General features: G+C 39.8%; 1 protein-coding gene and 1 non-coding gene across 5 annotated transcripts; one reads left to right on the top strand and one right to left on the bottom strand.

The window, feature by feature from the left end:
* The first annotated feature begins 11,619 nt into the window (after positions 1 to 11,619).
* TRNAC-GCA (transfer RNA cysteine (anticodon GCA)) lies at positions 11,620 to 11,691 on the top strand. Its single transcript has one exon. It is a non-coding gene; the product is annotated as a tRNA-Cys (tRNA).
* Positions 11,692 to 111,977: 100,286 nt separating this feature from the next.
* On the bottom strand, positions 111,978 to 275,348 carry OXCT1 (3-oxoacid CoA-transferase 1). 4 transcript variants are annotated; one of them, XM_004017014.6, is made up of 17 exons: positions 275,124 to 275,348; positions 263,824 to 263,932; positions 262,038 to 262,128; positions 253,007 to 253,142; positions 249,831 to 249,980; positions 243,424 to 243,530; positions 240,781 to 240,841; positions 202,340 to 202,447; positions 200,971 to 201,085; positions 197,849 to 197,943; positions 196,051 to 196,099; positions 189,881 to 189,953; positions 189,194 to 189,269; positions 147,250 to 147,339; positions 127,588 to 127,668; positions 120,987 to 121,088; positions 111,978 to 113,843 (listed from the first exon to the last, which is right to left on the bottom strand). In XM_004017014.6, the coding sequence occupies exons 1-17, from the start codon at positions 275,199 to 275,201 to the stop codon at positions 113,802 to 113,804; spliced, it is 1,563 nt and encodes a 520-aa protein (XP_004017063.1). In that variant the 5' UTR covers positions 275,202 to 275,348; the 3' UTR covers positions 111,978 to 113,801. The 4 variants fall into 4 exon arrangements, with proteins under 4 accessions (XP_004017063.1, XP_042089756.1, XP_060256442.1 ...); XM_042233822.2 differs by having other exon boundaries at positions 266,640 to 275,142; XM_060400459.1 differs by lacking the exon at positions 111,978 to 113,843 and having other exon boundaries at positions 118,112 to 121,088.
* Positions 275,349 to 288,358: the final 13,010 nt, after the last annotated feature.

Genomic DNA, 288,358 nt, shown 5'->3' with positions numbered 1-288,358 from the left:
ATCCCCTTCTCCTCCTGCCCCCAATCCCTCCCAGCATCAGAGTCTTTTCCAATGAGTCAGCTCTTCGCATGAGGTGGCCAAAGTACTGGAGTTTCAGCTTTAGCATCATTCCTTCCAAAGAACACCCAGGGCTAACCTCCTTTAGAATGGACTGGTTGGATCTCCTTGCAGTCCAAGGGACTCTCAAGAGTCTTCTCCAACACCACAGTTCAAAAGCATCAATTCTTCGGTGCTCAGCTTTCTTCACAGTCCAACTCTCACATCCATACATGACTACTGGAAAAACCATAGCCTTGACTAGATGGACCTTTGTTGGCAAAGCAATGTCTCTGCTTTTTTTTTTTTTTAATTTAAATTTAATTGTATTCTGTGCAAGCTAGTTCATTGTTGTCTGGAAGACAAAAGGTGTTTAAACATTTAGATAAATAGTAATTACAACATTTATTTACATCTAAAAGGCTCCAGGTTTTGTTTTTTTTTACTGTATTTCCTTTTTTTTTAATTTAAATTTTTATTTTTACTTTATTTTGCTTTACAATACTGTATTAGTTTTGCCAGACATTGACATGAATCCGCCACGGGTGTACATGAGTTCCCAATCCTGAACCCCCCTCCCACCTCCCACCCCATATCATCTCTCTGGATCATCCCCATGTCTCTGCTTTAGAATATGCTCTCTAGATTGGTCATAATTTTCCTTCCAAGGAGTAAGCGTCTTTTAATTTCATGGCTGCAATCACCATCTGCAGTGATTTTGGAGCCCCCAAAAATAAAGTCTGACACTGTTTTCCACTGTTTCCCCATCTATTTCCCATGAAGTGATGGGACCAGATGCCATGATCTTCGTTTTCTGAATGTTGAGCTTTAAGCCAACTTTTTCACTCTCCTCTTTCACTTCCATCAAGAGGCTTTAAAGCCCTCTTCCAAGGGATATCCCAAACCCAGGGATCAAACCTGCATCTCCGGCATTGCAGGCAGATTCTTAACTGCTGAACCATGAGGGGAGCCCCAAAGACGATGTGGTACATATGTACAATGAAGTATTAGCCATAAAAAAAGAATGAATTTGAGTCAGATCTAGTGAGGTGGATGAATGCAGAGTCTGTTATACAGAGTGAAATAAATCAGAAAGAGAAAAACCAATATCATATGTTAATGTATATATACAGAATCTAGGAAAATAGTACTGATGAACCTATTCGGAGGGAAGGACTGGAGATACAGATGTAGAAAACAGACTTGTAGACACAGTGGGGGGAAGAGAAAGTGGGACAAATGGAGAAAAAGCATCAACGTATGCACACTATTATGCGTAAAATAGATAGCTGGTGAGAAATTGCTATATATTAATAACACAAGGAGCCGAACCTAGCACTCCGTGACCTAGAGGGAATGGGATTGGGCCAAGGGACGGAACCCCCAGAGGGAGGGAATATATGTTTAATTATGGCTAATTTGTATTGTTGTGTGGCCAAAACCAATACAACATTGTAAAGCAATTTTCCTCCAATTAAAAAATAATTTTTTACAAAAAGTAAAATTTTTCCTTAAGATTTAAATCTTAGAATAAAATTAGCCAGGCAACAAATCTGTACAACTTGAAATTTACATAACCTAACACTCAATGGGAGGGCAGGAGGACTCCAAATATGCTCCCTTTCCAGAAGACATACACAGGAGCTTCCTCTACCCCAAGAACAGAGTTCAAGGATCTCACCAAGTCCTGTCCTTCAAAATGCTGGTACTACATAGTTGGAAACAATTGTCAGTTAAGTGAACCTGATTTGAACTGAAGCATGGTCTACATGGTGGCTCAGACAGTAAGGAATCTGCCTGCAATGCAGGAGATTCAGGTTCAATCCCTGGATTGAGACGATCTCCTGGAGAAGGGAATGGCTACTCACTTCAGTATTCTTGCTCAGAAAACACCATGGGCAGAGGAGCATGGTGAGCTACAGTCCATGGAGTTACAAAGAGTTGGACACCACTGAGTAAGAGGACGATGGTCTACATAATATGCATAATTTTGTAAATAATGTGCATGCTTGCTCAGTCATGTCTGACTCTTTTTCAACCCCATGGATTGCAGCCCACCAGGTTTCTCTGTCCATGGGATTTTCCAGGCAAGAATATTAGAGCAAGTTTCCATTTCCTACACCAAGGTATCTTCCCAACCCAGGGATCAAACCCACATCTTTTTCAGCTGCTGCACTGGCAGATGGATTCTTTACCACCTAGGAAGTCCTTTGTAAGGAGAAGGCAATGGCACCCCACTCCAGTACTCTTACCTGGAAAATCCCATGGATGGAGGAGCCTGGTGGGCTGCAGTCCATGAGGTCACGAAGAGTCAGACATGACTGAGCGACTTCCCTTTCACTTTTCACTTTCACGCATTGGAGAAGGAAATGGCAACCCACTCCAGTGTTCTTGCCTGGAGAATCCCAGGGATGGGGGAGTCTGGTGGGCTGCCGTCCATGGGGTCGCACAGAGTCGGACATGACTGATGTGACTTGGCAGCAGCAGCAGCAGCAGCAAGCCCTTTGTAACATAATGGAATGTCCTATATAGTTTCACTAAACATGTCACGTTCCAGTAAATAGACCATGTTTGTGTGCCCAGTCATGTCTGACTCTTTTTGCAATCCCATGGACTATAGCCCACGAGCCTCTCTGTCCATGGGCTTTTCCAGGCAAGAATACTGGAGTGGATTTCATCCAAGGAGCCAATCTAGATCTCCTTCACAGCTTGAGTGAATTTTGGTTTATCAACTTATAAAGTGAAAGGAGTTTGCTTCAAATTGAAGCTAACAAGAGCCACAGAAAATATCTCTGATATATCTCTTTTGTGGTAGGTCATTGAAAAGAAAGTGGAAGTGAGAAATAAATTTAAGGGACTAGATCTGATAGAGTGCCTGATGAACTATGGACAGATATTCGTGACATTGTACAGGAGACAGGGATCAAGACCATCCCCATGGAAAAGAAATGCAAAAAAGCAAAATGGCTGCCTGAGGAGGCCTTACAAATAGCTGGGAAAAGAAGAGAAGTGAAAAACAAAGGACAAAAAGAAAGATATAAGCATCTGAATCCAGAGTTCCAAAGAATAGCAAGGAAAGATAAGAAAGTCTTCCTCAGCGATCAATGCAAAGAAATAGAGGCAAACAATAGAATGGGAAAGACTAGAGATCTCGTCAAGAAAATTAGAGATACCAAGGGAATATTTCATGCAAAGATGGGCTCAAAAAAGGACAGAAATGGTCTGGACCTAACAGAAGCAGAAGATATTAAGAAGAGGAGGCAAGAATACACAGAAGAACTGTACAAAAAAGATCTTCATGACCCAGATAATCACAATGGTGTGATCACTCACCTAGAGCCAGACATCCTAGAATATGAAGTCAAGTAGGCCTTAGAAAACATCACTACGAACAAAGCTAGTGGAGGTGCTGGAATTCCAGTTGAGCTACTTCAAATCCTGGAAGATGATTCTGTGAAAGTGCTACACTCAATATGCCAGCAAATTTGGAAAACTCTACAGTGGCCACAGGACTGGAAAAGGTCAGTGTTCATTCCAATCCCAAAGAAAGGCAAAGCCAAAGAATGCTCAAACTACCACACAATTGCACTCATCTCACATACTAGTAAAGTAATGCTCAAAATTCTCCAAGCCAGGCTTCAGCAATTCATGAACCGTGAACTTCCAGATGTTCAAGCTGGTTTTAGAAAAGGCAGAAGAACCAGAGATCAAATTGCCAACATCTGCTGGATCATGGAAAAAGCAAGAAAGTTCCAGAAAAACATCTATTTCTGCTTTATTGACTATACCAAAGCCTTTGACTGTGTGGATCACAATAAACTGAAAAATTCTGAAAGAGATGGGAATACAGGCCACCTGACCTGCCTCTTGAGAAACCTATATGCAGGTCAGGAAGCAACAGTTAGAACAGGACATGGAACAACAGACTGGTTCCAAATAGGAAAAGGAGTACGTCAAGGCTGTATATTGTCACCCTGCTTATTTAACTTCTATGCAGAGTACATCATGAGAAACGCTGGACTGGGAGAAGCATAAACTGGAATCAAGATTGCCAGGAGAAATATCAATAACCTCAGATATGCAGATGACACCACCTTTATTGCAGAAAGTGAAGAGGAACTAAAGAGCCTCTTGATGAAAGTGAAAGAGGAGAGTGAAAAAGTTGGCTTAAAGCTCAACATTCAGAAAACAAAGATCATGGCATCTGGTCCCATCACTTCATGGGAAATAGATGGGGAAACAGTGGGAACAGTATCAGACTTTATTTTGGGGGGCTCCAAAATCACTGCAGATGGTGATTGCAGCCATGAAATTAAAAGACACTTACTCCTTGGAAGGAAAGTTATGACCGATCTAGAGAGCATATTGTAAAGCAGAGATATTACTTTGCCAGCAAAGGTCAATCTAGTCAAGGCTATGGTTTTTCCAGTAGTCATGTATGGATGTGAGAGTTGGACTGTGAAGAAAGCTGAGTGCCGAAGAATTGATGCTTTTGAACTGTGGTACTGAAGAAGACTCTTCAGAGTCCCTTGGACTGCAAGGAGATCCAACCAGTCCATCCTAAACGAGACCTGTCCTGGATGTTCATTAGAAGGACTGATAATGAGGCTGAAACTCCAATACTTTGGCCACCTCATGCGAAGAGTTGACTCGTTGGAAAGACCCTGATGCTGGGAGGGATGCACATGAGTTTGGGTGAACCCAGGGAGTTGGTGATGGACAGGGAGGCCTGGCGTGCTGCAATTCATGGGGTCGCAAAGAGTTGGACACAACTGAGCGACTGATCTGAACTGAACTGAATTGAAAATAAAAACATGATACAGTTCAGAGAAGCTCCTTCTTAATTCATAGATTCCTGTGACTCCAGCACTATAGTAAGATTATTTCTCCTTAACTCATAATCCTTAAGTTTCAGGGCAAAACATTCAATTTTAAGCTCTTTAATTTTCCACTTGAACCTCAGTAGTATTTTAGATCTTTCAACAGATAATGCCAATCAGATAATGAACTAGAATAATTTAATCTATACTTCTGTTTTGCTGTTGATGCTAGAGGCAGAATGGCATAGTGGGGAAGTGTGGGCTTTAAGACAGACAAGAGGGGATGTGAAACATCATGGTTTCATTTAGGTTCTATGTGACTTTGGGCAGTTCTCTTTGCCTCTCTAAGTTCCAGTATCTCTATCTGTAAATGGGGGTTAATAATATCTCTTTCAAAGATTATTGTGAAGAAAACATAATGTATTTTAAGTTGCTGATATCAATTAAAGCAGTAGTTCTCAAACTAAATTTTGCATGACAATCATTTTAGGATCTTGAGAAAATTAACAGTACTTTCAGTGTCTCTGATTCAACAGGTCTGGTGAGGAGTCTGAGAACCCACATCTATTAACAAACACCTCAACTGATTGCTTCAAATTTCCAAAGAGCATTCCTTGAAAAGCACTATATTAAACTGTTTTGTTTTTTTTTAATTAAAGTTCCTTGTAGCCCAGATGGTAAAGAATCTGCTACAACACAGGAGACCCTGGTTCAATCTCTGGGTCAGGAAGATCCCCTGGAGAAGGGAATGGCAACCCACTCCAGTATTCTTGCCTGAAGAATCCCATGGACAGAGGACCCTGGCAGGCTATAGTCTGTGGGTCACAAAGAGTATGACATGACTAGCGACTAACACTACTACTACACAGTTGATTTATAATGTTGAGTTAGATTCAGGTATACAGAATGTAGTTGCAAAAATTCTTAACAAAAATATTAGCAGACTTAACTAAACACAAAAAGACAATATACTATGATCAGGCTAGACTCATCCCATGGTAACAGGGATGGTCCGATGTGATATACCACATCAACAAAAGAAAAGACAAAAATCACATGATCGTCTCAATAGATGCAGAGAAAGCAGCTGATAAAATTCAAAATCTATTCATGGTAACAACTCTCATCAAAGTGTGTACAGAGAGAACATATCTCAACATACTAAAAATTATTTATGACAAACCCACAGCCAACATAATCCCCAATGGTGAAAAGCTATTAATAAAAGACTTCCCACTAAAATCTGGAACAAGACAAGGATGCCCCCTCTACCACTTCTATTCAGAACAGTATTGGAAGTGCTAGCCACAGAAACCAGATAAGACAAAGAATCAAAAGATATCCAAATAGGAAAGGAAGGGGTAAGATCGTTATTATATGCAAATGACATTAAGCTCTTTTAATAGATGCTAGTTCCTTTCCTTCCCTCCTAATAAACCATTCCTAGCAATATATAAGATTTGGATTTTGGAATCAGACATTGTCCCCAACCAGCAGTTATTTCAGAAATTTGCTAATGGTCTCAAAGCCCCAACTCTACTCTGCTGTCATTAAAAAGCTCTCACTGCTAATAGTCTGAGAAAACAGAAACCATCAGATGGCAACTGTATCCAGCCTACAAACTGATCCCTTTTTCATTCATCCAGTCAATGAATATTTATTGAAAGCCTGATATACACCAGGCACAATTCTAAGGCAGCTGTCAGCAAACTGTGGCTAGTGAGCCAAATCTCATCTGCTGCCTATATTTGTAAATAAAGTTTTATTGGAACAGGGTCATGTTCATTTGTTTACACATTAGCTAGAGCTGCTTTTGTGCTTTAATAGCAAAGTTGAGTGGAAACAGTGACAGACTTTATTTGGGGGTGCTCCAAAATCACTGCAGATGGTGACTGAAGCCATGAAATTAAAAGACCCTTACTCCTTGGAAGAAAAGTTATGACCAACCTAGACAGCGTATTAAAAAGCAGAGACATTACTTTGCTGACAAAGGCCCATATACTCAAAGCTATGGTTTTTCCAGTAGTCATGTATGGATGTGAGAGTCAGACTGTAAAGAAAGCTAAGCACTGAAGAATTGATGCTTCTGAACCATGGTGTTGGAGAAAACTCTTGAGAGTCCCTTGAACTTCAAGGAGATCTGATCAGTCCATCTTAAAGGAAATCAGTCCTGGATATTCATTGGAAGGACTGATGCTGAAGCTGAAACTCCAATACTTTGGCCACCTGATGCGAAGAACTGACTCACTGGAAAAGACTCTGATGCTGGGAAAGATTGAAGGTAGGAGGAGAAGAGGATGACAAAGGATGAGATGGTCGGATGGCATCAAAGATGAGATGGACATGAGTTTGAGCAAGCTCTGGGAGTTGGTGATGGACAGGGAGGCCTGGCTGCTGCAGTCCACGGGGTCGCAGAGTCAAACACGACTGAGCGACAAAACTGAAATGAGCAGAGTTGAGAGTTTTAACAAAGACTTTATTACTCTCAAGGCTTAAATTATCTACTCTCTGGCCTTTTTAGAAAAAGTTTGCTGACTGTTCTAGAGATGGGTTTTTAGATATGACTTTCCTTATTAGTCCATTATTTCTTACTTGATGTTTCTAAACATCTGGCATTTCCTCTTTATGTCAAGAAGTCTCATTAGTGCAACCTCTTAAATTTCCTATTCTACTTCACAGTCAGTAAGAAAGTTCATTAAAAAACAGTGTTTTGGGGGAAAATTTCAGAGTTCACTATTTATTTCAGCAGATCATGACTTAAGTAAATATAGAATTGTATCAGCTTGAATTCCTTACATCATAGACTAACTTTGGCTCATGTAAACAGAACATGGAATCTGTTAGAGGTATACTTAGTAGCTAAAATTCTGAATAAGCCAGAATTCCAGAGATTTAAGTCAGGAACAGGGCAAACTCTTCCTTAAGTTATAGGAATTTCTTAACTATGAGGTCCAGATATCAAGGTAATGAATGGCTGGATTGGTATATCCTTCCATGTATCATTCCCCTCAAAATGTAATTCCTAGAGGAAAGTGTCAGATCAACTTATATTGGATTCATTTCCATCTCCTAGAGGTAGCAACTCACCTTTAATTCCTGCCAATCAGGAGTGCCTGTGATGGCAAGGAGGAAGTTTTCCTGAAGAGAATGCCGAGTTCTATTAAGAAAAGGTTATAATTTAATTAGACAAGTAAATATCAAATGCCCAACATGTGTTCTTTGAGAAAGGAAAAGTGGGAGCTCAAATTCTGCTTTCAAAATCTACTTTAGGCTTAGATTGAAAAGGTGATAAGAGATCTGACATGAGGCAATTTTCAAGAAATTTACTTTTTACATCAAAATCATGCCAGATTTCATGTAAATATTGGCTGTTTCATTTTTACCTTTCCAGAATTTCTTCTCACCCTACTTCTCGTAATCTCCCATTGACAGAGTGACTCAGATCAAGTGGCAGTAAAGAACCCACTTTCAATCCAGGAGACAAAAGAGATGCAGGTTGGATCCCTGGATCAGGAAGATCCCCTGGCAGAGAAAATGGCAACCCGCCCCAGTATCCTTGCCCAGAAAATTCCATGGACAGTGGAGCCTGGCAGGCCTATATCCATGGGGTCGCAAAAAGTTGGACATGCCTGAAGCCACTGAGCATACACACGCACTGTACCATGAGCCTGCCTCTGTGTTCATAACATTATCCCATCTGTTCATCCCAGTTGAATCCGAGAAGGCATGGGTAGTTGCTGAGTATTGATAATGTGTATTCACTGCCTACATTTTCCTCTAATTCTTCTTTTGCCCAAGAGAAAAGATCACAAGCTTGGGATGTTAATGGAGCCAAGAGCCAAGTTTGTTTTTAATTTATTAAGCAAACACTTAATTCCTTAATATGTGCCAGATACTGTCTTAAGACCTTTGCAAATATTAATTTGTTAACAACATTGAGAAGTAAGTACTATAATTAACACATTTTGTAGGTGATGAAACTGAATATAAAAAAATGTTAAGTAACTTAACATCTTCCCTAAGGTTAAACAACAGAATCAGTTGCTGGATAAGCAACAGAACCAGGGTTTCAATCCAGGTAGTATGGCTCCAAAATATTTCTCCCGAAAACATGCTGCCATCCAAACTTTGCAAAACTAACTAATCCACAAAGATATTGGAGATGATACATTGAATTCATCAGCAACTAAAGATCACGAACAGTTTAATTCTCTCAGGTCCAGCTTTGTGGTGTTTCCAATAACAAAGTTGCAGCAAACAAACAATAACCCTCATCTAATGACCAGTGTCTACCTAATGCCTTATTCAGTTAAATGGTTCTAACACCTATTGTTCTGAGTCTCAATTGTTACATTTATTTGTTTATTTCTACAACAAGCATGTACAGAGAGTTTTGTATCCAGGCAGCTCTCAAGGTGTTGGGGATAAAGAGAGATATATGTCTGTAATATGGAAGAAGGGGTGCCTACTCTGTATCTGAAGATACTCTGTATCTGAAGATACTCTGTATCTGAAGGCGTCAAAAGGAAGCTATTGTAGGAGAGACCTACAGGCTCCATGGAAACTGACCATGTAGGAAGGAGGTGTGCCCAGTGGAGAGCAGGCTCCTAGAGTGGGAAGACTGTGCCTAGACCGCGAGGCAAGAAACCACACATTGAGTACAGTCTTCATAAAGGAAGTGTCTCAGACTGGAATCCACACTGAACTGACCAATTTGCCACAGGTGGCTCTTTAAATTAAATTTATTTCAATTCTTCACAATTAAAATTTAGTTAGTTGCACCAGCCATATCTCAAGCATTCAACAGTTACCATATTGGACCAAGCAGATAGAGAAAAACAGGAAGTTCTACTAGTTGGCCAAAAAGATTGTATAGATTTTTCCTTAAAATGTTACAGAAAAGTGCAAAGGAACTTTTCAGCCAGTCCAATATTTGGACAACAACTGGTCCTGACTGATAGCATGGGGTACTGTTTGGAAGTGTAGGTTTTGAAGTCAAACCCTAAAATTAATAAAATGAAATCCCTGGGGATGGGGCCTGAGAATCTCAATCTCTACTGTATCCCCAGGTAATTTTGCATTAAGAACCAGAGGTGTAAACTGTGAGAAAAGGTCCAGCAACTGATGCAACTAGTTGCAGAGGGAAGGGTTGTTTACAAAAAGCTTTTGAATACTAGCATAAGGAATCAGTGTTTAAATCTGAACACTGGGAGATCCTTTGAAAGGAGAGAAGGAAGAAATTTAATGAGTAATTATCCTCCCAACTTTTCTCCGTTCAGCTGCCAGAATGGCCTTTACAAAACTCAGATCTCCTCTGGTCAACAACCTTCTCCTGGCTAACCTTTCAAATGCTTTCAGCTAAAAACCAAACTCTGACATAACAGACATCACTTCCTCTAGGATCTTTCTTTCAGAGCCCTGCCCCTTCTCTCCTTCCAACCACACCATCATCCTTCCCATACCTGGCCTTTTTAATCATTGTTGTCACTGTTCATTAAGGACTTCAACGCAATGGACATGAACTTGGGCAAACTTCGGGAGATGGTAAGGGACAGGGAGGCCTGGCTTGCTGCAGTTCATGGGATCGCAGAGTCAGACACGATTAGGCCACTGAACAATGAAAAACAGTCAAGGGCTTCAAGCTCACTGAAATCAGCGGCCATACATGCTTAGCTGATCAATATCTGACCACCACCCAGTAGAATGCCTCATGCATACTTGGTGTTTCACAAATACCTGTGGAGTGAACGGATGAATATTTTAGAAAGATCATTGACAGAAAAGTAGAAAATAAACTGGGGTAGGTTTGAGGGTGGCATGAAACATAGAGCCAAGGTGGGAGGGTGTTGTAATAGCCCAGGTGAGTGATGGCTGTGATTTGAAGAGGGGTGGTGGCGAAGAGTAAGGAGAAATGGAGAAAGATCTAAGAAATAGTAAAAAGAATCAACAACAGGCTTCCCTGGTGACTCAATGGTAAAGAACGACCTGCCAATACAGAAGACAGGGGTTCTATCCCCGATCTGGGAGAATCCCACAGGCCTCGGAGCAACTAAGCCCTTGCACCACAACGATTGAGCCCATGCTCTAAAGCTCAGGTATAACTGCTCAAGCCCAAGTACCCTAGAGCCTGTGCTCAGCAAAAAGAGCAGTAAGAAGCTCACGCACCACAACTAGAATGTAGCCCCTGCTCTCCAAAACTAGAGAAAAGCCCTCACAGCGCCCCAGAGCCAGCACAGCCAAAAATAAATTTAAAACAATTTTTTTTTAATCAGCAAGAACTACAGAACCTGCACCACCTGTAATCATCTATCTCTTGAATCCTGTACTCCCCTCACTCCATCTTTTCCAGATGCCTATAGTCCCTTTCTCTGTGATCACCTATCCTTTGATTATTCCTATTCCTAACAGTCTGTTTTTGGACTCTGCTTTTTTTTTTTTTTTTAAATGGATGCATTTCCTCAAATGTTCAAGGCCATTAACCATACTAATGCTCAATGAAATTTCCTTACTGGTGCTCTCTTAATTTATAAGCTGCAATATGATTTTTCTGCCAAGAAGAAGAAGAAGGAGACTCAATAGCCAGCTCATTTGTCCAAAAGCAGAGCACCTGACAAACCCTGGCCTTGCTTTTACTGGAAATGTCAGATCTCCGAAGATAAAGAATTCCCTCAAATGTTGTTCCAAATAGCTATCTCCTTCTTACCTACTCCTAATTCCACTATACTGCAGCAGCCTAAAATGAGGTAATATCATTTATAACTATTCCCTGGTGGCTCAGATGGTAAAGCGTCTGCCCGCAATGCAGAAGACCCAGGTTCGATCCCTGGGTTGGGAAGATCCCCTGGAGAAGGAAATGGCAGACCACTCCAGTACTCTTGCCTAGAAAATTCCATGGATGGAGGAGCCTGGTGGGCTACAGTCCGTGGGGTCAGACATAACTGAGTGACTTCATGACTTGATAAATAACTTTAAATTCCAGATCCTATATTTTCTCTTTATTTTGCCCTACTTTATCACTCAAGATCTGCATGATCAACAAACCATATCCATCCCTCCTCTCTACAATTCTATGGTCACCATACCTACAATCTCACATTTTGTTAAACTACCCTCTATAGTCCTTGGACTACTTCTTATGTGTCTCCATCTAAACTTCCCATCTAATCGGTTGCTAGAGGTACCTACCTCTGCTATCTCCCTGCCCTCACTCCAATTGTTTAAGAAAGCAAGCCAGTTCAGTAAGTCAGTCCTAGAGATTAACAAGTTGAATTGCTTTGTTTTCTTCAGAAAATGTGTTAGTCACTCAGTCGTGTCTGACTCTTTGTGACCCCATGGACTGTAGCCATACAGGCTCCTCTGACAATAGAGTTCTCCAGGTAAGAATACTAGAGTGGGTTGCCATTTCCTTCTCCAGGGGATCTTCCCAACCCAGGAATCAAACTTGGATCTCCCACATTACAAGCAGACTCTTTACCCACTGAGCCAACAGAACACTTATCTTCTGAACACTTCCCAATTACCTAACTTCCCTGCAATAGATAGGATAGCCATTCTCTGAAATAGCTACCCAAGAGCCCACTTGGATTTACTCTTTAACTTGAATATCCAGCCTCTTCACCATCTGCAAAAACCTACACATTTTGATCATTATGATGCCTACAATCATACTTCATTCACTCCTGCTTATTCACCTGGTTTGTACTCTTTCTGTTGTAAATATTTTTTAAGGTAGACCATTTTAAAGTCTTTGGCGAATTTGCTACAATATTGCTTCTGTTTGTAGTCTGATGTTTTGGCCATGAGCTTGGGATCTCAGCTCCTCGACCAGGGATGGAAGCAACAGCCCCCTGCACTGGAAGGTGAAGGCTTAACCACTGTGCTTCCAGGGAAGGCCCTGTGCTCTTTCCTTAAGATGGAGCTTCTTGAGGTCCCCATTCAAGACGGAAATACACTAGGATTCTGGGTTTCCCTCTTCCCATGGGCACACAGAATCTGCTGCTAAATATGCAACAACTTCCACTGGAAAAAATTGTAGAAAAACTGTCTGAGTCTACATACCATTCAAATGACACAAGGTCCATATGGAGGTGAGTAGGAGAAGCTGGTTTACAGTTTACCAGAAGCTGGATACAGAGATACAGTATCACCATAAACCCCAACCCTGGACTGCAACCTACAATCAGAAGGGAACTCAAAGCCCAGAGCTTATCCCTGAGGAGCAAAGGGTTTGAACTCCACATCACACATTTCAGCTTTTAATATCTGTGCCTGAGAGGTAAGCTATCAAACATCTAGGTCTGAGAACCAGTAATGCTCATATTCATGAGGCAACGTTCTCTCAAAGGTGGTACTGGTTCTTAGAGGGTATTTGTTGTTTTTGCTCAGTCACTAGGTCATGTCTAACTCTTTGTGGCCCCATGGACTGCAGCACAACAGCCTTCTCTGTCCTTCAGTATCTCCAGTTTGTGTAAACTTATATCCATGAGTCAGTGATACCATGCAACCATCTCATCCTCTGTTGCCCCCTTCTCCTCTTGCCCTCAATCTTTCCCAGCATCAGTCTTTTCCAATGAGTCAGCTCTTCACATCAAGTGGCCAAAGTATTGGAGCATCAGCTTTGGCATCAGTCCTTCCAACAGATATTCAAGGATGATTTCATTTAGGACTGACTGGTTTGATCTTGCTGTCCAAGGGACTCTCAAGATTCTTCTCCAACACCACAGTTTGAAAGCATCAATTCTTTGAAGCTCATCCTTCTTTATGGAGGCTATGGAGGTCATGGGGAGGGAAAATCTTAGTCATTACAATGCTGTATGTCTCTCAAAAGGGCCACAGTATATAAACAAATGTACAGTGTCAACTAGTCTTTCAAATATGAAAACTGGCCCTGCAAACTTGCATTTGCTGGTTATTAAGCTAAGACTTCTCCCAAATCCAAATCCACCTTTCTGCCATCCACTTTAAGATGCCGCCTCTGGGCTCTGAACCTCATCTCACCTTTGTTAGATGGCTCCCAGATTGGTTCTGGCAAAAGGGGCTCCACTACCAAAAGGACTACTGATAACAGGCAGAGGGAGGAAGGCAGAGGGAGGCAGGCCCCTTGCTGAGTACTGGCCCTCCTGCCACTCTCCACTCAGCAACAGCCCATCACCTAGGCAGCGGTAAGTGAGATTCCAGTTTCCTGCATTTTTTCACACTCACAAAACTGGCCTCATTGTGCCCATCAGAGATGCCAGAAGACTGCCCAGCACCATCTCCACAGCAGTGTGGGTCCCAGCTCTGTGACACTTCTTTGCCAAAGACAGGTTCCCACCACTTCCTTGTGTCCCTCCTGTGTTGTTGCATTCAGTTGCTGTCACGTCTGACTCTTTGTGACCCTATGAACTGAAGCACAGCAGGCTCCTCTGTCCTCCACTATCTCCCAGAGTTTGCTCAAACTCATGTCCATTGAATCTGAGATGCCATCCAACCATTTCATCCTCCATTGCCCCCTTCTCCTCTTGCCCTCAATCTTTCCCAGCATGAGGGTCTTTTCCGATGAGTCAGTTCTTTGCATCAGGTGGCCAGAGTATTGGAGATTCAGCATCACTCCTTCCAATGAATATTCAGGAACAATTTCCTTTAGGATTGACTGGTTTGATCCTGCAGTCCAAGGAACTCTCAAGAGTCTTCTCCAGCACCACAGTTTGAAAGCATCAATTCTTTGGCTCTCTGCCTTCTTTATGGTCCAATGCTCACATCCATATATGACTACTGGAAAAACTTTCCTTGACTAGACCTATGTCACCTCAGTGCTTTTTTCTTGCCTTTTCAGTTCTCCAATTCTTTATATTAAATCCTCTCTATTAAAATAGTTGGAGTGATTTCTGTTTTCCCAACTAGACTCTGTTTTCCAAATCTTAACATGTTGCCTTTGGCCTATCACTTCTCTGATTATTTATTTTTTCTTTATTAAAACTGGAGAAGGGACTTCCATGCTGGTCCAGTGATTAAGAATCTGCCTTGCAATGCAGGGGACATGGGTTCGATCCCTGGTCAAGGAGCTAACATCTCTCATGCCATAGCACAACTAAGCCCAGGCACCACAAGTGCTGAGCCCGAGACCTCTGGAGCCTCCTCACACTGAAACAAAAAGCCTATGCAGTCAAAAATAAAAATAAAATAAACAATAAATTTAAAATAAAAATACACTTTTGAAAAATTGGGAAAGCATGAGAAACCTGCCTTCAGAGTACTTCAGAGAGAAAGCTTCTGAGAGGGAAAACATACAGCAAAGGAATAGGATCATATTTTGAGATCAAGACCACAGAATTATGTGCAAGATCCCCCCTCCCCACCTCCATCAGTACCTGTGAATGTGACATCACTTGGAAATAGAGTCTTCGCAGATTGAATCAGTTAATATTGATGGCATGCTCCCTAGTACACTGATGTATCATTATGACAAGAGGCAGACACATGTAGAAATGGCCACGTGACAACCAAAGCAGAAACTGGACTGATGGGTCTACAAGCCAAGGGATGCCAGGAAGTGCCCGTACTTGCCGAAAAATAAGAAACAGGTGACAGAGAAGTCTCCCTTCAAGCCTTCAGAGAGCACACTGCCTGGCAGACGTCGGGCTTTCAGAACTGTGAAAGTGTGCATTTCTGCTATTTGCAAGCTGTCAGGTTTGTCCTCATTTGTTACATCAGCTCTAGAAAACTAATACAATTTTTTAAAGCACTAAATCATTTATTTCATATTTATGTGTGTGGTTTCAACATATCTATTGTAATAAGCCCTCTCTTTAAGAAACAATTTTCACTTAAACAGAAATGACAGTGAAACTAATATTAACTTCTGCCTCTCTCCTGGTCCTAAATGAATGGTTCCTAATCATTATTAAACTTAAATATAGCCCTTTTAGCCTAAAGCTTTTTAGGCCAAAACTGGTGTCCTGGCATCAGACTTTTAGATAATTCCTTAACTGTAAATACGAAAACTGCACTCAACTAGTATTTCTCTATTTACAGGTCAAAAGGACAATACAATGTTTTACATACACAAGCAGTCACAAAATAAGCCACTTTTAGACTTTGCCAATTACTTATATTTCTTTTTTAATGGCTTCTTAGAAAATCATAATCAATATGTCAATGACCTCCTGTTAAATTATTACTCTTCTAAAGTAATTCATGAAAAGAAAAATAAATATCATATCTAAACGCATATGTATGTCATTTATAAAAATAATACAGGTGAACCTGTTTTCAAGGCAGGAATAGAGTTGCAGACATACAGAAGGAACATGTGGGCACAGTGAGGGAAGGGGCGGGTGGGACGAATTGGGAGATTAGGATGGACATATATAAACTACCATGTATAGACAGCTAGTGGAAACCGGTTGTATAGCACAGAGAGCTCAGCTCAGTGCCCTGTGATGACCTAGAGGAGAGACATGGGGTTGGGGTAGGAGGGAGGTTCTGGAGGGAGGTTCTAGAGCGAGGGCATAGATACACAATAGCTGATTTCACTTCATTACATAGCAGAAACTAACACAACATTGTAAAGCAATTATACTTCAATAAAAAATAAAAATTAATAATTTGTTACTCTTCCTTACATAATGGACCCTTTTGGCAATAGTAAGACAAGAAGAATTTGACCTTAAATGTCAGAGACAAACATGCTCCCCAAATAATTTGCCATTGCTAATTAATGGCAAAACTTTGAGAACTGGAATTTTCTTCCATTTCAGTTGATCTTCAAATAACTAAAAGTCAATGACTGCAATCAGATCCTCAGTTACACCAGGACAAAAATGTATTCCACTCAAGATTCTGAGTCCATTCGGAAGTCACCACCCCGCCCCCACAGGCCAGTTTTTCCCCAGCTGCAGTTCCATGGACTCTGGTTTCGAGCCCTTGTTATGAGCTGAACCACTGAGGCATCACTGTGTTGGCTCCTGCCTTAGATCCACAGACAAAGCTGCCAGAACGGCAGACTAGCCGCACTGCACAGGAAGACCATGACAAATCCCCTTTGTGCTGGAAACATCCTGGGAACAATTTTCTTTTAAATAGCTGTATTTCTTCCTCTACTCTCTTTATCATTTTCATTAAGGCAATGGCTAAAATTTGCCAAAACATTTAAGGAAAAGTTAAAGGTGTTTCAATACTTGGTCATCTCAGCCCTCACCTGTCCTCACCCTAGGTGTTCTCCAAGCTGCCCACAGAGGAAGGCAGCTCATCTTTCTTTACGTTTCTTTACATCTTTTTATTCTTTCCATTTTTATGATGGAGAAGTACCACAGTATAGTAACTAAGCACAAAGCCTTTGAAGTAAAAATGAAAAGACTTGGATTAAAATTCTGGCTTTGCAGTTTTTCTAAATGTCTTATGGACATCTAATAACAATGTATGACATTTCAAATGTATTTGTCTGGGTTTTAAGATTAATATAAATTAGTATAAATAAAAATCCACTATATTTAAACTATTAATGACATCATTCAAGATGCTCCTATTCTTATTTTTTCTGTACTTGATAAAATATTCTCAGGTAAATTTTAATATGTCTCGTTATTAGTATATATTTTGTTCCTTTCCCTTTTATTTCTTCTGATTTTTGCTTTATGTATCTTTGTTTCTTTGTTGTTAGGTGTCTAATGGTTTATGATGTCTATCTTCTTTGTAAATTGTACCTTTCATCATTAAAAATATTCATCTTTTTCATTTAAAAATAAATAAATAAATTTAATTTTGAAATTAAGGCTTTGTCACTTATTCTCATCCTCAAGAAAATTATTTAAACTTTCATGAAACCTATGTCCTCATCTATAAAATAGGGACAGCAGTACTTACTTAAGATTATTTTTGAGATTTGGTGAAATAATATATTTAAAGAGCTTGGCTCTCTTAATATACTAAGTAACCACACACATTGGCACTTTCCTTCTTTTGCTTGATGTTCAGTCATAATCACATGTAGATTCAGTCAGTTCAGTCGCTCAGTCATGTCCAACCCTTTGCCACCCCATGAATTGCAGCACACCAGGCCTCCCTGTCCATCACCAACTTCTGGAGTTCACTCAAACTCACGTCCATCGAGTTGGTGATGCCATCCAGCCATCTCATCCTCTGTCGTCCCCTTCTTCTCCTGCCCCCAATCCCTCCCAGCATCAGAGTCTTTTCTAATGAGTCAACTCTTCTCATGAGGTGGCCAAAGTACTAGAGTTTCAGCTTTAGCATCATTCCTTCCAAAGACCAGTCTCCTTTAAAATGGACTGGTTGGATCTCCTTGCAGTCCAAGGGACTCTCAAGAGTCTTCTCCAACACCACAGTTCAAAAGCATCAGTTCTTCGGTGCTCAGCCTTCTTCACAGTCCAACTCTCACATCCATACATGACTGCTGGAAAAACCATAGCCTTGACTAGACAGACCTTTGTTGGCCAAGTGGTGTCTCTGCTTTTGAATATGCTGTCTAGGTTGGTCATAACTTTCCTTCCAAAGAGTAAGCGTCTTTTACATGTAGATTAGACCCAATTACACTCTGATGCATCCTACAATCCAGTTGGGCCTAGCTAACTAAATCTCAGGGCAAATGAATACTCCAATTTTGTTCTACTGAGTACAGTATATCTTTGCAAAGGCACAGTCAGTACATGGCAAGTGAATTATCATCAAATGTATTGAATGATGAATGATTATAGTGGGTTGAATACCATCTTTTAAAACAAACATTATCTGTACAGAAAAAATAAATGAGAGGGAAATTTTAGATAAATATATTCTGTGAGATCCATAGCCATTTTCTGTTCATCTGAGTTGTCAGTGGGTTTTGCTTTTAGCTTTCTTTTTCCTGTAGAATAGGAAGGCTGTTGAAATTTGCTCTGAAAATTGAACCAAAAGAGGCAGAATTTGTTCTTTTTCCTCTGAGAAATATTGTGGGTTATTGTGTTCCATGAATAGTATAATTACTTCCACAATAACAGAAGACTGAACAGTCACAGGTGTTGGGTTTTGCATTGCACCCTGTGGGTGAGACCATCATTAAAAGCTTTGTTCTCAGTGTCACCAAAAACAGGCATCACTGTGCCTCTCAGAGTTTCCAACACTTGCGTGTGTTCAGAGTCAGACTCTCCCAGACATTGTGAAACTACCTCTCCTGGATGAGGCTACCCATTTTAGATTATAACTTTCATTATGCCTTTCTCTCCCTCTTCCACAGACCTGATTAGAGAAGCAGGTGTCCAAAACTACAGGACTCTTCTGGAAAGGCACGCCGAGTGCTGAATCTTCACCGTCAAGCACCTCCTCCCAGCATGCCTCTGAAGGCTCCTTTGGGTGTGCTGAGTTGAAACTGGCTTCTGCTTGATCTGTGTGTGCCCTCCATCTTCTTCCTATACGTCTGCCAGGCACTATGTCCCCTTGCAATGATCAGACAGAAGCATGACTCCAATAGTTGGGATTTAGGCAAATGAAGGAGGCAATTGTCACTAATTTAGATGGGGAAGGAAGTGAGATTAGTCACGGTAGAAGTCAGCTTTGACCCTGTTATGTTTGAAATGTCAGTTGTTCATCTATATAGAAATGTCAGATAGATAGCTCAATATGAGATGAGAGGTCCCAGAAGTGGTCAAGACTAAAGATATACACGTGGTTAGTTGTCAGCATGTAGATGGCATTTGAAACCATAAGACCAGATGCAATGACTGGAGGAATTGAGATAGATGAAAAAGAGAGAAGGAAAAAGATCTTGTGCGGCAATTCAGCAAGAATAAGATGCAGGGGACATGAGAAGAGATAAGTAATTACTATGTTTTTATTGTCTATTTGCTTCTCCAGGTGAAATCGTCTCGTTATCTAAATCGCTTTTGTGGGACATGCTTGCCCAACCCTCGTACCATGTTTCACTTTCCTGGTGAGAATTAAAGGAACTTAGTACCCCAAATGGAACAGAGGACATCATGGCATAAACTGTACAGAGGAAAGAGGGACTAGTACATCTTATCCTTTGAATCCCAGAATTTTATTATTGCAGATCATGTTTCATATTTTCTTTAGAAAGCAAGTCTCTTAAAACCTTGAACTCTTCATACCTAAATCACCATAGGTTTACTTCTCCTAAAAGTTATACCTACCAAGCTGAATCCTTGAATACAAAAATTCATGCAGTAATTTACACTTTTTGCCTATATTTCATACTGCACTTTGCTCCTCATTAATCAAACCAGATATTTTTGAACCTAGGGCAAAATATTCACTATATCACATTTTCTTCACTTTGGTTACTACATACTTGAAAACCACACCTTCTGTATCTATCTACCTATTTCCCTTTCTCCAGGCAACATTAAATTTAGAAATTTTAGGATCTCAAAAAATTCTACGATATGAATTAATACTATTACTATCAACCAAAATTTTCCTTTTTAAAGGCATTACCCTTTGTTCTGATCTCAGCAGAAAAATGAGAACTATTGAGATTGAATAGACTTGCTTGCCAATGAAATGTTTGTAACATCAGAAATGCTAGATGAACAACTTTGATCAAAATATCAGAAACTTTAATTTCTCAACAGTGTTCATCTTTATTAATTTTCTCTTCTTAAAGTTAAACGTGAACAATGTAATTTTAAATCTAATTGGAACTTTTTGTGTCTTTATTGATGTATAGTTGACAAATAAAATTGGATGTATGCTTACGGTGTAAAACATGGTGATTTCATGTACAATTTACATTGTGAAATGATTACCACACTGAAACCAACTAATATGTCCAGCTTTTTTTGTGTTGTGTGTAGTGAAAATAGATCTACTCTCTTAGCCATTGACAAGTATATGATATAGTATTGTTAATTATAGTTACCATGCTGTACATTAGATCTTTCAAACTTGTTCATCTGCATAACTGAACTTTGTACTCTTTGACCGATTATCTCCCCATTTGGGGAGTATAAACAAAGTATAAACTGGTTTTATGAGTTCAGTTTTTTAGATTCCATGTATAATCGTGTGTTTTTCTTCCATAGAAAACACAATCTCTTAGGAGAAAAATGTGATGCTGATGCTTAATATCTACCCTCACAAATACGAGAGTGTATTTTAACCATGGTCACTATGCTGCACATTAGCCGCTCAGTGCTTATTCTTCTTATATATGAAAGTCTAAGTGTAGTCCTTTGACCTGCATCGCCCCCTCTCCTGTTCTCCCCAGTCTCAGACAACCATCTTTCTAATTTCTTTTCTATAAAATTGGAATTGTTTGTTTCACATACCATATAGAGTATTTGTCTTTCTCTTGGCTGGCTTAGTCAACTTAGCATAATGTGCTAGGTTCATCCATCCCATTGAAAATGGAATGTATATATCCAAAAGAATTGAGTCATGGTGAAGATATATCTGCACTTACATGTTACTAAAGCATTTTCTCATTCTTTCAAGCTACTTGAAATCTTCTCTTTTATTTTCATGAAATGAACAGTACCAAACAAGTTTACAAAAATATTTTTTTTTAAGGGAGATATCAGGCTAATAAATTCTTCTTTGAGCTAAATTCTTAACATAAGCTATAGAGCAATACTGTCTTGGGTTCATGGTCTCTTGATAACTCACTGAGATCATTATAAAATAGCTTTTAAAAAACTCAAAGTCACCCTCACTCTAATACTGGGATCCAAACCCTTGGAAGTGGGTGTTGTTGGGTAGGAAAGCAATTTTCATGAGATGCCCTGTGTTGTACTCATATCACCTCTGCCTTCCAATCCAGATAGCTGGTTCTTTTTATAATCCTTTAAGTCTCTAGAAGGTGTATGCTTTCCCAAGAGACCTCAGCAACATTCAAGAAGTGGATCCCTAACAAGCCCTTTCCTATAGAAGTCCAGATGAGGTCAGGCATGCCTGAGATCTAAAGAGAACACTGCTGAAGCTCAAGGTGGGGTCCCTGGAAATTGTCTCCTAATTTATTTTGTATAAAGAATCTGAGGTATTTACTAACAAAAAAAGCTATACATGAAGGTGTGTGTGTATCTGTGTCTGTGTGAATGACAGAGAGAGAGATTAGTTATTTGAGTACTTAAAAAGATTTGAAGGGCTGGTTTTTAAGATCTTACTTACTTGATTGAATTTTGTATTTCAAATGTTGCATTACAGCTTTGTTCTTGCCCTGAACTGGATTATTAAATATAAGAAATAACTTTGAGCTTTCAACTGAGAGTGTCTCATTGACCACAGACAAAGGATAAATCAGGACAGCTTTAATCATGCTGAGATGTATTCTTAGAATTCTCTGCAATTCTGTGTGGCTCTGTTGACAGTGACAAATGAAAGTGGTCTTCACACACCAGTGGAGTGTGTACCATCCTAACTGAGACACATTTAGTTCTAAGTCAGTAAGGAACTACCATGTCCTCACGATTCTATTCTAGCAAGTTTTTTATTTGGGGGTTGGGTTGTCTTTTACTCTTAAGCCACAAAAGAAAAGGAAGCATATAACTCAGCACAAGTTCCTTGAATTTGAGTGCCAGTTGTTCTCGGCTATTTCTTTTCTCCTAAAATTGAGCTTCATGCTAATATTAAAGAAAGTTAGACCTCATGGCTCAGAGGGAGTTTCAGGTTATTAGGGAAAATTCTTTCATGGAAGAAAACTGATACCAAAATGGTATTTATGCAGTATTCTGAAATGATGGTGACATTTGAGAAAAGCAGTTAAACATGACCTTCACCAAGAGTCATGAGATTATAGCATTTTCAAGAGAAGTGAAAGGACATTCATTATATCAAGCTTTCTTTTGGAATGGATTCTCAAATTTTATCTACTGACTAGCATTTCAATTTATGAGACAGTTGGACTTTGTATCCTGAAATGCTGGTCAGTGCTCAGTCCAGGTGCTGAAATTGCTACAGTGATTTCTCCTAGAGACACTAAAATGACGGCAGTGGACATTTTAAGGAAATAAAAAGTTATTCATTTGATGAATAACAGGACAATAGGTGAAGTAAGATGTAACATTCCACTTTTCTCCTAAGTGACTCTTGGGATCTATGGTATGAGAATAACTTGAAACTGAATGGGTTGTCTAACCAGGTCCTTCTGCTGTTTCCGGAGCTAAACATTTACGGCAGAACTAGGGTCAGGCCACCCAATGAGAAAGATAATATTATATTTTCAATATTCCTCACAACAAAAACCTGATTTCTTCAAAATTAGTAAAAAAAAAAATTGATTCCTCATCTTGTGACAACATGGAGTCTAGTACTTTATTTCAGAAACCATTAATAACATAAACTTATGAAACTAGGCATCTGGTAGGAAAAGGCATGAAGGGGAGAGATCTAAGAAACTTGCCAACACAGAAAAATGTTTAGATGAATATGTCTAGTTTATGTCATATTTTAAAGCTGAGCTCAGAACATAATGTTCTAGTCCATTACTTCCAGGAGTCTCAATCCCAAATAGCTCTTTTCGACTGAGGCCATTTGCTGCTTCATAACCATTTGGGTGAGTTAAGTTGATCTAAAAAGAAGCTGAGCTGTCTAAGCATGTCTAGGGTTCACCAGAGGCCATAATCTCATAGAGAATCGATTTTCTTCCTATTTTGATCTCATTTTATTTTCCTGTCTCCTTGCCACACACAGGAGCTAGATTCTGAGAATGTGAATTTCCTGAGCCAGATTGGCAAAAAAGGCTACCTGGAAGGGTGAAATCACGTGACCAAAGTAAAGAGAGTATCTAGAAAGTAGGAGAATCCAATTTAGACAAGACTCCAACCTCTGGGTGTCAACTTAGAGGGGCTTCCCAGGTGGCGCAGTGGTAAAGAATCCACCTGCCAATGCAGGTGACCCTGGAGACCTGGGTTCGATTTCCGATCCAGGGGATCCTTTGAAGATCTTCCAAGGATCCCCTGGAGTAGGAAATGGCAAGCCACTCCAGTATTCTTGCTTGGAGAATTCCACAGACAGAAGAGTCTCATGGGCTAGAACTCATGTGGTTACAAAGAATCAGACACGATGAGCACACACACATCAATACAAATCAGAACAGCTCAATCCAATACACATTGGACAGGTATCTGTCTGTATGTTGCCTCCACTTTCCTCTGTGTTACTCCCTTTTGGAGGGGCTTTCTTCATGTTTCAAGACACCTGTCAGCAGCTCCATGCTCACAACCTCCCAGTTCTAGACCCATGGTCAAGAGAATCAATCAAAGAGTGACACAGAAAACCTGGAATTTGCTTTGATTGGGAAAAAATCACCATGGCTTCGGTCCTGTGCAGTTCCTAAACCAAATCTCTATAGAAAAAGGAAAGTGATAGGACTTCCCTGGTGGTTTAGCAGTTAAGACTTCAGGTTTCCATTGCAGGGGGAACATGTTTGACCTCTAGTAGGGGAACTATGGAAAAGGCAATGGCATCCCACTCCAGTACTCTTGCCTGGAAACTCCCACGGACGGAGGAGCCTGCAGTCCATGGGGTCGCTAAGAGTTGGACACAACTGAGCGACTTCACTTTCACTTTTCACTTTTCATTTCCATGCATTGGAGAAGGAAATGGCAACCCACTCCAGTGTTCTTGCCTGGAGAATCCCAGGGATGGTGGAGCCCGATGGGCTGCCATCTATGGGCTCGCACAGAGTCAGACACGACTGAAGCGACTTAGCAGCAGCAGCAGCAGCAGGGGAACTAAGATCCCACAAGATGACGGGTGCAGCCGAAAAAAAAAAAGAAACATGATTCCCAAATCACCCAGTCTTGGATAATCTGCTGTCTCTGGAGCCTCGATTCTCCCCATGGCACATAGACCAAGAGTGAGTTAGTGATGGTGTCCCAGAGAAAAGTCACATCACCTTGAGCAGGAAAAGAATCCATGGAATAGACAGGCAATAGCAGTAACTAGTCACTAAGCCCTATTCCAGTGGTTTTACCCTGGCTGGATGTAATCCAGTGAGCTTTATATAAATTTGTAAATACACATTTGTTGTTGCTATTCAGTGGCTCAGTCATGTCCGACTCTTTGCAACCCCATGAACTGCAGCACACCAGCCTTCCCTGTCCTTCACTATTTCCCGGAGTTTGCTCAAACGCATGTTCATTAAGTCAGTGATGTCATTCAAGCATCTCGTCCTCTGTCGCCTCCTTCTCCTCCTGCCCTCAATCTTTCCAGGGTCTTTTCCAATGAGTCGGCTCTTTGTATGAGGTGGCCAAAGTATTGGAGCTTCAGCTTTAGCATCAGTCCTTCCAGCGAATTTTCAGGGTTGATTTCCTTTAGGACTAACTGGTTTGATTTCCTTGCAGTCCAAGAGACTCTCAAGAGTCTTCGCTAATATCACAGTTCCAAAGCATCAATTCTTCGGTGCTCAGCCTTCTTTATGGTCCAGCTCTCACATCCATACATGACTACTGGAAAAACCATAGCTTTGACTATACACACTTTTGTTGGTAAGGTGATGTCTCTGTTTTTTTAATATGCTGTCTAGGTTTATCATTGGAAAAGACTCTGATTCTGGGACGGATTGGGGGCAGGAGGAGAAGGGGATGACAGAGGATGAGATGGCTGGATGGCATCACTGGCCTGATGGACATGAGTCTGAGTGAACTCCAGGAGATGGTGATGGACAGGGAGGCCTGGCGTGCTGCAATTCATGGGGTCGCAAAGAGTCGGACACAACTGAGCGACTGAACTGAACTGAACTGAGGTTTATCATATCTTTACTTCCAAGGAGCAAACGTCTTTTAATTTAATGGCTGCAGTCACCATCCACTATGATTTTGGAGCCCAAGAAAACAGTCTGTCACTGTTTCCATTTTTTCTAGGCTTCCTTAGTTCCGGGATGGGAACTAGATGCTTGTATTTCAAAAAAGCTTTGTAAATGATTCAGTAATCAGCCAGGTACATCACTACTAGGGTGGTCTCAGTTAATTCATTTTTTAAATGAATGTGGTAAAGTAATGTAGCAATTCTCAAACTTTCCGGCTCTGACCCACTTAAAAGCACTAGAGCCCACCTACCTGCTCGCCTGCTCAGACTTCACTGGCACCAAACACACCTCCCTCATCAAGGTTGTTTCAACAGGATACCACTCAAGAAAATCTTCTTTTTAAGCATTCTAAACAGGACTCTGAGCTCTGCCCTACTTATCTGTAATGTGCTTGTCAAGGTTTCCAGTGTTCCTTAGAGAATTTTTTAAGTAGATGGCTAATGGAAAAATTCAGCTTAAGCTAAATATTAAAATATAATAATATATCAAATTCAACAAACTCTTAGGCTCTCCCTCCCCCTTGACCTTCTCACTTAGCCACTCTCTCTCATGGTTACACCAAGGATCTTGGTGTTGCATGAAGCTATATCACCCTTAAAAGTATAAAATCACCCACCTCTCTCTGACCAGTCTCCTTTCTTTCTCACTAATTTGTTTGACCATACTTTAACCTCATGGAGCCTTAAGTTCAATGTTAATTCTGTCCTCTCCCTATCCATTGGCTTCTATCTGTCTATATGTCCTTTCTTACTCAGCTTAGATTCTAGTGTTAACAACTTCAGTAACTCTAAGCTCAATTACCTCTTTGTGTTCTTCTTTGCATCAATACTTGCCAATGCAAGCACAGAACTCCTAAATTTGCACTCAAGCAGTTGAGTTTTTCCAGGAAAAAAAAAATCCCAGTATGCAAGATCTGCTATATCACTCCTCTACTCAGGACACTCTGCTGACTTCTCAGCTCACTCTGATTAAAATCCAATTTCCATCACTTGTATGCAAAATCTAAAAAAAAAAAAAAAATACACATGAATTTATATAAAAACGGAAACAGACTCACAGACATAGAAAATAAATGTTTTGTCACTAAAAGAGAAACTAGGGAAGGGATAAATTAGGAGTACAGTGTTAACAGATACAAACTACTACAGTATAGATAATAAATAAGCAACCAGGATTTATTGCATAATACATGGAACTATGTTCAATATTTTTAATAACCTTGAATGGAAAATAACCTAAAATATACTTACACATAACTGAACCACTTTGCTGTACACTGAAACTAGCACAATATTGTAAATAACTATATTTCAATGAAAAAAATATCCAAATTCCTTTCCGTGCTCTAGAACACTGTGACTTGGCCCCCGTTCTTCATTCTGTCCAGTCTCCTCTTCACATTACTCCAGCCACTCTGACTTCATTGCTGACCCTTCTTCCTGCTTCAGAGCTTTTGCACTTATCTTTACCAGGTATTTCTTGAGCTGAAATTCTCTTCTTCCAGATCAATAAGTATCACTCTCTCATTTCATTCATATCTCTGCTTAAATGTCTCCTTTCCTGACTACTCTGTATAACAGATATCCTCCCATAACTGTGCTCTTTCTGCACAGTCTCTGAAACCACCTAACATTATCTCTATGACTCACTTATTTAGTTAAGCTTTGACTGTGTTCCTCTCTGGGAATTAGGTTCTATAATGAAACTGATTTTGTTTTGTTTGTTACTTTATCCTCTGTACCTGGAACTCTGTGTGTGTGTGTGTGTGTGTGTGTGTGTGTGTGTGTGTGTGTGCGCGCGCGCGCGCGCACCTGCGCTCAGTCACTCAGTTGTGTCTGACTCTTTGCGACCCCGTTGTTCCCCAGGCTCCTCTGTCCATGGGACTTTCCCAGCAAGAATACTAGAGTGAATTGCCATTTCCCCTCCAGGAGAGCTCAACCCAGGGATCAAACCCACTAACATTCAATAAAAATTGTTGAATGAATAAGTAAATAAAGCAAGCATATTTGTCCTATTATAAGTTCATGGTCACTTCAACCAGACTTCAATAGTACCTGGTAATTCCACTATTTCATCTAGTCAGCACATTTCAACACACCTATACATACACACAGAAGGAGAGACACACACACACACACACATGCTTATATATGTGTGTGTGTGTGTGTATATATATACATATATATATATACATATATATATATATATATATACATATATATATATATATATATATATATATATATATACCCTACAGTCCACAACCACTCTTCACAGCAGACAACTTTACCTGCAACTTTAATGAGAAATATGTGCTCACAGACAGGAAGCTCCTATATGTCCTGTTATAAAACCTATACAAATACACACACTTTTCTAATCCCTTTTGTTATAAAGAAGCAGTGCACTTCCTCTTTCCTAAGTCAGTCCCCCTTTGTGTTAGACCCTATTTCCTCATACCTTCTCAGGAACTCTCCCTATCTGAGTGAGTCTTCCAATAGCCTCAACTCTATCCCATCTCAAAACACAAAATTACAGTACTCCCTTCAGCCACACACCCTCTATAATCACTCTCTTTCCTCCCCTTCACTCTCAGACGTTTCAAAGTCATTTCCTATCGTTGTTTCGTTGGCGTTCTTCTCATTTCCCAGGCACTCTTCAGGCCACTTGAATCTGATGACACACCCACCCCTCACCAAAATAACTTTTACTAAGGTTGCCGCTGACCTATTTCCACATTGCTAAAAGACACGGGCATTTTCCAGCCCTCTTCCTTAGGTGACTCACCGGCAGAATTCTGCATTATCAACAACTCCTTCTTTTAAAAGTCCATGCTGTCTTCTTGAAACTTCCTGGACATTATACCTTCATAACTTTCCTCTTACCTGTCAGCCAGTCCCCCTCAGTTTGCTTTGGAAATTCAGCCTCCTCTGTCTGGCTTTAAGCATTAGCATTTTTCAAGACTCAATCCTGGCCTCTTTTCTTCTCACTCTGCTCTTTCTTCTCTGGAAATCTCACCATCACCCAAGGCTTTAAACACCACTCACAAACCAGTAAGATTCAGAGTCAGACCTCTAGCTCTAACCTCTTTTCTGAGCTCTCAGCTTGACTCTCCAAATTTTTAATGTATTTTCTTCATTTGGTCATCTTAAGGACACCTCAAAATCAACCTGTTCAAAGCTCAATTCATCTTCTTTCTTTCCAGTCTAGTCCTTCATCCTGTTTCCAGTCTTAGAAAACAGAGTGTCCTACGCACAATAATGAAAGCTAAAAAATGAGGAGTTGGCAAGGATACCGCTCTCTTTAATTCTGTCATATAATCCTTCACCAAATTCTGCCTCTTAAATATCTAATCTGCTCTCTTCTCCTGTGCCCTTTCCCTCTAATTCCCTTGCTGCCAACTCAGTCTAATCTACTGTTATCCATCAACTTTTATTCTACTTGGTCTCCCCTTTTTCTCATGCTCACTCTGATCTGTTCTCTATAAGGCAAACAGAGAGAGATTCTCAAAACTCAACTCTGATTGTTCTATGTCTCTACCGAAAATCCTTTAGTGGTTTCCCAATGCACTTAAGATAAGACCAAAATCTTCAACATGCATTGCAATGTCTGAAGGAGTGGGTCACCGTATTCTTCTTTTACCTACCCCATTCCCTACCCTTCAGACACCCAGGTCCTTAGTGATAGATGGTGAGCTATGCCTCTCACTACCCTGTAGCCTTTTGCCATGCTGTTACCTTTGTATCCGAGAACTTTTCTCACCTAGTTTTGCCTAATTCCTTCCTATTCTTTCCTTATTCTGCTATCTCAGTTCTCAACTCAAATTTTGTAGGGAAAATCATTCTGAGCACCAGCCTGAAAAAAGTTCTCCTACTATACATCCTAATAACTACCTATATTTTCCTTCTGAAACATTCATTTCAGAGAATGAATATACTTATACTTCACTTAATCATTACTTTGTTAACTGATATCTTAGAGGTCCACAGTTTTATACTATAATTTCCTAGACGTTATAAGATGAAGATACACTACTTTAATATTACTTTTACATTGGAGGAGAGAAAAATTATTTTTAAAATAAGTGTGCACTAAACAGTTAAGTGATAGTATTTGTTTTCCAGAAATAAAATTGTAGACACTGTCATTATTTGACATCACGATTCTAAAATACCAGCTAATGTGTAGGTCCCATCTCTAGACTTTTCTGATGTAATTGGTCTGAAATGAAATTTAGGCATTGAGGTTTTTTAAATCTCTCCCCAGCGCAGGTGATTTTCATGTGCAGTCAGTCAGGTTTGAAAATCACCACAGAAAAAAACACTTATAACATACTTATCAATACCCTTTTCATAAACTGAGTATACCCCAACAACAAATGTACCAATGCGTATGAATACAGCAAAGATCACGTCAGTTAATGGCCTTGTGCAGCACTGGGCAGAGTACCACGTAATCATAGGCATGTAGTAATTAAGTCTAACTGGGGAATCATTCGAGTGAAATGATTCAGGGAGTACTCCTTGTCCCCACTGATTTGGAATGTGACTCACATCTGAAAGAGATGTTGCCCAAATGTTCATCCCAAGAAACAGTGCTGAGTCCCTCCCGTTAGGAAGGCAGCAGCTCAATAGCTGGTAAGTCAGGATAGCAGACACTTTTCATGCTACAACAATGCCAAGAACCTGGCTCTGGGCTCCGAATGGTTGGGTTTCACACTTGGCTCTGCTACTTGCTAGGCTATGGTCTTGCACAAGCCCTTCAAAGTTTCTAATCCTCAGTCTCTATTTTTAATACTGGGGAAAGGATAAATGTAAAACAAATATATATAATAGTAATAATCTCAAAGTCTTGGTTTGAAGGTTAAGTAAAATAATGCATGAAAAGCATTGAGGAGAGTGGCCCATAGTTAGCACTAAATACACGTTAGTTAATAGTACTTTCTCAAATTAAAGTTGGAAATTCCTACCCAAGGATGGAAACCTGACCATTTTGTTATTCTAAGGCCAATCTGTAGATCAAAGAAAATCAAAACTGAAATTTCAGCATACTGAGACAGTACTGTAAACAGAACTAAAAATAGCACTACATTCTTAAATCCTTATTCCCATGAAGAAAAACGACTCCAAATGGTGAAATAAATATGAACAACAAAGTAAACTTAAGGAAAGCAAAAAAGGAAGGGTTAATAGACCTCATGTGAAGAGTTGACTCATTGGAAAAGACTCTGTGCTGGGAGGGATTGGGGGCAGGAGGAGAAGGGGACGACAAAGGATGAGATGGCTGGGTAGCATCACTGACTCAATGGACGTGAGTCTGAGTGAACTGCGGGAATTGGTGATGGACAGGGAGGCCGGGCGTGCTGTGATTCATGGGGTCGCAAAGAGCTGGGCATGACTGAGTGACTGAACTGAACTGAATAGAGCTAGTAGCAAACGTTACCAAATAAGATAACAGAAAATTATAGAATGTATAAAAGAACATACTGTACCCCACAGGAACTCAGTCCATTGCAGTGACCTGAATGTGAAGTCCAAAAGGGAGGGCATCTATGAGTGGCTGATTCACTTTGCTATACCGTGGAAACTAACACAACATTGTAAAACAACTATACTCCAGTAAAAGTTAATTTTAAAAATTTGTAACTTTTATACTTTATGAGAACCAATTGAACTGACTTATGTTTCAAAATTTGCATGATTAGTATTTTTTGGCACTTTTGACAACCCTATTTAAAAGCTTTTTTCTCTGGGATGGTAGAGCATGCATCCCTCCTCACTTCTCCCCTCCTTCACCCAATCTCTCATGAACACACACACATTACATCTGAGGCTAAGATAGTGAGCAAGTAAATAATCTCTCCAGGGGAGTTGGGGAGGGAGGTAGAAAGCCCTGATTTGTAGTGTCTGACAATTTCTGTTGTATGAATATTCTCACCATAGCTGGTTTCAAGCCATCAAGCAGTTTTGCAACAACTGGCTTTCAAAATTTCTGAATATTTAAGACCAGCTCTCATAAGCCTGTTCCATCCTACCCTCAAGTTGCTGCTGGGACTGCATCTTCTTCGTATTGTGCTCTCTATCTTTTTTTAAAAAAGTTTCAATTTTGTATTGGAGTATAGCTGACTAACAATGTTGTGATAGCTTCAGATGGACAGCAAAAGAATTGAGCATACATATCAGTTCAGTTCAGTAGCTCAGTTGTGTCCGACTCTTTGCAACCCCATGAATTGCAGCATGCCAGGCCTCCGTGTCCATCACCACCTCCCAGAGTTTACCCAAACTCATGTCCATTGAGTCAGTGATGCCATCTAACCATCTCATCCTTTGTCATCCCCTTCTCCTCCTGACTTCAATCTTTCCCAATATCAGGGTCTTCTCAAATGAGTCAGCTCTTCACATCAGGTGGCCAAATTGTTGGGGTTTCGTCTTCAATATCAGTCCTTCCAATGAACACCCAGGACTGATTTCCTTTAGGATGGACTGGTTGGATCTCCTTGCAGTCCAAGGGACTCTCAAGAGTCTTCTCCAACACCGCAGTTCAAAAGCATATACATGTATCCATTCTCCTTCAAACTCCCCTCCCATCCAGGCTGCCACATAACATTGAGTAGAGTTCCCTATGCTACACAGTAGGTCTTTGTTGGGTGTGTGTGCGTGTGCTTGTGCGTGTGTGTGTGTGTGTGTGTGTGTTAGTTACTCAATCATATCTGACTCTTTGCAACCCCATGGATTGTAGCTCTCCAAGGTCCTCTGTCCATGGGATTCTCTAGGAAAGAATACTGGGATCTTCTCTACTCAGGGATTTAACCCAGGTCTCCCACACAGCAGGCAGATTCTTTACTATCTGAGCCATCAGGGAAACCCCTTGTTGGTTATCCATTTTAAATATAGCAGTGTGCACATGTTGGTCCCAAACTCCTTATCGCTTCCCCCATCCTTCCCCTCTGTATGTTCCTTATCCTTGAGCACTTAATCTTCAGGCAGTTTGTGAGTTGGAAAAAAAGTTGTACACAATTAAGGTTCAGAACATAAAAAGATACAGATAGCATCACCTTGGGCTTCCCAGGTGGCACTGGTGGTAAAGAACCCACTTGCCAATGTGGGAGACATAAGAGACACAGGTTTGATCCCTGGGTTGGGAAGATCCCCTGGAGAAGGGCATGGCAACCTACTCCAGCGTTCTTGCCTGGAGAATCCTGTGGACAGAGAGCCTGGCAGGCTATAGTCCATGGGGTCACAAAGAGTCAGATATGACGGAAGCAACTTAGAATGCATGCATTACCTTGCAGGTCAAGCAGATTTGTTCCACCAGGATACTTTTGTTTGGTGTGGAATTGGAGGAGGATTCAAATGAAAGATCTTCTCATACCCACAGGAATTCATGGCTACCTGTGCCAACAAGACAAACAAGGAGACATTAGTAGAGAATCATCAGCTACACTTCATTGACAAGACAGCTTTAATCAGTAAAAACCTGGATGATACAAGACTACTTAAAGTCTCTGAAGGTATACAAGAACCATCGAGATCTAAAGAAAGAGTATCAGAAGAAGCGTACATAAACACTCTTTAGAATTTTTATGTAATGTGAGAAAAGGAAGCACATGGGAAAGAGAAACAGCCCAGAGCAGCTTTGGGGAAAATGGGTATTGTGAGCAGTTCAGACTCTACTGCTGTCTGAGGACAGTTGGCAGTAAAGACCAATCCATGGATGGTAAGTGCTAAAGACACAACAGCTTCTGAAATAAAGTGTCATGAATGCAGATGAGCCCTCTCTAGTTAAGGCACAAGGGATGGTGCAGTAAAGTTGTTTATGTCTGAAGTCTATATTTATCCTGAGTCATCAAGTGGATCTGAGGCTTGCTGGCCACACGTGGGGGCAAAAGGGCAGAGAGCAGGTCCTCTCTCTCTCCAAAGGGATCCTGGGCCATGTGCAACATCTCCTTAGAACCATCTGGTTTTGCTTATTTTAGCTATGTCTACTGACAACTCCTCAGGCCACAAAATACAGGGAGTGATAATTATTCCCCAGCTTTCACAGCTGCTAAGATGGTTCTACCTGACACCTCTATACCGGTAGCTATAACCCAGAGACCTCTGGGGTTTTTTTTGTTTGTTTGTTCGTTTGTTTTTTGCATGTGAGCAGATGGTGTGAGCTAAGGGCTGAAGGGTCTTAAGGCATTTTGGGCAGTTCTCTACTTCATTGTTTGCTTCTTTGAGTTCCTGTCAGGGTTTTGTTCCTCTTCTGTTCCTATCATTGTTTACACCATAGATTTAAAGGACTTGGTTAGAATATTTCCAGAGCCACTAAAAGCTGGTAGGAAGTCTTCTTTTTACCTACTTCCCTGTCCCTGCACAAGACATGAAAAATAAGGCACCGATACATGCTGTGTGAATTAACATATAGCAATAATCATGATCCTACCTATGCAAAAGTTATGCGAAGTCGGGTGGGAAAAATAACCAGCCCATATTAGTAGAAATGGGAGAATGATAAATCCTAAATTGAAACAATGGAAATTAAATAGCATAGAAATGCTGAAGCAGAAGTGGAATTCAATGGAAACGGTCTTGATAACTTTTCCCCAACTTGAAGGAAGCCCACTTGGCTTCCATCTCTGCTCCTCATTTTCAGTTTGCTCCAGCTCACTTTCCATCCTTTCCATCTCCTGCACTTTCTGGACACCCTCCCTCCTTTTTAATTTCCTCTCTCATTCTCTCCCAAATGCAGTCTTCTGGCTTCAGCTCAGAATTTCCTTTGGAGCAAGTCACTTCAAAGCCACTCGGATGTAAGGTAACCATGGTTACCACTCTTCAGGGTTGTCCATAAACAAGGGGTAACGTGAAGACTAGATGCCCATCACCTACTCAGGATGTACACACTGAAGAAGCACCATCCAAGGAGCACTCTCAGGTATCAAAGGAAAAATAACCTCAGTGAAAATGTCTCCTAAGGAAGAAATCACAGCCAAAGAAATCATTTAAATAGTTGGCATGCGACATGACACTAAAGATCTGCTGTCCTTAAAATGCAAAATCAGCAAACATTTTTCTAATCCCAAGACTGACACTGGGTAAAATTTTAAAACAAACACTGCTTATATTTTTATTAATTTCTATTTTTACCCAAGCGGCATATGTAGAATTTACAAATCAAATAGGAGGAGTAGTATCATTCTGTGGGTAAGAGTGCATGCGTGCGTACATGCTAAGTTGCATCAGTTCTGTCTGACTCTTTGCGAACCCATGGACTGTAGCACGCCAGGCTGCCCTATCCTTCACTCCCGGAGTTTGCTCAAATTCATGTCCATCAAGGGGGTCATGCTAATGACCATCTCATCCTCTGCTGCCCTTTCTTTTACCTTCAGTCTTTCCCAACATCAGGGTCTTTTCCAAAGAGTCAGGTCTTCACATCAGGTGACCAAAGTATTGGAGTTTTAGCTTGAGCATCAGTCTTTCCAGTGAATATTCAGAGTTTATTTCCTTTAGGATTGACTGATTTGATCTTCTTGCTCTCCAAGGGACTCTCAAGAATATTCTCCAGGACCAGAATTCAAAAACATCAATTCTTTGGTGCCCAGCCTTCTTTATGGTCCAACTCTCACATCCATACATGACTACTGCCATATGAAAACCATAGCTATGATTAGACAGACCTTTTTCGGCAAAGTGATGTCTCTGCTTTTTAATATGCTGTATAGCTTTGTCATAGCTTTCCTTCCAAAGAGGAAGCGTCTTTTAATTTCATGGCTGCATGAAATACATGTGAATGCATATATTAAGAACCATTTTGTTTTGAGGAACTTCTAATGGTTGGATGGATGGCTAATCCAATTGATGCATACATTATGAATGACTTACTGCTTCAAAATCTGTAAAATCTTGTTTTGAGTAAAAGGAAAGTTTAAGTGCCAGGCAGCAAGAAACAGTGGATTTGGATTTCATTTTATTTTACTTTTGGGGGGATTTGGATTTTAGTAATACAAATCCATTATTCCTGTTCTTGATCTCAAATAATTTTTTTGAGCTAAAAAGCATATTGATTCTTAGTAAACAACTGAGATCCGCTCTTGAGTCACCCAGTTCGACTTGGAACAGTCTGGAAGCATCACACTGACATCCAGTTCTTTCATGTGAACAGACAGATATCACCACCTGCCCCACACCTGACTCACAAGGATACTGAGTATATTAACTAATAATGACTGTGAATTGCTTTTGAGGTTCAGGGAGATAGCCACTATGTAGGCATAGAAAATATTAATTAAAAAGATCAAACATTTGGCAGTGTTTCAATAAACCTTGCCAACTTTACCAAGGTCAGACAGGAACAGAGGAGCTAGCTTTTCTTTAAACAGAAATCAAAAATGCTCTACATTCTGTGTCTGCTTCTTTCCTAGAAATTTCATGTATGTGATGCATATAACTCTTTCCTTTAAATATATGAATGGAAATGTCACATCAAAAACCTGGGAGGAATAGGTGAAGAGAAATAAAAATATACTACTAAATTATCAGGATGGAACCTTTTTAGTATGACATAGTAGGAGAGAAAAAAAAATTCAAGAATTCTGCTAAGTACTTACAACCATTTTCAAAGACAATAACATAAAATTGAACTATGCTCCAATACTTTGGCCACCTGATGCGAAGAACTGACTCATTGGAAAAGACCCTGATGCTGGGAAAGATCGAAGGCATGAGGAGAAAGGGACAACAGAGGATGAGATGATTGAATGGCATCACCAACTCGATGGACATGAGTTTGAGCAAGCTCCGGGAGTTGGTGATGGGCAGGGAAGCCTGGAGTGCTGCAGTCCCTCGGGTTGCAAAGAGTCAGACGTGACTAAGCGACTGAACTGAAGGGCTTTCCAGGTGGCACAGTGGTAAAGAATCTGCCTGCCAATGCAGGAGACCCAGGAAATGAGGGTTTGAACCCTGGGTCAAGAAGGTCCCCAGGAGGAATAAATGGCAACCTACTCCAGTATTCTTGCCTGGAAAATTCCATGGACAGAGGAGGCTGGTGGGCTGCAACTCAGGGAGAAGCATAAGAGTCAGACACGACTGAGCATGCACACTTTTACCTATATTTCAGCTTCCCTACTTTTGAATCTGGCAAAATGAGAGTCACCTCCCAGGGATGCTGGGAAGATAACATGGCACGAAATAGAGAAGGTTGCTGGGGAAGAGGTTGTTTATCAAACAATACTTTTGGTTTTCATGAATCAGTCGTTGGCATTTTGTTATGATGGAAATGATACTTCAGCATGATACTAATGACCTCCTGAATGTACAGTTTATTGCAGTTTATAGAGATCTCTTACAAACATATTCTTGATTAATCTACCCAATAATGCTCTAACGTGGATATTAGCATTTCCACTTTATACATAAATGAATATAAGAAAAGCTTAGTGAACAGCTGAAGATCATGATTAATAAGTGGCAGAGCTGAAACTTCCACCCAGAACTTTCGACTGATCTTCAAAGTCAAATGCTCTTTCTACCACAATGTGGTATAATGTATAATGAGAGGAAAAGAGAGAGAGAGAGAAAGAGACAGACAGAGGGACAAAGAGAGAGAGAAAAATAAAGACAAAGAATTTCCTAAAATTTCATAAACCAACATTTGCCTAGAACAATAATGCTAGGTTCCAAATTGAGTGATTCTAAATCCAGCTTATCTAGGAGATCATTTCAATTCTCATATTCTCAACTTTGATACTAATCAGAAAAATTCTAACAACAATATTTTCTTGGTAACCAGACAATTCTACATAAAATCATAAAATTTCTCATGAAATCCTGATGTCTTAACTCTAGAAGTTATTTTCATAATAACTCCTTCATTTTACAAATCTGGAAAATGAGGTTAAATGATATCAAATTATTTGCCCAAAGAGGTAGTTAGTTAAGGAATAAACAGATCTAGAACCAAATCTCTGATTTTCAAATCTATCTTCAATCTATTTTCCTATAGTAGCTCTCTTAGCTTGTATTCTGGTGAATCATGAGAGAGGAGAGGAATAGAAGATTCTGATACAATTGTATTTTACAAATTATGAAAGCATCAACACTAAAAATATCAAGGTTGGGCTTCATTCCTCACTACTGGGGAGGAATTATCCCTAATCTCTTCTGTATTTTGCTTGAGAGGCTTGGAGCAGGACCAGGAGAGAGATACAATCAGAAGTCATCCTGTCTCTTCTGCCCACTCCCACCCCCTGCTGGTTTCTCATTTGAATTTTTTACCTCTAATAGGGCTACCTTTTCCAACTGTTCCAGATGTTATCAAGGCAAGAATGCTGAAGCGGTTTGCCATTCCCTTCTCCAGTGGACCTCCTTTGTCAGACTCTCCACCATGACCTATCTGTCTTTGGTGATCCTACACAGCCTGGCTCATAGTTTCACTGAGTTTATTTTCTTGGGCTCCAAAATCGCCTTGGATGGTAATTGCAGCCATGAAACTAAAAGACCCTTGCTCCTTGGAAGAAATGCAATGGCATTTCTAGACAGCCTATTAAAAAGCAGAGACATCACTGCCTACAAAGATCCATATAGTCAAAGCTGTGGTTTTTCCAGTAGTCATGTACGGATGTGAGAGCTGGACAAAAAAAAAAAAAAAAGGCCGACCACCAAAGAACTGATGCCTTTGATCTGTGGTGTTGGAGAAGACTCTTGATAGTCCCTTGGACTGCAAGGAGATCCAACCAGTCCATCCTAAAGGAAATCAACCCTGAATAGTCACTAGAAAGACTGATGCTTGAAGCTGAAACTCCAATACTTTGGCCACCTGATGTGAAGAGCCGACTCATTGGAAAAAGACCCTGATGCTGGGAAAGATTGAAGGCAGGAAGAGAAGGGAACAACAGAGGATGAGATGGTTGGATGGCATCACCGACTTAATGGACATGAGTTTTAGCAAGCTCTGGGAGTTAGTAATGGACAGGGAAGCCTGGCGTGCTGCAATTCATGGGGTCGAAAAGAGTCGAACACGGCTGAGCGGCGAAACAACAACAAAGAAGGCTGCTCTCCTCTAGTACTGAGGGACTCAAGAGCCACATCAAATTTAAAGAATGCGGTGCCTTTGGGCAAAATAAGAAAAAGTATCCCTTCCTCAGGACTCTTTTCTTACGTCTTCTGAAAAGTCGTCAAAATTAATACAAAATCTATGTGCATGATGGGAGCCTTAGAGCTGTACAATGCGCTAGCCTTGTGTGCAGGGAAGTGCTTCTTCCTTATTCTTATCCAGAAGATCCTAGCCCTACTAGAGACTCTATCTTAGTCTTAATTTTGCCTAAGAGGTAGATGCCTTTTTCTTTCTGAGAGGTGATCTGTTGCCTTTCTTCTGGTTCAATCTTATCCAGGTAGTCATTGCATTAAAATTTCATCAAAAACACATGTAATACATTTTTAAAAGTCATTGTTATCAGGCAATTCTAGACAGCAAAGAATCCAAGTAGTTGCATAAGGGATATCTGAGGTCCAAGCAAGCCAAATATTGGGTTGATGAGTAGGCTTAGTCTTGAAGTCTTTCTCCTTTTTATACATACCCACAGCCTAGGGGATCCTGGACGGTTTTACATACCATCCATAATAGGCAGCTTCCATATCTTTATGAACCTGACCAAACTCCTCCCTAAGCTGCATTCTCCCATGTAGAATTTCCTGCCCCAAGTTTCTCTTCGTTTTGTGTGTGTGTGTGTGTGTGTGTGTTGCAGTAAATGATTCTGGAGAAGATGGCAGGTCAGTAGAGGGTGGTGGGATTCTGATGATTAAGATAGCAGACATAAAATCTTAGCTCAAGATTGACAGTCAACATGTAATTTCTCTTCTTTCCTCTCCAACCATTCCAGGAAGATCCATCTAAATTCTATCCTCCAGATTCATGACCACAGTAGTTGATACAGGGGACATGCCCTTGACTTTAATAGAATACAGTATACAGATAACCACATTCACACATAGGCTGAGTTAGGGGATGGCTATTTGTGTTACCAAACCGGTGCTCACTTAACCAATAAATTGGTTACAAGTTTCCTCAAGATATCCAAAATCTTCAGTGTACTTAAAACGTCACTTAATTTGCAAACTTTCATTTACAAGTGAACTATTTAAGTCTAATGAATATATAGGTTTCCAGGAATTTCTCAGCCACAATAATATTTCCCAAAGTCAAAATTTATTCTCTGATATATTAGGGAAACTGATAATTGGAAGGCTAAAATGTCCCTGAAAATAACCTCTGCCATGAGGCTCATTTACACCTTGACTGTGGAAAATCTGATCCAGTGGGAACGAATAACTTCCTCTCTCACTAAAATAAAATGGGAGAGAAAGAGACAGAGAAACAGAGGCACAGAGACAAACCTCATAGGTTGGAGAAAAAAGACTTAGGTCATAAGGATTCCATTTACATGTTAACTATTATCAAATATATTTTATTTTGTAGAATTTTAGCATCACATGGGTGAACATGATAAAACATCTTTTTCTCCAAAATTTTCCTTAAATCCAGTCTTCATCAGAATGAAGGTTCTGGTTTAAAGTTGGCTTTGTGAAGTAATATTTGGATACATATTTTTATGTATTAAGAATTCACTCAGATACAGTGATGAGATGGTGGCAAGATTTTCTGGCATTGCACACTTAGTTTGTTCTTGTTTTGCTTTCCATAATCCTGAAATGAAAAAAATAAAATATGGGAAAACAATGAAGCTGAAAATGGATGCATGTATTATACAAGCACTGATAACTCATCAAATATGAGCAGCTGAAGCTAAAATACGGCTCTCAAAATATGGGCTGAGGACTCCTGAATCACAATTGTCTAGATTCCAATTAAAAATGACTTCTGGACCTACTCCAGGTCTTCTGTGAATAAGCCCAGAGACAAGTCCTAAGGTTTTTACCCAACACGCCCATGTAATTTTTCAAGCTGGATATTTTGAGACTTTCTGGACTTAATACTGGAATGGAGGCCAGGAAGCAGGTAGGAATGAGGAAGGAAAGAACTAAGAGAAAATGTGCTATAACTAGGCAAAAGAAAAATCAGATGAAGGCAGTTGAAAGAGCCTTTTCCACAACCCAGAGAAATGCTATATTGAGCCCCTGGCTATCAAGCTGGTTTTTAAAAATGCCCCAAAACCTGATGAAGGTTTCCCAGGTGGCTCAGTGGTAAAGAATCTGCCTTCCAATGCAGAAGACATGGGTTCAATCCCTGATCTGGGAAGATCCCCTAGAGAAGGAAATGGCAACCCACTCCAGTATTCTTGCCTGGAGAATCCCATGGACAGAGGAGCCAGGTGGGCTATAGGCCATGGGGTGGCAAAGAATCAGATACTACTGAGCATGCTCTAGAAGCGTTATGAAAAACACAGTTCTCAAACACTATTCTGTTGGATTACTGTCTCTGCTCTGTGGGTGTATGATGTTTAGTGACCGTCTATAGAAGCAGGGTGTTTGAAAAACCAGTCCCCATTCTGGAGAGGATAAACAGCTTCACAGGGTGACCCCAGGGTACTTTTGTGTCCGGAGCACCCTGAGTGGGATGAATAGTGTTGGCAGCTGTAATAGTGCCACTGGAAAATAACAGGAGGTCCTGCAAGGCTTAGATGAAGAGAGAATTGCTGGGGAAGACCTTCACTTACAGGATAGACACATTTCTGTGCCCTAGACAACCCCTTTTCAGGGGGCTCTGGATCACTTCTCATTCATTCTCTGTAGACACTTTGTTCATATGTACAACTGCCACTGTAACTGACCGTGCACTGGAAAAGGACAGAGAGACATATAAGGTCTTCCCCACAGGAGACCCCATTATTTATTGCCAACTAATACATGCTTGCTCAAATCTCCAGAATTTAAGTGATCTTCTCTTCTCATTGTGCCCCCCACCCCCGCCCCGACCACCCTGCCTCAGGCCACTGCAAGCAGATACCTCTCCCGGATGCCAACTTCCTGCCCCCACAGACAGTGGTTTTCAGAGACTAATAAACACAAATTCCCTTGTAACTCATTTCTCTTCTTCCTGCTTGAGAGAGTGAAGATATAAAGCAGGCACATTTAAAAAGAAAAAAAAAAAAAAAAAGCCTGTTTTCATGCTTTGTGCTTGCACTGTGCAGGCAGGGCTGATAACTTGATCTGGGAGTGCTGCCCTTGCGACGGTGGGGGTGGAAGAGGCAACCCAAATGCACCTGATTGTGTTAGGCGATGATGATATGTGGTAAGAATGGTGGATGACCTCCATAAATTACAGACTCCTTTCCTGGGAACTAGGACACATGTTGAAAGTGGAAAGGTCAGACTCCAAAGAGACCTTCCCTCTCTCTCTCACAGAGGTCCTTTGCCTCCCCTGATTTAATGTCTCCATGCTACCGAGGGCCCGAAGGCACAATCATCGCAGAATTTGAACATTCCTTGCTACCTCCAGGCTGCACTATGCCTTCCCAAGACTAAGAGTGAATGAGAAATCCTTTTTTTAATACAACATTCAATTTTCTTTTTTACTGCAACATTTAATTTTCTTTGTCTAATCGATTTATTATAATTTTTGGCTGTGCTTGGCTTTGTTGCAGTGCATGGACTTTCCATCGCAGTGGCTTCTCTTGTTGTGGAGCACAGGCTGTAAGGTGTACAGGCTTCCGTAGTTGCAGCTCACTGGCTTTAGAGAGCTGGCCCAGGCTTAGTTGCGTGGAGGCAAGTGGGATCTTCTGGAACCAAGGATAGAACCTATGTCCCCTGCATTGGCAGGCAGATTCTTAACCACTGGACCACCAGAGAAGTCCTAAAAGAGAATTTCTTCGTGAGAAAGTATATTTGTCTAGTTTACATAGTAGAGGCATAACAATTTGGAGGGAACCTAGGGGAGAAAGCCTTTTAATCCTTCTGGAGGCCTTCAGTCCCATTTGTAGTCCTACTTCTAAACAAATACAAGCTGTCCAAGGAACCCATCTCCTCCACTTCCTTCCTTCTTATTTCTCCTCTTCCTTATTCTCCTTTTTTTCCTATTCCTTCTGCAGAGCCTGAGTGCCAGAGCATTATTTCCTGGCTTTAGCGCAATGGACAGAACACCCCCAGGTCCTTTTCACACACTTCACGCTCAGTCTGCTAACTGTAGGTGGTGCCTGCCATGAGCTTCAGAATATCTGAAGGAAGAAACTCTATCAGGACTGAGACCTTATACAACAGCTATTAAGAATTGTCCTTCTTGTATCAGAATATGCTTGCATCTAGGACTCAAGAGAAAAACAGGTAAGCATGAATGAAAGATGTTAAGAGTTCACTGGAAATCTACAGGTTGGTTCCTATATTAGTTAGGGTTCTCAAGAGACATAACCAATAGTATTGGGAGAAGAAAGAGAGATAGGACAAGGAATCAATTCACGCTGTTATGGAAGCTGACAAATCTCGAGATTTGCAGGGTGGGTTGGCAAGCTGCAGACCCAGGAGGGTCGACGGCAGACTGGGGACCCAGGAAGAGCTGATGTTTCAGTTCAAGTTCAAATGCAGGGAAGAGTCAATATTCCAGTTCAAAAGCGGTCTAGCAGGAAGAAGTCTCCTTACTTGGCAGCAGGTCAGTCTTTTTATTCTGTCCAGGCTTTCAACTGATTGGGTGAAGTCCACCCATATTAGGGAAAGAAACTTGCTTTACTTGGTCTACTGCTTTAAGTGTTAATCTTATCCAGAAACTCCCTCAGAGACATATCCAAAATAATAGTTGGCCTAATATCTGGGCAATTTGTAGCCCAGTTAAGTTTACATATAAAATTAGCCATCACCAACAGCTGAGTGTTCATAAATCGGGACTCTTCTGAAATATAATAGTAAGTATACCATTATGTGTGTGTATACTCAGTCCTGTCCAACTCTTTGCGACCCCAGGGACTATAGCCCACCAGGCTCCTCTGTCCATGGGATTTTCCAGGCAAGAATACTGGAGTGGGTTGCCATTTCTTTCTCCAGAGGACCTTCCCTCCCCAGGAAATCGAATCTGGCTCTCTTGAACTGGCAGGCAGATTCTTTACAACTAGCACCACCTGGGAAGGAAGTATCCCATTAGGAAAGATTATAACAAACATATTCTTTATCATTATGGAATCCTATCTCAGGAGCTGAGTTTTAAGAACAATAGCTGTGTGACACACCACTGATTAGAGGTCATATCCATAGTAATATCCCTTTGGAGAGAAGAAATATTGGTTAAATGGTAAAAAGATTCCCAACTATAACACAAATGTAAGTGATGGGCTTAGTTCCTTACTGGAGGTATTTGGAATTGAGGAGTTTTGCTATTAGAATAGCCTTCTAACCTCCAGAGAGCCCAGAAGCCTGCAAAGGCAAGGAATAGTGATAGGATATCTATCCATTTAATTCTTATATTCCATGCCTCCTTATTGGTTATATGAAGCTCAAACTGTGCCTCAGCTCTGAGCTATGATTAGTTTCACAGATTGTTCTGTAGTAAAAGTCCTCAGGACTTTCCTATTAATGGTCCCTTTTGGGGGATACTGATCTTCATGGGAATATTGCTTACATCCTGACACATACCAAACTTATGGCTTTTATTCTGATCCCAAACCAATAAACCTTTACTATGCAGACAAGACAAATACACTTTGTGTTTGGTCTTTTTGACCATTACCTTTTCCGGGTCAATCTTGGAGAAAAATCTAGCCTCTCTGCAAACTTTCCAAAAAGTGGGATCTACTTTCAAAGACTAAAAAGAGTACATGAATCTCAACCTCCAACAAAGGTGAGTAGAAGGAGCCACTTGAGTGTTTACCTGGTCTCCCCCTGAGCCTGAGAATGTCTGGACCACCTGGACAGTTTGCCTGAGTGTATATCAAGGATGCCAGTACATGAAGGAAAAATAAGAATGCCAGACAGCAGTAGCAAAAGAGGCATCCTCACACAAGCATGCAGCTCCCAGGGCAACCCTATCTATCAAAGACCGTGCCATTTATCCCAATTAACCAAGAAGAGAAGGAAGGCAGTGAAATTGCTTAAAGCCAACTCAGAGCTAAGCTTAAGCTCAAGGGACATGTAAAGACCTGGGCCTTAGTATAATTGCATAATAAAGTGGCACAATTGATTTATTTAAACATTACCTCGTTGGCGGTAACAAATATTCTGATATTAAAAACATTAACCTGAAGAGCAGCAATAAATTCCCTTCAGAGGGACAGGCTGTGGTCTCTTTGTATCATCAGTAAAACCATGCCATCCGCTGTCTAATGTAATAACACACACCCAGACTCTCCCTCACATACACTTAAACTACTTTTGGAGGATATGAGGAGCATGTCTTCCAAACAATCAATCGATAAGATTCCGTTCTGAGAAGCATCAACATCCAGAAATGGCAGCTCATCCCTTTTGATTCAAGTCCCATGTATTTATAGAACAAAACAAAGTTCATTGCTTAGGTAGAGAGCTGTTTCCAGCTACTTTTTTCTCTTTTCTCTTTTAACTTATATAAATGAAAAGCAGCCATCCTTTTGACTATGTATATAATTATTTTTTAATTTAACTGTAAGGATTGAAAATCAAAATCCTTTTCAAGGATCTGAAGAAAAGGGAACTATTTGCATTTCCACCAACAATGAAAGAGGCTTCCCTTTTCTTCACGTCCTCTCCAGCATATATTGTTTGTAGTTTTCTTCATGATGACCATTCTGACCAGTGTGAGATGATACTGCATTGTGGTTTTGATTTGCATTTCTTTAGTAATAAGTGATGTTGAGCATCTTTTCACGTATTTGTTAGCCATCTGTCAGTCTTCTTTGGAGAAATGTCTCTTTCGGTCTTTTGCTCACTTTTTGATTGGGTTCTTTGTTTTTCTGGTATTGAGCTGCATGAGCTGTTTCTGTATTTTGGAGATTAATTATTTGTCAGTTGTTTAATTTGCTATTATTTTCTCCCATTCTGAGTGTGGTCTTTTCACCTTACTTATAGCTTCCTTCATTGTGCAAAAGGTTTTAAGTTTAATTAGGTCCCATTTGTTTATTTTTGTATTTATTTCCATTACTCTGGGAGGTGGGTTATAGAAGATCTTGCTGTGATTTATATTGGAGAGTGTTCTTTCCTCTAAGAGTTTTATAGTTTCCGGTCTTACATTTAGGTCTTCATCCATTTTGAGTTTATTTGTGTATGGAGTTAGGAACTGTTCTAATTTCACTCTTTTACACATAGTTGACCAGTTTTCCCAGCACCACTTGTTGAAGAGACTGTCTCCATCATATTTCTTTTTTTGCCTCCTTGGTCAAAGATAAGGGGGCCATAGGTGAGTGGATTTAACTCTGTGGTTCCTATTTTGTTCCATCGATCTGTATTTCTGTTTTTATGCAAAAAAGAAAAAGAAACCATTGAAGTCTGTTGGTGGGAATATAAATTGGTACAACTAATATGGAAACAGTATGGAGGTTCCTCAAAAAATTGAAAAACAGAACTTCTGTATGATCCAGCAATTCCACTTCAGGGTGTATATCTGAAGGAAATGAAACCAGAAGGATATCTCAAAAAGGATTGTTCACAATAGCTAGGATGTGGAAACAATCTACAAGTCGAATAAATGGCTCTTTTCAAAAGGATAAAAAATATGTAGAATCAGTTCAATTCAGTAGCTCAGTTGTGTCCGACTCTTTGTGACCCCATGGACTGTAGCACACCAGGCTTCCCTGTCCATCATCAACTCCCGGAGCTTGCTCAAACTTATGTCCATCAAGTCAGTGATGCCGTCCAACCATCTCATCCTCTGTCATTTCCTTCTTCTCCTGCCTTCAATCTTTCCCAGCATCAGGGTCTCTTCTGATGACTCAGTTCCCGTATCAGGTGGTCAAAGTATTGGAGCTTCAGCTTCAGCAACTATCCTTTCAATGAATAGTCAGGACTGATTTCTTTAGGATTGACTAATTTGATCTCCTTGCAGTCCAAGGGACTCTCAAGACTCTTCTCCAACACCACAGTTCAAAAGCATCAATTCTTTGGTTCTCAGCTTTCCTTACAGTCCAACTCTCACATCCATACATGACTACTGGAAAAACCATAGCTTTGACTAGATGGGCCTTTGTCGGCAAAGTAATGTCTTTGTTTTTTTAATATGCTGTCTAGATTGGTCATAGCCTCTCTTCCAAAGAGTAATTGTCTTTTAATTTCATGGCTGCAGTCACCATCTGCAGTGATTTTGGAGCCCCCAAAAATAAAACCTCTCACTGTTTCCATTGTTTCCCCATCTGTTTGCCATGAAATGATGGGACTGGATGCCATGATCTTAGTCTTTTGAATGTTGTGTTCTAAGCCAACTGTTTCACTCTCTTCTTTCACTTTCATCAAGAAGCTTTTTAGTTCTTCTTCACTTTCTCCCATAAGGGTGGTGTCATCTGCATTTCTGAGGTTATTGATATTTTTCTCAGCTCGTGCTTCATCCAGTTTGGCATTTCGCATGATGTACTGTGCGTATAAGTTACATAAGCAGGGTGACAATATATAGCCTTGACGGACTCCTTGATATAAATGATTGACCACTAAAAAGAAGGAGATAAAGTCTCAACTGTTACACTGAGGACCGTTCATGTAATGGCACAGATGTATCCATCACACTATTAGAAAGAGTGAAGTCGCTCAGGTGTGCCCAACTCTTTGCGACCCCATGGACTGTAACCTATCAGGCTCCTCTGTCCATGGGATTTTCCAGGCAAGAGTACTGGAGTGGGTTGCCATTTCCTTCTCCAGCGGATCTTCCCGACCCAGGGATCGAACCCAGGTCTCCTGCATTGTAGACAGACGCTTTACCGTCTGAGCCACCAAGGAAAGAGTACCAGACCTAAAACCAAAGATTAGTCTTTGAATTCTTGCTCTATCATATACACTAACTATGGAACATGAAGCAAATGATTTAATTTCAGTAGGCTTCTGAGTCTTCAGCTGTGAAACAAAAATAACTACTATAAGCATGCTGGAGGGATGAACTGAGATGCCATATTTTAGAGCATATAGAATACGTTTTCTGATGCCTCCTAGAGACTACATTAATTGTTTTAAGAGCAGAGCATTGAGCAGTCCAGTGTGACTAATAATACTATATGTCTAACCAGTAGTTATTTTCCTCTTTTTAAATAATCAGATTTTGCTCAGGGTAACAATGGGCCAGATTAAAATAATTCTTACCAGCCATGAGCAACCTACCTCTGGACAAGAGACAATAGACCCGTATCTAATCAAGTCATTAGAGCTGGGGCTCTATTAGCTGCAGCCAGATGCAAACCTGACTGACAGAAGGAGAGACAAGAAGCAGAGGGAGGCATCTGAAACCCAGGTTGCTGGTTGGACTATAAGGAGTACTCAAGGCAGGATGCTAAAGCAGGTAAGGTAGATGTAAAAGGGGAAAGGTAGAGGTTTATTACAAAAAAGAAACTGGAAGACCTGCTGGCTATCAGCCACAGTAGGGACTGAACACGTGCTGAGCAGTTCTCAGCAGTCTGCCTTCCTGTAGACTAGATTTCCTATTCCTGCAGAAAAGTGTTCCTGGGTACCACGTTTCTATTTTATTTGGTGCAAACTCATTTAACAACTCAAATTATTTTTTAACCATTTGTCATGTTTATGTTTCAAAAAGGCTTTTTTGTTGCCAGACACACAGAGGATGATAAAAATGGCTGGATTTATTTCAGTCCAAGAGCAATGGTTTCTTACTTTTTTCAGAGCTAAATTGAAGCATGGCTGGACTTGGTTAAAGAAATTCAACTGATTTTAACTAAACTTTGTGTATAAAGGTGTCCTTAAGAAGAGGTCCACTAGAATCAAACCCACAGAAATATCTTACCATCTCACCTAGGTGCTGGGACAAAACATGTCTGTCCTTCATCATCTCAGGATACCATTCCTTAAATTCTGTGGGCACCCACTGGAGAAACATCAGTTTAGCCTGTTCCTGTTTAAATTATATCTTAATATGAAGCAAGGATCAAAACATGGAACTAAGCTGATGCAAGTAAGGCATGCACCTCAAGCACCAAACTTAAGGGTATTCAATTAAACTCAGTAATCAAGGTAAATAATATTTTATGAAATATTTTAAGAAAAGTAATCCCCCCAAATTCATACTGAACAAAATAGAAAGTTTTAAATAAAGACAAAATCTGACCTTGCGTTTGCAGGAGTCACCTCGTCTTAATCCCAGTCCTTTTGTCATATTCAACTGGAGAATCTTCTCTGGCTCAGATCTGATGCTGCTCTGATTTTTGGATGGAAGAGTTGCAAAATAAAAGCACACAGAGAGAAAACAAGAGCCACTGGGATAAAACCATGGGAAGTCATTGACTGCTCATGGAGGCTCTGAGAGCCCCCATTGATAGTGTTAATGGGCTTCCCCAGAAAACCAGTGTTCCCTTCCATGGTCCCATCTCCAGGATCAGGGTGAGGTCCAGTTGGCCTCAGAGGGATCAAGCATAGTGTGGGATGTTTCCACACTACTGTCTGTGCACTCCTTGGATGGGACATCCTTGCCCCAGCTCCACTGAAATTGGTATATCCCCATGGAATCCAGGCCTGAGTGACACTCAGAGGTCCTCTCTGAACCCAGGCTTTGATCATGTCCCATCATGCCTTATGCCCACATCTTCCTGATTCTAACAAAGTTTGTTTGTTTTTTAAATCAAGTCAGTAAGCAACAGTAAGTTGATACTTTTTGTTTTTTAAATGTATATGAAAAAGTTAACACTCTGTATTTCTCTTCTATTTTCATACAAGTAACTTAATAAGGTGACTTCCTCTTAAGAGATGTTTTATTTCTCCCTCAAGTGTGGCTAGAACTCTCCAGGCTGAATTGGTCTTCATTGTGAAGCCCTCATTAGTGCAAATAGCACAATAGTTATAAATGGAGCTCCATACCCCAGCCTTGTTTTAAATATCGTAGCCATGTGTGCTCATGAGTCATCAGTTGTGTTTTTAGGCAATCCTGCTAGCAACAATACTTGATTCAGGAAGGTGTCTGACCTGAGGCATTAACTAGAGAAAATAATTTCTTCCTTCAATTCTGTCCCAGCAGAGCACCACATTTTGAAAATGAAAACAACTGATGTGGATCATGCAGAGCAGCATGAATTCTCCAGAAGTAAATGTTTCCCCCAAATCTTGCAGATCCCATTGGAGATGGTCTTCATCATCTCCTGGTAGTCGTTCTGAATGATACAATTTGACTGTCACTCATGCCATTTGATACAGGCAAAACTCTAATCCTTCCAGCCTAGGATAGCCAAAAATATTCCTGAAGTTCCCCCTTTTGGGAAGTGAAATGCTGTGATTTTCCATAACTTCGAGTTGAAATGGACCTTAATTTGCTGTTTTCCTCCCACGTCTTTTCATACGAGGCATCCTAGTGTCAATCATGGAACCATACATCACATTTATAGCCTTTGTTTCATAGCAGAAATTATTCCAATGTTATGTTTCCCTTAATTTTTATGATAAATACAGTATCTATCTACTTCTTTCATATTGTAATCTATTTGCCTTTGAGAAATCGGACCAAATGGAAACAGACAGTTTCATCTAATTTAGCCCATTCTTTCTTACTTTCCTTATTCTGGGCCTTTATTGTTTCCTACTAGAGCACCTCAGCTTCCAGGTGGCACTGGTGTTAAGGAATCTGCCTGCCAATACAGGAGACGCAGGAGACGTGGGTTCAATCCCTGGGTTGGGAAGATCCCCTGAAGGAGGAAATGTCAACACAGTCCAGTATTCTCATCTGGAGAATCCCATGGACAGGGGAGTCTAGCAGGCTACACAGCCCATAGGGTCACAAAGAGTAGGACACGACTGAGCAAGCACACACAGAGATCCAAGCGAGAGAACACCTCAAAGAGATGTTGGCTATGTATATACTGGGGACATTGGATGAAGGCCAGCTCTGAACGCACAGCACTACCTCAGAGGGAGACCACCTGTGTATACAGTATGGTCCCTTAGAGTAAGAGCGGCTCTGGATGTCCCGTAGTGGTTGTACAGAGCACACGAGAGGAGGCCTTGAGGCCCACTGGGGGGATGGGCTTTTCTACTGAGTGCTCTGGGAAGCTTACTGTCCTCAGTAATAGTGTTGCAAGTCCAGAGGTAATGAGAGCAATATTTTTTCTATCAAAGTATAGTTGGTTTATAATGTGCTAATTTCTGCTATAAAGCAAAGTGATTCTGTTACACATGTATATACATTCTTTTTTACATTCTTTTTCATTATTTCCCTGTGCTATGCAGCAGGACCTTGTTGTTCATCTGTTTTCTGTATAATAAATAGTTTACATCTGCTAGCCCCAAATCCCATGAACGGAGGAGCCTGGTAGGCTATAGTCCACGGGGTCTCAAAGAGTTGGACACGATTGAGCGACTTCAGTTGCACTTTTTTTTTTCATGCATTGGAGAAGGAAATGGCAACCCACTCCAGTGTTCTTCCCTGGAGAATCTCAGGAACAGGGGAGCCTGGTGGGCTGCTGTCTATGGGGTAACACAGAGTCAGACACAACTGAAGTGACTTAGCATCAGCAGCCCCAAACTCCCACTCCATCCCTCCCAACCTCAGGGGATTAATCTTGAGTGTGTGCTTGTGAGTGAGGGTAAAGCCTGAACTGAAGGAAATGTGATTGCCTGGGGTCAAGGGTACAAAGGAAAGAAAAGAGTCTTTTGTCTTGCATGGAGCCTTGTTTTAATATTTGTTTTTGGCCCAGGTATTCAAGCCACTCAGAAACCAACCTCATTTTCCATCCCTCCTTCTGCCCCACCCCCCTGCCCTGTTTTACTCTTCATTTCTTCATCTCTCTCCATCTTCCTTTCTTCTCTGTCTTCTCTCCACTAAAATAGACAGCAGGAAAAAAGGCCAGTCCTCTCAGGATCTGAGTGAGATGTCCTGCTATGGATGCAAATGGGTGGTGTGGAAGCAATCCTATGGTTTTAGTTGCTGAATCAGATTCTGGGGTCTGTTCTATGAGACCCCTGTTCTCTGTAACAATTTCAGCAGGAAGTCTGAATACAGAACCTCAGCAAGCGTCTCGCTTCAGAAAGCAGACCTGGCCTCTGATTGTCTGGAACTACAGGCTCACAGAGTGTGCTCATTGCTGATACACAGACAGTCATTCAGGGTTTCAGTTCAGTTCAGTTCAGTCGCTCGGTCGTGTCCGACTCTTTGTGACCCCATGATGCAGCACGCCAGGCCTCCCTGTCCATCACCAACTCCCGGAGTTCACTCAGACTCACCTCCGAGTCAGTGATGCCATCCAGCCATCTCATCCTGGGTCGTCCCCTTCTCCTCCTGCCCCCAATCCCTCCCAGCATCAGAGTCTTTTCCAATGAGTCAACTCTTTGCATGAGGTGGCCAAAGTACTGGAGCTTCAGCTTTAGCATCATTCCCTCCAAAGAAATCCCAGGGCTGATCTCCTTCAGAATGGACTGGTTGGATCTCCTTGCAGCCCAAGGGACCCTCAAGAGTCTTCTCCAACACCACAGTTCAAAAGCATCAATTCTTCGGCATTCAACTTTCTTCACAGTCCAACTCTCACATCCATACATGACTACCGGAAAAACCATAGCCTTGACTAGACGGACCTTGTTGGCAAAGTAATGTCTCTGCTTTTCAATATGCTATTTAGGTTGGTCATAACTTTTCTTCCAAGGAGTAAGCATCTTTTAATTTCAGGCAGCAATCACCATCTGCAGTGATTTTGGAGCCCCCCAAAATGAAGTCTAACACTGTTTCCCCTGTTTCCCATTCATTTTCCCATGAAGTGATGGGACCAGATGCCATGATCTTCGTTTTCTGAATGTTGAACTTGAAGCCAACTTTTTCACTGTCCACTTTCACTTTCATCAAGAGGCTTTTTAGTTTCTCTTCACTTTCTGCCATAAGGGTGGTGTAATCTGCATATCTGAGGTTATTGATATTTCTCCCGGCAATCTAGATTCCAGCTTGTGCTTCTTCCAGTCCATCATTTCTGATGATGTCCTCTGCATAGAAGTTAAATAAGCAGGGTGACAATATACAGCCTTGACGTACTCCTTTTCCTATTTGGAACCAGTCTGTTGTTCCATGTCCAGTTCTAACTGTTGCTTCCTGGCCTGCATACAGGTGTCTCAAGAGGCAGGTCAGATGGTATGGTATTTCAATCTCTTTCAGAATTTTCCACAGTTGATTATGATCCACACAGTCAAGGCTTTGACATAGTCAATAAAGCAGAAGTAGATGTTTTTCTGGAACTCTCTTGCTTTTTCAGTGATCCAGCAGATGTTGGCAATTTGATCTGGTTCCTCTGCCTTTTCTAAAACCAGCTTGAACATCTGGAAGTTCATGGTTCACGTATTGCTGAAGCCTGGCTTGGAGAATTTTGAGCATTACTTTACCAGCATGTGAAATGAGTACAATTGTGTGGTCATTTAAGCATTCTTTGGCATTGCCTTTCTTTGGGATTGGAATGAACACTGACCTTTTCCAGTCCTGTGGCCACTGCTGAGTTTTCCAAATTTGCTGGCATATTGAGTGCAGCACTTTCACAGCATCATCGTTCAGGATTTGAAATAGCTCAACTGGAATGCCATCACCTCCTCTAGCTTTGTTGGTAGTGATGCTTTCTAAGGCCCACTAAGATGCTTTCTTAGGCCCACTTCACATTCCAGGATGCCTGGCTCTAGGTGAGTGATCACACCATCGTGATTATCTGGGTCATGAAGATCTTTTTTGTACAGTTCTTCTGTGTATTCTTGCCACCTCTTCCTAATATCTTCTGCTTCTGTTAGGTCCATACCATTTCTGTCCTTTGTTGAGCCCATCTTATCAAGCCCACAGCCTTGTCTAACTCAATGAAACTAAGCCATGCCCATGGGGCCACCCAAGACGGGCCGGTCATGGTGGAGAGGTCTGACAGAATGTGGTCCACTGGAGAAGGGAATGGCAAACCACTTCAGTATTCTTGCCTTGAGAACCCCATGAACAGTATGAAAAGGCAAAATGATAGGATATTGAAAGAGGAACTCCCCAGGTCAGTAGGTGCCCAATATGCTACTGGAGATCAGTGGAGAAATAACTCCAGAAAGAATGAAGGGATGGAGCCAAAGCAAAAGCAATACCCAGCTGTGGATGTGACTGGTGATAGAAGCAAGGTCTGATGCTATAAAGAGCAACATTGCATAGGAACCTAAAATGTCAGCTCCATGAATCAAGGCAAATTGGAAGTGGTCAAACAAGAGATGGCAAGAGTGAACGTCGACTTTCTAGGAATCAGCCAACTAAAATGGACTGGAATGGGTGAATTTAACTCAGGTGACCATTATATCTACTACTGCAGGCAGGAATCCCTCAGAAGAAATGCAGTAGCCATCATGGTCAACAAAAGAGTCCGAAATGCAGTGCTTGGATGCAATCTCAAAATGACAGAATGAACTCTGTTCATTTCCAAGGCAAACCATTCAATATCACAGTAATCCAAGTCTATGCCCCAACCAGTAACGCTGAAGAAGCTGAAGTTGAACAGTTCTATGAAGACCTACAAGACCTTTTACAACTAACACCCAAAAAAGATATCCTTTTCATTACAGGAGACTGGAATGCAGAAGTAGGAAGTCAAGAAACACCTGGAGTAACAGGTACATTTGGCCTTGGAATACAGGATGAAGCAAGGCAAAGACTAATAGAGTTTTGCCAAGAAAATACACTGGTCATAGCAAACACCCTCTTCCAACAACACAAGAGAAGACTCTACAATGGACATCACCAGATGGTCAACACCAAAATCAGATTGATTATATTCTTTGCAGCCAAAGATGGAGAAGCTCTATACAGTCAACAAAAACAAGACCAGGAGCTGACTGTGGCTCAGATCATGAACTCCTTATTACCAAATTCAGACTGAAATTGAAGAAAATGGGGAAAACCACTAGACCATTCAGGTATGACCTAAATCAAATCCCTTATGATTATATGCTGGAAGTGAGAAATAGATATAAGGGCCTAGATCTGATAGATAGAGTGCCTGATGAACTATGGATGGAGGTTTGTGACATTGTGCAGGAGACAGGGATCAAGACCATCCTCATGGAAAAGAAATGCAAAAAAGCAAAATGGCTGTCTGGGGAGGCCTTACAAATAGCTGTGAAAAGAAGAGAAGCGAAAAGCAAAGGAGAAAAGGAAAGATATAAGCATCTGAATGCAGAGTTCCAAAGAATAGCAAGGAGAAATATGAAAGCCTTCCTCAGTGATGAATGCAAAGAAATAGAGGAAAACAACAGAATGGGAAAGACTAGAGATCTCTTCAAGAAATTAGAGATACCAAGGGAACATTCAGGGTTTAGCTAAGGTAAATGCCTGTGGTTCGACAGGCATGACTCGCCTTTGCAGTCAGCCTGGAGGAGACTGATCACCTCAGTTGACAGGAAACTGTCCTCACAGGCAGCGCCTGCACTTGCCTTGACCCAACTCAGATCAAATATTTCTCTGGAGCCAGCCTCTCATTCTCTTCTCTCATTCAGCCCTAGGATCCCCACTGATATCAAAGGATATTCCCACAGGGCATGATGAAAAAGGCCAGGCTGGCCTCTCTAATTGAGCTAGCAGGACCACAGAAGTGTGGAAGTTAAGATTCCTTTGAAATGTGCTTGTAACATGCAGGCTAGCAGGGGAGTCAGGAGCCCTGGCAACACACAGTCATCCTTGCCTCGCCTCGCCTTTGCCAGTTTCATTCTAGAATTTCTGCTCCAAAGAAAAAATGTGTAAATAAACTCATTCATTCCACGATATTTAAAAATAAGAGCACAGAACATATTTTTAATCTGGTATGTCACAATTTGTAGACATTTTCTGGTTTCCTTTATTGCTTAATGAAAGCAAGTTTATCAATCTATTCATTACAAAAGTGTGCTCTTGATAAGACAGAGCAATAGAGCCTGATACTAATCAGGTCAAAGACGTCACTGCCAGAAGGACCAGTTAGTTTTACTTCATGTCAAGCCTTCATTATTCATGTATCCCAAACAGCTGGGATATATTTGCCAGTGTCACATGAGAGACAAGAAGATGAATGGTTTTGTACCACCTTTCGTGGGATCTGCACCATCACATCCAAGAGATAACTTTGATTTGTTGTTCTTGTCGTATCATAGCATCGCATGGTGTTCTATAATGGCTGAGAGGCTTCAGCCAGAAGTAGAAAGCAAAAGACCCAGATTGTTCTTTCTGCCAGTTCCTAGGTGTGTGACTTTGGGTAAGTCACTATCCTTCTGTTTCTTCATCCCTAAAATAATAACTAATTCCAGTATTACTTTCTGCACAAGACTGCTTTGAAGGGCTTCCCTGGTGGTCCAGCGGTTTCAAATTTGCCGGGTAGTGCAGGGGACGTGGGTTGAATCCCTGCCTAGGGAACCAAGGTCCTACATGCCATGCAGCAACTAAGTCCACACCCTGCAGCCCACCAGCCACAACAAGGGAACCATGAGCCACAGCAAAAGATCCCACATGACACAAGGAAGGTCCTATAAGCCACAGCTAAGACCCGTTGGAGTCAAATAAACAAATAAACATTTGTAAAAAGACTGTTTTGAAGTTCACAATAGATCAAAACATCCAAAAGCAGTTAAATATTATAACATCTTTAACAATTACTCAGTAGTTATTTTCATTCACCGTTTTGAGCTATAACCCCCCATAAGTTGTGGGTAGAAGCTAGCTAGGTGCAACCTGAGATGGTACACAACTCAAGTTTACTACTAGGACAATGCGTTCATTGACTTGGAGTGGGGAGAAGGTCCTCTCTCATATTATATACTGGGACTGGATTCTAAGAGCCCACTCCCTCCCAAATCAGGTGAACCAGATATGGAAAAGGGGGCTTTCATCCATGAAGTCAGAGTTTGGAAAGAATTGATGTAAAGGAAAGCCATTATTAGCAGCAGAGACACCCACTGAATTTGTGGAAAGAAATGTAAAGGAAATACCAACTTGGGACAGATAGTATGGAGATGAGACATTTCTGAGCAGAAAGATCCTTTCTTCAACACATCTTTGTCACAAAACTCCCAAGATTCTTTGAATTCTGAGAGGACCCAAGTTGTCATCACTAATTCATTTCTTATATCACTATAGATCCTTATCACTGTGGATAGACAGACACAAGACGCACAAGTGTTTGTCGCTCAGTCATATCTGACTCTTTGGGACCCCATGGACTGTAGCCCACAGGGATCCTCCATCCATAGGATTTTCAAGGCAAGAATATTGGAGAGGGTTGCCATTCCCTTTTCCAGGGGATCTTCCCAATTCAGGGATTGAACCCAGGTCTCCTGTGTTGCAGGCAGACTCTTTACCTTCTCAGCCACCAGGGAAGCTGGGTAGACAGAGGTTTCATAAAAAAGATGTGTGATGCCTGGGACCCTGGAGCTTTGAATAGCCAGTGCTAAGTTTCCCAAATTGATAATAGATGAGACACTGCCTGAACCCTGGCAGCATCTCATAGCCTCCAGGCTGTGAGATAGAGAGCAAGCTCAAAACATCGTGTGTTCGACAGTCAGCCCGGCTGATGCTCACGATGGAAATTTGGAAAGCAGAAGTAAATGAACAACCCTGAGAACTTCCGACTTTAGCTTAGGACAGTTTTATTTTGTGAGTCTTTGGTCTATTGTGCTAATTCAGTGTGTCTGGAGGATTCAATTTGCAGTACTTTGTTACCTATCTCCTTACAACTTAACAAAGAATAACTTTCAGATCTTTTATTAAGATGTTTGAAAAACAAAACCATTAATCTGCTTCTCTCTGGGTAATTTCAAAGCACTTATCTCCAGAGTATCCAGGAAGGAAGAAGATAAATCTAATAACAAGGGAAGAGAAAGCATCCCTGGTGTTTCCCACAGAGAAACCAGGTGAATCTGAACGAACCCATGTGTTGAGTACCCTTCTTTCTGCCAAATACAACACTGAGATATGGTCAGCCAAGCTTTTCAGGATGCTCAGGTTTTCCTCCCTTGGTTTTTGGTTGTTTGGATGCAATTCCTCTGCTCTACTGAAAACATTTGCTAAACTGAATTATTTCAATCTGTTGTTGATCAGATTGGGCTTCCTTGGTGGCTCAGCTGGTAAAGAATCTGCCTCCAATGCCAGAGACCTGGGTTTGATCCCTGGGTTGGGAAGATCCCCTGGAAAAGGGATAGGCTACCCACTCCAGTATTCTGGACTGTATAGTCCATGGGGTCACAGAGAGTCGGGCACAACTGAGCAACATTCACTTCACAATTCATTGATCAGACTGTCTAAATTTTACATACGCTGGAGAATTTGTCTTCCCCACAGCTTGCCAGGTAACTAACTAGTCAGGTGCAAACATTGTGTGTACAGGATAGAGGTGTATTTTTCTCATCTCCCTCTCTCTAATCCCAAGTCTAGTCATGTTAGAAACGGAAACAATATTAAATTTTATTGGAAGAATTATTATCTCATGAATATTGCAGTGTGCCTGTGAAGTCAAGACTGTATCGTCTGTACTCTTCAACTCTCCCCACACAACTCACATAAGTTATTTGACACTGTCACAAAATATGGTGTTTCACATAAATGAATCTTCCAGGTAACTATAACTTACCTGTTAGAGCCAGTGAACATGTTTTATTTGAACTATTTTATTTGAAGATATTTCAAAAATTCATTGAATGTTTCTCTGCCTCTTGAACAGAGGTTACCTGTCATGATTTTATCTCTTTATTTTGCCTGACAATTCAGGGTCAGCGCCATGAACATCCGATTACCCTGCAGGGTTGTAATACAAAAACACTTTCCAATCCGATTGAAGAGAGCCATACGAAATGGCCTTAGGCTACTGAAGTGTTTGTTTATTTGTAGTTCTTGAATCTGCCTCTTCTCATTTTTCTGCCTGCCCCGTCTGGATATGATTATTTTTGCGACCCTTGCTCATTCAAATAGGTTTGCTCTTTCTGATATATTGTTTCTAATATATTATGAACTAATAAACCATATTCCTAGGCTTGTTAAAGTTGTGTATACTGAAAGAATATACTAGCATAAAGTGAAGATCAAAAGGACTACACAAAAAGTACATGAACTTAATACATGGATATTGAGAAATCCATTTGGCTGTTTATAGGCTTTTTAAAATATTACTTTCTGGCCATTACATTTCAGGTAGAACTAGTGACCATTGAAAAACAGGGAAGCATTGCAGCATTTAGACATGTGAGATGGCTCTGAGTACTATTTGTTCAGAGCATATTTCTTGTAAAAACATAGTTCAACAGCCAGCTTATAATTTTGAGTGAGAGGCAGATGTTGAAGGAGGTTTCTGTGTTAGAAAAAATCTCAAACATTATTAACAAGTCAGTATTCAGAGTCTCTGATCGTTTGATCATTGGCAATATTAATTTGCCCATTTTATTTATTAGCAGTCACTTTAGCCTTGATTAGCAAAGTTTGTTAACGTCATGCCTTGCCATTTCCAGAATGGTTTTAAATTACTTTATTTATTTGGCTGAATCAGGTCTCAGTTGCGGCCTGGGGGCTCTTCATTGCACCTTGCAGGATTTCTGTTGCAGCACACAGACTCTCTAGTTGTGGCACACAGGCTTTGGATTACGTAGGCTCAGTAGTTGTGGTGCGCGAGCTTAGTAGCTCCATGACATATAAGATCTTAGTTCCCTGACCAGGGATCAAACCTGCATCCCCTGGATTGCAAGGCGGATTCTTAACCACTGGGCCACCAGGGAAGTCCCCATAAAATGCTGAAAGGAGAAAGTGGCTCTGGTCATGCCAAGCCTCGTCATCTCCATGAGCTGGGTGGGATGGCCACAGATGGCCTTATGCTCTGTAGAGGCAGCAAGGGAGAGAAATGAGAGTCCTGAGGGTCTGAGTAGGATTGTCACCACCGGGGTCATCCAGAAAGATGGAAACTGGCCCTGAGATAAGTCAGAAGCTGCTAATTGCAGAGCTATTAGCGTGGGGGTTTCTGACTCTCCGTTAAACAGATGTCTCTAAAAACAGATCTTGCCTTTTCTCCCAAACATCTGATACCACAGGAAGCTAGAAATTGGGGCAGCCAAGTATAGTCAAAGGACTCTCACAGAGAACCTGACAGAAAAGGAAGAAACGTCCTTGATGTAGATCCCCATGTCTCTTCCTAAATAGTCAAGAAGCTCAGGTCCCCAAAAGGAAATAAGTTAAATCCCTTTTACCTCTAGTACCTAGAGAGGCTACCAGTGAAAATATTTACAGTTTGGTCTATTCTCTTTGTATTTTTAAGTAGAATCTAACGATTTTTGTTAAATAATTTTAAAAAGCCTCTTCTCAGCCTATTAAAAATTGACAAATGGCAAAAGTTTAAATATTTGAAACACACTTGGCTCTCTTTTAGCTACTTTATGGCCATCGATTTCAGCCAGTTTATCTTGTCATCTGACCCTGAGCTTCTATCTTTTCAAAGGATCAGAAAGATCCTTCTATAAGTCAGAAACAATTTAGAGCTCTAGAAAGGGCTGTGACAGATCAGACTCAATCAGCTTATTTTAAAAACTTGGCCTCTGACATAATATTTCTTTTGACTATATATGTGGTCCTTGAGTGTGTGCATGCTTAGTCATGTCCAACTCTTTGTGACCAGGCTCCTGTCCATGGGATCTCCCAGGCAAGAATCCTGGACTGGATTGCCATTTCCTTCTCCAGGGGATCTTCTCAACCCAGGGATCAAACCCACATCTCCTGTCTCCTGCGTTTGCAGGCAGATTCCTTACCACTACACCACTCATAAAGTCATGCGGTCCTTAGCCCAGACCTAAACAAAGACACAGTCTTTAAAATACGTCAGTGCTACAACAAGGAAGAGCTCTTTTGAGAGATGTAATAGCCAGGCATCTATCTAGGCAATCAACAAATATGTATTGAACTGCTAATACCTACTCAGACTGTGCCCCAATTTGAGACCATAATGAAGAGCAAAACAGCCCAAACTGGGTGCTGATGGAGCTGGAAGTCCAGTGGGGCAAACAAGCATCAAAAAAAAACAAAACAAAAAAAAAACAAAACAAAACCCTCACGCAATTAATAATTTAAGTATCATTGTGGAGAGTGCCCAGAAAGAAATCAGGGAATTCTGTAACTGGAGTCACAACTAAGCCTGGGAGTCAGCAAAGATTTCCTAAGAATGAGACATGGAAGTCCTGAGTCCTGAGACTGAGCAGGCATTACAGTAACCTGGTGAAGATGGGGAGGAGACCACGCCCAGGAGAGAGAAGGGCAAGCACCGACCCTGGGAGAGGCTCTGTTCACACAGACCCCTCACGTGAATCCTGAGGCGGTACACTCCAAATGTGCATGGTCTTTTTTTTTTTTTTCGGCTGCACTGGGTCTTTGCTGTGATGTGCAAGCTCCTCACTATGGTGGCTTATCTTATTGTAGGGCACAGGCTCTATCTAGGGCATGTGGGCTTAGGAGTTGTGGCCCATGGGCTCAATTGCCCCATGGCATGTGGGATCTCCCCAGACCAGGAATTGAACCCATGTCCCCTGCATTGCAAGACAGACTCTTAACCACTGTACCACCAAGAGAGTCCCTGTGTGGTCATTTTATATTTTTGCTTATGTCGGCCACTTCCTCTTCCCCACCTCTCTAAGTCCTGGGAGCCTTATCTGACCACCACAGATGTTCAGATTCCTCCCTCCTCTCAAATATTTTATTATAGCCATCACTTACTGCTAAGCATTTACTACCTTGAGCTACTTCTTAAAATTATCTTCCTTGTATCATCCAACTCGAGCTACAAAAACAAAACACCATGAGCCAGGTGGCTTAAATAATAGAAATTTATTTCTCATAGTTCTGGAGACTGGGAAGTCCAAGATCAAGGTTCTGGTAAGGTAAGTTTCATTCTGAGATTTCCTCTTGGCTTGTAGGTTGTGCCATCTCTCTGTGTGCTCATTGGCCTCTTCTTTGAGGGCACAAGGGAGAAAGAGAAGGAGTAAGGAGCTCCCTGGTGTCTCTTGTTAAAACGGCACTAATCCCACCATGAGGACCCCACCTGCATAAACTCATCCAACCCTAACTACCTCCCAAAGGCCCCATCACAAAAATGCCATCACACTGGGGGTTAAGAACTTCAACATGTGAATTTGGGGGAGATATATAGACTTTTAGTCCATAACAGTCCTCTATGATTATACATCTCGCCTCTACAACAAGACTGTCAGCAAGAAGAGTTTTTACATATTCATAAATCCCCAAAGCCTCTTATACATATCAAATGCCCATAGCATTTAACAGATCACCATGAATTATTTCTGCCACTATGCAACTAATCAAACACACAGAGCCAATTATATACACCAAGTCATTCAAGGGTAAAGCTCTATGTCAAATGATTCAATATTTTACTAGAAATATGTATCGTTTCCATTACTTTTTATATCTGCGTTTATGTGTGTATGTGTGTGTGTGTGCTGGGGAGTACATTTCTTCTACCTGATTATTTTAGCTGCTTGTTACTGGCATGTTCTATTTCTTGGTGAAATATTTATTTCCATATCCAATTAGGATGAGTATAATCAAGAAAAAGAACTCCTATATGAATGCATGCTGAAGACATATAGTTAGATACAAAATTAAAGAACAGGAATACATAACATGATTCCAATTTTGCTGTCTAGGGGTAATGAGATATATGCATATAGGAGATATGTATATATGTAGAGCAGAATGGTTAAGAATGGGACTCAAATCAGACTGTGTAAATTTGCATGTGAGTTCCACCATTCCTCAGTTATGGAATTCCAGACAAATTACTCAACCTGTCTCATTTATATTATGGGAATAATAATAGTACCTGCTTCTTAATATTACTATGAAAATTACTAAGCTAATATTTATAAAGCATATAGAATGGTGCATGGCACAATGGAATCTGCACATGTTTTCATACATAAAGTGAAATGAAATAAATTGAAATGCAATAATATAAAGTAAAAATGCGTCACATAAAAGGCCATAAATAGATATGAAAATATACTGATTGAGGTGATCTCTGATGACTAAGTTATTTGATAACAGAATGTTTATATATATATATATTGGGCTTCTCAGGTAGCACAGTGGTAAAGAATCCACCTGCCAATGCCGGAGATGCAAGAGACACAGTCTCTATCCCTGGGTCAGGAAGATCCCCTGGAATAGAAAACAGCAATCCACTCCAGTATCCTTCCCTGGAAAATTCCATGGACAGAGGAGCCTGGTGGGCTACAGTTCATGCGGTTTCAAAGAGTTGGACACAACTGAGGAATTGAACATAGATAGATAGATAGATATATACACACACACACATATATATATAATTACAAGTTAGTTTCCTTTTCTGAAACACTGGGACAGTAATTATCTTGGAAGGATATTGTAAGGATTAAATAGGTAATCCATGCAAAGGGCTCTATTTACCCTTTTACATATAAACCCAACCATGTATACCCGTGGCAGATTCATGTTGATGTACGACAAAACCAATACAGTATTGTAAAGTAAAATAAAGTAAAAAAAAAAAAAAAAAACACCCCATCTCTACCTTGACCTGTATGGACTATACCTACGGGCTCTATTGACCTCTGGCTTCAGATTGAATTTGGCCACTGAAGAGCCCTGGCACTGGGTCATAGGGGAGGAGAATGAGGGTGTGGCATGTATTTCCTGAGCCCCTCCCTTTGAGGTCATTGGGCAGGCTGGCCATATTTCCTCCAGCTAAGGTCAGGCTCCATCAAGCCAGCCTCTCCTCAGAACTGACTCCAAGTTTGAATAACAGCTTCTCTTTCACCTTCACTAGGGTGGTGATGGTCCCACTCCTACCAGCCTAGGGGTCTGGCCCTCTTCCTCCTGGGTTTCCTGTACCTTGCCCACACCTTTGTGCATGTTTTTTTTGTTAGACGCTCTGTGATTCTGTAATTTACCTTAATTGAGCCTGCAGTCTGCTTCCTGTTGTGACTGCATGAATATCGAACAGACATCATCTGACCCAGGGTGACTGCTCAGTATTTGCAAGGTGGGTATTACCGTATGGGTGAGAACAAGTGCCAAGGCTGAATCTCTGGCGCTGGACCCTAATGACCTACCAGTGGTGCAAGTTCTTTGTCCTTTCCAGAACCTGATGCCTTGTTTCAGAGGAAAGAGCACATATAAGTATATATCCTATACGAGATTAATTAACCAGGTAACTAAGTAGTGTCTGAAGTGTCTAGGTCCAAAATGTATCCTCTTTATAGGCATTCCAAGGCTCCCTGGGCAAAGGTCACCCAAAGCCAGCAGGGGCTTACATCTTTGAGGAGACTTCTCAATTTCCAATGATGCTAGAGGAAACTGAACCCCAGCAATGGCAACTAGCAAGGGCAACCCTGATCTGGAAAGAGAGGGCTATGAGAAGAGCATTTTGATGACACTGAAGTCCCTGGTTGTCAGGAGCCAGTTTTCTTCCCATCATGCAGGGTGATAGAGTCAACCACTTGTTGGTACAGAAGGGTGACCGTTCAGTTTGTCTTTCTTCGGGTCTGGTTGGTGTCACCTTTGGAGGCTACATAGTGGGTTATAGACCTCTTCTATGGCAGGGCTGGAACTCTCTATCTGATCTAACCCCATCTTTTGTCAATCTGCTTATATAATCATGATATTGCAAATAAACAAACCACTTTTGCTAGAAGTATGATTTATTAACAGCATGCAGAGCAGGCTTTCTCCCTCAGCATCTCCCTTTGTGCATGCGTCCCTTTCTACATGCACTTATAATTTCAGGAACTCAGTAGTTTTGAAATAAAGAGTTTGGTGCTATAGTCATTGAAGACACAGCATGTCTAGTGATTAGGACTGTGAATTTTAAATCCAGATTACCTGAGTTCATCTCCAATGCTCTCACTTTTCTACTGCCTCTCACTTTTCTCGTCTGCAGCGTGAGGATAACTATGGTATCTCCTTCACGGAGTGGTTGTAAGGAGGAAAAGAGTGCATGAATACAAAGTGCCTAAAACATTGTTTTGTGTGTGACACATATATGTGCTACAGGAATAGTAACAATAACTATATTTGACCAGGGACTAGAGCAAGTGTTTCTGAAATCTTGACAGGGCAGGGAGAGAGATGTTAGGAATTATGAGCATGGGGGTGGCGGTGGTGTTAAAGTAACTTACTTTCTTGCAAGTTTTAAAATCACTGCACTCTAAAAGGAATAAAATACCATGGCTTCTCAGATGATTCATTCATTAAATACTTTTGAGCACCAAATATGGGCCAGGCAGTCTTTACTAAGCATTAGAGATACAGCAGTGAGGAAAACAAGCAACAAAAGACAAAGAGGAAGGTAAGCAAAAGCTAATATTATATAATATTTGAGTTTAGTCACTAAGTTGTATCTGACACTTGCTACCTCATGGACTGTAGCCAGCCAGGTTCCTCTCTACATGGAATTCTCCTGGCAAGAATACTGGAATGGGTAGCCATTTCCTTCTCCAGGGGATCTTCTCAATGCAGGGATTGAACCTGGGTCTCCTGCACTGCAGGCAGATTCTTTACCAACTGAGCTATCCAGGAAGCCCATAATCTTTAATAGTTATTAAATATCACATTGATTGTGTTCAGTTGAGTTACTGTGCCAGTCACCAGGATCAAGACCTAAGGCCCCATCTCATAAGACATTTCATTCTCTTTGGCAATGCTGGGCAGTTATGTGGAAAGGTCTTTTTTTTAACCAAAGGCCAATGAGTGTTACTGATAAGTGTTAAAGATAGATAGAGGTGAAAAAGTCTGAGAAGGAGGGCTTCTAGATGCCAGATATTTACTAAGCAGGATGTAGTGGAGTCACCCTGATCTAGGTTTTGGGCCTCTTTGCAGATTCAGAAGCTCAGTTTAGTTATGGTGGCAGTGCTGTTGAGAATGTGGGGAAATGACTCCCAGTAACCATGTTCACAAAAGACTGATGCATAAATCAATACATCAAAGTATTTGCAAAGGTGTTTCTATTCCTGTGACAAAACTACAAGTTCAATGCACGAAACAGGGCGCTCAAAGCAGGTGCACTGGGACAACCCTGAGGGATGGGATGGGGAGGGGGTGGGAGGGGGGTTCAGGATGGGGGACACGTGTACACCCATGGCTGAGTCATGTCAACGTATTGCAGAAACCACTACCATATTGTAAAGTAATTACAATAAATAAATTAATTTTTTTAAAAACCCAATTGAACCTGATGGGACAGCCTCCTGGTAGAACTCAAGATACCTGAGGAGGTGGGGAAAGGGCAGAGGAGCCTGATTTTATTAATGAGGTAAAATCAAAGAAAAATGAATTAGTCACAGCACTTACCTAAATAGGACCCAAACAGATTGTTCAGGAAATGTGAGTTTTGTTCATTCAGCAAGCTGTCAGGTGAGGAGGCAGCTTCCAAATGATATTATCATGAATAATGAGGACCAGGCCTCCAGGAAACTGTAGCAAGCCCCCTGGGGCAGTCATTTGAAGCTCTGTCTTTCCACATGTGTCTGGGGCAGAGTAAATCCAGTGAATCTGTGAAACCCTGGCAGGATGAAGGGGCTGAGCTATCAATCAGCTCAGTTTAGACAGTGCTGAGCTGTGGGGTGTGGGGGTGCTGCAGGCTCCAGATCACTCCCACTCTTATAAACTTCACTCTCCTTCCCCTATAACCCATTATCGTCCCCATTTCTCCCGGGGATTCTCAGAGCCACGGTACTGCTGCAGTGCTGGGGTAGTAATTCTGTAAACCACACTGTAAACCAATCCTCACTGCATTGCTAACCCCTCAAAAGAATCCCAGGATGCTGAAGGAAGACGTGACCCATCTTCTGTTAAAGGGGAAATCTGTTTGCATCCCTGCACAAGTTTCTCTATCTGAAGACTCAAACCTAAATGTACAAAAGCCCCCACTTAGTGGGAGCTGAGTTTTATTCATGGAAATATCTTTTCCACTGAGTTTCGAGCATATCTGAAAGCTCTCTCAGAAGTTAGAACTCTTAACTCAGCTGTTTCTTTCCCATCATGCCCCAATGAGGCTCTATGATACGAAGAAACACATTCCCATTCTGTGGACTTTGGAAGCCAGTTAGGGGACTTGATTTTCTACATTATGTACTTCCATTTGGACTGGTTGAATGTCATTCCTTTCCTAAAATATGCCTAATTTTGAACAGGTGGGCTTCTTGATTCAGTTCATTATAACACTAGTCCCAAACTGGCTAATAGAATCCTTGATGTCCTTCTTAGATGTAACTGGCGCAAATGTCTTCCTTAATAAAGCTGAACATCTAGAGGTAGGGTTTTTTCCCCCCTGAAAAACGCCATGTCTAGGCTGAGTGCAACACATTTGCTCCAAATTCCCTACTTCAGTCAGGAGAGATTTGTCTCCATGTGACATGATTTACATTTCTTTATAACACATCAAGAGTCTCTGAAAGATATATTACTTCAATTAGGTGTGTCAAACCATCTGCCACAGAGAATTCAAAATGTCCTCTCTGCCACCTGATGGAACATAGTTAATTTATTCAGGAGGTGGCTGGAAAGTTGGCAAAGGCTTAGCGCTTCATGGAGGGAAGCTTTGCTGTTATGAAACTCAGAAACAAAAGCCTCACTCGTGATAAAAGAGGCATGCCTGCTGAAGGCAACATGAAAGGGATCGCAACAGATGCCCTTATTAAACTAGTTTAGTTTACAAGAGATTGCAGATCCCAGGTGGGCTTCATGTGAACGAATCTTGGCATAATCTGTGGACCTCGGAAACATGATCAGTTATTCTGCAGCTGCCTGGCCATACCACTTGCATATTTTGCCTGCTGATGACATGCAGCTTCTAAAAACCTCCTCATGAAAGGTTAACATGCAAATTGTCACGTATGAACAATTTACAGTCCCTCACATATTTGGGTGGAGGTGATTAGAAGTAGGATGGGAGTAGGGCAGGTCATAAATTTACTCTGGATTTCTTTCCTCCCTGAAGGCTTATTGGGAAGTGGGGGAGTATACACTGGGTGCTTTACCATCAGCAGTGAGGTGTGAGCATTATTAATGAAGTTCCTAAAGGAGAATGGGGGTCTTATGTCTTTCTCATAACAGAAATGTTCTGAATTAGATTTTATCACTACCAAATTGACCCTTTTCATAGCCAATGTGGAGTGGATCCGACCCAGGCTTATGGTTCATTTTCCCAGTCCCCCATCAGCTCTCTCTGAAACCTATTACCTCAAAAACAGGGTTTCTCAATCTCAGTATTATTGACATCTTATATCTGATAATTCTTGTTGTGGAGGGTTGTCCAGTGCATTGTAGGATGTTTAGCAGCATCCCCAGAGTCTACTGGGCTTCCCTGGTGTCTCAGCTGGTAAAGAATGCCCCTGCAATGCAGGAAGCCTGGCTTCAATCCCTGGGCTGGAAAGATCTCCTGGAGAAGGGAACAGCTACCCACTCCAATATTCTGGCATGGAGAATTCCATGTACTGTATAGTCCATGGGGTTGCAAAGAGTTGGACACAACTGAGCGACTTTCACTCACTCACTGGGGTCTACCAGGTTTCCCTTGTGGCTCAGATGGTAAAGAATCTGCCTGCAATGCAGGAGAGACGGGTTCAATCCCTGGATCAGTAAAATCCCCTAGAGAAAGGAATTGCTGCTCCAATATTGTTGCCTGGAGAATTCCACGTACAGAGAAGTCTACCTACTCGATGCCTGCAATTTCTCCCCAGTCACAACAATAAAAATTGTCTCCAGACATTTCTAAGTGTCCCTTGAAGTGGAAGGGGTAAATTGTCCCCAGTTAAGAACCACTCCATTAATGGGCTTTTGGAGGGGAGGGCAGTGAGAGAAACCAGTGTTAACTATGGCAAGTCACATGACAATTTTCAACGAACTGCAGCCTGTTGGCATGTCAGGGTGGTAGCTGTCTCTATTACTAAGGAGTACCCATTGTTTTTTTATGCTGGTAATGGAACTAGCATGAGACCAAATTCTTGGACTTCAGTGATTTTTGGCTACAGGATTATTACAAGCCTATTGTTGGAGAAGACTCTTGAGGGTCCCTTGAACTGCAAGGAGATCCAACCAGTCCATCCTAACGGAGATCAGTCATGGGTGTTCATTGGAAGACTGATGTTGAAGCTGAAACTCCAATACTTTGGCCACCTGATGTGAAGAGTTGACTCATTTGAAAAGACCCTGATGTTGGGAAAGATTGAGGGCAGGAGGAGAAGGGGATGATGGAGGATGAGATGGTTGGATGGCATCACTGACACAATGGACATGGGTTTGGGTGGACTCTGGGAGTTGGTGATGGACACGGAGGCCTGGCATGCTGTGGTTCATGGGGTCACAAAGAGTCGGACACGACTGAGTGACTGAACTGAACTGATTCCCTTTTATGAGCTGAATTAAACTGTTCAAAGTCATAAGGTGTCTAGGGGTCTTCCCAGTGAAATCAAGGCAGGGCAGATCAAGAACTTATAACCTTCATTTCTCACGTTGTTAGTCAACTACCACAAAAACAAAGCACTATTCAGTCGGATGACAAGTGATAACACATCAGACTTCAGCTCCACCTCCTGGATGAGTGTGTCAGAAAGCAGTGATTTGGGCTTCCCTCCAGCTGCCGAATGATGAGGCAGTGAGCACTGCGACACTCAGGAGAGTGCAACGATCACACACCCAAATGGTACTGAAAACTGACACGTTTTGGGGAAATGCTTTATGCTTTAAATCAAAAAATAAATGTTAGTTAAAGAAATGTCAGTTAGCATTGACAGTCTCTCTCTCTCTCCCTCCCCCTCTTTCTCTCACTGACCCATACACAAATAGAGTTTCTCACGGCATATTTTAACCTAGGATTTGGAGTCTATTCTACTCAATAAAGAATCTGGCCTTGGGTCCTAAATCACTGATATTCATGATCTAGAAGTTATCCTTATATCATTACTCATCAAACTGATTAAAAACACTTTAATGACTCAAAAAAAAAAAAAACCCTTTTCTAAAATTCTACTTCACTCCTTATGAAATGCAAAACATATTTTTCCAAAGGGGAGAGGTCCCCTTCTTATACCTCTATTGGATGCTTCTTAGATCTTAATTCTTACAGCACCAGAGTGTAATATTCCTGGCTAATAACAGCAAGATGTTATACATTTTTATAATGCTGCCCTCTATAGCACTTAGCACTTTCCCACATATTATCTCAATTAATTTTTACAAATGCAATCATCTTCATTTGAAAACTGAAACTTTAGGTTTTTCTCAAGATCATCTTGGGAGGGAAGGAATGGAGAAGATTAAACACTGCTCCTCTGATTTACAACAAACAAAAAAGACAGCTTTAGCCTTTGCATTTTTTGCACTTGTTGGAATATAAAAGAAACAAACTGCTTGCTGAAACTGTGCAGTGTTGTAAGTTGAGATGTTTGCATCTGAATGGTGGGATACGAAATGTTTAAAAGAGAAATGGTAAACTGTACTGTGACATGTTAGACCGGTTCTTCAAGAAGGAGATATTGCTTGGTGGATTATATTCTTTGAATAGTGCAGTTTCAGGCATCAAGTACAATTGCAAGGCAATTGCAATCTCCGGACATATCACACGTGTGTTCCTCTTACTCCTTCATTCACAAATTTACTCGGGTCAAATCAGAGAAACATGAACACCAAGCTTTGCTCTGCAATGAAAGGAAAATCATAAAAAGGCAAGAGAAGACATGTTACATGGCTAGGGGAGGGATCCATTTTCATTATTGTATTTTGGTGATGATAGGAGGGCTTGTGGGCAATTTATACATGTCATCTTTAGGTACTTTTTTTTTTTTTTTTTAGCACCAGAGCCTTTTTTCTCTCAAGCCAGCTGCCTTTTCAAGTCATTGTCTTCTTAGCAGCAAGCCCAGGTCAGTCTCCCACTTACCACCCCAGCCCCTCACCCCCAACTGCCTGCTGTATGGCCAGTGTTCTTATTTTAGGGTGGTATTGACAGTGGGAGTAAAAAATGAAGAATTGCTTCCTTTTTCAGCGTATAGGGAAGAATGAGCCACCAAAGTGTCATGGTCTCACACTTCTCTTAGGAACTAATTCACCCTGAAATACGTTTTCATGTTCAGTGGCTTATGGGAAAATTGAGGCTCCTAATATGAGCCAGCCTCCCTAAGGTGATGTGAATAACTCATAACAAAACAATTTTGACTCAGCCAATGTTCAGCAGACAGTTATAAAAAATAGGGCCCAGGTGATGGGCACTGTATAAACCTGAAGCCGAATAGATTAAAGAATTAAAGACTTCAGAGCTTGTCAGCTGCTCCCCCATAACAATGTGCGGTCCTGCCAAACAGCGTTGTCTACGCTTGCCATCCTCTTGCAGTCACTGTGCACCGATTACCTCCACACATTTATCCTCATTATCTCTGATTATAATAATGAGGATCTACATTTTCGTGGAGCCTTAGGTTACTTCCTGATACCGAGAGGACAAACATTAACTCTTTCAAGTATTTACGGCATCATTAAGGATACATACAGAATGCTAAATGACATCTACTTGGGGAAAATAATCTACTCCTTTTAGTGCTTGGCACAAAACCATGAGTTCCGTTCAGATGACAACATGATAACCATGTCGCATAAAATAGGGATATGAATAGTAATCCTAATCTGTGTATAAAGTTGCAGTGAAAAACTAGTCCTGATATTTATGGACCTCTCTTGGGTGCAGCTAAGATTTTAATTTCTCCTGAAGAGTTTTTGCAGCACAGTCAAAGCCAAGATAAAACTTTGATTCTTTTTTGTACTTAGTTCCATGGCTCTTACTAAACAGTAAGGTCTTGGGCTTCATAAGTCCGAGTCTCTTGAATCTGATAGCACCAGCAAACACATTTTGAAGATCTCCAAGACTTTCATGAAGCCTGCCAAGAGAAGTAAAGTCTCTAGAATTTACAGACTATTTGGAGACCATAGAACGATGTCATATTACTGATCTAGGAACCAGCTGCTCCTCAGTGAAAATTATTCAACAAAGAGTTGAAACAACAGAGCTGTCCTTCCAGCAGCATCACTTGCCTTCCCTAAACAGTCCAGCTTCTTTCTCAGTATTCATGGGAGTTCCAACACCTATAGAAACCCAGCTTATATCATGGAACATTTGTGTTCAAAATGTTTTTCATCATGCCCAATCCTGTAAACATAGCAGATGTCGTTCCAATTTGTCTAGGAAACTCCTTGAGAGACTATGTTTTTGCTCATTATAATGATTTTATTTTAGACCCTGACATTTTGGCATATACACCATCACTATAGTGTTTGACTATCACTGAACCAGTATCACTCTTGTCCTGAAATAGGACATGTGTTCAATTGCTCTCAGATTTGATGTTTGTATACCAACTGATGAAATATAAATAACAGGATGAGAATTTTTAGCTTTTCAATTCAGTTTCTGGCCATGATGTTAATATAAAGGCTTATATTCCCATTGTATAAATAAAAAGAAAGAAGGAAGTTTCTTCAAAACAAATAATGTTCTTTCATAGATTCGTAGGCTTTTTTACATTATCATTGCAGTATATTTCTTCTGAGACCATTTCACATTTTGAATTGAGACACTTACCTATCTTATGTATAGTAATAATGTCCAAAGCAACCCTCCTTCTCTTTAATATTTTAATATTGTCATTTTAAATGTAGATTATCTGGTTGTGTGGTTGCATCAATCACAGGTCCAAGAAAATGGAATTCATTAAAAATGTGCATAACATTGTGGTCTAATGTCTTTAGAAATGAAAGAATTTTCAATAAAAGCCCAGTTTTTCATTATCATGTAGCTTTTACCTATTCTTTCTCACAGTTTTAACCTCTGTACCCTTGCCAAAAAGAAAAAAAAATAAGCCAGAAGAAATAAATACTTTAAAAGTTGAGCCTATCATCGAAGTAGGGGCATTCGTGGTGATTCAGATGATAAAGAATCTGCATGCCAACATAGGAGACCGGGGTTCGATCCCTGGGTCAGGAAGAGGCCCTGGAATGGGAATGGCAACCCACTCCAGTATTCTTGCCTAAAGAATTCCATGGACAGAGGAGACTGGCGGGCTACAGTCCATGGGGTCGCAGAGTCTGAAACAACTGAATGACTATCGCTTTCATTTTCACTATCATCAAAGTCGTTTCTGTTTTATCTTACCTTACTGTAACAGCTGAAATGGGACTCCAGAGAGCTTTACATTCCTGAAACAGCTTCTTCATAGATTTTAAGAGAGACACTAGATAATCTTAAAAATCCTTGACAAACACTGCTAAAGGAAAAACATTCCACGAAATATATCATACACTGAAGCTAGAGACAACTATGTGAACAGTTACCATTCTATTTCAAAGTTTGATCAGGTAGAAACCTTCTCACAGACAGTTGCACCTCCAGAAATATTTCTTTCACCCCATCCCCACTTCTACCCATGTTACGTCCATCAAACCCTCAGCGAACAAGCGCCCCTGAAGCTTTCTTCCTGGGTATCCTGGTGTTACACTTGTACCTGCCTTCACAGGTCATCTGTGGAAGCTCTTTTTGCAACATGGCTGGGTTTCCCAAGTGAACATGAAAGTTGCTTAGTCATGTGCAAATCTTTGTGACCCCATGAACTGTAGTCCATGGAATTCTCCAGGCCAGAATACTGGAGTGGGGAGCCTTTCCCTTCTGCAGTGGATCTTCCTCACCTAGGAATCAAACCATAATCTCCTGCATTGCAGGCAGATTCTTTACCAACTGAGCTATCAGGGAAGCCTGGGTTTCCCAGGGCTTCTAAAAAACAGAGTCAGTGACTCAGGAATTCATAAACCTCTTTTGTCTATATCTCTGCAAGATTTCCTCCCAGAGTGCAATGCTTTAGAGAGCCCCACGGATCACATAAATCAAAGTTTTTAAAAACACAAGGCACCTCTGTCACTTAGAATTTAGTGCTCAGTTATGGTAACATTCAAATCATAACCTGAAACATTCATGCTTATAACCAATACCATTCAAGTCCTAGGAAAACTCTTCTGCTCATCTCTGTATATCCTAGAAACAGTAGGTACTATAACCAAACCCCACAAAAGTTTTGGACTGTATACCTATTGACACTGAAGATGGGCACAGCTATGAAGGTCAGAGGAGGATTTAGGCAAAAAAAAAAAATTAAGACAAATTAATTTGTTAAATTCTTCCTCTCAGCATGAATGCAATGATTCCTACAAATTAAATCATTGTTTCCCAGTGACGAACATCTTTTTCCTTGATCTTCTTTGTTTTCCAGTACATTGGATATACTTGTGGATTGCAACAATATTCAAACAATTGGACTGGGCTGATGAATATTTTGTAACATTAAAAAATTCATTTTCCCCTTGAATGTGTACTTCTAGGTGTAACATCAAGAAGTGTGATATCATTTCTTTCCATTGGCAATTACTTGGATGATGAATGACATAATTTCCAGTACTTATATAGAAGTATTTACGGAGATTGAACAGCATTGAACAACACTTCCCTGGTGGCTCAGAGGTTAAAGCATCTGCCTCCAATGCAGGAGACCCGGGTCTGATCCCTGGGTCAGGAAGATCCCCTGGAGAAGGAAATGGCAATCCACTCCAGTATTCTTGCCTGGAGAATCCCATGGACGGAGAACCTAGTAGGTTATAGTCCACGGGGTCGCAAAGAGTCGGACACGACTGATCGACTTCACCTTCACCTTCACCTTCAACAACGTATTAAAATATATTTAAATTTCATCTAAATTATACATACTTAAAATGTGATATTTACTAATAATTTTGTAATTTCACCTTTAAATTAATTGACAATTGTGAATATTGTTTTATAAATCTACATAAAAACAATAGCCTAATCCAAAATTCTCACTTTGTCATTTATGAAGGTGAAATCTCAAGGTTCAGTTCAGGTCAGTCACTCAGTCATGTCTGACTCTTTGCGACCCCATGGACTGCAGCATGCCAGGCTTCCCTGTCCATCTCCAATTCCCAGAGTGGGCTCAAACTCATGTCCATCAAGTCAGTGGTGACATCCAACCATCTCATCCTCAGTTGTCCCCTTCTCCTCCTGCCTTCAATCTTTCCCAGCTTTAGGGTCTTTTCTAATGAATCAGTTCTTCACATCAGATGGCCAAAGATTGGAATTTCATCTTCAGCATCAGTCCTTCCAATGAATAATTCAGGGTTGATTTCCTTTCAGATTGACTGGTTTGATCTCCTTGATGTCTTAGGGACACTCAGAAGTCTTCTTCAACACCACAGTTCAAAAACATTAATTCTTCAGTGCTCAGATTTCTTTATGGTGCAATTCTCACAGCCATACATGACTACTGGAAAAACCACAGCCTTGACTAGATAGACCTTTGTTGGCAAAGTAATATCTCTGCTTTTTAATATGTTGTCTAGGTTGGTCATAGCTTTTCTTCCAAGGGGCAAGTGTCTGAATTTCATGGCTGCAGTCATCATCTGCAGTGATGTTGGAGCCCAAGAAAATAAAGTCTCTCACTCTTTCTACTCTTTCCCCATCTATTTGCCATGAAGTGATGGGACCAGATGCCATGATCTTTGTTTTCTGAATGTTGAGCTTTAAGCCAGCTTTTTCACTCTCTTCTTTCATTTTCATCAAGAGGCTCTTCAGTTCCTCTTCACTTTCTGCCATAAGGGTGGTGTCATCTACATATCTGAGGTTATTGATCTTTCTCCTGGCAATCTTGATTCCAGCTTGTGCTTCATCTAGCCTGGCATTTTGCATGATGTACTCTGCATATAAGTTAAATAAGCAGACTGACAATATAGAGCCTTGACATACTCCTTTCCCAATTTGGAACCAGTCCATTGTACCATGTCCGGTTCTAACTGTTGCTTCTTGGTCTGCGAATAGATTTCTCAGGAGGCAGGTAAGGTGGTCTGGTATTTCCATTTCTTTAAGAATTTTCCACAGTTTGTTGTGATCCACACAGTCAGAGGCTTTAGCATAGTTAATGAAGCAGATGTTCTTTTGGAAATCTCTTGCTTTTTTCTATGATCCAACAGATATTGACAATTTGATCTCTGATTCCTCTGCCTTTTGTAAATCCAACTTGAACATTTGGGAGTTCTCAGTTCATGTACTATTGAAGCCTAGCTTGGAGAATTTTGAGCATTACTTTGCTAGCATGTGAGATTAGTGCAGTTGTGCAGTAATTTGAATATTTTTTTGGTATTCCCTTTCTTTGGGATTGGAATGAAAACTGACCTTTTCCAGTCCTGTGGCCACTGCTGAGTTTTCCAAATTTGCTGGCATATTGAGTGCAGCACTTTCATAGCGTCATCTTTTAGGATTTGAAATAGCTCTGTTGGAATTCCATCACCTCCACTAGCTTTGTTCATAGTGATGCTTTCTAAGGTCCACTTGACTTCCCACTCCAGGATATCTGGCTCTAGGTGAGTAATCACACCATCATGGTTATCTTGGTCATTAAGATCTTTTTTGTGTCATTCTTCTGTGTATGCTTGCCACCTCTTCTTAATATCTTCTGCTTCTGTTATGTCCATATTGTTTCTGTCCTTTACTGTGCCCATCTTTGCATGAAATATTCCCTGGGGGTCTCTAATTTTCTTGGTAGGAAGATAGAAAAGTGAACGTGTTAGTCACTCAGTCATGTCCAGCTCTTTGCAACCTCATGGACTATAGCTCGCCAGGCTCCTCTGTCCGTGGGATTCTCCAGGTTAGAATACTGGAGTGGTCAGCCATTCCCTTCTTCCAGGGATCCTCCTGACCCAGGGATCGAACCTGTGTCTCCTGCATTGCAGGTGATTCCTTACTGTCTGAGCCACCCAGTTAAATGGGAAGACAGAACACAGTTTAATTATCAATTTGTCAATTGACTTATGATGCCCAGGCCACACAAATGTTAGAGGTAAGCCTGTTCTTTGCCTTTAATCAAGAATTCCCAATTTCATGTTCAGCTCTATGTTACCCATATGACTTCTCACCAGACTTCTCTCTCTTCACTGCTATTCTAGAGTTTTCTTCAGAATTCTTGAGAGGGCATAAAGATGGACAGAAGCAATAAAGCTTCTCCAGCCTTCACCCAGGACTTTATCTTCCATGTCCTTCTCTTTCTTCTAGCATTCATAAATTCACAAAGATATGAGCTCAATGCTTAGGGAAATTAAAGCTATGAAATTCTCACCAGAATTCTGGGGGAACCTACTCCCAAATTTATCCTAGGATATGTGCCCAAATGAAAACTTTCCTTCTTGCCCTTCATGTTTGACTTTATGACCTATTCTAAAGCTATAAATGGTTTCTTATCAGGCACATAATACATATTCTGTGAACAAAGCAAATGTTTTCTGAAGAGTGAGTCATTCTCTTAAAAAAATAAAAATTATTCATGTGGGCTACAATTATTTGGTGAAAGTTTCTGGAACATTACTTTTTAACACTCCTCATATTTTTAGATCTTTGCTTTAAGGTCTAAATTTAAGTTAAACAGCCCTTTGAACTTTATTTAGAATAAACTACTCTTCTATCACTATTTTAAGAAGACCAGGATCTAGCTTGGGGAGGAGGCTATTTCACCAGTCCATGCTGTAAAGTCTGTAGGGATCTGTCTCTCAAGATGCGTCATACACGTGTGAGTTGCTATTAATAATAATTTGTCATGATTAGGGAAAAAATTAGGTAGTCCTTTTACTGTCAGGTTGTTATCCTAATGAAAAGCTGTCAAGATAATTTTGTTTTACTCTGAAACGTCTCCATCAATTAACTTCAGCTGATTGCCAGAACATTAACCTTGGTTTGCCTTTCAGATCTGCTGTTCCCAGAATGTGTAAATAAAGATAGGGTATCAAATATCTCACTGTTTGAAGATGATTTGTTAGACTTTTTCCAAGCTATGTAAATAAAAATCTGTTGTCCTAATCATTTAAGTATTGCTCCTGGGATTAAGAACATATACCTGAAAGCGCCAAATGAACTCTAAATCTTATGGCAGGTGCAGGTCTTATTTGGGTTTTTTAATGTCCATAGAACTGCTGCTGCTGCTGCTGCTCCTGCTGCTAAGACGCTTCAGTCATGTCCAACTCTGTGCGACCACATAGACAGCTGCCCACCAGGCTCCCCTGTCCCTGGGATTCTCCAGGCAAAGAACACTGGAGTGGGTTGCCATTTCCTTCTCCAATGCATGAAACTGAAAAGTGAGAGTGAGGTCGTTCAGTCGTGTCCGACTCTTCACCACCCCATGGACTGCAGCCTACTCCTACTCTAATATCCTATGAAGTTGTAAGATAACTGACCAAGTGACATCCATTGTTCTGATCAGTAATGGAAGTGACACATATGGGATCTCCTTAACAACACTGGTTATTACAGTCTCCCCGGAAGGTCATACTGATGGTTCACATAAGTGAGGCAGGTTCAGACAACAGGAGATAACAGACTATATCAATTTTTTTAATGGACCCAAGAGAACAAAGTTTACAAAGATAAAGAGAGCAAACTAGAGGTTACCATTGATGGAGGGCAAATATCTCACTGGGGATGGGTGGGAGGGACGTGGGAGGTACAAACAATTGGGAGTAAGACAGGCACAGGGATATGTTGTATAGCACAGGGTATATAGCCTATATTTTGTAATAGCTGAAAATAGAAAGTAACATTTTAAAATTGCATTAAAAATTTTAAATTGTATTTTTAAGCTCTTGGTAATATCCTTGGAACCCCCATCCCCATCCTAGTTTTGTTCCTAAGTTCCTTTCTCTTGAATCTCTGTTCCCTCATAGGAGCCAGAAAATATTGGGGGTGTTAATACGGAGAATAATGATTCACAGATTTCTTCCCACAAAGCTAGATTCTTAGTACTTGAATTGCATTTGGGAAAAAGATAGACATTGCATTGTAATTAAAGTTAAACTTCTCTACGTCTGTTCATAAAACTTATACATTGATTAGTCTTCGCATACGTCCTCCTGAACTTAATTGTAAGCTCTTCATGACATGAATAATATCCAATATATAATTGCACCCCCCAAATATCCAGCTCAGTAGCAGATATCCAATAACTGTTTGTTGATTGAGAGAATAAATGAATGGACTTCTGTTCACGAAGGGTTTCCCCAGTGGCTCAGCTGTAAAGAATTCACTTGCAACGCAAGAACTGCGAGGAGAACCCAGGTTTGATCCCTAGGTTGGGAAGGTCCCCTGGAGGAGGGAGGCCATGGCAACTCACTCCAGTATCTTGCCTAAAGAATCCCATGGCCAGAGAAGCCTAGTGGGCTACAGTTCAGAGGGTTGTAAAGAGTTGGACATGACCAAAACTTATTTTCATGATGAAATATTTGGCCAAGTATCCAACTGAAACCAACTAAAAAGACAGGAAAGTAATTTTTAAGCCTTCTTAGTTGCATTGAAGAACTTAAAAGATTATAGGAATTTTTCAGGCCCAATTCTTCTTGTAGGAGAAAAACATAGAAGTCCCTTCTTATAGGAGAAAGCTACTTTCTCATGAGAGCATTTGCTAACCTGGCAAACTTAAATTTCAGGTTATATGGCCTTGTTGGTACAGGAACAGAAAAACATGCTAAGAATGGACAAGTGGGTAGTTGAATATGAGACCTTCTTCTCATAAAGCTAGATCTCAGTTTAAATCTGAATCAGATGTAAACCACATTTTCTTCCAATATGAGGACACTACAAGGAAGGTTACTTTGGTGCTGAACAAAAAATGGAGAATTGTCCTGAGAAGTTATATATATATGTATATGTTTGTTATTATGCAGCTTTGTAAACTATATTTAAATTCACCAGGGAACTGTAACAAATGTACCCTATTAATATGAGATGTTGAGGGTGGGGAAGGCTATGTATAGGGAAAGACTGGAGTATGGGGAAATTTCACACTCAGTTTTGCTGTAAACCTAAGAATTCTCTAAAAAATAAAGCCTATTATTTTTTAAAAGCTCACTAAGATGAGTCTTCAAAAACCTGAAACTAATGTTTTGTTTTAAAAGGGTTCTAGAATGGGACTTCCCTGGAGGTCCAGTGGTTAATACTCTGTGCTTCCATCGTAAGGAGCATAGGTTCAAACCCTGGTCAGGGAACTAAGATGTCACATGGTGTGGCCAAAGGTGGGGATGGGGGGAGGGGGTGGGGAGAAAAGGGTTCCAGACTGCTGATGCTCCATGCTTTACAAGCAAATGAAAGTCTTCAGTGAAAAAATGAACCTTCATTCTACACTTCAAAAGCTCCCAAAACACTTTTGTGAGGATTATTCAGAGAGTCAAAAATCAAAAATACTCAAGGAAACAAAACTTCATGAGCAAAATCAAGCAGGAATGAAGCCTTTAAAATGTCAAATATTAAAGTAATATTGCTCACAGTTTAAAATAAGTCAAATACATACTTAAACAGAGTTTCAAGAAATATGAAATTATGGTGTAAGAGATTTGAATGGCAATGAAATATTACTTTTAGAAATAATAAATATAATAATTATAATAGAAAACCCTCTCTATGGATTCATCAGCAGATTAGATACATCTGAACAAATATACCATAAACTGAAAAACAGACCAAAGGAAATGCTTCAAAATTCAGCACAGGAAAAAAGAGTTAGAGAGACAGATGAAAAGCAGCCAAGAGACAGAGAAGATAGAGTAAGAAAATGTAACATACGTTTAACTGAAGTTCCAGAAAGAGGAAGAAGGAAGAAACTGAGGCAAGAGTGAAGACGAAATCTTCCACAACTGATAGAAGGCATTGATTTATAGATTTAGGAACTTAAAAAATTCCCAAACAGGAAAAATATTTCTTTTAAAACCTCATATCTAGTCATATCATAGAGAAACTGCCAAACAAAGGCCACTGGAAGATTTAAGGCAATCAGGGAGAAAAAGATGATTACCATCAAAGGAACAACATTTAGACTAATAGCCACTATAGTAGTCATAGGAAGCCCACAGGATCAGAGCCCATATAACTGAGCCTGCCATTTTGTCTGTAGCCTTATTTCAGAATATTTTCCTCATTGTCTTTATTCCAGTTAGTCTGGATTTCCACTGTCCTTTCTTGCACCAGAGTTGCTGCTGCCTCAGAGCATACTTCCCTGGTGACTCAAATGGTAAAAAATTTGTCTGCAATGCAGGAGACCCAGGTTCGATCTGAGGGCAGGGGAGATCTCCTGGGTTAGGAAATGGCAACCCACTCCAGTATTCTTGTCTGGAGAATTCCATGGACAGAGGACCCTGGCGGGCTATAGTCCAGGGATTGCAAAGAGTCTGAAAAGACTGAGTGACTAACACTTTCACTTTCAGAGCATTTAAAAGTTATGCCCACTCAGAATTCTGTTTCTTCAGAAATACTCATGACTCTCTCTCTCTCATGTCCTCAAAAGGTTTTCAAAGAGACCTGATTGAGAAAAGATATTCAGGAGGACAACTTCTAATCAACAAGTAATGTTATATTCCTCTTATTACTTAGGTGTTTGATCTATAATCATTCTTTAAAACTATTACATATAGTTTATGTAACTCTTGGTGTATTTCAACACTTCTAAAATGAAAAAAATAAATGAATGAATGAACTAACAAATAATGAACAACGACTGTTGACTAGAAATTATCTTTTCCAGACATCTCTTACCTTGAGATTCATATGACATTGCTGCTCACTTTTGGGGAAAGCTACTTGAGCCAGATGCCACCCCTATGTTGCTTAAAAGAATATGAAGTTTTTCTTTTAAAAAATAGCAATAGCCATTCTTAGAATCTCATTCAATAACATTTTTAAACAATCATTTTTCTTTCCTTTTTAAAAGCTTTTTATCTTCAAAGTTCCTGCTAAAGCTTTGGATTTTGTTTGCTTTTTTTTTGTTGTTGTTGTTCCTAAGCCAGGCACTCTACATAAAACTGTATTTCATTTGAAAGTTCCACACTGTTGTCAGAAGCTAGCTGCCTGCCCACTGTTTGTAGCATGATATTGGTATAGCTGAGGATTAGCCAACTAAAGTAATAGTTATAATTATTTATGTTGTATTTAATTCCTGCTCCTTTCCCAAGCTTGTGGACAAGCTTTAGACTTCTTTGATGTCCCCTGCATTGGCAGGAGGGTTCTTCACCTCTAGTGCCGCTTGGGAAGCCAGAACTAAACCTGCCTGTGGTTAAATCCTACCTTTGCTATTTACTAACTGTGTAGCCTGGAGGAATTCTATTAATATCTCTGGACCTCTGTTCCTTTAACTTTGTAAGGTAGCTGTAAAGATTTGAAATAATAGTATATTCAAAAGCAGAGACATTACTTTGCCAACTAAGGTCCGTCTAGTCAAGGCTATGGTTTTTCCTGCGGTCGTGTATGGATGTGAGAGTTGGGCTGTGAAGAAGGCTGAGCACCAAAGAACTGATGCTTTTGAACTGTGGTGTTGGAGAAGACTCTTGAGGGTCTCTTGGACTGCAAGGAGATCCAACCAGTCCATTCTGAAGGAGATCAACCCTGGGATTTCTTTGGAGGGAATGATGCTAAAGCTGAAGCTCCTGTACTTTGGAAACCTCATGCAAAGAGTTGACTCATTGGAAAAGAGTCTGATGCTGGGAGGGATTGGGGGCAGGAGGAGAAGGGGACGACAGAGGATGAGATGGCTGGATGGCATCACGGACTCGATGGATGTGAGTCTGAGTGAACTGGGAGATGGTGATGGACAGGGAGGCCTGGCTTGCTGCGATTCATGGGGTCGCAAAGAGTCGGACACGACTGAGTGACTGAACTGAACTGAACTGAAGAGACCTCTCACCCATATCTGATGCATATTAGACATTCACTAAACAGAAACAATAACTATATTAGAATTGAACTGAACTACCTCATGCGAAGAGTTGACTCATTGGAAAAGACTCTGATGCTGGGAGGGATTGGGGGCAGGAGGAGAAGGGGACGACAGAGGATGAGATGGCTGGATGGCACCACTGACTCAATGGACGTGAGTCTGAGTGAACTGCGGGAGTTGGTGATGGACAGGGAGGCCTGGCGTGCTGCAATTCATGGGGTCGCAAAGAGTCGGACACGACTGAGTGGCTGAACTGAACTGCACTGAAAACAGAATACATTGATTTGACTGATTCAGAGCCAAATAATACGAGAATGGGAGTAAAAGAGTCTAGGAGGAAGACTAGAATCCATTTCTTTCTCAAATGCTTTCTTCAAAAGATAAAGAGGATTTAGGTCATTAGCGGGCTTTTGTGGACGGTAAGTGATGTCTGCCATCACAGGCATACAGGAGCTAAGACAGGAATGCAGAGTTCTCAAGAGACCATCAGGCCAACAGCCTTTCAAATAAGGCTCAATGCTCTAGGGACATCTAGCTTTATTTAGTGCCCTTCTGAAATGCTTTATGGGTCATCTTGGTTCCAACCTGCACCTGGATCTGGCCCCTGGGGTCTTAAAAATATCCTATGTCCCCCATGAAGGCTTCATTAGCTCTTTTAGCCTAACTCTCTTTCTGACTCCAGCAGCACCTCATGATTATCATACAGTTTCCTAGGGACCCAAAGTCCCCTCGAATGAGGTTCCTGAGGCCATTGTTCTCTCAGTCATTAGAAGTTCCTCATCTTTTGGTCCTATATTAGTCCTGTATTCCCTCACACTGTGAAGTTACACACTGATGCTGGCCTCTTTTCTCTTCCATTAACTTAACCTCAGAGTAAATCTAGTCTTGGAATGAACAAGATGGAAATAAGCGTTCATGGCAATTGTAGGTCTCTTACAAATTGTGCTCATTTTTCCTTGTCTTAGTTTTTGCCTAAATTTTTGAAAAAAAAATCTAAGTTTTACATTTTCCTAAGAGAAACAGGACTATGAATTATGTCTCACAATTTACAGTTAAGTATATATCCTATCATTTTATGTGTTCTTGCAACAGCTTCCTTCCTACAGTTCCCTTCCTCTCTCCCCATACTCCATTTTGTGCATTCATCATGCAATGCTTACTTTGCATTATTATGAAGGACTTGTCATATTTTAATATGATTAGGTCTCTTTCTTACAATATTTTGCTTATCTAGAGTAGGACCCAATACAAAGTTCTGTTTGTGTAGAATCTAGTAGATTTCCACGCAAGAAAGAAAAAGGTAATGATTTAAAAGCTCTGATAAGCAAAAAATGTTCCCTCTGCAAAAAAGAGAATGACTTATTTCTTTTATAAAAAATCTTTAAAAAAATTATTTACTTATTTTTGACTGCCCTGGATCTTCACTGCTTTCTGTATGGACTTAGGTGCAGTTAGCGGGGGATACTCTTCACTGCAGTTTGTGGCTTCTCATTTCAGTGTCTTCTCTTGTTCTGGAGCACAGGCCCTAGGCACGTGGGCTTCAGTAGTTATGGTACACAGGCTCAGTATTTGCAGCTCATGGGCACTAGAGCTTGGGCTCAGTAGTCATGGCACACAGGCTTAGTTGCTCCTTGGCGTGTGGCATCTTCCTGGACAAAGGATCAAACCCATGTCTCCTGCACTGGCAGGTGAATTCTTATCCACCATGCTACTAGGGAAATCTGTGACTTATTTCTGAAATTGCCTAAATTGAAGCAACTGATAGCCAATTAATATCTTTTTCTCTTCATTCTACCACACACAAAAATTTTTTCCATATGGATTTGAGAGAGTGATTTTCTCTTCTGGTCCTTTCCATTCCCCAACCTCCAAACAGATTTTTATTCTTTTTTAGCCTAATGAGAGGGGGCACTACGTTTGCCCCTCATACTGCTACAGAGGCCTTATCTTAATTTTGTGTTGTCTTTATTCCATTTCCATAGAATTCCAGTAAAACAGATTTCTAACTGAACATACAATTTAAGATTATACTATTACTCTGAACAACAGTAGAGTGTACTCCATAATTTAAGACAGAAAATATCACCTATTCATTTATCTATGCCCTTAGGAAATATATCATCTGCTACTGGATTAAGAAGTAAACACAAATAGGGATTCATTAGGGAAAGAGAAAACATCCAGCTTCACTGAAAAGACATCATTGAGCTGGACCTTGAAGGGTGGGCAGGATTTAAATGTGTAGAAAGACATTCCAGGGAGAGAGAATAGAGTGAGCAAAGGCTGTTAAGTGGGAGGGGGTCAAGACCACATAAATATCAGAAAGGTGCTTGTTGTCTTGCTATCTCAATTTCTGGCATTATTACTTGCAAAGCAGTAACACAATATTTGTCTCCAAAAGAATTTTTATCTCCCACAGATTTATGTAGAACCCTGAAATAATGTCACATTAGAAAATTACCATCTTAGTTAAAATTACAAATGCTGTTTCTGTTGTCAAGTGGTAAAGGAAAGGCTTTCCCATCATTTCCATATATTCTCTCTACTACTCTTTACTCATATCATCCTTGACCAAGTAGTAAAGAAAGAGGCTGAAACATGGCCTAATTGTCTTTGCAGAATGTTTCTGATTAGCTGAACGTTCCAGAGACCGAGGATGCTTGATCAACCTATTGCAACATCAATGTCACTGCACTGTGGGTGGTGTGATTGCATTCAGAAGGAATAGAAATTGGTTGTTGAGGATGTCGACTAGCTGTGATGCAGTTTCCCTGGCCCAGCTGGACCCTGCCACTATATTATTGTGTCTTTCCTGTTCACTAAATGTATTTTTCAGTTTCCACCACATTTGTTGTCCATAGTATATTTGTTGAATCCATAAAATGTTTACCAGCCAGGTGGTCTCCTGTGGTTTCAATCTCTGTACTTCTACTATAAGGATCTCATGACAGAATCAGTAATGATCATCTCTTAACACTCTTCTGATGGTACACGCTAAGGTAGAGTTTGCACTGTGACCCATAGATGCATTTTGTCTGGTCTGCACAGTGACCTAAAATTTCTAAATTAAATGCCCAAATCCTGGAGATTCACGTATGAATTACACTTGAAAAATCAAAAGACATAACAACATTGTGCCAAGCAACTTGCTCGCCTGATGTGAGTCAGTTGGTTTAAGTGAGATCTGATCACTCCAGTGGGCTTCATTACACATCATTCCCTATTACTCACCACAACTCATTTCATCTGTTTTCTTTAACTCTCTGGTTTCTGTGGACATTTGACTTAAATCTTACCTAAAACACAACCCCTTCCCATTTAGGATATGGGGCTATAGACACTAAAAAATCATGCGTGTTTAATTTCCCATTGAGTATCAAAACCCGAAAATAGAATTCAAATCCACTCAAATTCAAACTATCCACGCCACTATATATTTCTCCTAGTTCTGAATTTTTTTCACTGCCAAGATTTCAGCTCTCTTTCATGTAAAACTTTCTCAAGACTCATTTGGAATAGACAAATGTAAAACTCTATAAAATTGTATAAAGTAGGTTTTGTAGAAACTGCTTGTGTGTTTAGTCACTCAGTTGTGTCCAAATCTTTGCGATCCCATGGATTGTAGCCCATCAGGCCCCTCTGTCCATGGGGATTCTTCAGGCTAGAACACTGGAGTGAGTTGCCATGCCCTCCTCCAGAGGATCTTCCCAATCCAGGGGTTGAACCCAGATCTCCCACATTGGAAGTGGATTCTTTACTATCTGAGCCACCAGGGAAGCCCATAGAAACTGTAGTAGCATCTATATTTTACAGTTATGAATCCATGATTTTGAAAAGATTATTTTTTCCATGAAGCATTAAGCTGTATTTACTTATGCCATTAGACAATTTGCCTCTTCCTTGACCCTATAGAATATTATTTCTTGCATTGTTTGGAATGACAGTATTAAGGATCTAAGAGACTTTCTAGACCATTGTCAAAGTCATTTTCGACTGTCTATAGAAAGTTTGCTTTTGGACAATGGTGGCTGTCCATGTTTTCACTGACAGAAGGAGAAAACAGGCTCCCAAGGTTTGAGTGCTTGCACAGAGCAAATAAGTGGCAGAAATAGAAAAATAGCCTGTATCCCTTAACCTCTATTTGAGCTCTTTTTCCATTACACAGTGCTGACCATGCTGCTCCCAACTCCACTCTTTCCTTTTCCAAGCTGCAGGGAGAACTGATACTTTGCAGAACAATGGTGGTAGTATTTTAATTAGGGCCCAATTTACCAAGCATAGAGATGTCAACAAAATTGTGAAATTTCACAGGCTGCATGGCTTTTTCCTTATCTCTCTGAAATCCTTCCTGTCTAAAAATTGAACTATCACTCCTGGAGAAAACATTGATTAAAAATGGGAAATTCCACTGCTTTAAAGTTGGCCATGGCTAAATATTATTCCATATTTGGAGCATTCTCAAATCACTCAATCTAAGAAACTAATAAACCTATTAACCAATTAAGATTAATTACCCAGTAATGGACCATTCATTGTGTGTGCTGGTGGAGAGGGCACTATAGAGTCTCTAAAACAAAGAGAAGTCCTAGGAAACAATTTAGATCAGTTGAAAATACAGTAGGAATTCAGTGAAGAAATTGATAAAGCAATCTGGGTTAAATTGAACAGGCTGCTTGGAGGAGATGGGACCCCCATCTGGATGCTAAGGTAGGAATAAATTATAGGTAAATGAAAAAAAAAGTAGATAAAATGCATGAGAATTTATAAAAATCAGGGCAAGTATAGCATGTATATAAATTGCAAACAAGTGTCTCCTGAATTACCATAGAAGGAAAATGTGGGGTGGGGAGTAGTGGAGAAAAATATAGTAGGTACAGCAGGACTGAATGACTTTCAAGAAAGTGACTCTAAAAATAACCAAATGGAAGCAAAATTAAAATGATTAATTTCAGAATTAACATATACATTAAAATATTAAATTTTAAAAAATAGCTAAAATCTAAAATAACTATTATTTGCTCATCTTGCTTATGATGGCTTTCCCTGTTAATAACTTTTCTTGCTTGCTTTAATTTCCCCAATAGCAATTTTTGTGTGAAGAGATTTAGCTTAAGTTCAGAATGCCAGAGGGGAGGTACTTAGCAATGTTGGATGGCCGTCTGGCCAGTCTTGCCCTGGGAATGTCTTGGCTTGGTACTGCTTGGGAGGTGCCTCCTACTGTTACGACGATTGGCTACTTCTCTTCAGTACCCACCTCCTCCCATTGTACCCTGTCTTCAATTTCTCTTTATTTTGCATTTGTAGAATGATTTATTTCCCTCTTATTTGTCTCCTTCCACATTATGATCTTGGGGTCTCGTGTTTCATTTGCAAACTGGTTGGTCAAGGTATTTGACCAAGCCCTAAACCATCTTCTCCCCTAGGGATAAATGAAGCCAGTGCAATCAGTTACGGTTTAAATAGCCAATATAAGGGAGTGTGTAGAAAGACACAGATCGATAACACATAGGTGATAGATAAAAAGAAGAAAGAGAAGAATGAAGCAAGGAAGGAGGGAAGGAGGAAAGGAAGAGTTTTCTTACCACTTATTTCTCTTACCATTACCTTCCTTCTTAAATACAGAACTTGATTTTTCTCCCTTTCAGAAAATGTTAGTACTGACATACTAAATGTAAATCATAAGCCTTTAAAAACAAACCAAATAAATCTGCCCTGGAAACAGGTCTGTGAATTTGCAGCTGATTAACTTGAAATAGGGCAAAGGTCCATTTCACCATTCCCCAGCACAAGATGGCATGAAAGAATTTAAGTGTGAAAAGGCTGTCAGGGTAAATACCTGGGTCTTATGATCCAAAGCCTGGAAAGTAAACAGAATTTCAACAGAAACATAGGTTCTTTTAGGCAGGCATTGCTGAGGTCTTAATGGCAAGCATAACATGGGAGCAGGTGGGTACTGAGGATAAGGAGCACACGTCTCTGCACACAAAAATTGCTATTGGGGAAATTAAGGAAAGCAAGCTGAATCTCACGAATAGACCACTGGAGTGAAGAGAGGAGCAAGTGGATATGAGGGATGAGTGAGTGAGAGTTCAGAAGGAGCAGGAAATGGGAGCAAGGTCCTACCAAGAGATGTCAACTCCCTGGAATTTGAAGAAATCTTGGTGAGTACTTCAGAATTTCCACTGGATGGGAAAAGGATTTTAAAGTAAATCCAATGTAACATTCGGAGAAGGAAATGGCAACCCAGTCCAGTATTCTTGCCTGGAGAATCCCATGAACAGAGGAGCCTGGTGGGCTACAGTTCATGGGATCACAAAGAGTAGGACACGACTGAGCAAATAAGCATAACACAATGTAATATTCAGGGTTAAACAATGTCATTGGCCTTACACTGAATATCTACACACTTTGTCTACATTTATATCTTTATCCAAAGAGAGATATACAGTCTTTGTGTGTAAGTTCCCTGCTCTGTGGATTGAAATCATAGTTTTAAGAACTTGTCAAGAAATTTAAATTATTGTACTAATAATCTCAGAGCCATTTACCTTGCAACTTTATTTAGTTCTATGGTTCTAAATGGTTATAGGTCACCTCTACCTCAGCAAATACACTTTCCCATAATTCTCCCCTCTTCTTCCATCCTCCTTTTTCCTTCAATTTTTCTGCCTCTTGTCATATCTTTCTCCCAATTTCCTAATTAATAGACTGATGCCTATCTTTACTTTTTCTTTCCTTTTCCTTTACATTCCTCAAGCAAACCTTTGGGTGTTTCATTTATAATATATTCTGTGTGTGTCCTTGCTTTCAACTATTCTTATCATTAACAATTACAGATTCTCATAAATTTTATTCTCAATTATTAAAGTATTTTAACTAGTATTACCATCTTGAGTCTCCCTTCTTCAACAGCCGTCTTTGCTTCCAAACTGTCTGCATTAAGTTTGTACTTAGCTAAACTGGAAGCGTATTTTCTTAATTGTTTTCTTTGCCTGGCCCTCATAGCTCAGTTGGTAAAGAATTCATCTGAGATGCAGGAGACCCTGGTTCGATTCCTGGGTCCAGAGGGATAGGCTACCCACTCCAGTATTCTTGGGCTTCCCTTGTGGCTCAGCTGGTAACAAATCTGCCTGCAAAGAGGGAGACCTGGGTTTGATCTTGGGTTGGGAAGATCCCCTGGAGAAGGGAAAGGCTACCCACTCTGGTATTCTGGCCTGGAGAATTCCATGGACTAAGTCCTCAGGGTCGCAAAGAGTTGAACACAACTGAGCGACTTTCACTTTCACCTTGCATGGTTCTGGGCTGGCAACAGAAGAAATTTATGTAAGATTGGGAAGTGAAAGTGAAGCCACTTACATGACTTTCTAAAGGTTATTATATGATATGAGGTACTTTACAGTTCATGCATGTTCTCACTGATCTGCTGGCTCACCTTTTGTTATAGGGAAGTATCCAGACCTTTGGCTGCTGCTAATTTCTTCCCTGGTTTCAGAGTCCTGACCCATGTGCATGTGAAGTTCCATGATGACAGGTGTGTGCGTCTTCCACATCAGTTATTGGGTTGGCCAAAAATTTTGTTTGGGTTTTCATAAGATGTTACAGAAAAACCCAAACCAATGTTTAGCTCACCCAGTATGTTATCAGACTGGAGATGAGACAGGTGCAGATTCTAGTTTGTCTCATGGGTTCCAGTGTGTACTTTCTCTCCCCTCTTTCATGTCCAGCTGGTGTACTGACCTATAGTGATGTTACACTCATTTCCAGAAGCAGAGGTTATCCATGGGTTTTTCACCAGCTCCTACATTGCGTCAGTTCTAATTCCTGTAATAAATCCCTTCTTTCTTGTCTCTCAACATGGCCCTTCTCTCCTAGGTGACACAGCAGTTGGTACCAGAAGTAGTTCTAGGAAAACAGAGCTTTATGGGTAGATTCTCTAGCTTCAGTTCAGTTCAGTTCAGTCACTCAGTCGTGTCCGACTCTTTGCGACCCCATGAATCGCAGCATGCCAGGCCTCCCTGTCCATCACCAACTCCCAGAGTTCACTCAGACTCATGTCCATTGAGTCCGTGATGCCATCCAGCCATCTCATCCTCTGTCGTCCCCTTCTTCTCCTGCCCTCAATCCCTCCCAGCATCAGAGTCTTTTCCAATGAGTCAACTCTTCGCATGAGATGGCCAAAGCATTGGAGTTTCAGCTTTAGCATCATTCCTTCCAAAGAAAATCTAGGGTTGATCTCCTTCAGAATGGACTGGTTGGATCTCCTTCCAGTCCAAGGGATTCTCAAGAGTCTTCTCCAACACCACAGTTCAAACGCATCAATTCTTTGGCGCTCAGCCTTCTTCACAGTCCAACTCTCACATCCATACATGACCACTGGAAAAACCATAGCCTTGACTAGATGGACCTTAGTTGGCAAAGTAATGTCTCTGCTTTTGAATATGCGTCTAGGTTGGTCATAACTTTTCTTCCAGGGAGTAAGCATCTTTTAATTTCATGGCTGCAGTCACCATCTGCAGTGATTTTGGAGCCCCCCAAAATAAAGTCTGACACTGTTTCCACTGTTTTCCCATCTATTTCCCATGAAGTGATGGGACCAGATGCCATGATCTTTGTTTTCTGAATGTTGAGCTCTAAGCCAACTTTTTCACTCTCCTCTTTCACTTTCATCAAGAGGCTTTTTAGTTCCTCTTCACTTTCTGCCATAACAGTGGTGTCATCTGCATATCTGAGGTTATTGATATTTCTCCTGGCAATCTTGATTCCAGCTTGTGGCTTATCTGGAATTGTTCTCTGATTTAATTAAATTTAAAGACATTGACTAGTGGTAAAGAAGACACCATTGGTACATGGCATGCAATAGCAAATAACCATTCAAATGATCACTTATGGATACCTATAATTAAGTGCTAATAGAAGTAAGGCTATAAGATGCCACATAGTTGCTTTCATAAAATGTCTTATTGAAAATAAGTATAATGGGATTATTGGTTGCGTTATGTATGGTGGAGAACTTGAGGGAAACATTGATGAGTTCAAAGCTTTAAATTTCCAGATTAAAGTTCAAATAAATGACCAGAAAGTATTTATGTTTCCCCTGAAAGAAATCCTTATCTCCTATAGCCACAGGCCAATGATTTCTGAAAAACCAACCCAGACTCTACCCCTATGGATGACTATATTACTGCACAAATTGAATTCAAATTTCACAGGGTCTCTTATGTTAAAATTAGGACACGGATTGGTAAGGAGTAAATCTAAAAAATTTGGGTTGGGACATATATTGAAATAGAAAAATTCTAAGTTTTGGTGAATAGAAGTCTAATTTGAATTATCACAATAGAGAGTTCCATTCTTGCAACCAATTCCCAGACCCTAGGTAGTTCACAAAACCACAAAACCTTGAAGGAAGGGGAAGTTGGGCCTCCTTGAGAAAGGACCTTGCAACATAGCCTAAATTTTATACTATAAATCTTCCTCTACCCTTTCTCAAGCAGTTGTTTAGCAGACTGACCATATCTGGGAGATTACTGACCACTTTCTGTGAAATGACCAAAATTCACCTAGACCCCCAGTTCCCTTGTGGTTCCCTAGTTACAGTAGAAGCTTATGGTGGATAGATAATTAAGGGAGTTTGGCTTGAATACATCCTACCATTATTTCAGGGGATCACCAAATTCATTCCATGATTATTTTTCCAAATCTAGAAAGCACAGTTGGAACAGACATACCTAGCTGCAGCCATTGAAATCCCCACAAGTGTTCTTTGGCTCATGGGATGAGGGCTATTATGACAGTAGATGGTAGGTGGATAGATAAATAGAAAGATAGATGATAGATTATAGATAGACAGACAGACAGACAGGGCTTCCTAGGTGGCTCAGTGGTAAAGAATCTGCCTGCCGACGCAAGAAAATGTAGGAGACACAGGGGATCCCCGGGCCAGAAAGATCCCCTGGAGGAGGAAATGGCATCCCACTCCAATATTCTGACTGGGAGGATCCCATGGACAGAGGAACCTGTCAGACTATAGTTCATGGGGTAACAAAGGAGTGGGACATAATTGAGCTACTGAGCATGCACACACACACAGATAGATAGATATTATAATAGTAATGAAGTGGAAGCCACTGGTACTGCCTCTACCTACCAGAACTGTATGTTCAAAGCAGTGTTGCATTGCAGGAGGGATTTGAGATTCATGCTACTATCAAAACTTTGAATGGTACACTGAAGTGATTTGTACCACATTTCCATTCAACTTATTTGTTTGGCCCAACAGATCAACTTGGCCAGCAGATAACAGACAGATCTTAAAGAAAGACAGTGGATTATCTTAAACTTAGGTATCCACTTCAATTACAGCTGTTTTTCCAGATTTTTTTTTTTTTTTTTTGCTGGAGTAAATCAATACAAGTCCTGGCACCTGGTATACAGTTATTGATCTGGCTAATACTTTATTTCTCTATATCTTTTGGTCAAGACCAACAGAAGCAGTTTTCTTTCAGTTCACAGAGCTCATAATAGAGCTTCACTTTCTTATCTTACCACCTTGCATCATAATACCATCTGCAGGGACCTCCATTAAACAGGACATCACACTGACTGTGATTTGTCATCATTACATCGATGTCATCATTACATCATTACATAAATGTGCTGATTAGATCTGGTGAGCAGGAAGTAGCAATTACTAATGCACCTTAAGGCATGTGTGTACCAGTGGTTAGGTAATAAATTGCTCAAACATTCAGGGTCCTGCCACCTTGATGAAATTTATGAAGACCTGGTTATCTGGGGTATGTCAAGACATTCCTTCCAAGGTGATAGACAAGCTGTGGCCTCTGGAATAGCCTACACTAGGAAAGGAGGGTACAACACATAGTGAGTCTCTTTGGATTTTTGAGGGAACATATACCCAGTTTGGGTATATTCCACCGACCTGTCTACCAAGCAACCTAAAATCTTGCCAGCTTTGACTGGAGCCCTAAATAATAAAGCTCTACAGCTTGCCCAGGATGCTGTACAAGGGGTTTTGTCCCTTGAGTCCCATGACACGATTCAGTGGTGCTTGATGTGCAGGTGGCATATAAGAATGCCGTGTGGAATTTTTGCAGGCCCCTTCTCTGTAAGCTGGTCACAGTATCAGCCCTTAGGGTTTTGTAGCAAGCTATCCCAACCTCTGTAGGAAACTCTTCTATTGAGAAACATCTTCCGGCTTTCTACAAGCTTGACAATTGCTTTCTTTTAGCACTTAAAAATGTCACTCCACTCTCCCATTTTTATTCAAGAAGTCACTCTCCAACTTACTCTTCCTCCAATAAAAGTAATGTATCATTTGTTCTTTTGACTGCTTTTAAGATTTCTTTTGGTCTTTGATTTTTAGCTACTGGCTGCTGGTATGCCTAAGTTTTTCTCTTTGTTTTGTTTTCATTCTACTAAGGTTTGGTGGAGCTTCTTTGAATCTGTGACTTAAGTTCTTTTGGCAATCTTTAAAAATATTGGTCAATATTTTCCAATTAAAGCTCCAGCCTCATTCTCTATTTCCTCTTCTTCTCTAACATTTTACACAGATATTAGATCTTTTTCACTATGTACCATGTGTCTCTTACACACTTCTCAGTATTTTTTATTCCTTTATTCTTTCTGTGCTTCAGTTTGGATATTGTATATTATTCTATCTTCCAATTCACTAATCCTCTCTTTTACCATCTCATCTACTCTTATATTCATCTACTGAGTTCTTAATTTCACTTTATTATATATTAGAATTTCTCTGGTTAAATTGTCTATCTCATCTATTTTCTTGAATGTATTCACCTTTTCTAATGTCTATGTCTGGTGACTCCAACATCTGGATCATCTATCAGTCAAATATTGTGGCAATAATTTGAGGGTTTTTCTGAGGTCCTCTTGAGGGGAGTTTTCTTTTTTTGTGTGGTGGAGTCAGATTATAAACAGATCACCTTATTCCACTCATGGAATGAGATGTTTCAGAAATGGGTTTTCATTTTTACAAAGGCTTGCCAACAGATAAATGTGTCTGTAACTGAATCACTTTGCAGTACATGTGAAACTAACCCAGCATTGTTAATCAATTTTATCCAATGCAAAGCAAAAAACCTTTTTTAAAAAGACTTATCTATTTCTGGGTCCACCCTTACTTCTGAGGTAGCCCTTCTGGGGAACAACTGGAATATTAAATTGTTAGCTAGGAGCTTTTCTTTCCTGCTGCCTTAATTTCTAATTTTTGTTTCCCCAACTTCATAAGGCAGTTTAAGCTCTTCCAATCTTTTCAGACTCTTTGCTGTCACTTTATATTTACTTTCTCAGTGTTTTAGCTATACAAATCTTGTAAATTAGCAAGTACCTCAAGGAGAAGAATACCATAGAATGTCAAGTTTAACAATATAAAGCTAACCGTATTGTGCTTCTATTTTTGTTGAAAGTTTCAGCTGCCTTGTGTGCTCTTTGATACCCTCAAACCTTTTTTGTGTGGTGAAAGTGGATGTGTGTGTAGGGGGGAGGAGGTCATGTGAAAATGGATATGTTATCCAGCTCTCCTGGCTGATTGCTTTCTGTGACCAGTTTTACCAGCAGCAGTCTGCAGCACCATTACTGAAGCAGAAAATTCCTTCCTTGCTTTTTAAAAGAGTAATTTTTCTCATTCTGCCATCAAAAATGCTTATTGTCTGCTTCACAAAAGTAGACAGACCTAGAAACACACATAATTACTGGTGGTGCAATGCTGGTTTTTTCATAACTTCTCGTAAGAAGGGCAGAACAAGCAATCATTGAATATTTTTACATTTTTACATCAAGTGTCCTTGGCGATAAATGAGCATTGATGAGAGACCACCATGAGAATTTACATTTGTCTTTAACAGCTTAATCTTTCAGCATTTTAAATCACCATTAATTTCAATACCCATAATTCTTGATTTTATATGCTACACTTGGTTTGGAAGAGGACAGCTAACTGAAACCCACAGATAATCCAATATCTCCTTTTTGACTATTAGTTTTAAGCTTTTGTCTCCATAATGAAAAGTTTTACTATACATAAATATTTTTCATGTTCAGGGGCTACACAGACACATAAGAAAATTAAACTCATAAGAAAATTTCTGAAGACAAAAGGAAAAGCAAAAGCAGAAGAGCAGGGGTCCTAAAAAATCTACAAATGAAAAAATTATCTCCAATGTGATGGATTTTTTTAAAATGGTTTCTATGTATCAGCACTTAAGATATATTTTTTAATACTAATAACATCACTGTCAAGAAAATACTATATCCATTTACACCTTAGAAAATCAACTTATTTAACTAGTGAATGATATTCCTAGATAATAAACAACTTCCAATTATTAGTAGGAAGATTTCAACTTTTTAAAATTCCAAGTGAAAAAAAAAAGTCAGAAGGAACATCTGCCAAAGTTTTGAGTAGGCAGTCTTTGAACTTTCAGTTATTTTTGCACATATTTTTTCACTGAAACTTGTACTGAGATAATTTTACATTCTCATTCAGCTGGGAGAAATAATACTGAGATGCCTAATTCCCTCTACCTGTTTTCCTTCAACAGTATCATCTTACAATATCAGAAGCAGGTTAATAACATTGATACAAACCACCAATTTTATTGCATTTCTCATTTCTGTATGTGTTTAGCTGCTCAGTCATGTCTGACTCTTTGCAACCCCATGGACTGTATATAAATTCAGTTCTATGCAATTTTATCACACGTGGAGGTTCATGCATCCACCACCATGGTTAAGAAACAGAAAAGGTGAGGATCCCTCCTATGATTCTGTGATAACCACACCCATCCCCCTTCCACTCTCATCAGATCCCTAATCCCTGGTAACCATTAATTTTTCATCATTTCAAAAATGTTACATAAATGAAATTATATAGGATATAATCTTTTGGTATTGGATTTTTTTTTTCACTCAGCATAATTAATCCTAGGTGTTACATGTCTCAATACCATTGGTTTATTATTTTTGTTGATGTGGACCATTTTTAAAGTCTTTTAAAATTTGTTATATATTGCTTCTGTCTTATGTTTTGGTTTTTTAGCCAGGAGGCATGTAGGATCTCAGTTCCCCAACCAGGGGTCAAACCCACATCCCCTGCATTGGAAGGCAAAGTCTTAACCACTGGACCACCAGGGAAGTCCCATTCATTGCTTTTTAATGCTGAGTAGTATTCCATGGATCGGATTTACCATAGTGGTTTACCATTCATTCACCCACTGAAGGACATCTGGGCAGCTTCTAGGTTTGGGCTTTTATGAATGAAGCTATTATTGATACTCACTTACAGGTTTCTGTAGGCCATAAGTATTAATCTGGGGGAGATAAACCCCTGATAGTGAATTTGCTAGGCCGTTGCTTGCATGTGTGCTCAGTCATGTCTGACTCTTTGTGACCCCGTGGACTGTCACACATGAGGCTCTTCTATCCATGGAATTTTCCAGGCAAAAATACTGGAGTGGATTGCCATTTCCTCCTCAGGAGATCTTCTCAACCCAGGGATCGATCCTGCATCTCCTGAATTGGCAGGTGGCTTCTTTAGCACTGAGTTACCTGGGAAGCCCTTGGGAGGCCATATGGTAATGCATATTTAGTCTTTAAAGAAACTTCTGAACTGCTTTACACAGTGGTTGCTCCACTTTACATCGGCAACAACAGCTATGTAGGACTTATGTAGTGTCTTCACATCCTCATCAGCATTTGGCGTTTTTGCTGTTTTATTGTAGGCATTCTGGTATGTTGTTATCTCATCAAGGTTTTAATTTGCATTTCCCCAAGGACTAATAATGTTGATTGTCTTTTCATGCTTTTAGCACTTGTTTTAATTCTATTTAGCATGAAGATTTGCTTTACTAGTGACTAGAAGAATTTAAAAAAAACTTAATTTTAAAAAATCCATCCTCACATCATCTCTTCCACTGAGGCTACAGTTCCTCTTGACTAAATTTCTTATCTAAAATCAAGTAGATCATCACTAAGTATCCTTATTCAGAACTGTAGTTATTATAATGATATTGAAATGGATATTTATTTATACATTTCCTTTGAAAACTCTTTTAATACGAAAAAATTTCAAACACACAGGAAGTGAATAATAACAATTATTCCATTGTAACCATTCTCATGTAACAATTGCCCTCAGCTTCATTAATTACCACAATTTTGCCAATACTATTTCACCTAACTTTGGAATCTTTGTTACTTTTCAGAGCATTTTAAAGCAAATGCTTACATCATATAATTTCACCCATGAATTAAATATCTTTTCTGATAAGGTGGACATGAGATTGCCTAAGCTTGAGGACATAACTTGATTGTGGAGCAAGGGTTCAAAATGCTCTTTTTCATATTATTGAAAAAAATCAGGGCAGAACATAATCTATGAAGCAGGTGTACTTCTCAGAATGTTTTATTGAATTACTTTTCAACACAATTACCCTTTTTCTGGACTGGACACCACATTTTATACATATAAGTAGATGGTTCATTTTGTGCTATAGTCAATAAAATAAAAAAGACCTTATTAAATGGAAGGCCATATGAGATAAACAGAAGTGATCTACTTCCATGTATAGGAGAGTTGTTTCTCTAGCTTTAGGCCTTCATTTTTTTCCTTGCTGCCATAAGAAATAACTTTTAAGTTTGCGCCTCAGTTAACTTTTGCAAACATGTTCTGCTGTCCTTGGAATATTTCTGCTTCTCCATGATACTGTAGATGACAATGAGGTCATTTCACAATTGCTTCTTTTCTGAAAAACACAGCTGGCTCAGTTTGGTCAGCAATGTTCTCATTGCTGCATTTCCCAAGCAACACAGCATTTCAATTGACCTCTTCAGAGCAGATTGTATCTATGTCATATCCTTCCACAATAAAACCTCCATAATCAAATGAGTACAATAGCCACTGAGTGGTATGCACCTTACTCTGAACCAGAATTGTTCTAAATCCTTTCAATAACTCTAACTCACTGAAACTTTCAAGTTCAGATTTTCTCAAACCAAACATAACTGATGGTTGATGTTCGTCTTCTAACCACTCCTTGCCAGAAGTACTGCATTGTTTGCGACAGAATTCCTTTTGATTTTGTATAGATCATAATACTCACAAATTACTTGATTTCTCTATTGTTTGTTTGTATCTCATTTTTATTTTTGATTCTTAAGAATCACTTTAGCTCCTTTTTCTAAACATGGTTACACATTTTATGGAGCAACTTGTATATTTAAGGATGTGCTAAACAAAAGCAAGTATGTTCAAGATCCTTCTAAACAATCTTTCATGGTACACATATTTTTCCTTTATAGGAAAATAATTTTTATGTTTACTCTTAATTATGATTATTTGATTAAGCTATATGCAGGTGAGAAAGCAACAGTTAGAACTGGACATGGAAAAACAGACTGGTTCCAAATAGGAAAAGGAGTACATCAAGGCTGTATATTGTCACCCTGCTTATTTAACTTCTATGCAGAGTACATCATGAGAAACACTGGGCTGGAAGAAGCACAACCTGGAATCAAGATTGCCGGGAGAAATATCAATAACCTCAGATATGCAGATGACACCACCCTTATGGCAGAAAGTGAAGAACTAAAAAGCCTCTTGATGAAAGTGAAAGAGGAGAGTGAAAAAGTTGGCTTAGAGCTCAACATTCAGAAAACAAAGATCATGGCCTCCGGTCCCATCACTTCATGGGAAATAGATGGGGAAACAGTGGAAACAGTGTCAGACTTTATTTTTCTGGGCTCCAAAATCACTGCAGATGGTGATTGTAGCCATGAAATTAAAAGATGCTTACTCCTTGGAAGAAAAGTTATGACCAACCTAGATAGCATATTAAAAAGCAGAGACATTACTTTGTCAACAAAGGTCCATCTAGTCAAGGTTATGGTTTTTCCAGAGGTCATGCATGGATGTGAGAGTTGGACTTGAAGAAAGCTAAGTGTCGAAGAATTGATGCTTTTGAACTGGTGGTGTTGGAGAAGACTCTTGAGAGTCCTTTGGACTGCAAGGAGATCCAACCAGTCCATTCTAAAGGAAATCAGTCCTGGGTGTTCTTTAAAAAGAATGATGCTAAAGCTGAAACTCCAGTACTTTGGCCACCTCATGTGAAGAGCTGACTCATTGGAAAAGACTCTGATGCTGGGAGTGATTGGGGGCAGGAGGAGAAGGGGACGACAGAGGATGAGATGGCTGGATGGCATCACTGACTCGATGGTCGAGAGGCTGAGTGAACTCCGGGAGTTGACGATGGACAGGGAGGCCTGGCGTGCTGCGATTCATGGGGTCGCAAAGAGTTGGACACAACTGAGCGACTGAACTGAACTGAACTGATTAAGCTATATCTCTCCACTCTTACTGCTGTATCCTTAGAACCTAGCATACTTCTGGCTTATTATTGGTGATATGTCAGCTATCAACTTATCACTATTCATCTCCAACCCTACCCTTCACTGTCTGCTCCATGATAATGGAGATGGACCCTGCAAATAGTACGTCTTAGCCAACTGGCTCAATGTTTTGTCAATAGAAGGTGCTGGATGGGCACTTGGAAGAACAAGAGGTTTCTCCCTCTGCCATGGTGTGCTTCTCTTGTCAGGCCATGGTTTTTCCACTGTCCAGTCCCTGCAGCACATACAGCTTTTCTACATCCAGAAACCACAGCACAACTGACTTCTCCAATTCCTGGCTCTGATGGTGTGATGGCCAAGGGGACCCCATGCCAGAAGCTTCCCCCAACACTTCCTCAGAGTGCTTTTCAGTGGAGTGAGATATCTTCCTGTGAACACTTTCCCTGGCATCTCTTTAGGTGGGTTTCTGGCAGTGTCTGAAGTGTGGCACTCCCCCATAACACCTTCCTTGGGCACTTCAGAGGCAGATTTCCAACAAGTTCTGCTGATGTGGCCCCATATTGACTTCTCTGCCATCCAGCAAGACACCACTGCACATTTTCCAACAAGGTCTCAGTGCTGGAGGCTTCTCCTTGGATGCTCTATCTCAACCCTCGGGTCACGGCTCCTCCTTATATACACTATTCCTATGTTGTGTGGGGTTTTTTGGTGAATATTTAGGGCATTTTTAATTAAGCAATTCTGTTATGACATTTTTGAACTGTAATCTCTTTCCACATGTCAACTGTTACCTTCAGGTATATAGAGCTATTGGTCCTTGGTATAAATGTTTAAAAGATCAAGTTCTGGAGTCAGGTGGTCTGGACTTATGTCCTAGCTATACTGTTAACACTTACTAGCTGTGTGATACTGGAAAAGTCACCTAACCTCTCTGTGCTTCAGTTCCACTGTTCCTATTTTGAGTTGTTTTGAATTCTCTTTCCTTCTTATTAGCCAATTTCTCATCACTTCAATCCCTTTTACAGTTAATAGTTTTTTATATTGAATTTTCCCTGTTCAACTTACCATGTAATATCTGTCTCCTGAGTAGACCTTGAATGATTAAGTGCTCAATAAATATCTATTGAAAGAAAATTAGGAACAAAAGAAAAAAGAAAAAGGAGGGAGGTAAAGAGAAAAGAGAGATCTAAATTATTACTGTCATATCACCAAATTAGCTATGTGGTTATTAGTTGTTATTATTTGAAATTAGAAATTTAAAAAGATCAAGTGAATTCTGTATGAATATAATCCTGTGCCATTAACTACTTGTAATTACTTTATCCACTTTTTATTTACTATGTCACTAAAACTTTATTAAGAAATTAGTTTTTTGAGCATATAAAAGATTTCTTAGGATAATGAGAAGGTTGTTGTACAGGTAAAGAGAATACAGACCATAAAGTCAGTAGAAACTTCCTTGAATATCAGACTTCAGGAACACTGGGTTTCACAACTGCCTTTTAATCAACTACAGATTACTTTTCCTGTCCCTCTTCTACTCTCAACTTCTACCAATAAAGGAATAAATGAATGAGTAAACAAATGAATAGGTAGATAATTTAATTTCTGTTCTTCAAAATTTTACTGTCAGGACATGAGGCTAAATGTCTGAATTAAATTCCTCACCCACCTTGTGTTCTTCTTTCCTTCAGACCAAGGACATTCTTCATTAGTTATGCATAGCAGCTCTTTAAATTCTTATTAAACCACTCCTCTCACTTCCCTTCTACAAGTTAAATATTCCCATTTTATTCTCTCACCATAGTTTCATTCTTTTTTAAAACTTTTTATTTTATATTGGAGTGAGCAGCGGCTGCACTTTGCTGGAGCAGCCGTGAAGAGATACCCCACGCCCAAGGTAAGAGAAACCCAGGTAAGATAGTAGGTGTTGCAAGAGGGCATCTGAGGGCAGACACACTGAAACCATACTCACAGAAAACTAGTCAATCTAATCACACTAGGACCACAGCCTTGTCTAACTCAATGAAACCAAGCCAGGCCTGCAGGGCAACCCAACGGGCGGGTCATGGTAGAGAGAGCTGACAGAATGTGGTCCACTGGAGAAGGGAATGGCAAGCCACTTCAGTATTCTTGCTTTGAGAACCCCATGAACAGTATGAAAAGGCAAAATGATAGGATACTGAAAGAGGAACTCCCCAGGTCAGTAGGTGCCCAATATGCTACTGGAGATCAGTGGAGAAATAACTCCAGAAAGAGTGAAGGGATGGAGCCAAAGCAAAAACAATACCCAGCTGTGGATGTGACTGATGATAGAAGCAAGGTCCGATGCTGTAAACAGCAATATTGCATAGGAACCTAAAATGTCAGGTCCATGAATCAAGGCAAATTGGAAGCGGTCAAACAAGAGATGGCAAGAGTGAACGTCAACTTCCTAGGAATCAGCAAACTAAAATGGACTGGAATGGGTGAATTTAACTCAGATGACCATTATATCTACTACTGCAGGCAGGAATCCCTCAGAAGAAATGGAGTAGCCATCATGGTCAACGAAAGAGTCCGAAATGCAATACTTGGATGCAATCTCAAAATGACAGAATGATCTCTGTTCATCTCCAAGGCAAACCATTCAATATCACAGTTATCCAAGTCTATGTCCCAACAAGTAACATTGAAGAAGCTGAAGTTGAACGGTTTTATGAAGACCTACAAGACCTTTTAGAACTAACACCCAAAAAAAGATGTCCTTTTCATTATAGGACAAATAATGAAAATGGAATACAAATGGAATACTGGAATGAAAAGTAGGAAGTCAAGAAACACCTGGAGTAACAGGCACATTTGGCCTTGGAATGCGGAATGAAACAGGGCAAAGACTAATAGAAATTTGCCAAGAAAATGCACTGGTCACAACAAACACCCTCTTCCAACAACACAAGAGAAGACTCTACACATGGACATCACCAGATGGTCAACATCGAAATCAGATTGATTATATTCTTTGCAGCCAAAGATGGAGAAGCTCTATACAGTCAACAAAAACAAGACCAGGAGCTGACTGTGGCTCAGATCATGAACTCCTTATTGCCAAATTCAGACTCAAATTGAAGAAAGTAGGGAAAACCGCTAGACCATTCAGGTATGACCTAAATCAAATCCCTTATGATTATACAGTGGAGGTGAGAAATAGATATAAGGGCCTAGATCTGATAGATAGAGTGCCTGATGAACTATGGACGGAGGTTCATAACATTGTACAGGAGACAGGGATCCAGACCATCCCCATGGAAAAGAAATGCAAGAAAGCAAAATGGCTGTCTGTGGAGGCCTTACAAATAGCTGTGAAAAGAAGAGAGGCGAAAAGCAAAGGAGAAAAGGAAAGATATAAGCATCTGAATGCAGAGTTCCAGAGAATAAAGAAGAGATAAGAAAGCCTTCTTCAGCGATCGATGCAAAGAAATAGAGGAAAACAACAGAATGGGAAAGACTAGAGATCTCTTCAAGAAAATTAGAGATACCAAAGGAACATTTCAGGCAAAGATGGGCTCAATAAAGGACAGAAATGGTATGGACCTAACAGAAGCAGAAGATATTAAGAAGAGGTGGCAAGAATACACAGAAGAACTGTACAGAAAAGATCTTCATGATCCAGATAATCATGATGGTGTGATCACTCACCTAGAGCCAGACATCCTGGAATGTGAAGTCAAGTGGGCCTTGGAAAGCATTGCTACAAACAAAGCTAGTGGAGGTGATGGAATTCCAATTGAGCTATTTCAAATCCTGAAAGATGATGCTGTGAAAGTGCTGCACTCAATATGCCAGTAAATTTGTAAAACTCAGCAGTGGCCACAGGACTGGAAAAGGTCAGTGTTCATTCCAATTCCAAAGAAAGGCAATGCCAAAGAATGCTCAAACTACCATACAATCGCACTCATTTCACACGCTAGCAAAGTAATGCTCAAAATTCTCCAAGCCAGGCTTCAGCAATACGTGAACCATGAACTTCCTGATGTTCAAGCTGGTTTTGGAAAAGGCAGAGGAACCAGAGATCAAATTTCCAACATCTGCTGGATCATGGAAAAAGCAAGAGAGTTCCAGAAAAACATCTATTTCTATTTTATTGACTATGCCAAAGCCTTTGACTGTGTGGATCACAATCAACTGTGGAAAATTCTGAAAGAGATGGGAATACCAGACCACCTGACCTGCCTCTTGAGAAATCTGTATGCAGGTCAGGAAGCAGCAGTTAGAGCTGGACATGGAACAACAGACTGGGTCCAAATAGGAAAAGGAGTACGCCAAGGCTGTATATTGTCACCCTGCTTATTTAACTTCTATGCAGAGTACATCATGAGAAACGCTGGACTGGAAGAAACACAAGCTGGAATCAAGATTGCTGGGAGAAATATCAATAACCTCAGATATGCAGATGACACTACCCTTATGGCAGAAATGAAGAGGAACTAAAAAGCCTCTTGATGAAAGTGAAAGTGGAAAGTGAAAAAGTTGGCTTAAAGCTCAACATTCAGAAAACGAAGATCATGGCATCTTGTCCCATCACTTCATAGGAAATAGATGGGAAAACAGTGGACACAGTGTCAGACTTTAGTTTTGGGGGCTCCAAAATCACTGTAGATGGTGATTGCAGCCATGAAATTAAAAGACGCTTACTCCTTGGAAGAAACTTTATGACCAACCTAGATAGTATATTCAAAAGCAGAGACATTACTTTGCTGACTAAGGTCCGTCTAGTCAAGGCTATGGTTTTTCCTGTGGTCATGTATGGATGTGAGAATTGGACTGTGAAGAAGGCTGAGCGCCAAAGAATTGATGCTTTTGAACTGTGGTGTTGGAGAAGACTCTTGAGAGTCCCTTGGACTGCAAGGAGATCCAACCAGTCCATTCTGAAGGAGATCAACCCTGGGTTTTCTTTGGAAGGAATGATGCTGAAGCTGAAACTCCAGTACTTTGGCCACCTCATGCGAAGAGTTGACTCATTGGAAAAGACTCTGATGCTGGGAGAGATTGGGGGCAGGAGGAGAAGGGGGCAACAGAGGATGAGATGGCTGGATGGCATCACGGACTCGATGGACGTAAGTCTGAGTGAACTCTGGGGGTTGGTGATGGACAGGGAGGTCTGGCGTGCTGCGATTCATGGGGTCTCAAAGAGTCAGACACAACTGAGTGACTGAACTGAAGTGAACTGATAGTTGATTTGGGGCTTCCCTGGTGGCTCAGATGGTAAAGAATCCTCCCTGCAATGCAGGAGAACTGGATTCAATCCCTGGGTTGGGAAGATCCCTTGGAGTAGGGAATGGCTACCCACTCCAGTATTCTTGCCTGGAAAATTCCATGGACAAAGGAGCCTGCTGGGCTACAGTCCATGGAATCTGTCCGTGGGGTCACAAAGAGACAGACACGACTGAGCAACCAACACTTTCACTTTTCATAGTTGATAAACAATGCCGTGTTATATGATAACCTAGAAGGGTGGGATGGTGAGGGATAGGAGGGTCAAAAGCGAGGGGATCTATGTATACATATAGCTGATTCACTTTGTTGTACAGCAGAAACTAGCACAACATTGTAAAGCAATTAACTCCAGTAACGGAAAGCAAAGCAATGTGTTAATTTCAGTTGTACAATGAAGTGATTCAGTTATACATATACATGTATCTATTCTTTTTCAAATTCTTTTCCCATTTAGGTTTAACATATTAAGCAGTGTTCCCTGTGCTATATAGTAGGTCCTTGGTTATTTGTCTTCCTGAAGTTTCTCCAAGTTTTTCACGCTCTTCTTAGTTCAGGCTGCAAGTGCTATAGACTAGGTAGTTTAAACACTAAATATTACTTCTCACAGTTCAGGAGGCTGAGAATCCCCAAATCAAGGTGCTGGCAAATTCAGCATCTGATGAGAGCCCTCCCCCAGGAAGGCTACAGATGGCTGCCTTCCTGTTGTATCCTCAGGTGGCAAAGAGTGTGGCGGACTCTGATCTCTTCCCTTCATAAAAGGGCACTATTCCCACCATTGAAGCTCCACCTCATGGTCTTCAGTTTAGTCACTCAGTCGTGTCCGACTCTGTGACCCCATGAATCGCAGCGCACCAGGCCTCCCTGTCCATCACCAACTCCCGGAGTCCCCTGAAACCCATGTCCATTGTGTCGGTGATGCCATCCAACCATCTCATCCTCTGTCATCCCCTTCGCTCCCTGCCCTCAATCTTTCCCAGCATCAGGGACTTTCAAATGAGTCTGCTCTCCGCATTAGGTGGCCAAAGTATTGGAGTTTCAGCTTCAACATCAGTTCCTCTAATGAACACCCAGGACTGATCTCCCTATCTAAATCTAATCTAGACCTCCTGAACAGCCTACCTGCAAATACTGTCACAATGAAGATTAGGGTTTTCAACATGTGAATTTGGGTGGAGGGGCAGAAACCTTTATTCCACAGCAACAGTCCTCTCAAATGGCAGTATACTTTCTTCAGCAATCTCTTATCGAGTTTGATACTTTTGGCTTAATGAAAGTGCCTCCTCAAATGCCTTGGCCTTCCATGTTTATGTATTTGGGTATCAGTGATATGTTAAACGCTTTTAGTTATAATATTAAAAACTTTTCACAGGTAGAGTAAACTTGTGTATACCTAAGATAGAAACTGTGTACACGGAAAAGATGGGAGTTAATGAAGGAGGAAATAGGGACATACCTGGAGGGCAAATTGTAATAGGAACATTACATAATAAGCACTTGACCTACTTGGAAGAATTATCTTAAAAACTATTTCCACACACACACACACTAATAAAATTATTGACTCTTTTCTATCCATAAAACAACTCCCTAAGAGTCTTTTTCTATGCAATCAGCTTTTTGTGTACTTGAGTTATAAAATAGGTTTCTTTAAAATATTCTTAAATCATACACTATGCTAATTCAGAAAATCTCAGAGGACCCTTTCAATTTATTGATCCCAATATGAATTATTTCCCACATGTTTAAGTCTTTGGAACTGGAATGCTTTCACAGCTGATGGAACTGTCCAATTCCTTGACCCCTTCAGCTTCCGGCAGCCCTACTGCTCCAGGAGAAGATGAGACAGGCACCTCAGCTCCCTCTCACCCTTATCATGACTGATCTCCAGCCCAACATGTTCCTTGGACAACTCGAACTCTCTTGTCAACGAGAAGCCCTGATAGTGAATGCACAAACTTCGGGAAGGGTGGATTTCCTTGGGCTATTAACTGCTTATGATGTCTATCAACTGAATAAAGCATCCATTAATGACCCTTCTTTATTTTTGTTTTTTTTTTTAATTTTACTGAATATAGTTGATTTACAATGTTGCTAGTTTCTGCTGTACAACAAAGTGATTCAGTTATACATACATTAAATCATACACTATTAAATAAAAGAATATATACATATATATTCTTTTTCATCTATAATTCCCTGGGCTATCTAGTAGGAGCATGTTGTTTATCTATTCTATGTACATAATAATTTGCATTTCCCAATCAAAAAAGGAATGCCAGGCAAACTCTCCTGAGACTGAGGGAAAGTCTAAAAAAATCCTAGTATGCATACAATAAAATAGGTGAGTGATAAAAAGAAAATAAAAGCATAATGAATTTTTAAATGGATGTGTTTTATAGACCAATGGAAGAGAACACAGAGGCCAGAAATAAACCCTTGCATATATGGTCAACATTTGTTGGCAAAGCAACATCTCTGCTTTTTAATATGTTGTCTAGGTTAGTCACAACTTTCCTTCCAAGTAGTAAGCATCTTTTAATTTCATGGCTGCAGTCACCATCTTCAGTGATTTTGGAGCCCCCAAAATAAAGTCAGTCATTGTTCCACCGTTTCCCCATCTATTTGCCATGAAGTGATGGGACCGGAAGCAAACATTTAAATAAACTAATTTTAAAATGGGCAAAGGTACACTGTTGGTGGGAATGTGAATCTAGAGTTCTGTACTTAACAATACCGTATTTAAGAGGGTAGATCTCATGCCAAATATTCTACTATTATGAAAAAAAAAAGGTGGTGTCATATTCAAAGAAATACAATAGTAACAATTGGACATTCTCATATTAAGGCCTTAAGCCTTCCCACACTTACAGTCACGTTCAATAACAACATGGGTTTCAGTGCTGTGACTAGTTTTCTTCTTTCCAGGACCTGGTGACTGGCATGGCACTAGATCTCGCTGGGCAGTGCTCTTGCTGTGTCACCATTTTCAGACTCCTTCCTGGGAGCTCAGCTGGTAAAGAATTCATCTGCAATGCAGGAGTCCCTGGTTCAATTCCTAGATCAGGAAGATCTCCTGGAGAAGGATTAGGGTACTCACTCCAGTATTCTTGGGCTTCTCTGGTGGCTCAGATGGTAAAGAATCTGCCCGCAATGCGGGAGACCTGGGTTTGTTCCCTGGGTTGGGAAGATCCCTGGAGAAGAGAATGGCAACCCACTCCAGCATTCTTGCCTGGAGAGTCCCCACAGAGGAGCCTGGCAGGCTACAGCCCGTGGCGTTGCAAAAAGTCAGACATGAGTGAGTGACTAAGCACAGCACAGCATATCAACCATATCTCTGGGGTTCAACTGAGTGAGTCTGAACTACAACTCTGACTTTGAAAGTGAGTTAAGGTTAATGTCATGAAAATCAAATTTCAGGTGTTCAGCTACAAAGATAAAGCAGTGTTCATCAGCCCCTCCTGCTGGTGTCAGATGAGCATCCTCACCTACAAGCCTAAATAGGCCTTTTATAGGAGCAAACCCAGTCATTACAAACCTTCCACACGCACAATTTCCCTGGTGTTGCCATTAGCCTTTTTAATAACTACTGATTTCCTTGTAAATTGGGTGGACAATAGCTGTGTGGACAAGAACAAAACCTGAAGACATACACCATTAGGTTGAAAGGTTTTGAACTCCCTGCTTTGTAACTTACCAGAGAATAACAAATCTAGTTCTATTCAGGGGATGAAATTCACATTAAGTACCTGGGCAAAATTCAACATTAGCCCTGAAAAGTTAACCTGATTAAAGAGTTGATGGACATTACTTCTCTCAGACTAATAGTTAATTTTAATGGAGTAATGTCTCCCTGGCAGATTACTGATAATGAAATAACTAGCTAGGTGTTTTATACATTTACAAAATGCTCAACAAATACAGGTCATTATCCAAGTCTCTATTCTTTTGTTAGCCTCCAGATACTGCCTCTTATTTCCCTCCTTTTATTTTCCTACATCTTCTTTATAGACCTTAATCTAATTATTTAGCTGACGGAAACCCTCAGGCCTGGCTTACTATCACCTCATGTTTTCAACTAGTAAATTGATTCAATAAACACACTTGGAAAGCTACCATGGGCTTCCCTGGTGGCTTAGAGGTTAAAGCGCCTGCCTCCAATGAGAGAGACCTGGGTTCGATCCCTGGGTTGGGAAGATCCCCTGGAGAAGGAAATGGTAACCCACTCCAGTATTCTTGCCTGGAAAATCCCATGGATGGAGAAGCCTGGTAGGCTACAGTCCATGGGGTCGCAAAGAGTCAGACATGACTGAGCGACTTCCCTTTCACTTTTCACTTTATACTAATATACAAGATATTAAAACAGCACACAGACATTGTATGCTACATTCCAAAGTAAGACCATTACACACACATTTTGGAATATTTGGCTAAGAAAGAGATAACTCTGTAAACCCTTGCTTACACTGGGCACATGAAAGAGTTGAGAGAGATTAAAGTCATATCTGAGATTTGCAGACTGGGCACTCTAACCCAAGAATGCAAAGTAGATGCTACCTCCTATCCCCAAATCAAGAGAGAGGGGTCTCAAACGCAACACCAGGATTTCTATATGAGCTTCTGCCCTGGCCTCTGATGTGCTCTTGAAAAAGTTATAGGTAACAGAAGGGATGCCTAAAAATGAGACAAAATAAAATGACTACATGAGGGGCCTGGGCTTTCATGGTTTGTCAGTGGAAACCAGGAGTGTTTTGTATAGCTCCTATGTAATTCATGCTACAAAGAAGCCAGAATAGTGGCCTGACATCATTTCCCAGTGGAAACCCAGTGTGGCACCCCATTAAAGACAATAATGACCATGATAATCAAACATGCTTAACCTTCACAAGTATCATTTGTGTGGTTTTTTAAAAAATATTTATTTATTTGGCTGCATTGGGTCTTAGCTGTGGTGCACAGGCCATCTATTTGTAATGTGTGAGCTCCAGAGCGGCGGGCTCAGGAGTTGCTGCATAAGGCTCAGTTACCTGGGATCTTGGACCCCTGCTCAGGGATCAAACCCACATTCCTTACATTGAAAGCATGGGATCTTAACCACTGGACAACCAGAGAAGTCACTCATTTGCACTTTATTGCAGCTTTAAGGGAAGGCATTGTCTTAGGCAATTACTTACTTGGGTTGCTACTGGCATCACACTCATGAGACTTGCTGCGTGGGCCATGAAGAGAGCCTTTGGATGACTTCACATAGATACACTGAACACTATGGAAGCAGGAAACTTCAAATATATGTCACATAGCCATGTGCTCAGACCACATGACTTTTATTGACATGTTTAAATTGATTCTCAGTATGGCAGTGGAAGCAGAAAGATAGTGTTGAGAAATAAAAGGACAGAACAACTCATGATTCTGGTAATATTATGACACACATTTTTAAAAGGACTGTCAGTATTTTTACAATCATGTTATTAATTATATTGTACTTAATCTATGGTGGAAGATACTAGATGCTCTCCTTTTCAAAAACAAAGAATCTGAAAATAGGCTAAAGAAACCCAAGATCTTATTTTTTGAGAAAAGGGAAAAGGTTAGTGCAAAGAAACTCATCCATTGAATAAATCTGTGCTTATACTTCCATTGGAATAATTTTCAAAGTTGTGCTGACTACGCTGAAACTGTAGAATGAAAGCCTCCACCCACAACCTTCCTGCCCACTGGGTAACACCTATAGATGCTCTCACATGTGTTCGATGGGTCCAGGGAGAAGCAGATTTGCTTATATTCTGCATACCTTCTATAGGAGACAGATCCCTCCCAGGACTTAAGAACTACCAAAGTTGCTTGAATTCACACTCTGGCTGCAGGTGACAAAGGATCAAACAAGAAGGGAGACTTGTGGGCTCATGTCCCAGCATGGCTGCAGAGAAGTTGCCCTTAGATGGTACAGAACCAGAAACTCGAATACCACTGGGATGCCCCCTCCCTACAGCTCAATGTTTGTGTTTCCATTTCTTTCTAACTGAAGCTCAGTGTGTTGGGGGGAGGGGGAGGTGGGTGTTGGTGCCAGACTCACATTCTTCTTATGGCTCAGTGAGCAGAGATGAACAAGAAAATTGGCTTCTCTCTCATCTTCAGTTTTCAACATAGGATAAATAACCTGAATCGTACATTTTGGGTCATACAGCCACCCCTTATAAAATCACTCTGGACAAAGGAGAGTTACCAAAAGAGGCATATCTTTGGCTCAGCTCCTTGGACAGGGAGTGAGTCTGTTACAAGAGGGGCAACATAGATGCTGGTTAGACACCTGGGTAGGGCCACTTCAAAATGCAAGCAAAATCTACATATCACTGGAAAATTACTCATTACTAAAGAAATGTTGGACTCCCCTGGTGGTTCAGCGGTTAAGAATCTGCCTGCAATGCAAGAGATGTGGGTTTGATCCCTGGGTCTGGAAGATCTCCTGGAGAAGGGAATTGGCAACCCACTCCAGGATTCTTGCCTGCGAAGTCCCATGTACAAAGAAGCCTGGTGGGATACAGTCCATGGGGTTTCAAAAGAGTCAGACATGATTCAGCAACTAAATAGCAACAACAAAGGAATGTTAGATACATGCGAATAAATAATAACACATGGAAATCTGGGATAATCGATTTTTATAGACAAATAAATGATGACTCTGACAAGAAGCAAAGTCAGAATTCATGTAGGTAAACATTTCACTTGTTCTTTCATGAAGGATAACATCTTTTCTTTGACAAGAGCAAAAGAAAAAACACTCACTTGATTAGAAGTAGTAAAGTGTGCTAACTTTATTATTGGCTATCACACCAATCTCTGTTGTATCATTCCCACATTGAAACCATTCCCAAATGAGAAAAAGGACAACCACACTAATCGACATCCATTTGGAATATTTATTATAGTTCTTAATGCATTTCCTAACACCTATGACACTCTTTAATCAAAAATATAAAGTCATCTACTTAGAATTTGCCACTCAACATGAGGTGCTTTCTTAGAATCACAGAAGTAAGTTTACAAATACAGCAACCATCAATATCACACATTTTCCAAACCATAACTCTAACACGGATGTAAATTATTCTCCAGACCATGAAAATTCTCTAGAAAGTCCATTTTACCAGTATTGGGAGAGGAAGCTTTCAAACATGCAGCCAACCAGAAAGACCGTTTTATATATGGAGTGTGCTTCTCCTCTCCTTCCTCTAAAATGATAGAACTGTAGCTGTATCTGAAGAGAAAGTGAATTTAATGACAGCCATTAGCTAAAAACTTGCAGAAATGCCTATATCTGGTATGAGAGGAATGATATACTGCACTGTAACATGCCTACCTCTGTCCAGAGGACAGCAATCTGGCCTGTCTTCAGGTGCCTGGACTTTTCTCCAATTTGATACCCAGGATGCTTGGTAGACCCCCTGGGGAACAGTTTGATAACTGAGGATACCTCGGAGGAGAAGGTCCTTACAAAATCTAATCTACAATGTTTATTTTCTGAGGATGAAGTTCACTGCACTTCAAATCCTGGATTTGCTCATCGTTATTTTCCCTAGTTTGATAAAGCTGAATAAAAAGTATTTTGCTCAAGGAAGAAGCCTGGGCAGAAGAAAGAACACTGTTCTGTAGAAAAAGGCTTTCAATATTTAGAAACTTTCCCGAGAAGAAAAAAGAGACCCTGAAAAGAAAGAATTCTTAAAACAAACAAACAAACAAACAAACTAAATCTCTCCTGTCATTGTTACTGCAGGTTCATGATAAATTACCCCACAGCTCCTCTTACCTTAAGAGGAGGTATTATACAACAAGCCCACAATACCATAGAGAAAGACTTCTAAGGATCCTTCTGGATACACAGGAATACTGCACTGTTTGAAAATGAGAAAACTGACTAATCAGTTAGGTTTATAGCCGTCTTTCTAAAAAAAAAAAAAAAAAACTGTCATCTTTGGCAAAGCACAGGTAGTTATTTGGTTTGTTTATAAAGGCAACTTCTTGGTTGGGTGTCAGCACCAATAGACTCTACACCCTTCAGTCTCTCCCACAAACCCAGTTATTTCTCTCACAGAGATGTTCCTGTTTGCTTTCTTGGGCATTTATTTTAGTTACCAAAAGTGGGGAGGGAGAAGGGATGCACTAAGGTGTATCACAAAATCAGAGGCTCTAAAAGAAAAGACAGAGAAGGCTAAAGGAAAAACCTAATCTTTAAGACAACATTTCTCCTAATTCAATCCACACAAATGTTATCTTTTAGAACTAGAACAATGCTGCCCTGGGTATACTCTGAGTGGAGTTCTTCTCCTCCCTCCTTTTTTTACTACATGTCATGATTTAGTTAGGAGGGAAAGTATACCAATGAAACTCTCCCTAAGGGCCCATCTTGGTACAAATTGTGCACAATTTAATGTATCTACCACAGAAGATGAAGATAAATCCAATGTGAGCACCAACTCTAAATATGACCTTCTCAGCACTTATAAAACAAATAAGCTAAACATATATATTTTTCCTTTTGGTTATTCATTAAAATGCCATAGCACGCTGGAGAGAACAAAATCTATATGGCTATAAAAGCAGTAAGATGCTAGAAGAAAACTAGACAAAAACTGTAAGATATACAATTATGATTACTGATGTCCTTCTAATAAACTCCTATGTGGTTAAAATGAAGAGCACAAGGCCTAGAACAATGGTTTACTACACATTTCAAGTTGAGATCTGCTGCATCGGTATGAGTTTTGGTGAAACCTGGGAAAAGAAAGAGAAAAAAAATTATGGACTTATGAAAAAAACTTCATGGTATAAAACATCTCTGCTTTGAATTTCCAAAACTGAATGATGTAGGCAACAAGTAGTCTTGCCATAGACCCCACCTGGAGTTTCCTCATTATTTTCCCATTTGAGCCACCAAGAAAAAAACACTTTTATCCATTTACATTTTGTGTATCTGGTAGTTCTCAACCTTCTTGCATTATAGCTCTTAAAGATATTTAAGACTCACAACCAGGAAGAGGTGGAGGACGAGCAGCAGGAGATGAACAAGGGTCCAGATGACCAAACTCTCCTGAATGGCCCCCTGAGCTCTGAGACTGATGAAATTTCACTCAGAACAGAGCCATGGAGCAAGCCACAAGTCCACAAGTTTCAGAATCCTTAAAATAGGTCCAGTCAATTCACAATTTTGCTAAGAGATAATGCAGTCTTTGGATAACACACTTTTATCAGAAATTTCATAATCAGAGTGGAAATGATAAAAGGGCAGTAAAAAGATACCAGGTTATTATAAAAAGGAAGTAATAGCATTACAAATATTAAATATTAACTATGATTATGTTCAATGTACCAAATAGCAAATGAATTCCAAGGAGTCTTGAAGTAGAGAAATATGAGGGCAGATCTATATTTAATGCTAAAGCTGGTGGAGAAGGAAATCTAAATGTAAGTGTGTGTGTGTGTTAGTTGCTCAGTCATGTCCAACTCTTTGCGACCCCATGGACTATAGCCCACCAGGCTCCTCTGTCCATGGAATTCTCCAGGCAAGAAAACCGGAGTAGGCTGCCATGCCTTTCTCCAGGGATCTTCCCAACCCCGGGATCAAATTTGGGTCTCCCGCATTGTAGGCAGATTCTTTACCATCTGAGCTACCAGGGAAACCCTGGTGGTAAGTAGTCTGGCTTAATTTTGATGGATCTTTCAAGGTGTAATAGCAGGTAAATTTAATCTGGCAAATATCCATTAAGTCTTAGTTAACAGGCTACATGGAAAGCACAGTAAGGAATACTAAAATTTAGGTGATTTTTGAGCCCTTCATGGATGTGACAATTGAAGGGGATCTAATTTGTCTTCCAGAATAAACACTTAAAATTTTGTTAAATGAATGAATAAATGAGTAGATTAGATAAGCCTCAAAGAACTAGAAGAAAGGTCTCCTAGTAGAGGTTACGTCAGTAGTAAAAACAGAAGACAATTATTTGGCTATGATGAGGTTAAATATTGCTATTCATTTGTAAATTGTTTTCTTATTAAGTCTTCACAATGTCAAAAGTTAATGTCCCCTCTTCCATTTTTCTACCTAAAAATGCCATGACCAGAGTAAAAAAGATCAGAATGGCTTGGTACATATCTTAGGATAAATGAGAGCTCACTCAGACTTGCCAGCTCCAAGAACAGATATATAATAATAGACAAAATAAAAGATGTTAATATACAAAAGTCACAGATCTTCAATTCTACCAAAAAGAATGAAGATATAGGGGCTCTGAGTATTTGGAGACTGTGTCTCATAAACAATCGATTTTCTTTTTTTAAACCACAGAGCACTGGTAGAAATAATTTAATGAAATAAAACTCTTCTTTGGAAACAGGTCATTTTCTAATAGGTGCTTTATAGCACTGCCTTTAAAAGGAAACTGGACACCTTGATTTTTTCAAACTAGACATCTGATCCTTATCCTTGTCATGTTGGCCCTATTTTGAGCTCTTAGTAACCTTTATAGCCTCAGCATGGAACTTGACTTTTAACAGAAAAGAAGATGAACCTTTAGGTACACTGACTTGGCCTGTCTATTTCTGTAAAGAGAAACAGCTACTAACCCACCATTATTCATTTGTTTTCTCACAGTCTCATCAACATGGTGAACCCATGTAAGCTGAAGCAGATTATCCTGCCAAAGTGATCTACAGGCTAAGCATAGGACTACATGATTTATGAGCAGAGGATAAGCTAACAAGTTGTCTTCCTAGTCCACTGAAATCCAAAGAATATACTGTTTAATTCTGGTATAATACCAGTTCATAATAGACATTGAGAATACAAATTTATTCAACTTGGCAAAGAATGTCTGTAGCTGGCTTCCTTCAGATTCCCCTGCAAACATATCAATAGGCAGGATTCTTATTTGATTTGTTGCCACTGGTGGTTTAGGCGTATTCTTACCTACAGAAAAGACCAAGACTCTTGGGAGTAGGAACTATACTAGTTTGTCCTGTTTTATTCATATTTCATAGCTTAATATGCAAGGTACATTGGGTGTTTAATAAATAACCATGGACAACTAATAACCTCTGAAAGTTTATTCTACTACATGATGTTCAACTATGGATTCAATTTATTTTTAAGTTTTTATATTAAAAAAAACAGAAAACTTAAAAAATAAAACAGTAATATTCTAGTTCAAAAAGGCCCACAGATACATGTTGTAAAGAAAAACCTATCTTATGTAATTCAAGCATGAATCAGAAAAGAAAGAAATGAATATCCAATTGAACCAACTATTTATTAAAAAAGATACTTTGGAATATAATGGAATTCAAGTGGTAGGATGCCACCTTCTTTTTCTTTTTTTTGGCTGCACCACACAGCTTGCATGATTCTCAGTTCCCCTGACGAGGGATTGAACTTGGGCTGCAGCAGAATCCTAACCACTAGGCCACCAGGAAGCTCATTTCCTTTTTCTATTTGGCCCATGAAGTAGCTGGCAGTAACACACTGAGTGATGTAAGTATAGCCAGAAATAAATTTAACGTGTTCATTAGCTTATCACAGCTTTAATATGAGAACTGTACAATATCACTTTGGCTCTTTGAAAATGAATTATTACTGACTACTTATTTGAGAGATTTTTTTCAAAATGTGAGTGCTCTAGAGAAAAAGTAAACCAGAGAACTCCTTAGTCATAAAAATGTTTGGAGCTAAAATTATTAAAAAAAAATAAAAAGCATTTTTGCATAGCATCACAGTCAAGCGTTTGTAGGGCATGAACATGTGTGTATGGCTTTACTAACCAACAGTGCTGGTGTCAAGTATTTATTCCCCACTGCTCATGGGAAAGGACACTTATCAGTGTAATACTCTGGCCTCAAGTGTGTCCCCTAAGAATGATTTGGGCAGAGGAACTGGGGGTATGTGGAACACAGTCTGACCCTTCTTCCTCAGCCTTCTGTAGGGAGCATGTGCTATTTTGCTTTCAGCCACATGGAAAGAAGTTCAGTAGAAAAGGCTCTCCCCTGCGTGGAAGGCCTCATTTTTCAAGGCTGCCTATAACTGGGAGTGGAGGTCCCTCTCACTTCATGGGTTTGTAATTGGGAAAGTTTATATGGCTGTACATCTAAGCCATATTCTTCATCCTAGGCTTTATAACATGATATTTTAACCTCTGCTTGTCCAACTCATTTATCTCTCTCGATAGATTTGGAACTCAATCTCCAAGAAATACAGAGGAAAGTCCCTTTCTTTATAACAACTGCATTTTGAAGGACAGCAATCATATGGAACAAAACCTCTGTCCATTATGGTTGGCTTCTTTTGCTGTCAACTACTCCTGGCCAGAATCTTATTTTAGAAGTGTGAGGAAGTTTCCTGAAATATAGTCAACATTTGCATTTCTTTTACAAAACGTCTACTGCTTTCTCTGGAGTTTCAGACGTAACATGACAGAGACTTTCCTACTAATTGAAAAGAAAATTCCTTTCTACTCACATTATGGTTACTATGAATTTTTTAAGAAGCTATTTCAAGTGATACCTAAAGGACACATTTCCCTTCACATTTTTTGTTTTTGCTAATCGTACTGTGACATACGGGAAAGTCTTCAGTTCAGTTCAGTTCAGTCGCTCAGTCGTGTCCGACTCTTTGCGACCCCATGAATTGCAGCATGCCAGGCCTCCCTGTCCATCACCATCTCCTGGAGTTCACTCAGACTCACGTCCATCGAGTCCGTGATGCCATCCAGCCATCTCATCCTCGGTCGTCCCCTTCTCCTCCTGCCCCCAATCTCTCCCAGCATCAGAGTCTTTTCCAATGAGTCAACTCTTCACATGAGGTGTCCAAATTACTGGAGCTTCAGCTTTAGCATCATTCCTTCCAAAGAAATCCCAGGGTTGATCTCCTTCAGAATGGACTGGTTGGATCTCCTTGCAGTCCAAGGGACCCTCAAGAGTCTTCTCCAACACCACAGTTCAAACGCATCAATTCTTTGGCACTCAGCCTTCTTCACAGTCCAACTCTCACAACCATATATGACCACAGTCACTTTTTTTTTTTTAATGCTCAGATATTTCATTACCATTATTTTTAATACCCTGAAACCTCAATTTTTCATGTCCTGTTATCCGATGTTGTCATATTTGTCTTTTTCTTTGAAATTCTCAGGATTTTCTCCATCAGCTCACATCCACATTCTATATCCTTTGCCCAGTCCCTTACCCATACTCTTAGGTACATGGGATTTTTACCAACACATTTTCATATTTACTTTGATCTAGGTCTTTAGCTTTCTTTGGGCTAACTATTCCTTTCTAAAATGTTCACTTCTCAGTATACAGTGAAGGCTGAGTGGCCTTTGCCAAACAGAGATCTTGAGTAAGCTGTAAGTAAGCAGTCACATAGAGTAAAATGCTATCTATGCTGTAATAATCATGAGATATCTTTTGAATTATTAAATAAAGAGATGCTATCTCAATGTACTTTATTATTAAATGTAGCTTGTTGAAGAAGTGAAGTGAAGTCGCTCAGTCGTGTCTGACTCTTTGCAACCCCGTGGACTGTAGCTTATCAGGCTCCTCCGTCCATGGGATTTTCCAGGCAAGAGTGCTGGAGTGGATTGCCATTTCCTTCTCCAGGGGATCTTCCTGACCCAGGAATCGAACCCGGGTCTCCTGCACTGCAGGCAGATGCTTTACCATCTGAGGCACCAGGGAAGCCCTGATAACCCAGCTATTAAACAGAACTTCTTATGAATAAGAACACTTCAGTTTCTAGTCTTACAGAGAATTTGATACATGTGGCTTCATCTGTCAGGGTCTAAAGAGATGCCATTGATCATTAGATCCTCAAAATCCAGTTGAGATGGCTTAGCTAATACTACTAGATTTTTTCATTTTCAGAGCAATATTGACATAAAAATTAACACTTTATTTCAACAGCCTCATTTGGAGGAAACAAAATTATACGTCAATACCAAAAGAGGAGGAGGGTTGCTACTGCGATTAGAGAGATGCCACAGAGATATTTTTCAATGTATCAAGACATGGAAACTAGCACTTAAAAAACAAAGCAAAAACAGTAAAAATCCATCTTTTTCATTCTTGATTTACCTACATGACTTAAAAAGAAAAAAAAAACTGATAACAATGAGGATCTTCTTTTATACTTCTCTTCTGTAGCAGAGATTTGAACGTTCTATAGAATGTCTCAAAAATGTCACCTGCTGAAGAAGAGGTTAACTTATCCACAGAGGGAAAAAATATAAAGAATAGCTAATTAAGGAAGAAAAACTGTTTGCTTTCATCACTGGAGTAAGGAATTCTAAATAGTTAAACTATAAACAAATCCCATTTGTTACCCACTGAGGTCACTGAAAAGTTAATTAAAGATGCACTTTTCATGTAAGGAATTGTTGGAAGACTTCTTTTTTCTGAAAGGAAATTCAAAGAAGGTTAATAGACAAAGACCTTCACACAGTATCAGAAACAGTTATATGTGGATCATGAATTATGCAGAACAATTGTGTTTACAGATGTTTGTTAAGCACTAATAGGTACCAACCAATCATGTAGTACCTCAGGAAGAAATGTATGAAATACATGCATGATTTATCAAGTAAGTTCCTTGGTTGCTCATATGGTAGAGAATCTGGCTGCAATGTGGGTCAGGTTGATCCTCACTGGGTCAGGAAGACCCCTAGAGAAGGAAAAGGCAACCCACTTCAGTATTCTTGCCTAGAAAATTCGGCAGACAAAGAAGCCTGATGGGCTACAGTCCACAGGGTGGCAAAGAGTCAGACATGACTGAGAGACTAACAGTTCGTTAAATTACTTTCTCCAGGATGGGTAGCTGCAATATTTCTTCTCATTATAAATATATTTCATTTTAACATGTTCTTAAAAAGGTATGTGAGAAGCAAAGTCTATTTCTTAATTTTTCAGACACATTTCACCTTTACTTTCAATTAACTCCAAAGGGACTGAACTCTCTGCCCAATCCCATCAGTTTGGTGACTGGTGATTCACAAATAAGCTCTTATATTAAAAGGCCATTATTTATATTATCAGGCCCAAGCTGGTCTCAGTAGTAAAGAATCCACCGGCCAATGCAGGAGGCACAGGTTCACAGGTTTGATCCCTGGGTTGGGAAGATCCCCTGGAGAAGGGAATGGCTACGGACTTTAGTATTCTTGCCTGAAGAATTCCATGGACATAAGAGCCTGGCGGGCTACAGTCCATGGGATCGCAAAGAACTGGACACAACTGAGTGACCCTGTGGACTTTATTCTCTGTTTAAAAAAAGGATCTGGAGATTTCTTAGAGGATACTTCTGATGTTCTAATATGCTTTGTAAGTCAGAGTTTTAAAGCACACAGTTTTTCTTCAAATACAGGAATCATCTATTTTGTGATTATCAATCCAGTGGTGTTAAAAGCTCAACATTCTAAGATCGCCCATAGATGGAATGATCAAGCAAAGAAGTTAATCAGAGAGAAAATCAAATTCCACACATACATTTCAAAATAAGGAAGAATCATTTGTCTGTGTGTGGTTCACATTTTTTAGTTAATAAAGTTTGGCTGTGCCCAATACATAACCCAGGAACAGAGGACTGCAAGGAATGTTACAGCAAATAGCTTAGAGCTCAAGCTCAACCTGCTGTTTGCAGCAGCTCCTGGTGGTTCCTCCCCCTCCTGCTTCTGATCCCTGAGCCAACCCCGTCCCCTGAGTCAGAGCCTGTTCCTGCTCCCACCTGCTCTCACTGGAGGCACCCATCCTTCCACTTCTGTTCCCGCAAAGGTCAACTCCAAAAATGATCACAAATTATTGGTTCATGTCCCATAAATACCCATTAATCAAGCTCGGGGTACAGGACAAGTGGCTGGATTTGTTCATAGAAACACTTACTGTGAAATCACACCCAGTGCTCTTTTTTATGTCATCCACTGTCAGGCCTTCCCAGAGTTCAATGAGAGTCAGACCCTTCTTGTTGTCCACATCAAACACAGCCTGTCAAAATCAAGAAAATAACAATGACTATTCCTATCACTGTAATTATTTTATAGCACCAAACAGAAATAACCTCACAAGTTTTTTAAGGACAGAAAAGACCCAGGGTAAAAGACTGAAAATCAGCAATGAAAACATGTCAACTGTAACTACTATATTTTGGTGAGAATAAATGCCAGTGCCTTAATTGGCAATTAGCTGGGGAGTGCTGTTGATGCCAGAAAATAAATGGATGCTGACTACTGATGGCATTTGCCACTATTATAACCAGTTTTTTTTTTTTTTTAACTACTTTCCTTTTGTTAGATCTAACACTTTTGGTCAAAATTTAATTTGGCAATTAACAATGATCTGAACAAAAAAGGAGGAAGAAAAGCAAGGAGGGAGGAGAGATTTAGAAGGTGAAAGTACAGGGATGATGGGGGAAAGTTGACTGATGCTTCTCAGTAAATTACCGGAAACAAAAGCAGGCAGTCTGAAGTAGCTAGGAGTTAATTATAAAGGGACAGTTCGCCCTGAAAGACAACCCCCTCCCCCAGGTAAATATTAAAGCTTTCCCTTAAGTCCTGTGAAAACACACAAATCTGAAAGCATAGAGACTCTCCCTCTGGTATGGAAATCAAATGAAGATGCTTACGTTTAGGACAAGCATGAGAAGGCTCACCTCACCCTAAACACTGCATTTCAACATTCTGATTGGTTATACTAGGTGATGGTGGTGCCAATTGGTATAGCTTGACCCAAGCAGGTAGATTCAACCAGCTGTGTCTGATACAGAACACATGTGGTCACTCTTGGTAATGCAACAAATTGAGTAGAAGGGACCCACAAAGTCACGCGATAAAATCTTCCACACAAGAATTCTTCAAAGCATCCTTCTGAGATGGTCTCTGGGGCTTTGTTTAGAAACTTCCAGTGGTAGAAGGCTCACTTTCTAAGGCAGATTACCTCCCAATGGGAAGCTCTAACTGCAAGAAGCGAAACTGCTTCCCTAAACATTCACTCATGGACTCTACAGTAAGTTGTCCTCCCATGCACTGGAATTGTTCCCTCTTCCAGCTTTCAAGGTCAGTCTTCCAGACTTAAATTTTATGCTTCCCAGACCTCTCCTCTCCTCTGGAATTACCTTAAATTCAACTATTATTTGCAGCCTTAGAATCTTTATTTTCATCTAGCTTGGAAGTCCATCCCAAATTGACATTTTTAAACACACTCCTGGAGGCTATTAAAAAGACACAGTACTGTGTACTCCAATATAAAATAGAAATTTTTAAAATAATAAAAAAGAAGACACAACAATATGTAGCGGAAAGAATCCTGGCTTTCAAGATGAACTGGAATTCCAGCTCAGCTGACAATAGCTATGTAATCTTCGCTGAACCTGTCTTCACATCTGTAGATGTATGTCAAACAAACCTACCTCCCAAGATTGTTATACAGGACAAATATAATAACAAACCTACTCTGAGCAGCTGGCCTCATGCCTGAGACATAGCAAGGACACCACAGAGCCATATTCTTTCTCCCACATGTGTGTATGTGTGCGAACACAAATTAAAGCCTCCAAATGATTATCTGTCTCCAGATAACTGATATTTCTCCTCAGGAGCAAAACATTAAGGGAACTAGTGATATTTGCTTTGTTTGATAAATACATAGACACCTGATTGGTTTTACTGGAAAAGATGATTTAAATTTGGGATGATATATTTCAGCAAACATTTTTGTTTCCACATTTTTATGTTCCTAAAGACTTTTTTCAACTGAAATATGTTTTGAGGGGGAAGAAATTATCAGTGAGGAATGTCCATATGAGGCAGTAGGTTATTCAATTTCAAAATGACAATGACAATTTTTTTTTAATTGGCAACTTTTTATTTGCAGAAAATGTGTCTGGAGCATCATTCATACTATATTCTTTCCCTTGTATTATGAACAACCACAAATTTATCAAAATGGAACAAATAAGAGGAAAAGAACCTTATTGTGTATAACTGTGGTATTATGAGTATAAGGCTTCGGTGATCAAGAAGATAAACTCTGTGGCAAATGACACTGCTTTTAAAAACCTTTTATTAACATCTTTATCAATCCCTAATTAGCTCTCAAGGTCATATATTAGAAAACTAAGCATTATGAATTTTTTAAAAAATGAGAAACCTACTTTTGAAATATTGAGGGAGATTCCCCACTTAGTCATATAAAGTGTAAACAAAAACTTGATAAAAGACAGACACTAAAATCTAAAAGCTACAACCAACTGTTCAACTACCAAGAATAATATTTCAATTACTTTGTTTTACAAATGAATAATTTTATTATTTTTTTACCACCATAACAGGCTGCATTATGGATAAAGCAATTAGTCACAGCCCAAGTGCTGTGGAGGAAGGCATCTATCATCCCATCATTCTAGCAACACAAAACCAAGGAAGCAGAGTTGTAATATCTCTGAAGCCTCTTTCAAATGGCAGGCAACTAATGGAACTTTCCTTAAGAGCTGAAAATGGAATTCCAGTCCCACATCTGCTCTGGCAGAGTGGTCACAGTCATGAAACTTAATAGCAAGGCAGCATTTATTAAGCATCTACTATGTGTGGAGCACAGGGGAAATAACCTACCTACTCCATTCTCTGAGGCACCCAAAGTGCCACACCTTGCTCCCTTTATCTACACAACGCCACCTATAGGTTAGGTTCCAGTTACCCCCATCAGCTAATGAGTTCACACTCTGAGCTCCAGATACCCATCTCTACTTGTTTATCAGAAATCTCAGACTGGATACTTTGGATGTCACCTTACTCAGGAGTATCAAGTTGAGTATGTTCAAACAAAACCTATTTTTTCGCTGCCTCCCCTTGCTACTCCCTTTCTCTTCCTGAAGAGCCAGGCTTCATTAAAGATAAAAGAGGTAACCATGACTCTAGCCAGAAAACTCAGGAATCACCTCTGCCTTAGCGACTATGCCCCATTCATCACCAAGGTAGGCTGAGTCCACCTCCTAAATCTTTCTGAAATCTCTCTTTGGGTCTTGCAGTTCAGGACCTTGATATTTTTGACCAAGATACCTGAAGGGGGTCTCATGGCTTCTCCCCCTATTCTATGTAAAAACCATATGGCTCTTTACAAAATGCAAATCTAATCAATGGTGTCCCCAACTATTAAAAATCACGAAAGTGAAAATGAAAAATTTGATCAGTTGTGTCCAACTCTTTGTGACCCCATGGACTATACAGTCCACGGAATTCTCCAGGCCAGAATACTGGAATAGATAGCCTCTCCCTTCTCCAGGGGATCTTCCCAACCCGGGGATGGAACCCAGGTCTCCCACATTGCAGGCGGATTCTTTAACAGCTGAGCCACAAGGGCAAAGTCCATTAAAAATCATGAAGGGCTCCCAAGTGCCTTCTATATAAAACCCAAATTTATTAACAATATATTCACATTCCTTCATAATTCAGCCCCTCACTGGGTTTTCACCTTCAGCCTTCAAAATCCCTGGCTATCCCCTCACTCCATGCTGTCCCAAGCTCCACACTGTCCCACATGCAAGTCCTTGAGTAAGCTGTGTTTTAATACCTCTGTGACTCTGCCTATTTTCTTCCTTTTGCCTAGAAGGGCCTCTTTGGTCTTATTTTCACTTATAAAAACTCATATTTGTTTTTCAAGACTCATCACTCAATCTATTAATTTTCTCATCAAGGAATGTATGGTATTTATTCAACAGGCATTCACTGTGTACAGGTCAATCATTATGCTCAATGTTGATAAACAGTAATGAGTGAGACAGGCAGAGCTCAGAGGTTATTTCAATACAGTGCTAAGTTAGGGTGGAGTCCTAAGATTCAGGGAAGCAATGACAAGACTTGGGGACAGATAGGGAAGGTTTGCCAGAAGAATAAATAGCTGAGACATAAAACATGAGCAGGAATTAGCCAGATGGCTACGGTGGGAAGAGCATGCCAGGGAGAGAGACAGGATGTGCAAAGTCCCAGAAGAACATGGTGTGTGTTGGGGGGGAAGGTGCAAGTGATGCCACATAGTTCATAGCATTTAGGATGGTAGAGGTGGGGAGAATGTTAAGGCAAAAAGAGAGCAACAGACTGGAGGAGAAAAGATTCAGACTGTGAAATGCCTTGCAGTTAAGAGCTTATATTTGATGGGAATTCCCTGGTGGTCCAGTGGTTAGGACTCAGCTCTCACTGCCGAGAGTTGTTCTGTTGTCACTGAGACCCTCAGTCCTGTCCAACTATTTGCGACCTCATGGACTGTAGCCTGCTATGCGTCTCTGTCCATGGGATTCCCCAGGGAAAGATACTGGCGTGGGTTTCCACTTTCTTCTCCAGGGGATCTTCCTGACCCAGGAATCAAACCCATGTCTCCTGTGTTGGCAGGCGGATTCTTTACCGCTGAGACTACTAGGGCCTGGGTTCAAACCCTGGTGTTGGGGAACTAAGATCATAAAAGCTGTGCGGTGTGGCCAAAAAAGAAGAGAGAGAGAGAAAGAGAGAAAAACTTATATCTGATACCACTTAGAAGCTTTCCTGAGACTCTCTTGAGCTGCTACACAGCCTTCCTCTGTGTTCTCAACTCAGCATCTGACCTGGCACATCTCTCCTGTGCACTTTACTCCATGCATCACTCTAACTTCTGGCACCTCTGGATGCTGGATGTCAGCTCCCCCTGAACATGCTCCTGGGTGGCAGACTGTCCTCCTTTCTGAGCCCACTGTTGGCAATAGCCTGCCTCAGAGAAGGAGCTCAGAAATACTTATGAAATGAAAGGATGTACAAAACAATAGTGCAGATGGAGAGAAAGCGTAGAAAGCTTTTTTAAATGGCAGTAAAGTTAAATAACATATAAGTAATCTCATGAGAAAATGCAGGCATGTAATCAGTAGTTCCCAAGCTTTTTTGGTGCCAGGGACTAGTTTAGTGGAAGACAATTTTTCCGCAGACTGGGGGTAGCAGGTGGGATCGTTCAGGTGGTAATGTGAAAGACAAGGAGCGATGGGAAGAAGCAGATGAAGCTTTGGTTGCTCATCTTAACGCTCACCTCTGGCTGCGCCAGCCAGGTTTAAGATGGGTACCCGGCGGGCTAGGGGCCCCTATATTAGATGGTAAGTGCCAAAATGAATGGTGGGCCACTCTGAGGGTGAAACTGTGAGTGCTAAGTTATCTGAAACCTCTTCATGATGAAGCTGAAAATTATATTAAAAGATGGGTAGAATTTGGGGAGGCAGAGTTGAATGGGAGTCGTTCCACATGAAAGCACTAAACTGGTAAGAACAAGGCAAGGGCGCACATGAAGGGGGGCCAGGGAGAAGAGGAAGATTGGGGTAAAATGTGGCTGGGATTGCCCATAGAAGCTGTACTGCATTACTTTATTAAAGAAAACAGGAGCAAGGACTGTTTTGTCTTTGATTTCAAAGTAATGGATTCTTTTCAACAAGTCCTGTCCATGATTGTGGAGGAATTTAAGAAATGATAAGACTTGGAATAAATGGTAGGTTAAATTTGTGCCCTTTTATCTGCTTGTTCTTCTCTACATGTCATCTTTATGGATATAAACTGCCCTAGGGGCAGGCACCATTTTAGGACAAAACTCTCCTTAAAATGTGGCTTCTGAAAAGTATTATAAGCCTTCTGCTTCAAAAGGCTGCTTTAGGGTGCCTTGAACCACAACTGAATGAGGGTTCTAAACCAGACTGATACCAAAAGGAACAGCACCATTATGAAAAAACAAATAAACAAACAAACTCTTGATCTAGAGAATTCTGTTCTGTGGTTCATCAAAATACTGAATCAAAACAATTCAAATGACACCCTCCTGGCTTACTTACGAGAACAATGTCATTCCAGCATCACAGGTTCAAATCTGGGTAGAAAAGGAACTACAGCACCTGCAGTGATGCTGCTCTCTTAGTTTCAATTTACCAGTAACAATTTTCTATCAAAGAAGATAATATCTAGAGGTCCTCTAAAACGCAGGTGTATTCTGAAGTCCACTTTATGCAATAACCAAAGAACAGATTTTTCTGGTTCACTGTGGGAGCCATACTGCAATTTGTACCTAAATGGTTAAAACCTAATTTTTACTGAGTTTCCTAAAATGAGATCCAACAATGTGTACTTGTGATTCAGGAAATCAAAGAAGACAGAAATGATAAACATATTCTTAACTTTGTATAGATCATCTATTGTATTAGTCATAAGGCTCAATATAACTTTTCTTTGATTGTATCACACTGTCAAAGTTACCAAGGGGAGGAGTTCAATTTTGTGTGTATGTATACTTCCAGAGAAGTTCACTTAAGAATTATGCATCCAGAAACATTAAATTGATGAATCTTCCTGCTCAGCCTACCCACAGATTAAATTAATCCCAAGACTATCAATGTAATACACTTTTAGAAAACAACAAAAAGTTCTAAAATGCTTATACATTTTTTTAAAAAGGTAGCAGGCACTAAAGGAAATAAAAGAGAAAGGCACTTTACCTTTTCAGTAATGATACGGTTGACACACTGCTTTCCTGTTAGAGGTAATGTACATTTCTCCATGATTTTATGTGCATTTCCCTGTTTTAAAAAACATCAAAAAGAGTAGTTAGGGGCTGATTCTTATTTAGAATTGGTGTAAGACAGGACAAAAGGAATTATCAGAGAAATTGTCTCCTAAGTACAGGCTGCTTCAAAACCTTGCGCTATCATGCTTTCACCTTTCTAGAGGCAGCTTGTGTTCCTGCAGTAATTTAAGGAGAAATACAAATGAGTAGCCAAAGGCATAGCTGGTTTAATTGGGAAACAGCCAGCCACAGATTTGATCTCTCAAGTCTCCACCCTTAGATCTCCCAAGGAAGGGTCTCCTTGACAAATGAGTTATTTTTTTTACCAAGGGTAGGGGGCATACATAGGATGCAAATGCATATTATACATTCCTTCAAGTTTTATTTATATTTGTTGAAAAAGTAATATATTCACAGAAAACAGCAGTTCTGGACTCCCCTCTGTATCCTTAGACATACTCTGAACAGGAAATCAATTTCAACTTTATTTAGCATTTTTCTATATACTTTTATACATTTTCTTCTCACCTCTGCATTTAAAAATTTTTTATTTTATAACAAATTTTACTTCACTATCTACTATGGCTTACTACAGGATATTAAATATAGTTTTCCATGCTATATGACAGGACCTTGTTGTTTATCCACCCTATATACAATAGCTTACATCTATTAGACCCAAACTCCCAATTCAACCCTCCCCTGCCCATCTGCTTTCACAAGTCTGTTTCTTTTTATTTTTATTTTTTGGCTGAGCAACATGGCTTGTGGGACTTTAGTTTTCCAAAAAGGGATCAAACCTGAGCCCTAAGCAGTGAAAATGCTGAGTCCTAACCACCAGACTGCCAGAGAATCCCTTACAGGAATTCTGTTCTCTATGTCTGTGAGGCTGTTTCTGTTTCATAGGTAAGTTCATTGTGTTGTATCTTAGATACCACATGTAAGTGATATCATAGGTATTTTTCTTTCCCTGTCTGACTTACTTCACTCAATATGATCTCTAGACTCATCCATATAGTTACAGATGGCATCATTTTATTCCTTTTTATGGCTGAGTAGTACTCTAGTATATATATATTAATTAATGTGGATATTATTTGATATGTAATATTGTATACATGTGTGCATATATATATCTTCTTTATCCATTCATTTGTCAATGGACGTGTAGGTTTCCATTTCTTGGCTATTGTAAGCAGTGTTGCTATGAACGTAGGCATGCCTGTATCTTTTAAAATTAGAATTTTGTCCAGATATACGCCCAAGAATGGGACTGCTAACTCACAGGACAACTCTATTTTTAGTTTTCTGAGGAACCTTCATACTGTTTTCCACAGTGGCTGTACTAATTTACATTCCCACCAAAAGTGTAAGAGGGTTCCATTTTCTCCACACCCTCTGCAGCATTTAGCATTTGTAAACTTTTTAATGATGGCCATTCTGACTGGAATGAGGTGGTACCTCAACGTAGTTTGATTTGCATTTCTCTAATAACTAGTAATGCTGAGCATCTTTTCATGTGCTTATTGGCCATCTGTATGTCTTCTTCGGAGAAATATCTATTTAGGTCTTCTACCCATTTTTTCATTGGGTTGTCTGGTTTTTTGCTATTGAGTTGTATGAGCTGTTTGTGTATTTTGGAAATTAAGACCTTATCGGTTCCATTTTTTCAAATATTTCCTCCCAGCTTGTAGATTATCTTCTCATTTTATGGTTTCCTTTGCTGTGCAAAAGCTTATAAATTTGGTTAGGTTCCATTTGTTTATCTTTGCTTTTATTTCTATTGCCTTGAGAGACTGCTCTAAAAAAATATTGCCATAATTTATGATAGAGAATGTTTTGTCTATGTTCTCTTCTAGTTTTATGTTGTCATGTCTTATATTTAAGTCTTTAAGCCATTTTGAGTTTATTTCTGTGTATGGTGTTAGGCAGTGTTTTAATTTCATTCTTTTACATGTAGCTGTCCAGTTTCCCCACAACTTATCGAAGAGACGGTTTTTTCTCTATTGTATATTCTTGCCTCCTTTGTTGAAGATTAATTGACCAAAGGTGTGTGATTTTATTTCTGGGCTCTGTATTCTGTTCCATTGAAACTCTGTATTTTTAAATACTATGTTGACCCAGCTATTTATGTTTTAATTAATCAGCTTTAGGTATTATCTATTAACTTCTTACAGGGGCACAAGAAGACTTTCCTCTCCTGCAAACCTCTATGCTTCATCATCTTCAGTTCACCCAGCGTAGCTATGTCACAATTCGTACATAACTCAATAGTCAGAATTTACACCATGCTGGCAAAATGATTGTAAAATGGCTCACTGATGCCCCAGGCAGTGTGGAAAACCATGATTATATTCACTTTCTTATATAGCTATTTGCCTTTCCTGGAATATATCTGGGCCTCTATCTGCTCACTGGTAAAATGTGTGTGCTGGTCTATAGTCATATTTTTTTTTTTTCAAAGTTTCCTTCAGCTATACTACCTTTTCTTCAAATATGAAGGAGGGATTGAGATGGGAAGCAGGTTTCCAACCATCAGCCCCTTTCTGCCATTCCCTACTCCCCCAACCCCGCGCAGTACAGAGCTGACCGATGGGGCACGTCTCTGCTGCACAGTTGAAACATTAGCTCTGATGATCTGATCTTCAGATCGTTTTCTTCTGATTATGATGAAGCTCCTTTCTAAGGATCAAGCGCCAGAAGCCTAAATTACTATTTCCCTTGAGGCTGAAGGCTAATTTGTCACATTTTAGATCCTCTATTTAAAATGGCAAAAATGCTCCTACTGCTTCCATTTTGGGTCTAAAAGCACCACACATGATGCCATCATCATCTTAAGCCATCTCCAAGTTTACCTTCTCAATTATGCACCACTGTCTGACTTATGTCTCTCAAAACTGCTACCATACCAAGTATGATCAGAAGCAAAGGATTTCAAATAACTGGGCTTAAGATTTTACTCCTTCTGATAACATGTCAATGAACCAACATATGAGCAATTAAGAGGTTTTAGTATACTTAATCCAGTGTACGGCACGAAAGATACTCAGTGTTTTTTGAATGAATGAATGGGAAAAAAAGGGGAATTCCATTGGGAATCTTGGGTGAATCTCAAAAAATGACAAACTGTATTACTTTAATTTAGTCAAAATTAGTGCTAAATATATATGGAGAGAGTGGATAGACATTACACTTTTAACAAAAAAACTGTATCTTTCTAGACCTTACTGTGTAAGAAAATTTATAGCTGTAGAAATGAAACCTCTTTTCTGCTTCATTTTTAATGATCTATTTTCATTCCCAGATTTCAAAGAAAGCTTGCACGTGTGACAGACGCTTAATTAAAGAGCTGAAATTAATGATGAATGTTCGAACTTCTATAGTTGTCAGGACTCCATGCACATCATATAACTCAAATAAGACATGTCACAATGAATTCCAGGTCTGCGTGTGAACAAAGTGAACAATCTGTGGGCCTCCAAGGAACGTTTTCTGTGGGGAGCTCTTACTTAGTTCCCATTATTTGAGCAAGATCTACATCTGGTATGAAAGCAGCCACTTGGGTTCCAATGAACAACCAACTCTGGTTTCGGAGAACTTCAACTACCAGAATTAACTGTGCCCTACCAAGACCGAGGGCCTTCCCTGGTAGCTCAGCTGGTAAGGTATCCGCCTGCAATGCAGGAGACCTCGGTTCAATTCCTGGGTTGGAAGATCCCCTGGAGAAGGGATAGGCTACCCACTCCAGTATTCCTGGGCTTCCCTAGTGGCTCAGACAGTAAAGAATCGACCTGTAATGCAGGAGACCTGGGTTCAATCTCTGGCTTTGGAAGATCCCCTGGAGGAGGCCATGGCAATCTATGCCAGTATTCTTGCCTGAAGAATCCCCATGGATAGATGAGCCTGGCAGGCTACAGTCCATGAAGCCAAAAAGAGATGGACATGACCGAACAATTAAGCACAGCACAGCATATCACCAAGACATACCTTTCAAAAATCATTTTCCATGTAAACAGTACAGCTCAGTGATTCAGAGCAGAGTCAAAGGACCTGAGTGTAAAGCCTCACTCCACTCCACACTAGCCGGGCAAGGATCCTGTGTCTATGCTTATCCATCTGCTATACCTCAGGGGTGACTGTGAGTGTCCAGCACTTACCAAGTGCTCAGTAACCTTGAACTGTTTACATAACGTATACTGAACATTTCCACAATCTACTAGGGAATTCTTTAGGCTTTCTTGGTGGCTCAGATGGTAAAGAATCTGCCTGCAATGCAGGAGACCCAGGTTTGATCCCTGGGTGGGGAAAATCCTCCGGAGAAGGCAACGGCAACCACTCCAGTATTCTTGCCTAAAGAATCGCATGGACAGAGGAGCCTGACAGGCTACATGGGGACCTACATGGACACAGTCCATGGGGTCACAAAGAGTCCTACACAACTTAGCAACTAAACCACCAGGGAATTTTTCAGGGAAGTCTTAAGTTCCTCAATGAAGTTGAACACAGAATTACACAGAAAATGGCCTAAACAGACTTCCTGAGACCCACAGAACCAATGAAACTGCAACCCATATTTGGGAGCAAACCATATGGCTGGCCTAGGATGGTAGCACCAACAGTATTCTTGCAGTGACAACAAGGTATTTAGATGACTCCATTCACCCTGAGCTTCAAGACATAACACAGATCAAGGAAAAAGAGAAAATGAGATGCAGAAGGATTAAAGAATGTCACAGTTTCAATATTCAACAATAGGTTAGCTATGAAGCCAAGATATGACTAACTCTCACTTGAGCACTCTATTCTAACCACGCCAGGCTGAGCCTTACAGTGTGCTATGATTCACAAAGCAGGAACAATCACTGGGTTTTTAGCAATAAAAAATAAATCCCCCAAAAGAGATGCAGTGTAGTGGGGTAGCAAAGAACACTTTATTAGGAGTCCAAAGACCGGGTGTTTCATTTTAGCGCTTCCATTTAATTGTCATTTGGTCCTTTAAATTCTTTGTGCTGTTGTTTTCTTTTCAACTGCCAAGTCTTCTTCCTTACCTGATCACAGCAGGAAGGAATGTTCTGAAAGAGCAGTAAAGTGAGAGGGGTTGAATCTACTTGTGAATTTTTAGGGTGAGTGGTGTCTTGTTCATCTCCATCAATCTGCTCCTTTCTTTCTCCACGAAGAAATGTCAGAAAAGGTAGATGACCAGACACCAAGTGAAGCATCAAAAAAGCTCTGACTGGTCCTCAAGGCTTCTGATTTTTATATGTATTTCCTTCTTTGCTAACTTCATCATAACCTTGGTGAACATTTAAATCTCTTTCCTCCACCTGCTTCTCCAGCTTTCTCTTCCCCACTGCATCACTTACAGACCTCCTACAAAATCTAGGAAACCACCATTTTGTTTTTATCCAACCGAATACTTTCTATAACTTGCTTCATGGTGATGTCTCCTTAATTCTTTAGATAATCTGTGTGCAATTTTGCTAAATTCTTCAGTATAAATAATTCTGGTTAAATGATAATAAACCCCTTGTCATCATGACAAGCTTCATGTTATACCAATAAACTTAATCCCAGATAACAAGTTCTCTATTTTACAGTGATTTTTGCATTCCATGTCAACACTCATCTGAGGCAACAGAGCATTCATGTAAGACTTTGATTTACATAAAACCCCATTTCATGCCCATCTTTTCTGTTAAGTGTTTCTTAAATGTGCCCCAACATTATTTCTTCTTTCACGTGTCTTTTTTGGGAAAGCCCTGTGATCAAGTACAAATAAGGCAAAGTCTAGAAGGTGGTTGCTCCTTAAGGGAACAAGTCTTCAAGGGTGTGTTCATGCCACCTGAAACACACTCCATGTACCCCTTCACTCCACACTTGAATGGCAACACCCGCCCCACTCTTCATGACTTGGCTCTGGTGTCATCTACCCTGGAGAAACCATCTCCAACATCCCCTATAGAGTGCCCCTACCCTCAGTGTCCAAGGGATATTCTCAGTCTGCACTGCTTAGGCACTCCTGTGTTTGCTCTCCACAGATATAACTGTTGCCTTCTCTTTACCCACTATTAGACTCTGAGCTCCCTGGATGCTGAAACAATTTATCTCTGTATCTTCAGCAATGAGTACAGTACTAGACAAACCACAGTGATCAATAAATGCTGTCTGACTATTACAATTCTGATCCAAGGAATCTGGCAGCATTAGAGTTGTAAAATATCGTGTGGCTGAGTGTCTGTGGTCTACTGCAGGCTGCTTTAGTCCTAGGAAATGTACTTCTACCTCCTGAGCGTCTCTGAGCTCACTAGGAGAAATAAAGCTCACAGAAGTGTGCAAAGGAACCTAGGGGGGATAGACAGAGGCATGAGCAAAGGGAGAAGCAAAGACACCTCAAGACTTACTATAGAGAATGCCCTTATGGTCCACTGGTTAGGACTTCACATTTTCACTGCCCTGGCCTGGGTTCAATCCCTGGTCAGGAAACTAATATCTCACAAGATATGTGGCAAAGCCAAAAAAAAAGAAAAAAGAAAAAGGACTGCATTATGAAGCATACAAAAGTGTAAGACAGAAACTGAGTGAATTATACTTATTCTACTTCTTCTGCCTGCTCCCTCCTAAAGCTGCAACGTTTACATTCATCTGCTGAAAAGCAAGGCTAAAAGGCTGACTCTGCCAAAGGAATACTCCATACTTTGTCTGGTGGCGAAACAAAACCAAGGACAGGTCTCTCTTACAGCATGCCAAAATATCATGGAAGAAACCTGAGTGCCACTGCCCTCACCCCTTCCTTCTATACACACACACACAAGCACACACAGAACAGACATAAAAAACTGGGGAACACTCTATTACAAAACCCACGGCTGTCAAATCACTGTGATGGTTGGTACGGTACCTAGAAGGGAAACATGTGACTTGCTAAAGAAAGAAAATCAAGGTACACAGAATAAAAGGACAGGATGATGATCATATTACTCACACTGAGTTTATCCTCATGGGATATTTTTAGCCTTTACATAGCACCTATTTGGTCAGGATGCCAACAATCCACATAGGATTTCAGTGGAAAGACTCAGCTAGCTCTGAAGTGGAGAGCAATTGCTATTACAAATGGTTTTTACAAGTGGATATAATAACAGTTTGTAGTTACACAGGCACATTCTCAGGGGAAGACCAGCCAAATGAGACAATAGATACAGCAAGTCATTTCCCTGAAAGTAGTCTTTAGGGCTTTGAGACCTTAGAATAGAAGGCCTTTTTTCTTCAATATAATACAAAGGTCTTTATCATGGCCTTTTATTTTCTCTCCAAAGACTGCATCCTATGGTCTCTAGACAAAGGATGGCAGAGTCCAGGACTGAGCAGAAATTGTTTTCTCTTTCCATCCCTGAACTGTTAGCTTTCCATCACTGAAGTGTTAGCTTTCCTATCAAGAACTATGGATACTCAAGATCACAGGACTTAATGTTATTCATTAAATTCTATAAGACTTTTTAAAGGGCTTTATTGGTTGCTGGGTTGTGCTCTGCTATTTTCTTCCATTATAACATTTTTTTTTGCAGGCATGTCCATCATTAACGGACAAATAAAAAAGACAAAACCATGTGAGGATTTCTATTTTTAATGGTGAATATTGTTTTTTTTTCCAAACAAGCCTAGCCAAGAAGTTTCATTAACAAATTATAAAACAGAGACAAGCTCTTATGAATGAAAAAAAATTAAACCAAATGAAACTGTTAATTATGAATTACTTTATCTTGAGATACTTTTCAATGTTGTTGAAAATTATCTCAAGGATGTATCTGAGAAAGCATTTTTTTAAAAACTCTTTCATATTTGCGGCCTTTGGTAATATATTTGATCCAAATTAAAAAGGATGAATAAATCTCATCTATACTTTGTATAATTCCTCTGCACAAAAAAAAAAAAAAGAAAGCAAAGACAAGGTAAAACAGTCTTCAAGATTTCCATATGACACCTTTCCTATCATATATGAAATGGACTTAATAAAAGTATTATTCACAAAGATTTATTCTCAACTTCATGATAAAAAAGACAAATGAACTTACATATGAAACAGAATCTGAGACCTAGAGAACAAACTTCTAATTGGGGGGAAAGGTGGGGAGGATGGACAGATGGGAGGTTGGAATTGACCTATACACACTGCCATACTTAAAACATAAAATCAACAAGAAGCTACTGTATAGTTCAGGGAACTTGGCTCAATATTCTATAATAACCTAAATGGGAAAAGAACTTGAAAAAGAATAGATATATGTATATGTATAACTGAATCACTTTGCTGTGCCCCTGAAACTAATACAACATTGTTAATCAACTATACCCCAATATAAAAGTTAAAAAATAAGTTACATTATATTTAAGAAGCAAAGACAAAGTAAAACAGTATTCAACATTTTGATATGACTGCTTTGCTATCAGATACAGATTAGACTTAATAAAAATATTATTCACAAAGATTTATCCTCATCTTCATAACAATATAATTATGACTCTTTTTATCCTTTAGAATCCAAGCCTCCTACTGTAATAAAAATAAAACCTAAGCCTGTTTCAGAAATAGAGCTCTCATTTATGTTCTCAAAAATAAGTACTGGAGCTTTGCCTGTTTCCAATAAATGACAACTATGACTGAATTTCTTTGCTTTTGTGCTCTGAGAGTTATACCCTTAGGAACACATTTCCAGTACACAATACTGAGAACAAAACTTTCCTTTATATTGTTAGTGATGATGGTAGTTGCCAGACAGAAAAGTTTAGTAACAGAAAAGGGAGGCAGGATATATAGGTTCTCAGCTTGCGTCTGGTCTTAATTTTCTACTTGGTCTTAATTTTCTACTTGACCTTTATCAGAATGTTTAATCTCCATGAAATTTGGTTGGATTATCTTTAGAAGGAAAACAGTTAAGACTTACCTCAAAAGAGTGTTATAATGATAAAATAGAGGCAGTTTATGAACATGTAACTGCTTGGAAAAAGTTAAAACTGGTCAAGTATGTTCAAATTAATGAATTCAACAATTACTGATTCCTAATATGCACTGGGCATGATTCTCCTCAGCTGTTGTGATAGAAAGAGCCCCTGCCCTCATGGAACTCACATTCTAGTGCAGAAAGGAGATGAATAATCATCAGAAGAGGGGGGAATTTCACTTTGTGTAATAGTCAGGGGAAGCTGCTCTGGTATTCTCAACAGAGATCTGACTGAACTGAGGAGGAAAGCCATGCAGATACCTGAGGAAGAGCTTTCCAGGCACAGAGAGCAACAAGCAAAGAGGCCCCGAGGCAGAGGGTGTTTGGAATGTTCCAGAAACTTACAGGAATAGAGTCTGGCTAGAGCTCAGTCCACTGAGAAGGGAATGGCAAATCATTTCAGTATTCTTGCCTTGAGAACCCCATGAATGGTATGAAAAGGCAAAATGATAGGATACTGAAAGAGGAACTCCCCAGGTCAGTAGGTGCCCAATATGCTACTGGAGATCAGTGGAGAAATAACTCCAGAAAGAATGAAGGGATGAAGCCAAAGCAAAAACAATACCCAGCTGTGGATGTGACTGGTGATAGAAGCAAGGTCTGATGCTGTAAAGAGCAACATTGCATAGGAACCTAGAATGTCAGGTCCATGAATCAAGGCAAATTGGAAGTGGTCAAACAAGAGACGGCAAGAGTGAACGTCAACTTTCTAGGAATCAGCAAACTAAAATGGACTGGAATAAGTGAATTTAACTCAGATGACCACTATATCTACTACTGCGGGCAGGAATCCCACAGAAGAAATGGAGTAGCCACTATGGTCAACAAGAGTCCGAAATGCAGTACTTGGATGCAATCTCAAAAATGACAGAATGATCTCTGTTCATCTCCAAGGCAAATCATTCAATATCACAATTATCCAAGTCTATGCCCCAAACAGTAATGCTGAAGAAGCTGAAGTTGAATAGTTTTATGAAGATCTACAAGACCTTTTAGAATTAACACCCAAAAAAGATGTCCTTTTCATTATAGGGGACTGGAATGCAAAAGTAGGAAGTCAAGAAACACCTGAGGTAACAGGCAAATTTGGCCTTGGAATGCAGAATGAAGCAGGGCAAAGACTAATAGAATTTTGCCAAGAAAATGCACTGGTCATAACAAACACCCTCTTCCAACAACACAAGGGAAGACTTTACACATGGACATCACCAGATAGTCAACAACAAAATCAGATTGATTATATTCTTTGCAGCCAAAGATGGAGAAGCTCTTTACAGTCAACAAAAACAAGACCAGGAGCTGACTGTGGCTCAGATCATGAACTCCTTATTGCCAAATTCAGACTCAAATTGAAGAAAACAGGGAAAACCGCTAGACCATTCAGGTATGACCTAAATCAAATCCCTTATGATTATACAGTGGAGGTAAGAAATAGATTTAAGGGCCTAGATCTGATAGATACAGTGCCTGATGAACTATGGAAGGAGGTTCGTGACATTGTACAGGAGACAGGGATCCAGACCCATCCCCATGGAAAGGAAATGTAAAAAAGCAAAATGGCTGTCTGGGGAGGCCTTACAAATAGCTGTGAAAAGAAGAGAGGTGAAAAGCAAAGGAGAAAAGGAAAGATATAAGCATCTGAATGCAGAGTTCCAGAGAATAGCAAGAAGAGATAAGAAAGCCTTCTTCAGTGATCTATGCAAAGAAATAGAGGAAAACAACAGAATGGGAAAGCCTAGAGATCTCTTTAAGAAAATTAGAGATACCAAAGGAACATTTCATGTAAAGATAGGCTCTATAAAGGACAGAAATGGTATGGACCTAACAGAAGCAGAAGATATTAAGAAGAGGTGGCAAGAATACACAGAAGAACTGTACAAAAAAGATCTTCACGACCCAGATAACCATGATGGTGTGATCACTAATCTAGAGCCAGACATCCTGGAATGTGAAGTCAAGTGGGCCTTGGAAAGCATTGCTACGAACAAAGCTAGTGGAGGTGATGGAATTCCAGTGAAGCTATTTCAAATCCTGAAAGATGATGCTGTGAAAGTGCTGCACTCAATATGCCAGCAAATTTGGAAAACTCAGCAGTGGCCACAGGATTGGAAAAGGTCAGTGTTCATTCCAATTCCAAAGAAAGGCAATGCAAAAGAATGCTCAAACTACTGCACAATTGCACTCATCTCACATGCTACTAAAGTAGTGCTCAAAATTCTCCAAGCCAGGCTTCAGCAATACGTGAACTGTAAACTTCCTGATGTTCAAGCTGGTTTTAGAAAAGACAGAGGAACCAGAGATCAAATTGCCAACATCTGCTGGATCATGGAAAAAGCAAGAGAGTTCCAGAAAAACATCTACTTCTGCTTTATTGACTATGCCAAAGCCTTTGACTGTGTGGATCACAATCAACTGTGGAACATTCTGAAGGAAATGGGAATACCAGACCACCTGACCTGCCTCTTGAGAAATCTGTATGCAAGCCAGGAAGCAACAGTCAGAACTGGACATGGAACAACAGACTGGTTCCAAATAGGAAAAGGAGTACGCCAAGGCTGTATACTGTCACCCTGCTTATTTAACTTCTATGCAGAGTACATCTGAGGAACACTGGACTGGAAGAAGCACAGCTGGAATCAAGATTGCCGGGAGAAATATCAATAACCTCAGATATGCAGATAACACCACCCTTATGGCAGAAAGTGAAGAGGAACTAAAAACCCTTTTGATGAAAGTGAAAGTGGAGAGTGAAAAAGTGAAAAAGTTGGCCTAAAGCTCAACATTCAGAAAATGAAGATCATGGCATCCGGTCCCATCACTTCATGGGAAATAGATGGGGAAACAGTGGAAACAGTGTCAGACTTTATTTTTGGGGGGGCTCCAAAATCACTGCAGATGGTGACTGCAGCCATGAAATTAAAAGACGCTTACTCCTTGGAAGAAAAGTTATGACCAACCTAGACAGCATTTTCAAAAGCAGAAACATTACTTTGCCGACTAAGGTCCGTCTAGTCAAGTATATGGTTTTTCCTGTGGTCATGTATGGATGTGAGAGTTGGACTGTGAAGAAGGCTGAGTGCCAAAGAATTGATGCTTTTGAACTGTGGTGTTGGAGAAGACTCTGAGAGTCCCTTGGGCTGCAAGGAGATCCAACCAGTCCATTCTGAAGGAGATCAACCCTGGGATTTCTTTGGAAGAAATGATGCTAAAGCTGAAACTCCAGTACTTTGGCCACCTCATGTGAAGAGTTGACTCATCTGAAAAGACTCTGATGCTGGCAGGGATTGGGGGCAGGAGGAGAAGGGGATGACAGAGGATGAGATGGCTGGATGGCATCACTGACTTTATGGACGTGAGTCTGAGTGAACTCTGGGAGTTGGTGATGAACAGGGAGGCCTGGCGTGCTGCGATTCATGGGGTCGCAGAGTCTGACATGACTGAGCGACTGAACTGAACTGAGAGCTCAGTAGGCAAGTGGGAGAATCCCAGTAGCTGGAATCACAGAGCTACTGGGATTGATGTTGACAAACCAGGGAGGGCCTTAGAGATCATATGTAGCACTCTGAACTTGATCAAAGGGAGATGGGAAGCCTTGGAGGGTTTCTGAGCCCAGAAAGAAGTAATATAATCTGATTTATATTTTAAAAACATCACTCCTTCCACTGTGTGGAGAACTGTGTGTGTGTGTGTTTCCATCCAACTCTTCTTTTTTGTCTCTGACAATAGGGATCTTAGCTTGCATTGCCCTCCAACACCAGTGCCTATTCCTCTAACCTGCAACACACAGGTCCCTTCAAACTTTGCCCCATCCATCAGATCTCCATGCAAATGCTGCATCCCATGAGATGCACTTTGATGTGTAACTATTCTAAGTATTGGTTTCTATGACTCTATCCCCATGAGACTATGATCTGTCTAAATGAAGGACCACATCTTTCTATTTTTAACTTCCTCAGAGCCTATTATAGTGCTCAGCATATAGTAGGTACTCAACAAATATTTGGTGCCTGCAGAAACAAGTAAGTTAACATACTTACATACAATAATTCTGCTAAATTTCCAGAAAAAGCATCAAAGAATATTCGTCAGAGGATGGAAGGTGCTAAGCCAGCAAATTCATAAAAAGCTGGCTCATTTATATTTGATAAGGTAGAGGTCAAAGTGAGCTATATATAAAAAGAAAGAGAACAGAACATGGAAACAACTAAGAACTTGAAACAACACGATGTATTTGTAGAGATCCTAGAAGAAGCGAAGCCCTGGAAACAGAATGAGGTGGGCTGCTGGAAAGTTGATGATAAAAGATTGGGAGGCTCAGGTAAGCTAAATAATGTGGCCCTAATTCAATCCAGCTTTAGTTTGAGACTAGTCACTTTGGCAGTGGCATGGCATGACTGGTTACCAGGAAAGAAAGTCTGTCTAGCAGAAAGAGGACCTTTGGGATGCTATGCAGATGTGACAAGGACCTAAACAAGCAGAAATGGACAGGATGGAGCAGATCACAGGGGTGTTGTGGATGCAATACGTACAGTGCTTGGTGCCGGGGGAGGGGCAGAAATTCCATGGGTAATTTCCAGAAGGGGCAGGGACATCATCACTTCTCGAGTTGTGCTAGCAGATGGAAGATTTTTAGAGGAAATGATGATTTTACTTGTATAAGTGTTATAGCTGAGGTAGTTATGGAACAATCGGGGGGAGTTATCTAATAGGGAAGAAATACAGTCCTAAAATTCATCAGACCATTCCAGTGTGGAAATAAGGATCAGGGATTCGCTAAGTGAAGAATAACTGTTGGGGCCAAAAATTTATATAGCATCCAAGAAAGATGCAGAGGGTCAGAGGTGCAGAGGGCCTTGGATGAAGTTACATGGAGCCCTGGAGGAACTAATAAAAAAGAAGATGTGGTACCTAGGGATCCAGGTTGTTGAGAACAGCTTTGCACTGGGGTAGCATGTGGTTTACAACTTTGGGTCCAAGGCTATAGTTAAGGTCTTTCTCAGAAGACCAGAGAGGGGCAAAGAAAGTCCAAAGAAATGGGCTTTATCTTTAAGAGTATGATCCAGAAATTACATGGGTTCAAATGCTCAAATCCCACTGACTCAAACTTGGTCACATGGATTGACAGCAGGAAGAGAAGGGGATGACAGAGGATGAGATGCTTGGATAGCATCACTAACTCAATGGACATGAGTCTGAGTAAGCTCTGAGGGATGTGAAGGACAGGGAAGCCTGGCGTGCTGCAGTCCATGGGGTCTCGAAGAGTCAGACACGATTTCGTGACTGAACAACACCACGCAAGGGAGGTCTGGAGAATGTACTCTGTCACTGGGCTACAATGTGCCCAGCTACAGCCTGGGAGGGTTCTAATACAAAGGGAAGAAGTGGAGATGCGTACTAAGTGACACAATTCTGTTGCTTTCTTTTAAATATTTTGCTGAGAGAATTCTCTGGCGGTGGTCCAGTGGTGAGGGCTCCTTGCTGTCCCTGCTGAGTGAGAGCAAGGAGTTCAATCCCACAAGCCAAATGACATGGCCAATAAAAAAAATAAATGAACATTTTGCTGATATCCATCTCAACAAAGCAAGGAGAGCTTTGACCAGGAAAAATGATAAAAAAGAAAGAAGTAATTCTGAAACCTGATGCTTCCAGAAAATGGCCAGTGTGGGTGGGATGGTGATACAGAGGTAACTGTATGGTGATACAGAGGTAACTCTTGTGAGGATACAGCATGGAATTGTATGATGAACATGGACTAGACCAAACTGACTAAAACTTCAAGCTCTGCCGCTGACCTGGACAAGTTTCTGACCTGCCTACATCCCAGGCTTACATTACAGGGTCACCGAGTGGTTAACAGATTCAGTATCTACAATGCCATACACAGAGCCTTGCACCTAGTGAGGACTCAAACTCATACTCCTTTCCCCTATTTCTCCCCATTTTTAGAGGGCAAAAGAAGGACATGCCAAGAGATCAAAAGAAGATAAAAAAGAAGGTGGATAGACACCAAAAACTACCACTACTTTTTTGTAATTCTGCCTGGAACCTTGATGCCTAAGTTTAAATGAAAGCCATTCTACAATGCCAGTCTGACACCAGTGCGTGCTCTATGTCTCCAGAGGCAGTTTCAAGGCAAGGAAAATGTTATGATGGTTATTCTAGAGCAGCATGGTAGGCAGCCAGGCTTCAAATACCAGAAGCTGCTGGCTGGCTGCAAAGACTTGCAAAGAAAGTTTCCTTCATTTGATTAAAACATTTGTAAACATTAGGCCATGCTATATTTGTAAGTAACCTACAACTATAACCCTATAGATGAAGAAAAGGAGCAGAAAGCTATACTTAAGACCAGCTGATGGCTCCATCCACTTACTGAAAAAAAAATTAGCAGCCCAAGAATATAAGATTATATTTCTTTCTTCAGATTTTAATTCTTCACTGCAAACTATCCACTCTATCTTAGAAAACTGTAGGGATTCTCCCCCTAGGCTGTCCGATTAGTCATAAGGCAGTAGAAGTTACCTGGCATGTCTAAAAGAACTGGTCATTAACTGGAGAGGCCACTAGGAGTGAAAGAACTCTCCTCTCTCTTTTCTTTCCAACCTCTACCAATCTTCAGGCAGACAAAAGATGCAGGAAAGAAGTGGTGAGGTCCTTGTGTTTCCTTAAGTTGGGCTAGTAACAATGAGTCCAGGTAAACAGTATATAGTAGGAATCACATTCCAGGAGTAAAAAGTGAAGGTGGCAAGATAGGAAAACTCTTCTTTTGGTTAGTTTTCAAGGTTTGTTGTTATTTAGTTGCTAAGTCATGTCCCATGCTAGTAAAGTAATGCTCAAAATTCTCCAAGCCAACAATATGTGAACCGTGAACATCCAGATGTTCAAGCTGGTTTTAGAAAAGACAGAGGAACCAGAGATCAAATTGCCAACCTCCGCTGGATCATCAAAAAAGCAAGATAGTTCCAGAAAAACATCTATTTCTGCTTTATTGACTATGCCAAAGCCTTTGACTGTGTGGATCACAATCAACTGTGGAAAATTCTGAAAGAGATGGGAATACCAGACCACCTGACCTGCCTCTTGAGAAACCTATATGCAGGTCAGGAAGTAACAGTTAGAACTGGACATGGAACAACAGACTGGTTCCAAACAGGAAAAGGAGTACGCCAAGGCTGTATACTGTCACCCTGCTTATGTAACTTCTATGCAGAATACATCATGAGAAACGCTGGGCTGGAAGAAGCACAAGCTGGAATCAAGATTGCCGGGAGAAATATCAGTAACACAGATGACACCACCCTTATGGCAGAAAGTGAAGAGGAACTAAAAAGCCTCTTGATGAAAGTGAAAGTGGAAAGTGAAAAAGTTGGCTTAAAGCTCAACATTCAGAAAACGAAGATCATGGCATCTGGTCCCATCACTTCATGGCAAATAGATGGGGAAACAGTGGAAACAGTGTCAGACTTTATTTTGGGGGGCTCCAGAATCACTGCAGATGGTGACTGCAGCCATGAAATTAAAAGACGCTTACTCCTTGGAAGAAAAGTTATGACCAACCTAGAGAGCATTTTCAAAAGCAGAGACATTACTTTGCCAACAAAGATCCATCTAGTCAAGGCTATGGTTTTTCCTGTGGTCATGTATGGATGTGAGAGTTGGACTGTGAAGAAGGCTGAGTGCTGAAGAATTGATGCTTTTGAACTGTGGTGTTGGAGAAGATTCTTGAGAGTCCCTTGGACTGCAAGGAGATCCAACCAGTCCATTCTAAAGGAGATCAGTCCTGGGATTTCTTTGGAAGGAATGATGCTAAAGCTGAAACTCCAGTACTCTGGCCACCTCATGTGAAGAGTTGACTCACTGGAAAAAGACTCTGATGCTGGGAGTAATTGGGGGCAGGAAGAGAAGGGGACGACAGAGGAGGAGATTGCTGGATGGCATCACTGACTTGATGGATCTGAGTCTGAGCGAACTCTGGGAGTTGGTGATGGACAGGGAGGCCTGGCGTGCTGCGATTCATGGGGTTGCAAAGAGTCAGACACGACTGAGCGACTGAACTGAACTGAAGTCATGTCCAACTCTTTTGCAACCCCATGGACTGTAGCCCACCACGCTCCTCTGTCCATGGGATTTCCCAAGCAAATATACTGTAGTGGGTTGCCATTTTCTTTTCCAGGGCATCTTTCCAACCCAAGGATCGAACGTGTGTCTCTTGCATTGGCAGAGGGATTCTTTATCACTGAGCAAACAGGGAAGCCCAGTTTTCAAGGTTATCTAACTATGAAGTATGAAGAAATCACTATTATTACTGCTTCCTCCTGTCAATGGTTGTTCAACTGCTACTTGTGATTTTGGGACTCTCACAAGAGGAGACAGATAAACACATGTCCTTCTATTCTACCATCTTGAACCAATCTCTTAATCACAAGAATACTTTTTGTTAGTTTGTTCAACTGAAAGTATCTAGGGAAAATATCTAACTTCAGTTCTGGTCTGAAAGTCACTGCCAATTTCCTCATTGAGAGAAGAAAAACAAGAAATGCTAAAAAAAAAAAAAAAGAGTATCTTCCTTCTATGAAAAGCTTTAATAAGGGCTTCTAATCAGAAGTTTGAAGTGCCATGTTTCCTCTATCAAAAATTCCAGCTGAGGAGAAAGAAAACAGTTTGGGGGGAAAAGAGAAGTGAGAGAGAGAGAATTTGCTAAATACAGGCCCAATGTTTTGAAAACGAATGCACAAAAATAATCTGAAATGAGTCGGACCTCACTGCCTATGCGTCAACATTGAAGGAACAACAAAAGGAAAGTCGGCAAGAGTTTCCTCCAAATAGACATTATGTTCTGGAAAAAATCTGGATTTGATTTGCATGTTTGGCATTCTTTTGTCTCTGAAATGGAGTATTTTGGATGCTTTTTGCCAGGCACTGCTCAGAAGTCACCTGTGTTGGTTTCATTTCTATTGTTCCATATTTATGCTTCACGGCTCAGTTTTCAGTGTTTACTAAGCAATTTATGATAATTTTGTATTTATTACAGTTTTCACAATGAAACTGCTTCATCACACATATCATTCTGTAACAGAACTCCCCATGGGAAGCAAGTCGAATGCAAATCTTTCAGATCCAGGCTCTCCAACAACACTTCATCACCAAATAAAAAAAGTGAAAATGAACTACCACTTCCACTCAAAACAGCAGGTATCAAGGAAAAGACCCTGATGCTGGGAAAGATTGAGGGCAGGAGGAGAAGGGAACGACAGAGGAGAAGGGAATGACAGAGGGCAAGATGGCTGAATGGCATCACTGATTCAATGGACACGAGTTTGAACAAAATTTGGGAGATAGTGAAGGACAGGGAAGCCTGGCGTGCTGCAGTCCAGGACTTAGCAACTGAACAACAACAACAAGGTGAAAACAAATAGTTTTTGTTTCAAAACTAAGAATTTTTTAAAAGGAGAATGATCAAAGGGCATAGAGAGTGAAAAGTGTACTTGTCACTCAATATCAACTTTGCAAATTACCAGAAGCCCAGGGATTCGGGTCAGGAAGGCAATTAAGCTCAGCTAGTTCAAATATAAATAAAAAAGGAATAAGAAAGGAAGTCATACTGATAACTTGGCATTTAGAAGACTGGGCTTCAAAGTCAGAGGTATCAGGACTAATCTCAGTTCCACTAGTTATGTGACCTCAGGCAAGTACTTAACTTCACTGAAACTCTGTTTCTGGACCCACAACAAATACCTATATCAAGCTCATGGGCTTGTACAGACAAATACACACAGAGCTTAGTGTACCTTTGGAGCAGAGTAAGCTCAATGAATGGAAGCCATCAACACTGTAGGATAATGATATCATCATTATCATTAATTACACACCACGAGGTCAAGGATTCTTGTCCATTTTTAGTCACAGCCAAATTTCAGCAGTGCCCAACACAGAATAGGCATTCAATAAACACTGAATAATTAATCAAAATAAAAGTGTAATATTCTTCAGAATAGACCACTTGCTGTTACCAAGTCCATCATTTTCTAACACTTTCTCAAAATGGCAACTCCACAGCCTTGGTAAAAGGCCATATTATCCATATGAAAAAAACTGCTTTTAAAAACCCACATTCTGTTGCATTTTCATTTTTCACAGAAATAGCAACCACTATAACCATCTTTTAACCTGAATCAGAATTCACTGGCAGTCCAGTGGTTAGGACACTGAGCTTCCACTGTATGGCAGAACGAGTTCAGTTCCTGGTTGGGGAACTAATATCCCTCATGCCGCCGGGTGTGGCCCCCAAATTAAAAATATCTACAAACCTGAATCAACACCTCTTCCCTAACATCTTTTTACTGCCTTTGAAGACATTATAGCTTTTACCTTTAATGCACATGTGAGGCAAATAATCAAAGAATGCCCTGATGTTTGCTTCAAAGTTAAACCATTTAGCTGAATGATAATAAATAACTGTCTTTATTTGCAATGTTTTGGTCTAAAATATAAACACTATCAAGTTGAGTGATCCAGAGCAAACAATAAAAACCACAGCCACATGACCTGGTGCACAGGATTTCAGCCTAGTGTGAATTTCCAAAAGTAGCCCTCCTTACCTTTGCAGAATGTTCCATGGTGACCACTACTTTGGTTCTGGCACTGGACACTAGATCCATAGCCCCTCCCATTCCTTTCACCATCTTTCCCTGCAAAACAAACAGAAAATAAGAAGTAATTATCTTTCAACCTTTCAGTATATGGTGTAACAAAATTAACTTGCAAGAAGTTGCTGGAATAATTAATCAGAAAAACTCATTGACCGTCATTGCTTAGTACTTGAACTTTATCACCTTAATATTCTGCTGTTCTCTATTATTCTGTGGCTGAAGGATAAGTTCAGGATAAATATTACTATGTCACATTTATTAAATATAGCTAACATTATTACATCAAAGAAATATTAGCAATAAGGCAATCAATGGATAAGAAAAGCCTCAAGAATCTTCCCAAAATTCTGGGCACATTACTACTATCAGAATAACAGGAGATTAAAATCTATATACCCCTGACATTAATTTCTTTCTTTTTAAACATACAATTGGCACCACTGAGTCTTCAATCACAGACCCTTTCTAAAGCACTCTCTTGGATGTCCTGCAGATTAAATGCCACTAGGTAATAAACTAATGCATGAGTGGTGTTTCCCTAGTAATGATTAATATGAAAGGTGGGTCTGTCTTTCTAAAACTTGGCACTCCTCTTGCTCTTACAAAAATGAACCAAAACAAAAATATGTATTTCTGTGAAGCAAAAACGGAAAACAGAAGCAGAGTTCAGGATTCTTTCATCAAGACATTTCTATTGTTGTTCATCTGTCCAGCTCCTCATTCATTAAACATTTATCAACCACATTCTCTGTGCCATATATTTTGAATAATTCCCACTGCCTAGTCTGTCACCTGGTTACAGAATTTTGAAAAAAGCAAGTGCTTCCAGAGATGATGAAATAAATTCTTACTCAAGTAGATTGACGAGAAATGTTTCTAACACTGAAACCTCCTGAAAATTTAATATATTTTTTCATACAAGTCCTCTTGCTGATTTGACAGTAAATGCTTACAGGGCTCTTGGCTCCTTCCCCCTAATTTCATAGCTTTAAGGAGATTAGGCAATATACTCACACCTGGCTTTAAAACAGTCTCAAATCCCCTGATTTCAGAAACATTTTAGAGGTCAATGCAACACTGCATGAACATGAATTAGGAAATAGAAAAGGGAGTAAGTAGTCAGGATATCTTCGTGGTTTGGAGCTTGTCATTAAATGACATGACAAGCATGGCAATGGTTGGAGAATGGAGCAAGAAAGGAGCAGAAGAGACCAAATGAGTCTGTCTTCAGACATTAAGATTGCCATGAAGCAGAATATCCATGTAGAAATGTCTAATTTTATATTTCTATAAGTCATGCCTTCAACCTTACTTGACTGCAATTTTAATAAGTTAAGCACCAAGTCATAATATTTCTGTAGAGAACACTGATATGTTATGGTACAAAATACGAAAGTTATAGATGGAAGGAGTGAATGTCTATCATAAACTCCAATTCTTAGAAATTTGAGATTTTTAAAGCATTAGAAGACACTAAAGCTAGTCCATTTTAAAATATCTCCAACTGCTGTGGTAAGAATATCAGCCAGTCTGAGCTTCCATACAGGGTTTCCCTAGGCAGACTAAGAGTGTAAGTGCCAAAGAATGAGAAAGCCAAAGAAAATTGGAAACTTAGTTAGTGCACTAAACGTTCCTTGAATTAAAACAAAATTCGTTGAATTAGAATATACCACAGTCCAATTTTGTCCATTGTGACACAATGATATTGGTAAAAGTTAATGACAGCCTCTAAAAAGAAGCTTGTCCATTTTAGGTGAATCTGATGTATGTATTTTAAACCACTGTCAATTATTTAAGAAAGACTTATAGAGTACCAACTAGGCACATAAAACCGTGCTGGCAGGAATATGAAGAGCTATAAAACATGCTGAAAAGAACTAGCTCTTGTTTCTGTTAAAAAGAACTTTATCCCTCAACTCAATGTAAATAAACAGTCTTCACCATGCAAAGGAATTCAAGAGATCTAATGTCCTGTCCTCAAAGCACATGCTATGCTTCAAAGCACTCTTCTGAAACTTACACATTTGTTTCCAAGAGTGAAAAATGCAAAAGATTAAGTGCAGAACACCTGAGATCTATTAACCCATTGTGTGTCATGTGCAAAACACTGAGAGACAGGTTAATCCCTGGGTCATGATCCCCTCAGGAGGCCATGGGAACCCACTCCAGTATTCGTGCCTGGAGAATCCCATGGACAGAGGAGCCTACAGTTCATGGCTACAGTCCATGGGGTCGCAAAGAATTGGACATGACTGACGTGATGTAGCATGTACACTCACAAATCTCTCTGAATTTGGGCTCATTCTTCATAATTCAGGAATAAGAATATCTGCCCTACCATAAAGCTGTTGTGAGAAATGGATGAAATAATGTATGAAAACTGTGGAATAAACAAAAGTTTCTAAGTTTACCGACTTACATATTCAGTCAATTCTGTTTCCTGAGTGTCTTAACATAAGCTTGACTGTACTCGGTGCTAGAGTTAGAGATGATGAAGACAGGCTTCTTTCCTCATAAATTTCACCACTGAGGGAAGGGAAAGCATCCTTGTGCAATTAAAGAGACTGGAACCAAATCTCTTCCCTGTAAAAGAAGCATTCTCCACCTCTCCCTCATCCCAAGGCAGAGCTAAGTGCCTTCCCTGTGTCCTTGGCACTATTCGGTATGTGATTCTATCACAGTGAATGTCAACTCTCCTTTTCTTTCCGTCACTGTACTGTTCATTATTATTATCACTACATTATAGGGGCTCGGATGAATAAGTGGATGAATGGCTTCAACTAACATAGGTATGTTGGAGCTCTAGCAGAACACTGCAGATGCAGATGCTAACTGTGCCTGGAGAGGCAGGAATGGGAGGAAGAGGCTGGGGCAGGGGGGTGTCACAGAAGAGATGCTTCACAAAAGCAGCCTGCCAAATGGGAAAGAGAACAGCAGTGACCCCTAAGGGAAAGCAATTCTAGCAAGTTAACAGGAAAAACCTTCAAATGTTTGTTTTCACATTTTTTAAGTAAGTTCATTGTGTTAGAAAAAGAAAATACAACATTTCCTTCCATTTCAATTCCCAAGTGATTTCTGAAACAGAATCAATTACTAAAGGAAAACAACTTATTCTATCTATACCAGCAGAAAAAAACAGTTATATAAGACATACTCTCTGAAGCAGGTGGGAAATTCAACACAGTCTCTCAGCCCCACTCAGCAGGCACTCTTCTGGGACTCAACTACTTGCATATCCCAGTTCTCTACTGCAGCTGGGAAAGACATCTGCCTGAGTGCTAGACAACGGAAGAGAGGGAGGAGACATCTGTGGTTTCAGGTTCTGGCCCATAAAAACCTCTCACATGGAATCCATCATGCTCCTTCAAGTTCTATAATCTGGACACTGACATTATAGATGACTGAGCTTCCTTCAGCCTGAGTCCTTCAATGACCATGTGGAGCAGAGCCCACTTATTCAGAAACAAACTGCATTGTTCAATACAAGTGAAAAATAAACATATAAGGTGCTAAACCACTGAAGTCAGGAGGCTTATCTCTTACATCAGCTAGTGTGACTAATAAAATGGTGTGTTGTCCAAAACAGTTCTATGTAAGGGACAGGATTCTGCACAGGAACAGAACTAACTGTTACAGCTGCACAACAGTGGGGGACCTGAGGCCTCTTAAGGAGACGTTTTACCACTGCTCTTTTGCAGGGGGGTGGGCAGGGGGGTTGTGACTCAGCCAGATACTGTCCTAGGCACTGTAATTACCTGTTTATCCAAATGTCCTACACACTGCTTGACATTTGATAGAGTTGGGATACAGATCTCATCTCCGTCTTCATCCCCCTCCTAGAAACCCTATATCCTATTCAATATACAAAATAAAAAGCTGATAAAACAGAGAGGTTAAGGAGCTAAAAATATACTTTTAAATAAATCACAAAAGAGAAAGTGGTATTTAGAGAAAAACAGGCCTATAATAAAGGAGAGATTCTGGGCACGATTGAAGCACTGGGCCAGGGTGACACAAAGTGTGGCTTTCTTTAGAATCTCATCAGCAAATACACATTTCTTGAATGGGGCAACTTTAGTTCTGAAATGTATTCTGGCTAGCATAATGGGGAGATGATTGCTGGATACTCATTTCATAGCCAGCTCATTTTATGGATTGACTCTGACATCAAGTATGAAAAGAATACTGAAATAAAATGCACTAGAATGCTGCATCCTGTATTATTTAATACAACAGTTATAAAACTTTTCTAAGAAGATACTGACTCAAGTGTTATCCTCCATTCACAAATATTTCCAGGGTCTATTATGAACCAGGAACTAAAGAATTAGGAATAAAAAATGAATATGATCATCTACCTCTTTTTCTTAGGAAATATATTTAAATCCAAATAAATATTTTAAACACATTTTTATTTACTTTGATCCTATTTCCTAATATCAGAATTCTGAAGAAAAGTGAAGGAGATTGTTAAAATACCATTTAAAATAAAATATAAAACATACTGAAAATGATTCTTACCATCATCTTTATCATTAGTATATAAAAGTAATGGCTTATTTTCAGATCTGTTACCTCTAAATATTCTGTTCTTAAGTGAGAAACAATGTACAATCTACAGAAACAACTTTTAAAGCATTTTAAACTAATGCTATGTGCCCCACTGAAAAATGTGAATCAAGTGTAAGAAAAAGGGAAAGATAGCTGTTATTTATTAATAAAGCTAAGGTTTGTTGTTCAGTATTAAATACCAGAACATTAAGAATCCATCTCAACCCAAATGTAAGCTTCTTTATTTCTATTTCAGTTCCCCATTATCAAAAAATGTTCTAGGATAGAAAAGGGCCTCTAAACATGTTCCCAGCTAAAGTGCAGGATAGAGGGAAACTAAAAACCATAATAATCAACATTGTTTAAATAAAGAGAGAAAGGTTATAAAGATTTAAATTTTCCTTTAGCTTAGCAAAGTTATAACAGAAGTACAGCAGCATATTTCTCTTTTCTGTTATACTTTGTATTCAGAACCAAGAAAAATGTGACTTTCTTTTCTAAGATTAATGCGTATTTCCCAGGACAGGTGAATTGATCATGTAAACCAATTAATATGTAACTATGAATGAAATAATAGTCTCTACTGCTAAGTAAATTGGCAAAATTGCTTGTAACAAATATCAGTTATCAATCATAATATGGGCTGAAAAGAAAAGCATTATATAAAAAGCAATACTTGAATAAACTCAAAATTTCATTTTAGTAAGCACCCTTGCTCCTGTTCTCTCTCAGATCTTGTTTCATCAATTATCCTCCTCTTTGTAGACTCTTCAATACACTGAGGTCCGATTTCTGTCTTGATCATGCCCTTGAAGTGAGAACTACTCAATCCATTCTCTAATATTTAATCATTTGATTCAGTAATACTGAGGGTTTATTTTATACATTCCTGGGCCTTTTCACAACATTTTACACTCTTGTCCACCAATTTCTGAACACTCGCTATACTCACTGGCTTCCACGGTTCATAAAATACCTCCTACTCTCTTTCAGGCCCCTTCTCGCATCCTTTTTCCCACACCAGCTTTGTGTGTTGGCCAACTTAAAACCTCTACCCTTGGGCTCCTGCTCTTGTCACTACTTGTTCTCCATGAGCGACTTCATCTGTGTGCTCATGATATAAATCACTCCATCTCTGATGTTTCTAAAACCACATTTCAGCTCAAATCTTTGCTCTGAGTTTCAGATTTCAATATCCACCAGTCAACCCTGTGGCACAATCTATTGGCTGATTCCCAAAATAATTTCCTCTTGTTTCTGGGCAATTGGCTACATTTCCCAGCCTTCCTTGAAGTTAGGGTTCATCATATGGATAATCTCTGACCAATGGAACAGGGTGAAAGTGATATATAATACTTCCAGGACTGGACCATAAAATCTTCCAAGAACAAGTTTCCATGTTTTTCCCCTTCCTGCAAACTACATGTTGAAGATGGTGCAGCCACGGAACAGGAGAAATCTCAATCCCTGAATTACCGAACAGAAGACACCTGTCTGCCAATAAGGAGTACTCATTCTGGTCCTATGGGAGTGAGAACTAAAAACTTCTATTATAGTATGTTAATTATTCATGCCTCAACTCAGTATAGTCCAAACGAAATTAAGCATCTTTTCCAAAGCAAATCTCATCTGTCCACCAACTTCTATTTCTGTTAGTGGCCAACCATCTCAGGGACTGAATCAGAAATGTTCCTATCTCTTGCTTCTCCTTCACTATCTATGTACAATCAATGAGTCATTCAATCACAATATTTCTTGAGTTTAACCATTTCTTACCCTAGATAAGATCTTTAAGACTTCTTCCTAAGTGGTGTTATAACATCCCTAGTAGTCAACCTGTGTTCAGCCTTGACCTTGGTGCCATGCTGTGCTTAGTCTCTCAGTGATGTCTGTTCCTTTGTGACCCCATGGACTGTAGCTCACCAGGCTCCTCTGTCCATAGGGATTCTCCAGACAAGAATACTGGAGTGGGTTGCCATCCCCTTCTCCAGGAGATCTTCCCAACCCAAGGATGGAACCCAGATGTCCTGCATCGCAGGCAGATTCTTTACCATCTGAGCCACCAGAGAAGCCCCTTGACCTTCTCAAATCTTTCCAACTCACAACCTCAAAAATAATCTTCCTATAATTAGCATTTTATATCATTCCTCTGCTTAAGACTCTCCACTAGTTCCCCAGTGCTGCAGGGTAAAGCCTAAGCACCTCACTCCATCTGGCATAGAAACTATGATGGCCTGGCCTGAACCCTCCTCATCTCCTTACACCCCAGTTCCGATGTTTACTCCAGGAACAGTGAGTTTCTTGTCTACCACATATAACTTTACATTATGCTATAAGGCTCCACCCTCATTCTTTCAAGTGTACTCCAGTTACCCTTTATGTATCAATCATGATTACCTCTCCCAGGAATCATCCACATGCGTCTGCCCCATCCCATCAACAAGACAGATTAGGGACCTCTCTTTGCCGCTCTCACAGCATCCCTGCTCAGTCTCATTGCAGAATCAGTCACATGGCCTGCATTAGGGTCAGAGCTGATGTTCCACTGGCAAGTAGTGATGAGGCCTCATCACTAATCAATCCAGGTAACTAAAACTGAAATTATTCCTCATGAGAAGCATACCATTCCCCTGTCTAACAAACTCGGTCCCACTCACCACCACCATCTAACAACTTTAAACACAATACCAGGCCTCCAAGACAACACAGCTATGACTACCATATGCTGTGATCAATCACATCTATTGTGATTCATCAGTATCTGTGCACTAAAGAAATCAATTATCTTCAAATAGGAAAAGGAGCCCTAGCTATTAACTACACTGATTCTCTCATTTTGTAAAAGTATATATACCACTCAATCAGTTCAGTTCAGTTGCTCAGTCGTGTCTGACTCTTTGCGACCCCATGAATCGCAGCACACCAGGCCTACCTGTTCATAACCATCTCCCGGAGTTCACTCAGACTCATGTCCATCGAGTCCATGATGCCATCCAGCCATCTCATCCTCGGTCATTCCCTTCTCCTCCTGCCCTAAATCCCTCCCAGCATCAGAGTCTTTTCCAATGAGTCAACTCTTCTAATGAGGTGGCCAAAGTACTGAAGTTTCAGCTTCAGCATCATTCCTTCCAAAGAAATCCCAGGGTTTATCTCCTTCAGAATGGACTGGTTGGATCTCCTTGCAGTCCTAGGGACCCTCAAGAGTCTTCTCCAACACCACAGTTCAAAAGCATCAATTCTTCGGTGCTCAGTCTTCTTCACAGTCCAACTCTCACATCCATATATGACCACAGGAAAAACCATAGACTTGACTAGATGGACCTTAGTCGGCAAGGTAATGTCTCTGCTTTTGAATATGCTATCTAGGTAGGTCATAACTTTTCTTCCAAGGAGTAAGTGTCTTTTAATTTCATGGCTGCAGTCACCACCTGCAGTGATTCTGGAGCCCCCAAAAATAAAGTCTGACACTGTTTCTACTGTTTCCCCATCTATTTCCCATGAAGTGATGGGACCAGATGCCATGATCTTCATTTTCTGGATGTTGAGCTTTAGGCCAACTTTTTCGCTCTCCTCTTTCACTTTCATCAAGAGGCTTTTTAGCTCCTCTCCACTTTCTGCCATAAGGGTGGTGTCATCTGCATATCTGAGGTTATTGATATTCCTCCCGGCAATCTTGATTCCAGCTTGTGTTTCTTCCAGTCCAGCGTTTCTCATGATGTACTCTGCATAGAAGTTAAATAAGCAGGGTGACAATATACAGCCTTGACGTACTCCTTTTCCTATTTGGAACCAGTCTGTTGTTCCATGTCCAGTTCTAACTGTTGCTTCCTGACTTGCATACAGATTTCTCAAGAGGCAGGTCAGGTGGTCTGGTATTCCCATTTCCTTCAGAATTTTCCAGTTTCTTGTGATCCACACAGTCAAAGGCATTGGCATAGTCAATAAAGCAGAAGTAGATGTTTTTCTGGAACTCTCTTGCTTTTTCCATGATCCAGCAGATGTTGGCAATTTGATCTCTGGTTCCGCTGCCTTTGCTAAAACCAGCTTGAGCGTCAGGGAGTTCACGGTTCATGTATTGCTGAAGCCTGGCTTGGAGAATTTTGAGCATTACTTTACTAGCATGTGAGATGACTGCAGTTGTGCGGTAGTTTGAGCATTCTTTTGCATTGCCTTTCTTTGGAATTGGAATGAAACCTGACCTTTTCCAGTCCTGTGGCCACTGCTGAGTTTTCCAAATTTGCTGGCATATTGAGTGCAGCACTTTCACAGCATCATCTTTCAGGATTTGAAACAGCTCAATTGGAATTCCATCACCTCCACTAGCTTTGTTCGTGGTGATGCTTTCTAAGGCCCCCTTGACCTCACGTTCCAAGATGTCTGGTTCTAGATTAGTGATCACATCATCATGACTATCTGAGTCATGAAGATCTTTTTTTGTACAGTTCTTCCATGTATTCTTGCCACCTCTTCTTAATATCTTCTGCTTCTGTTAGGTCCATACCATTTCTGTCCTTGAAGGGATGGAGCCAAAGCAAAAACAATACCCAGCTTTTGGATGTGACTGGTGATAGAAGCAAGATCCGATGCTATAAAGAACAATATTGCATAGGAACCTGGAATGTCAGGTCCATGAATCAAGGCAAACTGGAAGTGGTCAAACAAGAGATGGCAAGTGTGAACGTCGACATTCTAGGAATCAGCGAACTAAAATGGACTGGAATGAGTGAATTTAACTCAGATGACCATTATATCTACTAATGCGGGCAGGAATCCCTCAGAAGAAATGGAGTAGCCATCATGGTCAACAAAAGAGTCTGAAATGTAGTACTTGGATGCAATCTCAAAAGTGACAGAATGCTCTCTGTTCATCTCCAAGGCATACCATTCAATATCACAGTTATCCAAGTCTATGCCCCAACCAGTAATGCTGAAGAAGCTGAACAGTTTTATGAAGACCTACAAGACCTTTTAGAACTAACACCCAAAAAAGATGTCCTTTTCACTACAGGGGACTGGAATGCAAAAGTAGGAAGTCAAGAAACACCTGGAGTAACAGGCACATTTGGCCTTGGAATGCAGAATGAAGCAGGGCAAAGACTTTTGCCAAGAAAATGCACTGGTCATAGCAAACACCCTCTTCCAACAACACAAGAGAAGACTCTACACATGGACATCACCAGATGGTCAACACCGAAATCAGATTGATTATATTCTTTGCAGCCAAAGATGGAGAAGCTCTATACAGTCAACAAAAACAAGACCAGAAGCTGACTGTGGCTCAGATCATGAACTCCTTATTACCAAATTCAGACTGAAATTGAAGAGAGTAGGGAAAATCGCTAGACCATTCAGGTATGACCTAAATCAAATCCCTTATGATTATACTGTGGAGGTGAGAAATAGATTTAAGGGCCTAGATCTGATAGATACAGTGCCTGATGAACTATGGAATGAAGTTCGTGACATTGTGCAGGAGACAGGGATCCAGACCATCCCCATGGAAAAGAAATGCAAGAAAGCAAAATGGCTGTCTGGGGAGGCCTTACAAATAGCTGTGAAAAGAAGAGAGGTGAAAAGCAAAGGAGAAAAGGAAAGATATAGGCATCTAAATGCAGAGTTCCAAAGAATAGCAAGAAGAGATAAGAAAGCCTTCTTCAGCGATCAGTGTAAAGAAATAGAGGAAAACAACAGATTGGGAAAGACTAGAGATCTCTTCAAGAAAATTAGAGATACCAAGGGAACATTTCATACCACTCAATAGTGCCTACATAATTCACTTTTGAGTTGGGTGAATGTGGGTGAATTCGGCTCAAGCCACTCTAAGTAAATAAAAAAATTTCAGTGTGCATAAAATTGATTGCAGGTCATTAACTCCATCGTTATACAAGAAATTGATTATAAATTTACTAAGTGAATAGTTAAAAGTAGAAAATTTTTAATATTTTCTTTTCCTAAGGTATAAGCAATATATGATGAAGTTTCCCTGAGTTATAAATGAAGGATTTTGGGTAGGTTAACTTCTTATAAGGTCAGACAGATTGATAGTCTAATTACTCTGTTTGGTTAATAAAATGAACAGCAGGAGGAAAACTCTATGTTATTCTTAGCTCTGTTGTAAAGCTATAGTTTCAGTCTTCACAGAATCTATTCATTATTCTGCAAAGATGTAAACAAATATCAAATAAGGTGGCTAGGTGAGTTCACCTTGTTTTATCAGACCTCCTATAGAAGACATCAATAGAAAGAGCTTGAACAAGTGCTCCAGGATAGATGCAAGGGGATTTGTTTTTATTTAACATGATTAAGTATTGTTACAGTATAAATAAGTTATTTAATTGAACTTTCTTACAGTATAAATAAGTTATTTAATAAGAGTTTAATTGAATTTATTAAATACAGCTAAGCGCTGGCATTTCTGGCCCTGTACATTATCCAGAAACAGGATAAACACAATATTTTAAAATCCAAGGGTAAGTTATTTTCTTCATTAACAACCTCTTCTTTGCATTGGGTCACAGAGAGAAATGCATTAGAATCATATGAAATTGCCCCTATGATGCAAAGAACTAACTCCTTGGAAAAGACCTTGATGCTGGCAAAGACTGAAGGCAGGAGGAAAAGGGTGCAGCAGAGCATGCGATGGTTGGATGGCAGCCCGACTCCATGGGCATGAGTTTGTGCAAACTCTGGGAGATGGTGAAGGACAGGGAAGCCTGGAGTGCTGCAGCCCATGGGGTCACAAAGTTGGACACAACTGAGTGACCAAATAACAACAAAACAGAAACACACATGACCTAAAAACACAGAAATTTCACACGGCTGGTTCAGATTAACGTTCTAACGGTGGGAACACAGATCCCATTTACTATTACACAGAATATTTTTAAGGGTTTATGTTATTTTTAGGAAATCCCTAGATAATCACAACAAAAATGACAGCTAAAATACAAATGGAAAGATAACAATCATTTTTACGTGTCTGAATGTACAAATATATATCAACATCCTTCAACAAGTCACTCACATGGAATATGAAATTATTACATTACTTTTGGAACTAGGAAATAATCTTTCTCACAAAGTTTATCATCTGCTTCTTCAGGGGGTGTGGGTTGGTTGGAATGAAATGCAGGCGGTGAGCACAGAACCACGGGCAGAAGCACACTTGCTCCATCACCTCCTCCCACTGTCTGCAAAGCTCTAAAGAGCACAATTACAGAATTATTATAATTACACAGCCATCTCTGACAGCTGGATGGAATTTTCAGAGAGGGAGGCACAGTGACTGAAAGAACATTACTAAGGAATACATCAAAATCATTACCAGTGTTTTTAACCACAGTAGAAAAGATCAAAAAATAATGTAGAAGATAATTTAAAAGCTAAACACATACACACTTAAGAACAATTGTGAAAGAGCGTAAGGGCTTCCCAGGTGGGTCAGTAGTAGAGAATCCACCTGTCAAGCAGGAGACGTGGGTTCAGTCCCTGGATCAGGAAGATCCTCTGGAGAAGGGAATGGAAACCCACTCCAGTATTCTTGCCTGGGAAATCCCATGGACAGAGGAGCCTGGTGGGTTACAATCCATGGGGGCGCAAAAGAGTCTGGTATGACTTGGCAACTAAACAAAGACAACAAATGCTATGTATACTAAATGTAGATTCCATATTAAGCAAGTTAGAGGGTTAGGTAAAAGAACAGGAAACCGTTTTGATTCTAAACTACTAAGTACTCTGTTTAACTTCCAAGGTATCCTCTAGATTCAGCTGAAGATCCTGTTTAATGATTGCTAATTACTCACTGAGAGTTAATATCTATGAATGTTCACAGTGAATTGATAACCCATTAGTCATTGATGGAGTGTCTTTAAAATTTTTTTCTCCAAAGCAAATCCAGTTCTAAAAAATGTGTACCCAGTGCCTCTCACATGTGAATACAGTTCTCATTCTGGTTTCCTCAGAGAGCATACTCTCCTTTCAGGACTAGGAGAACCATGGCTTACATTATTCCAGAGATTCAGATCCTAGGACTAGCAGGAGGTTTGAGCTCGAAAAGGAAGAAGCATAGTATCTTTGCGAGAAAGACCCAATTCTGGTAGCCAACACAGAAAACTAAGGAGCCACGTCACTGTGGGAGGGTCCTGACATCACAGGCATCAGATGGTTTTAGGAATCAAGGACAAAATTTCTCCTCTGAAGACCCTGGAATTGCAAGTGCATGGAAGATAAAATGGCTCCTCCTCAAACTAAGGAGAAGAAGGTGGAAACCAAGAAACTTCAAACACTGTAATCAAGTTAAAAAAATTACTTTCTGGGGACTTCCTTGGCAGTGCAAGACTCTGTGTTTCCACTGTAGGGGGCATGGGTTCAGTCCCTGGTCAGACGGCGAAAAAAAAAAAAAAATTTTTTTAAGCCTCTATATAAAAAAATTGGAGATTTTCCACAAAGTTAATATTTTTGAAAGATACTTAATGAGGGAAATTGAGGGAGCATTAACTGGCTCAATGGTAAAAGAATCCGTCTGCCAATGGATTCTTAGAGACAAAGGAGACACTGGTTTGATCCCTAGGTCAGGAAGATCCTCTAGAGAAGAGCATGGCAACCCACTCCAGTATTCTTGCCTGGAGAATCCCATGGACAGAGGAGCCTGGTGGGCTACAGTCCACGGGGTCGCAGAGTCGGACATAAATGAGCACATACACATTCCACGCTATCTTTTAAGTCAACTGTGCCAGATAAAGCTCTTAGATGGCAAGAGGGAGGGGTCGGGGGAATGGTTCTAGGACTAAAAATGAAAAATGAAGTGTCTTTAGAGAAAATTAACAAAAAAAACCTCTTGATGAAGGTCTTGATAATGTAGAAATCAAAACACCAAGGTCAGAATGACAAAAATATAAAAGATATTCTTCTGAAGTAATTAGAAGAGGGTAGAAAAATAAACATATAAACTTTAAGTTATTTCTTGATATGTTAGTGCTTTAACTCCCTATACTTTGTAAGTGACCTGATTTTAAGTTTCTGATCTTGATGGTTTCTGTAACTTTATCTCTGGTTGCTCAGATGGTAAAGCATTTACCAGGAATGAAGGAGACCTTGGTTTGATGATCCTTGGCTTGGGAAGATCCCCTGGACAAAGAAATGGCAACCCACTCCATTATTCTTGCCTGGAAAGAATGGACAGAGGAGTCTGGTAGGCCACAGTCCACAGGGTCACAAAGAGTCAGACACAACTGAGCTACTAACACAATAACAACTTTATCGCTAACTATTCGTGATATCAGAGACAGATTACATATATGGCAAAACAGCCTTAAAAATCAATGAGAGGGCTTCACTGGTGGCTCAGTGGTAAAGAATCCACCTGCCAGTGTGAGAGAATCTGGTTCAGTCCCCGGTCTGGGAATATTCCACATGTCAAGGAGCAACGAGGCCTGGATGCCACAACTACTGAGTCTGCTCTGGAGCCCGCGAGCTGCAACTACTGAGCCCACAGGTCACAACTATTGAAGCCCGAAGACTTTGGAGCCTGTGCCCCACAGGAAGAAAAGCCACTGCAATGAGAAGCCCATGCACTGCATCCGGAGAGTAGCCCCTGAGAAAAGCCCACACAGCAGCAAAGACTCAGCAAATACATAATTTAAAAAAATCGTGTGACCCAAAACTTGATTATTTCACACCTGTTTTCCATGGAGCCTAAGTTGAGGTACATTCTAAATCTAATACTTACATTCTCAGGTGAGCAGCAAAAGCTGCAGTGAGAAAAATTGTCTTCCTTTTACTGCTATAACACCCTATGGCAAAAATGATTTCATTCACATTCATCTAGAATTCAGGTATGGCAAATATTTGGAGCTGCGATGTACTCCCAAAAATATCATTTTTATTCCAAAGAATGCTATTTTTAGGCTTCATATTTAGAATGAAACACGCTTTCTTGATAACCACTTGAGACACAGCTATTCAGGAAGGAGTTGCTTTTTTCTCTAACCTCAGTTCAGTTCAGTTGCTCAGTCATGTCTGACTCTTTGCGACCCCATGGTCTGCAGCACGCCAGGCTTCCCTGTCCTTCACCAACTCCCGGAGTTTGCTCAAACTCATATCCATCAAGTTGGTGATGCTATCAAACCATCTCATCCTCTGTCATCCCTTTCTCCTCCTGCCTTCAATCTTTCCCAGCATCAGGGTCTTTTCCAATGAGTCAGTTCTTCATATTAGGTGGCCAAAATACTGGAGTTTCCGCTTCAGTCCTTACAATGAATATTCAGGACTGATTTCCTTTAGGATAGACTGGTTGGATCTCCGTGCTGACCAAGGGACTCTCAAGAGTCTTCTCCAACAGCACCATTCAAAAGCATCAACTCTTTGGTGCTCAGCTTTCTTTATGGTCCAACTCTCACATCCATACATGGATACTGGAAAAACCATAGCTTTGACTAAACTAACCTCAAAAGTGAGCAGGTTTAAAATGGAAAGTTGTTTATCTCCATTATTCAAAACGGTATAAGTGTGAGTTCACGTGCATATATATGTATATATATTACTTAGCTTTGTTCATTGAGAAGGCTTAGAAGCAAAGATATCACAGTGGGAACAAGCACACCCAAACACCCAGATCTTGGTTTCAAATACCTTTCTCAAGCAAAAGAAACCAGGATTCCTTGGAGAAATAGCTGATATTGGGTACAATAAAAATATAAGATGAACAACCTGTAGTAACAGAAAGGAAGTACTCAATGAAAAAATTTTAAAATGAAGGTATAAAGAAACCAGTGTGAAAAAATTCCCAGTGGCCATAGTTGGAATAACTTGAGCATGAAAATAAACAACATGGAATTGGATGATAACTCAAAGTATAAAATATACTTGAGTCCATACTGCCATAAACAAATAAATGGTAGAGAAGAGACAAATCTCTCTCGAAGAACTGCAAATAATATATAATACCTTTCTTTTAAGAGATCTTTGAGGGTGGGCTGAATCTACTGACTTCTAAAGAATAAAGTATGGAAATGGAAAATAGTAACCTTATAGTAAACAAACCTTGTAAACAGTATCTTAATCAAAAGATAAAGGTTGATGTCAACAGTGTTATCATGTGGCTATCCTATACTCCTTAACATGATGCAAAAAGAAGAATATTTACCTCTATAGTATTCTTCCCCAAAACTCAGAACCTCACTTTAATGATGAAAAAAAAAAAAATCAGACAAACCCAGACTGGGGAACATTATACAGGATATCTGGCCAGCACTTCTCAAGACTATCAAAGCAATAAAAAACAAGAAAGACTAAGAGACTGTCACAGACCGGAAAAGACTAGGGAGATGTGACAACTAAGTGAAATGCAGTACTCTGAACTGGATCCTGGAAAAGAAAGGAAACATTAATGGAAAAACTGACAAAATTCAAACAGAGTCAGGAGACTGATATTGATGTACACAAAGACCTGCACACTGAAAACTATAAAACCCCTGCACACTGAAAACTATAAAACACTGATGAAACAAAATTTAAATGAAAGAAACTCTATGCTCATGAGTTGGAAGAATAATATTATTAAAATGTCCATACTATCCAAAGTAATTTACAGATTCAAGGCAATACCTATCAAGATACCAATGACTTTTTTTAACAGGAATGTTTTAAAAATTCTAAAATTTATGTAAAGCCACAAAAGACCCCAAATAGTCAAAGCAATCTTGAGAAAGAAGAACAAAGCTGGAGGGATTATATTTCCTGATTTCAAAATATTCTATAAAGCTACAATAATTAGAACAGTATCATACTGGTATAAAAACAGACACATAGACCAATGGAACAGAATATAGGGCTGTGAAATAAATCCACACATATACAGTCAACCAATTTTTGACCTAGCTGCCAAGAATGTACAACAGAGAAAATATAGATTTTCCAATAAATGGTGTTGGGAGAACTAGATATCTGCATGGAAAGAATATAACTGGGCTCTTATAGGGATAACAAAAGGCAAGAAAAGCAAAAAAAGGCAAGGAGGACTACATCAAACTAGAAAATTTCTGCACAGCAAAGGAAATAATCAATGACATTAAAAAGTAACCTAAGAAATTGGAGACAATACTTGCAAACTACATATCTGATGAAGAATTAATACTCAAATATAAATGAAACTCCTACAACTCAACAGCAAAAAAATTAAATAATCCAACTAAAAAATGAACAAAGGACTTGAATAAAAATTTCTTCAAAGAAGACATACAAATGGCCAAGGTATATGAAAGTGAAAGTTGCTCAGTCGTGTCCAAATCTTTGAGACCCCATGTGCTATACAGTCCATGGAATTCTCCAGGCCAGAATACTGGAGTGAGTAGCCGTTCCTTCTCTAGCAGATCTTCCCAAGCCAGGGATAGAATCCAGGTCTCCCACATTGCAGGGGGATTCTTTACCAGATGAGCCACAAGGAAAGGCCAAGAATACTGGAGTGGGTAGCCTATACCTTCTCCAGCAGATCTTCCCAACCCAGGAAGCAAACCAAGGTCTTCTGCATTACAGGTGCATTCTCTACCAACTGAGCTTATCAGGGAAGCATGAAAAGTATATGAAAAGATGCTTATAATCCCCAACCTGCAAGGAAATGCAAATCAAAACCACAATATAGTATTACCTATTGTTAAAAAAAAAAAGATATGTGTTGACAAGGATATGAAGAAACTGGAACCCTTGAACACTGTCTGATGGAATGGAAAATGGTGCAGTTGCTACTGGAAAATAATATGCCAAATGTACCACAGTAATAAAGGACTATAATAATGAGGGAAATCGAGTGAAGGGAATATGAAAACTCTTTGTACTATCTCTACAGCTTTTCTGTAAATCTAAAATTATTCCAAAACACAAAGTTTATTTTTTTAAAACCTCAATATGTGGCTTGTTCCTATAGTTTTTTTTTTTTTAATGAAACCAATACAGATTAGTACTCAGATTTCCCTCAATGAGGGCCTCTCCTAGTAATTTTTTAGACAATTGCTTTAAAACTTTGCAAAATCTGACTCTAAAAATAATAAATTTATGACAGTTAAATGAATCTCTGTTTTTTTCCTAGCTATGATCTGTTTTCTTGTAGTAACTGAATTTTATTCCAATACAGAGTATACTAGCTTAACAGAAAGTCATAAGTTAGTATCTGGATAAGAACAAGAAAGATAGTTCTGAGGAATGTTATGTGTGGGCTTTTCATTGTTCTTGTTATAATTTTCTTTTTGACATCCTTCACTCATTTTTCACACCTCCACCCCCAACCTCTAGCAACCACCAACTTGTTCTCTAAATCTAAAAGCTTGTTTTTGTTTTTCAGATTCCACATACAAGAGAGATCATTTGTATTTATCTTTCTCTGTTTGACTTATTTCACTTGTAATCCCCTAGAGGTCCATGTATGCTAAGATCTCATTCTTCTTTATGGCTGAGTAATACTCTGTTGTGTTTGCTTCTGTGTGTGCATACATACATATAGCAAAGCTTCTTTATTCATTCACCCATAGGTTGCCACATAGGTAGCTACCATATCTCAACTACTATAAATAATCCCTCAATGAACATAGAGGTGCATATATCTTTTCAAGTTACAATTTTTGCTTTCCTCAGACAAATACCCAGAAGTAGAATTGCTGGTTCTTATGGTAGTTCTATTTTTAATTTGGGGGAAACATCCATACCATTTTGCACAGTTGCTGGACCAATTTACATTCCCATTAACAGTGCACAAGGGTTCTCTTTTCACCACTTTATCACCAACACTTATTTCTTGACTTTTTTATAGTAGCCATTCTAACAGGTGTGAGGTGATAACTCATGTGGTTAATTTACATTTCCCCAGTGATTAATGATGTTCAGCATCTGTTCATGTACTTGCTGGCCATCTGTGTATTTTCTTTGGAAAAATGTTTGTTAATATCTTCTGTCCATTTAAAAATTAGATTGTTTGTTTTTTTTGCCATTGGATTGCATGAGTTCTTTAAATATTTTGAATATTAGCCCCTTAGCAGATACATGATTTGCAAATAATTTCTCTCATTTGGCAGGTTGCCTTTTCATTTTGTTGAGGATTGCCTTTGCTCTATTTTATTTTTCCCAATAAATAAACTTTGCCATCTAAGTCATTATTATTTTGATAAGCCAATTCTGATATTAGACAGCTTAGGTTTTTGATAGAATATTTTAAAAAAAAACTTGAAACATGGTAATGAGGACCTTTTAAAACAATGTTCTACAACCATATTATTACAAGTTTGAAAAAATCAGAAATACAGACTGGATCTTTGTTCTAGGATACATAATGTACCATTTCTACTTTGTACTATTATTTCATTTTTCCTGTTATGGCTTACTTTTTCCACAGTAAAAGAGAATCTTTCAATAAATATAATTTATAAAGATAATTCCTCATTATAAACAGTACTTACAAAAAGTAAGTAGATATTATTTAAATTTTCCCTTACACAGAAAAGAAAACACAACAAAGAAAAGTTAAATAAATTACCTGAAGTTAAAAGAACAAGTCAGAAAAAAATTGAAGTCTTTAAGTTTTTTCTGGAAGTCATAACTTCCAGAAAAATGTAATTGAATCTCCACAGAAGATGCTTCCTATTTAAAATGTCCATTCTGGAGCCGATTATACAGAGTGAAGTAAGCCAGAAAGAAAAACACCAATACAGTATACTAACACATATATATGGAATTTAGGAAGATGGCAATGACGACCCTGTATGCAAGACAGGGAAAGAGACACAGATGTGTATAACGGACTTTTGGACTCAGAGGGAGAGGGAGAGGGTGGGATGATTTGGGAGAATGACATTCTAACATGTATACTATCATGTGAATTGAATCGCCAGTCTATGTCTGACGCAGGATGCAGCATGCTTGGGGCTGGTGCATGGGGATGACCCAGAAAGATGTTATGGGGAGGGAGGTGGGAGGGGGGTTCATGTTTGGGAATGCATGTAAGAATTAAAGATTTTAAAATTTAAAAAATAAAAAACTAAAAAAAAAAAAAAAAGGGAGGATATATTTTGCTACTTTTCTGATGTGACTAAGAGGAATTAACACAACAAATTTCTATGATGTCATGGCTTTTTTCATATTACATTATTTTAGTTACTGAGAGTGTGAGAGGATGTAGTGAAATAGAATTTGGGGTCAGGCTTTAGCTCATTTAATTTCATTGTCTGGTGTAAGTTTCCTTAATATTTAAATTAGTCATCACAGGACAAATAATGAAATTTTGAATCAGGTAGCACTAGTGATGGTATCTGTATGACTGAAGAAATATTAAAACATATTAAATGCTGGCCTATGAAAGTTGACCTTTTCCTTTCCTAATAAAACATTTGCAATGAGAAACAAAAAAAAAAAAAAATGTCCATTATGTTGGACCTACTGCACTATTTTTTTTCTTATTGTTCCTAATCTATTGTATGTTGTTAATTAATTTAGTTAAGTACCAGACAGCAAGCCTAGAGATGATCTATACAGTTTCAGTTTAGACAACTTCTAAAAATACAGTTTGATCCTTAAGGACAAAAATTATAAAACTTTCCAAATGTGCTTATAAACAAACCATGTATCCTTCACCAACCTGAAAGCCATGATTTAAGAAAATTAAATTTCCTAAAAACTACATGACTATGAGCAGAAGTCACATTCAGGATGGAAAATGTTAGCTGATTAAGTTTCTAAGTGCCAGAGTAATAAGTTTATTTTTCATAATGTTCTGGTAGTAAGAAAAATGTTGCAATTTTAAGGGAGCTAGTTCTACATTGTTTGTGGATTAGCTTTTCAGGTTCTGATTATATAGATGATAAGCTTTTTTTTTTTTTCCATTTTAATATGTACTTCTTTGGCCCTTTATTATTCGGTAAGTACAGGATCCCCACCAGAAGGCGGTGTTTTGAAAAATAAACGATAAGATGCAAATCATGATAAGAACTCTCCAATGAGGAATTCTCTTATCTAATTCTGTTAGGGTTCAAAGTTATAACAATATTCCATAAACACTGAAACAGATAATGAAAGGATAAAACATGTCAAATCTCTTATATATGAGTTTAAGCTTATGTTAGTGTTAGTTGGCTCAGTTGTGCCTGACTCTTTGTGACCCCATCGACTGTAGCTGCCAGACTCCTCTGTTGACGGGATTCTCCAGGCAAGAACACTAGAGTAGGTACCCATTCCCTTCTCCAGGGGATCTTCCAGACCCAGGTCTCCCACTCTGCAGGCAGATTCTTTACTGTCAGAGCCACCAGGGAAGCAAAGGACTCTGTGTCAAGTCCTTGTGCAAAACATACTTATGTTTTTTATGCATAATTGTAACAAGACTGGTAATCTGGTTTTCTATCCAAAATTATACTTAGAAATTGGTACTTATATAGCCAAATTTGGGCTTCTCTGGTGGCTCAGATGGTGAAGAATCTGCCTGCAATGCAGGAGACCTAGGTTCTATCCCTGGGTTGGGAAGCTCCCCTGGAGAAGGGCAGAGCAACCCACTCCAGTATTCTTGCCTGAAGAATCCCCATGGACAGAGGTGCCAGACAGGTTAGTCAACGGGGTCGCAAGGAGTTGGACACGACTGAGCAACTAAGCACAGCACATAGCTAAATTTGGATAATCTGAAAAAAAATAAATGGAATATCCTATTCTCTACTAATTCTCAATAAATAAAGTATTATTACAAATGATCTACTTTGAGTTAGCAAACAATAAATGGGCAATGTTATATTTATTATTGGGTATAATAAATGTTAAATTTATTATTGGGTACAATAAAGCTCAAAAACTCTATCTGCCTTTTACTTAAGAAAATTCTACCATACTGACTGAGGAGGGAAAAGAAAGGAGAAAGAGCTAAAATGTAAAATGTTAATGATTTTGCCTGGCATTCTATTTAGTCACTGAAGTTCTGGAAAGAGAGTAAGATGGGAGATGAGAAACTGATATTCAAGAACTAAATAGACATTTCTCCAAAGAAGACATACGGATGGCTAACAAACACATGAAAAGATGCTCAACATCACTCATTATTAGAGAAATGCAAATCAAAACCACAATGAGGTACCACTTCACACCAGTCAGAATGGCTGCGATCCAAAAATCTGCAAGCAATAAATGCTGGAGAGGGTGTGGAGAAAAGGGAACCCTCCTACACTGTTGGTGGGAATGCAAACTAGTACAGCCACTATGGAGAACAGTGTGGAGATTCCTTTAAAAATTGCAAATAGAACTACCTTATGACCCAGCAATCCCACTGCTGGGCATACACATCGAGGAAACCAGAATTGAAAGAGACACATGTACCCCAATGTTCATCGCAGCACTGTTTATAATAGCCAGGACATGGAAACAACCTAGATGTCCATCAGCAGATGAATGGATAAGAAAGCTGTGGTACATATACACAATGGAGTATTACTCAGCCATTAAAAAGAATTCATTTGAATCAGTTCTGATGAGATGGATGAAACTGGAGCCGATTATACAGAGTGAAGTAAGCCAGAAAGAAAAACACCAATACAGTATACTAACACATATATATGGAATTTAGGAAGATGGCAATGACGACCCTGTATGCAAGACAGGGAAAGAGACACAGATGTGTGCAACGGACTTTTGGACTCAGAGGGAGAGGGAGAGGGTGGGATGATTTGGGAGAATGACATTCTAACATGTATACTATCATGTGAATTGAATCGCCAGTCTATGTCTGACGCAGGATGCAGCATGCTTGGGGCTGGTGCATGGGGATGACCCAGAACGATGTTATGGGGAGGGAGGTGGGAGGGGGTTCATGTTTGGGAATGCATGTAAGAATTAAAGATTTTAAAATTTAAAAAATAAAAAACTAAAAAAAAATATATATATATATATATAAAAAAAATTCAAAAAAAAAAAAAAAAAGAGAAACTGATATTCACTCAGTCTCAATCCCATATGCCTCCAGCAATGAATATTTATCAAGATAATTCTAGGGTTTAAAGATACATGTTGTCATATCATATTTGTTTTCATTTAATCGCTAAGTTGTATCTGACTCTTTAGCAACCCCATGGACTGTAGCTCACCAGGCTCCTCTGTCCACGGGATTTTCTGACCTCCTCAAAAAAAGTCAACTTCTCTATCTAGTTCTTTGCAATGATAATCATGATCTAATTTAGTATTGCTCCTGAGGGTCTTAGCAATACACATCCCAGGGCTAATAGGATCAGATAACGGAAGTCCTAACATTGCCACACTGTATACATTACACTGGTAAGGAATGCAAGCAAGAAAGCCAGAAGGGTCAATTCACAGTATCTGCAAATAATAAAAGTATTTATGGCTCTCAACTTTTTTCTGAGTCTAATTTTAATTGTATTCTATAAGCTTTGATATAAAGTTTTATTCTCATTAATTTCTAGGTAATTCATAATTTAGGTTTTGATTTCTTTTTGATTCAATGCCCTAAGGGAAAGAATACAAAAAATACAAAGAATACATGATAGATTTTATGGGTCTTCCAACCTTTAACAAAGAAATAAAACACGTTCTTAAGTGTAAGTTGAATAATGTGATTTTCACCTAAGGGCTGACATTTAGAAGCTAACCCTCAGTATAACTTAATGTATTTCAAATTTAGATCACCAAAGGCTCAATCTTTTTAATGTTAGAAGCTTGGACTGAGTATGAAACTTTTGAAATTTTACCACTTCTCAACTATTTATTTCTCTAAGCATTCAAATTTCCCAGTATATCACAGCATCTTTAGAAATACCTAATATGTAAATTTACAGTTTGAAAGTTAAAATAAAATTTATATAGTTAGGCTCCCTTGAGATTTATTGAGTGTAAGACTTTAATAGATTATACCTGCACGGTCCAATATTTGGCTATATAAATTTGAATTAAATAAAATTTAAAATTCAGTCATTCAGTAATACTAGCCACATTTCAAGTGCTCAAAAGCAACATGTTACTAGTGCTACCATATTGAACAAAGTATATGCAGAACATTTACACAATGACAGCAAGTTTTTTTGGATAGAACTGGATTAGACCAAAAGAGAGAAAGTCATTTAAGATCACAATTTGTTAGCAGCAAAGTTAAAACTACAATTCAGGTCTTTTGAATTCTCTTATTTGCTCTCTATTAAACCACATACTGTCCTTAAGAACTAGTGAATAAATAAAGGATATGACCACATTAAGTAATAGGCTGAATTTAATATAAAATTATTCTATTTCCATATGAAGTTCAGAAAAACAAACCAAGTACTTGGCCACACAGAAAACCTAGTAAATTCAAAAAGTATAAAGAATACCTCCCAAATCGTTGAAGGGAAAAAATTCTTCTAAGAAGTTATTGAATCAAAAATGAAGTTAAAACTGAAATTCTGGGGCTTCTCTGGTGGCTCAGTGGTAAAGAATTTGCCTGCCAATGCAGGAGACACAAGAACAATCCCTGATCTGGGAAGATTCCACATGTAATAAAGCAACAAAGTACATGCACCGCAACTGCTGAGCCTGTGGTCTAGAGCCCAGGAGCTGCAACTACTGAAGCCCATGAGCCCAGAGCCTATACTCTGCAACAAGAGAAGCCACCGCATGAGAAGTCTGCAAGCCACAACTAGAGAGTGGCCCCCACTGTCCACAACTAGAGAAAAGCCCACACAGAAACAAAACTCACAGCCAAAAATGAAATCAATGAAAGTATAAAAAGAAAAAGATTTCAAATGACCTAGAAATTAATGAAAATACAAACTTCACATTAAAGTTTATAGTATACAATTAATATTGTACTAAGAAAGAGAAAGCCCTAAAAGTTTTTATTATTAAAACAGAAAGATTGAAAATTAAGTAAGCAATTTATAAATCTAGAAACTAGTATAACACAGAGAATAAATAATAAAAAGAATAAAATTAACAAACCATATGCTTCTTAAACTTTATTAATTTTAAAATAATTAAGAGTTCTTACAAGCCTGGTGAAAACAGAAGAGAGAAAATGAACATCTACAGAATTAGGAATAAAAAGCAGATACAAATTCCTAAGCTATTAAAGAAATTATACAAAAATATTACATGTTGTTTTGGACCAATAAATTTGAAAATCCAAAAGAAATAAATGCTATAAAGAAAAATATACATTAACAAGATTGTCACAAAAAAGGTCACAAAATACGAGGAGACCAATAAACAAAAGAATTTTTTTGCAGATTGTTAAAAACTGATCATCTGTATTAAAAGAGTAACAATGATTCAACACCTATCAATTTAAAATATAACATTAACAAATTCCAATAATCCCAAAAAAGGCAATGCCAAAGAATGTTCAAAGTACCGCACAACTGCATTCATTTCACACGCTAGCAAAGTAAAGCTCAAAATTCTTCAGGCTAGGCTTCAAAGCATCTATCTACAATGCGGGAGACCCGGGTTCAAGCCCTGGGTTGGGAAGATCCCCTGGAGAAGGAAATGGCAATCCACTCCAGTACTATTGCCTGGAAAATCCCATGGACAGAGGAGCCTGGTAGGCTACAGTCCATGGGGTCGCAAAGAGTTGGACACGACTGAGCGACTTCACTTCACTTCACTTCAGGCTTCAACTGTACATGAACACAGAACTTCCAGATGTTCAAGTTGGATTTAGAAAAGGCAGAGGAACCAGAGATCAAATCACCAACATCCACTGGATCATAGAAAGAGCAAGAAAATTCCATAAAAACATCTACTTCTGTTTCATTGACTACTCTAAAGCCTTGGACTGTGTGGATCACAACAAACTGTGGGAAATTCTTAAAGAAATGGGAGTACGAGATCACTTTACCTGTCTCCTGCCTCCTATATGTAGGTCAAAAAAGCAACAGAACCGGACATGGAACGATGGGCTGGCTCCAAACTGGGAAAGAAGTCCATCAAGACTGTGTATTGCCATTCTGCTTTTATTTAACTTATAGGCAGAATACATTATGTGAAATGATGGGCTGGATGAAGCACAAACTGTAATTAAGACTGCGTGGAGAAATATCAATAATCTCAGATATGCAGATGACACTACTCTTATGGCAGAAAGCAAAGAGGAACTAAACAGTCTCTTAATGAAGAAGAGAAGAGTGAAAAAGCTGGCTTAAAACTCAATATTCAAAGGAAGATCATGGCATACAGCCTCATCATTTGATGGCAAATAGACAGAGAAATATGGAAAGAGTGACAGACTTTATTTTCTTGGGCTCCAAAATTACTGTGGATGCTAACTGCAGCCATGAAATTATAAGATTCTCGCTACTTGGAAGAAAAGCTGTGACAAACCTGTGTGTGAGCTTAGTCACTCAGTCATGTCCGACTCTTTGCAACCCCATGGACTGTAGCCCAGCAGGCTCCTCTGTCCATGGGGATTCTCCAGGCAAAAGTACTAGAGCGGATTGCCATGCCCTCCTCCAGGGGATCTTCCCAACCCAGGGATTGAACCCAGGTCTCCCTCACTGCAGGCAGATCCTTTACCAACTGGGCCACCGGGGAAACCCTAGATAGTATATTAAAAAGAAGAGACATCACTTTACCTACAAAGGTCCTCCTAGGCAAAGCTATGGTTTTTCTAGCAGTCATATATGGATGTGAGAGTTGGACCATAAAGAAGGCTGAGTGCCAAAGAACTGATGCTTTTGAACTGTGGTGTTGGAGAAGACTCTTGAGAGTCTGTTGGACTGCAAGGAGATCAAACCAGTCCATCCTAAAGGAAATCAATCCTGAATTTTCTTTGGAAGGACTGATGCTGAAGTTGAAGCTCCAATATTTTGGCCACCTGATGCACAGAGCCCACTCATTAGAAAAGACCCTGATGCTGGGAAAGATTGAAGGCAGGAGGAGAAGGGGATGACAGAGGATGAGATGGTTGGATGGCATTACCGACTCAAAGGTCATGAGTTTAAGGAAGTTCTGGGAGATAGTGAAGGACAGGGAAGTCCAGTGTGCTGCACAGTCCATGGGGTCGCAAAGAGTTGAATACAACCGAGTGACTGAACAATAGCCATGTGTAAATCAACAGATTAAAAACACATTGGATAAAATTCAACAGCCATTAAGTTTAAAAGCAATCAGAAACTTCTAGAACAATATAAACTTCTAGAACAACAATTACAAACAGCAAGCGTAGTATTATAAGCAAAAAGTTTAAATAAAATCTCATCAAAATCAAGAGAGTCCTCAATCACTATTGACTTCCTCATATTTGTTTGGGATAATACGTTAAAGAAAATAAACATGGCAGGCATCTTAGACAAGAAAAATGATTATTATTTGCAGATAAAAGAGATATGTAGAATATCTAAGAGAATTCTAAAAGAATCATGATAGCAAATAAAATAAATAGATTAGAAGTTGAAAGGGAATATCTAGCTCAATACATTGACAAACACTTAAAAATAATTAGGAGTAATGCAAGAGATAAAACAAGACCAATGACAAAGTAGCCCACACTCCTGGACAAAGAAACTTTACTACTGTAAAACTATCAGTCCTTCCTAAATCAACATATTTAATGCTTAGTGCACTCCAGGAAAAAGATTCTTCCTGAAGACGTTTGCTCACCACTCTATCCACAGTCCTTAATACAACACATAAAACCAAAGAAAGTAGGTATAAAACACAAGAAGTTGTATAAAATACAACCTATTGCATTCATCCCATTTTAAAAATAAAGAGCTGAGGTCTAAAAGGTTAAGTGACTTCACAGAGACGCAGAGCTTCTTCTGAGTGTACTTAAAAGGAAAACGGAAGGCTTTTTACGTGAGATGTTACATTTTAAAAGTAAACTTTTCCTCTTACAGTGGAAGTGCCATCCCTCTAAGACTACAAGGCTGGAGTGATGCATTATAGTACCGGCTGAGCTGCTGCCTAGTTCTGTGACCTGGGTCAAACCATCTCATTTCTTTGAATTCAGGTTCTCCATTAGTAGAAGGAGGGTGCTGTATCGACGGACGATATTAAGGAATTGCATCCTTAATCGCTTATTGTTAAGGGAATACAGAATTGTGGTTTATAAAAGGAACCTTTATCTTTCCGAAATAATGCTAAAAAGTTTATTGATAGGATGATATGACGATGAGATCTGCCTCAAAACAATTTGGGGAGGGCAGAGGTGAATAGGAGTATAAATGAAATAAGACTAGCCATGAATAGACAACTGCCTAAGCATTAGTGTTCTATTTTTGTACACATTTGACATTTTCCCTAATAAAACTTTTTTGACAATAAAAGTTCTAGTCAAAAATTATCTCTAAAGCAAAGGAGTAAAGTAAAAAGTAAAGCTTTCACCAACTGGAAATGCTAAATTCAGTCATTCAGTAACATTTAGTCTTCAAGATTCATTAGTCTTTAGCTGCAGGGTCACATTGTCTTCAGCCCTTTGGCTTCATTCCCCGCTAAGTCATATCAGAAGCACCATTATTTATGAAATTACTAATAATGGGTTTCTAGGAGACCTCATCTATCATTTTTAATGTTTCCTCCCCTTCTTTTAAGTGGGCTCTTTAATGAGAGGAGGCTGCTGCAGTCATACTAACCATCTTTAACGAAAGGGATAATAACTGAAAATAACAAACTCACGCATTGCTTAGTCTCTTTATAAAGAAGGAGAAAGGGGACAGATACTATTTTAATAAAAAGGTCCAAACTCCCGTTTCATGCATAGACTTCTGCCTTCCAATACCGAGGAGGTGGAAAGTATGATCAAATTCATACAGAGCTGCTAGGAGGCCAAGTAGCATCATGGCTTGGAACCAATCAGATGTCTAGCTTACCTTTCTTTCAGTGTCTGATGAATATATCTGAGTTCCAGTGAACAGAGTTCTTAGAACCAAGCAGTTGTTCACAAACACATCATATGCAACATACAAAGGAGGAAAATATTTCCTTTCCTTCAGAGCAAAAACAGACTCAGATAGCAATCAAAAGACAAAGTCTCTTTTAAGATTACTGAAAATTGAAATATTTCAAAAAGAAAAATCTACTTCATATTCTCATGTTATTTTGCTTACTTAAAAGATTAACACTGGTGGGGACCTAGGCTGAGTGAGTTAACTTGCTAATGAATCCGCTATTGTTCCGTCCTAAGCTTACATTTAATCTTTTTTCTTTTTAAACCTCCGTTTAGGATTCCCCTTTGCATGGATTCCCATATTTCTATAATTATGTCTCAATGTTTTCCATTTAAGAAATATCGAAAGCTAAAATTATAAAAATCCTAGTAGAGGACAAGAACTCTTTCAAAGAATGCTTCAGTTGGTAGATTATAAAAAACAAAACGGGTAGATAATGGATAAAATACTTCATACATGAGTCTGATGTTAATTACTGTGATTAGGCAGTGGAGACTTTAGAATTCAAGTGAGGACTTGAAAGATAATATGCAGAAGAAAGAATATGCAAATGGTCAATCCAGCACCTTCCAATGCCTGCAGCTTGAACTAGTATTACACATACAGCATGTATCCTTCCAATTGTAATAGCCTATACCCCACACCTGGGCTTCCCAGGTGGCACCAGTGGTAAGGAACTCACCTGCCAATACAGGAGACATAAGAGATGTAGGTACAATCCCTGGGTCAGGGAGATTCCCTGGAGAAGGGAATGGCTACCCGTTTCAGTATTCTTGCCTGGAAAATCCCATGGACAGAGGAGCCTGCCAGGCTGCAGTCCATAGGTTCACGAAGAGTCGGACATGACTGAAGCAACTTAGTATGCACACATGCTACCCCACACGATGAAACCGAGATTTCTTTCTCAAGTTTACAGAAATGCTATATTTATTTATTTTGCAGGTAGTTCTGTCTCATCACAAAAGGCATTAGTAAAATACATCCGAAAAAAGGAACAAAGAAACTTGTGGCAGAATGCAAAGTACGTAAAAGCAAACAATACTGTGACTAAATCCCCACTGCACAACTTGCAACACAGGTAAACTTGAAAAGTTAACTCTCCTGGCCTGAGTCTCTTCATCTATAACAACAGGGACTATTATATTTAACTCACAGAGTTACAAGGATTAAGTGACAATAAACATACAAATAAACAGCACAGAACCTGGCCAATGGCATGAACCAAAGAGCTTCTAGTAAAAATAGTAGATTTATACCTTAGTTGTGGCTTCCCTGGTAACTCAGGGGTAAACAGTCCACCTGCCAAGGCAGGAGATATGGATTCAATCCCTGGGTTGGGAAAATACCCTGGAGGAAGGAAGTGGCAACCCACTCCAGTATTCTTATCTGGGAAATCCCACTGATAAACAAGTCTGGTGGGCTGACACACACACAGCTTTTGATCATCCATAGGATCCTCCAAGTAAGAGGAATTTTTGTTATAAAATTCGTATGTCAATATGTTAGTCAATAAATATTTTTAATCTGAAAAATATTGACTGTGAGTAAAAACTAAAGACTAGTTTTCAACATAATGTTTTCCAGACAGTCATAGATTAAAGTATTTTTGGATAACCAAATATAGTGTCCAAGTGAAGAACAATAATAAACAGTTTATGTTCCTAATAACACCCTAAATTCATAAATTTCACTAATCCTAGGTTGTCTTTTTTTTTAATGTATGCTCATTTGTTAAATTGCAGAACAAAAAGAAATCATTCTTTGGTCTCAGAAATTTTGCGGATATTAAATGTGTCTCTAATCAGCACAGGAAGTGAAGTTCTATCCATGGGGTCAATGTACGTTTTATTCCCTGGTAGGATGAGAAGGGCTTGGCTAGGTTCTGCCATGGTCCTCTATTCTATCCAGGGGAGCTAGGAACAGAATAAACTGGGGGGATCACCCTGGTATACAGGAACCATAGATAGAGGACACTCCCACATATATGGGGACTTAGCTGAACATGAGCTTACAAGGGAGAAATAATGACAGCCAAGGACACAGCAGGGCCACAAGCCAAAGTGGTAGAAACCAAATGCTAGCGTGGGACTTTTTTTGTCTCACTTTTGACTGATGTTCAACTGTGACAGCTATGAGATATCAGCATGTGAGACAGATGTTCAGTAGCAGAATTTTCAGAGAAAATGGTCAAAAACAAGTTCTATGATTTTTGGACTCACTGGCAAGATTAAGGAGCAGAGTATAGGCCACAGCAGAGGATTCTCTATAAAGGGCTTGAAGAATGGTCCATCCCAGCAACCAAAAAGAGGGGCAAGTGTTTGTCTACCCCTAAATCAACATCTTAAGAGCCAGGATGACAACAGAAGAGCATCATACCCTTTGGAGAAGAGCCAGGATGCAACCAGGGAATGGCATGTCTGACTTCTACCTTAGGAAGTAGAAGCTACCATTCTGGCAAAGTAGCTACACTATTCCTGGAGGTGGACAAGAAATGTGTGGGTGCTTCCCAGATGTGGGCCATGTAGGAAAGGGCCAGCATGAAGATGCTTTAATATTTTCTCAACAAGATGCCATGGAAGGAAGTGAGGGTCCTATCACTGAGAGTGTATGTGTGAAGTGGACAATAGGAAAACCAGGAACTTCTGGGAAAGCATCCAGCCATCATTCATCAGGACAGACACTACAGAAGGAGCCCAGAAGGGGGTCCCTAAAACCCCAGCCCAACCACACAGAGAAAGGGATCAGCTCTAAATATCTGAAAGGACCAGAGAGCACGGAGGCAGTTCACAGCATTAGTGTCAACAGCCATATAAGAACTTTCCCGACCTTCTTCCTCACCTTCCCATTCTCCTGAACTTTGACCCTGCAGTGCCAAACTGAGTTGGTGGACAAAGTGAGTGGAGAGAAAAAGCAAAAGAACACTAAGCAACCTTCCCCAAATGCAGGCAGCCTGTTCTGCCCATAGCCAGGAAGCAGTGGTTAAAGGAAATACATTGCTTTTGAATGTATACTGAGGCAAAGTTCACTAGTTTGTACTGTGTGTGTTTAGTTGCTCAGCTGTGTCTGATTCTTTGTAACACCATGGACTATAGCTTGCCAGGCTAGTCTGTCCATGGGATTTCCCAGGCAAGAAAACTAGAGCCATTTTCCTTTCCAGGGGATCTTCCCAATCCAGAGACTGAACCTGGGTCTCCTGCAGAGCAGGTGGATTCTTTACCATTTGAGCCATCAGTCTGAACTGGATCCTTTAATTTTAGACTCACTACTGAGTTTGGGAATTAAAGTGACCCACTGAAAGTTTATTATCTGAGAATGAGCTGACACAGAGGGAAAGCTTCCCAACTGAATAAAGTTAAAAGCACCACAGGAGATAAAAATTGCCGTGCTTTGATTTCATCCCAAGTGTAAGACTTGTTCAACATATCGGAAACAAAACACAAACACACACGTTCACACATGCTTGCTTGTTACAGCTGGTCTCTTAAGACACATTCACAACAGAGAATAGTCAGCATCAATACTGCTTTTTAAAATGATCAAAGACAGCAGTACTGGAAACAATATTTGATAAGATATAATAAACACTAAAAGCCAAAAGGAAGGCCTCCAGAACAACAACAAAAAAAAGGATTAAGTGCCCCTTCAGAAAATAAGACATTGCCTGCTCTTTAAATAGTCAAGGATGCAGTTTTTAAAGAAATGCAAATAACAGATTAGAATAACAAGAAAAACAAATAAAAACTGATACCAGTGTTGATGATAGAGTGAAAACAGTATGAGTGTAAATTGAGACAGTCTTTTGACAAGAATTCAGTAAGTTTCAAAAACCCTAAAAATTGACCACGATGTTCTATTACTAGGGATTCACACTAGGAAAATCATCTAAGAACTATATAAAGACCAAAGTTCAAAAATATAATTAATGGTTTTAAACAATTAGAAAATCAGATAGGGACTTCCCTGGTGGTCCAGTGGTTTAGAACCCACCTTGCTGGGAGAAAATAATAGCAAGTGAAACACCTGACAAAGAATTAATCTCCAAAATATACAAAGCAGCCCATGCATCTCAACACCAGAAAAACAACCAACCTGATCAAAAAGTGGGCAAAAGACCTAAACACACTCTTCTCCAAAGAAGATATACATATGGTAATAAATACAAGAAAAGATGCTCAACGTCACTCACTATTAGAGAAATGTAAATGAGGTATCATTTCATGCCGGTCAGAAGGGCCATCATCTACAAAAAAAAAAGTCTACAAAGAATAAATGCTGGAGATGTTGTGGAGAAAGGGAACCCTCTTACACTGTTGCTGCTGCTAAGTTATGTCAGTCATGTCTGACTCTGTGCGACCCCATAGATGGCAGCCCACCAGGCTCCTCATTCCATGGGATTTTCCAGGCAAGAGTACTGCAGTGGGTCACCAGTGCCTTCTCAACTTTCACTGTGGGTGGGAATGCAAACTGGTACAGCCACTATGGAGAAGAGTGTGAAGATTCCTTAAAAAACTAGAAACAGAACTTCTTTATGACCCAGGAATCCCACTGCTGGGCATACACTCCAAGGAAACCAGAATCGAAAGAGACACATGTACCCCAATGTTCACTGCAGGAGTATTTACAATAGCTAGGACATGGAAGCCACCTAGATGTCCATCAGCAGATCAGTGGATAAGGAAGTTGTGATACATATACACGATGGAATATTGCTCAGCTATAAAAAGGAATGCATTTGAATCAGTTCTAATCAGGTGGATGAAACTGGAGCCTGTTATACAGAGAGAAGTCAGAAAGAAAAAGACAAGCACTGTATATAAATGCATATATATGGAACTTAGGAAGAGGGTAACAACAACCTACATGCTGGGCAGCAAAAGACATACAGATGTTAGGAACAGACTTTTGGACTCAGTGGGAGAAGGCAAGGGTGGGATGATTTGACAGAACAGCATTGAAACATGTACATTGTCATATGTACAACAGATGACCCATGCAAGTTCAATGCATAAAGCAGGGCATTCAAAGTCAGTGCTCTGGGACAATCCAGAGGGATAGGGTGGGGAGGGAGGTGTAAGGGGGGGTTCAGGATGGGGTGGACACATGTACACCCATAGCTGATTCATGCTGATGTATGGCAAAAACCATCACAATATTGTAATTATCCTCCAATTAAAATAAACTAATTAATTAAAAAAAAATATAATCTACCTTGCAGTGCAGGGGACACGGGATCAATTCTTTGTCAGGGAACTAAGATCCTACATGGCACGGAGCAACTAAGCCCACATACCACAACTAAAGATAACGTGCAATTAAGACCCAAAACAGCCAAATAAATACAAATAAATAATTTTTTTAAAAGAAATACAGAAAAAAATAGAAAAAGCATCTTTCAGACATCAGAGAGCAGACAGTACAGGACTGTGATCTCTGAGAAAAAGAAAGCCAATGAGAGATGGGCCCGCAACTGCCCAGGCTACTGTCTAGAGAGTTTCCAGCCTGCAGCAAGGAGGGGAAATCAGAAGTCCAGCTGCCTCATTTGGGTTGAGATCTCTGATCAACTAGAATTTGACTTGAGATCTCAAAATACCAGAGGGGAGCTTGCTTTTCAGAGAGAGAGCTTAGAAGATTTGCAAAAGGTGAACTCAAGTGGTTTACCAGAGTAATGATGTGTATATATTACAAGAAAAGATTATCCGAGGCCTGAGGAAGAATCACTAGAAATATTAGGTGAAAAATGTCCAGAATTCACACAGGACTGAGAATAATTCACATTCCCACTAGCCAAAGGGGAAATGCCATGGACATCAGGTAGTGTCCTCAGAAAGAAACAGTATGAGTAGTGGAGCTAATCAGACTGAAACTAAAGGCTGCTGTCAACTAATCTCAAAGAGCTTAAGAGCAAATTTTACATAAATTAAAAAAAAAATTTTTTAAAGCAAATACTGAAAGAATCAACCTGAATAACATCTGTAAGACTTGCATTAAAAAAAAAAATCAAAGGATGTCCTTCCAGCAGACAGACAATAAGATCAGATGGCATTCTGAATTGATGTAAAGGAAAACTGAAGGAAAGAGCAAATATACAGGGAAAATAGATAAAATACATAATTTATATACATAAATTATAAACAATATTTTTCTCACTTTCAATCTCTTTAAAAGAGACTTGACTGTTTAGAGCAAAATAGTAACAAAGTACCATGGATTTATGGGGCTTCCCAGGTGGCACTAGTAATAAAGAATCTGCCTGTCAAAGCAGAGGACATAAGAGACACAGGTTCAATCCCTGGGTTGGGAACTTCTCCTGGAGGAGGGCATGGCAACCCACTCCAGTATTCTTGCCTTGAGAATCCCCATGGACAGAGGAGCCTGGCGGGCTACAGTCTACAGAATTGCAAAAGCTGGACAAAACTGAAGTGACTTAGCACACATGCATGCACCATGGATTTATAACACATGCAGAATAAAACATATGACTAAATAGCAAATAAGATAACATAGAATATAAGTTTATAGCTGTATGGTTCTTTCATTATATATAAAGTGATATAACTTGAAATAGACTGTGATAAATAAAAGATGGCCTGTACTGCAAACCTTGAGAGAACCACTAAGATATATATAAGAAAATAAGTCAAGACTGGATAAAAAAACAAAATCTAACTATATATGTTAACTGCAAAAACTCACTTAAATGTAAAGACAGGTTATAGGTAGAAGAATGGGAAAAGATATACCATGCAGAGTGATCATATTAATATTAAGACAGTCAGCTTCAGAATAAGAAATATTATCAGAGATAAAGAAAAACATAATATTTTAAAAAGGTCAATTTGTTAAAAGAATATGACAATCTTAAGTACTACTACAATGGAGCTCTAAAATATATGAAGTAAAAAGTGATATAACTGAAAGGAGAATTATACAAACGTACAATTATAACTCAAGATTTCAATGTTCTTCTCTCAGTAACTGATTGAAAGGCACAGTAGGCATGAACCACACCATCAGCCTACTTGACCTAATTGACAGTTATAGAACGCTCTAGCCAACAAGAGCAGAATACACATTCTTTTCAAGAATGGAAACAGATGGAACAGTCAAAAAGATAAATTATAGTCTAGGCTGCACATACATCTCAAACTTAAAGTATGTACTCTAACTTCAAGAGAATTAAACTAGAAACTAGCACAAAGTTTTGTGGAAAATCACCAAATATTTTGAAATTAAATGACATACTTTTAAGTAACCAATAGGTCATGGGAAAAAAACCACAAAAGAGATTTAAAAGATCCTGAAGAGAATAATAATAAAACAAAATAGACAAAAATTTGTGGGCTGTTACTGATACAGTGCTTAGAGAGAAATTCAGAGCATGGCCCTTAATACACATCTAATAGATATTTTTGAATGAATGAGCTAACTAAATCCCCAAAGCAAGCACATGAGTTAAATGTTATTATTTTACAAATGAATATATCAAGGTTAACCTAATTTGTTCAGTTCAGTCTCTCAGTCATGTCCGAATCTTTGCGACCCCATGAATCGCAGCACGCCAGGCTGCCTGTCCATCACCAACTCCTGGAGGTCACTCAGACTCATGTCCATCGAGTCAGTGATGCCATCCAGCCATTTCATCCTCTGTCGTCCCCTTCTCCTGCCCCGAATCCCTCCCAGCATCAGAGTCTTTTCCAATGAGTCAACTCTTCGCATGAGGTGACCAAAGTATTAGAGTTTCAGCTTTAGCATCATTCCTTCCAAAGAACACCCAGGGCTGATCTCCTTTAGAATGGACTAGCTGGATCTCCTTGCAGTCCAAGGGACTCTCAAGAGTCTTCTCCAACACCACATTTCAAAACCATCAATTCTTTGACACTCAGCTATCTTCACAGTCCATACATGACCACTCACTCACATCCATACATGACCACTGGAAAAACCATAGCCTTGACTAGACAGACCTTTGCTGGCAAAGTAATGTCTCTGCTTTTCAGTATGTTATCTAGGTTGCTCATAACTTTTCTTCCAAGGAGTAAGCATCTTTCAATTTCATGGCTGCAGTCACCATCTGCAGTGATTCTGGAGCCCAAAAAAATAAAGTCTGACACTGTTTCCACTGTTTCCCCATCTATTTCCCATGAAGTGATGGGACCAGATGCCATGATCTTCGTTTTCTGAATGTTGAGCTTTAGGCCAACTTTTTCACTCTTCACTTTCATCAAGAGGCTTTTTAGCTCCTCTTCACTTTCTGCCATTAAGGGTGGTGTCATCTGCATATCTGAGGTTATTGATATTTCTCCCAGCAATCTTGATTCCAGCTTGTGCTTCTTCCAGTCCAGCATTTCTCATGATGTACTCTGCATAGAAGTTAAATAAGCAGGGTGACAATATACAGCCTCGGCATTCTCCTTTTCCTATTTGGAACCAGTATGTTGTTCCATGTCCAGTTCTAACTGTTGCTTCCTGGCCTGCATACAGATTTCTCAAGAGGCAGGTTAGGTGGTCTGGTATTCCCATCTCTTTCAGAATTTTCCACAGTTTCTTGTGATCCACACAGTCAAAGGCTTTGACATAGTCAATAAGGCAGAAATAGATGTTTTTCTGGAACTCTCCGGCTTTTTCCATGATCCAGCAGATGTTGGCAATTTGATCTCTGATTCCTCTGCCTTTTCTAAAACCAGCTTGAACATCAGGAAGTTCATGGTTCACGTATTGCTGAAGCCTGCCTTGGAGAATTTTGAGCATTACTTTAGTAGCATGTGAGATGAGTGCAAATTGTGTGGTAGTTTGAGCATTCTTTGGCATTGCCTTTCTTTGGGATTGGAATGAAAACTGACCTTTTCCAATCCTGTGGCCACTGCTGAGTTTTCCAAATTTGCTGGCATATTGAGTCCAGCACTTTCACAGTATCATCTGTGATGACAGAACCAGTTCTTAAGCAAGGCTTCCCTGGTGGCTCAGATGGTAAAGAATCTGCCTGCAATAAGGGAGATCTAGGTTCACTCCCTGGGTCAGAAAGAACCCCTGGAGAAGGGACTGGCAACCCACTTCAGTACTCTTGCTTAGACAATTCCATAGACAGAGGAGCCTGGTGGGCTGCAGTCTCTGTGTGCATCCTAAGTCACTTCAGTCGTGTCCGACTCTCTTTGACCCTATGGACTGTAGCCTGCCAGGCTCTTATGTCCATGGAATTCTCTAGGCAAATACTGGAGTGAGTTGCCATGCCTTCCTCCCAGGGTATCTTCCCGACCCAGGGATCAAACCTACATGTGATGCAGGTTTTGCACTGGCAGGCGAGTTCTTTACCACTGGTGCCCCCTGGGCAGCCCAGCTTATAGTCCATGGGGTCGCAAAGAATTGGACACGACTGAGCGACTGACATGACTGAGAGATTAACACTTTCACTTCAGTACTTAAGAACAGGTATATCTAACCCCAAAGTTCTGTAGTTTCTATTACATTAAACTGATGGAGCAAAAGTACTACTGAATAATTGTTACAGTACACATATTTCCCACCTGTCCTTTTTCCTTGCCCATGGTTTGCAGCTGCCTGAGCATTGGGACGAATGGACAAGACACCAATATCTTAAAACAACTATCTAGATCTGTGTTTGTATCTATCCACAGAATAATCTTTATATTTCTGTATCTGCACCTACAGTTTAATATATGGGCTATACTTCATGCATCTAAACCATGAGATTAAATGTTGAGCACAAGCCCTTCCCCTCAGCTGTACAAGTAGGAAGACTAGAGAATTAGCTTATTTAAAACAGGCATCATATCTAAGAGACCAAATCAATGTTATGCACTCATACATATAGCACACATGAATATGACGTTGATTTGTGCTTAATCTTCTAAAACGCACTAAGAAATGAAATATATGAGGGAAAAACAAACACCTAAACATCCTATTCGTGTTTGTTCCAAGAATCCCTCATTTCTGTTCTCCCCGTGTAGAAGGAGCAGGTCCTCAGCTGTTACGTTCAGCTCAGATACAGCAACTTGTCCAGAGGGCAGCTATTGCATGCCTTTAATAATCAGCTTCCATAGTAGGTCATACACATCTAGTTCCCCTCACAAGTCTATCATCTATAGCAGCTGTTTCATAGAAATAAGCATTAGAAGAGCCATCCAGCTCTGGATGGAGAGTCAACAGACTACACATCTTCTCATATTTCTGCAGCTTGCCTAGGGTTACCATCATCAAGGAACTAGAAAGAGCCAATCACTGTTCTGTCACATTTTCTCTCTTTGTATGCTCAGGGCAGAATTTTCAAAAATCTGTGAAAACAGGACCCATGCTGCATACTAAGAAGCTATTAGAGGATAAGACAAATAGCATCCACACCATTTGCTTGCCTTAAAAGCTTAAAGTTTATTACAATCTGACATTGTAATGATTGATGGAGATGATACGGTGCAGAGAAACTCAAGACTTTATAGCCATTGAAAGATTATTAAAAACTCAGTAAAAAAATAAAAGTAAATGAAAAATGATATAATAAAGCTGAACCCTTCAGCGCCTTGACTGCCAGGTCTTGCAATAAAAATATATCTAAATTTTATAAATCAACATAAATCTTTAGGGCAAACAGAAATAGATAGCTCACTGAAACTACATAAGGAGGCTAGGCTGTTATCCATAACCAATAAAAACAAGAAATGTGTCCTCAGATCTGGTACTTGAATATGAATTTGGATACACAGGTTTTACAGTTACTGTAAAATAGTCTTGCTTACACCAGTGTTTTTTGAGGCAAATATTCCCTCTCAATGTTAAGCAATAGTAAATGAAGAAGTTAAAAATAATAGCCACTATTTATGGAGTGCTTTGAGTCTTCACTTTTCATTTTCATTTAATCCTAACAAAAACATGTACTCCAGATTGTGTAATTTTTAAGGGGTAGAGCTGAAATTCAAATCAGATTTCTTCCAAATTAAAGCTCATGGTCTTGACTCTTAAGCTATCTTGAATCCAAAGGAAGCAAAATATATACCATGTATCACATACAAAGAGTCCCAGAAGTGATTATCAATTACTAAAAGAACAAAAGAGGGCTTCCTTGGTGGCTGAGGGGTAAAGAATCTGCCTGCCAATGCAGGAGACAGGGATTCAATCCCTGATCTGGGAAGACCTCACCTGCTGTGGAGCAACTGAGCCCATGCACCACAACTACTGGGCAAGCACTCTAGAGGCGGAGAGCTGCAGCCACTGAAGCCTGTGAGCCTAGAGACCGTTCTTTCCAACAAGAAAAGTCACCGCAAAGAAAAACCCATCCACTGCAACTAGAGAGTAGCGCTCACCACAACTAGAGAAAAGCCTGCGCAGCAATCAAGACCCAGCACAGCCGTCAGTAAAATTCTAAAAGAACAAAAGAAATGCTCATTCAGAAAAGACACTACTAACTTCCATGACCAAAAGAGTGGAACCAGACACAAGAACACTTTTTAAGCTTAATTTTTCTCCACACCCCTTCAGAACTCCAGAGTTCTCTATTGCTGCTCCACTAGATCCAGTCCTTTGCAAAAGCATGATCTCCAAACTATATTAGGAAAATCACAAAGTGTAACAAACACTGATGTTTTAATCATTCACAGCAATCTTCATAGGATATATAAAACCATGATACATGTTGGAAAATCTTTCCTACAAATGACAACTACATAATGCATACTCTCACCATGAGAGCTTCTAGTCTCACTGTGTGCTAAATCATAATAAAAACAAATTGTATAGTAGCTTGTTAAAGATGCCCAGGTTCCCTGAAAGCAAAAATATGTTGGACTTGTTTCTGTGATTTTAAAACTCACTAATAGTCCAGAGAAATAGACTCTACTTTGAACTCTCTTGCTTCTGTTCACAGTAACCAATCCTCTTCCATCCTCTGCCAGGCATCTCCAACTTCTCCTTCTTAACTTATCAAATAATAACAACCCATTTATCTAGCATATACTGTGTCAAGCTCTATGATATGTATTATAACCTTAGAGTCAGGGCTAAAACTCAGGGCTTGCTATTTTATGCTCCTTCTACTACCCTCTATTAGCATTGTTCTAAAATTTGAAATACACTCTTTCTACCCAAACATTCCTATAAAGTATCAATCTGACTTACTGTATAATGCTCAGGAGACCCCCTGATTTCTTCAAAGCCTCCAAAAGTTGCCAACTCTTATAACTATGGCTAATTCAGAATAACAATATAATTCATAATTTGCTAAGTGTTCTTACTATTAATGGGTCAATGATATTTTCCCTTTATATTTTAAATATGATTGATGATCATTCTTTAATACACTCAAACTTGATTTTCAAATGTGGTTACATATCATCACCATATAGGATTGCTTTTAAAATGACCAGTTCCCAGGTTATATTCCAGATTAAACTGGAAATTAATGATGGGCCAGAGGCATCACCATTTTTAAAAATTCCCAGGTGCTTCCAATATGCAACCAAGTTTGAGAACCTGAGCTGTAATAATAACTGAAATTTTAAAATAATGTTTCAAGAGATCATAGTTCAAAAAAGCTAAACTAATACAATCTCTACCATTGTTATCAACTACATTAATTCACCCTCCTCAAAAAATGAGCAGGAAAAACTAAGAAATTAAAAAAAAAAAAGAAAAACACCTTTCATTATAGAACACCAACCTCAGTTAAACAAAATATTTTTTAGCTCAAGCTTCAGAGAAACACACAGAAACCTTTAAAGATACACATTAAAAGAGTAACCTGAAAAAAATGAGCTCATAATCATGGACACTCATTGTTTGCCTACATATATAAAGAACCACACTCTGGAATGTAAAGAACTACACTCATAAATCAACTGATTATAGTCTTTTTTCCAAAGCTAATTTCAAGAGGTTTCTTCCTTGATTTAGATCGTTAGTAAATGAAAACTGTTTGCATTTCACAGACATGTTTAAATATCACAGGTTTTGTATTCGGTAATAGAAGACAATGTGATTGATTACTCATAGGGTCACATGACTAATCAAGAGAGGATTTTACCCACTGTGAATAAGAAAAGAATACAATTAACATAAAATTAGTGAACATATTAATTACTCTTTCTAGTTATAAAGCTTAGTTATAATAAATATCTGTATTTCTTACTTTTATCAGAGTATAATTAACCCATATTTTTTACCTTCTGAGGAAGTTCTCTGTTTTTCTAGGGAAAATTATGCTTTGACTCTGATCTTATCTATTTTTAGTTCCAATTACATAGTAAACTGGCAAAGCTAAATATTTTTCAGGAGAATTAGAAATTTGATTTTTATTAAAATTTGAAATAAGAAATACATATTACAATATCTACGTTTGTAACAATTATATTTGTACTCATTGCAATCTGACAAGATTCTTCTTAATATTAATACTTCAGAAACAGTTATTCTAACCCAGGCATAATTCAGAAGAAAACATGCCTACTTACAGGTATCATCCAGTTAGCTAGGTCACCATATTTGGAAACCTGCATGGCTCCTAGCATTGTTAGATTGACATGTCCCCTGAGAAAGACAGAGAAGAAATATAAAGCAAACTTCCATGTTTTATGTCCCTTTTGCTTGAAATTGCCAGCAATTAAATAATCCTACTCCCCCTGCCCCCAAATATATTTGCTTTCCTCCACCCAACACTTGATTTCCAAATAGACTGGCTTCAAGCTAATGTAGAAAAATAACTATTAAGAGTTCTTTTTAAAAATTATAGCCTATATTGTCTCCAAAAGCAAATTAAAAACAGGTGTACACAGTGAGTTTGTTTCCTTTGGTAAGGGAAAATGGGGCTCGATTTGAAGGCAAACACTAGCTAGAAAATGAAAACACAGTTTGTAGAAAACGTTAGGCTCCTCAGAAAGAGCCTCAAAAACGTTTACTTCAGTTTAGTTGGCACACAGACACATATTCCACTTTGAAGGTTCTTTTAATAATCGCAGGCTGCATGTTCCAACTGCCAACATTCAATGTGAATAATTTCACATCTTGGTGCAGCCAAGCAAGTCCATGATCATTTTCCGGCTGCGAGAGGTGGTTATCTTTCGGAGTCTTGTTAACAGACTCAGGGATGACTCAGCTCATTCCACACCGTGGGAACCATGAGGAGCTCCATTATTACATACCCTCTAATCATCGCAAATGATTCATCGCTGGAGAAATAAGAGGCTCCTGGAAGAACAGTAACTGTTTCCTTGCCTACACACACACAGACACAGGGAAAACAAAAGAAAGAAAAGGCTATTAGATTTCTAAGAGCAGAAATCATGGTGAAGACAGAGGTCTATACCTTCTCTATTTCATACAGAACTAAGCGTCCCTTAACCAAAACACAGCAACAACAGGGGTATGGGGGGACACAATGGGAACTGTCAACCTACAAAGACAAGTGTTTCGTCACTAACATTGTTCAGATTTGCCCTTGCATGGGGATAATGAAAAGCAGACCAACTTTTCATTTTATTTTTGTTTTGAAATTGTCCACAGACAATGCACTACTCTATTGCCTATTATTACATAACTATCCCTGTCTCCCACCAGACCCAGTCCCTTCACAAGCCCCTATTAAATGCTAATAGGAGTAAAGAAGAAAGGGGTTCCTGGGATGCACCTGTCAGAACCCAATGCCACTGTAAGTCACTGGACCGAAACACTATAGAATAAATATGAAGAAATACTGCTTGGAGGGAATGAAGCAGGAGATGCTTCTCAAATATTTCTTAAAAATCAATGAATAATCTAAAAAGAGAGGTTCCACCTAATTCCTTAATGTCACTGAGCCTGAATCTCTTCTTTCAACCTTTCTCTCTCTCTCTCTCTCTGCTTCATCTTTCTGCCCTTGCTTCAGTAAATTTCTATTAATAACCAGAAAAGGTCCTCTTAGAAGGACCTCTCCCAACACTTACATCCCATAATAAAAACTCAGAACTAGAAAAGTTCTTCAGGGTCATCCAATCCCTACACAAGCAATAATATAACCTAACTCAAACCTGAGCTGCTTAGTTCTTGTGACCTGTCTATTCAGGAGCTTGAGGTACCTAGGAGATGCTTCTGGTCTCAACAGAAAAGTGTTCACGTGCCACTCTGCCAAAGGTTAAGTCATCTCTGAGAACACTGCCTGCCACTGCCCCAGTATAATAGGGCAGACAAAAAGATGGGGGAAGAAAAGCGATTCCAAGACTGGAATAGAGCAAAGCTCTTGGACACAACAGGACCAGAATGATCTGACTATGCCCAGATGTGCAACAGCTGTCCCCTCAACTTCTCAAGTCATGTCCAAGAGCTAACTTCACTAACATCCCCCTCCATCTGAGCCCAAATATAGAGCATGACTATCTATATCATGCTGAATTATTTACTGACCCCCAAAAGTTTGATTCTAATCAAAGGAAACATTCTCACCTCTTTTAAAGGAACATAAAGCTGAAAAGCTTTGGAAAATACTTTCTGGTATGGTTAATAAGGGCTGGCTTGTAAACAGCATGTAAGATTTGGAGGATTAAATGAAATCATGCATGTAAAGCCCTTACTCTAGGACCTGGCACAGAGAAAGCACTCTGCGAAGATTAATTTTTAATATTATTTTCATTGTTACTCCTCACTCCAAACCTACTTGTGAAAAAGACAATGCCATCAACCCTCTAGGGATAAATGCTACAGGGGCAAGCAATCAGCTTTTATGATACAGTTATATACCAGCGTGTGAACTCCAGGTTGAAGGACAAGCAGAATACAACTAAACCTTATCCTAACACCACTTTCATGCCCAGAAAATACAGTTCCTCTCCAGTCCTGTGAGATGGAGAGGCAAAGAAGAACTTGCAGGCTGAAAATGCAAAACAAACAAACAAACAAAAATGTCAATTCTTTGTTCTCTATGTGATAAATCAAAATAACTTCCAAAGGGCTATCTCTACCAGCTGGCAGTACAAAGAAGACATTATTTACCACTTACTGTAAAGGAAACTCTGAGATCACTGCACACAGAGCTTCCGATCTCCCCATGTGATTTATCAAGGATAGTATTTTTTAAAGAGCCCAGAAAATAATTCTTATGAAAGTTATTGTTAGGTCCCCTGTTATATATTTTGGCATCTTATAAATATATTCTTTGAAAAAAAGTTAATTTTCATTTTTAACATCCCAAAATCTAAATAAAAATAGGATATCCTAAAGTTGATATCAATGCTTTTCAAATACACTGTCCTAATTTGGTTAAACAATTATAATCAATAATACAATCAATATGTTAAAGAAAAAGGCTTTCTTATTTGGCTTTTCCTAATTATTTGTCTCCTTCAACTTTCCCCTGTACATGTCTATATCCTCTCATGATATTCAGGCAATAGAATTATCCAATTTCATGGTTATAGAGTCATTTGGCTCATGACATAACATGTCATTCACTCAGTATCAAGTAAATGTTCCCTCTGTGCCTTAAACAAAATGCAGATGCCCTAAACAAATGGTTCTCAAACACTTGTCAGAATCACATGGAGGGCTTATAAAAACACAGACTGTTGAGCACAACTCCCAGAGTTTGAGAATTTTCAACTCTAAGAAGTCCCCAGTGATGGGGATGCCAATGCTGTGGCTCTGAAAACCACACTTTGAGAACCACTGCCCTAAGCAAGGGCTTCCCAGGTGGGTAAAGAATCTGCTTGCAATGCAGGAGATACAGATTCAATCCTGGATAGGGAAGATCCCCTGGAGAAGGGCACAGCAACCCACTTCAGTATGCTTGCCTGGAGAATCCCATGGACAGAGGAGCCTTGAGGGCTACAGTCCATGGGGTCACAAAGAGTCGGACATGACTGTAGCAACCAAACAAGCACGTACGCCCTAAACAAAAGGAACACGATACCCAGCAAGAGAGATGAATATACACAAACAATAACAAAGCAAAATGTGGTGCGCTTATGAGATGCTAAATGTGTTGTGGGTTCGAAGAAGAAGCACTTCTGAGCCGCAAGAGGATTTGGAGAGGACAAATGAACTAGGACTTGAAGGATAGGCATTGCCGATAAAGAGACGGGGATGAACAAGAAAGGGATAGAGCGAAACAAAAAGGAAAGGGCACTGAAAGAGCTAAGACATGGAGGAAGGAAACAGAACAGATCGAGCAGTTCAGTATGGGTGGACTCAGTTATAGCGAAAGATAAACCTGGAAAGGTCAGTCACAACCATTAGAGAGATCTTGAATGCGGTACTATTTGTACTTTAGACTACAGGCCTGTAATTCTTCAGATGTGGCACACAGACCTCTAGAGCAGATACTACTGATGCTGGGGGCTGGAAACTGCTCTGATTATTGCAGGATACTTAACAGCATCCCTGACCTCTGCATACTAAATGCCAGTAACACTGGCACTCCAGACATTATCAAATGTCCCCAGAAAGGTGAAATCATCCCTCTTTCCCACTGAAAGCCACCACTCTAGAGGCACATGGCAGGAAACAAGGATATTCAAGAGCCATGAGATTAACATGGTTCTTTCTAAGTCGTTGTTGTTTAGTTGCTAAGTCTTTCTAAGTAATTTTTTAATCAAAAGGTAGGGAAGCCTGGCATGCTGCAGTCCATGGGTTCACACAGTCAGACACGACTTAGTGACTGAACAATGACCAAGAAGAAGTCATTAAAAACATTTTGATATTAAAATAAGAAAAATATTAAGAAATAAGAAAGAATGTAAAATGCACATGAATATGAAAGCTAACATGAGATTTATTAGAAATTTCACAATTGCACTAGGATGCTGCAAATCTTCCTGAGACCTCAGAAATGCTCTAAATGCTGCCTTCTGCACTCTTGTAAATTCTCAAGTTATCAGTGGATGTAGCTTAATGTGCAGAGAAAAAGGCCTGGGGCTAAGAGCAGGAGATGACATGTGAATCTGTCCCTAGCAACCTGATCTTGAGCACATCACTTCACTTTTCTGGGCTTCAGTTTCCCAACGTGTATAAAAAGTTTTCACTTGAGGCTCAACTTTCACTTGATATATTGACCATATATGTGAAAAAATATGCTGTAAATTATGTGGTTCTATACAAGTGGTCATTCACTGTTACATAACCATATAAAATTATTTAGAAAAAAGGATCCTTAGAAATAGTTCTAATTATTATTCTAATACACTTTTTATGCCCAGAAACATAACTCTCTGTCTTTGTTCTAATGGATTTCTATGAAAACCCTTTCAAATGAACACAAACAATGGGTTCTGGAGTTCAAAGTATTTCCCCTCTAACTTAGCTCCAAAGTCAAAAGCATCATAAATCCCAAAAAGGACTTTGATGAAAGAGATAGAATACTATTAAACTGATTTGCAGCCTGGCTTCCCAAAAGCAATGAATTCTGGCTTTACAAAGTACTTTAAGATTATATATGGTATTTCAGAAGTTGAAATCTAAAACTGGTGGCTTCATTAGGATTGAGCTACTTTTAAGCTCAATGGAATCAGAAATGTCTACTATCCAATGATGTCACTGAAAAGATTAACTACTTTCCAAAGAAAGTGGGTTTTATGAGCTCAAGCCTGAAACTTGGAAAATGGAGTTATTCATTTTGCAAATAACTCACTAACATCATAAATTAATTAAACCAAGCAGCAAATATTTTCACAGATCAATGAGCTATTGCTAAAGGGTACAGTACAATTAAATCACAGCCTTGGTTAAATGTCATTGCTTTATCACAGTGCGCCTTTCATAGTTAAGTCATGTTAACTAATTCAACTATTCAACCAGAAGCTGTTTTACTTCCAAAACTCCTAAGTATTAAACATCAATTCTACTTGGCAGCTGGCCTTTATATTCGGTTCCTGTTGCTTCTCTTCAGAAATCTACACATACTATTTTTGAATGCAAAGTAAGAATTATACTTCTGTGGGGGTAGGGTGAATAGAAGTAAAAGAAGGATAAAGAAAATCATGCTGGAATATAAAAATTAGCTTCTTATGGGAAACTCCATTCCGAGGAAAATCAAAATCTTTTGCTCTAACACGGTGGCAGTATTGCCTCATATATGGGCAATGACAGAGGCCAAAGGTCTGACCTGTTTTTCCTCCTCCTCTAGGCTGCTGCAATGTGTGACTCTCTGTCCCAGTCAAATAAAAGGCTAATAATAAAAGGCAAAGCGTATGAATACCAGAGCACAGGAGAAGACAGGCTAGAGTTTCCACTTCAAAGAAACTCTGTATTTATCACCTATATCATTAGGTTGCAATGAGTATCAGAGTACATCCTTAAGTACCCTTGAAGTTTTGAAGGATGCTCTACTAACCAGCATTCTTGCCTGGGAACTCCTACAGACAGAGGAGCCTGGCCAGCTACAGTCCGTGGGGTCACAAAAGAGTTGGACACGACTTAGCAACTAATCAACAAACAACTCCTAACTCTGATGTCCATTAGAGGAGCAATCCCCAATCTTTTGAGCACTAGCGACTAGTTTCATGAAAGACAATTTTTCCATGGACCAGGGTGCGGAGGGAAGATTTCAGGATTACTCAAGCATATTACATTTATTGTGCATTTTATTTCTATTATTATTACATCAGTTCCACCTCAGATCATCAGAAATTGGATTCTAGTGGTTAGGGACCCCTGGATTAGAGGACAGAACATATCACCCATGACAAAAACCCCAGAGCCCCAGATCTTGGTTTTGGCTGCTACTATGGATCCACTTCCCACCTTCTCATCATGAGAAGACAGATCTATTTCAGCCTGGGGTCTGCCAATTGGAGGCACAAGCAGGAGATACAGCAGAGAAGACTCCCATTTTCACCCTCACCGAGGTTTCTGCAAGATGTTTGTGTTCCTCCACAAAGACCCTGGTTCCTGTCTGGTGACCCTCTCCCACAGTTGCCCCTTAAGGCCCAAGGGTGATGAAAACTCCCTGTGGTATTTCAACATCCTTTCTGGTTTGCCTTAACCCTGTTTACACCCCTGTAAACTATCCTTTCCTTTAATTCTCATTACCCCACCTGAGAGCATTCTCTGTGCACAGTCCGCATGGGGCCTGATTGACCCACCAAAGCTCCTGCCATTTCATGTAGCCCCTCCTGCAATTTCTCCTATATCTTACTCTGCTCTAAATAGGGGAGACCTCTGATGGGCAAGCAGACCAAGATGGCACTGGGAAGGCTTCTCTCGCCTCCTCCATGTAAAGTACAGTGCATATTCTCCAGGAAACATCAAAGAATCAAGCCCAACTCCTTACTCTAACATCATTCGGCAGAGAGCGAAACTAATAGCAAAGGATGATGCTGGAAGAACATGTAATGAGTTATTTTACCTGCATTGATTAGATCTGCATCAACTTCATTTTTTAATGGGTATGGACCCTGTCAAATAAAGCACATGTCCAGTTAGGAAAAGAAGTTTCTCACTGAATCACACACTAAAACTTTAATGCAAACAACTTCATTTAAAACCTTAGGAAATGATTATCAGAAGACTTGAGGTGAACCTTTTCAAAGTAATCCTGATGTTTTCATGGCTCTGTTTCTCACATTGATTAGTCTTTTCTATGCTAATAAGTGCATCGGGTAAGCAAAAAATAGTTTCTTCAAACTACCATAGTCTGAAAGAAATGTTAAGCTATTGGAAATACAGGTCAATAAAAAAGTAATTATTTAGTATCTACTATGCAGTCTATGCTATAGTATATCAATGCTGCTGCTAAGTCACTTCAGTCGTGTCCAACTCAATGAATACAAACCAAATGGCTACTTTATTGAAGAAGCAAGTCTCATCTTTTTGATACCCTTCTTGTCCCTTTGACTGGTAATCCTCAGTTTTTATTTTTTATGTATCTTTACAAACCATCTCTAATAACTTGAATAGGGTGAGCAGTTTCATAACATAACATATATTAAAATAAAAGAGAGGAAATAGAAAAAGAGAAAAGAAAAGTTCTAAGTTAGAGCCAAGAAAGAGGAAATAGTGGCTGTGAAACTTTAACATACTTTCAAAAAATGGGATCAAAAATGTATTCTTTAAATAAACTGAAATGGTAACTAATGTTTTAGACCTGTGTAAATTTTTCTTTAAACAGTGATCATAGTTACGCATATCAACCTATTTCCTTTGTCTTCAAAATGAGGGATCTGATCACTCTAGATAATCTATAAGGTACCTGAAAAATGTGAGTCTTTGCAGTATGAATCTTTTCTTATCCAGACTATTACCATTTTTGAGTTTTTGAAAATGGTCACAATCATTGCCTCAATCAAAACCAACTACATGCTCATGACCATAATTGACATTTTCAATGCTGGATATACATTTTCCATATGTACAATTTATACTGCATTAACAGTTAAGATCTACTGAGAAACAATAAAAGATTAGGAATATTATAAACTTCAGACTCTAAGTAATCTCTGCCATAATTGTAAGTAAAGACACGACTGCAGCGACTTAGCAGCAGCAGTAGCAGCAGCAAAAGTTATTCAGGAAGCTAAAGCATTTAATTTTATTTTATGTTAAATAAATATTAAAATAAAAGGAATGGTCAACTTCTATGAGAATACTGAGCCCATTTGGAAAGTTATTCTTGAGAAAGGGAAAATTCTACCCTTTTGAACAATATGGCCTCAAAATGATTATGACATGAGAACTTTTCGAATTAGCCAACTGCAAAAAATGTCCTGTTCTAAAGGATCAATAGAAATGTTACTCTTCAGTTTCTCATGCTGAGACTTCTGATTTTTATTTAATGCAGAATTATTAATAACCTTCATTATCTTGTGCAATCACACAAAGGTTAATAAACAGTTTACCTGAACAGGCTGGTGTGAGGTCTCTGAAGTGGGTGTAATAGGGGAGATAGAAGCATATACAGTGATATATGAGGAGTGATTTAAAAGCTCATGGAGTTGGGAAACTACCATCTACTCCATAAAGTATGACAGGACATGTTCATAAGTACTACCACTTAATGGGAAAAGTTAAACATTTTATTATGAGGATAAAGAGAAAGAAAAATAAGATTGGAAAATCTAAGCTAACAACTCTAAGAAGACTGCACTATATAAAATATTTTATTTTCCATCAAGACTGGATAAATAAAACTTTAATTTCTGTCTTACCAAACCCAGGACTCCATTTTCACTTTGCAGATGGACAGTCATATTGGGGCTGATATAGTTGCTGGCCAGAAGTGGTATTCCTATGCCCAAATTGGCTGGAATAAAAGATGTTAAGGTCCAACATACAAAAGGTAGAGAGATTATGTCATAAATCTTCTACATGAATAATCTGCACAGAGCGTTTAAAGTCACTTTTTCTGAATGTATTCTCCCACCACTCTCTAGGTATTATTTTGTAATTTTTTCAAAAAGAAAATCTCAAATAATCAGAACTTTCACCATGAAGGTATCAAAGTAGTGGCTTCAGAAAACTAATCAAAAGGTCATTTTTATTGTAAGAAACATTTGGCAAATTTTTGGATTGTATTACGACTTATATACTATGTATTAGGACTAATGTATTATGATATATGTACTATGACTGCTGACTGATGTAACACAGCCTGAGCTTTGTTTAAAAGCATTTTTCACTATTCGAAACTCCAACTGAGACTAAAGATGATGAAAATATTCTACAGGGGACTTCTGTGTTTGAATTTTAACAAAGTTTTCTGACAACACCAAAATGTCTACCTAAATTGTATGGATTTCTTTGGGTCACTGTAATAACATCCCTTTGTCCCTTTGACTGGTAATCCTAAGTTTTTATTTTTTATGTATCTTGGTAACTGAATCTTCTCTAAGACAATAAAGAGGACGGTAGGGATGCTTAAGTTTCAGTGAATACATCTGAGACCATCTATTAAAAAGAAGCTATGCTACAGCATCAAAGTGCTAACTGATTGGGATTAGCAGATGCCAACTATTATATACAGAATGGATAAAAACAAGGTCCTACTGTACAGCACAGGGAACTATATTCAATATCCTATGAAAAACCATAATGGAAAATGATCTGTAAAAGAATCTATGTATGCATAACTGAGTCACTTTGCTGTGCAGTATAAATTAAACACAACACTGTAAGTCAACTATACTTCAATAAATTTTTTTAAAAGAGCTAACTGAGGCTATTAAACCTTCTTCAGACATCAAAGTCCTGACTTGTATGCAGTGGTGTGAACTTGATCTTGCCTCTCAAGATCAAAGCAGCTGACCAGATCAGAAATACTGACTGACTGTGGGAATTCCCTTGCATCCAGTGGTTAGGACTTAGTATTTTCACTGCTGTGGGCCTGGGCTTGATTTCTGGTCGGGGAACTAAGACCCCACCAGCTACACAGCACAGCCCAAAAGGAAAAAAAACAGCTGACACTGTCTAGAACTGTTGTCCATGCTGTCCACTACTGCACACCACAGACTCTGACCCAATTAAAGAATAATAGCACTCTGATGAGATTCTAATAACAGGGAGTGCTTTAAGAATCAAGGCCAGAAAAGATAAAGCGAGTATATGGTACCATATTATAAACTACAAAGGCCAGCAAAACAACCCAACGTGCCAGGTCACCTCTAGTGAATATAGTGAGTCTATGAAGGTATGATGTTTCATGGGAAAAGACTCTGATGCTGGGAGGGATTGGGGGCAGGAGGAGAAGGGGACGACAGAGGATGAGATGGCTGGATGGCATCACTGACTTGACGCACATGAGTCTGAGTGAACTCCGGGAGTTCGTGATGGACAGGGAGGCCTGGCGTGCTGCGATTCATGGGGTCGCAAAGTCGGATACGACTGAGCGACTGAACTGAACTGATGAAGGTATGATGATAGCTACTTGGATTACCTCCTACCAAACCATCTAGCGTAGAGTTAATTGTGTTTCTCACAGTGATGCACGTAACACACTGAGGTACTGATTCCATTATGAGCAGGTTATTTTCAAGAAAGGGCAATCCGAATTACAGGTTTTATACTTCAACTTTCTTATCATATGCTGCAATTTTCAGTTCTTTAATATTATTTAGTGAGTCAAACACCAGAGAGAAAAAAAGTCCATGCAATTTGGGTTGAAAAAGAGTAGGTGCTGTGGAAAGATCATTATATGAACTGACTTGCAAATATTTTTCAAAGGCAATACCATGGCAGTGAATAAAGGATACCTAGAAGAGAAGCCAATACATCTGAAATCAGAGTTATCATTTAGTCAGTGTTAACAATGTCAATGGTAAACCAGTTAACTGGAGGTAAAAAGAAAACCCACAGACAAGCTTTCATCTGCCCAGCCAATTCAGCTGACTCTGTATCTTGCTGATATGGGAGCTGAAAAAGGAGGCACTATAATATTCTCTTCCCTGTGTGAATTCCCACCATAAACCAATGCATAAGCTGAAAGATAAAAAAATAAATGAAGTGATGGAAGTAAGAAGAAAGTAAAAAAAAGGAGTTTTCCCAGTGAATATCAGTCTGAAAGAAGGTTTCTATGGACCAGAGGAAGTTCAGAGAATGGATACACATGTCATGTTTCTACCTCCTGTCCCAGGACTTTACGTATGGCTTTACTGTATTCACCATTCAACAAATATTTACCTTATCATTCATTATTTGAATTTATATATATTATTTGTAGTATATAGTTCAATGGTTAACATCCCAAAAATTAGCAAAGTGGCAGACTCACTGACATTTAAACACATTCAAAATCCAAACACTGTATATACCCTTTTCTTGACAAAGTATCTAAAGCAGAATTGAATCATTCATTGAATACAAAACATCAGCCATAAAAGGGTACACTCGCAGGGATCTTTGTCATGGGAAACAAGAGGCTGTTAAGAAGTTGGATCTTATGTTTCAAATGAGTACGTAAATGTCAGAACACAGAGAAAGCAAATAGCACTGGTTATAACTAGTACTTCTGAGAATTTAAACCTTCATCCTGGGTAATCTCTTTTCCCAATTAACTTTAGCCAAATGCCAAATTAAACTGAAATTCACTGTATATCAGAGAATAGCTAAGCAAATTTTCAGTCACTATTTTGCTTCAAGAAGGTAAAAGGATTCTAATTTCAATTTCATTTATCTTTATATCTTTAGGTTATATGCCACGTTTTGTAAAAACTGATCAATTGCTTTAGAAGCTACAATGGACTAGAAAAGAATCCTTATGCAGGAAGTCTAGTAACCCGATGAATATATAAAAAGGGCTAAGTCTTTGCTCAGCTGCAAAAGGAATAAAGGATACCATACATGCCGTCCTCAAATTCAAGAGCTGCCCGCTTGATGATACGTTCTCTGACATTATCTCCAGGTTTACCAGATGTGGTTTTTATATCTTCCTCTTTCCGGATTGATAAACGCTTTAAAATAAACAAATAAATTATTCATGGTTGAGGTATGCCTTGTATTTTATCACTGCTGAAATATGAAACTGTATTGGAAAAAATTTTAACTCTCCCCTATTACTAACAGGAAGCAAATATGCAATATAATATAGATGGTTTTCTTTTTTAACAAAAGAAGAGTAACATGGATGACATTTGATGACAGAAATAATTCTTTAGGAAGTAAATGAAAGGTCAGATGTGTTTGAAGACGAAGATACACTTGTTCTATCTCTGAAGCAAATAAGTCCTCCGTTACTGTCAAACAGAGTGCTACTGTTACTCTTAAGAGTCCTACAACTGAATTCTCCTCAGGTGCTCAGGGATGGAGCTGGAAAAAGAAAACAAATAGACCTTTCGACTCTGTTTTTTTGTGGGGCTACCAGAATGTGTTTACCAAGTATTGCTGCTATCAATCTCCTATTTCCACCTGCAGAGTCCAGACTGGTTTTGCTATAAGTGCATCACAGAAATCATAGAAATATCCAGAAACCAGCCAGAGAACTATTTCCATCACTAGATCTCTTTGGCACAGACTCTGGTCCCTGTTTGCAAATGTCCTCTTTTTGACCCCTGGCCCCTGACATTAGTTTTATATTGCAGTGTCTTCCTGTTTGATGTCAACAGGTAGAGGGCATCTCTGAATCTCTTGTATCTCTTACTGCTTGTCTATTCTGTTGCTGATCCCTATACATTTCTGAATCTTAATATCGACTCTGATCCAGCTGATCTTCATGCTCTCAGTAGCCTTAGTATACCTCCAATGCTCCTGATAGCCTCTCCTTACCGTGATCTCATATCTATCCACCAGCTGCCCAGAGCCCAGCACTTGTGGGAAAACATGAAAAGACATCAAAATAGTTAGCTCTGAACACTCAAACACTAACAGTCCAGCAGGGGTAAAGCAACTAAGACCTGATTATTGTTCTCTATCTTGCAGGACAGCCATCCAACACTATGCATTATAAATCAGAACAGTTACAAAAGCCTGGAAGACACAGTCTAGAGAATCATGTAACTTAGTGATATACAAGTTGTAAACACAAGGCACTGCTAATCTAGACAATCACGCAGACATCCCCTTAAGATGGACACATGAGAAGCGTCTATTAAGATTCAAACCAAGACCTCCTGCTCAGCTTTAATTCCTTATCATCTGCAATAGCTCCAGGGACACATCTCTCTGACAGTCAGATCCATAAATACTGACAAACAAGGTAAGTCAATTACCTCAATTCTTTTCTCATATTTTTCTCCCTTTATAAGGCGATGTACATAAATCTTAGGAATATGAATGTCTTCTGGGGCAAATGATCCAATATCGACAATTTCTTCAACCTAAGCAAAGAGAAAAACATTTTAAATTAAATAATGAGAGTTTAAATTGAATATTTTTATTTAAAAAAAAATGAAGAATATGCATCTTTACCTCCAACTTAGGTTGGACACACAATGTAAAATATATATATGTATATACATACAAATATACAAATATAAATCTACATATACATCAGAGAGGAAGATACACACATACATACATATACACAAACTTCTAGACCCACAAAAAGAGAAGAAATTCAAATACATGGCCTGAACATAAAACACAGAACATAAAGTTCTAGAACTTTGCTTAAAACAGCCTCAGCTACAAATTTGTCAAACGTTTGTCAGTACAGCTGCTTGAACTTTCACAAATTGCAGCTCAACTATGCAAAATTTGAAAGCACATCCCTTAAACCCAGATTTTCAAAATTAATGGAAATTTATCATATCAAAGACAAAAATCTGTAACAACATCTGCTTGGTCAATTGCTTTTTAAATATAGACACAAATGCTATTTGTAACCATTTTAAATTATTCCTGTTATTAGCTTCCTAGGATCGTGATAGAACTGCAATTGCTGAAATAATTTTACTTTAAGATTGATCATTAATTTCAACATGGAAATCTGAAAAAGAAAATCTTAACAACTATAAATTCTAAAAATTAAAGTTATTCGTAGAGCAAAAGGGTACTTTATAGCAATACCCAATGTCCCAAGCCAGTCTGCTATTTTAAAACTCATTTTTAAAAAGGACAAAAGAAAAATTTTTATATCAACATTTAAAAAAAACCCTCAGAGTAAAAAGGATCAAGAAAAACTAAGATCAACATTGTTGAGATCAAAAATTATCTTTCTGGTGCCAAGAAAAAATATTATCTTGAAGACTGAGAGTACTCAGTTTAATAGATGTCATACCCAAAGTGAAGAACTATCTGCAAAGGAAATGACTTGTACAAAGGGAGTTGTATTATACTTGTCTCCTAAACTAGTAATTGAACTCTTCAGAAGTTTTTGAGGTTAGGCACCCCTCCTTATGTTATTCTACCATGTATGCCTAAATCACACTCCTCCCACAATGAAAGAATAATAGAGATTAATAAGAGTCAATTTCACTATTATGCACTGCTCTCAAATAGCTGAAAAAAAAAACAGGACATAGTACATAAAACCCATCTTCTCTGATCAAACAAAACTCCAAGGAAGAGTCAGGAAACATGTGGGAATCCAAAAATGAAATAGTCAGTAGAGATGTATATCTAATATCCATCTGAGAATGAATCAGGGGAAGGCAGGGGGCTCCCCATCACTGTGCTCTGTATCTTTTCCTCCAAATTTCTCTATACTCTGATATATCAAGAACATAACCCTCACTTTTTACATATCCATCAGGTTATTAGGCCTCCTGCATATTGATTCTTTTTTAATCTACTGCAACCAAGGTAGGGATCAGGTAAACAGGAGGTGGATATAGGAAATGCAGAGCAACTAAGCATTACTTCCACCTCTTCAACAAGCCAGAAATTTCAGCCATTAGGGTTCATTCACATTTTACACTTACTCAACTCAAGCCTTCAAAGAAATTCTTGACTTTAAAAAATTTACCCAGAGGATATTACTCTAAGGATATATATAAAGCCATTATATTGAGGATATGTGTGAAGATTTACTTTTCATGAAAATACTGGCCACAGCATTTGTTAAAATAACATTGAGCTGGGGCTTCCCTGTTGATCTACTGGTCAAGAATCTGCCTGCCAAGGCAAAGGACACAGGTTGAATTCCTGGTCCAGGAAGACCCCACATGCCATGGATCAACTAAGTCTATGAGCCACAACTACTGAGCCAGTGCTCTGAGCCACAGCTGCTGAACCCCGCAAACCTAGAGCCCATACTCCACAACAAGAGAAGCCACCACAGTGAGAAGCCCATGCATGGTAATTAGAGTTCAGCCCTCCTCATGTCGTTAACTAGAGAAAGCCTGAGCACAGCAATGAAGACTCAGGGCAGCCAAAAACACACACACAAAATTTTTTTTTAAACTGAGTTGGGAACAACCTAAAGGATCAACATCAAAATAACACTAAAATATATATGGTATCAGGCTCAGTCTCTGGGTTGGAAAGATCCCCTGGAGAAGGGAATGGCAAACCATTCTAGTATTCTTGACTGGAGAATTCCACGGACAGAGGAGCTTGGTGGGCTACAGTCCACGGGATCACAGAGCTGGACATGACTGACAGACTAATATATTGGCTCAAACAATTATTTATATGTCTACAAAAACTAAGATGAAAGACCAAAGGAAACTAGTACTGAAATGTTAATTTTTATCCCTAGGAGACAGTACAAGTTACTTCTGTTTAATTTTACTTTTTTAATCAAGAGGTGAAAAACATGCAAGTTTTTCTTTTTTTAAGTTGCAATAGACATCAAGTAGATGGTTTCTAAAACTAGGAAATACGTAAGTGGAGGATGTGATAAATTGGTTAGTTAGCTATGTATCAAAAGGACATGTTAAAAAGACAATAGAGCCCTAAAAACTGTGGTTTCTAAACCCTAAAAACATTTACAACATTATGAAATTTAAGTTAAAAAAAACTTTTTGTTTACATTTTTTTAAAAAATGCAAATTATTCTCACTGCCTTATGTTGTTCCAATATATCAGGCCCTCTCATCTCTTGCTTGAATTACTGCATCAGCTTCCTAATTGGTTTCCCTGCAATGACCCTTCAGCAGGAGCAAGAAACACATGGGGAAAGAAAAGAAGTCATACTTCTCACTTAGCCAAGAATGATGATAACCAATCTCTACTTTCTTCTGGGTTCTATCACAGAAAGTTCTGACACACATACACAAAAAAAAACCCACCAAATCAAGACCAATTTTCTTTACCAAGGGCAACTATATCATGACTTTCACAACAAACGAAGTGAAAGAATGTGTCCCAGTAAAACAACTCCAATGAAAAGCAAGAATCTGGTTAAGCGTAATCAGTTCCAGGCTTTGTCATCCTAACAGGAATGATTTTCATCTTGTGGAAAACGCATGGGCAGCATTTGTCAAAACAATATCAACACTCAACAGGATTGAAAATTTCCATACAAAAATCAAAACTTTCTCAGAGTTGGTTAGCAGAGTTAATCACAGAGGAAGAAAATATTTGAAGTATAAACCCAAAGAAGAAAACATATGTTTTCAGACAATCTGTGAAAAGAGTTAAAAAAAAAAAAAAACAAAAACGGAAGAGGCAGAACTATCTTAATGTTACAACTGAAAGGTTCTGCGCTGATTCTGTGTGATCTTGAAAAAGAACAAATGGGGAGAGAGGGAAGGATCTGGTGAGATCAAACAAAAACATAAGAAGTCAAAGGAAATCTGAAAAGAAAAAGATGAACAGAATGAGTTTGTTAAGGAAGTAAAAATAAAAGCTCACAAGAGCACTCACTAAGCATGGCAGAAATGTACCTCCTGAAATCAGAAGTGGGGAAGACAAGAGAAGAAAGAACAAAGAAAAAGCCTCAGTGCACAGTGATGAGCATGTTTAAGGGTCCTCAGACAAGATCACAATGGAGGAGAGGTGGTAGCTAAGAGCAACCCAGGCTTTTTCCTGGCACGATGCACAGTTCTCATGCAGCCATCTGGCACATCCAGAAATCCAGACACTTGAGGCTTCTCTAATTAGTACTTGTCTTCAGTTATTAGCAGGAGAAGGGAAGCCAGTGAATGTTAATTATTATTGATTTGAACTTTGTTTTATAAGGTTGCTTTCTCTGCCCTAAACCCTTCCCACTTTATAATTCTGCAAAAATTTAAAGCACGGCGAAGGGTAAGAATTCATCCTCAGGTGACTGTTTTTGTTTTCTCTTGGCAAACATTATTTGTATCTCAGGTAATGTAACAGAGGAGCAGCAAGGTAACCTCCTTATTTCTTATTTTATTTTAGTGACAACCTCAGTTGGTTATGGCCACAAAAGTGCCCCCAACCCTGAAGACTGTTAGTGGAAAAAGCTGCACACCTGCAAACCTCACCATGTGAAATAAAGTGAGGTCTGAGGTGGGAGGAAGGGGAGGAATCACATTGCAGATTTTATTCCTGAGTCATCTTAGCCTTCAAAAAGACTTAGGATGAATATTCTTCTCTTATCAGGAAACTTAGAAAGCAAATAACAGGCCACAATGGCTAGAAACATTAAAAAAAAAAAACACCAGCACCCAAATTAGAAAAAAAAAAAAAAAAGCCTTGGAAGACTAGAAAAATGGAGAAAGGAAGCAATGAGCAATAACAGAAAAATTAGAAGATGCAGAGGTGTTCTGTATACTACTTTAACCAAGAAAAAACAAGGAAGAGAAAGAGAAAATGTAAAGCAAAAGGAGGGTCGGCCTGAAGGGCGTCCTTCCCCACAAATCCAACAGAGAAAAATCATCCAAAGGAGCAAGAAGGTGCACAGCTTCTTAAGCTCCATCCTAGGGAATAATTTGACTACTACAAAAATATAACAGAAAATGGCATGAAAGCTGAAAAGGTCTGGAAAAATACATGGGGTCTTAGATGTCTTTATAGAAAGGCACAAAAACTGAAAAGATGAGTGGCTATTAATGAAACTGCAACCTTACAAACAGTTGTAAACGTAATCGCATAGTCATTGAATGTCTCAGGCCAATGGGCATTCTCCAATGTCTGATGACAATAAGCTCAAAGGCACAAGGTATGTCATGAAAACAGGCACAAGCCTGGGAAGCCACTGACCTAACAATGATGTGGCAAAATGCATTTAAAGTGATTTTAAAAGGAGAGAGAATATTGCACTAATGGGCGTGTAATCAGGAGTGCTCACCAAACTAAGCACGTAGATGGCATATTTTTTAACAGAAATGACAAAACTGGTTCAGAAACAAGACAGTGATATAAAAGGGTGATATCATGGAAAATGTCAATTATTAGAACATTTTCTGTTCATCACATCCTTCTGATAAATTCTATATTGCCTTCTGACAAGTTCTATTCTTCAGAATGAAACAGTGAGAGAAACCATGATTCTGGACTTTTAACCAATAAAGATAAATTCCTTGGTAAAGTAGAAATGATGGAAACCCTGAAGGAAAGTGACAATGTAAAACTGGAATTTGTAATAAGCCAGGAACTGAATCTTAAGATATACACAAAAATGGATCCTGGTTTTTGAAGGGAGGAAGATTTTGAAAAGTTGCAAGGATGAAAACAAAGATCAGGATCAAGTGGTCAGAAACTGTAAATGATAGAAGCCTATGAGGGATGTAAGGCGCTCAAAACCCCCATTCTGACAGTATGAAAACAGATCATCTTGACAACGAGAACACGGTATACAAAGAAAGAATATGATAACATGGATAGCAGTGTGTCTTCTCGTATTTTAAGAAGGCTATCTATGAACAGAAACAGACTCACGAACATAGAGAATGGACTTGTGGTTGCCAAGGGGAGAAGGAAGGGCAGGGGATGGACTGGGAATTTGGGGTTAGTAGAGGCAAACTGTTACACTTAGATGCAAACTATTACAGCAAGGTCCTACTGTAGAGCACGAGGAACTAACTACATCCAATCTGGGATAGAGCATAATGGAAAAGAATATAAAAAAGAATGAACATATGTGTACAACTAAGTCACTTTGCTGTGCAGCAGACATTAGCACAACGTTGTAAATCAACTACACTTCAATTTAAAAAAAAAAAAAAGCTCATGCAAAAGAGAGACACGCATGACCTAAGACAAAAGGACGTCACCTGAAACTTTAACAGGAAGGTCAAAAAGTACAAGTTGTAATGAGGTGAGTCCTGTCCAAATACTAAAGACGATGGCAGAGTGGTTTCTGGGGTGATTCTGTTGCTGCTGAGGGGGAGTTCAGACATGGTAATCACAACTACTGGAGACAGAAGACAGATAGCTCAATTCCATTTCACTTCTGGCTTCACCATCAGGGAGAAGAAAAGGGAAGAACTAATATGGCTAAGAAGGAACTGAATTCCAAGAAGATACACCCAGATTCTCCAAATTAATTCTAGGCTGTAGACCCACAAAAATTACGTCAGGATTCTTAAAGAGCCTGAAAATATGGTCACAGAATTACAGTCAAGTAAAAAATGGCACAGGTGTCAGCGTATGGAAAGGCAAATATACTCCTTTTCAAACTGGGGCTCTATTCACAAGAGTGCGCTAATGAATTATTGAGACTTCACTGGTGGTCCAGGGGTTAAGAAGACGCACTTTCATTGCAGGAGGCAAGGATTCAATTCCTGATCAGAGAACTAAGATCCATGTTGCGTTGTGGGGCAGGGGCAAGGTTATTGAACAAATGGCCCACAAGGTCATAAACAGAGGAAAGAATATCGTTAGACCGCAGGACAAGTTTTTTCCCACACCAAGCCCTGCCAAGTGAACTTCATCAATTTGCAGATCTAGCTAGTGCATTGCTGAGTCAAGAGAAAAGCACACAGTATGATTTCACAAAACACCTGACCAATTCCCTCACACTACAGTTTTACAGACATACTGAGAAAATGTGACTTGGTTTCATTCACTTCAAAATCAACAAATATGAATTAAGCACCTACTAGATACAACAATGGAGAAAACAGGGAGCCTGCTCTGATGTAGAGACAGAAAGATAACAGAAGGACCACAAAACTACTGGATGGCTTGACAAAGTCTTAGAGGCCCCTGATACTGTGGTTCTTAACTTTGAGGGAAACAAATACCTGCTTAAGAATCTGATGAAAGCTACAACATCTGTCCACACGCAAAAATATTTACTGACCTGTAAAATCCCTCTAAGGATTATGGAGGATTTGTCCATAAACATCAACCCATTTCTACCCTCCAGCCTCAGTGAGACCCTACATTAAAAAAGGACCCCTATTCTAGTGCTTTTGTTATAGGGAAGAATAAAATCTGACTAAATGTTGCATCTGTTTTATTTTAACCTTTCCTTCTCACTGCTTCTGTTCACTAAAAGGATACTGTCTATACATAATGGCCTGCCTCTCTGCCTCAATGTTAAACCAATGTGCTATTATTCAGGACCCAGTCTACCCTTGGATGGCTACAGGAAGGAAAAAATCAACCCATCCCCTCCCCAAGTCTGGTCATTCCAGAAGACACTGCAAGATTAATGGCCATTTTATTTTACTTCCTTACTCCCTTCCTTAAGACTCTGATGAGATTGTTTTTTGGAGACATTAGTCTGCCAGCTTTCTGAATGAAGTCATATTCCTTGCCTCAACAACTCCTCTCCGATTTATTGGCCTGTTGTGCGATGAGCAGAGCAAGCTTGGACTTGGTAACACTTTGCTGTCTTTGGTCCTATCCTTTTCAATATCTTTATCAAGCCCTTAAATGAAGACAGGGAATACATCCTGAGCTCACTGTGGTAAGGGGCAAGGATCTGGGTACAACAGACAATTCTGAACATCTACATTCCCATTTGCATCTTAGAAGACAATCTTAAGCTCATGACCTCTAAGTATTCAACAAAACTTTGAGCAAAAAAAAAAAAAAAAAGATTAAGGAGCCCAACCAGTCTTTTAATGCTCCAAGAATAGTATGCTCTTGGAGAAAACCTACACCACAGTTATAAAGAGTTTTCCCTTCCAATTAAAACAGGGTGCCTACCATATGTAAAACAAATAGCCAATGGGAATCTGCATTACATCTCAGGAAACTCAAACAGAGCTCTGTATCAACCTAGAGGGGTGAGATGGAAAGGGAAATGGGAGGGAGGTTCAAGAGGGAAGGGACATATGTATACCTATGGCTGATTCATGTTGATGTTGGACAGAAAACAACAAAATTCTATAAAGCAATTATCCTTCAATTAAAAAATAAATTTTAAAAAAAAATTAAAAACAACATCAGGGTACCTAAGATAAAATTCTGTCTAGTTTTAATAGCAAGAATAGTTGTACTTCACTTGATCATTATTTTCCTTTAAATTACATGTACTATGAGGGGGGATGGAAAAACTGAAAGTTTGGTATTACCATATACACTATTATACACAAAATAGTTAATTAACAAGGATTTACTGTATAGCACAGAGAAAAACAACAGAATGGGAAAGACTAGAGATCTGTTCAAGAAAATAAAGATACCCAAGGAATATTTCATGCAAAAATGGGCCCAATAAAGGACAGAAACAATAAGGACCTAACAGAAGCAGAAGAGATTAAGAAGAGGTGGCAAGAATACACAGAACTATACAAAAAAGATCTTAATGACCCGGATAACCACAGTGGAGTGATCACTCACCTACAGCCAGACCTGGAGTGTGAAGTCAAGTGGGCCTTAGGAAGCATTACTAGTGGAGGTGATGGAATTCCAGCTGAACTATTTCAAATACTAAAAGATGACGCTGTTCGAGTTCTGTACCCAATATGCCAGCAAATTTGGAAAACTCAGCAGTGGCCACAGGACTGGAAAAGGTGAGTTTTCATTCCAATCCCAAAGAAGGGCAATGCCAAAGAATGTTCAAACTACTGCACAATTGCATGTGTGCGGTGATTTTCACATCATTTCAGATGACAGCAAGGCAGTGTTCAAAACCCTTCAGCTAGGCTTCAACAGTACATGAACTGAGAATTTTCAGATGTACAAGCTGCATTTAGAAAAGGCAGAGGAACCAGAGATCAAATTGCCAACATCCACTAGATCACAGAGAAAGCAAGGGAATTTTAGGAAAACATATACTTCTGCCTCACTGAATACACTATAACCTTTGATAGTGTAGATCACAACAAATTGTGGAAAATTCTTAAAGAGACAGGAATACCAGACCACCTTACCTGCCTCCTGAGAAATCTATATGCAGGTTCAGAAGCAACAGTTAGAACCGGACATGGAACAACGTGTTACAGACATGGTTCCAAACTCGGAAAGGAGTACGTCAAGGCTGTATATTGTCACCCTGCTTATTTAACTTCTATGTCTTTGTGACCCTATGGGCTGAGCCCGCCAGACTCCTCTGTCCATAGGATTCTCCAGGCAAGAATACTGGAGTGGGTAACCGTGCCCTACTCCATGGCATCTCTCAGACCCAGGGATCGAACCCCTGTCCCTTATATCTCCTGCACTGGCAGGAGGATTTTTTACCACTAGCACCACCTGGGAAACCCTCTATGTAGAGTATATCATGTGAAATGCAAGGCTGGATGAATCACAAACTGAAATTAAGATTGCTGGGGAAATATCAATAACCTCAGAATGTGGATGACACCACCCTAAAAGCAGACAGTGAAGAGAAACTAAAGAGCCTCTTGATGAAGGTCAAAGAGGAGAGTGAAAAATCCGGCTTAAAACTCAACATTCAAATGAAGACCATGGCATCCGGTCCCATCACTTCATGGCAAATAGATGGAAAAACAATGGAAACAGTGACAGACTTTATTTTCTTGGGCTCCAAAGTCACTGCAGACAGTGACTGCAGCCAGGAAATTAAAAGACACTTGCTCCTTGAAAGAAAAGCAATGACAAGCCTAGACAGCATATTAAAAAGAAGAGACATCACTTTGCTGAGGAAGGTCCCAGAGAGTCAAAACTACGGTTTTCCCAGTAGTCATGTATGGATGTGAGAGTTGGACCATAGACAAGGCTGAGCGCCAAAGAATCGATGCTTCTGAATTCTGGTGTTGGAAAAGACTCTTGAGAGTCCCTTGGACAGCAAGGAGATCAAAGCAGTCGATCCTAAAGGAAATCAGTCCTAAATATTCACTGGAAGGACTGATGCTGAAGCTCTAATACTTTTGCCACCTGCTGTGAAGAGCCAACTCACTGGAAAAGACCCTGACCTGATTCTGGGAAAGACTGAGGGCATGAGGAGAATGGGTAGACAGGATGAGCTGGTTGGATGGCATCACCAACACAATGGACATGAATCTGAACAAACTCTGGGAGATAGTGAAGGACAGGGAAGCCCCGCATGCTGCAGTCCATGGGGTCACAAAGAGTCAGACACGACTGAGCGACTAAACAACAACAACAACAGGGAACTGAATGTTCTGTAATAACCTATGTGGGAAAATAAATCTGAAAAAGGATGTATGTATGTATAATTGAATCACTTTGCTGAACACCTCAAACTAAAACAACATTGCAAATCAACTATACTCCAATAGAAAACAAAAAATAAATTTAAAAAAATTAGATGTACTTCTAACTATATAAACAAGTCCTATAATTTTTATTTGATATCTTGCACTTGGTATTAAGGTATAATTTTTCAGTCTCGTCTTTGCTCCATTTTAAAGCCCTATCATTGCTTTTCTTTCTTTGTAGAGCCTTACTTTTAACTGATGTTATCTTGTGTATTTTCTGTGCCTTATAAGCTACTTTATAATATCTGGAACAAAATGTATAAAAATTAAACAGTATATTTATCAAACTGGAGAATGATATGAGGCCAGAAAAAATACTGATACAATGAAAATAGAAAATGACCTCTACTGGTTAAAAAAATAAAAGAGACAATTAAATGAATGAAATTAAACAGGGATCAAAGTTAATATTCTAAAAAAACACCTAGCCTAGTCATTTTTTCTAGGAAATAAAAGGACTTAGCTAACTACCAGCAAAAACACTATAATATGACAAAGATACCCAGAGAACAGTGAAATAATCTTCCTTTCTTCTCTTGTTCAACCTAAGTTTATGATAATCACCTTCAACCTAATGTTCCTCATTACAAAACAAAGAGTTCTTTGTCCCTACAATGTCTCATTTAGAACCACGGGATGAGGTGGAAAAGGGGATGAGTTTGAACTCATTAGGAGAAAAGCTTCACCTAAGATAATTCAATTTATTAAAACTGTGACTAGCAGCAAAATTAATAGGACATGTTGATAAAAAAAAACAGTAAAAACATTACTTACATCATGCACTAATCCAATAGTTTATGTAGAATTGAAATGTTTTTTAAACAAATTCAAATGCAGCCTATGATAAGTATTATTTTCATTTTCACTAACTAATACAACATCCAGATAGTCTAGACCATGATGGCATTCTGCCTTCACACTTCCTATTTAAGCAAAAAATGCCAACCTTCACTAAGTAAGTGATTTAATAACATTCAGTAAGTCTTTGACTGTGTGGATCACAATAAACTGTGGAAAATTCTGAGGGAGATGGGCATACCAGACCACCTAACCTGCCTCTTGAGACATCTGTATGCAGGTCAGGAAGCAACAGTTAGAACTAGACATGGAACAACAGACTGGTTCCAAATAGGAAAAGGAGTACGTCAAGGCTGTATATTGTCACCCTGCTTATTTAACTTCTATGCAGAGGACATCATCAGAAACGCTGGACTGGAAGAAACACAAGCTGGAATCCAGATTGCCAGGAGAAATATCAATAACCTCAGATATGCAGATGACACCACCCTTATGGCAGAAAGTGAAGAGGAACGAAAAAGCCTCTTGATGAAAGTGAAAGAGGAGAGTGAAAAAGTTGGCTTAAAGCTCAACATTCAGAAAACGAAGATCATGGCATCTGGTCCCATCACTTCACGGGAAATAGATGGGGAAACAGTAGAAACAGTGTCAGACTTTATTTTTTTGGGCTCCCAAATCACTGCAGATGGTGACTGCAGTCATAAAATTAAAAGACGCTTACTCCTTGGAGAAAAGTTATGACCAACCTAGATAGTATATTCAAAAGCAGAGACATTACTTTGCCGACTAAGGTCCATCTAGTCAAGGCTATGGTTTTTCCTGTGGTCATGTATGGATGTGAGAGTTGGACTGTGAAGATGGCTGAGCACCGAAGAATTGATGCTTTTGAACTGTGGTGTTGGAGAAGACTCTTGAGAGTCCCTTGGACTGCAAGGCGATCCAACCAGTCCATTCTGAAGGAGATCAACCCCGGGATTTCTTTGGAAGGAATGATGCTAAAGCTGAAGCTCCAGTACTTTGGACACCTCATGCGAAGAGTTGACTCATCTGAAAAGACTCTGATGCTGGGAGGGATTGGAGGCAGGAGGAGAAGGGGACGACCGAGGATGAGATGGCTGGATGGCATCACGGACTCGATGGACGTGAGTCTGAGTGAACTCTGGGAGATGGTGATGGACAGGGAGGCCTGGCGTGCTGCGATTCATGGGGTCGCAAAGAGTCGGACACAACTGAGCGACTGAACTGAACTGAACTATTATAAATATCCAATTTTATTTGTCCTATCTTTTTCTAAAAGAAAATATTAGGCTGTGGCAAATCCAAAGAAATAATTAAAATGAGAACATCTACCCAAAGGAATTAAAATACCTCCAACACATTCATTCAAAGCACTAGCCTTATCTATAATAGTAAGAAAAATTACACCATTATCACACACTCCAAGAAAAACAGCGAGACATGATATAATTAATAGAATTAACTAGGAACAATTTTCAATGAAGAGAGCTGTGGAGAAACAAGGAGAGAAAAAAAGTTTCTGCTGGGTTTTACAGCCACTGATAAACTGCCTATTAGTGACGTCAGCTAAAACTTTAAAAGGTTACTTTTTAAGACTGTTTCCTTCAGCTGGGGCCTGTTAATCATCCTTGGAGCTTTTTATAATGCAAGAACACAATATTTAACATAGAAACTTCAAAGGAGAATTGGGATTAACTCTAACATTTCCAGAACACAGATAACAGCTGCCTAACCCAACAGGGATTGTGACTCGAATTCAGTTTGTGAATGACTCAATTTCTAAATTTAAAATCATTTAGCAAACGCCATTTTGAATATGAGCTTTAGTTTTCACTTAAACTTCGATATGTTCTCAACATGTTTTAATTTTTAGGAAGCAGTAAGCAAAGTTGAGCCCTTAATCTTTATTAGATTAAGAAAATTAAAATGCTGTTTGCTTTCTCTGATTTAGTATAATAAAAATAGTCATAAGGTGCAAAAATAAACTTCAAAACATCTTCTTTCCTCTCTCTGTAGTTCAATTTCTAAAACTGGACCTCTAAGTCCTAAAAGACATTCAAACATATTCATCACAGTCTCAGCTCTGATTTTAGCATTAAGATCAAAGGACTCCTCCCTTAGGACAACTGGCAGAGACAAACAATCAGTTTTACAGCTGGCATCACTTGTTCTGATACAGAGCAGGACCCTGTGGGAATCCTGGGTAGGAAAGTCTTTTGGTGTTACCCATCTCTTGATTACAGGAAATAGGTTTCATTCAGCATCCATGACCTTCCCCCCATCTTCCAATGAACAGGTTCAAAGAGTTCGCAGTTAGGAAAAGGAAGGGATGCAGAGACAAGAGAGGAACAAATGGTCAGAGAACAACAGTGCAGCCTTGGAGCAAGCTCCTGGTTCCCCATCAAAGGATACACGTAACAATATCTTTGAGCTGTTTTGCAGATATGGACAGGGAGGCCTGGCGTGCTGTGATTTATGGGGTCGCAAAGAGTCGGACATGACTGAGCGACTGAACTGAACTGAACTGAAAAACCCCACCAGCTGAGAGAAATTAATGGGATGCTGCCCACGAGCACATAGACCCCAGACGCAGCTGGAACCAGAAGGTTGATGACACTGACTCGAATCATCAGAAGAATGTCCATGAGATGATCATCCCTCTTTGAAGCATTACTATAAAACTTTTCACTACCCACTCCAGATGGACACACACAGTTTTGAAGGCATTAGCTCACTGTGGCCTCCTTTGCCTGTCAAAACAATAAAGCTGTTCTTTTCTACTTCAACCAAAACCCTTGTCTCCAAAAATTAATTTGGTGTTGTGTACCAAAGAGGCTGGATATGGCTTCAGTTTTCAGTTTTCTTCCAACAAATTGAATTTTAACCTCTAGTTATCACTAGGAAAGCAGGGCTAGTCCTAACTCTGAGGTGTTCATTCATAGCATTAACTGAAAACTAAAGTGAATAAAGCTGATCAAAGTCCTGCATCTAAAATGTCTTCTGAGCATATACAGCTCATCCCTGAAACTCAACAGCATATATGAAAAGTTAAGAATGACAGTTTAAAAAGCACCCTGATATTTTAGGCAGAATTTCCCCCTACTATTAAAGAAAAATGACTATGGTTGACAGAAAAAAAGTAATTTACTGATGTCAATAGTTTGTAAGAGAAGGACTTTTGTCCATACATTATTTCTCTGACATCTCCTTAAGAAGATAGCAGAGTGTGAAATAAAGAACTGGATTTGGAGTCAAAAGATATAGATTCTGGGTTTTAGCTGGAATACCTTCTTGTACTATGCTCTTACATGAACCACTTAAGGCCATTTTACCTCTAAAACGTGACAGGTGAACTTTAAGCGATGCCTCGTTTTCTTTCCAGCCCTTATGTGTTGTAGGTCTACATCAGTTGCTGGATGTTCTACAACCACTCTTCCTGCATAGCTTAGGCGGTAAGAATCTACCTGCTGTGCTGGAGACTGGGGTTCAGTTCCTGGGTCGGGAAGATCCCCTGGAGAAGGAAACGGCAACCCACTCTGGTATTCTTGCCTGGGAAATCCCAGGGATGGAGGAGCCTGGCAGGCTACAGTCCATAGGGTCACAAGAGTTGGACATGATTTAGCTCAATCTTTCTTTCTTCCTACGATAAAGACCTCAAAGTACACACATTAACCTACCGCTTTCTCATTATTCTGGGTTATTGGGCACTAGATCAAACCCCTTTTACTGGGTGTACTTTGTTAAATGCAACACATGATCTTAATTCCATGCCACTTAGTACACCTTTAATACTCCTGTGCACTTGTGTATTTGCTATGCCAATTCTCTCCTGCCTTATCAGGCTGTTGCATTTAAAAGGCCAGTTTATTTGCCACCAATTTATAATCCTTTGCAAATCTAGTTAACTACCATATGGCTTGTTCTCCTTTAGCTGAGGAATAAAAGCTATCTATTCCAGCCAGCATTAAAAGGCACACCTTGAGATAAAGTGATCCCAGAGAAATCAGAGGAAACTAGTCACTGTAATAAAGAAGGGAATTACAGAACATCTGGTGGCAGGTTATCCAGCCTCTCCAAGCAGGGCCCAATCAAGAACTCAGCCATAAAGCCATCAGGAAGAACTACTGAACACAAGGCATTCTTCACTTTCTTAGACTATGGCAGGATAATGTCAAGCAACTAATATGGGCAGAACATTTCTACGCCTGCAAAATGATGCTCATATTTTAACCTTCTGGCTCAGTGACTCAAATATCATTTAATGAGCACCTCTTGTGTGGCAGGCATTGTGTGCATGGGCAGAGGATACAGAGATGAATAGGACAAGGTCCCATGAGGTGCTCACGATCTACTGGAGGAGACAGGTGGACAGCTAATCACAATGTAATGAGGTAATAAATGCTATAATAGAGAACAAGCTTCACCAAGAAGGCAGAAAATGAGCCACATAAAGAAGGATGAGGAAGCCATTCCAGGCAACAAGAGAGGCCAGGGCAAATGCCTGGAGTAAGGGAAGGATGTGGCCTATGGAGGAATGTGAAGAGAGGATACTTGTGATAAAATTTTAGGGACATAGGAATGGAAATGGCAGAAAGATGTGTGAAATTTTTATTTTATGGAATGAGGAACCGAGTTCTGGAAGAGGTATTAGAAATGGCAACAGCTCACCTGAACAAAAAAGAAATATGATTCCCTTCATACTTCAAAACTCTCACAAGAGTTCACCTTAACTAATGTTGCTAGGGCAGTTTCTTCTGATCATGGTGGTCTCTCACCAGAAAGAAATTTTCAATACCGTGGCAATCAGAGTCTCTCACTTTTACTAATTTTTGGTTGTGCACCTGGCTTTTCTAGGGGCCTTGTGAAAGGCTATGGGGAAATCTGAATATATTCTAATTTTAGGAGACTGACTTATGTTACATGCTCAAACTACAATAATGATACAAGCAAAAATGCATTTATAAAAATTATAACCAGAAACACAAAAGAGGTCAATGAATAATATTTTTCATTTTTCCTCTCACTCATTTCTTACTTAAATCATTTATGTAAGCCATCACTTTAAAATGCCTTTTTTTAGCTATACACTCAAACCAGAACAATTTGGAAAGTAAATCCTTTAAAAAAAAAAAAAAGCATCTAATTTTTCAAATGAAACAATCTTGCACAAGCCCTAATTATCACTTCAGTATTTGTAGGCCAGATCTATATTTGAGGTGGAAAAAATAAGATTTTTTGACAAAGCCTCTGGAAGGAGTGAGGAAAGCCACTATTATTTTAACAGGAGTGACTAAAATCACAAACTAAATTCTTAACACCAACGTGGAATAAATTGATAAGTAGGTCTAACATTGTTCATTAAAATAAAGGTGAAAACAAAATTAGTAAATGAAACTTTTGTTCTTTCTCACAATAAGATAATTCATAATGGGGCATCTCCTCAATTTATGTCACTCATACTGTGCCTCATTATTCAATAACTTTTCAAGAGAGAATATCACAGGTAAAGATTCTAAATCCATTAGATTCTGTTAGAAATACCCTCTGGCCCTTTCTTCCCTTCTCTTTTTTCAACAGGATTTATGTCCTCATTTGCAGTGAGATGATTTTGTGGGAAATCACGACTGTAAGTTTTAGAGAGCTGTCTCAAAATGGTGAATCAACGGAGCACTTGACTCACACCTTATTTTAGGAATGAGTTCTGGGGGTACAGCTGCCAGCCATGGTTACTTTTTGAGAGCCTTATTCATCTTTACTCCCATAATTGAGTGACTGTCTCAAAGTTTAAATGCCCTCCTTTGCCTGAGTTCAGCAGATGGGGGATTCCTCAGGAAGCTAGGTTCAAATCCAGAAAGCCTAACTCCAGAGCTCATGTGTCAACCACAATCCTGCACATCCTCCTTCTCCTTTTTTTAAAAAACTTTTTTTATATTATATATAATATATCTATACAGTCAATTAACAATGTTTTGATAGTTTCAGGTGGACAGCAAAGGGACTCAGCCATATATACACATGTATCCAGTTCAGTCATTCAGTCATGTCCAGCTCTTTGCGACCCCATAGACTGCAGCATGCCAGGCCTCCCTGTCCATCACTAACTCCCAGAGCTTAGTCAAATTCATGTCCATCAAGTCGGTGACGTCATCCAACCATCTCATCTTCTGTCATTGCCTTCTCCTCCTGCCTTCAATCTTTCCCATCGGGTCTTTTCAAATGAGTCAGCTCTTCACGTCAGGTGGCCAAAGTATTGAAGTTTCAGCTTCAACATCAGTCCTTCCAATGAACACCCAGGACTGATCTCCTTCAGGATGGACTGGCTGGATCTCCTCCAACACCACAGTTCAAAAGCATCAATTCTTTGGCACTCAGCTTTCTTTATAGTCCAACTCTCACATCCATTCATGACTACTGGAAAAACCATAGCTTTGACTACAATGGACCTTTGTTGGCAAAGTAATGTCTCTGCTTTTTAACATGCTGTCTAGGTTGGTCATAGCTTTTCTTCCAAGGAGCAAGCATCTTTTAATTTCATGGCTGCAGTCACCATCTGCAGTGATTTTGGAGCCCAAGAAAACAAAGTCTCTCACTGTTTTCATTGTTTCCCCATCTATTTGCCATGGATGGCATGGGTCCATTCTCACCCAAACCCACCTCCCATCCAAGCTGCCACATAACATGGAGCAGAGTTCCATGTGCTATATAGTAGGTCCTTGTTGGTTATTCATTTTAAATATAGCAGTGTGTACATGTTGATCCCAAAGTCCCTAACTATTCCTTCCCCAACAGTCTTCCCCTCAAGTCAAGATAAGTTTTTTCTCTACATCTGTGAGCCTGTTTCTGTTTTGTAAATAAGTTTATTTGTATCATTTCATTTTAGATTCCACATACACGGAATGTCATTTGATATCCCTTATATAACTCCCTCTTATACAACTCATGACCTAAGAACTCCTGGGAATGAAATACTTAGACATGCCCATTCAAATAATTATCATACTTACAGCAACACATAAAACCACACACATACACAAATACAAAAAAAACAATAAATATTCAACTTCCCTGGTCATCAAAGATATGCAAAATTAAAACCACAAGACAGTTTTTCACTTAGCAGATTATCTAAAGAAAAACTAAGTATAATATTCATGTTGTTGAGAATGGTTCAATATGACACTGTTATGTATCATTACAGGGTTATAATTGAAACCACCTGCCTATAGAACAATGCAGCAATATTTATCAAAAGTTTGTAAAATGTTGAGGTACACATCCAAAAAATTCACTTCTAAGAATTTCATCAAATCATCAGACACTCACAGATACAAGATACAGACGTTTATTGCAGCATTACTAATAATAGTGAGCAAGGAAAAACAACCGTGAAAGTACAATAGAACTGTTGATATAAATTTGAGTATAATTACTAAAATATCCTCTTTGGGGGAATATTTAATGATCTCCAAAAACTTTCTTGGAACTTCCCTGGTGGCCCAGTGGCTAAGATTTCATGCTCCCAGTGCAGGGAGTGGAGGTTCCATCCCTGGACAGGGAACTAGATCACACATGCCGCAACTAAGAGTTCACACACTGCAACTAAAGATCTTGCATATTCCAATGAAGACTGAAGATGCCACCTGCTGAAACTAAGACTGGGAAGAGCCAAATAAATATTTTTATTAGAAATGTTTAATGCTTTACAGTATGAAAAAAAATGATCCTTATTTTATAAAAGCAAACATATAGGTAACAAATAGGAATTAAGAAAATCGAACCAAGAGACTTCCATTCCATTTTTTCCCTCAAGGCCCTTGATTCTGTGGAAGATGTATCTCCACACTCCATTCTGGCCCATCCCCACCCAAATGTCCTTAGACCTGTGAGCCAAGAAAGAGACTGTAAAATACCTGAAGTCCTATCCTTTCTTTGCTTGCCCGCGTGCTAAGTTGCTTCAGCCGTATCTGACTCTTTGCAACCCCATGGATTGTAGCCTGCCAGGCTCCTCTGTCCATGGGATTCTCCAGGCAAGAATACTGGAGTGGGTTGCCATGCCCTCCTCCAGGGTATCTTCCAGACCCAGGGATCAAGCCAGTGTATCTTACGTCTCCCACACTACAAGAGGATTCTACTGCTGAGCCATGGAGAAAGCTCATCCTTCCTTTAAAAGCCATCATACACATGTATCTAAAGAGGGCTTCCCTGGTGGCCCAATGAGTTTGAGCAAGCTCTGGGGGTTGGAGATGGACAGGGAAGCCTGGCATGCTGCAGTCCACAGAGTCGCAGAGTCGGACACGACTGGGCAACTGAACTGATTGCAATGCAGAGGACATGGCTTTGATTCCTGGTCCAGGAAGATCCCACATGTGAAGAGCAACTAAGCCTGTGTGCCAGCTGCTGAAGCCTGTGCACTGTAGAGCTGTGCTCCACAACAAGAGAATCCACTGCAGTGAGAATCCTGCACACCGTGACCAGAGAGTAGGCCCCACGTTCTGCAACTAGAGAAAGTCCATACGCAGCAACAAAGATCCAGCACAGCCCAAAATAAACAATTAATTTTTTTTTAAGTATCTACACAAACAAAGCTAAGAAACAGAACACTTCTGAGGTTACGGCCACAAACTGTCAGGATCCCACAGCAATGACTATCTTAATCATTAAATTTAGCACCATTGCTCTATATACAACTTCTAATTTCAGGCTTATCCTATCACAACAACTAAACTGAGATATCATCTAAGATCATCTCTGTGTCTCCCACAGCAAATCCTTATCATTGTGAACTTAACAGTCATATTTTTTTTACTATCTTTCCAAGCAACTCTGAAAGTGGTCATTTGTAGATTTCATAAAATATGAACTTGGTCCAGTGTGCAGTTAGAATGACTTTCTAGCTCATTGTTCATTTCTCACATTTAACTGAAATACTGTTTTCTATCTAAACATGGCCACACATTAACTTCTTGAAAGAAAGAAACGTTTATTTCCTTATGAAAGTCAGCACTGGACTAACAAGAGTACTTTGTTACTTGGACAAATACAAGTACCTTATGACACAGTATTCTCATCTCTCCTTCCCGCCCCTTAAAACATTGCTTTCATTCATCTATCAGTTATAATCATGGACTACACCACTACTATTATTCTTGTGAACAAACTGTTTCTGCTGATTATCAGTTTGTTCACTTTTTTATTGTGAAGACAAGAGTGTTAACGTCTAAGGTTCTTAGATGTCAGAAAAGAAAATGGAAATTCCTAGTTTTTAAGTAGATAATCACGCCACTATTTATTACCCAGAATCCTAAAATTTCTATCTTGTTTTCAAACTATTGTCTGAAGTGAAATTAACATCATCTACATCATTTTTATTGGGGAGAAACCATTCTAGCTTCTCAAGTGTAAAGACTCTCATTTTATAGCTTTCAGGAGATTATCCTATTTTATAGGTTTTACAAGGTTAACATTTCTGAATGATTTTTAATTTTATGTTTATGGAAGTATTAACATTATCCTGGAGCCACACTTAGTTAACTGAAAAATTCAATTAGCTAAAGGTCTATGACCCTGTCCTTAAGGAGGTAATAAATTATATTTTAAATATTAACACTGCAAAGTATAAAACAAAATGTATCTTAAAATACATCCATTATCCTTCACTTTTCCTTAAGAACATGGCTTTGGAAGCAGAAAGAACTGTCTTTAAATCTTAACTCTCTTTTATTAGCTTTATCTTAAAGTTTCTCCTTATCCTCATTTCCTCCCTCTATAAAATAAGGATAATAAAACCTACCTTACTAGGCTATTATAACACATGACCTTATTTGCTTTGTACGTAAGTTCATGGTATAAATAGTACTTGTTGCTATTGCTGTTCTTATTATCATTAGGCTATAACTCCTTTATCTGTCATTGCCACAGTTGAAAATATTTCAATTATGGATCTACTCCACTTTATGTAAGGCACCCCTTGGCTGCTATCTTTTCTACTTGGACCATTTTACTGCCCCTTCTATTTCCTGAGAATGAGTTTTAAGAAGAAAAGTTTTCCATTCTATTTTCTTCTCTCCTTATAAAATCTAGTCCTCATTAGTCCACATATAAAATGCTAATCTGTATCAACAAAAAGGAAAAGTAAGTGAAAACTTTTCGGGTGCAAACATAATGCCAAAAGCATTGGAGGGAAAAAAAATCTATAAACAAAACAGCAGCTAAAATACTCTTTATAGCAGAAACTGATCTATAGAACTGCCTTTAAAATATCATTTACTACTTCCTTTCTTCCTAAAGATTTGATTCCATTTCTGAGATGTCAGTTTTCAAAATGAATGAGCTTTGTAAATTTCTCAATCTGGATGAAATTTAAATTATACCAAAACTTTCAAACTCAACAATCTTAATCCTGTAGCTTTTAACAGTCAACCTGTATTTGTCTGAATTTGATAATAATGAATTTTTCTTCTCGGAGTTTTGTTTGTGACAGCAAACTTTTTCCAAAATTAAAAATAAAATTCTAAAGTGAAAAGAATCTTTTCCAGAATACAAGGCAAAACTTGTATCCTTTCCTGTAATTATTAAGGAAACTAAAATAGCTTCTTTAAATGAATAACCCAGCTCCTTTCCACAGCAAGCACAGCAAAGATACTAGGTTATTCAGGTTCCTGTTTAACTTCCCTCCATAGGATTTGGATTTAAAATTCTCTTCAGAGAAACTGAGTGCAGGCTTAGTTATTCAGTGACAGAAATTAACATTAAATTTCAGAAGCCAAGTCAGAGAGTAAGTGATCTATATTCCCGGACATGAGTGGTCTGGCCTTCTTCATGGAAAGAAAAACAGAACAAAAAACCATTACCAGAGCTTTCTGTCCACACAGAATATATTCCAAGACCTCAGTGGACGTCTGAAACTGTGGAGAGCACTGAACCCTTATATACATTTTTATTCTATACATACAGACCTATGATAAAGTTTAACTTATAAATTAGGCACAATAAGAAATTACAATAATTAATAATAAAATAGGGCAATTATAACATATATTATAATAGAAGATATGTGAATGCAGTCTTCCTCTCTCAAATCACCTCATTGTTCTGTGCTCCCCCTCTTCCTTTGATCATGTGAGATGACGAGATGCCCATGAGATGAAGTGAGGTGAATGACAGAGGCAATGTAACGTAATGTTAGACTACTACAGTTAAGTACCCTACGTATGAACCTTCAGGTTGCAAATTTTCAAAGGTGTAAACGTGTGGTCTCATGTCCAATCACGTAAGTTAGTTCACATTTCTGGCATACATTGTCACGTGTATGCATCCTCTACGAGGAGTGACTTTGTGTACTTTACTGTACAGTACCGTGTAGAATACAGTGGTACAGTATCATGATTTCAAGCCCAGGATGTCCAGAAGCCAGCATAAAAGCAGTGGTGATGTAGCTGGTACAGCTAAGAAGCACCAAATGATAACAATGAAAACATAAGTGAAAATAATTGAGAGAGTGGACTGAGGCAAAAAGTTGTACTTTAAGAATACTGTACTGCTGCACTTTTCAAGATACTATACTGTAAGATTAAAAATGTTTTTATTTTTGTGTTTTTTATCCATTATTTGTGTGAAAATTATTAAAACCTATTACAGAACAGTACTATATAGCTGATTGAGTTAGTTGGGTACCTAGGCTAACTTTGTTGGACTTAACGAACAAACTGGACTTTTGAAGGTGCTCTCAGAACTGAACTCATACATATGTAAGGGACTTACTGTACTGACCTTCTGATGATATGTCAGAAGGAGGACCAACTGCTCTGGGTGATCCTGGATCATAGAGACATTATATTGATGGCTGGATGTTAGGAACAGAAGATGCTGACAACTGGGGATCCCAGGTGGGACAGAGCTGGAGGGGATGAGATTTCATCACCCTATTTAAAACCTATGAATTGTTTATTCTGGAATATTCCATTCAATATTTTTGAACCACAGGTGGCTACAAGCATCAGAAAATGTGAAAAGCAAAATCTCAGGTAAGGAGAAACTACTGTACTTTCTAACAGTTACGTCATTCTTGGTTTCTAATCGTTCATTATTTCTCCCAAATAAACTGTTTCAAATCATTTCATCGAAAAACAAACTAAATAAAACATACTTTTCCCTGAGTCTGAAAATTCAGTAAGGCAAAGCTTTCATAAGGAGGCAGTGAAAACACACCTGCAGGCTAATTTGCTTATATGTAGCAGTGTGCTAAATCCTAAGGAAATAAGCATCTATTTCTGGACTCCAGGTCCCTCTGATATTTGTAGGTAGTGGTGTGCACTGAGTTGAACATAAAGCATCAACGAGTATCTAAGGCTCTCTTTATTCATTCTGTTTCTCTTACACCCCCAAAACAATAAATGTTACTTTCAGTGGAAACAATTCAAGAAGGATATTCAGCATAAGTATGTTTTATCAGAGAACAAACATTAGTTTCCATCCAAAACCAGAATATTTGAACCTTCTGAGCCAAAGTACAAAAAGAGATAAACAGATCATGGCTAATCCTCCATTTAAAATATGACAGCAGAGACTGGTCATTATTTTTTTTACTGTATGCAACTTGAGCTAATGAAATGACAGATCTCTAACAACATTACTTTTTATAAGGGGTCTGTAGTGCTCTCCTTAAAAGTCATCACTGCATTTGCTTGATGTAAGCTATCAACATATTTAGGCTGACTTTGATGAGCTTTAAATATTAGATAATTTACTGCTGATATATGCAGGTCAGGAAGCAACAGTTAGAACTGGACATGGAACAACAGACTGGTTCCAAATAGGGAAAGGAGTACATCAAGGCTGTATACTGTCACCCTGCTTATTTAACTTATATGCAGAGGACATCATTAGAAACGCTGGACTGGAAGAAACACAAGCTGGAATCCAGATTGCCAGGAGAAATATCAATAACCTCAGATATGCAGATGACACCACCCTTATGGCAGAAAGTGAAGAGGAACGAAAAAGCCTCTTGACGAAAGCGAAAGAAGAGAGTGAAAAGTTGGCTTAAAGCTCAACATTCAGAAAACGAAGATCATGGCCTCCAGTCCCATCACGTCATGGGAAATAGATGGGGAAACAGTGGAAACAGTGTCAGACTTTATTTTTTGGGGCTCCAAAATCACTGCAGATGGTGATTGCAGCCATAAAATTAAAAGACACTTACTCCTTGGAAGAAAAGTTATGACCAACCTAGATAGTATGTTGAAAAGCAGAGTCATTACTTTGCCAACAAAGATCCATCTAGTCAAGGCTATGGTTTCTCCTGTGGTCATGTATGGATGTGAGAGTTGGACTGTGAAGAAGGCAGAGTGCCAAAGAATTGATTCTTTTGAACTGTGGTGTTGGAGAAGACTCTTGAGAGTCCCTTGGACTGCAAGGAGATCCAACCAGTCCATTCTGAAGGAGATCAGCCCTGGGATTTCTTTAGAAGGAATGATGCTAAAGCTGAAATTCCAGTACTTTGGCCACCTCATGCAAAGAGCTGACTCATTGCAAAAGACTCTGATGCTGGGAGGGATTGGGGGCAGGAGGAGAAGGGGACGACCCAGGATGAGATGGCTGGATGGCATCACGGACTCGATGGACATGAGTCTGTGTGAACTCTGGGAGTTGGTGATGGACAAGGGAGGCCTGGCGTGCTCCGATTCATGGGGCTGCAAAGAGTCAGACACGACTGAGCGACTGAACTGAAATTAACTGAAAGCTAACAATAAGGACTTCCCTGGTGGCTCAGATAGTAAAGCGTCTGTCTACAATGCGGGAAACCCGGGTTAAATCCCTGGGTTGAGAAGATCCCCTGGAGAAGGAAATTGCAATCCACTCCAGTACTATTGCCTGGAAAATCCCATGGACAGAGGAGCCTGGTAGGCTACAGTCCATGGGGTCGCAAAGAGTCGGACACGACTGAGCGACTTCACTCACTCACTCAAAGCTAATGATGGCTTCCCAGGTGGCATTAATGATAAAGAACCCACCTGCCAATGCTGGGTAGACATAAGAGATGCAGGTTCAATCCCTGGGTTGGGAAGATCTCTCTGGGAGGGCATGGCAACCCACTCCAGTATTCTTGCCTGGAGAATCCCATGGACAGAGGAGCCTGGCGGGCTGCAGTACATAGGGCTGCACAGAGTCAGACACAACTGAAGTAACTTAGCACGCATGCACGCAAAGTGAACAATATATTTAAAAAACAATTAATTTTTGCTTTTTGTTATTATCAAAAACAATTAGTTTTTGATAATGCACTGAGATTTTAGAAATTGGCGGTATTATGAAATTTTTATTTCCTTAAATCTCAAGAACTGTGGAAGACAGGGAAAGGATAAGACGGGTATACCCTGCCAGGTACTATTCACAGGGTGGTTCTACAGTCATTGTCACTGGGCCAGTGAAAACCACAGTCATCTGAGGTTCATTAATCAAAGCAGCAGGAGGGATCAAGGTGAGAATATAGCACTTCAGAGCTTTACAAAACACATCCAAATGCCCTAACCCACAGATATTCAAAATAGACCTGAGAATAGAAATAGGAGATGCTACAAAGAAGCTGGGATTCTTAAGTACATTTATTTGTCCAAAGTCACAATGTCACAGAGAGACAAGGTGTGATTCTTAATCTCAGGTACTGTTCACCAAATAAATAAATAAATATACTGAGACTCCTAATGCTTGATTCCAGGACCTTTCCCCTAAGTGGTCTTTTCCATTCCATGACTACTTATCAAATGTAGATTCTTTCCAACTGTATAACTCTTTCTAGACCTCTCCTCTGAGCACAACACATACATGTCCATCTTCACCTACATCACCATTTGAAAGCCTAAAAATGCCAATCAATCCTAGCTGGGTTCTTGTTACTTCTCCTTCCAAAAGCTGTTACCAGGCTTTCTTAACTCTATAGGTGACACACACCACTGCTTAAGTAGAGTAGGAATCATTTTAGTCTCTGCCATCCCCCTACCCCAGTCCACATCCAAGGCATTAGCAAGTCTGAAAATATTCCTCTTCCAAAATACTGTATACCTCAGTTCCACTACCTCTCCCCATCTCTAGTCCACCACTCAAGTCCAAGCCACAATCACCTCTTGCCTGGATCACAGCAACAGCCTCCTCTTTGGCTACCATGTGTCTTCTTTCCTGCTGCCATAAAAATCCATTCTACACACATCACCTAAAATCACAACTCTCTCTTGTACCTTTATTTAAAATAAGGTACAAGCTTCTATAAAAGCCCACTTAGCTACATTTTCAGAGTTTCACAATTCTTCTTGTTCATTGTTTTAGAAATAAAGCTTCAGGACTTCCCTGGTGGTACAGTGGATAGGAAAGAATCTGCCTGCCAATGCAGGGGACACGGTTTCATTCCCTGTTATGGGAAGATTCTACATGCCTCAGAGCCACTAAGCCTGTGTGCCGCAACTACTGAGCCCACGTGCTACAACTGCTGAAGCTCGTGTGCCTAGAGCCTGAGCTCAGCAACAAGAGAAGCCAATGCAATGAGAAGCTCATGCACCACAACGAAGAGCATCCCCTGCTTACTGCAACTAGAGAAGCCCATTCATAGCAATGAAGACTCTACGTAACAAAAAAAAACTTAATTTTTTAAAAAAGAAAGAAGGATAATCAACTGTGTCCCAATACAAAATCTTTTGGATGTTAAAATAAAAACAAAAATTAAAATTAAAAAAAAAGAAAAGGAAAGCTTCAGCATTGTAATGGCAGGACCATGGCAGAGGAAATGTGGAAAAGCAGGGCTCCAAGTCTTTCAAATGTCCCTTTCATTAAGCCATTCAACTTCCTACTGATCTATTCCAGAAATGTATCTATGTCTCAGTTTCCTCATGGGTAATATTATAATAAAACTGCTCCTCCTCCTACCTCACCTGGTGATTAAGAGGATCAAACGGGATACACATATACAAAATCACTTTGAAAACATAAAGCATTACAAAGTAATATAAAACGCATGCTAATACAGAAGTGGTACTCAAGCATAGGGTTTTCTGGGCCTTTGCTTATAAGAACGAGGAGGCGAATCTAGCTGACATAATTGACTTTCAGGAATTCCCTGGTGGTCCAGTGGTTGGGACTCTCACTGCCAGGGTCCTGGGTTCAATCCCTATTCAGGGAGCTAAAATCCCATAAGCAGAATGGCAAAGCAAAAATTAGTAAATAAATAATTGACTTCATCTTTAATTATTAGAATACATTTTGGCTGGATGGAGCCTTTTCTATTTCTTAAGAGGACTAGTGCCAGATAAGAAAGCACACAACTACCCTAGTGAACTTTCTGATTTCAAGTTTCCCTTAGCAATAAATAAGACATAATCAGATAACTCTTACAAACATATTCCTGATTAAAAAGAAAATCAGAAGCTAAAATCCCTGGTTTGGAAGGCAGTCTCACCTTGCCCAAAGTCTATCCACGAGTCTTCTCCTAGGCTGTCTCTGAGAGGCGGGGGGCAGAGCTCCGGAGGAGATGAAAACCCAGGGCTGCAGAGCCCTTCCAAACCCCAGGCACACAGGACAATTCCAACTCTGGACCATTTCTGCAGCTCCTGGACACTCTGCCAGCCAGCAGAAGTTGCAGGTGCCTGCTGGGCCCAGGTCAGGTTGGAGAAGTCCTCACCCCATCACCCCAGGATACAGGCACTATACATAAGAAACTGGCCCTCAAGTATGTGCAAAAATCTAATGGGCAAGAAAAAGCAAGATGCTTCCAATAAAATGAGTCTATCAGTAGAAAACTATTAAAGTCAGATTTATTGACAAAAGCATTGAGATAGTAAAGAAACTGTAAAAACCATGGCAAGATAAGTAAGTTGCTGTATATAATCTTCCTTTCTTCATGGTTGTCCCCAATACAGACCTACTAAATTACATAATCATTTTACTACTTCTACACAAATTCATATTATTCAATTTAATTTTTTCACTGATTCTCTTCAAACCAGCTATCATTATTTATTTCAGTTCTACTTAAGTTCACTGGTCCTTTAGAAAATAATATTTAGTGATATTTAATGTATTTAGAGTATACACATGGAAATTATGCCATAAATCAAGGGTTTGAAAGCTTTTTTCTGTAAAGGGCCAGATAATGTTTAAGGCTTTGCAGGCTCCATACTGTCTCGGTCACATATTGTTCTTTTCTTTTTTCAAACAACCCTTTAAAATATATATATTTAAAAAAATTTCTTACCTCTTGGGCAGTACAGAACAGGTAGGTCACAGACAGCAGTTTATCAATCTTCATTGTAAACAATAATTATGAACTAACAGTATATAGGATATATACAGTATACACAACAGGAATTAGCCTTTCGCTTATATCACACTTGTTCAACAGGCTCCCTTTTCCTAAAGCAGGTTCTAAAACTAGAAATGCTCTATATTAGAGAAGGACGATGCATATGTCCTCACTATTTTTATGAGAAAAAAATTCCACGCAGGTATTCTTTTCTCTCCTCTTAAGTGGTCAAGTATAAAAGATGTTCACTAAGAACTCATGAACAATCACTTAGAACATACATATTTATGATGAAATTCAAAAGCCTAGGTTTATACAGTGTAGACAGATAAAAGACAAATTTGTGAAGCCTCAAAAATTATACATAGATACAAAGCCAAAAAGCCCAAAATAGCTAGAATAAAATCTACCAATCCATCAAAAAAGGAGGGATGTATTATTAAAATGACTTTCTTTTAGGATCTCTGCACTAACAATAAAAAATAGCACCAAAATTTTGTAAGGATAATGGCATACAATGACTTGCTGTAATTGGTATTTCTACCCCACAATGCAACGAAGTCCATTGTAGCTGAGATAAAGGAACTCTTATAGAGTTCTCGCATTGTTACCAAGCAACAAGAAATAAAATGTCAGGATTAGCACTTGATTTAATATATTTTTACCATTAATAAACCATATTTCTATCCTGCTATTCTTCTCGATGTAAATGGTCATTAGTTTAAGGATTATATTCAGTACTCTTTAAGAGTACGCAAAAAAAAAAAAAAATTGCAGTGAAGTTAATTTGGGCATTCACCAACTTCATATTTTTTATATTTATTGCTTCCTTGGCAGAAACAACAAATAATAATAGTGATTCTATTACTTAGAAGGTTATTTTGTCAAAATATTCAACTACAATGTGTCTTCACTAAATACATCTTCATTAGTATTCAAATATTTTCAAATTAGTTTTGCATTTTATGAAAAGTCAAGGAAATGTCTCTAAACACTTCAATACTTCAAAATAAATAGAATCAATCAGTTCATTTAGTTGTGTAAGGATATTATAATCTGTCAAAGCAATGTATATCTGGCTAAATTTGTAGCATGAAGAATTTATAGCTATCTCTTTCAGAGAGGCATAGCAAACAATTTAAAAAAAATGAAATCCAAAAGCATGAATAAAATCTTATAAGTGAAAAACTGTAATAAGAGAAAAACATGTAAATTAAGGATATTAGATAATTTAGCAGGCTTAAAAATCAATCATTTAAAATGATATCCATAGCTCATCACATCTACTCCCAAAGTTAACACTTGAGAAAGTGACTGTTTTATGCCTTAGGAGTGAGGGATCCCAGGGTTCTTGCTAGACTGGTGGGAAGAGGCTGTTCCTTCTTTATATTTTGCATCAAATAGCTTTCCTACCCCACCTGTGTTTTTAAAGAACTTGTGTTGAGTGCTCATCTCAACTGGCCTGTGTGAATGAAGTAAAGAAGACTGGGATTAAACAGGTCCTTGCTGTCCTCATCTTCTGCCAAACGAAGAGAAGTAGAAAGCATTACCAGGTAAATACTAAAGTGCAGTGAAAGGCATTTACTGTATTACGTTTCACACAGTGAATGTCACATTTGACATTTCAGTCAAGTTTTCATAAACATCACATCTCCACATGTCAATCAGAGATTTGTGTATGGGCATAAATCCCACACAGGCATGAGCAGGGGTTGTCTGTGTGTGGATGTGTGTCCTTAACAGTGCATCTGTCTAAAAAAGTTTCTCAATGTGGTTAGATGTGTTTCTCTTGGGTGGATAGAACCTTTCATTTTTTCCTGTTTGGACCTAATTCTTTTTCCTTTTTACTGTTTCTTGGAAAAACTATGAGTTTCTCTGTAGTATCAAAAGGCATTAACAATCTAAAGATTAAGAACAGAAGCAATCTAAGAGGAATGGAATTATGTTTATCTCTTGGGAAGTTTCATTTTTTCTAAAGCAGGATGGAAGATGACCAGTCTCTAAAATGTTGATACACTAACTGGCCTGCTTGGTGGAGATTAAATGTTCACAAGATCCACTGAAGTGATTAAATCAAACAGTTAAAACAAACCCACTGTGTTCCCACCTTCTAGTATAATGTGAACTAACCACCAGTATGATTTCCTCTACAAAGATAATGCATAAGCTGGTATCAACACAGAGTTTTCCAAAGAGGGCCAGAAAGTCACAAAAGCCAGGAGGTTCCAATATAAACATCACATTCTCCATTCTTCTCAGAGTTTTAAAGTCAGAGTTAGGTCTTATCATCCCAGAAGCAATTATAAAATGAACTAAGTACAGAAGTCATACTTCATACAGGTAGGAAGAAGATACTGCCATTATTCTCAAGATGGCTACCCTCGCGTAAAGATTCATTGGCCCACCATCTCACACTGGACAAAGGGGAGTATGGCATTTCAGCTCTTCAAGTCCACCAGGAATATTCCACCTGCTCCTTCTTCTGCCACCCAGCTTACTCCCCCGCCGGATACTGCATAGCTATCTTCCTCACTTCCCTGAGGTCTCTATTCAAATGTCATCTCAGTAGCATTATATCTCATCTCTGTTATAGACCAACCCATTCAGATTTCACTTTTGGAATTCCTGGTGGTCCAGTGATTCTGCATTCTCACTGCTGAAGGGCCAGGTGCAATCCCTGGTTGGGGAAGAAAGAACCCAAAAGCCTCACAGTGCAGACAAAAACAAAATTTAACTTTCTTCTCTTGACAGCTGATGTCCCTTTTCATGCTTTGTTCCACTTCTTTAGTATTTATCAATATCTAAATATACTATACATTTTACTTATTTATTGTACCTATTGTCTATCTTGAGCATCACCATGTAAGCTTGTGAAGGATATAATATCTGGTGCTTATTTCAAAATACTTCAAGAGGGGGCTTCCCTGGTGGCTCAGTGGTAAAAAGTCCACCTGCCAAAGCAGGAGACGTGGGTTCAATCCCTGATCCAGGAAGATCCCACGTGCAGAGGAGCAACTAAGCTGTGTGCCAAAACTCCTAAGCCTGTGCCCTAGAGCCCAGGGAACCACACTATGGGGCCCACGCACCACAGTTCCTGAAGCCCACCTGCCTGCAGCCTGTGCTCTGCAACAGGAGAAGCTGCTGCAATGAGAAGCTGACACGCTGCAGTGAAGAGTAGCCCCTACTTGTCACAACTAGAGAAAGCCCAAGCACAGCGACAAAGACCCACCGCAGCCAAAAAACAAACAAATAAACAAAAATCACTTAAAAAAATATTACAAGAGGAGAAGGAAGGAGATGGGGATGTAGATGGGGCAGGAGTGATCAAGGGTGGGCAGGTATTGGAACATTAGGATGAACTCAGATGGGTTCATTACACTCTTCCATTTTCTGCTGCATATGTCCATTACCTTTCATAATAAACATTAAAAACAAAAATCTATAATATCTTTACACTGCAACATGCCCTTTTCCTCCTCCACTAATCAGAAACAACATGTCTTCATGCCCAGATGGCAGATGAACCCGTAATACTTTCCTTTAATTAACCTCCTCAGGAGCCATGGCACGTGCCAAGCGCTAGCACAGAACACAGAAGTCACAGTCCCCAGAGCATGGCTCTTCTAAACAAAAAGTCTTATGATATCACTTTGGAAAATGATTTTCCATATGTCCACACCTTATGACTTTGACGTTTTTTAAAGGGACTGATAATCACAATATTCCTGACGGTGGGTCTCTCTGCAGGAAAGGCAGGCAGATGACAATGAGAAGAAGCAATCCTCTAATTCCTACCTTAGGTAGGTCTGGAGGTGTTTGATTTATTATTATGCCTTCTAACCTGCACAGGCTACATGTATATAATACCAGTATGCATCAAATATTATGTAATAGACATAATTATTTCACAAACAAATACATAAATATACCATAATATAAATATAATAAAAATAACTTTACTGAAGTTATAGTAACGAATATATTTGTCTTAACTAAAAGCTGAAATTAGCTAAAACAGGTGAAGAAGCTTTGTGTAAACCTTGCCATCTTCTAACACCAGGCAGAGCACACGTTTGACGAAACCAGCCAGGTTATTTTGGTCACAGGCAGCCTTAACAGCCTTCTGTGGCTGAGTCAGATGACCTTTCCTGACAGCACAGACATGCCAGGCTGCTTGCAGGAGACAAAATCTCTACAGTCTCCTGAGTGAAGTGTTCCCACCCCTCCTCCGGGGTTTTCTATTATAAGTTGCCTTTTTAAAAAATGCAGAGACAATTCCCAGAGAAACCTAGACTGATGGGATATGCACCCAAGAGACTGGCCAAGGAGCACATGGGAAGTCGAGGGTTAACAGATCCCTGCAGAAGCCAAATGAGTTCCAGAGTCCTGCTGCTCATGATACACACGGAACACAGCACCAAGAATTGTTCCCTGGCTGGTTTTGCACTTAAACTTGTGAAGTTTATCAGGGAAGATTTCACCCACTCAAAGAGAAGGTCCAGAAATAACACTGCCTGGCCTAAAAAGAGAAATGTGTTTTGGCATGTGTGCCAATATGTACACCCACTTGTACTATTTTTCCCAAGCAACTACCCCCAGGTTCCTTAAGAGGGAGAAAGAGACAGCCAACTTTGTGATGAAACAGACCACTGGCTGCAGGTTTTAAGAGTTGCAATGCAATATTCCTATCAGTTTTGTTAAAGGGAAAAAGACATACTGATCACCTCTTTGGTTTTCCACAACTCACTTTTGTTTAGAACACATCTGAAAGGTAAAACATTTCCAAAAAGGAGGAATGTCTCACTTTAAGAGAAACCAGAAATAATTCATGCCAAGGGTCATTTTGATATTCTCTTCAAGATAAATATACTGGTTTTACGTCTTGTCAATTAGAGGAGAAATTATGAAGCAAAAAAAGAAAGAGATGGCTTACATGTTCTTTCACCATCCTGTTTCTAAGTTCAAAAAGAGGGACTTCCATGGTAGCCCAGTGGCTAGGACTCTGAGCTTCCAATGCAGTGGGCAGAGGATTTGATTCCTGCTCGGGGAACCAAGATCCCACATGCTGCACAGCACAGCAAAAAAAAAAAGTCCCCAAAGATTTTAAGGTACCTGAGGGAATCATCAGGGCTTCCCTGTATGGTAAAGAATCCCACCTGCAGTGTAGGAGACCTGGATTCAATCCCTGGGTCAGGAAGATCCCCTGGAGAAGAGAATGGCAAACCACTCCAGTATTCTTGCCTGGAGTAGCCCATGGAAAAAGGAGCCTGGCAGGCTACAGTCCATGGGGCTGCAAAGAGTTGGACACAACTGAGCAACTACACTCTTAAGGAATCATCACTAATATTTTAGATATTTATAGTACTACCACCCCCTGACCCACTGACTCCCTTAAAAACTCAAGTTATAGTGGGTACCAAGGGAAAAAGGCTGAAAAGATGCAGCCCCAGGAGTGGGGTGAAGCTGCAAGGAGGCAGGCTTCACCCCAGATCCTGCTACTGAAAAGTTCTCCCTGGTCTGATCTATAAGAGAAAGAAGATGAGCTAAGAGGTCTAAAAAAAATGTCTTATGTCTTTGTCTGAAATGTAGGGTGCAGTTGTTGTCAAAGTGCACACTGCTTTAAGTTCCTGCTGGACTAGAATAGACATTCAATCACCACATTCAGGGAAGTTTGTGAAAAGCTGCACAGCTCAGAGAGGCTACGTAACAGAATGAACAGAGTCTAAGAGGAGGACTGAACCAATTCACAGGGCTACTGATCCCACCCAGGATGATGCTTTTCTCAAAGCCCTCTTGGAGGCAGATGGTATAAGAGGCAAAAAGACCTTCACTGGAATAACTGGCAAAGAAGACTGGAGATAGAGGAATATACTGGCCTCAAACTCCCTATCTGCTAGATTTTAACAGTTGGCATTGAAATGGACTACTTTCAGAAATTCAGTATCTTTCAGGATTTTGAAATATCACCCACTGATAATGATTTGAGAGTATTTCATAAAATAGTGGAAAAGTGCAGGCACCTGGGAATCATGTTTCCTATGGGTCTATGTTAGCTCCACCTAGCTGTGTGACATAGGTACGCAACCTCACCTCTCTGTGCTTTATAGCCCTCATCTGTAAAATAAGGATAATAATGACTCCTATCTCATAAGATTGTTGTGAACATTTTTAAAAAATCAATTAAAATACAGAAGTAATACATAATAAATACTTGATTAATAGTAGTTATTATTGTCAATACTGAACACAGGCAGGAAAATATGCAGCTAATTTATGATCTCTAAGGACGCCCTATTAAACCAGCTCACAATCACTCATCTTACCAAGACCACTATACAAGAAAGCAGGATAGGGCTGGAGGAAAAGAATTATAGAGTCCTGAAGGCCAATGGAGGTCACAGAGTACACAGAACACAGCACAGAAGAAGAGCTGGAGGTCCAGGGTACTCACTGGACTAAGAATAATACAAAACTCACACCCTAGATAGAATCTTCATTATCAGAAAACACCCAGTCTACTCACCAACCCCAATTTCAAATATTTTACGCTTCCAAGAGCTCAGTTCTTCCAGTTCAACCTAAAGCCATGTGGACCTCTTCTACTATGGGCAGGCAGAGGGGGCAACCTTACCATAATTTATTGTCTAAATTGCTGTTTTGCTTACATTCCTAAACTAGAATTACAAATTAGATTTCATCTTGATACTTCTAATTAGCCTCTGTCTAATAAAACTTTCTACAGGGATGATCATGTTCTTATCTATGTTGATCAACACAGTAGTCACTAGTATATGGAACCGATGAAAAGAAACTGAACTTTTACTTTATTTAGATTAATTTAAATTTTTAAATTTAAATAAGGACAGAAACAGCAAGGACATAACAAAAGTGGAAGACATTAAGAAGAGGTGGCAAGAACACACAGAAAAACCACACAAAAAAGTCTTAATTACCCAGATAACCATGATCGTGTGGTCCCTCACCTAGGGCCAGACATCCTGGAGTATGAAGTCAAGTGGGCCTTAAGAAGCATTACTATGAACAAAGCTAGTGGAGGTGATGGAATTCCAGCTGAGCTATTTCAAATCCTAAAAGATGATGCTCTGACAGTGCTGCACTTAATATGCCAGGAAATTTGGAAAACTCAGCAGTGGCCACAGGACTGGATCCCAAGGAAAGGTAATATCAAAGAATGTTCAATTCTGCTCATTTCTCCTGCTAGCAAGGTAATGCTCAAAATCCTTCAAGCTAGGCTTTAGTGGTACATGAACTGAGAGTTTCCAGATGTACAAGCTGGATTTAGAAAAAGCAAAGAAATCAGAGATCAAATTGCCAACATCCGTTGGATCATAGAGAAAGCAAGAAATTCCAGAAAAAAAAACATATACTTCTGCTTCACTGACTATGCTAAAACCTTTGACTGTGTAGATCACAACAAATTGGAAAATTCTTCATGACATGGGAATACCAGACCACTTTACCTGTCTCCTGAGAAACCTGTATGCAGATCAAGAAGCAACAGTCAGGACTGGACATAGAGCAATGAATGGACTGGTTCAAAATTGGGAAAGGAGTACGTCAAGGCTATGTATTGTCACTCTGCTTATTTAACTTGTATGCAAAGTACATCATGCAAAATGCTGGACTGGATGAAGCATAAGCTGGAATCAAGATTACCGGGGGAAATATCAACAACCTCAGATATGCAGATAATACCACTCTAATGGCAGAAAGCGAAAAGGAACTAAAGAGCCTCTTGATGAGGATGAAAGAGAAGAGTGAAAAAGCTGGCTTAAAATTCAACGTTCAAAAAACTAAGATCATGGCATCCAGTCCCATCACTTCCTGGCAAATAGATGGGGAAAGTAGTGACAGATTTCATTTTCTTGGGCTCCAAAAATCACTGCGGACAGTGACTGTAGCCATGAAATTAAAAGACATTTGCTCCTTGGAAGAAAAGCTATGACAAACCTAGACAGAATATTCAAAAGCAGAGACATCACTTTGCTGACAAAGGTCCATATAGTCAAAACTATCATTTTTCCATTAGTAATTATGAATGTCAGAGCTGGACCATAAAGAAAGCTGAGTGCTGAATAATTAATGCTTTTGAACTGTGGTGCTGGAGAAGACTCTTGAGAGTCCCTTAGACTGCAAGGAGATCAAACCAGTCAATCCCAAAGGAAATCAACCCTAAATATTTTTTGAAAGGACTAATGTTAAAGCTGAATATCCAATCCTTTGGCCATGTGATGCAAAGAGCTGACTAGTCACCGGAGAAGACTCTGATGCTGGGAAAGACTGAGGGCAGGAAGAGAAGGGGGTAATAGAGGATGAGATGGTTGGATGGCATCACCAACCCAATGGACATGAGTTTGAGCAAATCTAGGAGACAGTGAAGGACAGAGGAGTCTGGCATGCTGCAGTACATAGTCACAAAGAGTTGGACACAACTTAGTCACTGAACAACAACAAGAGTTTAAATTAAAAGTTGCATGTGGGTACTGGCTAGCATATTGGACAGTGCAGGTATGATCAATTAGGAGTGGCAGTCAGCAGCACTATATTGAAGGGGATCCTAATGTGAGTGTGTCTAACAGGACAGAGCACTGTGAATAAGAGATGTCTGTTCTTGTACATGGGAGGGCAGCCTTTATCATATTTGCAGGCTCAATTAAAGGATTTTATCTCCCTTTCCCTTATGCCAACAGCGAACATCTTTTCAAATATCTTCACTAATTCTCAGACTACTAGAGGTTCACTTCCTGCTTTCGGAAGAGATAAGACTGGCTGAAAAGAACTAGATTATAAAAGGGAAAAAAAAGAAAGAAAATCCCAGGACAATGCATATTGACCCCATAGTACTCAGAGAAAAAATACTCGTTTGTGGCAGTTTTACAGAGGTACATACAATCAACAGAGTTAAACTACCAATTAGTTTAAGCTGTGTTACAGGCTTTTTTCAGTACTGTTACAGGTGTGTGCAATGGAGAGGTCATTAAGACGATTTGATTTTAAAAATTTTCACAGATTAAATCACATTATCCATTTTAAATGCAGAAAATATACTGAAGCCGTTGCAAAAGAAACCGTCCTGCCAATGTTGAAAGTACCACATTTCCCAGCACTTTAAAAAATAGTATACTTCAAATATTGTCAATGAACCATTCTTCCATAAGAGGGGAAAAAAAGAAGCCAAACTATGGCTATCTAGTAAAATAATAATACACTGTACTTTCCAAGAGAATTCTAACATTTGATTGTTTCAAAAATACAGCAGCACTGCCTCCATGAAATATCATTTTGGCCAAGAGCTTGAAGGAATGAAAAGATGTCAAGTACAATGGTACCATAACAAGAAAAATCAAGAACATACATTCTCATTTCCAGATCCCAAGATGGGATCCTATAAAGCCCTCTTGTGGGGAAATATATCTCAAATCCCATGAAAATCTGGTTCCAAAGTGATCCTCAAAGCCTACATGAATCATTTTGAAGTCTCCTTTCAGGTTCTAACATATACACACAAAATGGCAGGGTTTTGGTATAAGCACCTATTTCTATCCCAGAGCTTTAACCCTAGGCACGTTCTAGAATTATTCAAGTCTCTTCCGAACGAACCCTGAGATGTTTAAAGGAGAGTCAGTTAGTGCATTAATTCAACTGTTCCAAACAGAACTACATCAAAGCAATGAGTTATACTACCCTCCTTCCTCCTCAAAGTATCACCACTCTCTGTCACAGTGAGATAAAGAACTTCTCCTGATACAACTTATTATTTGCCTTGGGATTCTGTTTAGAAAAATTCATCCCTGAGATTTTACCCAAGAAGGTCTACTTTGCTCAAGTACCAAAGAAGTTTCATGAACTGGTCAGCCTCATAGCTTGGTTCCCAAAGTGAGCATTCTGGTGAGATCCTAGCTAACCAGAGAGCTCAAATTCCAGCAAAATTTAAACTATCATATATTTAAACAGAATCCTTCAACATCTCAAATGAAAAACATGGTCACTGTCCTTCTTCATGAAAACAAATGAACTGCAGTATTTTTTCTTAAACTAACACATAACATCAACTTTAAAAAAGTAACATTAGGAAATCAGAAATAACCTCTTCTCTTACCTCCACCACTGTAGTTTCTGCAGCTTTGCACATCGGCAAGTTGAAATTCCTTGCACTTTTCCTACAATAGGGGTGAGGGAATAAGGAAGTGTGGAAAGAAGGCAAAAATAAGTGTCTCTGTCAGCTTTAATTACAGATTAAAAGAATTTCTGTAATCTAAGACTCTGTGAATCTTTTTAAGAGTATATCGTATTTTCTATAAGTTCTATAGCTATTTTATATATAAAAACAATGCAATGGCCACTTAATGGAATCATATCACATTTATGGGGTTAAGAGAAAGAACTATTTTTCATTTTCAACATATAATTATATACAGAAAAATAAAATGGATATTAAAGGGTCTAATTTCTCTAAATCTTTTAACTGAAATGCTACTTTGTTTCTGTAGTTAAATATTTCACTGAACTTGCTCTTGTTAAACATTAAGAAAAGTAGCAAGTGCTTTATCTGAGAAGGTATAGTAATTATACTCTTATTAAAGAGAAATCTATTGCTGAAATTAACTGAAACATTCATGGGTAATTTGTGAGTCACTTATAAAGATCATGCTGGAGAACCAACTTCCAATGAAATTTTTGAAACTACAACCCCCACATCAGACCCTGAGGTATAAAAAGAGGGGGCCAATTTTGCTGATGCTTCTGCATTCCCAAGTTCCTAAATTCATGCACTTACTCTAATAATAAAAATTGAAATGTGTTCTTGTTTCTGAGAGTGTAAATTGAAAGGAAAAATTCTTTTGTAAAGAGGAATAATTCATAGCTGTGTCTTAACAGCCCTTTGTGCCAGCAATGTTTCTTTCAGTTGGATTCAAGGATAGGTGTGTCCTTGAGAGAGGAATATCTCTACGTACTTTCACAAGCTACTGTGTTGGATTCCATCAAACATCCAGGATCAAAACTCCAAGGACAGAGTGGCCTGAGGAGCAGGTATGCAGGGCCCACCCACTCTACCAATGGCCTAGACAGACCTCTGTACCAGTTGTCCCACTAATCATGAAGGTCAGCCTAGAAGTCAGGATCTTAAGAATCTAGGCCACCTGACCACTGGCGACAAGCACTCTCATTTCACATCAAAGCTCAATGGCTACTGAGCAGAAACCACAGGCATAAAGTCTCTGCTCAGAATAGCCCTTGTGCTGTCTTTAGACAACAGGCAGTAAAGCACAGGATAAACTCATGGAAATATTTTAAGTAATTCATTTTCATTTGCTACTACACAATTTCATTAATCTTCAAAAAAAAAAACTAGCTTCAAGAACATTACACCAAGGTGTCAAATAAAGGTAGACAGCATTCAGTGCCCTCTGTAATTGCTGAAATTAGTTATAATACCAAAAACTGACTGAATCTGGGGACTTCCCTAGCAGACCAGTGGTTAAGACTCCGCATTTCTACTGCAGGAGGCACAGGTTCGATTTCTGGTCAAGGAACTAAGATCCTAAGTGCCGTGGCCCCACCAAAAAAACCAAAATCAAACAAACAAACAAAATTAGCTAAACTCAAAAAATCAAATACAGTATATTTAATGTCATATAAAGTGTTAGTCACTCAGTTGCGTCCACTCTTTGTGACCCCATGAGCTGTAGCCTGCCAGGCTTCTCTGTCCATGGGATTCCCCAGACAAGAATACTGGAGTGGTTAGATAGTCCCTTCTCTAGGGAATCCTCCCATTCCAAAGATTGAACTCTGGTCTCAGGCATTGCAGGCAGATTCTTCACCATCTGAGCCACCAGGGAAGCCAATGTCATATAAGATCTTCAGAAATGAAACAGTAACATGAGAGTGATCACTGATAATTTAATTGTGATCATACCAAAGCTGCATTTGGTAAAGATTCTTTAAAAATCACTAACAAAAAGCAGGAAACGGACCATATTATAAAAAAGAAAACTAGTTTGGTAACCTAACAGGTGAAGTCTTCAAAATCAAACATTTTGAAAGCTTTTATGAGTATATTCAAAGGTGGCACAATTTTCAAAACACAACTACATAATACCTAAGTCCAAGATACTGAAACTTGGTATTTAGTATGCTTAGCATAATCAAAAGATGTTGAAATCTATTAAGTGGCTTAATCTATCTGTGGCCATCCAGATAATGAAAATGAAAGCTAGGCATTATTAATGTTAATCAACTTTCCAAACATCATCTTTATAAGCATTTTCTAGTAGACACCAACAAGCTTGGAAAAGAACTGACCTAAATGCTTATTAGCAATATTTTTCCAGAATATCAAACTAACTTAGGTGTTTTAAGACAATGCATATAAATAATGATGTCAAAATGAAATATAATCGTGTGCTTCTGTCAGCTTTTCTAAGTATGTCACAACACTGTACTTAGTCTTAACCACTAAAGCATACGGGACAAAAGTATATGTGACTATATACAAGACTAGAATAGATTGAAATAAACAGTGCACCATGGGCACCAGTCAGAACAGATGTCCTCAAGTGCACACCTACACACACACACACACACACACACACACACACACACGTGATTGATTTTAAGCAATCTTTAATATAAATTTTTAAATACCAAACACATCAAGATATCCATTTTGTAATCATAATTTCGAAAACATAAAGTTGCTAACAGGCATTACGTTGAACATTTTTTAAAACCATTGTACTACCTGAAAATTACGTTTCCGGCTCGGTCTGCCTTCCAGGCTTTCACCAAAGCAAAATCCCCGGTGATTGCTTCCTCCAAGATAAAATGCTGACCTTTAAACTCCCTCACCTGCAAGAGACAAAGGGCATCGTCAGGATCTTCACAGGGCTTGGTTGGTTGTGATACCTGGTCTGATGTGTGTGCATGTGTGTGCTCAGTTGCCCAGTCACGTCTGACTCTTTGAGACCCCATATACTGTAATCCACCAGGCTCCTCTGTCCATGGAAGTTTCCAGGTAAGAATCCTGGAGCAGGTTGCCATTTCCTACTCCAGGGGATCTCCTCTACCCAGAGCTCAAACCTGCGTCTCTTGTGTCTCCTGCATTGGTAGGCAGATTCTTTAGCACTGAGCCACCTGAGAAGCCCCGCTAGTTACTTATTTGTCTAAGTGTAACTTACTTATTTTCTTATGTGTATTACTAAACTATTAACTTCCCAAACCAGGGGCAGGTGGGTTCTTTCCTGCTGAGCCACCTGGGAAGACCCACTTGCTCTGACAGAGACAGATAAAAGGGATACAAGCCTAGTTAGGGCAAGAAGGAGAAGATCTAAACTGAGACTTTTTATCATACTAAATGGGTGTGGAGGGTAGTTTGGGGATGATTCAAGCGCATTTTATTTATTATGTACTTTATTTCTATTATCATTACATCAGCTCCACCTCAGATCATCAGGAATTAGATCCAGGAGGCTGGGGACCCCTGGACCAGGGTTCACTCAAAGTGGTGAAGAGGAAACTAAGGGAGCAGCATGTGCAAAGGCCCAGTGGTAGGAGAACTCGGTAACTCTGAGGAACTGAAAATTCTACATGCTTGTGTCATAGACTGCATGTGTTAGCACTCACTTTACCGTTTCTGTGAATAAGTTACATACTGACATGAAAAAGGCCCCTCTTTCCCTCCACTTTGGCCTCCATGGTGGCTCAGACAGTAGGAAATCCACGTGCAACATGGGAGACCTGGGTTTGATCCCTGGGTCAAAGAGGTCCCATGGAGGAGGGCATAGCAACCACTCCAGTATTCTCACCTGGAGAAATTCACAGACAGAAGAGCCAGAGGGCTACAGTCCATAGGGTCACAAAGAGTCCAACCCAGCTGAGAGACTAACACTTTCAGTTTCCCTCCACTCTAGAAAAAAACTATATAGTTGCATGAAACGGGCAATGCATTATTTTCCTACCTAAAATAGTTATAAAAATCCATTCCTCTCTCCTAATTAATTCATAATCATCTGCTGGGATTTTTATTGGGATTCCTAGAATTTATAGACTAATCTGGAGAGAACTGATATGTATGCCATATCCCACCTGTGAGCATAATATAGGCCTATATTTTTTTAAGTCTTCTTTTACCTCCTTCAATAGTTTTATAACTCCCCCCCCCAAAAGGATATATTTCCTAGGTTTACTCACAGGTGCTTCATGGTTTCTGATGGCCACTGTGACTATTACATTTTATTCTATTACACCTTCTTTTCTGTCATTACTGGTCTAATGGAAGGCTATTGATTTTTGTATGTTTATTGACTTTTAATTCTACTCCAAATGGAAGAGATGGGGAGAAAAAGCATAAAGCAAAACTATGCTGTAGCATTTTGTTCCCTTTTTCTTCATGGGGACTTAGCTCTGGGAGTTGAAACAAACAGGAAACAAAATCAGCATTACACTCCCATCACCACACGGGATGGAAGCCATTTGAAGGCTGAAGTCCATTCTCATTCCTACTGCGCCTCCTAGTGGAAAAAACTGCATGCATTTTACAGAAAGTTTTGAGAGACAGTTTGGGTACATATACTTTTCTTAAACTATGGTTTAAAAAAAGAAACTTTTTAAAAAATTTTAGTTAATTTATAATATTGCATTAGTTTCAGGTATATAGCAAAGTGATTTAAATCCCAGATATGGGATTCAGATATCCCATATGTGTACATATATGGGATTTCTGGGTAGCTCAGCTGGTAGAATCTGCCTGAAATGTAGGTGACCCCAGTTCTATTCCTGGGCTGGGAAGTTCCCCTGGAGAAGGGATTGGCTACCCACTCCAGTATTCTTGGGCTTCCCTGGTGGCTCAGACAGTACAGAATCCACCTGCAATTTAGGAAATCTGGGTTCTATCCCTAGGTTGGGAAGATCCCCCGGAGGAGGACATGGCAACCCACTCCAGTATTCTTGCCTGCACAGTACATGTATACATATACATATATATATTCTTTTTCAGATTCTTTTCCATTATAGGTTATTATAAGATATTGCATAAAGCTCCCTGTGTTACAGAGTAGGTTCTTGTTGTTTATTTTTATATAATAGTGTATATATGTTAATCTCAAACACCTAACTTATCCCTCTCCCCCACTTTACCCGTTGGTAACCATAAGTTTGTTTTCTGTGTCAGTGAGTCTATTCCTGTTGGGTAAATAAGTTCACTTGTATCAATCTTTTAGTTTCCACATATGTGATAGCATATGATATTTTGTCTTTGACTGATGTCATTTAGTATGATAATCTCTAGGTCCATTCATGTTACTGCAAATGGAATTAACTCATTGTTATGGCTAAGTAATATTCCATTGTATATACGTACTACATCTTCTTTAACCATTCACCTGTCGATGGACATTTAGGTTGCTTCTGTTTCTTGGCTACTGTAAATAATACTGCTATAAAACACTGGGGTGCCTATATCTCTTTCAACTAGGGTTTTTATCTTTTTCATATATGCCCAGAAGTGTGACTGTTTTCCACTCTGGCTGCACCAATTTATATTCCCACCATCAGTACAGGTTTCCCTTTTCTCCAGTCTCTCCAGCACTTATTATTTGTAAACTTTTTGATGACGGCCATTCTGACCAGTGTGAGGTGATACTTCATTGTAGTTTTGATTTACATTAAAACAGAAATCATTTCTTACAGAACAGTTTCCTTAAAGGTATTATATGACACATTATGTCAGAAAAGATTAATGAATTTAGGGAATTACAGATGAATGAGGATATTAATATGAACTTAGATAAATTATATGAAGGATATTTGCAAGATGCACATCAATAGTTTTTTCAGTTCAGTCACTCAGTCATGTCTGACTCTTTGTGACCCCATGGACTGCTGCACGCCAGGCTTCCCTGTCCACCACCAATTCACAGAGCTTGCACAAACTCATGTCCGTTGAGTCAGTGATGCCATCCAACCATATTATCCTCTGTTGTCCCCTTCTCCTCCTGCCTTAGTTTTTTTAAGTCTTATGAATTTCAGTCATCACTAATGATGATAGTTGAGTCTTTTCCATGCAGACCGAGAAAAACACATCTAAATATATGCCAACTCAGGGCAAAGTAAAAACACGGGCATTTTTTTCAATTCCAATTATATAACTTCCTGAAGGGGCTACACATCAGCAGTTGCTAAGTGTTAGCTATTTTAAAATTTAAAAACAGGGACAGAATTGGTTTTGTCAAACTAGCTATTATACTCACTTGAGTCACTCATTTCACAGTCTCCACGATCTCATCTTTCCATCCTTTCTTGAATCCACTCCATTCAAATTTTCACCATTCCAGAAAAATCCTCTGTTCCAAAAAAATCACCCTTTAAGGTCACCAATGACCTCCACATTTTCAGCTGCAACGGTCAACTTCCAGTCCTACTACTCAACTCCTTCACTCTCTGACACAGTTGATCACTCCTCGCTTTGTAAAAGTTTCCCTCTTCCAAATCACCTCCCCTGCTTCTCCTCTTTACCCACTGGATACACTCATTTTATTCACTGCTCCTTTTCCTCTTTTCAATCTTTAAATGCCAGGCCTCTTCTAAACCCTTAAATGCAAAAGAGGTGTTCTCTGCACTCCAGCCTTCGTTACTCAAGTCCCATGGTTTTAAACACCACATGCTGATTAATTTCTGGGTTGGGAAGATCTGCTGGAGAAGGGATAGGCTACCCATTCCAAAATTCTTGGGCTTCCCTGGTGGCTCAGTTGGTAAAGAACACGCCTGCAATGCGGGAGACATGGGTGCGACCCCTGGGTTGGGAAGATCCCCTGAAGAAGGGAAAGACTACCCACCCCAGTATTCTGGCTTGGAGAATTCTGAGGCCTATATAGTCCATGGGGTTGCAAAGAGTCAGACGTGACTGAGGGAATTTCACTTGCTGATGCCTTCAAAGTTCCTATCCCAGCTCTCAACCCTCCCTGAGCTGACCTAAAGCCTACTGAGTAGCTCCTCTTGGAGGCCAACGAATCTCTTAAACACTTCAAGTCCAGAAAGAGCTCCCTGTTAATTCTCATACTTGGCCCAAGTCAATAAGCAGCATGCTTGATTCGTGTCTTTTCTTCCTCAGTAAATCGTGTTGGCCCTACTGTCAGTCTATTTCCCACCTGCAACCACTTCTCACAAATTCCACCGTTACCACCTCAATCTAAACCGCCTTCTAATTCCAACTGGATTAGTATTAATACAACAGCCCCTCATCTCTCTTGCTGCTTTTGCTTCTGGGTCTCCGACAAAAAACCCACTCCCAAAAGCCACAGTGATCTTTCCAAAATGTAGCTGAGATCCCATCACTCTCCCACTTCTATTCAATACTCTCAGCCCCTCACCACACTCAGTGAAGTCCAAGTTCATGTGACCTGGCTCCTGCCTCTCTTCAATCTCCAATCCTACCACTCTCTGCCTCATTCACTCTGTCCCAGTCTCAATGCCCTGCTGTGGCACACCCTCGGCAAGCCTGCCAAGGACCATGTCCTTCCTCTTCTGACTAGGGCACAGCCTACAATCTTCACCTGGCTCATTCTCCTATCTTATTCAGGTCTCTACCAAACATCACCTCTCAGAGAGGTTCCCCTGACCCGGCCTGGAACACACCTTCCTGGCCACTCAGCACCCTCTCTGCCTTTGCCCTACTTGATTTGTTACATTATGCATTTGTCTCTTCATTCCTGGTCAGTTCCCCCACTACAGGGGGACCTGGCCTAAAGGACTCCTTTTTCCACCACATTTGGACTAGTGCCTGGCAAACAGAAGGACCTCAAATAACTATCGCTAATCCAAGGAATTCACTCATTTCCTCTTCCCACCATAATTAAGGAAAATAAAGTTGGCTAACAAGAATCATTTCTAGAGATTATCTGTTGTATTCTCCGGGATTCAGACAAAATTACCAAACTGCTAGATGCCTACACCTGACTCCAGGCTGAAATGAACCCAGGCCTTCAGGACAGATTCTAGTCTATCCTTTGTTTTCACAGGGTGAGTTAATGATGTAACTTCTAGCAAGTTCTCAAAGCATTCACCAGATTTTGCTGGCTATCCTGATCTATATTAACTAGGATCCATCTTAATAATTAATTAGGTTCCTGTCTTTTTCTGTGCGAAAACATTTTAAACCTAATTAGGCAAGAAGCAAGATAGAGTATAAAAAACATTAACAAAAGCTTTGAGTCAATATAGGTAACCCTAAGCAGAAAAGGCACAGCTCCAGATGAAGGACGCTGCTGGAGACAAACATGGGACAGCAGGGGGATGAGAGTAATGACCTTTACCTTCCCTCAAAACCCCAAGGGGCACAGCTAACATCCCTATACGAAGAAAGGTAACAAGACCCCTTGATATACTAAGTTCTCACTTCTCTAGAGAGAAGTTCAGCAGTCCGTGACTTTTGTTAACTCTCATGAGCCATGTGGGCAGAGACAAGGGAAAGATACCAAAAATGCAGCAAGGAGATACTGGCCTGTGTCATTTTAAAAACTGGCTCCTGAATATCTCAAATACCTGTATCTAGAGTTCTATTCTTTTCTAATGTGTGAGGAAAGTTACCTAGTATAAAGATACTCCGTCCTATCCAGCACTTTAAATAAAACTAAGTTATTCAGTCTAAGGCTCAAATGTGTCCAGTGTACAAAATGAAGGATAAAGAAGATAATATAAACTTGGTGTTTATTCTACTCATATATTTATAACCATTCTCTGCTTTCTAAGATTATAGACAAATTTGTGATTTCTTTAGCTTTTTTTCCCTTCTTCAATCATACCCAGAAGGGGCCTGAACACGAAGGGTTTAATATCATACATATTATGGTATTAAATAAAGTAGCTGTATTTTATTTTCCACATAAACATAATCAGCAATTATACATACTCCTAAATGTCTTAAAACCTACCATAAAACTAACCTTGACTCTCATTTCTATGGATTAATTTCTTTCCTTCTCATTTGTTTATTCTGGTTTCTCTACGTGACTTTAATTACTAGCAGATGTTCAGTTTTAGCTAGAAATTGTACCTAGCATATGTATGTTACTAAATGAATGTGTTTTATTCTCACCTAGGTATGATTTTATACTTTTTTACCCAATGAGCCCATCTGGAATCCGTGCGTCTTACCTCTCTCGGCTTACTGGCAATGGCAATGCTGCCATCTTTGTTGTATTTGATTGGTGCCCCCCCCTCTTGCACCAGGGTCCCATACCCTGTGCTGGTGTAAAATGCAGGAACTCCAGCCCCACCGGCACGAATCCTCTCTGCAAGCGTGCCCTACAAGTGAGCAAAAAACACTGCATCAAAAGTCCATCAAGCACACTTCTGTCTGCGGACACAAATACTTAGCCACATGGTCCCTGCTCTCTAGGTGTTTAGTCATCTAAACCACCCCTAGCAGTGCATATTGGTCTACCTCACTAACACTGCAGGCTAGAAGATCAATGCAAAGCAATGACTGTCTCTCTAGACAACAACCTCTCTATTTTTAATCCTTAATTTGTAATGGAACTGCTTATTTGTATACTCATGTTTTCAGTTTCCATGTCTCCACTGGCTTCTCAACATCATATTTTACAAGTCTATTTGTAATATTTTAAAATCAATTTTCAAATCTGAAGTATATAACTTTAACTGTATACATTAAAAAACATACAATATATTGTGTTTTACTGTGTGCTACATGTAGGTACAGCCTGAATCTTATCATAAATAACAATATCATGATTATATAATAATAATGAAAATTTTCCAGTTATTTAGAATGTATTCTAAACCTTCTCTTAAGTATTTTATCTACTATGTTATCTAATTAAGGAAAAATACAAATGACAAAGACTACAACATACAGCTAAACTGGTTTTTAAAAAGCCAAGAGAAATTCAAATTTTGTTTCAGAGTAGGAACAGCTCTAGGAAAAATGTCTTTGTATCACCTTCTGATCACTTTGTCTCCCTTTTAGGTACTAGTCATTTCAAATCTAATTTCCCCAGCTGTCTCTCACCACCACCTGCCTTTCCACCCAGTTTTCCTACTGGGAAATAACTCTGGCCCTAAACACTTGCAGACACAACCCCTAACATGAAACCTCTTGTTAGGTCTAGTTACATCATATTCAGTTCAGTTCAGTTCAGTTCAGTCGCTCAGTCGTGTCCAACTCTTTGTGACCCCATGGACTGCAGAATGCCAGGCCTCCCTGTCCATCACCAACTCCCAGAATTTATTCAAACTCAAGTCCATTGAGTCGGTGATGCCATCTAACCATCTCATCCTCTGTAGTCCCCTTCTCCTGACTTCAATCTTTCCCAGCATCAGGGTCTTTTCCAATGAGTCAGCTCTTCACATCAGGTGGCCAAAGTATTAGAGTTTAAGCTTCAACATCAGTCCTTCCGATGAACATTCAGGACTGATTTCCTTTAGGATGGACTGGGTGGATCTCCGTGAAGTCCAAGAGACTCTCAAGAGTCTTCTCCAATGCCACAGTTCAAAAGCATCAATTCTTCGGTGCTCAGCCTTCTTCACAGTCAAACTCTCACATCCATACATGACTACTAGAAAAACCGTAGCCTTGACTAGGTGGACCTTTGTTGCAAGTAATGTCTCTGCTTCTTAACATGCTGTCTAGGTCGGTCATAACTTTTTTTCCAAGGAGTAAGCATCTTTTTATTTAATGGCTGCAGTCACCATCTGCAGTGATTTTGGAGCCCCCAAAAATAAAGTCAGCCACTGTTTCCACTGTTTCTCCATCTATTGTCATAAAGTGATGGGACCAGACGCCATGATCTTTGTTTTCTGAATGCTTTAAGCCAATTTTTTCACTCTCCTCTTTCACTTTCAATAAGAGGCTCTTTAGTTCTTCACTTTCTGCCATAAGGGTGGTGTCATCTGCATATCTGAGGTTATTGATATTTCTCCCGGCAATCTTGATTCCAGTTTGCGCTTCTTCCAATCCAGCATTTCTCATGATGTACTCTGCATAGAAGTTAAATAAGCAGGGTGACAATATACAGCCTTGACGTACTCCTTTTCCTATTCCCTGGTGGCTCAGACAGTTTAGTGTCTGTCTACAATGTGGGAGACCTGGGTTCGATCCCTGGGTCAGGAAGATCCCCTGGAGAAGGAAATGGCAATCCACTCCAGTACTATTGCCTGGAAAATCCTATGGACAGAGGAGCCTGGTAGGCTACAGTTCATGGGGTCGCAAAGAGTCGGACACAACTGAGCGACTTCACTTTCACTTTTCCTATCTGGAACCAGTCTGTTGTTCCATGTCCAGTTCTAACTGTTTCTTCTTAACCTGCATATAGGTTTGTCAATAGGCAGGTCAGATGGTCTGGTATTCCCATCTCTTGAAGAATTTTCCACAATTTATTGTGATCCATGTGGTCAAAGGCTTTGGCATAGTCAATAAGGCAGAAATAGATGTTTTTCTGGAAATCTGCTTTTTCAATGATCTAGCAGATGTTGGCAATTTGATCTCTGGTTCCTCTGCCTTTTCTAAAACCAGCCTGAACATCTGAAAGTTCACAGTTCACGTATTGTTGAAGCCTGGCTTAGAGAATTTTGAGCATTACTTTGCTAGTGTGTGAGATAAGTGCATCATATTCAGACTAGATAACTGCCTGACTAACCAGTAGTGAGAATAGGCTTGGATATTAATGATGGTGAGTTTAATATTGTCACAACCTGAAAACAAGGGTCCACTTGAACTGGGACCTTTAACTATATTAGATTGGCCAAAAAGGTTCCTCAATGACAAACTTTTCAATCAGATAGGAAAGGAAATGGTAGATAAAGTGAGTGGAAACTTGCTAGATTAACTGCAGTCATTGCTTCCTTTGTTTCAGTTCCCTGGAAACCTGGGCTCTGACCCCAGCATTTAGTCTGTGATGCAGACAGTTTTACTCCCCTCCATGGGCTTCATTTTCCTGATACGTCTCAGCAAGACCAGATTCTGCACAAATTTCTAATTCTATGATTAGTAGGAATTGAATTGTAGGACAATCTTCAAACATTTCAGCAAGTGCTTTTGCATATGCCACAGTGAAATACACATTCCAGTGCCAAATTTAACATTTTATCCTGAAGCCTGGATATTTTCACTAGAAATACCTTCTTTTACAGTGCATAGCAACAAAACATTAGTCCTCTAGCAGACAAGAGGTGTGACTTATAAACAAGTTTTCTTGGTTTGGCAAAAGAGCATTCTCTCTTACCTCTCTTACACAACGAAATTTCTAGAAGGAAAAAGGTAAACTTCAAAATAAGTTTTTATTATTAAAAAAAATTTTTTTTTTTTTTACCTGGGGTGTCAGCTCTACTTCTAATTCGCCAGATAAATACTGTCGTTCAAATTCTGCATTTTCTCCCACATAGGAAGAGACCATGCGTTTTATCTGCTTGGTTCGAAGTAAAAGGCCCAAACCAAAGTTGTCAACCCTAGAAAGAATACACAAGCAGCTTACAATCAAAAGGACATCCAATGGAACACTAACATCCTCACATTCAAAAACTTAAGATTTTATTTGACAAATCACTGACATTACTCCTAACAACTTCCTTTTCTCCCTCCTTCAACTTCACATCCTAATCCTTCTCATGCCAACAAGTAGTCATTCTCACTCACTTAATTCTTTCCTAATTCTCGTAATGTGTCATTTCCAAGCCTATAACCTCCCCCAGGCAGTCCAGACACAGTGAACACCTTAAAGCAGTCCAAGTAGGTACCTGTCAACTTTCTGATAGATTTGTTTCATAGTCCAAGTCTTCCAATACTGACTCTAATAACATTTCCCACTGACCATGGGTGTAAGGAAAGAGCTGCATAAGAGAGTTCCCTGTCAGTCCAGTGGTTAGGACTCGGCACTTTCACTATGGTGGCCAGGGTTAGATCCCTAGTTGGAGAACTAAGATCCCACAAGCCATGAAGTGTAGCTATATATATATATATATATATATATATATATACACACACATGCAGATTTTATTCTTACCTGAAGAAACTTGGCTGCCTATGTGCTCAGTCAAGTCCAACTCTTATGACCCCATGGACTGTAGCCCTCCAGGTTCCTCTGTCCATGGGATCTTCCAGGCAAGAATACCGGAGTGGGTTGCCATTCCCTTCTCTAGGGACTCTTCCTTATCCAGGGATCGAACCCACGTCTCCTGTGTCTCCTGCACTGGCAGGTGGATATTCTAATACTGAGCCACCTGGAAAGCCCTTCCAAAGAAAACTAAAGCCTAAATAGCAAGTATTTTCAGGAATGCAGTTTGAAATGTGGGGAGAATTCCCTGAAGATTAATAATATACTTGTCCACTAGAAGGCTCCAAATCACTAAAGAGCCTCTCCGAACACTGATTATGCACAAGGCTTTACACTTTTTGTTTATTCCCTTCTCCCAAATGGCAACCCACTCCAGTATTCTTGCCGAGGAAATCCCGAAGACAGACGGACTGGGTGGGCTACAGTCCACTGGGTTGCAAGACTCGGACATTACTGAGCACACACAAATACACAGAGACATTAAACAATTTCCCAGTTCTTTGGGTAAATAATTCTATTCCCCTCAGTTCAACTCTACCTACAGCCTTCTTCACCTCACCTGATGGCAGCCTCATCTTACAGATCTTCAGAACAAAACTCAGGAGTGATTCCTGACATACAGGTTCCACGTCAGCTCTACTGGAAAATCCTGACTCTGCATTCAGTATCCACCCAGAATCTGAGCATTTCTCACTCCCTCTCTGGAACTGGCACCATATCTTGCCCGGATACCACAGTAACCTTCCCTGCTTCTACTCCCGCCCACTACGATCTACTCACAAAATGATAGCCCAAACGACAATATGTCAGATCATGCCACTGCTCTGCTTGAAACCCTGCCGTTGTACCCATTTACTCAGAGTAAAAGTAAAGGTCTCTCTCTAGAGTGGCCCCCTAGGATGGGCTGAAATGCCCTTTCACACCTCTGACCTCACTCCTCCCATTCTTTTTGCTCAATTCTCTGCATCTGATGGCCTCCTTACGGTCCCTCAAATACACCAGGCATTCTGCATGGAGGCCCTTACACTGGCCTTTCCATCTCTCTCGGAAACTCTTTCCCCATATAGGGTTTTACATAAACATCTCTTGACATCTGTCAAATAAGTTTATTGCTTGATTTCACTCTCCCCTCCTCACTGGCTCTTTAGTAATAAAAACGAAAATCATTAAGTCTTCAAGCTGGATATTTGCTATGTGTCCCTCCAGATCCATTCTTCAACCTCCAGTCTGCCCTACGCCTAGGGTGGCTGCCCTGTGTAGACTGAATCATGGGGTCCCCTGCCCTCTGGCTTCTGACTGAGTCCATCCACTTCTTATTGGGTCCAGCCAATCAAAGGTACCACCAGGAGGATCAGGGGAGTGAGGGGAGAGTGATGTCAGGACTTCTGTTCCCTTAGCTCTCTCCCTGGCACCTGAAACACACTGGATACATCTCTCCATAAGACTTTCTTCTGGGTTCTAACAGCCCCCATCCCCTCGAACCTGTCAGGGCCAAGGCTGGTGGTAACAGCTCTCCACTGTTACTAACTCTAAGGTTCTTCAATACTCATGTTTGCCTTCCCTCAGCCCTGACTCTTCCTTTAAAAAGAGTCTCTTTGGCAAATTCTCTCAATTATCTAATATAACAACACCATTGATATCATCTGGAGCCCTGTCCAAATAAAGTTATTTTAATAGTAAAATAATCTATGAATGTGGATATAACCCATTTGCTTTGTAGTTTTAAAAAATCTGAAACTCCCTCCAAGAATAGAGGTCCATACCATAAAAGAGAATACAGTTGGCCATTCACTGACTTGGGAATTTTTCCAACCACTCTTTCATTGATCTCTATGTGGTCTTCCAACCCATTACACATTTGAACTTATCTCTGTTTGGAAATAACCTCTCTGTATTTGTTGATCTTGGCTCTGGACATCATGTGTATTTGGCTATTGGTTTGTTTCTGGACTAGCAAGCTGGCATAGCAACCCAGCAGAGCATAAGATACTCAGCTGAGGTTACCACCTGACCAGGTACAAATTTAGTGTTTATGCCTCAAAAAACGCTGCTAGATAGCTTATCATAAGAGTGTCTTTCCTAGTTTCCCTGGTGGTCCAGCAGTTAAGAACCCACCTTGCGATGCAAGGGACACCTGTTTGATCCCTGGTCCAGGAAGACTCCCCCCTGCCATAGAGTTACCAAGCCCGCTCGCCACAACTCCTGAGCCAGTGCTCCAGAGCCCAAGAGCCACAACACCTGAAGCCGATGTGCAGACACTACTGTAGCCTCCTGCCTAGGGCCCGTGCTCCACGAGGGAAGGCGCCGCAATTAGAAGCCCACACCCCACAGAGAGCAGGCCCCACTCACTGCAACTGGAGAAAGCCCTCGTGCAGCAATGAAGATGCACCACAGCCAAAAGACTAATAACAATAAAATAAGTAAATAAATCTTAAAAAAAGAGTGTCTTTCCTGCCATATACTTTCCAGTTCACAAATTCAGTAAACATGTACCCCTTATCTACCGTGTATCAGACACTAACGATAAAAAAATGAAAAGGGAAAGGCCCTCACACAAAATAAGAAAAAAGAAAGACATATGTAATCTTTTGCTAAGGAAAAATCTACTATATTCCTAATACAGAAACATACAAATTAAAGCATCTTGAAGCTCTCTGGTATTAAAGATAATCTGAATGAACTTTCAAAGATATTATCTACTTAGTGCCTTTAGTAGCCATTATTTTTCTAGCATACCTAAAAAGAGATCTGATCTTTCTCCTACAGCACCACAAACTCATGTTAAAAAGAAGTCTAAGGCCAAGAATTCATTAGAGAGGTATACTAATGTAAAACAAATATATATTTCATGGAAGACATCAATGTACTGCAAATATTTTTTATTTTCTGAATCTCAAATTTCATTTTCTGAAATCTCACTGACAATTCTAAAATAAACTGTCAAAACAAAACTCTAATAATGAAATTGCAATCAATGATGCAATCAACAAGGGGTTAATTTCCAAACTATACAAACAGCTCATACAACTCAATATCAAAAACCCCAAACAATCCAATCAAAAAATGGGCAGAAAACCTAAATAAACATCTCTCCAAAAAAGACAAGCAGCCAACAGGCACATGAAAAGATGCTCAATATCACTAATTACTGCTGCTGCTGCTGCTGCTGCTAAGTCACTTCAGTCGTGTCCGACTCTATGCGACCCCATAGACAGCAGCCCACCAGGCTCCCCAGTCCCTGGGATTCTCCAGGCAAGAACACTGGAGTGGGTTGCCATTTCCTTCTCCAGTGCATGAAAGTGAAGATGCTCAGTCGTGTCTGACTCTTAGTGACCCATGGACTGCAGCCTACCAGGCTCCTCCATCCATGGGATTTTCCAAGCAAGAGTACTGGAGTGGGGTGCCACTGCCTTCTCCAATCACTAATTACTAGAGACATGCAAATCAAAATTATCAAGAGGTATCACCTCACACAGTCAGAATAGCCATCATCAAAAAGTCTACAAATAATAAATGCTGGAGAGGATATGGAGAAAAGGAAACCCTCCTACATGTTTGTGGGACTATAAATTGGTGCAGCCACTATGGGAAACCGTGTGGAAGTTCCTTTAAAAACTAAAAATCGTTATCATATGATCCAGCAACACCCCTCCTGGGCATATATCTGAAGAAAACTCTAATTTGAAAAGATACACGCACCTCAACATTCACAGCAACATTATTTACAACAGCCAAGACATCAAAGCAACCCAAGTATCCATGAACAGATTAATGGATAAAGAAGACATAGTGTATATGCATGTATACATAATGGAATATTACTCAGCCATAAAAAAGAATAAAATATTGCCATTTGCAGAAACATCAATGGACCTAGAGATTATCATAATGAGTGAAGTAACTCAGAGAAATAGGAAATTATATGATATTACTTATACGTGGAATCTAAAAAATAATACAAATGGGGAAGGGACAGGGTGATAAATTAGGAATATGGGATTAAGAAATACACACTATCATATATAAAATAGAGACTAACCAGTGGACACACTGGACAAAAGGATGATTCTTGTTCAGGGCAGGACAGAGCAGGAGGGTGTGAGATTTCATCATGCTACTCAAAATAGCCTGTAACTGAAAACTCATGAATTGTTTATTTCTGGAATTTTCCATTTAGTATTTCCAGATCAAGGTTGATGCTGCATATCTCAAACCATGTAAAGCAAAACCATGGATAAAGTGGGAACTGTTGTATATATGTACATATGCTGTACATATGTTGTACATATTACCACTATTTTTTAGTTTTCTACATGAAGTGGGGCTGCCCTTGGAGCTGTCTAAATCCTCACCTTCAAGATCCATAATCTAAAACAACCCTGTCCTGAGGAAATGAAAATGACTAATATGGCACACCTATTCTTTCCTTGACTCTGTGATTTAATTACCCAAAAAAAGTTTATTGTGAAACACTTGCTCATCCAGGTTTGTAATTCGTATGTTAAAGTCTTCTAAAAATCAGAGGAACATATGCGATGTTCCCGCTTTTCTAATCAACCCATATCAAAGCATTGATTCATCTCAGTGGTCCTAAGGGAGGGTTTATCTTATCAACATTTAATAGTCAATACTCATAGCAAAGTAAATGGTACCTCAGGCCAACAGGTCTTAGTGGTCATTAAAAGGAAACAAATTAAAAAAAAACAAAACAGATAATTAGAAGTCCTGAGCTTTGGAAGACTTCCAATTCAGGCAGAACTTCTAAAGATGCAGTCTTTTTCTAAAGGAGAAAATAGTCATTACTTCCTTATTTTAAAAAATGAAGTAGAACTGATTTCCAGTGTTGTATTAGTTTCAAGGTGTGGAGCAAAGTGATTTGGTTATATATTCACACACATTCGTTTTCAGTTTCTTTTCCATTACAGGTTATTACAAGATATTGAATACAGTTCCCTGTGCTATACAGTAGGTCCTTGCTGCTTATCTGTTTTATATACAGTTGTGTGTATCTGTTAAACGCAAACTCATAATTTATCCACCCCCTCCTTTCTGCTTTGGTAACCAAAAGTTTGTTTCTATGTCTGTGAGTCTGTTTCTCTTTTAGAAATAAGTTCTTTTGTATCATTTTTTTAGATTGAACATATTGGTGATAACCATTACTTCTAATTCCATGTTCTCTCCCTTTACCCCACAACTCACACTATGTTTGGTGCTCAAATAAAGACATACTTAAGCTTTCCACCTAATTTATCTAATTATCAAAACAAAGCCCTCATCCCTATAAACCTTAAACGCCTCTAATTAAGATAATCAACTGCAAAAAAAAAAAAGATAACCAACTGCCAATCAAGGAGTGCCCAGTGCCTTCTTTGAGTTCAATGAAGTAGGTTATCGGTACTTACTCTGCATCAAGAATTTACATTAATCTGTACTACTCCCTGTGCTTCTCAGGTGGTGCTAGTGGTAAAGAACCTGCCTGCTAATGAAGGAGATGTAAGAGACATGGGTTTGATCCCTAGGTTGCTAAGATCTCCTGGAGAAGGGAATGGCAACCTACTCCAGTATTCTTGCCTGGAAAAACTCCAGTATTCTTGCCCAGAGAATCCCATGAACAGAGGAAGCTGGTGGGCTATAGTCCACGGGGTCACAAAGAGTCAGACATGACTGAAGCATCTTAGCATACATGCATACACTCCTTAAAAGCACTGAGTTATCAGGAAAATTCAACCAAGTATCAATAATCAAAAGTATTTTTAATAAACATTAAGTAAGTTCAAAGGGCACAGGATATGTTTCAGAAATAATAAGTGACCATGAACAAGTTACTTGCCTATTTAAAGAGGGTTTCCCCTGTTAAATGAAGGAACTGGAACATTTGGTCTCTATAATCCCATCCAGCTTCAAGTCTCAATGACTCTGAGACTATAGGCTAAGCATAAACAGTATGAAACAGAAACCTACTCTAGGGATTTCCCTACAGTCCAGTGGTTAAGACTCCCCACTTCCACTGCAGGGGGCACGGGACTGATCTCTGGTTGGGGAACTAAGATCCTGCATGCTCCATGGTGCAGCTAAAAACTTAAAAAAAGAAAATAGAAAACTACTCTAAGTAAAAGGATTGGCCTGTAATATACATCAGAGATAATAAATACATATCAGTACACAAAGACAGGCTAACCATCTCCACAGGAATTCAGGAAGGGATAAGATCAATGAAGGCTAGAGCAGTTTTCTAACTGGATATGGCTTCCATAAGATGGGAAAAGATGTGGATACCCAGAGAAGTGGACAGGCTTCCAAGCAAAAATAACAGCATAAAGTCAGCAAAGAAAAAAATGAGCAAGAAACAACAGATAGATCTGGACATGGAACAATGGACTGGCTCCAAATTGGGAAAGGAATACATCAAGGCTCCATACTGTCACCCTACTTATTTAACTTATATGGAGAGTACATCATGTGCCATGCTGGACTGGATGAAGCACAAGCTGGAATCAAGACTGTCAGGAGAAATATCAACAACCTCAGATATGTAAATGATACCACTCTAACAGCAGAAAGCGAAGAGTATCTAAAGAGCCTCTTGATGAAGGTGAAACAGGAGAGTGAAAAAACAGGCTTAAGACTGAACATTCAAAAACTGAAGATCATGGCATCTGGTCCTATCACTTCATGGCAAACAGGTGAGGAAAAACGCAGCGACAGACTTTATTTTCTTGGGTTCCAAAATCACTGCGGACAGTGACTGTACCCATGAAATTAAAAGATGCTTTCTCCTTGGAAGAAAAGCTATTACAAACCTAGACAGTATACTAAACTGCAGAGACATTACTTTGCTAACAAAGGTCCGACTAGTCAAAGCTATGGTTTTTCCAGTAGTCATATAGAGATGGGAGAGCTGGACCACAAAGAAAGCTGAGCACCGAAGAATGGATGCTTTCAAACTGTGGTATTGGAGAAGACTCTTGAGAGCTCCTTGGACAGCAAGGAGATGACACCAGTCAATCCTAAAGGAAATCAACCCTGAATATTCATTGGAAGGTCTAATGCTGAAGTTGGAACTCCAATACTTTGGCCACCGGATGTGACGAGCCAACTCATTGGAAAAGACCCTGATGCTAGAAAAGATCGAGGGCAGGAGGAGAAGGAGGCAAGTTGAGAAGGCTGGATGGCATCACTGACTCAATGGACATGACTTTGAGCAAATTCTGGGAGACACTGAAGGACGGGGAAGCCTGTCTTGCTGCAGTCCACGGAGTTGTAAAGAGTCAGACATGGCTGAGTGACTGAACAACAAAAACGACAATGTATATCAGTTTTGTTGCCTAAATAAACTATTTCTTCTAAATTGCACTAAACCGCCAAATTAATTAATTTCTTTAATTTTTAAGATCTTTGAAGTCTTTCATTGTTAGAAGAGCTGATAAATTACTACTGTGAATTAAAATGGCCTTTCTCTTGATAACTAAATATATCTTAACATGCAGGCCATTAATCATTAAGATTTTAGGGGTCATTGCTGACCATTTTGATATGCAAGCCTACTGTTTTAATGCTGGCTGCATACCCTCCTCTTTTTACCAAGACCAGAAACATTTTTAATGATTGATTATATTCTTCATGTATCTTCTATGGTAAGGGCATAACCAAAATAAAAGAAACAGATTTCAAATGGATGTCCATCTGCCTTTGTAAATAAAGATCTACAATAAGGTACAACATACAATCTCTAAGTTTTAAAATGAAAGAGGGCTTTGCTGGTGGATCAGTGGTAAAGAACCTGCCTGCCAATGCAGGAGACATGGGTTCAATCCCTGATCCAGGAAGATCCCATACGCCTTGGAGCAACTAAGCCTGTGCTTGTCAACTACTGAGCCTGTGCTCCAGAGTCCTGGAGCCACACTACTGAAGCCCACATGCCCTAGAGCCCATGCTCCACAACTAGAGAGGAGCCCCACCTCGCCACAACTACAGAAAAGCCCGCGCACCAATAAAGACCCAGCACAGCCAAAAACAAAATAAATAACTAAATAAACTTTAAAATGAAGGGCTCAGTTTGAACTTTTTCTTTTCTTGCAGCATCTTGGTTCCCTGAAAAGCCAGCAAACCTGGGCCCCCTGCAGTGGCACCATGGAGTCTTAATCATTGGAATGATAAAACCATCTTCTGATCCTTAAGCTTACTGCTCCTATCAATGAAGAAATATTTCACTTCACTGATAGACTTCATTTCAATACTATGAAGGATTATCATTTCTTTCAAGTCAGTTGTTTTAAAAACACACACTTACCCAGCATTGTTGCTGACTGCAGTTAGTCCTTTTACTCCAGTCTTTAGCAAAGCTCCTATAAGATTCTCTGGAATTCCACATAACCCAAAACCTATAATGGGCCAAGAAGATAAATAATTTTATGTAAAGGGTAATTTTCTTCCAAGGAAATGTATCTGTTACTTTTTAAAAAAAGAAAAATGTACCAGCACAATATTAGACCTACTATGCAAATGCATAGATATATCTCAGCAACTTAAGAAGTGGTCATAGACAGTAAAAAGATCAGTGGTTGCCAGGAATTTGAGAGGTAGGGGGACATGAATACACAGAGTACAGAAGTTTTCATGAGCAGTGAAATACTTTGTATGACATTATAATGAGAGATATATATATGTCATTATACTTTGGTCCAAACCCATAGAATGCGCAACATTATTTACTTCATTAAAGTGTACCCTAAGGTGAACTGTGGATTTTGGTGAGTATGTCAATGCAATTCATCCTTGGTTAATTAAAAAAAAAAGTTCCTCTCTGTTGATAATGGCTATGCATGTGTGGGGAGGGCATAGGGAATTTCTGTACCTTCTTGTCAATTTTATTATAAACCTAAAACTGCTTTGAAAAAAAAGTTTCCAAAAAAAAAAATTAACACTCAGGATAGACATTTTTGGTAAAACTTTTGTTTCACTTATATATGTACACATATTACACACATGTGTGTTTGTTGGATTGTGATGTAAAATGTGTTTTTAGATCAAAAAAGTTTGCAAATCACTCTACTAAAGTTCTACTGGCAAAACAAAGCACAAATAAACCTCAAAAAAATGAAATAAAATAAATGGCCATATAGCTATCTCCAAGTGCTTTACATCATTATATAGTACCAGATATCACTGCCAAGTCCTTGATTCATAAGTATAAAGCCAAGTGCAATGTGTTAATACAGCCAGCTACACATTGTTCTTCTTGCACTTAACTACATATTTGTTATTCTCCCACTTTAAAATTGAACCTTTACACAGTTACTTTTTCAAGCATGTTTGTTTTACATTCCTGGGTAGATTCTGCAGATCTAGAAGCCTAAGCCAATGACTTTCATTTCTTTTACACAATTCCTCAAACAGTATTGGGTCTAAAATTCGGTGACTGCCGAGTCGAATGAATGAATGAAGAGCAAGCCTAAAAATAACCCTTGATTTTTATGACCAAAGCCTAGAAATCCAAAGAAACATATAAGAATCAGGCAACAAGTTTAATGAGTGTGAGAGAGGGGTGCTAAAAGACATTCTAAACTAAAAGAAGCAACAGAACTTGAGAGGCTCACTAACAGATAGATGCGGATGTGCACTCTAGCTTCTAAAATGAGGAGGAACAAAAGGAATGGCCAGTGTGGGCTGCTGAGATTAATGCAAACTTTTTTTTTCTTGATGCAAACGTTTTAAGGTAAGCAGAATTCCCAAGTATCTAGGGATTTTTCAAAGCTACTAGTAAGATATCCCCATTTAAGGTGTCAGCTTTTCAAATAATAGGAAAAGAAATAGAAAAGGAAAGAAAAGGTCAGATATAAAGTGCTAAACCTTGCTAAACTTTCAGAAAGGGGACACTATAATAAAAAAAATAGATAATATGTAATAAATAAATTAAAATAAGATAAAGAATCGATAATTAAACAATAAAATAACTGGCATTTCTAATAATTGGCATTTATTAACAAAGTAATAAAATAATTAGCCTTTCTAATCACCTCACCATTGTGATTTCCCTGCTTTGCAAAAATCAAAAGGAAAACAATACTATTACTCACCACCAACCAGTATTGTTGCACCATTAGGAATGTCTTTTACCGCTTCCACTGGGTCTGTATAAAATTTGGTATGGTGAGCTGTGCTAGTTGAAAAGTAGCAAATACATCCCTAAAACATTAAAAAACATTTTTAAGTGAACAAGCATTTGGAAACTTGTGTTTATTTTGCATGTATACAAATATATTCAATTACTATATATACAAGGATAATTTCACTAGCTTGTCTTTGAAAGAGTGGGGCTGTAAGTAGTTCATCTTAAGAGTAGGATGGACAGAGACTTCCCTGATGTTCCAGTGGTTAAGACTCTAGGCTCCCAATGCTGAGGACTCAGGTGAAATCCCTGGTTAGGGAACTATATCCACATGCCAAATCTAGAGTTCACGTGCCACAACTAAAGATCCTGCATGCCACTGTTTACAATAGCCAGAACATGTTATTAACCTGATGTCCATCGACAGGTGAATAGATGAAGAGGTTGTGGTACATATACACAATGGAATATTACTCAGCCATAAAAGGAACAAAATGGGGTCATTTGCAGTGATGTGGATGAACCTAGAGTCTCTCATACACAGTGAAAGAAGTCAGAAAGAGAAAAACAAATATTAATGTATATACATGGAATCTAGAAAAATGAACCTATCTGCAAGGTAGGAATAGAGACACAGATACAGAGAACAGACTTGTGCACACAGAAGGGAAAAATGAAGGCAGGCAAACAGAGAGTAGCACCGACATATGTATGCTACCATGTGTAAAACACAGCTGGTGGGAAGCTGCTGTAAAACACAGGGAGCTCAGCATGGTGCTCTGTGATGACCTAGCAGGGTGGGGTGGGGGGGGGAGGGAAGCTCAAGACAGAGGGGATATATGTTATGTATACTTATAGCTGATTCACTTTGTTGTACAGCAGAAACTAACAGGACACTGTAAAGTAATTATCCTCCAATTTTAACAAATCCTATGGTAAACCATAATGGAAAAGAATATTTAAAAACATAACATATATATATAACTGAATTACTTTACTGTATGACGGGAATTAACACACTGTAAATCAACTATAAGTGAAGTGAAGTTGCTCAGTCGTGTCCGACTCTTGGCAACCCAATGGACTGTAGCCTACCAGGCTCCTCTATCCATGGGATTTTCCAGGCAATAGTACTGGAGTGGATTGCCATTTCCTTCTCCAGTGGATCTTCCCGACCCAGGGATCGAACCCGGGTCTCCTGCATTGTAGACAGACGCTTTACCATCTGAGCCACTAGGGAAATCTTACTTCAATAAAAATAAATTAAGAAAAAAAAGGATACTGTGTGTGGCAACTAAGACCCATAGTGGCCAAATCAACAAATAAATATTTAACAACAACCAAAAAAAAAAAAAGAGTAGAGATTCACAAATTACCACCAGAATCCCCTTATGATCAATATCTTCTATTATATAAGAAAAGCTCTGTGTCATTTGGGGCCCCTTGAAAGAGTGAAAGAAAGCAGATACTGTGTATGATGGGACTCAAATTCACAATATCAGTGTCAATATTGATTTTTGATAGCAATACAACCAACAAATATTTCCTGAGAACCCGTACGTGCCAAATCCTCTGCTATTTATTCCAATCTAGTAAGTATTAGGCAATGGCAACCCACTCCAGTACTCTTGCCTGGAAAATCCCGTGGTTGGAGGAGCTTGATGGGCTGCAGTCCATGGGGTCGCTAAGAGTCGGGCATGACTGAGTGACTTCACTTTCACTTTTCACTTTCATGCATTGGAGAAGGAAATGGCAACCCACTTCAGAGTTCTTGCCTGGAGAATCCCAGGGACAGGGAGCCTGGTAGGCTGCCGTCTATGGGGTCGCACAGAGTCAGACACGACTGAAGTGACTTAGCAGCGGCAGTAAGTATTAAGATACAACTGATGCTCTCAATACTATAAATACTACAGATTTGGGCCCTGATCCAATCTTGGGTATCAAAGAACACCTCCGGAAGGGACAAGAACAGCACACAAAAACTCATTCCTTTCTAGGGCCTAGAGTTTATGGATGCCAGAGAAAAGCAGCAGACTGTTAACTCCAAGAGGGGCATGGCCAGTCTCATCACAGTGTACTATCTGGTGCAAGTCAGGCTATCTGACGAGCATTCACCATCAGTTTTAAACTGTTTCCCTCTTTACACTTCACTCACAGTATGAACAGGAAAAATGATAAAGTCGATTGAGTTGCAATCAATCACTCATACTTAACATCATCTCTCCTTTATTCTTATTAAATAGTCGACCTAAAAAATGAGGGCTTCCCCAGTGGCTGAGGGGTAAAGAATCTGCCTGCCAAGCAGGAAATAGAGAAGACGTGGGTTTGATCCCTGGATTGGGAAGAACCCCCTAGAGGAGGAAACAGCAACCCACTCCAGTGGTCTTGCCTGAAAATTCCCATAGACAGAGGAGCCTGGTGGGCTGCAGTCCATGGAATCGCAAAGAGTCAGACACAACTGAGTACGCATGCATAAAAAGAGAGGGGGTAGAGAGAATGACACCTGACTCCTGAGACACTGCCCCTTAACCAGCCCATCGACGTAAGCTCACACCCATGCCTATCAGAGCCTCCCAGACAGAGAACTCTAGGAGATCAAAGTAAAAGCATAAATGAGTGCTCTCATTTTTTTAATCCCTCGAAAATCCTCCTTTCATAAAAAGTGTCAGTTCAGTTCATTTCAGTTCAGCCACTCAGTCGTGTCCGACTCTTTGTGACCCCATGGACTGCAGCATGCCAGGCCTCCCTGTCCATCACCAACTCCCGGAGTTTACTCAAACTCACGTCCACTAAGTCAATGATGCCATCTAACCATCTCATCCTCTGTCATCCCCTTCTCCAGCATCAGGGTCTTCTCAAATGAGTCAGTTCTTCGAATCAGGTGGCCAAAGGATTGGAGTTTCAGCTTCAGCATCAGTCCTTCCAATGAACACCCAGGACTGATTTCCTTTAGGATGGACTGGTTGGATCTCTTGGCAGTCCAAGGGACTCTCAAGTGAAGTGAAGTCACTCAGTCGTGTCCGACTCTGCGATCCCGTGGACTGTAGCCTACCAAGCTCCTCCATCCATAGGATTCTCCAGGCAAGAATACTGGAGTGGGTTGCCATTTCCTTCTCCAGGGGATCTTCCTGACCCAGGGATCAAACCCGGGTCTCCCGCATTGGAGGCAGACGCTTTAACCTCTGAGTCACCAGGGAAGCCCCAAAGACTCTCAAGAGTCTTCTCCAACACCACAGTTCAAAAGCATCAGCTCTTCGGCACTCAGCTTTCTTCACAGTCCAACTCTCACATCCATACATGACTACTGGAAAAACCATAGCTTTGACTAGATGGACCTTTGTTGGCAAAGTAATGTCTCTGCTTTTTAATATGCTGTCTAGGTTGGTCATAAAAAGTGTCAATTAGTACAAAAGGTAGAGAAGGAAATGGCAACCCACTCCAGTGTTCTTGCATAGAGAATTCCATGGACAGAGGAGCCTGGTGGGCACCCCCTGGGGTCGCAAAGAGTCGGACACAACTGAACAACTAACACACAATACAAAAGGAGATTAAGAAACTATACTGAAAGTACAATGAGATCTGCAAAGGTATAGGTTGCTAAATGACCTTTGTCCTTTTAAATGCAACCTTGGTCAAGGTCAGATAAGGAAGAGTGGTTTACCGTGGCATACTGCCCACACACAGGGAAATAAGCAGAGGTGGGGATAGGAAGGAAAGAGCTTGAACCACCAACAGCGGTCTCCTCTGTTCTATACTCAAATAGCAGGGATTTACTTGATTCTGTTTTAACACACACATATATATATGAAAATATGTTTTTAATCTTAGAACTTGAAAGTTTGATAGCCTAACGAGGCCAACATATATATCATAAAATGAAACTGAGGATATCTCCTAGAAAACAGGGGCTTCTCAGGTGGTACAGTGGAGACACAAGAGATGGGGATTTGATCCCTGGGTCGGGAAGATCCCCCTGAGAAGGAAATGACAACCCACTCCAGTATTCTTGCCTGAGACATCCCAAGGACAGTCTGGCAAGCTACAGTCCATAGGGTGGCAAAGAGTCAGACACAACTGAGCATGGATGCATGCCTAAAAAACAGAGAAGAGAAAAATACACACGTATCTAATCCAACCATCTCATTTTACAAGTGAAGTTTCCGAAGATAGAAGGATCTTGTAATTTACCCCACACTGTTAAAGCAAGACCAGTTCCCAGGTTTCGCCTTCTATCACTGGGGCCCTCTACCACAATATGTTCCTCTCTGTCCTTTTCAAAAATCCTCAGTCTTATACTACTTCTATTTTATTACTTATGTACAACAAACCTTTACGAGTGTCATATTTTTTCATGAAGAACTCTGTTGTCCTTATTTTCAGTGAAAGGTAGAGTCAGGGCCTTACTAGGAAGAGGAAGAAAGTTAAAGAATCCGTCTGGGGGGTAAAACTGCTGAAGACTGAAAATTCTCTCAATATGTCCGTACACTCTAGTAATCTAACACAATTATCTATTAATGTTTCCAAACTTATAGCTCCTCTGACATTTTTTACTGTAGTTAAAATCGGTTGTTGTTGTTCAGTCATGCCAGGCTCCCTGTCCTTCAATATCTCCCGGAGTTTGCTCAAACTCATGTCCATTGAGTCGATGATACCATACAAACAGCTCATCCTCTGTTGCCCTGTTCTCCTCCTGCCCTCAATCTTTTCCAGCATCAGGGTCTTTTACAACAAGTTGGTTTTTTGCATCAGATGGCCAAAGTATTGGAGCTTCAGTTTCAGTATCAGTCCTTCCAATGAGTATTCAGGATTGACTTCCCTTAGGATTGACTGGTTTGATCTCCCTGTTGTCCAAGGGACTCTCGGGAGTCTTCTCAATCACCACAATTCAAATGGCAAGCCACTCCAGTATTCTTGCTGGAAGAACCCCATGAACAGTATCATTCATTACAAACAGTCATAAATTACTGAGAAGTGGACTTACCTGGTGGTCCAGGGGTTAAGACTGAGCTCCCAATGCAGGGGGCCCAAGTTTGAACCCTGGTCAGGCAACTAGATCCAACCTGCCACAACTAAGAGTTCACATGCTGTGATGAAGATCAAAGGTCCCAAGTGCCACAACTAAGACCCACGGCAGCCAAATAAATATATAAACCTTTTTTTTCTTAATTTAATCAGGCTACATCTCCCCCCAAAACAACCTCAGAAGTATTTTAGAAAAAACACAAGTGTTTCACATTTACCCAATCAAAAGCTTAAAAGCAATAAACTAATTCATATTTTCAGAGAATGTGAGGACTCAAGATAATAAAGAATTTACAGGTACTCAGCATTGGTCTGTTCATTTTGCATATGTTCAGTTAACAATATTTGTTGATATTTATTATCTATTTATTATAACAACATTTGATATCTATTGACTGACAAACAGTGGCATAATGGGCCACACTCTATTAATCTCAGAGTCTAAAATATCCTTGTTTCAAATGCCAGTAGAAGTATTAACTGCAGAAAATTACTTAACTTCTGAGCCTCTTTTTTTGGTGGGTGGAGCGGAGGTGGCAGTGACATTAAGTTTATAAAAGTGAAAGTCACTCAGTCATGTCCGACTCTTTGTGACCCCATGGACTATACAGTCCATGGAATTCTCCAGGCCAAAATACTGGAATGGGTAGCCTTTCTCTTCTCCAGGAGATCTTACCAATCCAAGGATCGAACCCAGGTCTCCAGCATTGCAGATGGATTCCTTACCAGCTGAGCCACAAGGGAAGCCCAAGAATACTGGAGTGGGAAAAAAAAAAGAATACTGGAGTGGGTAGCCTATCCCTTCTCCAGTGGATCTTCCCAACCCAGGAATTGAACCTGGGTCTCTTGCATTGCAGGTGGATTCTTTACCAACTGAGCTATTAGGGTTTACAAAAAGATGATCATTTTTTTAAAATTCCTGTCAATGATTTCCATATAATTAGACATGTAATTGTATCACATAACAAGACACTCTTCTTAATTTTTTTTTTAAAAAGCATGATACAAACGATGATAACTGCTTCCTAGGGATGTAGTACAGATCAAACAATTATGTATTATTACTATAAAGCTAAGAAGCACTTAGCCCTGAGCCTGGATTACAGAAGATACCCAGGGGATATGATCTTTGCTTGGGAAATGCAACCTTTTCTCCACTCCCCACCAGGGCAGTAAGATTAACCTGACACTGATTGGGAGTTTAGTTTTCATTTTTAACCTCTCCACTCTACCCTCCACGAATGCAAAAACAGACACATTACTGATTTTACAAAGAATTTAACATGATCCATACTATAACCAATTAATCCAAGCAATCTTTGTTGAGGGTTTTGAAAAAAAAAATGAGCCCCAGCTTTAAGATTACTTTAATGTAATTATTTTATTTGCAATCAAGTTGCCAATGTAAGTATCCAAAGATTATTGGGCAAACAGCAATACGAACTGCAGGCAGTGAGGCGAAAAGGAAGCACAATGCCTGAGGCCAGTTACCACAGAAAGTTTGCTGTGGATCTTCAAGGCCTGAAGACCAGCGAACTGCCCAGAACCTGGGAGGCAGCCCCCCTGAGAAAGCCTTGCAATCTGTTCTCTGACACACATACTCCTTGCCCACTATCCCTTCCCACATTCCCTGCTTCTGTTGGTTGGTCAAGAAACAGACACCCAACACCTTCCAAGAATTGGCAGGGAGGTGGGGAGAAAGATGTCTCTAATCACCTACCTTTATTCCTATGATAACTGAATTCAAGTAGAGCTCTAAACTGCTCTACCTTCTACTATATTTTAAATATTAAAATAATGATGTGACAAAACCCAAGCATCATCTGCTACAAAAATAAGTAAATAAATAAAATAATCTTCAACTTTGCAGAAATTACCTAAAAGAATGAAGAGTAATGACCTGTACAGCTTTGACAGCTACTGATTCTAGGAGTAATTTTTTTTTTTCCACTGAGATCTTCCTTTACACTAACATCATATATTTTGTTTTGTTTTTCCACCTTCCTACCTTCTGCAAAATTCCATTTCATTGTTTCCACTAGTTTCTGCTAATACTATTGAGGGAAAGAAATAATAGTGATTCAGTACATAATGAAGCTAAGAAATAAAATTCTTGCAGTGAAAAATTGTTTTCTATTAAATCTAGTTCTTTGAAAATCTTCTCCCTCTTCCCACTTTGTTCTCATCTTCAAATTCTTACACTTAATCTTTGAGATCAGATTCTACTGTGGAGCCTAAGTTTTATCTCATGACTTCCCAATCCAGAACTCCTTCCTTTCTAACCACTTCTACCACTAATTCTTTCACCTAAATTTCTCTTTTTTCTGTCATTCAACACTCCAGAACTTAGTGAAATGAAAATGCACTTCACTTTGCAGATGTCTGAGGGAAAATTCACAAACCACACTGTCTTTTTTTATTTTTAAACAAATTTTATCTTAATGATAGGAACTATACACCTACACGCTCTCTACCTTGTCTCCTTATAGTTAAATATATCAGGACACAGAAAGATTGACATTGCCTAGGTCAGTCTCAAAGTTGTATATATAGAAGAGGGGAGGATAGGCCATCTGGAGAGAGGTTCAGAAAACACCATTAGAAGGAAAGGGCATTAACATGCAAGTGGATATACACTGTCTTGCAAGGAGAGCATGGCACTACTGCCAAGAGGAAGTAGTGACATGTGCTAAAATGCTTTAGGTATCAAGCACTGGACCAGTGTTGACCAAAGATGGACACTGTCATTAATAATTAATCACTCACTTATGACACAAATGAATCACAAGGAGCTCACAGGAGTTGCTGACATGGAGCAGTGCTCTACAGCAATAGCATACTTTGTTTTCTAGGGAATGTACATATCATATTCCAATTTCGAGGGATGCCCTGAAGCACTCTGAAGGATCATAGATAAATAAGCAATGCATTCTGCCTAGTGGATCAGAAAGTGTAAAAGTATGCCAAGCCTTTAAAAAAATAATGAGGGTGGGGATTCCAGAAAGGGGGAGCTGCCTGAGCAAAGGTACCAAGATGTGGAAAGACTGTTTTCAAGGGCATGCAGGATCACACTGTGGAGAGAAGCTCATGAAGATCAGGCTGGTAAGGAAGTCAGGGCAAGTTTCAAAAGGCCTTAAAGACAACATTAGAGAGCTTCAACTTCATCCTTCATTGAGGAAAGGACAGCAAAGTGTTTTGTTTTGTTTGAAACAGAGATGTCACAACTCTCATACAAAAGCCTGAATCAGGAAAGTGGCAAGGGAACTCATTCTTTCATTCATTCCTCTATTTGTTCTAAAATACCCATTCTGGTGCCTCAGCTGGAAAAGAATCTGCCTGCAATGTGGGAGACCTGGGTTCGATCCCTGGGTTGGGAAGATCCCCTGGAGAAGAGAAAGGCTACCCACTCCAGTATTCTGACCTGGAGAATTCCAAGGACTGTATAGTCCATGGGGTCACAAAGAGTCAGACACAACTGAGCAACTTTCCCTTTCATACTTAATACTGAGACTAGAGAGTTAACAAACAAACAACCTCACAAGCATAGTCTCTGCTCTAGTGAAACTTACAGACTTACAAGGATAACAGCCACTAAATAACTGCAAAATTATCACACATGACACTGGTAATCAACTGCAAGTTAAAGAAAGGAGCAGAGGAGAGAATGGTTCCAAATTTCTAGCTTACATTCTGGATGGATACCGGTGCTGTTAACCATAATAAAAACAAAACAAGGAAGGAAAAAGCCACATTACAGCTGGTTCATTTTTGATCAGAAAGTCCTGAGAAGTACTGAGTGACATGAACCAGTAAGTTGTACTTGAAGGAAGGCAGTTCAGGAGAGTCTGGGGTTGGAGATAAATCTGGAAAAGATGGTTTTCAAAGAAGAGAAATAGCTATAAGTGTTAATGGTAGTTTTAAGATTTTTTTTTTCAGTAATAATTTTCTATAGTGAATGGAAAATAGTATTTAACATACCCTCCAAAACAATCATGGACTAAGGAAGATGAAAGATACCTTCCGGTAGTCTGTTTAGGTCAAAGGCAATGCCACTGGCTCTGAAAGTGCAGTCCTCAGACCAGCAGCTTTACTATCTGGGAACTAATTAACACAAAGTACTGAGCTCCTACCAGGACCTACTAAATGGGAAACTCTGGGCATGAACACAGCAATCTATTTGATAAAGCCTCCAGGTAATTCTGATGCACACTCAAGTCTGGAAGACATGTTTACCACAAACAAACAAGAAAAAAAAAAAAAAACACCTCATTTTACCTGTTGGTTATATTTAGCAAAAAAAAAAAAAAAAAAAAATCCTCAAGGTTACTCCATAAGTTTGCCCACAGTGTTTTCACATCCTCGTAGGAAATGTGTTGAGTGTCTATTCTATGCATGGCAGTGTGTCATGCTCAGACAGATGTAGAATAAGGCATACAATATGGTTTGCAAATTTCATCTGGTTATGAAGATGATGTCTACACGTTCAAAAAGTTAAACAAGTATACAAGTGTTACAGTTAACGCAAGTAGGAGGTGAGGATTTAAGGGGTAAGCAGTAAGAGATTTAAGTGCCAAGAACTTAACACCAAGCAAGGGGAGTTGGACCTTATGATCAACAAATCCTGAAAGAGAGATGAGATACCGGAAAACCCATAATTTGTAACTCGGCCATCTAAGAAGACGTTTGCTGGGCTTTGGGAATAGTTTAATAATACACTTAAGAAAATAAGTAAATTACACTTAGGCAAATAAGTAACTAGCAGGGCTTCCCAAGTAGCCCAGGGGTAAAGAATCTGCCTTTCAATGCAGGAGACACAAGAGACGTGGGTTCGATCCCTGTGTAGGCAAGATCCCCTGGCATAGCAAATAGCAACCCACGCCAGTATTCTTGCCTGGAAAATTCCATGAACAGAGGAGCCTGGCGGGCTACAATCCATGGGGTCGCAAAGAGTTGGACACGACTGAGCATGCACACACAACTAAGTGCCAAAACAAGGAATGTAATTAACCTTGGCCCAGGGAGGTCGCTGTGTCCTGATCTGCACTCGTTTCAGCGCCCACAGCAATGACAGAAGGTCGAGCTCCCTTCTAACAATGCTTTACAAATCCAAAGCTACCTGCAATTATCAAAATGCCTAACAGGTATTTACGTGTAAATCTTCCCAGTTCTTAATCACCATCTAGCACTCACCTAAGGGCTTTGTCACAGCCCCTCCCCGTTCACCGCTCTCAGAGTGGATGCCAGTAAGATGCCACAGCAAATGGGGAGGAAGCGAAGTTCCTTGTGAGGAGGTAAGTGTTCAAGGCACACTTTTTAAGCTCAGAACTATTATTTAAAAACATCACTTTTCCTTGTCTCTTCCAAGGAAAAGGCTCCCGTGGTGACGGAGGTAGCTGAGGTAAGCTAGTCTCCCAGACGCGCCACTCCGGTCCTGTCCGAGGACTCCGGATAAGAACCGCACTGGGGCGACGGCTTACAGGCGGGGACAGAACACGCGGGAAAAAAAAAAAAGACGACACAGCCCACAACCGCAGCGCGAGGGCCTCGAGATACTACCGTTAGTGAAGAGTTTGCAGTAAGAGTGGACAACGTTTGCAAGAACTTTGAAAACGGAAACCCTAAGGAGCCTCAGAAGAAAGGGATGCCCGCGCTCGCAGCCAGACCTCCACAGGGTACTCGGCGTGGCGAGGTAAACGCGCAGGCAAGCGCTCCAGTCCGGGTTCCGCTTCCCACCGCCGAGGTGCGGCGCAGCCCCACGCGGAGAAGGGGCGCAGCGTTCCACCGCCTTGGCGGCAAACTCGAGCCGACCCCTGGCTAGCCCAGCCCTCAGTTCCGGGCCTGTAGAGGGGCCTCCGCCCCGAGATCCCCAATTCAGAGCGCAAACCTACCCCGTGCAGCCGTCGCCCCTTGCCCTCCTTAAGCCGGCGAACCCTCCCGGTCCCGTTTCGGCCGCCAAAGCCCCTGCCCAAGAAACTGCCCGCGAAACGGAGACGGGAGCCAGGGCCTCTCCGCGCACTTCCGTGCCTCGTCTCGCCTCACTGGGCAAGCAGGTGCAGAACCAAGTCAAGGAGGCCAGGCGGAGAAGCAGCGAGGCAAGCAGGCGTCGGCGCGCCTCGGGGCCCTGGGAACTGCGCTCAGATGCCGGCTCCCGGGCTGGAGAGGTTGGGTGTGGGCAGACAAGAAAAAACGCTCGGGCTTTCGTCCGCGTTCTTCCGGGCGCGGCCTTGTTCTTCACCTGCACTTTACCTTGGACCAGACGCCCGCTGAGGGGAGGGCGGAGGCGCAGAACCGCAGGCGCGGGGAGAGGCGTGCGAGAGCTGCCATGCTGGGGTGGGCGCAGGCCGGGCCGCAGCGCGCGTGTGTGTCCACTGACGCCGCCGGGCCGCCGCGTCACTGGACGGGAGGAAAAGGAAGGCGCACGGAGGGCGGTCTGGAGGCTCGAGAGCGCTGCGGTGACGTCGTGGGTCCTCTGGCGCCGGGGCTTGGCAGACAGAGCAACGAGGATGGGAGGGGCCCGCGGGCGGGGCGGGTCGCGGGGGAAGGTCCCAGCCTAGCGGCGGTCGGATACATCACGCGGTCGGGCGTGCCTTGGTCTGCCCTGGTGCGCTCACTTGCCGCAGCAGCCGCTGGGCTGCGAGCGGTCATGGGTAACTGTCTTTGCCAAGGTCAGGGATAGGTCTTAGCCTAGTATTCGGGCGGTGGAGCTTGTTGCTTTCTTATCAGTGTCTAGAACCTGTGGAGGCTGCGAAGGTGGACCCGCCTTGAGGCCCTTCCCCATCTATGGACAACGTTCCTACGTCTTCCGTTTCTCAGTCTTGTCTCCCTACACCCGTCCTCGCTTGTGTAAGAGTAAGTTTGCTCTGAGAATCAGCCAGGAGCCGTCTGCCCTGAGATATGATCAGACAGGCCGCATCAAGATGGTCCCTAGTGAAGAAGGCTAGACGAGGACTGGCCCTCTGGGACCGAATGTAGGCACACCTTTTCCCCGCTCGGCATCATCCAAGTCTACATTGTTCAGGATCTTCGGACACTGGAGTCCTGGAAAACCCCAAGATTACTCTACAGATGCAAACATGTAGCTGGTAATCCCTTTGACAGATCTGAGACAAGTTTCCTAATAAGCCTGTGTGCTTATCTGCAAATTAAAACTGTTAGTAATACTCAGAACTGTTGTAAAGATTACATGAAGTAATTCATGCAAGGCTTCTGGCTCCATTATAAACACTCAATAAATCTTAGACGTTATTCTAAGTTTATTCAAGTTGCAATGGTGTATTGATACGGCACATATATTCAATCCAAGCTGTATCTTTTAGCCAGCTAGCTCCTTGAAGACCTGAGCCAAGTCAGGTTTCTTCAAAACCATGAATGCTCTTAGTAGCTGGATGGAAGGACCAAGTGAAAAGTCCATAATCATTTTATTGGATTAAGGACTGACCAAAGGAATGTGGTTGTTAGTTTTAAACCAAAGCAAAGCAAACACGAAAATTAAATGAGCCCTTAGCTTCCTTAGCAAGTACACTGAGGTTCAAATGGACAGTCAGTCCAGTTTAAAGTCTATCCATCAAAGTGCTTACCCTTTCATGCTATTCTTTCAACTCCTAAGTTTTTCATTTTTCCTATAAATACTATAATTTTAATTAAAATCATTGAGGGAACAAAATACCAAGTTAAATTGTCCAACTACATGAACAGGAATTAACTTCGCATTGCTCAATATTTTCAACACGTAAGAAATTGGATGGAGGGGAAATTCAAGTATTAGAACTAAAGTTCCATTGCTAATCTTAATACAGTATATTACAGTTATTGTGCTGTAGCTGATAGAATGTGAAAAAGCTATCCTCACAACTGGGTCTGCTTTTCCATTTTTGCCCTTCCACAGGGCACATGAAATGGAAAATAGCATTAGCAACTTTGTCAAACTGTGGTCATATGACACACTCTTCCTGGCTGGTCTCACTCTGTTGCTCCTGGCTGAGGAAAAGACGCATATTTTTAGTGTTACTCTGTGTGACTCTAAATCTTGTGAAGAAAATCAGCCTCATTACTTTGTGGTCAAAACACATTATTATTTTTTGGCTCTATGGCTCTGTTTTATACTTTATAAATAAAGCATGAGTATCTTCAACTGGAACAAATTATAGAAAAGTTTTTCTGTACAGATTTTCCTTCTGGTTCCACAAAACCATTTCAAATTTAATCAGTTTGAAATCAACTTTTTAAAAATATCTTAATTTTTCTGAACTAATAAGAATAGCTCCCTTTTGTTTAAGGAGCAGTTTGTGACAAATATATATCATATTCTGGCAACTTTTCTTTGGGTAATCTTGTAGTGCTTAACTTCCACATTCTTAAAACAGGGGAATTGAACTGAATTCAAAGCTTTTAAACAAATGATCTGATTTTAGACACGCAATAGGAAAGTTTATTTTGTATTATGTTATTATATATAAAAATACATATATTTTATACATATATTGCATGTATTATTATTTTTACATTTTTTAATTTCAAAATTGATTTTATCGAAATCAAAACAGTGTCATTAACTGTACATAATAAATGGCTCAGTCAGTAAAGAATCTGCCTGAAGTGTGAGAGACCTGGGTTCAGTCCCTGGGTAGGAAAAATCCCCTGGAGGAGGAATTGGCAACCCACTCCCAGTATTCTTGCCTGAAAAATCAGTAGGCAGAGGAAGCTGGTGAGCTACAGTCCATGGGGTCACAAAGGGTCCGACACGATTGAGTGATTAACAGTTTCACTTTTCAATAAACTATTTTATATATGTGTGTGTGTGTTAGCAACTAAGCACATACATCTATGTATACTTATACAAAAACATTCTCCTCCCTTTATGGCTCAGACACTGAAGAATCTGCCCGCAATGCAGCAGACCCAAGTTCAGTCCCTGGGTTGGGAGAGTCCCTTAGAAAAGGAAATGGCAACCCACTTCAGTATTCTTGCCTGAAAAACCCCATAGACAGAGGAGCCTGGCAGGCTGCAATCCATAGGCTCCCAAAGAGTTAGACACTACTGAGGGACTAACAAACCCTTTCTATCAAATGATTGCCGTCAATGTGTCAGAGTTGGTTAGACTGTAAGTTGTTATTCTCTGTTTAAGAGAGTTTTATTTAAATTCTGCTAAAATATGGTAGTTACCATCTCTCATTACTGAAAGAGGACATTTTGCCATCACAGTTGGAGTATTTCTTCAAATTGATAATCAGGTATTTGAACACTTGTTTTCCAATGTTGTTTGACTGGTTTAACTAGTAATAGGAGTTTTTAACCAGATCGTTTGAATATTAAAAAAAATCTATGCATGCTTCATTTTATACAATGATTCTTAACCACATGGAAAACAAATCCCTTCAGACAGATAATTTTCCTCCAATGGGTATGAAAGACATAAAAAACTTTTTACTTAACTGCTGCTGCTGCTGCTAAGTCGCTCCAGCCGTATCCGACTCTGTGCCACCCCATAGACAGCAGCCCACCAGGCTCCCCCGTCCCTGGGATTCTCAACGCAAGAACACTGGAGTGGGTTAATCTGTACTAATATTTGTTCAATACATAAAAATTAGTTTAATTTTACTGTGTGGATCACAATAAACTGTGGAGAATTCTGAAAGAGATGGGAATACAGACCACCTGACCTGCCTCTTGAGAAATCTATATGCAGGTCAGGAAGCAACAGGTAGAACTGGACATGGAACAACAGACTGGTTCCAAATAGGAAAAGGAGTACGTCAAGGCTGTATATTATCACCCTGCTTATTTAACTTCTATGCAGAGTACATCATGAGAAACGCTGGGCTGGAAGAAACACAAGCTGGAATGAAGATTGCCGGGAGAAATATCAGTAACCTCAGATATGCAGATGACACCACCCTTATGGCAGAAAGTGAAGAGGAACTAAAAAGCCTCTTGATGAAAGTAAAAGAGGAGAGTGAAAAAGTTGGCTTAAAGTTCAACATTCAGAAAACGAAGATCATGGTATCCAGTCCCATCACTTCATGGGAAATAGATGGGAAACAGTGGAAACAGTGTCAGACTTTATTTTTGGGGGCTCCAAAAGCACTGCAGATGGTGATTACAGCCATGAAATTAAAAGATGCTTACTCCTTGGAAGAAAAGTTATGAGCAACCTAGATAGCATATTGAAAAGCAGAGACATTACTTTGCCAACTAAGGTCCGTCTAGTCAAGGCTATGGTTTTTCCAGTAGTCATGTATGGATGTGAGAGTTGGACTGTGAAGAAGGCTGAGCACTGAAGAATTGATGCTTTTGAACTGTGGTGTTGGAGAAGACTGTTGAGAGTCCCTTGGACTGCAAGGCGATCCAACCAGTCCATTCTGAAGGAGATCAACCCTGGAATTTCTTTGGAAGGAATGATGCTAAAGCTGAAACTCCAGTACTTTGGCCACCTCATGCAAAGAGTTGACTCATTGGAAAAGTCTCTGATGCTGGGAGGGATTGGGGGCAGGAGGAGAAGGGGATGACAGAGGATGAGATGGCTGGATGGCATCACTGACTCGATGGACGTGAGTCTGAGTGAACTCCAGGAGTTGGTGATGGACAGGGAGGCCTGGTGTGCTGCAATTCATGGGGTCTCAAAGAGTCGGACACGACTGAGCAACTGAACTGAACCGATAGTTTTTCCCTCAGGAAAAAATACTAAAATAAATGCATAAAATGTTTGGAGACTCAACTCCTGGAATGAATTTGAAAATTATGTTAAAGTGCTAAGGAAACTCAAAGAAGCAAAACATACCAGCATTATCTCTCATGCACTCAAGTCTGATCATGTTCACTTCAGTTCAGTTCAGTTGCTCAGTCATGTCCGACTCTTTGTGATTCCATGGACCACAGCACACCAGGCCTCCCTGTCCATCACCAACTCCTGGAACCTACCCAAACTCATGTTTGTTAAGTCAATGATGCCATCTAACCATCTCATCCTCTGTCATCTCCTTTTCCTCCTGCCTCTGTCTTTCCCAGCATCAGAGTCTTTTCAAATGAGTCAGCAATTCACATCAGGTGGTCAAAGTATTGGAGTTTCAGCTTTAACATCAGTCCTTTCAATGAACACCCAGGACTGATCTCCTTTAGAATGGACTGGTTGGATCTCCTTACAGTCCTAGGATCTCTCAAGAGTCTTCTCCAACACCATAGGTCAAAAGCATCAATTCTTCGGCACTCAGCTTTCTTTATAGTCCAATTCTCATATCCATACATGACTACTGGAAAAACCATAGCCTTGACTAGATGGACCTTTCTTGGCAAAGTAATGTCTCTGCTTTTTAATATGCTGTCTAGGTTTGTCATAGCTTTTCTTTCAAGGAGTAATCGTCCTTTAATTTCCTGCATGCAGTCACCATCTGCAGTGATTTTGGAGCCCCCCAAAATAAAGTCAGCCACTGTTTCCACTGTTTGCCCTTCTGTTTGCTATGAAGTGATGGGACCGGATGCCATGCTCTAATTTTTCTAAATGTTGAGCTTTAAGCCAATGTTTTCACTCTCCTCTTTCACTTTCATCAAGAGGCAATTTAGTTCTTCTTCGTTTTTTGCCATAAGGGTGGTGTCATCTGCATGTCTGAGGTAATTTATATTTCTCCCAGCAATCTTGATTCCGGCTTGTTCTTCATCCAGCCCAGCATTTCTCATGATGTATTCTGCATATATAAGTAAAATAAGCAGGATAACAATATACAGCCTTGCCGTACTCTTTTTCCTATTTGGAACCAGTCTGTTGTTCCATGTCCACTTCTAACTGTTGCTTCTTGACCTGCATACAGGTTTCTCAAGAGGCAGGTCAGGTGGTCTGGTATTCCCATCTCTTTCAGAATTTTCCAGTTTGTTGTGATCCACTTGGCATAGTCAATAAAGCAGAAATAGATGTTTTTCTGGAACTCTTTTGTTTTTTCAGTGATCCAATGGATGTTGGCAATTTGATCTCTGGTTCCTCTGCTTTTTCTAAATCCAGCTTGAACATCAGGAAGGTCACAGTTCACATACTGTTGAAGCCTGGCTTGGAGAAGTTTGAGCATTATTTTACTAGCGTGTGAGATGAGTGCAATTGTGTGGTAGTTTGAGCATTCTTTGGCATTGCCTTTTTTGGGGATTGAAATGAAAACTGACCTTTTTCCAGTCCTGTGGCCACTGCTGAGTTTTCCAAATTTGCTGACATATTGAGTGCAGCACTTTCCTAGCATCATCCTTTAGGACTTGAAATAACTCAACTGCAATTTGAACACCTCCACTGATCATGTTACTTCTGTTTAAAACCTATCAGTGGTATTCCTCGTTGTTTTTAAGATCGAAAATTCACACTAACTTGACATAGAAGGAGATGAGCTCTTTTGGTTTTCCTCATCACCTTTAAATTCCAAACTCTAGTTGCCTCTTGATTTTCACAGAATGAATCTGCATAATTCAGAATCAAATCCTGATATCAAAATAGTAAAAGGCATGGACTCTGTAGTAGCAAGACTGTCTGGATCAAAAATCTCAGCTCTGCTGTTGCCTAGCTATATGGCCTCTTGTGGTGCAATAGTTAAAGAGAGCTGCCAAACAGCAAGATAAAAGACATGTCTGGACCAATACCTGCTTCTACTACTCTGCTGTTAAAAGATTATACTCTGAACATATATGTCAAACATACACTGTGAACATCTTACAGGAAAACCCGAAAGAACCATTTGTTCAAACCAGTATTTCTCAAATACTTTCTATGTTTTAATAAACTGGGAAATATCAGACAGGGTTCAAACGCTGCACTGTGCGGTGTTAAACAGTGTGCCTCCTTCCTTATGACGTATCTTTGAATCGGATTCCACCTCCGCAGTTTCACTCCTTGTGCCCTAGTGCAGGACATTCAGTTTCTCTAAATTAGATTATTGCAGTTGCTTCCTAAATGAAGTAGTAGTTGTTCTTGTTGTTCACTCAGGCATGTCGGACTTTTGTGACCCCATGAACTGCAGCACATGAGGCTTTCCTGTCCTTCACTATCTCCCCGAGCTTGTTCAGACTCATGTCCATTGTGTCAATGATGCCATCCAACCTCCTCCTGCCCTCAGTCTTTTCCAGCATCAGGGTCTTTTCCAGTGAGTCAGTCTTCACATCAGGTGGCCACAGTATTGGAGCTTCGGTTTCAGCATAGTCCTTCCAATGGCTATTCAGGGTTAATTTCCTTTAGGATTGACTGGTTTGATCTCCTTGCTGTTAAGGGGCTCTCAGGAGTCTTCACAAGCACCACAGTTTGAAAGCATTAATTCTTCAGCACTCAGCTTTCTTTAGGGTTCAACTCTGACATCCATACATGACTACTAGAAAAACCATAGCTTTGGCTATAAAGACCTGTGTCAGAAAAGTGATGTCTCTGTTTTTAATACACTGTCTAGGTTTATCATAGCTTTTCTTCAAAGGAGCAAGCATCTTTGAATTTCCTGGCTGCAGTAATCATCTGCAGTGATTTTGGAACCCGAGAAAATAAAGCCTGTCACTGTTTCCATTTCTTCCCCATCCATTTGCCATAAAGTGATGGGACTGGATGCCATAATCTTAGTTTTTTGAATGTTGAGTCTTAAGTCAGCTTTTTCACTCCTCTTTCACCTTCATCAAGAGGCACTTTAGTTCCTCTTCAGCCCATTTGACTTCACACTCCAGGATGTCTGGCTCTAGGTGAGTGACCACGCAATCATGGTTATGTATGTCATTAAGGCCTTTTTTTGTATACTTCTTCTGTGTATTCTTGCCACCACTTCTTAATATCTTCTGCTTCTGTTAGGTCCATACCATTTCTATCCCTTATTGTGCCCATCTTTGCATGAAGTGTTCCCTTGGTATCTAATTTTCTTGAAGAGATCTCTAGTCTTTCCCATTCTGTTGTTTTCCTCTATTTCTTTACACCAGTTCACTTAAGGCTTTCTTATCTCTCCTTGCTGTTCTTTGGAACTCTGCATTCAGATGGGTATATCTTTCCTTTTCTTTTTTGTCTTTTGCTTCTCTTCTTTTCACAGCTGTCTATAAAGCCTCCTCAGAGAACCATTTTGCCTTTTCTCATTTCTTTTTCTTAGTTGTATTTGACCACCACCTCCTATACAATGTCATAAACCTTTGTCCATAGTTCTTCAAGCACTCTGTCTGTCAGATCTAATCCCTTGAATCTATTTGTCAGTTCCACTGTATAATCATAAGGGATCTGATTTAGGTCATACCCGAATGCCCTAGTGGTTTTCCCTACTTTCTTCAATTTAAACCTGAATTTTGCAATACAGAGCTCATGATCTGAACAACAGTCAGATCCCTGTCTTGATTTTGCTGACTGTATAGAGCTTCTCTATTTTTGGCTGCAAAGAATATAATCAATCTGATTTTGGTGTTGACCATCTGGTGATGTACATGTGTACAGTCGTCTCTTGTGTTGTTGGAAGAGGGGGTTTGCTATGACCGGTGTGTTTTCTTGTCTAAACAAGTTAGCCTTTGCCCTATTTCATTTTGTACTCCCAAGGCCAAACTTGCCTGTTACTGCAGGTATCTCTTGACTTCCTACTTTTGCATTCCAGTCCCCTATAATTAAAAGGACAACTTTTTTTGGTGTTAGTTCTAGAAGGTCATCATAGAACCATTCATCTTCAGCTTCTTTGACGTTCATGCCTGGAGCATAGACTTGGATTACTGTGATATTAAATGGTTTGTCTTGGAAACAAACAGAGATCATTTTGTTGTTTTTGAGATTACACCCAAGTACGGCATTTCAGACTCTTTTATGACCATAAGGGCTACTCCATTTCTTCTACGAGGTTCTTGCCCACTGTAGTAGATATAGTGGTCATCTGATTTAAATTCACCCATTCCCATTTATTTTAGTTCACTGATTCCTAAAATGTCAATGTTCACTCTTGCCATGACCCAAATAACCATGATGGTGTGATCACTCACTTAGAGACAGACATTCTGGAGGGTGAAATCAAGTGAGTCTTAGGAAGCATTACTATGAACAAAGCTGGTGGGTGTGATGGAATTCCAGTTGAGCTATTTAAAATCCTAAAAGATGGGGGTGGTTCTAAGATGGTGGAGGAATAGGATGAGGAGACCACTTTCTCCCCCACAAATTCATCAAAAGAACATTTAAATGCTGAGTAAATTCCACAAAACAACTTCTGAATGCCAGCAGAGGACATCAGGCACCCAGAAAGGCAGCTCATTGCCTTCAAAAAGAGGTAGGAAAAAATATAAAAGACAAAAAAAGAGACAAAAGAGGTAGGGAGGGAGCTCCATCCCGGGAAGGGAGTCTTAAAAAGAGAGGTTTCCAAACACCAGGAAACACTCTCACTGCCGAGTCTGTGTCGAGCCTTGGAAGCACAGAGGGCTACATAACAGGGAGGAAAAATAAATAAATAATTAAAACCCACAGATTACGAGCCCAACGGTAACTCCCCCAGCAGAGAAGTGGTGCAGACGCCTGCATCCGCCACTAGCAAGCAGGGGCTGGGCAGGGAGGCGTGGGCTGCATTGCTTAGAGTAAGGATCGGACCCGAATGCCTCAAGGGTAATCAGAGCGAACTAACTTGGGCTAGCAAACCAGACTGTGGGATAGCTACTACGCAAGAAGTTCTAACATAAGACACCTCCAGGACCGCACACAGAACAAAGGATGGAACAGAATTAGCAGGCTGCAGATCATCCCCCTCCGGTGACAGGCAGCCAGAGCTGGAAGGGCCAGAAAGGGGCAATCACAGCCCCAGAGAGATATTATCTACCAAACGGCAAGCAGGCTTCTTTGCTAAGACTTCTTGGGGTTCTGGACAGTCATCATCCACCTGAGAAGGTGCACCAGTTGTACACCCAGAAAACTGAGCAGCAAGGACGGGAGAGGTGATAAGTCACAGCGACCGCACTCGCCAAACTCCTGAGGTACTCGGACCTGGGAAGGGCACAAAACGCAGGCCCAACTGAGTCTGCGCCTCTGAGGACTACCTGAGTGCCTGAACCTGAGTGGCTTAGACCTGGGAGGTGCATGCAGCCCAGGGCCGGCCTTGGACAGTTCCCAGTGGAGCAACCTAGAGCCTAAGCTGTGTGTGCCGTGAGCGGGGAGCAGGCCCAGTGTGGCTGAGACACTGCGAGCACACGCCAGTGTTATTTGTTTGCAGCATCCCTCCCTCCCCACAGCGCAACTGAACAAGTGAGCCTAAAAAAACTGTCCACCACCACCTGCCTTGTGTCAGGGAGGAAATCAGACACTGAAGAGACCAGCAAACAGAAGAAGGTAAAACAGAGGGAACCGCCTTGGAAGTGACAGGTGCAATAGATTAAAACCCTGTAGTTAGTACCGACTACATAGAAAGAGGTCTATAGATCTTGAGAAATATAAGCCAGACCAAGGAACTATCCGAAAATGAGCTGACCCCACACTGTCCACAGCAACATCAGAGAAAGTCCTAGATATATCTTTACTATTTTTATGATCATTCTTTTTATTTTTTCCATTTTTTAAACTTGTTTTAATTTTTACGTCCTCTATTACTCCTTTAATTTTCATTTTTATAACCTACTATTACTTTTCCAAAAAAAGACCCTATTTTTAAAGCAAACTTCATAAATATATTTTAAATAATTTTTGTGACTTCTTTTTTCTTCTTCTTTTCTTTAATATTGTATTTTTAAAAATCCAACCTCTACTCTAGAGTTTTAATCTTTGCTTTTTGGTATTTGTTATCAATTTTGTACCTTTAAAAACCCAATCTTCAGTACCCAATTTTACTTGAGAGCGAGATTACTACCTTGACCACTCTCTCCTCCTGTGGACTCTCCTTTTTCTCCCCCAGGTAGACTCTGTCTCCTCTCTCCCCCTTCTCTTCTCTACCCAACTCTGTGAATCTCTATGTGTTCCAGACAGTGGAGAACACTAAGGGGACTGATTACTGGCTGGATCTGTCTCTCTCCTTTTCATTCCCCCCTTTTATCCTCTTGGCCACCTCTGTCTCCTTCCACCCTCTTCTCTTCTCTGTATAACTCTGTGAACATCTCTGAGTGGTCCAGACTGTGGAACGCACATAAGAAAGTGATTACTGGCTAGCTTGCTCTCTCCTCTTTTGATTACACCTCATCTCATTCCAGTCACCTCTAACTACCCCCTCCCTCTTCTCTTCTCCATGTAACTCAGTGAACCTCTCTGGGTGTCCCTCACTGTGGAGAAACTTTTCATCTTTAACCTAGATGTTTTATCAATGGTGCTGTATAGAAGGAGAAGTCTTGAGACTACTGTAAAAATAAGACTGAAAACCAGAAGCAGGAGGCTTAAGTCCAAATCCTGAGAACATCAGAGAACTCCTGACTCCAGGGAACATTAATCAATAGGAGCTCATCAAACACCTCCATACCTACACTGAAACCAAGCACCACCCAAGGGCCGACAAGTTCCAGAGCAAGACATACCACGCAAATTCTCCAGCAACACAGGAACACAGCCCTGAGCTTCAATATATAGGCTGCCCAAAGTTACTCCAAAACCATTGATGTCTCATAACTCATTACTGGACACTTCACTGCACTCAAGAGAGAAGAAATCCAACTCCACCCAACAGAACACCAACACAAGCTTCCCAAACCAAGAAACCTTGATAAGCCACTGATACAACCCCACCCACAGCGAGGAAACTCCACAATAAAGAGAACTCCACAAACTGCCAGAATACAGAAAGGTCACCCCAAACGCAGCAATATAAACAAGATGAAGAGACAGAGGAATACCCAGCAGGTAAAGGAACAGGATAAATGCCCACCAAACCAAACAAAAGAGGAAGAGATAGGGAATCTACCTGAGAAAGAATTCCAAATATTGATAATGAAAATGATCCAAAATCTTGAAATAAAAATGGAATCACAGATCAATAGCCTGGAGACAAGGATTGAGAAGATGCAAGAAAGGTTTAACAAGGACCTAGAAGAAATAAAAAAGAGTCAATATACAATGAATAATGCAATAAATGAGATCAGAAACACTCTGGAGGCAACAAATAGTAGAATAACAGAGGCAGAAGATAGGATTAGTGAAATAGAAGATAGAAATGTAGAAATAAATGAATCAGAGAGGAAAAAAGAAAAACGAGTTAAAAGAAATGAGGACAATCTCAGAGACTTCGGGGACAATATTAAATGCTCCAACATTTGAATTATAGGAGTCTCAGAAGAAGACAAAAAGAAAGACCATGAGAAAATCCTTGAGGAGATAATAGTTGAAAACTTCCCTAAAATGGGGAAGGAAATAATCACCCAACTCCAAGAAACCCAGAGAGTCCCAAACAGGATAAACCCAAGGCAAAACACCCCAAGACACATATTAATCAAATTAACAAAGATCAAACACAAAGAACAAATATTAAAAGCAGCAAGGGAAAAACAACAAATAACACACAAGGGGATTCCCATTAGGATAACAGCTGGTCTTTCAGTAGAAACTCTTCAGGCCAGGATAGAATGGCAAGAGATACTTAAAGTGATGAAAGACAATAACCTACAGCCCAGATTACTGTACCCAGCAAGGATCTCATTCAAATATGAAGGAGAAATCAAAAGCTTTACAGATAAGCAAAAGCTGAGAGAATTCAGCACCACCAAACCAGCTCTCCAACAAATGCTAAAGGATACTCTCTAGACAGGAAACACAAAAGGGGTGTATAAACCCAAACCCAAAACAATAAAGTAAATGGCAATGGGATCATAATTATCAATAATTACCTTAAATGTAAATGGGTTGAATGCCCCAACCAAAAGGCAAAGACTGGCTGAATGGATACAAAAACAAGACCCCTATATATGTTGTATACAAGGGACCCACCTCAAAACAAGGGACACATACAGACTGAAAGTGAAGGGCTGGAAAAGATATTCCATGCAAATAGAGACCAAAAGAAAGCAGGAATAGCAATACTCATATCAGATGAAATAGACTTTAAAACAAAGGCTGTGAAAAGAGACAAAGAAGGCCATTACATAATGATCAAAGGATCAATCCAAGAAGAAGATATAACAATTATAAATATATATGCACCCAATATAGGAGCACTGCAATATGTAAGACAAATGCTAACAAGTATGAAAGGAGAAATTAACAATAACACAATAATAGTGGGAGACTTTAATACCCCACTCTCACCTATGGATAGATCCACTAAACAGAAAATTAATAAAGAAACGCAAACTTTAAATGATACAATAGACCAGTTAGATGTAATTGATGTCTATAGGACATTTCACCCCAAAACAATGAATTTCACCTTTTTCTCAAGTGCACACAGAACCTTCTTCAGGATAGATCACATCCTGGGCCATAAATCTAGCCTTGGTAAATTCAAAAAAATTGAAATCACTCCAAACATCTTTTCTGACCATAATGCAGTAAGATTAGATCTCAGTTACAGGAGAAAAACTATTAAAAATTCCATCATTTGGAGGCTGAACAACACACTTCTGAA

This window comes from Ovis aries, chromosome 16 (genome assembly GCF_016772045.2).
Source record: "Ovis aries strain OAR_USU_Benz2616 breed Rambouillet chromosome 16, ARS-UI_Ramb_v3.0, whole genome shotgun sequence".
Taxonomy (NCBI): Eukaryota; Metazoa; Chordata; class Mammalia; order Artiodactyla; family Bovidae; genus Ovis; species Ovis aries.
This window is presented reverse-complemented; position numbering and strand designations above follow the sequence as displayed.

Coding starts and splice junctions, on each gene's coding strand:
- OXCT1 (XM_060400459.1), bottom strand. CDS start 275,201: ATGGCAGCTCTCGCACGCCTCTCCCCGCGCCTGCGGTTCTGCGCCTCC. Junction 249,981..253,006: donor AAGTAGAGCTGACACCCCAG/GTAAAAAAAAAA, acceptor GCTCACTTGTAG/GGCACGCTTGCAGAGAGGAT. Junction 147,340..189,193: donor TAGCTAACTGGATGATACCT/GTAAGTAGGCAT, acceptor TTTGTTTTGCAG/GGAAAGATGGTGAAAGGAAT.